General features: G+C 52.1%; 2 protein-coding genes and 2 pseudogenes across 2 annotated transcripts; 3 read left to right on the plus strand and 1 right to left on the minus strand.

The window, feature by feature from the left end:
• Positions 1 to 19437: 19437 nt before the first annotated feature.
• Positions 19438 to 143844, minus strand: LOC128945562 (mitogen-activated protein kinase kinase kinase kinase 1-like). Its single transcript, XM_054289304.1, is given in 17 exon segments — positions 19438 to 19490; positions 19493 to 19534; positions 19537 to 19730; positions 19880 to 20040; positions 57750 to 57887; positions 58797 to 58993; positions 59412 to 59511; positions 137230 to 137347; positions 138102 to 138211; positions 139231 to 139279; positions 140110 to 140173; positions 140365 to 141007; positions 141409 to 141446; positions 141909 to 142022; positions 143343 to 143424; positions 143768 to 143793; positions 143796 to 143844. Coding segments are annotated over 17 exon segments (2178 nt in total).
• On the plus strand, positions 111268 to 112947 carry LOC128945541 (zinc finger protein 239-like; annotated as a pseudogene).
• Positions 143845 to 144495: 651 nt separating the features above from the next.
• On the plus strand, positions 144496 to 147156 carry LOC128945563 (DLA class II histocompatibility antigen, DR-1 beta chain-like). Its single transcript, XM_054289305.1, has 3 exons — positions 144496 to 144621; positions 145075 to 145521; positions 147140 to 147156. Exons 1-3 carry the CDS (start codon positions 144537 to 144539, stop codon positions 147154 to 147156), a joined length of 549 nt encoding a protein of 182 aa, XP_054145280.1. The 5' UTR covers positions 144496 to 144536.
• A 23031-nt stretch (positions 147157 to 170187) lies between these two features.
• Positions 170188 to 193100, plus strand: LOC128945564 (zinc finger protein 239-like; annotated as a pseudogene).
• Positions 193101 to 215534: the final 22434 nt, after the last annotated feature.

Below are 215534 nucleotides of genomic sequence, written 5' to 3' on the forward strand. Positions count from 1 at the left end.
GTTGTCTCAAATTGTTTGAAATTTTTTGATGACTGTCAATGGCTTTTGATAACTATTGATGGACTTTTCTGCAGCAAGCCTGTTTCAGGACCAACAGGGACTTTCACAGATGGCAAAGAGGAACATCTTCAGTCCATGGACTTTTTCCTGAAACTCAGCTGTTTGGGCTTGAACTTTCTTTGCATTGTTTTTGCATTTTCTTATATTGCAAAATCGTTTTGGTCATTTGATAGAATTGTATGTTCTACAGGTGAAGAAATTCCCTGTTCATTCCACACCAGCACTTGAGTGAAGTTTTGATTGGCAACAGATAACCACAATAATTTTCTCTGCACAGCAGAGAAAATTACAAACACTTTTTCTTTTTAATAAACTAAATTAAAAAGCTGACATGTCACAGACATCTTTTCATTAAAATCCTTTCGTTACGATTTTTCCTGCTGAAGCTGAGAAGTTTCAGCAACAAATGTAAACAATGGTTATCTGCTGCTGTGGAATGCAACAGGTGGATCCGTGATTGGTCTCTGGTGGATGTTTGGATTTACTGACCATTCCCAGGAGAGCTGTTCTTGCTTTCTGCCGGGACACAGCTCCTTTGTTATTCATTCCTTTTGTATTCTTAGCTTAGCTAGCCTTCTGAGAACTCTCTTTCTATTCTTTTTAGTATAGTCATAATGTAATATATATCATAAAATAATAAATCAAGCCTTCTGAACATGAGGTCAACATTCTCGCCTCTCTCTTCATCCTGCAACCCTTGTGACCACTGTCACACAATATTTCTCCCATACAAGCACTGAGCAAAGAAGCTGGGTTCCCAATGTTAGTTACTGCAATTTCTACGTCATCCTGTTCCCCCATTATGGATTGGTATTTCAGGAATCTCTGTGGGGAGAGCCAATGTCCCTCCTTTACTTCCAGCACTGCAGACACTGTGTGGGACACCAGCACAGTCATCTTCTGGCCCAGGGTGAACTTGTGTGCTTCCTGGATGTTCACTGCCACTGCCACAACAGCTCTGGGGCATCCTGGCCACCCCTTAGCTGCTGCATCCAGCTGCTTAGAGAGGTAGGGTGTTGCAATATGACACAAAATGAACGACACTCACACCCTGAGATGTCCAAGGCAAAAAAGGCACATTTTTTTCTGGACTTCGATATTTAAAAAATTCCAAAAGCATCCATGGATTGGAGGATGAAATTGCCCCCTCTCCAAACACACTGGTCAAACCAACAGTCCATCAATTTTCTCCTCCTCCAGAAAGGACTGCAAAACAATCATTATTTACATGGAAAGTGTGTAAAAAACTCCATTACAAAAATGTAAACATCAGAAGGCTTAGAAGAACCTTCAAAGAACAGGGCGACATCTCACCCTTTTTCCATTAAAAAAAAAAAAAAAGAAAGAAATATGAACAATGTTAAAAGGAAAAATGAACAATGTTCAGTGTCCACTCATGGAGGAATCATCGGAGTGATCACTCACACCATCTGCATCTGAGTCATCACTCAACGATTCATCCACTTGATGACTTTCAGTTTGGTCACGGTTTCCATTTTGCCCGTGTGCTGGATTCTGTCTCTGCAGTCGCAGGTCAGGACGAACACACTTCAAAGGTACCCAGGGTACCCCAGTATCTGTGGATACACAAGCATACCCACGCCCCGAAGTGATAAGGTCATAGAGACCTTCGAAGTGATAAGGTCATAGAGACCTTCCCACTGTTTGGTGACTAAATTCCACATCTGAACCTTTGCTTGAGGCTGACGTGTCTCGTCCAGAGCCTGCAACGAAAGGTGATGATTCAAAATGACAGGATTTTTTGAGTTCTGTGGCACAGTAAGATGATTGATGGTGTACAAAGCTTTTGCCAACTGACTGTGTGGGGCTTTACCCTACATTCCCCGTTTTTGTTTCTGAAGAACCCGCTTCAGAGTACCACAAGCATCTTCTACAATAGCCTGACCAGTCGGAGCATGAGGGATACCAAACCTGTGTGACACACCCCACAACTGCAGGAACTGCCACATCTTCTGTGATGCATAAGCAGGACCATTGTCTCCTTTCCACAGATCATACAGAGGAGACAGTTGTGTGTTGGTCAGTCCCAAGTACGGACGTAACCAAGTGATGACACCTACCAATTTCTGGGCATCATTCAGTGTCTTCACCAAACGTACAAATTGCACCTCCTGGTGTTGGATTGTCTATTCCAGAATTTTGACCCCCAAATACTTCCAAGGAGGTTGTTGTTGAACCTTTTCTGGAGCCACCTGCAGCCCATGAGAATACAAAGCATTGAGCAACTGAGGCTTAATCCTCAGCAGCTCGTCCTGGATGCAGACACTAAAATGTCGTCCATATAATGATACAGACGTGCATCAGAAAACTCCTTGTGAACTCCAGACAAGACACAGGCCACATACCATTGGCATATGGCCGGAGAATTTCGCATTCCTTGGCGCAAAACTTTCCACTGATATCACTGTGTGGGCTCAGCATTGTTAATTGCTGGCACCAAGAAGGCAAATTTTGGTCTGTCATCAGGATGAAAAAAAATTGCAAAAAACAATCCTTCAGATCCACGATGAGGACTGGCCAGTTTGCGGGAAGCATGGTAGGCGACGGCATGCCCACCTGCAATGTTCCCATGCTTTCCATCATGGCATTGCCCTTTCGGAGGCCTTGTAACATCTTCCATTTCCTGTATTTTATCTTGATGCAGAAGACAGGAGTGTTCCAGGGACTGGTAGAAGTCTCCAGATGACCCTGGTCCAACTGCTCCTGGACCAGATTTTGAAGGTGTCCTAGGGTGACGTTATGATGCTTGTGTCGCCATTCATGTGTTCTCTTAATGCTGGATATCATGTTCTGTGCCTTTAAGATTGGCTCTGAAGAGTGAAAGTTTTGTTTGTGTATTCTTATCAGCCTGGCGGGACACAGAGAGACTGCGGGTCTTGATTTTGCTGCTTTTGCTTTTTGCTTTGCTCTCTCTCTCTCTGCTCTCGCTTCTGCTTGCTTTTGCTCCTGCTCATTAACTAGTTTAGCTAAACAGTCCAAATTCCTTCCTGGACTGTTTGTCCTCTCCTCTTTTTCGACCATCTCGAACCTGCTCTGGACTGGGACCTGGGAACACCGAGAGTTTGCACCTTGTGGCTGCAGCAGCTGCCCCAGTGCCGGAGGGACTGAGAACAGAGCAACCACCCCCGAGAGAGACTTTCTGAATTTGTCACCTTTTTCAGAGCGGTGTCATCTGGTATTGTTCATTCTGTGTGCTGGGGGTGCTGTGCCTGTTAAATAAACAGGTTCTTTCCACTTCTCTCTGAGGAATCCTTCCCAAACCAGTTGGGGGGAGGGGCTGTGTGGGTTTGCTTTCTGGAGGGGCCCCCTTTGGAGATTCTCTACCAAATTTACCCTAAACCAGGACAAAATTTGGCACCCAACACGTGGGGCTCGAGAGAGAGTGGAAAAACCCTGTTTTGAGTGCATTTTGGTTGCCATTACTCTGTGTTTGTATAAAGCAGTTAATAGCCATGCTTTTTGAATGCATAATGTCTGTTGGGGTGAAGGCTTGCATGCATTTCTGGTCCCTAGGGTTTTTTGAGATTTTAATACCTCTGTGGTCCCTATGTTTATTTTCTTACCCAGAAATAGCTCTAGTATTGTCCCTAATATGTAGTTTTTAAATCAGAGGGGCAGCGACCAGAGTAGCTATCCTGCTGGGCTTGGTGGTAATGATGTGTGAAAAGTTTATAAACATGCTGGGGTCTGCTCCAGGTATGAATTGTTCGTGGCTATGGTTATGCATCCAGTTTGTTAGAGGAGGAGCAGCAGGGGATCAGGCTTTTCAGCCTTTGCTTTCCTTCTTCTCCTATGAATCTGTTGCATCACTATTGAAGGATGTTCAGTTTCCCCTCAATGTTAAAGAAACCATCTTTCTGGTATTGAGTCTGGTAACCTTCATCTATACAGCCTGCTGCTTCTCTAGGATGAGGGCTGAGATTTCTAGACGGGCTGATGAGACCCCTGACTCAGGAGTTGACCCAGGTGTGGAAAATCCTAAGTGGTGTGGGAAATGGGAGGATATGGGCCAAATCCTGAAGGAATTCTCTGACCCTATAGTCTGGGATTTTCCCCACGAACAAATTCAGAACCCAGCTGAGGTGGGGAAATATCTGAAAGAGAAGTACCAGGATGAGCCTAAGGAGAGGAAGGTCATTGCAGTGAGCTGGGCCCTGGCTTGTGCTTATTGCTCACTGCTAGATCCTGTCGGGCAGCAGACAGAGGCAGGGGGGCAGGGAGATAAATCAGCAGCTGTCCCGGTGACTCAGGCTGCAGCCAACACTCTAGGCTCGAAGCCAGCAGCCAAACCAGATAGTGAGCCTAAGCCAGCAGCTAAACCAGAAAATAAGCCTCAAGCAATGGCTGTTGCTGCCAGCACTAGAAGTGGGAAATGCACGGACAAGACCAATCGACCAGTGGATGATGAGGATGATGATGATGAAGAAGAAGGAACCTCAATGCCTCCTGACATAAAATCAGGAGTCAAAGCAGCAGGTGCAAGATCAGATGCAAATATTGAGTCCTTTACCCTGAAGGACCTTTGTGGCTTATGGAAGGATTACATGTGGGGACAGGGTCTGTTTCTATTGCTGGTGTGACAGGGGCATCACAGGATTTTACTTTGGTGGAAGCTGAGGTGAGCCTAACGGGAAATGAGTGGAAGAAACACCCTATTGTGACTGGCCCAGAAGCCCCATGCATTTTAGGTATAGACTTCCTCCGAAGTGGGTATTTCAAAGACCCAAAGGGACTCAGATGGGCATTTGGAATAGCTGCTGTAGAGACAGAGGGTGTCAAGCAGTTGAACAGCTTGGCTGGACTGTCAGAAAGCCCATCTGCAGTAGGACTTCCGAAGGGAGAAGAGCAACAGGTGCCAATTGCCACTTCCATAGTGCATCGACGACAGTATAGAACCACTCGAGATGCTGTGATCCCCATCCAAAAGATGATCCAAGAGCTGGAGAGCCAAGGGGTGGTCAGCAAGACCCACTCACCCTTCAACAGCCCCATTTGGCCTGTGCGAAAATCTGAAGGAGAATGGAGACTGACTGTGGACTACCGTGCATTGAATGAAGTGACTCCACCACCGAGCGCTGCCGTGCCAGACATATTAGAGCTCCAGTTCGAGCTGGAGTCCAAGGCAGCAAAGTGCTTTGCCACTATAGACATTGCCAATGCATTTTTCTCCATTCCTCTGGCAGCAGAATGCAGGCCTCAGTTTGCTTTCACATGGAGGGGAGTGCAGTACACCTGGAACCGACTGCCCCAGGGGTGGAAGCACAGCCCCACCATCTGCCATGGACTGATCCAGGCCGCACTGGAAAGGGGAGAGGCTCCAGAACATCTGCAGTATATTGATGACATCATTGTGTGGGGGGAACACAGCTGCGGAAGTGTTTGAGAAAGGGAAGAAAATCATCCAAGTCCTCCTGGGAGCTGGTTTTGCCATTAAAAAGTCAAGGTAAAGGGACCAGCTCGTGAGATTCAGTTCCTGGGAGGGAAGTGGCAAGATAGACTGTAGTAAACCCCATACATTTAGCAAAAGCACCATGGAGAATCTAACAAAAGGAATGCTGACACAGCAGCAAGGAAGCTTCCTGACTCATGGACATCTGCCCTATAACCTATCTCTATAACCATGTAAGGCACTGCCATGGTAGCCTTTACCTATCGGTCATTTTATGGTCCCCCTAATCCCTTGCCATTGGTCAAGTTTGGATACTTGCCAAGCCTATAAAAGTAGCATGCTGTACCCTACTAGCTCAGAAGAAGAAGAGCTGAGACCCCTTGCGGACCCCCAGATAAAGCCTTCTCTGTGGAACAGCTTCTGCCTTCTCCTTCTCCTCTCTCCGTCTGCTGCTGCCTCAAGCCCGGGGCTCCACTACCCAGCGAGCAAAGAGCTGAGGTCCTAAGAGCTGCTAATCACTATAGAGCTGAATATCACCAGGCTTGCTAGAAAGGCAGCCCCGCGGCATTGGCCTGAGCTGGCTTCGGGACCCGGTCCCTCCTCAGGGGCTGAGATCCTGAGCACCAAGGCTCTGCTTCATGATAAGGCTGATCGGAGGCCTTATTAATGGACAGCATCAGATTCCTAAAGACGTAATCAACAAGATCACAGCGATGTCTCCACCCACCAATAAGAAAGAAACACAAGCTTTCCTAGGTGCCATAGGCTTTTGGAGGATGCACATTCCTGAGTACAGTCAGATCGTGAGCCCTCTTTACCTGGTCACCTGCAAGAAGAACGAGTTCCACTAGGGCCCTGAGCAGCAACAAGCCTTTGCACAGATCAAGCAGGAGATTGCTCATGCAGTTGCCCTTGGCCAGTCAGGACAGGACCAGAGGTGAAGAATGTGCTCTACTCTGCAGCTGGGAACCATGGCTTGTCCTGGAGCCTTTGGCAGAAGGTGCCTGGGGAGACTCGAGGCCGACCACTGGGATTTTGGAGTCGAAGCTACAGAGGGTGAGAAGCCAACTACACTCCCACAGAGAAGGAAATCTTGGCTGCCTATGAAGGAGTCCAAGCTGCCTCAGAGGTGATTGGCACGGAAGCACAACTCCTCCTGGCACCCCGACTACCAGTGCTGGGGCGGATGTTCAAAGGAAAGGTTCCCACCCCCCACCACACCACTGACCCTACATGGAGTAAACGGATTGCTCTTATCCCACAGTGCGCCCGTATTGGAAACCTGAATCGCCCTGGGATTTTGGAGATAATTACAAACTGGCCAGAAGGTGAGAACTTTGGTCTTACTGATGAAGAGCAACAAGAACCAGTGACACGGGCTGAAGAGGCTCCTCCCTATAACCAACTGCCCCCAGAGGAAACGCGCTACGCTCTTTTCACTGACGGTTCCTGTCACATCGCAGGGATGGACCAGAAGTGGAAAGCAGCCGTATGGAGCCCCACATGACAGGTTGCAGAGGCCGCTGAAGGAGAAGGTGGATCAAGTCAACTTACAGAACTCAAAGCCGTTCAGCTGGGCCTGGACAATGCTAAGGGAGAGAAATGGCCAAACCTCTACCTCTACACTGATTCATGGATGGTAGCCAATGCTCTGTGGGGATGGCTGGAGAGGTGGAAAAAGGCCAACTGGCAGCGTAGGTGTCAAGGTTTGATGCTGGCACAATGCCAGTGTCCCCATGAAAATATATGCTCCCTGGTGTCTGCTGTGAGATGTGACCAGGAATAAGCAAAGCAGGCCCCCACTTAGAAATAAATAAATGAAACCTTTATTAACTAAACTACAATTTTAAGTAACAAGAAACACACAGGGAAAATGAAAACTTTCCAAAAACATTTCCTCCCCCTCCCACCAGATTTCCAATACATCTATTCCCCAAATCACCAAATCTCGGTCCATCACCACCCTTTAGGTAATCAATTCTCAGTTCATCAAGGGGAGAGGAATCCTTCTTGTGCCACAGGCTTCCCCAGGAAACACCGCTGAAACCTCGTGTGTTTCCACGTCACTCGTGGCACCGCCCGGAGAACATTGTGACATCTTCCTTCCATGTCCAGTGCTCTCACCACTGCACATGGACCAGAGCTGCTTCTAGGGTTGTCCTTTTAAGGATGCTTTGTCCCGTTCCAAAAAGGGCACAGTCTCACCTTTGGGACACCTGTGCCCCCCAAATTTCACCCCCTGGGGCCCAGGGGTACCAACACTGAACCCTCTTGGCTCTGAGCCATTGCCTCCCCCTGGATGCAGTCTCTGTGTCACAGGAAACATGGTTCTGTCCATGGCTACACAAGAAAAGTCCAGCTAAGGCCACTTCATCATCTCTTCCCACCTAAGATTCTTCTCTACTCTCCCGACATCTTTCACTTGCCCAGACCTTCACACTTGCACATTTCCTTCCTCCATTTCATCTCTTATCTCTCTTCTAGGAAAGGTTAATGTTCTGCAAAGTTTTCCTTGTCTGAAAAAGGGTTAAAAGCTCGGGCTCTGCCCACCCAAAGCTCCCACAGCTGCCGGACCCCTTCTCGCTGCATTCCCGCCCCCCCCCCCCCCGCCCTTCTCCGCCAGCCGGGCTGTGCTGCCAGCACAGGATATCAAATTTCACGGTGGCACAGGCGCTCTCTGTCTCTCTCTCTCCTGGGGGGGAGGTGTGGCTGCCCGATGCCTCTCGGGGCTCTTCCACCCTTCCATCCTCGGGCCAGGCCTACCTCACCCAGCCCCAAACCAGCCAGGAGCTGGGCAAGGGAGGTCCGACCTGCTTCCCTCGCTGGAACCCAAGAGAGCTTCCCCCAGGAGTGCTCTGCTTTTTAACCCCTGTGTTCTCAGAGGCGTATCCAATGTCCCCAGTGGCCAAACCAGCTGCCAGTATTCAAATGTGAGCACCTATTGGCCTGACCACCTCATATCCCAGAAAACTAACTTCCTCTCAAACCACGACATCTATATAATCTCATTCCAGTTTATCCCAGTCTGTAGGAACCCAGTCCATTTGATCCCAATCCATATTTGATCCCTGTCCATAGCTTATCCTAGTCCATATTTGATCCCTGTCCATAAAATCTGTCATATTTGATCCAGGCCATATTTGATCCCAGTCCAAAGTTGATCCCAGTCCAAAGTTGATCGCAGTCCTGATTTGATCCCAGTCCAGTTTATCCCAGTCCATAGTTGATTTTAGTCCATATTTGATACCAGTTCATTTTTTATCCCAATTCATACTTGATCCTATCCCATATTTGATCTCAGTCTATATAAGCTCAGTCCAGTTTATCTGACACTGTAGGATTCCAATCAATAGTTGATCCCAGTCCCTATTTGAACCTAGTCCATATTTGATTCAAGTCCATATTTGATCCCAGTCCCTATTTGATCTCAGTCCCTGTTTGATCCCAGTCCCTATTTGATCCCAGTCCCTATTTGATCCCAACCCCTATCTGATCCTAGTCCATGTTTGATCCCAGTCCGTTTTGCCCTGCACACATTCCAAAAGTCTGCAATTCCAGCTCCCAGCCAGGAAAAGATGTTCCTGCCCTTGAAGGGAAATGGAGCAAAATCCTACAGAGACATTTCCCTGCCAGCCTTCAGGACTTCAGCTCCTGGGACTGGGAATTAAAATAACAGTTGGGAAATAAAATAATAAACAATCAGGAATAAAATAATAAATAATCAGGGAAGGGTCTGTGGGGACATCTAAACCAGGGCAGGGGTCAATTAAATCAGGGAAAGGTCAGTTAAATCAGGGGAGGGTCTTTGGTGGGCACTGGGGCAATTAAATATAGGGAGGGTCTCTGGTGGTGCCTGGGTCAATTAAATCAGGGGAGGGTCTCTGGTGGTCCATGGGTCCAGGGAGACACTGAGAGAGAAACAGAGCAGGCAAAGAGAGGCAGGAGAGAAAAGGGGACACAAAGACAATGAGCTGAGAAGGCGGCACTCTGCAAACAGAGCTGCAACAGACTGAACATGAACAGGAGAGAAATCAGTAAATCTCAGAGTTTTATTTGCTGTCAAATACATCCCACACACCCAGCCCCACACAATCTCCATCCCACGACTCTAAATCATTTCCCAACTTCATCTCAGCCTGATGGCTGCGGAATCGAGTGAGTTTGGCATGGGATTGAGTTTTTTGAGGTGGGTTTGAGCTCTTTTTGGGGTAAGATTGAGCTGTTTTCACTGGGATTTGAGTGGTTTGGAGGTGACAGATCTATTCCTCTTGGCTTTTGCAGTGCAAAGAGATGGAGAATAGAAAAAAATTAAGGTGAAATTAAAAGGTGAAGCAGCCAGGTGTGTTCTCAACATGGATCACAGGGAATGTGGCTCACCTGGGCTGTGCCCAAAGTGCCTCCTCCAGTGGGGGATGGAGCTGGAGCAGCGCACGAAGCTCTGCCCGCACTCGGGGCACTCGCAGGGCTTCCCTTAGTGGTGCCTCCGTTGGTGTTGGGTCAAGTTAGAGCTCTGTAAGAAGCTCTTCCCACACTGGGGACACTCGTAGGGCCTCTCCCCAGTGTGGATGCGCCGGTGGTTGATGAGGTGGGAGTTGTGCTTGAATCCATTCCCGCAGTCGGGACAGCAGAAGGGCCTCTCCTCTCTGTGAATTCGATAGTGCTGGAGGAGATTGGAGCTGGTCGGAAACCTCTTCCTGCATTTATCACACTCGTAGGGCCTCTCCCCAGTGTGGATGAGCCGGTGCTTGACAAGGGTGTAGTTGCGCTTGAATCCCTTCCCGCAGTCGGGGCATTGGAAGGGCCTCTCCTCTCTGTGAATCCGATAGTGCCGGAGGAGATTGGAGCTGTTCTGAAACCTGTTCCCACACTTGGAACACTCGTAGGGCCTCTCCCCAGTGTGGATCCTCTGGTGCCTGATCAGGTTGGAGCTCTGGCTGAAGCTCTTCCCACACTCCCCACACTCGTAGGGCTTCTCCCCAGTGTGGGTCCTCTGGTGCACAATCAGGCTGGAGCTCTGCCTGAAGCTCTTCCCACACTCCCCACACTCATAGGACCGTTCCCCAGTGTGGATCCTCTGGTGCACAATCAGGTGGCAGTTCCGCCTGAAGCTCTTCCCACACTCCACGCATGTGTGGGGCTTCTCCCCATCATGGAGCTGCTCATGGAGCACCAGCTCCGAGCTCTGGCTCCACCTTCGGCCGCCTTCCCGGCCCAGGCTGGCTCTTTCCCCCTCAGATCCCCTCCAGCTGCGTTTGCAGCCCCTCCTCGTGCGGCATCTCCGGGGCTTTTCCTCCCCGTTGGCTTCCTGCGCCATGGAGCCGCTCAAAACGGCCTCTTCCACCAGGTTCTGCCGCGGGCATTTGTCCTCCCTGCTCTCCATGCTCAGCTCCTGCTCTGGGGGAGGAAGGACAAGGACAGGATGGGATTTGCCTCCGTGCCACAGGCAAGGGCAAGGAGATCCCCCCAGGGCTGAGCTGCAGCCGGGGCCGTGCTGGGCTGGGAGATGGAGCAGCACAGAGGGGAAAGGGGCACTCATCGCCAGCTCGGGGCTGTGCACAAATCTCAAACAGGACTGGACTGCTGGGAATGCGTCCTGAGCTGTGCTATTTTCCAACATCTGTCTCATTACTTGGTTATGACAATGGGAAGATGTCAGCAGCTCACATCACAGGTAGCAGAAAAAGAATGTCACGTTAAAACTTACTTTAAAAGGTTTTTGACCAATCACACAAAGCAAAAGCATATTGACAGTAGTTCTATCCAAGCACTATAAGCACATTGACGGTTAAAACAATGCTTGCCTATTTCAAATACAGTACCTGCTTGTAAGCCTTAAAAAACAATGCACAGAGCTCCAGTATTAAGCTTGGAACTTTCCAATATCTTGCTAGATACACTTTCCCACAGGTTAGGGAGTTAGTTATTCTAGATAAGTCTTAATGCACACAGACCATTGTTCTATTTCTCCTTAATTTCTACTTCTTATATAATTATTCTGCTGACCAATCTTATGGCTGCTACAAAGCTCCAATCAGTTCTAATGTCTCTGAGGCTTGTCTTTTGCAGCTTTCCCAAAAGCCTCTGATTTTAAGAATCCAGAGACACTGATTTCCTCCTCACCTGCCTCATTGTCCTGGGGCATCTTCCTCTTCCTCGCAGCCTCCCAGAAGTTGGCAAAGGGAAATCCTGGTTTGGAGAAAAAAAGGGATGAGAATGTTGAGTTTGAAGTTCCCTCTGCCCGAGTCCATCTCTACAAGTCACTGGCCATCTGGGCTCCAGGAAAACCTCCCAAACACCCAGATTCAACCCTGAAAAAGCCTCCCAGGAGTTCCCTGTCCCTGGTCCCTCCCCTCTGGTGTTCGGAGGTTCCCCCCTGTCCCAGCTGCAGGGGTCACGCTTGGATTGGGGGTCCCCCTTCTCCTCGGTGCCCGCCCTGCCCAGGCTGCTGGTAGTCCCAGCAATCCCAAAAGATCCCCCCGCTTCGCTATCCCCATTTCAGGATGCCGGGGCTGTTTGGGCTCCCGGGCTCCCTTCTCCCCTCATTCTCTGCTCTGGGCTGCAGCGGCTCCAAGGAGTCCCCCCTGCCCCTCTCCAGGCTCTTGAGGCTCCCGCCAATGGCGGCGCTCCCCCCTCTCTGGGCTCCCCACTTTGGGCTCCTGGGGGACACAGGGCTCTGCTCCTCCAGGCTGCCTCTGCCAGCAGCCGCCACCGGCACCCCCCAATGTCCCCCCAAGGGACCTTTCCTGCTCAGCCTTGGACTCCTTCATTCTCCAAACATCCCCCCAAAAACCCAACCCAGGGACCCCCCGGGATATCCGGGCCGAACTCCCCCTCCCCGCTCGCCGGCGCAATGAGGGGGGCGATGATCCCACAGGTGGGGGCCGCGAATTCAGGCAGGGATCGACAGCGTGGTTCCCTCAGCTCAGCCTCGATCTGCCTTTGTCCCTCCTCTTCCTCCCACTCCTCCCCTTCCCTTCCCCCTCCTCCTCCTCCCCCTCTTATTCCCACCTCCTTCTCCTCTTCCATTGCTGCTCTCTCTCTGCCTTCATCCCTTCTCTTCCATCCCTCCCCCCCTGCTCTTCCCCTCTAACCCCACCTTCTCCTCCCCCTTCATACCAGCCCTTCCCTGCCTCCTCCTCCTCCCCCAGCAGCAGCCACACCCTCGGTACCCCGTTCCTGCAGCCCTGGAAGCCCGCACGGCAGGAGCGGGGATGGAGCCGGGACAGATCGGGATGGGCAGCGCGGGGCTCTTGGCTGCTCCAGCCGCTGCGGGCGGGGGGAACCCAGCCCGGGCCAAAGGAGAGGCAAACTGGGCAAACTGGGGGCACATCACAAAGCGAAGGATGCAGCAGAAAGACTTAAGATAATATTAACTTAAACGAGGAAAATCTGGAAATTCCAAAGTTTAGGGAATCCGAGAAAAAAGATTAAAACACCACAGAAAGTGAACAAGATAAATCAGGGAAATGGAAACTTTTTGATGGAAGACAATTATTTAATAAAATGTGCTTCTAAGAAAATATTAGAAGACATGCATCAGAAAACCCACTGGGGTACTCAAGCTTTGTGTGACCATTTTTTAAGGAACTATAGGTGCACGGGGATTCTTGGAGTAGCAAATCAAATAACTGAAGATGCTTAATTTGCCAAAGGATAAATAAAAAGGTGATGAGAAAAACAACATTAGGAGGTCGTGAGTTAGCTCGTTAACCATTTCAAGTATCCAAGCAGAAGTTTAGACTTGTTAGGCTCTGGATTTATTTGTAAAAAAACCGCATTTAATCTAGAAGAAAGGGAATATGCCATATGTTCCACAGGAGATTTCAAGAGAATAAAAATCTTTGAAGTATCAGAAACACCCAAGACAAAACAAGAAAAGACAAAGGGAAATGAAAGGGAAGGGAACAAGAGGAAAAATCAGAGAGTGGGATCCTCTGCAGGTCTTGCCCCCTCTGTTCGCGGCCAAGGCGCCTATCCCGGGTCCCGGCTCGCTGCCCGCCTCAGCTCCTCCTGTCCCGGTTTCCATCCCAGGTGCGGCCTCACTGCCCAGGGCAGCTCCACCTGCCCCGGCGCTGTCGCTCAATTTGTGTGCCCTGCTCCCACTGCCTGGCCCGCGGCCGCTCTGCCGCCCATGCTGGGGAAGATGGGGGTTGCTCTGTCCTGCCGCCTGCTCCGAGGTCACCGCGCCCACCACACCCAGGGGGGGTCCCAGCCATCCCATCCCCGGCTGCCCTGCCCGTGCCACCTGCGCTGGGCACTGCCGCTGCTGCCAGGCTCTCCCACCTGCCTTTGCTCTGCCGGGAGCTGCTGGATCAGCCGCCATCAGCCATGTGGGGGCTACCCACGCTCCGCCTCGGGCTCCACGGGAAGATCCCCCTCTGCCGATTCCGGCTGCAGACCCTGCCCACACTCCCACCGAGCCTGGCTGGGATATCCTCCCCTGATCCCGTCCTGCTCTGAGTTACATCCCCTTGGTAACCACAGCTCCGGCTGTTCAGCGAAACTCTCTCTCTCTACAGGCAGCACCTTCCTGAAACACTAAGAGCTCATTTAAAAGGCAGCCCTCTACAAATTCTTTCCCAAAACAGGGGAGAAAGGCTATAGAAGGTAAAAAAGTGAAAGAGTTAGATGAAGGGATTGCTCTATTTCCGTTCACAGAGGTTCCCATGGGAGGGATGCGCTGCCCAGCCCCGCGGGAGCCACCAGCGCCCCTGCCGGCCGTGCCTGGAACTGCACCCAAGGGGAAAGCGCCGCAGCCCAAACGCCGGGACTGGGTCTGGACTCTGTTTGCTGTCAGTGCCGCAGCTGTTGGTGTTTGTTTGCTTTATTATACACACTAGTAAAGAACTGGCATTCCTATTCTCATATCTTTGCCTCAGAGCCCCTTGATTTCACAAGTCTAAAAATTAAGAGGGAGGGGGTTTGCATTCTCCATTCCAAGAGAGGCTTCTTCTGCCTTCCCGAGCAGACACCTCTCTTGTAAAGCAAGACAAGCACCCACAGGCACTGAAGGGGGCTGCAGGAGGGGCACAAGAAGGCCCTGCAGCACTTGGACACAAAGGCACAGCAGGTGAATGCAAGAAGGGAGCAGCAAAAGGCCAAGCTGAAGGCAAAGGCCAGGGCACAGTTCCTACAGTCCATGAGGGATCAACCCCAGGGCCCAAGGGGGCCCCAGCACCCAGGGCACGGCTCGGCCACAAGCACCTGGCAGAGGCATTGCCCTCCTCGGCAGGGGAGAGCCCACCTAAACAGCCCCTGGCAAGGAATCAGGGCTCCAGCTGCAGGGCACAAGGACACTGCAAGCACAGACAGCAGCACCCTCAGGACCAGCAAGTCCACCCCTTGATGGACACGGACTGGCAGGGCTGTCACAGCTCCCATCACACCAGGGACCCTCCACACCGGAGCCCTTGAGAACATTCAGGGTGGGACTGCATTGAGAGGAGGCATTTCCTGATGGACACAGGGGCCTCTCAATCCACTCTGAATCTTAGACCTAAGGGGGAAAAGAGTAAAGGAATGTTTTAATTTTTAAGGGAATGAGTGAGAAAGATGAGCAGGTATGACTTGTTCAACTATTATTAGAAGCTGTGGGGGATAGGTTTGAATAAAATGAATTTCTCTTTCTTCCTCCTGTGATGGTAATTACCTAGGAAGGAATTTGAGAGCTGGATTTTAATACTGTAAAAGGGGATACAGAGGCTAGTTCTGTTCTACCTTTGTGTGGAAAGATTGAAAAGGCCCATGCTGAAGTGAACACAGAAGTGCGGGTAGACACAGGGAAAGAGGGAAAATTAGAAATGGAGCCGCTACAAATTACTTTAAAGCAACCAGGACAAGCAATACCTTGTTCCAAAAGAGGGAAGGAAGGGCTCACAGCCTGGTATTGAGTCCCTGTTAAAGGCAGGGCTTTTGGAGCCAGGGATGTTTCCCTACAACACTCCTATCCAGCCAGTCAACAAACTGGATGGATGGAATGCAGGAGGAAACACAGAATTTTCACGTGTTAAAATGAAGATTAACTGAGGCAGCTGGCCTGGGCCTTTCAAACAGGGAAAAAGAATTTGAATTATAGGTGGATTTTAAACAGGGTCTAGTTAAAGGAATTTTTGTGCTAAAATGTTTAACCCAGTGGCCAGAGAGTGGCCTCGCCTGAAAAGTTATGACAACAGGAGGATCTCCTATAGTTCAAGTCTGGCATCAAGGTAAAGCTTTGACAACCTAAACAGCCTCTAAATGGATGAGCAGGGTTAGGTTATTACAGTATGAAACTTGTTCGATGGCACAGGAGGATTTAGAACTGAGGACAGGGCAAGGGTTTAACCCAGCCTCCTGTTTGAACAGCCTGGAGAGGGGCTGGCAAGGAACCCAGGACTGCACTCAAGGAACAGAGCTCCAGACCCAGGCTGGGAGAGATTGATGATGGGACATTCCCTGGCCTGAGGGACAAAATGTGTTTGTGGATGGCTCTGCAAGGGCAGCAGAAGGGAAAAGAGCTACAAGACAGGCTGTTATTAAGGAAGGGGAATCAGACACAGCGCAGGTCACCGCCCCATGCTCAGCTCAACCGGCGGAGCTGTGGGTGCTTGTGAGAGCCTGGCACTGAAATGCCCTGAGCAGGAAGGCTTCAATATCTTCTGACGACACCTTGGCACCTAACAGGGGGGCAAAAGCAATTCTCACTGCTTCAGCAACCACTGGAGCAGATATCAAGGCACATTCTCCCACAGGAAGCTGGGCTGGCACACAGCCTGCCCTGGCACTTTGCTGCTGCCAACACCCAGCCAGGACATCGGCTCCTGCCTAAGGAGTGCAAAGCAGCACCACTGGTGGCCAAGGGGCCCATGCCAAGTGTCCCTGAGGCCAGAAACAGCCGCCAGCACAGCTCAACACGGGGGGACCCCTCAGCCTGGCCTCAAGGGCTCTGAAGCCCCGCAGATTTGCACTTCCCGCCTGCAGCAGGAGGATGGGAGGCCGCCCCTGAGCCTGCCCTGAAGGCAACGCAGCAGCAGCCAGGGCTCCACAGCGGGCCAAGCCCCTGCGCCTGCCCACAGATCCTCGCCTGGAATCCTCTGCAATCCTGGCCACCCTCCTCTGCCATCTCCAGCCACTGGGGCCAAGCCTTGCTGCCACTGCTGCAGCTTCAGCGCTGGCTGGGCCTGCACTGCCACAGCTGCTGGGGAACACCACGGCACAATTCCACTCTGGGGCTCACTGACACCCACACACTGGGCTGCCTACCATTGCACTGCTGTAAATGTACCGTGTTTGGTTCTTTTAAACCTTATTTCTCTACTCAGGCTTGGTTTTCTTTGCCTTGGGGGAATGAATTTTAAAGGGTTTTTTTAAGGGGTGTTACACCGCTCAATGAAGATGAGTTTAGCACCTGAACAGACTGGGAACAGAACAAAAGACACCCACAGAGATAACGACCAGCAACAAAACATCAACATTGCCCAGCAGCAGGAAGAGAAGCTTCATTCCAAGCAGCCTCCAGAGGAGCTTTAGAAATGCAAATGAACACTGCTGGGCAAAGTTTGGACAATGCACCTGGGTCTCTTGCCAGGGGCAGGAATTGAGCTGATTCCCTCTGTCCCTCACCCCAAGCTCTGCCTGCTTGAACTTTTGGAATTTGCACAGCTCAAGGCAGAGCCCAGGGGGAGGATATCTGACCCTGCAACAGAAACGGGTGAAGCTGCAAAGGGAAACAGCACATTGACAACGTTGGGAAAACTTCACTATAAAAAATGGGAGGGGAATCATCCCGCTGCCCACTCCAACATGTGCTGTCACTGTCTGTGTTATGTAGGTTATATTAAAGCACTGGGGGTTTTTTGCTACCAAAAATTCAGGGAAATAAGCTGGGAATCCAAGGATTTGATGATTTAATTAGAGAAAAGCAGTCAATTGATGCAGCCCTGGCTGGAGAGAGCGCCCAAAAACAGGGAAAAGATGAACGGCCACCAGAACAAATCCTACAACACCATGGACCAGCCCCTGGGAACCCGAACCAATTCATATCAGGAGCCACAGAACCCATTTCTCATTTCATTGGCATCGTTAGATTACGAGCTCTGCTCAGAATTATAACCAACCAGACAGCTCCAGCTCCTGACCTTCCTGCTGACCAATCCACTGAAATGAGGAACACAAGACTTAACCATGGGATGGGATCAGAGCATCTGTTAGCAGAAAAAGGAGGAGTTTGTGGAAAATTAATTGACACAAACTGCTGTTGGCAAAAAGATGAAAAAGGAAAAGTGGTGAAACAGATACAAAGGGAATGAAGAAAGTAGCTCATGTACGGATTCAAACGCGAAAAGGATGGGAATGGGACACGGTTTTGTGGCTCCCTGGCAGACCATGGGTTAAACGAATGCTGTTTCTCCTCTGATGTGCTGCAGCAACTCTCATCTTTTTACCATGCTCCACACCTTGAGAGTGCAGCTCATTCAGCAGCTGAGCGAGGGGCCAAGAACTTGCAGATAAGGAAGCAACGGGCGAAACCACCAGCTTCAATAAATGTTACTAATTAACATGGATTGCTGCTCACAGAAAGTCCCGCTAAATTCCTGAACTTCCAGAAGAACAAGGATTTAACAGAGCCGTGAATATCGGCAGTTATACAAAAGTGGGGATGCACATCAACGAGGACATCCAGTTGGCGGATCGGCAGGTCTGAACCTTCCAAGCACTTCAGCCAGTGCACAAAGGGAGAGGGAGATGAGGCCGGGAAAATGAGGATAAAAAGGAGGCTGCGAACTACAACAATGGCAGAGAGCGCACGGCAAATGCCCCACGGCCTCTCCCTCTGCTCAGCAATAAAGTCACTTTTACAGGACTCCTCTGTCTCCTCTGCGCACACAAACCTCCGGCCACGGCAATTTCCCCGCACAGCCCCGGGCACGGGGCAGCCCCCTCTGTCCCAGCCACAGCAACCGGGCCGAGCCAGCGCTGCTCCGGCAGCGGCTCCTGCCGAGGCAGCGGCCGCAAGGAGACCGCGGGCAGCCGCTCCCGCAGCGCCCTCACGCCAGCGGCAACACGGGCCCCACACGGCACAACGAACCCGCCTGAGCCCCCTGCCGCCCCCGAGGCCCGCAGCCAGCCCCGAGCCCCCGCACAACCCAGCGCGGCTCCCACCTGCGCTGCGGCCGCCTCCGAGCTCCGCCGCCGCCTCACCGCGCTCCGGCCGCTGCCGCCGCTCGCGGGCCCGCACACACGCTCCGACAATGGCACCGCTGCCCAGCCACGGCCGCCCTCAGCTCGCCACCGAGACCTTGCTCCGCCCCGCTCCCACCAATCAGCGCGCCACAACCACGACTGACGGCACCATCGCCCAATCCCAGCCAGGGGCGGGCTCTGCACACGGCACAGCCCCGCCCCACGCTCTCAGGGCCCCCCGGGCTGCGTGAGGGCAGAGCCGGAGCTGAGCAACCGCCCTGGAACTGGCCCGGGCCCGAGGGGATTGAGCTGAAAACACAAACAAACTTCTCCGCACCTCCCGCCACGGCTTTCCCGGCACTGTGGCTCCGGTGGCTCCGGCTCAGCGGGAAGCCCTGGAGCCTCACTTCTCCTACCCCTAATTAGGAGCATCAGTGCATCGCTTTGATTTCCCTCAAAAAGAGAAAACCGCCCCAAAACCCTGTGGATGAGTGGGGGAGGGGAGAGATTTCTGACAGAAAACTCCTAAAACTCAGAGCAGGATAATGGGAAGTAAGTGAAGAGCCTTAAATGCAGCTTTCCCCCACGCCTCCCTCCTTCCAGCTGCGCCTCCTGCCCCGGCAGTGCCGCAGACAGGGAATGGGGCCGGGCTCAGTTCATGCCCCGGGGCTTCTCCCTCTGCTCAGGGACAGGAGTCGTTCCCCTGCTGCACCCTGGGCTCTCTCCCACCGGAGACTTCTCCAGGAACTTCTCCGAGCTGAGTCCATCCCACGGGGCACAGCCCCCACCAAGTGCTGCAGCGTGGGTCACTGTGCCCCGGGGTCAGTCCTGCCAGGACAGGCTGCTCCAGCGGGGCCCTCTGGCCACGGGGTCGCAGCCTCCTCTCAGGCATCGCCGTGCTCAGCGTGGCTGCTCCGGGGGCTGCAGGGGGATCTCTGCATCCAAATGGATCTGCAGGGGGATCTCTGCATCCCCATGGATCCGCTGGGAGATCTTTGCATCCCCGTGGATCTCCAGGGGGATCTCTGCATCCCCGTGGATCTGCAGGGGGATCTCCGCAGCCCCATGGATCTGCAGGGGGATCTCTGCATCCCCATGGATCTCCAGGGGGATCTCTGCATCCCCGTGGATCTGATGGGTGATCTCTGTGTCCCCATGGATCTCTGCATCTGGCACCGCCGTTTTTGGAGGCACCAGGAATAGGCTGAGCTCTGCCTGAAGCTCTTCTCACATTCCCCAAACCCTTCCCAGCACAGGGAGGGTTTTGCCTCCTCACAGCTCCCCAGGCTGCGTTTGCAGCCCCTCCTCGTGAGGGATTTCTGGGGCTTTTCCTCCCCATTGGATTCCTCCCCATTGGAAGGTCACTCCACAGCCGTGGAGCCGTTCCAAATGGCCTCTTCCACGAGGTTCTGTGGCAGGGATTTGTTCTCCCTGGTCTCTGTCCGCAACTTAGGACCTGGGGGAGGAAGGACAAGGAGAGGAAGAGACAGGGAGAAAGGAAAAGGAAAAGGCAGGAGGAGAGGAAGGAACAAGAAGGAGCAAGGGAGGAAGGAGATGGGAAAGGAACATGGATGGATGAAGGACAGAATGAGGAGAAGAAGGAGGGTGGTCAAGGAGAAGATGGGATTTGCCTCCATGCCAGAGGGAAGGGGAAGGAGATCCCCCCAGTCCATCCCTGGCAGGATGGCGTTGGCAGTGAGGCTGTCCTGCAGCGATGCTGGGCTGGGAGATGGAGCAGCAGAGAGGGGAAAGGGGCAGTGATTCCTCCTGCCCTGCCTGGCTGTCCCAGCCTGGAGCGTCCTGGCGCTGCCGAGGCCCTTGGAGCGTCCGGCACTCCGGAGCCCGAAGCTCACGGCTGCTTTATAAAGCTGACAAAGTCGGCAGGATGGGTCTGGGTATGATCTGCAGCAAACTGGGTTTATTGGTACAGGAACAGGGGACAGAGCTGAGCAGGGCCCAGGGACAAAGACAGGGTGCAAGCTGAGGGCACAGGGGGTTTTTATATGGGGTAGTGAGGGTGGAGCTGAGGGTCAGGGTCCGATGGATATGGGGGAAAATGGGGCAAAGGAGGGGTTAAGGGTCGGGTCAGCTAATAGGGAAACAGGGGCAGAGGAATGCAGTAAATTAGGGCCAATGGAGGGACAGAGAGGGAGAACATTCTAGGGACTAACCAAAGATGGGTAATAGGGGGTGAACTGGGGTAATTAGGCCAACGGGCCAATGGGGCAACATAACTTTCCATAAATCAGCATGTGCCTGCAGAGATCAATGGGAGAAGCAAGCTTCTTACCATAACCTTGAAATCTATTCTTCTTATTGGAGACCAGTCCCCCACGGGTGGGAGGCTGAGACTCCCATGGGCCTCCACACCAGTGCATCTTCCTTTTCCTTGCAGCCTCCTTCTCCTCTGTCCAGACAAAGTTTAGGATTGACAAATCCTGGCTTTGGGGGAAGATCAAGGGGTGAGCACCTTGGGTTTTTGAGAAAGGAGCCTCACTCTTTAGAATTTTTGAAAGTTTAATAAGGAATAATAAGGGACAAATCAGTAACAGCGCTGGGTGTTTGGCGATGGCCAGAGGCACACCGGTTAACCACAGAAACTCTTCTTGTCTAGTTTTTCCATTGTATTGTTCAAATACATATTCATAATGATTATACATATTCAAACATTTCTTTGAACTCGTTTACATATTCCAGGAGTTCTTCAGGTTGGTTTGACCCCCAACTCGCCGTTTTAGAGCACGTGCAGGAATCGTGGATTGCTGTTTTGAGGGTTGTGTGTCACTCCCTCACAAGTGGCCCTGTTCTGTGGTTTCAGCAGGTGACAGTTATTGACAGTGGAAGGGTCAGTGCCAGGGGTCCTCATCACATCCCTTCCTTAAATGTTATGTGACCATGCAGACAGTTTTAGCTATTTCCACACGTATTTAAATGAATATTGGCTATTTCACAATTATCTCTGAAATGTTATTGTCAGTTATTTACAAAAATAAAAGCATTAGTTCTTATTTCACAACTACAGCTACTTCTGCAAAAAGTTAACATTATAATGCACAACACATGGCATCCACTTTACTATTTTGCAAAAGCCAAAACTATAATATATGTTTTTCATGCTGTCCACAAACTAAAATATCATCCATAAATGATGTTCTGAGGATACGAGATACACAGGGGTCAGGGTATTGGCCACAAAATGCTGACAAATTATACTACAGCAAAAGCAGTTAAAAGTGATTACAAACTGTACTCTGTCAAAATTGTTGTGAATAAGAATATTTTGCAGAAGTCAATACATAATAGCAAAAGCCAACACTACCTAGTTATTTATAACAAACCCAGAGCAGGTTTTTCCCTTGCATGGAGCACTTGGGCCTTCCCCGGGCCCCTTCTGCCCTCATGCAGAGCTGGTGGCATTTTCCAGCACACCCAGTTTGTAACCAAGAGCCGGGTGCAGCCGAGAAGGCTCCAAGCGCCTCCTTCCAGGCTGACTCTGCAGGTGCTGAGGCTGCTCTGGGCTCTGCCAGGGCTCTGCTGGGGCTCAGCTCTGGGCCAGGCTGGGCCCGCTCTCCCCTCACATTGCTCCGGGCAGCTGAGGCACAGCGGGAGAAGGAAGGGACACGGCAAGGCAGTTGAGGGTTAAGAGAGTTTTTATTCAAACAACTGCCATAACAAACAGGCTGTTCTAACTCCCATAACTAACTACCAGTGCTAACTTTCATAACTAACTACCAGTGCTAACTACCATAACTAACTAGTTGCCCTGACTACTGTAACTGAAAGCTGTCCTCAAGTGCTTCATCACCTCCACTGCTCCCTCAGTTGCTTCACTGCAGTGATCAGAGGGGTCAGGCTGGAGAGAGGCTTGGCTGATGATAAAAATGGGTGCTGCCCAAAGGATACAAAGGAAAGAAATGAACTGTTACTTTCCAGAGTAGAGTTCCTCACAGGCTCTCTTGCAACAGGACAAAGGGAAATGGTTTGAAACTCAGGAGAGGGAAGCAGGCTCAGATTAGATCTAAGGAAGAATTTTTTAACCAGCAGAGTGGGGAAACACTGACAGAAGGTGCCCAGAGATGTGGGAGGTGCCTCCTCCCTGGAACCATCCAACCTCAGGTCAGGCAGGGCTCTGGGCCCCCTGAGCTGCTTGAAGATGTCCCTGCTCGCTGTGGGGCACCAGGCCCAGATGAGCTCCAAAGGAGCTGCCAAGCCACAGCAGGCGAGGGTTCTGCTTGCTCTGCGTGTGGAACGCAGCCAGACTGGAGACTGTCGGAGGGGGCCCCACAAGAAAACCCCTCCCTGGCGCTGCTGCTTCCCCTGCAGCCCCTGGCCCTCAGCTGCAGCAGCTCCTGGGCAGCCCAGCGCCGCTCCTCGTCCGGCTCCAGGCTGCACTCGAGGCAGTCCCGCAGCAGAGCCGACAGGCGCCGGGGCTCCTGCAGCTGCGGGGTCCCGTTCTGCCGGATCAGAGCGCGAGCCTGCAGGGAAAGCAAACTCAGCGCTCTGCCAGCTCCCTTCACACCCACACGGGCTCACATCCAGCCCGGGGCCTCAGCCCCAGCTCCAGGGGCACTTTCCTCCCTGCCACAGATGCTGCTCAGAGCTCATTTTGCTATGCCAACCAAAAAACCCAAACCCTGGGGCTGCCACAGCCACTGCAACATCCAAATGATCTCGCCTTGAGAGCCAGTTTCATTGGCTGACTCTGTCAGTAGGAACCTCCATCAGAAATAGCACATTTTGCTTCTCCAAATGTGGACACCAGCTTTACAGGCCATTTTCCAGCATCAGTGTGGTCTGCCTGTGTTATTTCAGAGGATTCTTACATCAAGTGCTCTCTGCAGTGCCACTGACACTCAAGTAATTGCATTCCTGATGCCCCATCCCAGAAACTGCCAGGCAAGAAACAGGAGGTTTGTGATGCTGAAAGCTTAGGCTTGGTGACACAGAGAAAGTAGCTTGGACTAGGAGAGAAATACGTTAGACTATGAGTGTAGTAAACCCCTCAAGTTTAGCCAGGGCCCCTTGGAAAATAGAATGCTGACACAGCAGCAAAGAAGTTTCCTGTCTCCATGGACCACCGCCCTATAACCTATCCCTATAGCCATGTAAGGCAATATTGTGTTAACCCTACTGTTGGTCACTTATGGTCACTCTAACCTCTGGCCATTGGTCAGGATTGGATCTGGGCCAAGGGTATAAAAGTAGCATACTGTACCCCTACTAACTCGGAAGAAGAAGAGCTGAGACCCTTCACGGAACCCCTGCAATAAAGCCATACATGTGGAACAGCCAGCGTCTTCTGCTTCTCCTCTCTCTACCGTCTGCTGGAGCCTTAGGCCAAGGGAAAAAGCTGCCTAGCAAGCAAAGAGCTTGAAATCATAAGAGCTGCCTAATCACTAAAAGCTGAATATTCCCTGCTTGCTAGGGGCTGACCCGCGGCCTTGGTCTGAGAGCGAGCTGGCCTCTGGCACTCAGTCCCCCTGGGAGCTGAGCTCTGGAGCTGTAATAGCTTGCATTAGATAAGACCAAGAAAGGCTCATTTAAGTGGCCGCCCAACGTGTTGTCGGACCCTGGCCCCCAGGAGCGAAGCGTCACCGGAGCATCAGAGCCTTTCAGGGCCTCCTGTTATTGCCTGTTCGGGAAGCCTCTCCTTCTGCGAAAGGACTTTTCATTTTAGAAAATCCTCTCTGCGGAAGGCTCAATTCGACCCTCAACAACACATCTGGACGAGATAAAATCCGAGGAGAATTGAGAAGCAGACACCCTTCCACAGACCCCTGACCCCAAAGGACGTAAGTATTGCTTAAGATTGCGCACATACCTTTGGGTGCTCTAAAAAACCTTTTTCGTTTTTTTTCTTTTTTTTTCGTTTTTTCTGTGGAAAGGGCTTGAAAATCATCGGTACTTGTTTAAGCACCCTAAGACTAACCTCACTTGAGAGAGAGTTATATTTAACCATTGTAGAAACCTTATCTGTTAACAATTTCACTTTTTCTAAAGGTAGTCTGTCAAAAAAGACTCTTAAAAAAATTGTATCTTGGATTGCACTGCATTTTCCTGAAACAGATAAGACCACAATTACTGAAAATTCTTTCTGGGATATGTTATGAACAAAAATTCTGTTAATTTTTTTTGTGAGAAAAAGTTACAAAAAGGCAGCCAGATCACTGTTGCTGCCAAAGTTCTGCGTGTTTTGTTATTGTAATCACGGGTCGTTGTGGCTAATCGCTCCTTTTGTATTAGCAGAGCCTTGCCCGAGGCTAAGGTGTACTTTTTCCCAGAATAGTGAAGAGACCTGAGAGGGTGGGGGGGGCTATGCAAAGTGACTCCAAGGACCAGCATGCTGTGGGACCCCTACTCCAAACGTGCAGGAACCCCAAAAACAACGAGCCACCTAAGAGTTGAGAGACTGGAGTGATATCTGGACGTGAGGAGCCGAGTGCTGAGCCTGCAAAGATGCGGAACACCTTCGGAGTCCCTCTTGCCCTGACCTTGGGAGTCGTCCCCGGCGGTGAGACCAAGTCGACTGGGCCAAGAGGGGTAACATGTGACGGGAACACCACGCTGTAAAAGCCTCCATGAGGACGTGATTCCCCAGCTCTGCTCCTAGTGGACAGAGCTGTGCTTATTCTCCTGCTCTGAGTCACCCTGGGAGAAACGACGGGAGACTGCAGCCCTGCTGAGCTGCTCAACCCTGAGCTGATCACTTTTAATAAAGGCATTAAAAAGGAGAAGTCTCCTGGCTCTGTTTATTTCAGGATACAGTTGGAAACACCATTTATATGTTTCAAACAAAACAGGACTTTTCTGTTACTAACTTCTTACCTTTATTTCATATAATAACAAAAACGATTGAAAAATCGAACTCTCAAAAAAGTTCCAAACTAACAGATCTTTCCTCTTCATATGCCAATTGCGCTGATAAGATAACAGAGGAATGTGCCTTGCAGGCCAGAGAGCCGCTGGGCTCTGCAGTGCTTCCTGCAGAAACCACCTCGGAGGCAGACCCAAGCACCCCCCCCACATTCCCCCCCTCGCTGGACCCGCGCTGCCCAACTCCCCGTTTTCTGCAGCCCCCCACCCCCCCGGCCCCGCTTCCTTCCCGCCTCCGGCCTCGGGGGCCCCATTCCCTGTCCCTGCCACCGTACCCTCCGCTGCGGCAACCCCTTCCCCTGCGCCGCTCTGCCCCCTCCTCCCTCCCCCCGTGCCTGTGCTGCTGTTGCCCCCTCCCGTCCCCGCGATCCCGGTCCCCCCTACCCCCGCGCCGCCGTTCCCCGCCCCCGCTTGCTCTGTCGCGGTTTCCCCTGCTCCCGCTGTTGTCCCCGCCCTGCCCCCCACTCCCCCGCCGCGCCTGCCGCATTCCCCGGTCCCGTTATCGCCGCTGCCGCCCCCAATCCCGCGCTGCTCCCCCCCGCCCCGCGACCGCCCTCCCCGCCGTCACCGCCCCCGCTCCCGCCCCTCCCAAGACCGCCCCGACCCTCCCGGTGCCTCCCGCCACTTTCCCGAGCCATGGCCACACCCTGTCCCCCTGCGCCGAGCCGCACACATGCGCAGTAACACCAGCTCACTCTATACCTGTAGTATCCCAAACCAGCGGCACTGTTTGCGCACCCCCAAACCCCCCAGGTGTGCATCCCCAGCCCGCCCACCCCCCCTGCCCCCACGCATCCCTCCAAGCCCTGACCCAACCCTCCTGCCACCCGAACGGATCAGAGACCACCTGTGGTGTCACCCCCTCAACCCAATCCGGTCCCTGCTGTGCTGCAACCCCTCAGCCAATAGTGCCAACTTCTGGTTGATGCCGAATTTTGCCCCAAAGGGCGAGAATAACTGCCTAAGAGACTCAATTTAAGTCAGCATAGACAGGAGGTATTTTATTACGACGCGTCAGAGAAATCACAAAAGGGATTTCTAAGCATCTTGTAACAAAAGCAAGCCTTTTATACAGTTTTGAATATAAAGTTACATCATATCACATGCATAATCATGTTTTTGCATGCATATTCATAAGAGGCGTGGTGTAGGCAGAGCGTGGGCGGAGACATCTCTTTGAGGATCATTTTGGTGGTCGTTCTGGTTGCCTTCATCATGGGCAGGGGTTACCTGATGAGTCTTCCTCCTTAAACTTTTGAACTCCTATCCTAATATGGCCAATTCCCGGTGTACTTGGCTTGGTCCCATGGCTTGGCAAGGCTCTTAGGGTCAGTTTGACATTGTTGGCTCTGAACATGCTTAGCCCATCAATTCCCCTATCCCTATCTCTTTTTCCTGTCATTGTGTTCCATGCCTTAGCCGATTTATTGCTCTATATGTTTCCTAAGTGCTATGCTTTCTTCGAATGTTTCACATTCCATGTTTTAACTCATTATTTCTTGAAGGCTATCCGTTTTGGGGCTTCATTTCCCCCCTTTTCTTATAACTTACGAATTCTTTCGTCAAGTCCTGATCCTATAGGGCGCTGATACGCTCGTACCATAGCCCAAATCATTTGGGTCCTTTTCATAATAATTCTTAGTCTCCACCACATACAAATATTTGTGAGAGTTAGTAGTAACAGAGCTACAATTACTATTAGCATTGGGTGCACCAGGTAGTTGAAGACCTGTGTAGCTGTTGGGGAGTATCCTGTAAAGATATCCCACCAATGATGCTGGCCTACGTGTTCTACTTTGGTCAGGACATCTTTTATTTTCTCTGAATCATGTTCTACCTGCCATACCATTCGTTTAGTCGTTTGATTCACCTTTTGCACCAATTCCTTAACTTTAGGATGTGCGAGCATTGTTTTAAGAATTTTAACGTCCATCCCTATTTGTAATTTGGGAATCTCTTGATATAGGTTAAAATCTGCGTTAATTAGCTGTTGAGTAGTTATTGGGACAGTATAATGAAAATCACAACCTACTATTTTGGTAAAGTTGCATACACAAAAGTTAATATTGTTAGTCTCTTCCCGGCAACTACCTATAGTGATGTTGTCACAAGCTGTCCTCATGCAAGCACACCCATTCCCTATATAGTAAACTTGTGATTGTGTTCTATTATGTGGAAGCATTTCAAAGGTACATAGACTATTCTCGGCATCTAAGCATAAATCTTCTGCTTCTACCACAGCGTTTTCGCAAACATAGCCTAATTGTCCTCTAGGTATGCATGCTTCTGTGCTAATCGATTGCCACTTCTTTTTGGTATAGTCATAACTGGCCCAGACATTATGGTCTATTGGCCTGACAATGACATCCTGATGTATTGTCCCTAGAGTGAGGATAGGAAAGATAGCTCTTTCCTCTGCCGCACTAATGGTGAGGACATAGGCTTCAATGTGTTCTTGTTGGGGCTCATAAGTGAAATTTACTAATTGCCACCAGGCTTGGTTATCCTTCTCAAATTGTGTAGTATGATCGTCCTTTAATATTGTTTCCCTCATTTCTTGAGGTAATATACCTGACGTTCCTTCTCTCATTATTCCTGCCGCTACGGATTGTACCCATTGTTGCGTCTGAGAGCATTGAATAGCGAGTGCAATGTCTTTGCTGAGTTCCCCTGTATAATCAGCGAGCTTCACAAAATCCTCTGCAGTATGGTTTGCTACCATGGTTAGCAGTTTTACTACTAGCGATTGTGTTTCTGCTAATGTAAGCGTGGATGAACTGAGGGGCATCTTAAGCTTTCCCAGGTTCGTCGTGACGGTACTTAATTTGTTCACTAATACCTCCTGATCTATCGTGTTTAATATACCAAATCCGGTGCCAACCCACCCACTCAGATCTCTTTGTGCCCTTCTGTGATAAGACCTTGTCGCTAGCCATGCATTCCATCCCTTGAGGCTTTGCTGTACAAATGGTCGACAATCCTTCTGCAAATGCGTAACATCAGCATGAATGTTCATCCGCACCTTTTTCAGAGAATAAGTGGGGTCTAACAATAATTTTAGTTCATTAGATTTTCTTATCACCTGAGGCCCTATAAAGGTCAGGTTATGCACTATTTTACATTCCACCGGTGGAGTGGTTTCTTGGGGTAAGTCTAGATCTGGATACAATGGGATCATGTCTCCCGATAATGCCACCTCATATTGGACAGCACGCCTAGGGAAGCCAAAACCCCGCTCCAGCGTTTTCAACTCCCTTTCGCATGTGAACGTCACTGACTGGTCTAATCTAAATGTCATCTCACACTGTGCTCTCCCTTCCTCAGGACCACTAGATACTACGATCTTTCCCGCAGGAGAGAGAAGAGGGTGGGGGTCAAAGGTTATGTTTCGAGGATGTGGTTCCCCAAGCGAATCTTCTGTATAGATTACCGAGTTTTGGGGTTGTGATCCGGGTGGATCTTCCCGGAAGTCACTCCACTGGCATGAGATTGGGCTCTTTTGCTGGGTCCAGACAGTGGGCTGGCCCATCTTCACTGGACTAAAAGTAATTAGGTTATGTTCAGAGGCTGGCATCAAGGGTTTAATTGTTAATACTAGCCGCCTTGTTTTTCCTTCTACCGGGTCAAGCTCTCGACACCCAATTTGGATTTGGTCTCCCTTGTATGCTACCATGGAGGACTGATCCCATACTTTACTCGGGTATGGCTGATTGTTACGCAGAGCATAAACTTCGAAATAGGGTCCCCTCATTCCCAACTCCGGGTGGATACACTGGTGTGCATAAGACCATGGGTCTATTGGGGCAGAGTCTTGGGGAAAGGCTATACTTATCAAGAGTCCAATGATCAGAGTTGTAAAGGTTTGAGGTGGAGTCAGGATCATGATGTCTACTCCTCTTGTTTGTTCTCCGGAGCTCTCTTGACCCGTGAGTAATGGATCCACGTAGGTCGCTCCTTGATCCGAACCGCGGTGAAGGTAGTCAGCAGCACTTGGAAAGGTCCCTCCCACTTCTCTTGTAGGGGTTTTCCTAAAAGATTCTTAACATACACCCAATCACCGGGATTAAACGGATGCAATTTGCAATCAGGTTGTTTAGGTTGGTGCTCCATCATTACAGTAGCATTTTTATCAAACTGTTTCCCCACCGTAATTACATAATCGTAAATGTACTGATTACCAATTTGGTCTATGGCGTCCCCATTTACAACTTGCATAGCATAAGGTCTACCATACAAGATTTCAAATGGGCTTAACCTTTCTTTTGATCTTGGTTTGACTCTCAGCCTCAGCAGAGCAATAGGCAAAGCTTGATACCACTGCAAATTAGTCTCCTGGCATATTTTGGCAATTTGCTGCTTGATAAGATGATTCATCTTTTCCACTTGCCCACTGGCCTGTGGACGGTAAGGCGTGTGTAATTGCCATTTAATCTGTAATGCTTTGCTTATCGCTCTCACTACTTTTGCACAGAAATGTGTACCCCTATCTGAGGAAATGCTCCTCGGTACTCCAAACCGTGGAATAATTTCATTCAACAATACTTTAGTCACTTCTCTTTCCTTATTTGTCCTGCAAGGGAATGCTTCAGGCCACCCAGAAAATGTATCAGTTAGTACCAACAAGTACCGAAACCCCCCTTTTCTTGGGAGTTCAGAAAAATCAATTTGCCATACTTCACCTGGAAATTTACCTCGATTTATTGCTCCCTGGTGTATCTTAGTCCCTGTATTCAGGTTGTTCTTCAAGCATCGCTCACACTGGGATGTGACATGTTTTATGGTGGTAAATAATTTCGGTCCTGCTATCCTAGCTTGCAGGTACTGATAAAGCGGATCCAAGCCCCAGTGGGCTTTCTCATGTTCTGCTTTTATAAACTGCCACATCACGTTTCCTGGTATTACTAACTGTCCTGTTTCCAGTTGACCCCAACCATTCTCTAATATTTTGCCCTTATTTCTTTGAATCCATTTATGATCTGATTCCTGGTAATTTGGCTGGATGTCGGTATCCAGCTCCCCTGGTATTAGGGCCGTTACTTTCACTTCCCTAGCCCTTGAGGCAGCCAATTTAGCTTCTGTATCTGCCTTCCTGTTCCCTATTTCTGGAATAGTATTACCTTTCAGGTGTCCCTTACAATGTATTATGGCCACTTGTGCTGGGAGTTGGACCGCCTTTAGCAATCGCAGAACTTCCTCTGCATGCTTGATTGTTTTCCCTTGTGTAGTCAACAGTCCTCTTTCTTTCCAGATGGCTCCATGAGCATGTACAACGGAAAAGGCATATTTAGAGTCTGTCCATATATTAATTTGCATGTTCTCTGCCAATTCCAGGGCTCGAGTCAGAGCTATCAGTTCTGCCTTTTGGGCTGAAGTCCCTGCAGGCAAAGGGTTAGACTCAATTACTCTTTTTGTGGTAGTGACTGCATAGCCAGCCATTCTTACTCCCTGCTTCACGAAGCTGCTGCCATCTGAAAACCAGTTGTCCGCATCTTCGAACGGCTCCTCCTTGAGGTCCGGGCGACTGGAGTAGACAGCTTCAATTGTTTCCAGGCAGTCGTGTTCGATGGGTTCTGCTGGGGCTCTCCCTTCTAGAAATGAAGCTGGGTTCACAATGTTAGCTATCTGAATAGTTACGTCATCTGATTCAGCCAGGATGGCCTGGTATTTTAGGAATCTGGAGGGCGACAACCAATGATTGCCCTTCTGTTCCAGCACAGCCGACACAGCGTGAGATACTAGCACAGTCATTTTCTGACCCAACGTGAGCTTCCTGGCCTCTTCTATGTTAATTATCACTGCGGCTACTGCCCTCAGACAGCCTGGCCATCCTTTACTTACTTCATCTAGTTGCTTGGAGAAGTAGGCCACGGCTCTCTTATGTGGTCCCAACTGCTGTGCTAGGACTCCTAGGGCCATCCCTTGTCGCTTATGGGAGAACAGCCAGAATGGTTTTGATACATGTGGGAGACCTAAGGCTGGTGCTCTCATTAGCTCCAGCTTTAACTTTTTGAAGGCCCCTTCTGCTTCGGGAGTCCAAACTAGGACATTCTCGGTTTCCTTCAACAAATCATACAGTGGCTTAGCGAGTATCCCGTACTGGTAGATCCATAGCCGACACCAACCTGTCATTCCCAGAAAGGCGCGTAGATCTCTCACCGTCTCTGGTTTAGGCATCTGGCAGATGGCTTCTTTCCTAGCTGCTCCCAGGGATCGCTGTCCTCTGGAGACTTCGTATCCCAGGTACACCACTTCCTTTTGCACCAGCTGTGCCTTCTGTTGAGAGACTCAATATCCACTTAAACCCAGGAAATTTAGCAAGGAAAATGTCCATTCAATGCATTCTTCCTCTGTCCCTGTTGCTATTAGGAGGTCGTCTACGTACTGCAGAAGGGTGCCATCTCCCAGCGGCCTTTCCCACTGTTCTAATTCTTTGGCTAACTGGTTTCCAAAAATCGTGGGGGAATTGCTCCATCCCTGGGGCAATACCGTCCAGGTAAGTTGAGTCTTTCTTCCTTTATCTACAGATTCCCACTCAAAAGCAAAAATCTTCTGACTCTCGGGGGCTAGGGGAAGGCAGAAGAATGCATCTTTCAAATCTAATACGGTGAACCAGGCCAAATTTTCCTTTAGTCTGGTTAGAAGCGTGTATGGGTTAGCAACTACCGGATGTAATGTCTTGGTTATTTCGTTTACTGCTCTCAGATCCTGAACTAGCCTATAAGCCCCATTAGGTTTCTTTACTGGCAAGATCGGCGTATTAAAATCCGATTCGCATTCTACCAATAACCCTAGTTCTAAAAACCTTTTGATTATGGGCTCAATCCCTTTCCTGTCTTCTATCCTCAGAGGGTATTGTTTTCTTTTCACCGGTTTTGCCCCAACTTTAAGTTCGACAACAATCAGTGCTGCTTGCTTTGATCTTCCCGGTATATCAGTAGCCCAGACTAATGGGTATGTCTCGCTCAGAATTCGCTCGGAATTGTGATTCTCAGGTTTGGGTTCCACACAACTGATTGTTAGGCTTAAAGCTGTAATCAGTTGTTCCTCATTTACTTGAAATTCCAATTTGTCTTTGTTGAACTTTATTATGGCTCCCAAGTTCTCCAACAGGTCTCTCCCCAATAAGGGCTTTGGCGAATTTGGTAAATACAGGAACTGGTGAATTCCCATTTGTTTCCCGATTTTGTATTTAATAGGTTTCAAAAAGTAAGCCTTTTCTGGTTGGCCTGTTGCTCCCACAACTTGTACAAATTCATCACTTTTAGGTACCAATTCTTGATTTAAAACCGAAAAGGTTGCTCCAGTATCAATCAAAAAGTTCAATTCCTTTTTACCTTCCCCTAGCTCCATTTTAACCAGTGGGTCTGCTAGGGTACGGCCCACCAGTCCCCCTCATTCGCTATCCTGATGTGTGGTAGTAGTGGTGGCCATCAGCCTTTCCCTTAGTCGGGGGCATTCTTGCTTACAGTGTCCCATCTCTAGGCAGTAAGCACACTGATTTGGCCCTACTCTAGTCGGGTGGGGTTGGAGCCTCCCCCTCCCTCCTACTGGGTTGCCTCTACCTCTTCCCCTAGTTCCAGGTTCTGAGTAACCTGTCCTCTGAGCTGCCACTGCCACAGCCACTACTCGAGCTATCCTCCTGTCCTCCTTTTTCTTCTCCTCAACTTCTCTATTATTGTATACCTTCCATGCCTCATTCAGCAGTGTCTCCAGGTTCTTATTTGCTGGATGCTCAAGCTTTTGTAATTTCTTCCTGATGTCTGGGTTACTCTGTCCCATCATCAACCCTAACAAGTGCTGTTTCCCTTCTTCTGTTGCCGGGTCCAGGGGTGTGTATTGTCTCATCGCTGCCCTAAGCCTATCCAGGAACTCTGATGGGGTCTCATCTTTTCCCTGTCTGATGTCATATAGCATTGACCAATTGATAGCCTTAGGAATCGCATTACGCAAGCCCATCGCTATCAGTTTTCTATACTGCACTAATCGCTGATAGTGCTCTGCATTGCCCGGGTCCCACTCTGGTTTACTACTGGGAAAATTATCTTCTAGTCTCCCTGATAGTACTTGAGCATGTCGCCTTCCTGTTTCCAATATGAGTTCCCTTTCTGTATCCGTCAACTCCGACAGCATCACCTCGATATCTTCCCAATCAATATCTAAATTCTTTGCCATCAACTCAAATCTCTTCACTACCCCCTCTGGATTCCTCCTGAAATTCTTTGCCTCATCCCTCCAATTGTTCAGATCACTTGTTGAGAACGGCACCTTTACTCTAGTCCTCTCCCCCACCATTGGCATAAGCTGTCGGAGAGGAGCTATCGTATGGTTCCCTTTCTCTCTTTGCTTTGCTTCTCCCCGTGCCACAGATCTGGTATAATACGAGTGGCTGATCCCGTCCCCGGGATCTTCTTCCTGCGCCTGGGTATCTCCCCTATTCTTTCTCTTCTCTTCCCTCTTTCCCCCTTCCTGTTCCTCATCTTCACCTCCTATCTCTATTACACAATCCATTCGATTCTCGTCTTGCATCTGTCGCCCTTTCTGTATCTGCCTGCTCCTATCGTGTCTCGGGCTGCTGTCTCTCTCGTCCTCTGCTCTTTTCTCATCCCTCTTATCTTCTATCTGAATTATTATATTCAGTTTCTGTGAGTTGCTCTCCACCTCCTTTTCGCCTGTTTCATCACTATTCTTCTCACTGTATCTCAATTCAGAGACGTCGCCTCTCAATTTAGAGAGGCCACTTCTCAGTGAGTTATTTTTGTCCCCAGTCCTTGGTGTGCTGGTCTCCATTCTACAGATGCCTCCACTCCTGGGTGTGTCGTTATCCCCATATGGACTGAGTTCAGGCAGGCTACGTGTTTCCCTTCGGCTTTCTGCTCCTGATGGACTGCCTTCCCCCCCTTCGATTTCCAGTCTGGGTGGGCTGTCAGCATCCATGTAACTCCCCGACCCCTGTGGACTTTCTAGTCCCTGAGGGCTGTTTTTCTTTTCATCGTTCCCTGATTTTACGGGGGTACCCTCCTCCCAACCGTTATCTAGTCTCTGGGGGCTGTGCCCAAACCTAGATTTCCACCATCGGTCCAGTTCCTTTAATGGGCTAGGATCCCCTTGTTCTTCTTTTGGCCTGGGAAGAGGCCCTTCCTGCCCTGGAGCGAAGGGATGGTATTCCCACAGGCTTATTTCGCTCTCCTTTCCACTGTCTCTTCTTGTTAACTTAAGACATTGTTGCCCAATGCTACATGCATCGCAACAACGTTCTTTAGGCTTTAAACCTTTCTTATCTTTTTCCAGGGCCAACACTAGAGGATCCTGAGGTGCTACGTTTATCCCGCACTCTTTTTGCCATTCTGGTTTATTTCTTAGGGTAAAGAACATGTCAGCATACATCACCTCGTCCCATTTATTAAGCCAGCGGAGGAAAAGCATCAGTTGTAAAATAGTATTATAATTAGTTGTTCCCTCTGGGGGCCATTTTTCATTGTCATCTAACTTATATAATGGCCACCACTGTGTGCAATATTTAAGGAGCGTCTTCTTACTTATGTTTCCCCCCGGAATTCCTCCCAAGTCCTTCCAGTGCTTTAGAATACATCCTAAGGGGGTTTTCATATTTATGTCCTTGCTCTGTTGACCTCCCATGGCTGTTCTTTGTGTCTGTTTTCGGTTTAGTCTCTTTCCCGCAAACACTGTATGTCAATTTATCTTAACACTTCATACAAACAATTTCTAATCGCTCATTCGCTCTCATTCATACCCACACTTTCCAATCCGAACTGTCCTACCTTTTCTGGTGGTACCGACACTGGTCGACTTCGGGCTGTCACACCCGTAAAAACAGCTGTAAACCAAGGTACAGTTTGCAGATAATATCACAATAAATTCTTATATACACAAAAATTACAGTTAACACAAAATACCGAGTCCTTGTCCCGCAATCCGAACTCGTATCTTAGCAAATTACAAAATACTTGCAGACAACATAATATTAGACAAAAACATGACACGAATATCTCCTCAAAACCTTATCAGGGACAGGGAAAAATTGGACAGGGTCCTGGGCTTGGCTGGATACGTTCCCAGGCGTAGTTCAAAGATCCAAACAGAACAACGACATTTAAAGATTCAAACAAAGCTACAACATTTAAGATGAAAAAAAAACACGCTCTCTTTTAACAAATTCTCCGATTCCAAACGGGGACTCTAACCCCAAGTTCCAAACTCCAAATGGGGACTCTAACCCCGATTCCAAATTCCAAATGGGGACTCTAACCCCAAATTCCAAATGGGGACTCTAACCCCGATTCCAAATTCCAAATGGGGACTCTAACCCCAAATTCCAAATGGGATTTTGCCAAGGCGTCCCCTGGCTTTCCCGTCGAGCGACCACGTCTGGTCCTCGTTTCCCAATTAAAGCGCTTTATTCCAAAATCAATAAGCAATAAACAATTGAAATACCACTTAATTGGAGCAGGAGATGCAGGAAACCCTTCGTCCACCAAAGAGCGCTGGTCCAGGGGGGGAGTCTCCTCTGACAAAAGTCTGTCAGGGGCGCCCGGAGGGTCCCGGCCCCAGACTCGGCTCCGGAGGACCCCTTAAGGTCCCGATCTCCCGTCTGGTTGTCCCATCTGGGGTGCCAGATAATGATGCCGAATTATGCCCCAAAAGGCGAGAATAACTGCCTAAGAGACTCAATTCAAGTCAGCATAGACAGGAGGTATTTTATTACGACGCGTCGGAGAAATCACAAAAGGGATTTCTGAGTATCTAGTGACAGAAGCAAGCTTTTTATACAGTTTTGAATATAAAGTTACATCATATCACATGCATAATCATGTTTTTGCATGCATATTCATAAGAGGAGTGGTGTGGGCGGAGCGTGGGCGGAGACATCTCTTTTGAGGATCATTTTGGTGGTCGTTCCGGTTGCCTTCATCATGGGCAGGGGTTACCTGATGAGTCTTCCTCTTTAAACTTTTGAACTCCTATCCTAATATGGCCAATTCCCGGTGTACTTGGCTTAGTTCCTATGGCTTGGCAAGGTTCTTAGGGTCAGTTTGACATCGTTGGCTCTGAACATGCTTAGCCCATCAATTCCCCTATCCCTATCTCTCTTTCCTGTCATTGTGTTCCATGCCTTAGCCGATTTATTGCTCTATATGTTTCCTAAGTGCTATGCTTTCTTCGAATGTTTCACATTCCATGTTTTAACTCATTATTTCTTGAAGGCTACCCGTTTAGGGGCTTCATTATGGTTCCATCTGCTCTCTTTCACCCTCATTTTCCTTCTAGTCACTCCCAGTATATCCCAGCATACCCCAGTTCCCTCCACCATCTTTCCAGTTCCTTCCAGTATGATCCCATTTGCTCCCAAGCACTCCCAGTCAGCCTCAGTGTAGTGGCACTCACTGCCAGTATGATCCTAGCCATCCTCACACCATCCCAGTTCATCCCAGTATGTCCCATTTACCCCTAACATGGTCTCAGTTGCTCCCCCCCCAGGCTCCTACTCACTCCCAGTGTGATCTCAGCATGATCCCAGTATGATCGCAGTATGAAGTCAGTACAAACTCAGTACAATCCCAGTATGATGCCAATAGGATGTCAATAGAAAGCCAGTAAAGTCCCAGTCACTCCCAGTATGATCCCAGAATGATCCCAGTGTCCATCAGTGCGATCACAGTCTGCGCTGGCATGGCAATATGATGCCAGAATAATGTCAGTACAAACCCAGTACAGTCCCATCATGGTCCCAGTACAATCCCAGTATGATGTCAGTATCAACCCAGTACAATCCCAGTATGATATCAGTACAATCCCAGTACAGTCCCAGTACAATCCCAGTATGATATCTGTACAAGCCCAGTACAGCCCCAGTCACTCCCAGTATGATCCCAGTATGATGTCAGTACAAACCCAGAACAGTCCCAGTCACTCCCAGTACAATCCCAGTATGATGTCAGTACAAACCCAGTACAGTCCCAGTCACTCCCAGTATGATCCCTGTCCAGCCCAGTCCCTGGCAGTGCTGCCACTGCTGGGATCCCCCAGCCCTGTGTGCGTTCCCCCCTGGCGGATGTGCCGAGAGGAGCCCCAGGGGCTGGCAGTGGCCAGGAAGGGTCCCCAGCAAGGCCCAGTTTGGATGTGCAGCCCCCAGTTTGCCCAGTTTGCCTCTCCTCTGGCCCGGGCCAGGTTCCCCCCATCCGCAGCGGCTGGGAGCAGCCGAGAGCCCCGTGCTGCCCATCCCGACCTGTCCCGGCTCCATCCCCGCTCCTGCCGTGGCTGCGAGGGCTGCGGGAATGGGAACGGGGCAGCGAGGGTGTGGCTGCTGCTGGGGGAGGAGGAGGAGGCAGGGAAGGGCAGGGATGAAGGGGGAAGAAGAGGTGGGGTTATGGGGAGGAGCAGGGGGAGGGGTGGAAGAGGAGGGATGGAAGAGGAGAAGGATGTGGCAATAAGACAGAGGAGGAGGATGAGGGGGGGTGGAAGGGGAGGAGCGGGAGGAAGAGGAAGAGGAGGGGCAAAGGCAGATCGAGGCTGAGCTGAGGGAACCACGCTGTCGATCCCTGCCTGAATTTGCAGCCCCCACCTGTGGGATCATCGCCCCCCTCATCGCGCCGGTGAGCAGAGAGGGGGAGCTCAGCCGGATATCCCGGGGGATCCCTGAGTTGGGTTTTTGGGGGGATGTTTGGAGAATGAAGAAGTCCAAGGCTGAGCAGAAAAGGCCCCTTGGGGGGACATCGGGGGGTGGCGGTGGCAGCTGCTGGCAGAGGCAGCCTGGAGGAGCAGAGCCCTGTGTCCCCCAGGAGCCCAAATGGGGAGCCCAGAGAGGGGGGAGCGCCGCCATTGGCGGGAGCCTCAAGAGCCTGGAGAGGGGTAGGGGGGACTCCTTGGAGCCACTGCAGCCCAGAGTAGAGAATGAGGGGAGAAGGGAGCCCGGGAGCCCAAAAAGCCCCGGCATCCCGAAATGGGGAGAGAGAAGTGGGGGGAGCTTTTGGCATTGCTGAGACTGCCAGCAGCCTGGGCAGGGTGGGCACCGGGCATAAGGGTAACCCCCAATCCAAGCGTAACCCCAGCAGCTGGGACATGGGGAACCTCCTGAAAAGCAGAGGGGAGGTACCAGGGATGGGGAACTCCTGGGAGGCTTTTTCAGGGCTGAATCTGGGTGTTTGGGAGGTTTTTGTGGAGCCCAGGTGGCCAGTGATTGTAGAGATGGACTTGGGCAGAGGGACCTTCAAACTCAGTGTGTGTTGGGGAAGATGAAACAGGAAAAACTTATAAATATGATTGTCTGACAGAAGATTTTGAGGATATAGAAAATATAAGGAAGATTGAAATGAAAGCAAGCTCTGAAATACCTTAGTTAGTGAACAACTGGAAAACAATGGTGTGGCCTGACTCAAGGTAATCCCCTTTTGATGAAACAATTCTCTCTGCTCGCAGACAGATCCAAGGGTCACAGCAGACCCTACAGCTTGGCAGAGGGAGTCCAAAGAGGAGTTTAGGGTTTAAAATGTAACACATTATGATAATTTAATGACTTTTACAGGCTGTATGTAAATGCTATAGGATTTGTATCTTGTACTAGATTCGTTAGTGAGAAATAGAATATTCAACACAGAAGAAGATTGATTGTATTGTAACAGGAGCATTACTCTCATACGCTCTTCTCCTCTTACTCTCTTACCCTCTCACCTTCTCTACCCCTCTCTTCTCTCGGGCCTGCTCCAAGCTGTGCCTGGCAGCTCCCAGCAGGGCCCTGCACCCAGGCCCTTTGCAATAAACCGCAAGTTCCACGTCCTGGCTGCAGAGATCTCTCGTCTCTGTCTGTCCTGACCATCCTATCCCCTGACTCTCCTACAAAGGCGCTCATCCCTTGTTTTCCCCAAACCAGGATTTCCCTTTGCAACCCCATGGAGGCTGCAAGGAAGAGGAAGATGCCCCAGGACACTGAGGCAGGTGAGGAGGAAGGCAGTGCCCCTTTCCCCTCTGTGCTGCTCCATCTCCCAGCCCAGCACGGCCCCGGCTGCAGCTCAGCCCTGGGGGGATCTCCTTGCCCTTGCCTGTGGCACGGAGGCAAATCCCATCCTGTCCTTGTCCTTCCTCCCCCAGAGCAGGAGCTGAGCATGGAGAGCAGGGAGGACAAATGCCCACGGCAGAACCTGGTGGCAGAGGCCGTTTTGAGCGGCTCCACGGCGCAGGAAGCCAACGGGGAGGAAAAGCCCCGGAGATGCCACACGAGGAGGGGCTGCAAACGCAGCTGGAGGGTATCTGAGGGGAAAAGAGCCAGTCTGGGCCGGGAAGGCGGCCGGAGATGGAGCCAGAGCTCGGAGCTGGTGCTCCATGAGCAGCTCCGTGATGGGGAGAAGCCCCACACGTGCGTGGAGTGTGGGAAGAGCTTCAGGTGGAACTGCGTCCTGGTTGTGCACCAGAGGATCCACACTGGGGAACGGCCCTACGACTGTGGGGAGTGTGGGAAGAGCTTCAGCCGGAGCTCCCACTTGATTGGCCACCAGAGGACCCACACCGGAGAGAAGCCCTACGAGTGTGGGGAGTGTGGGAAGAGCTTCAGCCAGAGCTCCAACCTGATCAGGCACCAGAGGACCCACACTGGGGAGAGGCCCTATGAGTGTTCCAAGTGTGGGAAGAGGTTTACAAGTAGCTCCGATCTCCTCCAGCACTATCAGACTCACAGAGAGGAGAGGCCCTTTCAATGCCCCAACTGTGGGAAGAGATTCAAGTACAACTCCACCCTCGTCACGCACCGGCGCATCCACATGGGAGAGGGGCTCTACGAGTGTGATAAATGCAGGAAGGGGTTTCAGACCAGCTCCATTCTCCTCCAGCACTATCGAATTCACAGAGAGGAGAGGCCTTTCCGCTGTCCCGACTGCGGGAAGGGATTCAAGCGCAACTCCACCCTCATCAACCACCGGCGCATCCACACTGGGGAGAGGCCCAACGAGTGTCCCCAGTGTGGGAAGAGCTTCTCACAGAGCTCTGACTTGACCAAACACCAACGGAGGCACTGGTAAGGGAAGCCCTGTGGGTGCCCCGAGTGTGGGCAGAGCTTCGTGCGCTGCTCCAGCTCCATCCCCCACTGGAGGAGGCACTTTGGGCACAGCCCTGGTCACTCACATTCCCTGTGATCCATGTTGGGAACACACCTGGCTGCTTCGCCTTTTGGTTTGGCCTTAATTTTCCTCTGCTTCACCTTCATCCTTTAAAAACACCCAAAACTAGGTTAAATGAAGGAAATTGATTGAATATATCTGAAGTTCCATAATTTCTCAGTTGTTTTAGAGGAAATTTAGGATTTGGGTATGTTTTCTGTGTGGAGTGCTGCTGTTGCTAAGAGGAAGGAATTTGATCTCACCCTTCTTGTGTTGCTCAGAACTCCTCCCCTGACCCCAACTCCAATTCCACCCTTGGGATACCCTGTAAATATTCCACGGCCCTGCCTTTCACCTGCCTTTTGGGGTTAAGAAATGGATTCCCAAAGGATCAGCCCTATTCCCTCTGTATTCCAAGAGGATGAACCTGTTTCACTGGATTCCCAGAGGATACTGACTCTATCACTCTTTTTTTTTTGGTTTGTACTACTGCATTTGTATTTTTAATTCTTCCTAATAAAGAACTGTTATTTCTACTCTCATATCTTTGCCTGAGAGCTCCTTAATTTCAAAAGTATTTAATATTTTTATACCATAATAATTATAATAATAATAATAATAATAATAATAATAGTAATAATAGTAATCAAAGGGAGGGGGTTTACATTTTCTGTTTCAGTGGAGACTCCTGAAATAGGGAGACACCCCCAAGGTTGGGCCATGTAAAATAGTTCCTGAAAGATGTAAATTAGTTTATGGATATGCATGAGGGTCTATGAATATGCAACAGGCTGATGTAATTAAAACCAGATCAATTAAGAGGTGTCCCCGAAAATAACTTGGGGGGTCTTGGTGGCCATAACAACCTTTGCTCGAAGGTCCTTGTCTCCCATTACATCAGTCTGTTGCATATTCATGGCCTTGTTGTATATCCATAAACTACTTTACATATTCTGGCATCAAAAGTGGATTCATCCTGGTTGGGGGTCCAGCCCCTTCCCAGCTCAATTTGGGGGGTCCCATCCTCCTCCCAGCTCAGTTTTTGGATCCCATACCCATCCCAGCTTAATTTGGGGGTCCCATTCCCCTTCCACCTCAATTTGGGGGTCCCATCTGTCTCCCACCTCAACTTTGGGATCCCACACCCCTCTTTTTCCCACTCTCCCTCCCCTTTTCAATCATTCCCCCAATCCCCTCACCCGTGTTTATTTTTAGGGGCTTCAGGGTCCTCCTGGGGGCTCCAGGCCCGTCCTGCTCTGTTTTGGGGTCCCGACCCTGTTTTGGATTAATTTGGGTTCTCCAATCCATCCCCAGGGTCACCTTCCCCCCCCCCCACCCCCAAATTCCGCTCCTGGCAACTGATGAGTCATCAGCGAGACACGCTCTGATTGGCTAGAAATTACCCCGCGTGATCTCTGAGTATTTACCGCAGTGAGAGGCCTTGGTCTGTGGCTGGCAAGTGCGCTGATTGGCTGAAAATCGCTGGGCGGGGCCAGTGTGTACTAGATAGGGTCAGGCGCTCGGAAAATCTCGCGATGTCACGGAAAGCAGCAGGGTTCCTCTCCCCCTAACGCCTAGTGATAAGGGATCACCCAAGAATGTAGTCCCCCCTAACACTAATAACTTTCGACTCCTTACTAACCAATTACAGTAAGGCAAGACCCCCCTGATGTAGAGAAAAAACTTACCCAGTATAAAACCCGACGAGATGGGACAATAAAGGTCTTGAACTGTCCACCATACTGGTGTCTGCGTGTGTTCTTGGCCCGAGTGACCCTGGAGAGTTTGGGTCGCCGTGCCGTTTCCTCAGAACCAGGTCGCCTTGCCTTGCATCAGAAGGCAACAAGTGGTGCCGCAACCCGGGAAGCGGATTAGCGCTCGGGGAACGGGAATCGCCTGGACAGAGGACGGCGGCTGTAGCGGCGGGTCCGACTACAGCGGAGGGGACGCCCTCAAATCATGGAAGCTATAGTAAAGGTCGTAAGTGAGGCTCATGAGCAATGGGGAATTAAAGGTGAGCTCAGGAATTCTAATCTTGGTATTTCAAGGCTCCTAGAGCTCGGGACGATCGGACGTCCTGTAAATATATTATATTGGGAAGCGCGGGAGAAGTTCACTGCCGCCTCAGCAGAGGACTCTAAGTCCGCAGGCAGTGGTAAAAACCTCAGAGCGTGGGGGAAAGTAGAAGAGGCCCTACGCAAGACGCTAGAAGAACAGGAGATGCGGAAAGCCGCGTGTACACGTTTATTAGCTACACCAAAGCTGGGGGTGGGGGCTGCGACACACACTGCCTCTGAGAGCGATCGGATTGAAGGCGGGAACATGTAGGGGCCGGGCGTGTTCCACCTCTTCCCGAGCCCAAGCCTAGACCCCCCGGAGCCCCCAGGGGACCCCCTGGAGCCCCCAGGGGACCCCCCCGGAACACCCAGGGGGCCCCCCGACCCTCCCACGGAGCCCGCCAGGTCCCAGCCCCCCCGCGAAACCATCCGAAAAAAACGTGGTTTCTCTATCCGTCCCTTCCCCGCCAGTCGCCGATCCGGCGCAAGAGGCCAAGCAGCGCCCGCGATACTTCTGGCAGGGACTGGCGGAGAAGGCACGGAACGCGACCGGATTGTCAGACCCCGCCGGGATCGGTAAAAACTCGCCCCTGCCATGTGCGTTTAATGGCACCGAACCACATAGTGAGGGCGGAAGAGAAGAGAGAGAAAAGGGCAGAAATGCAGTCAGCCTGCTTAACATCACATGCACGGGCGAGCCGGGAGGAGGGGCGGTCCCCGCGGTAGAGTGCAAAACCAACCAGAGCGCTCTATTCAAATTAGGTCCTTATAGGGCAAGGACGTCCCCCGGCAGGAGGCGGGGGGACCTCAGGGGGAGGGAGCGGCACCACCCCCACAGAGAGGAGTGAGGTCGAAGCCGCACAAAACGGCACGGAGCGCCGGAAGTGTACCAGCAGTCAGCTTCCGGCTCAGAGTCAAGTAACAGCTGCTCAGACAGCTCGGAAGAGCCGACCAAGTCCGGCTGGGACTCGGAAACCGAGAGAGCAGAATTAATGCGGTTTCAAGCGAAACCGAATAAAGCTTTAAACAATATCGAGAAACAACTGCAACACAAACTCACCAATTGGGGAAAAATAAAAGCAGCTTGTAGGGACCGGGCACCGGCAGTCTCCATGCATGCTTTCCCGGTGGGGGTTGCCAGAGCGTGGGAGAACCAACAAAGGGCATATACCCCAGTTAACCCAAAAGAAGCCAAAGCGATTTCAGAAAAAAGGTTCAACTCAGCTGTAGTACCCACTCTTGTAGACAACCTTTCTAGCAATAACGATCTGCTCACGTTTGATATTACGCAAATAAGCCACATGCTTTTTCATGGGGCGGGGTGGATTGTATTTAAGCAGGAGTAGCAAGACGACCGCGTTAGCCCAAGCTTCTGGGGAAGGGCAGCAACTCAGCGAGCTGTCCCCAGCCAGCACAGCTTTCCCTGGCAGTACCTGCACTCCAAGCACGCCTGAGAGGGATCTGTAGGAGCTGTGGGAAGACACCTCGCTAGGGGCTGTAGATCCCGGCCCCGGGGAAACGGGAGAGGGAGGGGGCGCGCGGGCCAGTCTCAGCCTCCTCCCGCTGCAAATGCGAGACGGCCCATCTATGCCAACCCCCAGTGGGGCAGGGGACCCTCATACCCCATGCCCCCACAGGGAGCAGTCAATTTCGCATCCCCGCCAGCAGTGCAATGGCAGAGTTATGCAGCACTCTCGGTACCCTCGCAGCCCCCACCGCCACAAGCCGCACCGGTGTCACAGGGCCAGCAGGAGGCGCCCCAGAGTGGGACCCCTGGGTGGCCCCGGCCATGAGAATAGGGAAGGAACCCCTGATGGTGTGGGGAACATGCCGCCTTTACGGCAGTCAGGATCCCCACGTCGTAGGGCTCCAGTTTTGGGCGGACACGGGATCAGACTGCACGATTTTTCTCCAAGCACATTGGCCCGGGCGTTGGCAATTCAAAGAAGTCCCTCCAGTGAACGGAGGGCAGTCCTGGGCGTCGAAAAGCACCCAGCTGGTGGCTTTAACACTTCACACAAAAAAGGGACCAGGAGTGTCAACATCTGCAGCAGCCCTTATGCTGGAAGAAGCACTTTCCTCGTGACAGGGCACTGTGTCAGTCATTCACATCAACAGCCACGACCCAGTCAAAGGCTACTTCCAGATCGGCAACGACAAAGCGGACGCCACAGCGAAAGGCATCTGGACGTTGCAGGAAGCCCGGAAAAAGGCCCAGATCGAGGAGCAGAGAAAGGCAGAGCTGGAGGACGAGAGGGACCATGGGAGAGACGTGGATGAGGAGCTGCAGCAGGGGAAGCAGAAGCTGCCGCAGCGAGCGACAAGGATGAAGCTGGAGGAGGAGGAAGATGTGCGGGAACTGAACGCGTTGTTCCTCAGTGCCAAGTGCAACATGATCTGGGACAATACGAGGCAGCCGGCCGAGGTATCAGAAATGGAGCAGCGAAGATCCCATGGCGGTCAGTGGCAAGTCCTGGAGAAGCAGATGATCCTCGAGGAACTGGCAGAGGAAGAGAAGCGCTTGGACAAGATGATGGAAATGGAACGGGAGAAGGGCATGAAGGTCCAGGAGGAGCTGGAGCGCCAGAGGAAGCAGGAGCTGATGAGAGCCCGGCAGGGCATTGTGAAACAGATGGAGCAGAATGCAGAGGAGTGGGCATTGAGGGCTGAGGAGCTGTATCAGGAGGGCCAGAGGCAGCTGGAGCGACTGGAGCAGATGAAAAAAGAGGATCAGAAGGCCCGGGAGCAGAAACAGGAACAGGGGGCCACAGGTGGTAATTAGAAACGAGCTAGGCGAATGGGAACGGGGCTGGAGGTTGATGCTCACGGGGCGAGGGTACGCACCTGTCAAAAAGGACGGCAAAATTAGGTGGTGTCCACTTAAGTCAATTAAGCCGGACCTCCATAGCGAGCAGAATGAGACTGATGAGAGTTCTGAGTTTCTGTTTACAAGACATGCTTGTGGGGCATCCTCGTGATGCGTACATCCCCATTCCAGAGGTAAGCGAGAGACCACCAAGCCGCCAGGCAGTGCCCGAGAGACCCGCACGGGTGGAACCCAAGCATCAACGGTGTTTCTGTGTGATTTTGCTGTTGAGGCTTGTCACCAGAGGGCAAGCCAGCCCAGATCACTACCCCCATCGGCCATTCAGGTAGGTCATGCAACACCTTAGTAGTGACAAAGTGCTCAAAGAAATCACCACACCGAACGCCCCATCCTTCGTGCTCCGCATCACCGACCTGTTTCCAGGACAACCAAAGCTAGACCCCCATTCCCCACACTCCACGCACATGTACCTATCCTACTGGTGCCCAGCTTCAAACCCTGAGAAAAGCTACTGCAATCACCCAGGGTGGAGACATTGTGGGCACTGGGGCTGTGAAACCATTGTCACAGATGCCAGACCGTCAGAGCCTGGGTGGGATCCACAAGAGCCCAACAAATTCTTACAGTTCACCTGGGCACCCACCGGTTGCAAAACACCCCTCTTCCTCCACGGTAACTTTTATCGAAACCACCATAAAATCCCCAAATTTTGAAAATGTACAGGCTACAACATAACAGTCTTGCAGCCACATCACCCTAGCTGGGCAACAGGCAGAACGTAGACAGTAGTCCTTCAAAAGTCAAAAGAGAGAGTGAATGTGTGAATTATCAGGCTCCAACCGTCGGCACCCCGAGTGGTCAGACCCAACAAAGTGATTAAAAGCGCGCCGAAAGGGAAAAACGCGACCCACCCCAAAGCCTTGCCCACAAGAGTCGCTGATATCCCGACCGGCCATGTAGAAGCCTTTCGGGTAGACCGTTTAGCCAAGTCAGATTTAGATCCAATCCTTCGTATATTAGAAGCTACCTTCCTATCCCCAAATGAAACTAACCCTAACCTAACCGAATCCTGTTAGCTTTGTTACAATGTCGAACCTCCCTTTTACGAAAGAGTCTCTTTAAACACTCCCTTCGGTTACTCCACAGCAGATGCACCCAACCAATGTAGATGAGACACCCCCCGCAAAAGAATCACCCTGAGTCAAGTCACAGGCCAGGGCAGATGCTTTGGCAATGCAACCCTAGCTAAGTAGAAAGGCAATGTCTGCACCGAAGTTGTCAAACCCAACGGGAAAATCAATAAGTAAGTAGTCCCATCCGCGTCTGAGATGTGAGTTTGCCAGCGATCTAGAGTGAGTCCCTGTGTGTTCCTTGCCAAATTCGATGACTCTAACAACGTTTGTGTCCAAGTTCTGATTGTTCCTAGGGTCCTGTACCACTCAGATGAAGAAGTGTACAACCTTTTTGAGGAACCCAGCCGGCTCCACAAAAGAGAAATAGTAACAGGTATAACTATCGCAGTGCTGCTGGGCCTAAGAACAGCCAGAACAGCCACAGGAGTCTCAGCCTTAGCGACCCAGCACCAAAGACTGTCACAACTGCAGGCAACAATTGACGAAGACCTGCAGAAGATCGAGAAATCCATCTCCTTTCTAGAGAAGTCAGTCTCCTCACTCTCAGAAGTGGTCTTGCAGAACAGGAGAAGTCTAGACCTCCTGTTCATGCAGCAAGAGAGTCTATGTGTCGCCTTGAAGGAGGAGTGCTGCTTCTATGCAGACCACATGAGAGTCGTGAGAGACTCCAGGGCAGAACTCCGAAACAGACTAGCTCAGAGACAGAAAGACAGAGAAGCCAAACAGAGTTGGTTTGAGTCCTAGTTCAATCAATCACCATGGCTAACCACCCTAATCTCACCCTAACAGGTCCATTGGCAATGCTACTTTTAGCTGTCACCTTCAGACCATGCCTGCTGAACAAGCTAGTCTCATTCATTCAGACCCGCCTAGAACGGGCCAGCATCCTATTCATAGGCCGGCAGCAACTGCTGTGAGTTCGACCAGGGAACACTGCCAGTCACAAGATTTTCTACCCAAGTTTACCAAACCCCTTTCTCTGTCAACAACCCCATGCCTCATCTCAGTACCTATGTATATGACTACTTCGTTCATTTGTAAAAAAGGGGGGGGGAGATGTAGTAGATAGGGTTAGGCACTCGGAAAGTCTCGCAATGTCACGGAAAGCAGCAGGATTCCTCTCCCCCTAACGCCTAGTGATAAGGGATCACCCAAGAATGTAGTCCCCCCTAACATTAGTAACTTTCGACTCCTTACTAACCAATTACAGTAAGGTAAGACCCCCTGACGTAGAGAAAAAACTTTCCCAGTATAAAACCCTACGAGACGGGACAATAAAGGTCTTGAACTGTCCACCTTACTGGTGTCTGTGTGTGTTCTTGGCCCGAGTGACCCTGGAGAGTTTGGGTCGCCGTGCCGTTTCCTCAGAACCAGGTCGCCTTGCCTTGCATCAGAAGGCAACAGCAACCAAACTCTGGGATAGGGGTGACATCAATTTGCAAATGGAGTTAGGAGTTAAACCTCAGGGCTCAGTGCCTTCTGCTAAAGGAGCAGGATCAACCTCATGACAGGAGGGACAAGACAACAGGATATCATGGGCTTGTGAGGAAGTTATTTGAAATTGCTTGTGAAGAGAATAAGCATTCTGGTGTAAAAAAGTTGTGACATAGCTTGGCCTGTGCAAAAGTATTTTGTAGGAATGTTCCCCCTATTGAAAGAGTGACCAAATTATCCTTTATCTCCTTAAAAAGGAAAAAACCCAGAAGTTTCTCTCCTCAATTTGGTAAAAAGACACCTCACAGAACCTTTGGGACTTCATCTCAAACTTAAGACTACCCAATTGGATAGAAGCCAAAAAGTCCCACCTAAGTAATTCACTAGAAAAAGAAGAGAACAAAAGAAATCATTGTTTTTGTGGGGTGTTTTTAGCAGGAGCAAGAACCTCTTGCTCCTGGCTCAGGTTTTCTCTGCCAAGAGCTTTGTTATTTGCCTTTTATTAAATCTTTCCTGTTTCCAACACTACCTCAGAAGTCATCCTGCTAATTTTATGCCATTTGAAGTAGCTGAGCTATCTTGGGTGTGATAAGTCCTCTAAGAGCTCATGAGACCTGGCTCGAGGAGAAAACTTATCAGTATTTGGTACCACACCTGTCATGACAATGACATCTGCATAGTTATTACCTTCTGCAATAGGGCCAGGTGAACCTGTGTGGGAGCGAACATGCAACACATAAAAATCATGCAGCTGGCTGTTAATTAAAGTCCACAATGTTCTTAACTCTGTAAACAAAAGATAGTTATTAACATGCTTTAAATAGGAAAATTGTCAATGGAATACAACATTGGCAGCATATGAGGAATCAGTTACGGTGTTAAGTGGTTCCTGTGAAAATCACTGAAGGGCATAGCGGATAGCAGCCAATTCTAAAATGTGCACCGAGGCATCCTTTAACATTAACACCCTTTTATGCCACTGGAAAGAGTCACCTTCATGCCAAATCCCTGCACCTTTGTTGGTTTTGCTGGATGAATCTGTAAAAACACCTGGTCTGTTGACAGGGGTCATGCTGCAGTGATGCTTTGAGTGCAGGGGGAGGTTACCCATCTCTGTCCATAAACGATGTGAGGGATAATGGATAGATAATTGTCCAGAAAAACCTGCAAGCACAATTTGGAAGTTAGTTGCTGTCAGAGTCTTCTTTACTTGCAAGTACGTTGATGGCATGATGATCCTGGCCATTGAGAGTTTGCAATCTGTTTCTACCTTTCTTAACTAAATAAGAGAACATATCATTAACAGTCCACACAGGTTTTGTTGCTATGTGAGGTAAGAATAACCATTCTAACACAGGCAAACGGTCTGTATCATTAGTAAACAATCAAAACAGAACAGCAAAATGTTGAAATTTTTTAGCAATTATGGCAAGGTACACAGATTTATCAGGATCCCCTCTCCAATTCTGTTGGTTTTCTATTACTTGAGCACAGTGTGCAAGGGCACTTCTAGCTTCTGGGATAAGCTGTCAAAGCGAATGCAGGTGGGGGTTTCCTCTGAGTAAGCCAAACAAAGGATGTGAAAGTTCTGTGGATGTACCCAAAACAGGATGCAGCCAATTCAAAGAACCCAGCAGTTTCTGTAATTCATTTAAAGTGAGGGTGACTTTAACACAAAGCCTCAAAGGCTGAGGTTCTGCATGATTGGAGGTAGACACAGAAAAGGCAAACAGAGGTGCATCATCAGGGTGTAAAGGTATGGTGAAATAACAATCTTTAGGTCTAACTTTACTAAGGGCCAATTGAATGGCATCATTATAGCTGATGGAAGAGCACCCATAGCTTCAATAACTGCATTTACTGCCCATTAATAGCTCACCACTTGCCATTTCGCTTAGGTATACAGAATATTGGTGTTCCGGGGGCTAGAAGATCGACAGATATGGCCTAAGGGCAATTGCTGTTCCACAAGCTGTTTTAAATTTAGTAGACGTTCTTTTCATAAGGGCCATTGGTCGACCCATGCAGGGTCTTCAGTCCACCTTGGGAGTTGACATATGTCCAGTATTTGGTTTTGGAACAGCTGATCAACGGCCCCTATGAAAAAGGTTTTTTGGTGAGGTCAAGTCTATGGTGACAGAGGGACAGAACCAGCAGCGCTGGGCTGGAACTGGTGGCAATGCTGTGTCCCTGGTGCCACCTGCCCAGTGTCCCCATGTCCCCACAGTGTTGCTGGACTCAGCCAGCACCACCCTGGCCGTGTTCGACCCCTGGAGTGTCCCTGGAGTGTCCCCAGTGTGTCCCCAGCGGCCATGGACCCCTGCAAGGTGTGACAATCCCGGCAAGGAGGTGGCAGAGTGGACACAGAGGGTGGGGGGAGGGGGCAGGGGGGACAGAGGGTCACAAAGGGCAGAGGAGCGTGTGGCAGGATGGGGGCAGGTGACAGGGGAGTGGAGGGGACCAAGGGTGGCGGGAAGATGGCAGAGAGGATGAGTGGCCTGTCAGGGGGGTTGGCAGAGGGGACAAGGAGGTGACAAAGGGATAGAAGGGACAGTAGAGCCCTCCAAGGAGGGGACAAAGGGGACCCTGGGAGGGCACAGGGGCCCACCACAGGTGGCCACAAGCGCCACGGGGTCCCTGACACCTCCTCTTTCCTCTCCCCAGCTGTTAGAGCCACTGGTGGCTGTGGTGGCTACCCTGGGCAAGGTGGTGGCCACCCTGGGCAAGGTGGTGGCCACACTGACCAGGCCATACAAGTGCGTGTGGCGGCGTGTGTACCCGAAGTCCCTGCACGCAGCCCTGAGGAACTTCTCCTGGCACCTCTGTTAGACCCTGGACCGTGGCGATGTCAATTCCCTGGGCAGATTCAATGTCCTCACTCTGGCCTGGTCCCTGAGAGTCCTCAAGTTCTCCAACATCAACCCACAGATCTTCTGAGCCAGTGTCTGGCGGGACTTGGTGGCATGCTCATGGACAGCTGGGTCCAGCTGGCCAGGGAGGCCGCTGATCTCTGTGACACCTGCAGGGACATGGATACTGCTGAGGCCGGTGCTGCAGCCACCACCACTGCCCAGGCTGGGGACCTGTGGGACAAGGCCACCCGCCCGGGGATGTCAATGCACACTCTGATGGCCATGGCCCAGCGGCCTCCAGTGTTTCTGGCCATGAAGGACTTGGCCTTGGCAGTGGCTGCACACAAGGCCCATGTGGCAGTGGCCACCATGAGGTGGTGGCAGCCCCCAAGGCCATGAGAGAGGCCATATTGGCTGCCAGCCAGGCAAGGGCAGCCACCAGGAGGGGACAGTGGGTGGGTGTGGCCCTGGGTCCGCTGGAATGCTTGGTGACCGCGTATGACAAAGCCACAGGGTACCCCTGGAAAATGTGGCACCTGCTCGGGGACATTGACGCTGCCCTGGAGGGGACAAAGGAGGCGTCCCACAATGTCTCCAAGGCCTTGGAGGCCCCCATGGCTGAGGCTGAGCAGCTGTGGGAGGCCAGCACTCGCCTGTTCATGCATCACCTGCTGGGGACACTTGGGAACATCCACGACCTCCTCTTCAGTCCCTGTGGTGGCCCCAGCAGCAGCACGGTGGCTGAGTGTTGGTTTTTCGGCTGTTTTATGGCCTGGAAAGGCTCGGGGATGGCCTTGGGCAGCCTGCGCTTCAAAGGACGAGAAGAGGCTTCAGGTTTTTCTCGGTCTTCAGTATTTATTAGTTGTTTATCTAAAAGATTTTCTCTCGGCCCGACAGAGGTCTGCACAGCAAGTCAGCCATGAGCACACTGAGCGCCCCCGGGGCGGTCACTTATCTTTATACTCAAAACTACGTATACAATATTTATCTATTTCCCCCAATACCTCTTACCCTTATTGACCAGTGCACTTTTAGTAATAACCAATCCCAAAGTGCCAACATCACCACAACAGATGGAGGCCAAGAAGAAGAAGAAGAAGGACAGGACACGCCCCAATTCCTCCATCTTACTTCTTTAGAACCCCCTGAACAGAAATCCTAAACCCTGTGTTTCACACTCTAATTAACTTATCCCTTCACCATTTACCCCAGTGAAATCCTCCCATCCTCATACAGGTGTCGTCTCCCGTGTAGGATCGAAGTCCAGCCACCAGACACTTCTGGCAACATTCCAGGACCTCCGAGCCCCCCAAGGGTGGTCTCGGTCACTCTGGACATCAGTCCTGAGGTGCTGAGATCCCACAGCTGAGCCATGCCAAAAAGCCATGGAGGACATCCCAAATCTGCTGCAGGGACAGGGATGTCCCCGCTGTGATGTCACTGGGGGTGGTGACATCAGCGCTTATGTCATCTGTGCCCTCCCTCCTCTCCACACAGGATTTGGGACAAAAGTGGGGAATTTTCTGCAGATTTTCATTGATATTCTTGGTGGGAATTCCTGGGGTGATGTCACTGGGGACACTCTGGGGACACTCTGGAGGCACTCAGGGACACGCAGGGACATAGTGGCAGGTCAGGGGGTGAATGAACCCCCTCAGTGCCTTGCAGCAGAGGCAGCTTTCCACTGTGGCTGCAGCAGAACTGTCTTATAAATGGCAAAATAATAATTGGCTTTTGCATTTCTGTACTGGCTTTTGCACATTGTAATTGATCACAATTATTTTGCTATGGTGCTTGATATTGATATACATTATTGATAATTCCTTCTATCTACTTGTTAGTACAATATAATCTATCTAGGTTTTTTGTCCACTGCAGAGCCTTTTTAATGGTAACATAATGGTCCCTTGGGGCTCAGTCCTGTCGCCCCCGCCCTGTTATCACTGGGACCCCCCATTGTGATGGTGTTCGCAGGGGTCTTCAGATGAGGCAAGAGCAGAGGATGCTGACTCCATGTTTCAGAAGGCTGATTTATTATTTTATGCTATATATATTATATTAAAACCATACTAAAAGAATAGAAGGAAGGATTTCATCAGAAGGCCAGCTAAGAATACAAAAAGAATGAATAACAAACGCTTGTGACTGACCAAGACAGTCCGGACAGCTGGGCTGTGATTGGCCATTAATTAGAAACAACCACATGACACCAATCACAGATGCGCCTGCTGCATTCCACAGCAGCAGATAACCATTGTTTACATTTTGTTTCTGAGGCCTCTCAGCTTCTCAGGAGAAAAAATCCTAAGGAAAGGGTTTTTCAGAAAATATCATGGCTGCGCCCCATTATCACCAAGGACACCCCTGAATTTACCAGGGCCTTCCCTGTGGTGAGACGCACAGCTTTAGCCAGGGCCCCGTGGAGAATCTGAATAATAGAAATGCTGACACAGCAGCAAAGAAACTTCCTGACTCCAGGGACATCCGCCCTATAACCTATCCCTAAACCCATGTAAGGCAATATCTTGTTAACCCTACTATTGGTCACTTATGGTCCCTCTAACCTTTGCCATTGGTCAAGATTGGAACTGGGCCAAGGCTATAAAAGTAGCATACTGTACCCCTACTAACTTAGAAGAAGAAGTGCTGAGACCCTTCACGGACCCCTCCAATAAAGCCATACTTGTGGAACAGCCGGCATCTTCTCCTTCTCCTCTCTCTACCGTCTGCTGGAGCTTTAAGCCAAGGGCAAGCTACCTAGCAAGCAAAGTTGAAATCATAAGAGCTGGCTAATCACTATAAGAGCTGAATATTCCCTGCTTGCTAGGGGCTGACCCGCGGCCTTGGTCTGAGCGAGCTGGCCTCTGGCACTCAGTCCCCTTGGGGGCTGAGCTCTGGAGCTGTAATAACTTGCCCTAGGAAAAGACCAATTAAGGCTCATTACTCCCCCATGCACTGGGACCCCTCCTTCACTGCCCCCCCATTCACTGTCCCCCCAAAGTGCTGGGACCACCCTGATCCATGAGCCCCACCCAGAGTGTCAGGACACCTCTTGGCCTCCCCCGAATCCCCAGCTTGCACTGGGCCCTGCCAGGGCCAGGCTGGCTCCAAAACCCTGCGTGGAGCCATTCAATAAATGCCAATTGGTCTTGTAGTCATGCCCACAGAGGGGGAGGACTGCTCGGGGCGGCCAGTGGGGAGCGACGGAGCAGGGAGGGGGCAGGGATTGAAAAGAGTTAGAAATGGGACTGTGGGAAATGGGGCGGAGCCCAGTGAGTGATGGCCGATGGGGAGATGAGAGGCCTGGGGGGCTGGAATAGGAGCGTGGGAAGGGGCAGGCAATGAATGGGGTGTGGAAAAGGGGCGGTGCCTGGACAGAAACAAAAGTGGGCGGTGCACAGCAGGTGTGGAATGGGGATCATTCTGGATGATTTTCTCTCCTTTCTCGAACACTTTTGCTGCCATCTTCCCCCACACAATGATGTCATCAATGTACTGCAGCTGTTCTGGAGCCTCACCCTTTTCCAGTGCAGTCTGGATCAGTCCATGGCAGATGGTAGGACTGTGCTTCCACCCCTGGGGCAGTCGGTTCCAGGTGTACTGCACACCCCACCAGGTGAAAGCAAACTGAGGCCTGCATTCTGCTGCCAGAGAAATGGAAAAAAATGTATTAGCAATGCCAATGGTGGCAAACCACTTTGCTGCAGATGGGGCTGTTGAAGGGTGAGTGGGTTTGGCTGACCACCCCTTGACACTCCAGCTCATGGATCATTTTGTGGATGGGGATCACGGCATCCCAATTCATCCAATACTGCCGGCGGTGCACTGTCAAGGTGGCAATTGGTATTTGTTGCTGTTCTCCCCCCACGAGTCCTACTGCAGATGGGTTTTCTGATAGTCCAGCCAAGGTGTTCAACTGCTTTATGATCTCTGAATCTACAGCAGCTATTCCAAAAGCCCACCTGAGTCCCTTTGGGTCTTTGTAAAGCCATTTCAGAGGACGTCTATGCCCAGAATACATGGGCCAGTCACAACAGGATGTTTCTGGGAAGGATCCACTCCTTCCCAGTCAGGCTCACCTCAGCTCCCAACAGGGTCAATTGCTGAGATCCCCCCGTCAATGGAAACAGGTTCTGCCCCCACATGCCCTGATGGTATCAGGGTACACTGCGCACCAGTATCAACTAAGACATTGTATTTTTGTGGTTCTGATGTGCCAGGCCATCGGATCCACACCGTCCAAAAGATCTGGTTTTCCGTGCCTCTCCCTGGCTACAGGCAGGGCCCCCCTTTCCTGGGCATACATGCTAGAGGTACCTTCACTTTAGTGGAACTCCCTTGGTTAGTGTTTCCCTCCTTGAGTTGATGCACCCGTGCTGCCAGGACAGAAGTGGGTTTCCCATTCAACCTTCCCATGTGTCATGGTTTGACCCTGGCACAATGCCAGTGCCCCCATGAGAATACCCTCTCCCTGGTGTCTGCTGTGAGATGTCACCAGGAATAAGCAAAGCAGGCTCCTGCTTAGAAATAAAGAAAACTTTATTAAGTAAGCTACAAGAAAAGAAAAAAAAAAAACACAAGGAAAACGAAAACTTTACAAAAGCATTTTCCTCCTCCCACCCAGCAAACTTCCCAATGCAATACATTCCCCCCAAATCACCAACTCTCAGTCCGGCACCACCCTTTAGAATACTCAATCTTCAATTCATCAAGAGGAGAGGAGTCCTTCTTGCACCATAGGCTTCCCCTGGAAACACGCTGAAACCTCGTGTGCTTCCATGTCACTCAGCACCGCCCGGAAAATCCTTTGCCATCGTGACACCTTCCTTCCATGCCCCGTGCTCTCACCACTGTGCATGGACCAGAGCTGCTTCTAGGGTTGTCTTTCAAGGATGCCTTGTCTCACTCCAAAAAGGCAGAGTCTCTCCTTGGGGACATCTGTCCCCCCCAAATTTTTTGCATCCCTGGGGCTGAGGGGTACCCACACTGAACCCTCCTGGTTCTGAGGCACTCCCTCCCCCTAAATGCAGTCTCTGTGTCACAGGAAAAAAATGGTTCCATCTATGGCCACACAAGAAAAGTCCAGCCAAAAGGCCACTCCGTCATCTCTCCCCCGCACTCAAGAGTCTTCTGCACTTCCCTTGTGGCCCATCCCCTCTTATCTCATCTCTTATCTCTCTTCTCATTAAGCTCCAGGAGGACCAGCATTTGCAAGGTTTCTATCATGCAAGAAAAGGGTTAAAAATTTCAGTCTCATGCCTGTCTGGAGCTCCAGAACTCCCACGCTGCCCTGCCGGGCACCTTCTCGCCGCACCCCCCCCTTCTCCTCCTGGGCTGGCACCGCTATCAAATTCAGATGCCGGCTCTCTCGCTCTCTCTCTGCCCTGCAGGGGGGGGGTGGGGGGTGGCTGCCTGATGTCTCTTGGTGCTCCTTCACCATTCCATCCTCCAGGGCCTCCTCACCTCCCATCTCTGTCCAGGCCCAGGCCTACCACATGGCTGCCCCTCCCCCGCCCAGCAGCAGCAGCTGGACGGGGGAGGGAGATTCGACCACTTTCCCTCAAAGTCCCAAGAGAGCTTCCCAGAGGAGCAGCTCTGGTTTTTAACCCCTGTGTGTTCTCAGAGGTGTCTCCGAACCTCAGTGGCTACATCAGGTGCCAATGTCAAAACCTGAGCATATATTGGTAACCACAGCATATCCCAAAAAAAAACCCCTACTTCCTGTCAGTGAAACCACGACAAAATTGTACTCTATCAAAATCAGTGTGATTAAGAAAAATTTGCAGAAGTCAATACATAATAGCAAAAGCCAACACTACCCAGTTATTTATAACAGACCCAGGGGAGGTTTTTCCCTTGCATGAAGCGCTTGGGCCTTCCCCGGGCCCCTTCTGCCCTTGTGCAGAGCCGGTGGCATTTTCCAGCACACCCAGTTTGTAACCAAGAGCCGGGTGCAGCCGAGAAGGCTCCAAGCGCCTCCTTCCAGGCTGACTCTGCAGGTGCCGAGGCTGCTCTGGGCTCTGCCAGGGCTCTGCTGGGGCTCAGCTCTGGGCCAGGCTGGGCCCGCTCTCCCCTCACATTGCTCCGGGCAGCTGAGGCACAGCGGGAGAAGGAAGGGACACGGCAAGGCAGTTGAGGGTTAAGAGAGTTTTTATTCAAAAAACTGCCATAACAAACAGGCTGTCATAAGAACCATAACTAACTACCAGTGCCAACTACCATAAACTACCTACTAGTGCTAACTACCATAACTAACTAGTTGACCTAACTACTGTAACTGAAAGCTGTCCTCAAGGGCTTCATCTCCTCCGCTGCTCCCTCAGTTGCTTCACTGCAGTGATCAGAGGGGTCAGGCTGGAGAGAGGCTTGGCTGATGATAAAAATGGGTGCTGCCCAAAGGATACAAAGGAAAGAAATGAACTGTTACTTTCCAGAGTCAAGTTCCTCACAGGCTCTGTTGCAACAGGACAAAGGGAAATGGTTTGAAATTCAGGAGGGGGAAGCAGGCTCATATTAGATCTAAGGAAGAATTTTTTAACCAGCAGAGTGGGGAAACACTGACAGAAGGTGCCCAGAGATGTGGGAGGTGCCTCCTCCCTGGAACCATCCAACCTCAGGTCAGGCAGGGCTCTGGGCCCCCTGAGTTGCTTGAAGATGTCCCTGCTCGCTGTGGGGCACCAGGCCCAGATGAGCTCCAAAGGAGCTGCCAAGCCACGGCAGGTGAGGATTCTGCTTGCTCTGCGTGTGGAACGCAGCCAGACTGGAGACATTCGGAGGGGGCCCCACAAGAAAACCCCTCCCTGGCGCTGCTGCTTCCCCTGCAGCCCTTGGCCCTCACCTGCAGCAGCTCCTGGGCAGCCCAGCGCCGCTCCTCGTCCGTCTCCAGGCTGCACTCGAGGCAGTCCCGCAGCAGAGCCGACAGGCGCCGGGGCTCCTGCAGCTGCGGGGTCCCGTTCTGCCGGATCAGAGCGCGAGCCTGCAGGGAAAGCAAACTCAGCGCTCTGCCAGCTCCCTTCACACCCACACGGGCTCACATCCACCCCGGGGCCTCAGCCCCAGCTCCAGGGGCACTTTCCTCCCTGCCACAGATGCTGCTCAGAGCTCATTTTGCTATGCCAACCAAAAAACCCAAACCCTGGGGCTGCCACAGCCACTGCAACATCCAAATGATCTCACCTTGAGAACCAGTTTCATTGGCTGACTCTGTCAGTAGGAACCTCCATCAGAAATAGCACATTTTGCTTCTCCAAACATGGACACCAGCTTTACAGGCCATTTTCCAGAGTCAGTGTGGTCTGCCTGTGTTATTTCAGAGGATTCTTACATCAAGTGCTCTCTGCAGTGCCACTGACACTCAAGTAAATGCATTCCTGATGCCCCATCCCAGAAACTGCCAGGCAAGAAACAGGAGGTTTGTGATGCTGAAAGCTCAGGCTTGGTGACACAGAGAAAGTAGCTTGGACTAGGAAAGAAATATGTCAGACTATGGGGATGTTAAACAATCATCTTCATGTTCTCAACAAGTTTCCCTGTGAGAAGAATCAGGGGGGAGATCATCTTGCAAAATGTTTTTTAGAAGCTCCTGCAGAAACCTTGTTGTGTTTGGGGCTGGGATTTGGGGGTGGTTTGGGGTTTTCTTGCAAGGTAACATTAGACCTGATGCACTTGCTTCACATTTCCAGGTCATCCTCACAGCCAGATGAGCTGCAAAAACATAAATCCCAAAGCAAATTGTTGCTGGAGACTGAAGAATATTCATCTGTGCTGAGGCTGGAGTCCTCTGGGAATTCCCTTCTCATGTGCAGAAACCTCCAGCTGCTGCTCCCAGTGCAGGGTCCCCCTGTGCTCACAGGCCTCTGCAGCCACTGCAGAATTTGCCTCTTACCATGGCCGCTGTTTCCCTGAAGTAAGGAGGTTCTCCTTCCACCATCTCGATGGTCACAGTGCCAAAGGCCCAGATGTCCACCTTGGGGCCATAAGGAGATCTGGTCACAACTTCTGGGGCCATCCAGTGAGCAGTGCCCACCATGGAGCTGCGCTGGTCCTGCTCAGGGCTGAGCTGAGCGCAGAGGCCAAAATCAGCTGAGGACAGAAACAAACCCTGTCAAAGGCAGCTGGAATGAGGAAACCAAGCACCAAGATTCCCCAGTCTCAGTCTGAGAGTGCAGTAGTGAAGTCAGCTGGAAAAGCCCTCAGGGCTGTAGCCAAGGAAAGATGGAACTGGACCCTTCAAGAAACCCTCAGCTTTCATGCAGTGGCTTTTACTGATTCCCTTGGAGCTTTAGATTCCCACTGCTGCCCCTCTGGCAGGGCCATAGGCAGAGCAAAGGCACTGCTGGCACCCTGCTCCTCTGCTGAGCTCTCTGCAGGGGCAGCCGCTCTCAGCTAGCAGCAGGGGCCGGGCAGTGCCCCCAGCAGCCCTTGTGGGGCTCTGGCCCTCCCTGGGAAGCAGCCCCACACCCGCAGCCCGGGAGCGCCGTGCCTGGCCAGGAACACCCACCCAGCCTGACAGAGCCGTCCGTGCCCAGGAGGATGTTGGAGCTCTTCAGATCCCTGTGGATCACCCGCTTGGAATGGAGGAAATCCAGGTCCTGCACACACTGAGAGAGAACAATGTGGTAAATAGGTATGATTCGTGCTGATAAAATTGAAACAGTCATCAATATTGATACAGTAATTAATATTTGGAAATAATAAAACAGTTAAAAGTTGTAATGCCAAAGAAGAAAGGGAGAGGGGGAGCTCTACTCCCCTCTCCTGGCAGATGTTCAAGGATAGGAGGAAAAAGCAAGAGATAACAGTTACTAAAAATTAACTGAGAGAAGTGAACATCTTGTTGGGTCCCAGGAAAATGCCCGCTATAAGAGATTTATTGCTTTGATGCTAAAATGTAGTAATATCTTAGTTTTGGCTTACATTATACTGGCTTGGTGCGCATGTGTAACCCAAAGGTGAATTAAAGGACAATGAAGAAGACTATATGGCCTTCATCAGAGACGACCTCCAAAGACTTGTGCGACCACCAAACCGAGTGGTGGCACATGCGTGGTAAAGGTGGTGAGGAGGGCGGAGACAGAAAAGTGACGAACCAAAAATAGGAGGAGATGGCATTGACACATGGCATATAAGGGGCGACTTTCACTTGGCAAACTTGTACGTGAAGTGGCAAGGGTCATTGAACCCTGCCCTCCGTACCCCGCGGTTGTTTTTGCTTATGCGCTATTATTTGAACCATATTATCCCTTATTTATATATTTGCTAAACTATTTAATTAAAATTGCTGCTACCTTAAATATTATTTGGGGTTTTTTTATGATGGGATTATTGGGCAAACATAACACCTGCAAGCACAGAAGGACACCGGTCAGGGCTGGGCTGGCTGCTGAGAATGCCTCGGGCAGGAGGATCCTCCGGCAACGAGCCCAGAGCCACTCTGGGCACTGAGGCCTCCGTGTCCCACAGCAACGGGAACACCACGGGGACGTGGCGCTGTTCCTGTGACATCCCAGCAGCAGCTCACACAGAAACCGCCTGGAAGGTTCTCCTGTGTCACAAAGGAGCACAAAGAACCCTCCCAGGACACAGCCCATGGCCCAAAGGGTGCAAGAGGAACTCGGAAAATGCAGCAAACAAGGACACCCCACAGCCCAGCCTGAACACTGAGGAGGAACAAGGACGCACCAAACCAAAGGCAACGTGACCTTTAGTCACTGATACTTCTGACTAAAAGCAGCAAGCCTTGTTCCGTCTGGGATCTTTGTTCTAGTTCTAAAAACGAGCAAGGTTCCCCACTCTAAATACACAGAAGGCAGGAACTGGGGAGGAGGTGGGGTTAGGAAGGAGGAGGAGGAGGGACAGAGAGAGGAAAAGGAGGAGCGGGAAGAGGAGGAGCAGGAGCAGGAACACGAGGAACAGGAGGTTCCAGTGCCCCCTGTGGCCGCAGCCGCGGGACCATCGCCCCCAGCTCGCCCTGCTGGTGAGCGGGGAGGGGGAGCTCATCCCAAATTCATCGGGGGGGTCCCTGAGAGGGTTTTTTATTGGGGTGTGTTTGGAGCTTGCAGGTTGTGGAATTGACCCCAAATATCATCTGGTGTCTCTGGGAGGTTTTTTTCTCTGTGTGTGTATGTTTGGATCTTGCAGGAGCCCAAAGCTGAGCCCCTTGGGGGATCTTTGGGGGCCCACAAGGCCATTGCCCAGTATGGGCAGGGGAGGATATTGGTCCTGGGGACCCCCGGGAGAGCAGAGGAGGGGAACCCCTGGGACCCCCAGAGTGGGGAGAGCAGAGAGGGGCAATCCCAGAGCAGGGGGACCCCGGCAGACTGGAAAGAGGGGGAGCCTGGAGAGGAGGGACCCCTGGGATCTCAAAGTAGAACATCAGGGTAGAAGGGACCTCATGGACCCCCAAAAGCCCCTGGATCATCCCTAAGCAGGACGCCGGAGAATGAAGAACCCCTGGAACCATTGGACCCCTGTGATCCCAAGGAAAGGAAACCTCTGGAACCCCAAAAGTGGAGAGATCAGCAATAGGGAGCTCCTGGGAGAGTTTTTTCAGGCTAAATATTGATGTGTGGAGATTTTCATGGACACAAGACTCCTGCTGAGTTCCAGAGATGGACCTGGCCAGGAGGGGCCTCTACTCCAAGGTGCTCCCACCTTGGTTTCCCCCAAACCAGGGTTTGTAATTCCCAAGCTATGGCCAGATGGAGGAGGAGGAAAAGCCCCAGAGATCCCTCACGTGGAGGGGCTGCAAACCCAGCCCAGGGAGCTGTGGGGAGGAAAGAGCCCCTCTAAGGCAGGAAGGTGGCCGGAGATGCAGCCAGAGCTCAGAGCTGGTGGAGAAGCCTCATGGCAGGGAGAAGTCCCACAAGTGCTTGGAATGTGGGAAGGGTTTCAGCTCCAGCTCCACCCTGATGGAACACCTGAACATCCACACTGGGGAGAGGCTCTGTGAGTGTGAGGAATGTGGGAAGAGCTTCAGTGGGACCTCTGACCTCAGCAAGCACCACAAGATCCACAGTGGGGAATGGCCCTAGGAGTGTTCGGAATGTCAGAAGAGCTTCAGGTGGGATTCAGAGATCGTCACTCACCAGCACTTCCACACCAGGGAGAGGCCCTGCGAGTGTCCCGAGTGTGGGAAGAGCTTCGTGCGCTGCTCCAGCTCCATCCCCCATGGGAGGATCCGCGCTGGATGATCCACAGTGAGCCCCGTTGGGCAGAGCCCTGGTGACCCCTGTTCTGGCTGATCAGTGTTGGGCAGGGGGAAGGTGTTGGAGAGATTTCTTTCCCTTCTCCTTGTGCTGCTATGATTTGGTTGGCGATAAATTCCCTCTGTGTGTCCAGGCCGGATCTGTTGTGCCCGTGCGGGATTTGCTGAGGGATCTCTCCCGGTCCTTGTCCCCACGCAGAAACCCTCGGTTCCATTTTCTGTCCCTGTGTGGCTGCGGGGGGCAGGGACAGAGCTGCTCTGGGGGTGCCTGGCATCGGGCCAGCGTCACCGCTCGCCACGGGCAGCCCTGAGATGCCGCGCACCTGGGCCGGCATTGCTGGGCTCACCTGAGCTCCCACCTGCCCAGCGCCCCAAGGTTCCCCCTGCCCAAAAAACCCCCAGCCCGGGGCTGCCGCGTCCCGGAAAGGCCTCAGCCAATGGCAGCGCAGGCAGGAGGAGGCTTAGCCAATGAGCGGTCGGTGCGTTGGATTGCCTCATCGGTTGCCGGGCAGAGCCCGTGGCCGATCGCTGCCCCCAAGCGGCGGCAGCCAATGAGAGCGCGCGGCGCTGCCGAGCCCGCCCTGCTCCGGACGGGCGCTCCCAGCGCAGCGCGGCTGCTTTGGGGCTGCTGCTCCCTGCCCGGCCTCGGCCATGGGGCGAGGGGCGGCAGCTGGGGCCCTGCTGGTGGCACTGGTGGTGCTGGGAGCCCCCCCGGCTGCGGGCGCGGAGCTCTCGGGTGAGCGGGGGGGCGGGAGGCGCTGGGACGGGGGGGAGAAGGGGGAAAAGGGGGCGAAGGGGGGAGCCCGGAATGGAGGGGGAGGAGGAAGGGACCCCCCCAAAGGGAGAGCGGGAGGGGAGGGGTGGGAGAGGGTGGGGAAGCGGGCAAAAGCGGAGGGGGGAGCCTCAAAACTGATCGCAATGGGGCCTGGGGTTTGGGGAATTTCTGGGAAAATGCAGAAATGGCACCCCAAAGTGATTTGGGGAGCGGCCGGGGGTGGGAGGGGAGAGGATGTGGAAGGGGAAATGGGGGAAGGGCGGCAAAGAGGAAGCGGCAGCGCGGGCAGGAGGGTCCCATGGCGGCCGAGGGCCACAGGGGGTGCGGAATGGGGATCCGGGGTGGGCCCGGAGCTCTGGGGGTTCTGGGGGAGGGTGTTGGAGAGGCACCCCCCGATCTATGTTCTGCACACACAGGGGTGTTCCAAAGGATGACCAAGTCCGAGTGTTACTTCATTAACGGCACGGAGAAGGTGAGGTACGTCCAGAGATCCATCTACAACCGGGATCAGTTCATAATGTTCGACAGCGACGTGGGGCACTTTGTGGGGTTCACCCCCTATGGGGAGAAGTTGGCCAAGCGCTGGAACAGCAACGCGGTATTCATGGAGGACAGACGGACTGCGGTGGACTGGTTCTGCCCGTGCTGGTACAAGAATTTTACCCCGTTCCTCACGGAGCGCCGAGGTGAGCGCGAGGCAGAGCGCGTCCCCTCGGGGCCTGCCCTGCCAGTGACCCTGGAGCCCCTCAAAATCTCCATGGGCATCGGCCCAGAGACCTCAGCCCTCCTTGTGCCGACCCCCGGGGTCTCCAGATCCTCCCAGTCCCGCCCAGTGCCCCCCCGCGCGTCCATTTCAGCGACCCGTAAAGTTGACGCTTGGCAACCAATGAGATCGCATCCAGTTCATGACTCATCTGTTGCCAGGCAGACCCGCAGCGCCGAGTGCCTCGCGCCGGACTCGACCTCCCAGTGCCGCGCACTTCATACCCAGTTCCTCCCAGTTCATCCAAGATCCCTCCCAGTGCCATTCCAGTCCCTCCAAGACCATGCCCAGTTCCTCCCCAGTCTCTCCCAGTCCATTCCCAGTCTCTTCCCAGTTCATTCACAGTTCACTCTTAGACCTCCACCCTCTCTCCCAGTTCCCTCATTCCTTCCCATCTCTCTGTGTCACCTAACTCCCTCCCAGTCTCTCCCACTCCCTCCCAGCACATTCCCAATTCATCCGAGCCCATTCCCAGTCCCTCCCACCACATTCCCCAATCCATTCCCTGTCACTCCGAGTCCATTTCAGTCCGTTCCCAGTCCCTCTCCAGCCCAGCCCAGCCCTCCCCTCTCTCTCCCAGCGCCCCGCAGCTGATCCCAGTGTGTCCCCGCTCTCTCTCTCCCAGTGCCCCTCAGCGTGTCCATCTCGCTGGTGCCCCCCTCGAGCTCCCAGCCCGGCCCCGGCCGCCTGCTCTGCTCCGTGATGGATTTCTACCCTGCTGCCATCCAGGTGAGGTGGTTCCAGGGCCAGCAGGAGCTCTCGGAGCACGTGGTGGCCACCGACGTGCTCCCCAACGGGGACTGGACCTACCAGCTGCTGGTGCTGCTGGAAAAGCCGCCCCGGCGCGGGCTCAGCTACAGCTGCCAGGTGGAGCACGTCAGCCTGGAGCAGCCCCTGAGGCGGCACTGGGGTACGGGGGAGCCCATGGGGGCGCTGGCAGAGCCACTGGGCTGTGCTGGGAGCCACTGGGAGGGAGCTGGAGAGAGCCGGGCTGGGACTGGGAGAGGGGCTGGGGGCTGGGCAAGGGCTGGGAAGGGGTTTGGGGGATGCTGCGGAGGGTGGGATGGGCTTGGGGGGGTCCTGGTGGGCACTGGGAGGGAGTTTGGGGGCGCTGGGTGTGACTGGGAGGGAGTTTGGGGGTGCTGGGTGTGACTGGGAGGGATCGCAGTGAGCCCCGAGGGGCTGGAAGGAGATCGGCGATGGCAAAGCGGGGCTCGCCATGAGCTCGGTTGTGCTGGGCACAGCCTGGGAGGGCTCTGGCTGAGTCCTGCTGGGGCTGCCAAGGGACTGCGAGAGGCTTTGGGGCTCCTGGGGCACTGGGGGCACCTGGGAGGGGGCTGTGGGATGCTGAGAGGGACGGGAGGGGCTTTGGTGGCTCCTGGCCAGGCCAAAGAGGGATCGGGGGGAGGTTTCAGGGGATCCTGGCTGGGCTGGGGGCCACAGGGAGGGCCCTGGAAGAGGCTCGGGGTGTCGGTGAGAGGTTTTCGGGGTGCTGAGCCCTGCGGACCCCCCAGAGATGCCGCCGGACGCCGCCCGCAGCAAGATGCTGACGGGAATCGGGGCCTTCGTCTTGGGCTTGGTCTTCCTGGCGCTGGGGCTCGGCTTCTCCCTGCGCAAGAAGGTCAGGGCGGGTGCCGGGGGTGGCGTCCCCCCCGTGGCGGAGCGTGTGCGCTCCCGCCGGGGCCCCCAGCCCGGTGTCACCCCCTTTTCTCTGCCCACAGAGCTCCTGAGCCGGCGGCGGCCGCAGCCCCTCCCCGTGGGCTCGGGCCCGGCCGGGACCCCCCTGCTCCGTCCCCGCTCCGCTGATTTTGGGGGGGTCCCGTGTCCCCCCCAGCCCCGCTGGCGCTCTGCCCCCGCCCAGTGCCTGCTCCCAGTGCTCCCAGTAAAGCTTCCCAGTTGGGCCCGGGGCCGTTTATTGGGGGGCGGTGGGGAGGGGTGTGGAAAGACGGAGGGGGACAAAGGGTGGGGGCTGGGCCGGGGGGGGCGGGAAGAGGATGTGGAGGAGGAGGAGGAGGAAGAGGAAGAGGAAGGATCAGGAGAAAGGCCGGAGAGAGCAGGAGAAGGAGGCAGGATAAGAAATGAGGAGGAGGTGAGGGAAGGAGGAACTGGAAAGAAGAAGAAGAGGAAGAAGAGCAGCAGCACCAGAACCTCGCCGTTTTTCCACACCCCCAGAGCTGCAGCCCCCCCGGCCCCGTCAGCATTGCCCCCTCCCTACATCCTGCACTGAGCAGGGAGGGAGAGCTCAACCCTTGTTAAGAATAGCTAATTAATTTAAAATAATAGTTTTTAATTTTAATAAAATGTTATTTTATTTTATGAAAACACCATACAACTTAAATTTATATAATTTAAAAAATAATTTTATATTGGTGTAAGAGTGGGTTCCGAATTTTCCCTCGTCTGCCTCAGGATCGTCATTTGGGGGCCACTAAGAAAAGACCACCCCTGTCTTAAATCTCTGGCTCCAAAGGAGAAAGTCACATGCCAACAACGCCCTAGATCTGAGAGCATTGCTAAGCCATTGTTCTCACAGGTGTTGTTTGCTGTATGCTACACTGAGCCCAAGGACAAGAAGGGAGCACCGTGCCCTTTTCGCAACAACAGCCTTGGGAGCTGTCCCACCTCTCGGCCTGGCTGGACTTCTCCTGAGTTTCAGGTGGTCCCCCCACAGAAGACCCTCACCTGTTTTACAACCACCGTGACAGACAGACTGAGATGGAAGGAGCCTCTCCATCAAGGACTGAGACATGGAACCCCCATGTGAAAAGGCCCCTCTGCTCCTTCCAAGGACTGGCACTGAAACCCCCAGCCCGGGGCAGGTGTGTGGGGGAGGCAAGCTGGCCAAAGCGAGATGTTTGCCTGCAGGTTGTGACCGCTGGACCAAGAAGACAATTGCTCTCGTTTACTGCTGAGAGCATGGACTACCAGTTACATCTGTTCCTTATTGTATCTGTATCCCCCCTCTCGTAATTTCCAATAGAGTTATCATAATAAAAACCTCTGAGTTAGCGAGAGACTTCGAGATCTCCCCGACGCAACAGGCGGATCCTTGACTGGACTGGACCAAAGGACTTTGTCTCTACATTTGGCAGCCCTATTCCCTCTCTCTTCCCCCATCTTTTTCTCTCCCTTAATCCCTCTATCGCATTTTGCTGTGCTCCTTCAATAAAGGTGCATTTGTTTGGATTATCATTGCAAACCCCCTTGTCCTGTGTCGGTTCTTTTTGCACCCTGAGATCAAATCCATGAACCATCACGAAACCCGTCCATGAGGACGGATTGTGACACCCCCCGAGGACCCCTCCCCAAATTCCCCCCCAGCACCCCCAGACCCTGCTAAAACCCCCTGAAGTTCCCCCCAGACCCTCCCCAAATCCCCCCCCAAACATCCTCAAGACCCCTCCCCAAATTCCCCTCACGACCCCTCCAGGACCCCTCACCTGTCCCTGCGCCTCCTCAGCAGCTCCCAGAGCCCCCCGTCCTCTCCCAGCGCCTCCCCCGCTCTCTCCAGCGCCTCCCGCAGGACCCGCCCGAGCCCGGGGCGGCTCCCGGGGGTCCCTGAGGGGGTCTCGGGGGAGCGGGGGGAGGGGGCGCCCGCTCCATGCCCGGCCCGTGGTCAGGGGGCGCTGCTTTGGGCTCGGCTCCGATTGGTTGAGGAGGGGCGGGGAGGGCGGGAGTTGCTGAGGGGAGACGCCCGGTGAGTGGTTGGTTTGATAGAGGGCGCGGTGATTGACAGGAGAGGGGCGAGGGAGGCGGGCTTTGCCGAGGGGAGGCGCGCGGTGATTTGTTGGTTCAGCTCGAGAGAGGCGGGAGTAGCTGAGGGAGACCTGCGGTGATTGGTTGATTCGGCGCGCGAGAGGCGGGCGGTGGGGAGGCATGCGGTGATTGGTTGGATCCGCGCACGGTAAGACCGGTGTTCCTGAGGGAATACCCGCGGTGATTGGTTGGTTTGGGGTGGGGTGCGCCACGATTCGTTGGTTTGGGAGATGAAGAGGGGTGATTGGATGGTTTGGGGTGGGGCGCGCTGCTATTGGCTGGGAAAAGTCTGGGATTTTTTAAAGGACTTTCCCGGTTTTTTGGGGACAAACTCTCAGATTTTTCATGAAAAATTCCCGTTTTTTTACAGGAGAAACATTCCCGGGTTTTTTGACCCCACATGACCCCAAATAACCTAAATAACCCCAAAACACTCGAAATAAACCCCAAAGAACACCCAAAAAAACCCAAATACCTGAAAATGCCCCAAATAACCCCCAAAAAAATCCAAATAACCCCCAAAAAAACAAACAAAAACAACCAAATTAAACTCAAAGACCCCCAAATGATTTCCAGTACACCTAAAAAAACCCCATGTTATCCAACATAACTCCCAAGAACCCCAAATAATTCCAAAGATGCCCAAATAAACCCAAACAAACCAAAATACTTCCAAATAACACCAAATAAAAAGAAATAAATCAAGTAAAACCAAAGAGAAACCCCAATTAGTCCATAAATAGCCCCAAATAAACCCCAAACAAACCCTAAATTAACCCAAAGAAACCCCAAGAAACCCCAGTTCCTCCGGTCCCCACCCATAAACAGATCCCGACCAATCAGAACGCGCGGCACTGATGACGATCCACTTGCTGGGGAGAAACTCGGAGCACTGGCCCCCCTCAGCGATTTTCAGCCAATCAGCGCCCGACCCGACTCTGACTCATCACTTGCCCGGTAAACACTAAGGCCTTTCACTGCGGTAAATACTCAGAGATCGCGGGGGAAGTGGAATTTCCAGCCAATCAGAGCGTGTCTCGCTGATGACTCATCAGTTGCCAGGAGCGGAATTTGGTGGGTGGGGGAATGGGATCCTGGGGATGGGCTGGGGACCCCAAAAATATCCAAAATGGGGTCGGGACCCTAAAACGGAGCAGGAAGGGCCTGGAGCCCCCAAAACCAAACACGGGGGAGGGGATTGGGGGAACGATCGGAAAGGGGAGGGAGAGCGGGGAAAAGAGGGGGGTGGGACCCCAAAATTGAGCTGGGAGGGGGATGGGACCCCCAAACAGGATGAAGCCAATTTTGTTCCTGGAATATGTAAAGTAGTTTATGGATACGCGAAAAGCCTATTAATATGCAACAGGCTGATGTAATGGGAGAAAAGGACCGTAAAGCAAAGGTTGTTATGGCCACCAAGACCCCCCAGTTATTTTCAGAGACACCCCTTAATTAATCTGGTTTAACTACATCAGCCTGTTGCATATTCATAGACCCTCATGCATATCCATAAACTAATCTACATATTTCAGGAACTATTTTACATGGCCCAGCCTTGGGGGTGTCTCCCTATTTCAGGAGTCTCCACTGAAATAGAAAATGTAAATCCCCTCCCTTTGATGATGATGATGATGATGACGACATTAATTAATTTTGAAATTAAGGGTTTCTCAGGCAAAGATACGGGAGTAGAAATAACAGTTCTTTATTAGGAAATATTAAAAATACAAATGCAGTAGTAAAAACAAAAAAAAACAGTGACACAGTCAGAATCCTCTGGGAGTCCAGTGAAAAAGGCTGATCCTGTGGGAATCCAGTGGGCAAATATTTATCCTCAGGGAATCCAGTGGGAAAAGCTGAAATTTTTGGAATCTGGTCAGAAAAAGGCTAATCCTCTAAGAATCCAGCGGGGAAAGGGCTGATCCCTGGGAATCCACTGGGAAAAGCTTTGTCCTCTAGGAATCCAGTGGAGAATGAGGCTAATCCTTTGGAATCCAGTAGGAATAGGGCTGATCCTTTGGGAATCCATTTCTTAACCCCCAAAGACAGGGCACAGGAAGGGCCATGGAGTTTTAATAGGGTATGCCAACGGGTGGAGTTGGGGTTGGGGTCAGGGGAGGAGTTCTTAGCAACACAAGAAGGGTGAGATCAAATTCCTGCCTCTTAGCAACAGCAGCACTCCACACAGAACCTGTCCCCAAATCCTAAACTCCCCCTAAAACAACTGAGAAATTATGCAAGGTATGATATATTCGATGAATTTCCTTCATTTAACCCAGTTTTGGGTGTTCTTAAAGACTGAAGGTGAAGCAGAGGCCAAACCAAAAGGTGAAGCAGCCAGGTGTGTTCCCAACATGGATCACAGGGAATGTGAGTGACCAGAGCTGTGCCCAAAGTGCCTCCTCCAGTGGGGGATGGAGCTGGAGCAGCGCACGAAGCTCTGCCCGCACTCGGGGCACTCGCAGGGCTTCCCTTACCGGTGCCTCCGTTGGTGTTGGGTCAAGTGAGAGCTCTGTGAGAAGCTCTTCCCACACTGGGGACACTCGCAGGGCCTCTCCCCAGTGTGGATGCGCCGGTGCTTGACAAGGGTGGAGTTCCGCTTGAATCCCTTCCCACAGTCGGGGCAGCGGAAGGGCCTCTCCTCTGTGTGACTCTGATAGTGCAGGAGGAGATGGGAGCTGGTCTTAAACCTCTTCCTGCATTTATCACACTCGTAGGGCCTCTCCCCAGTGTGGATGCGCCGGTGTCTGATGAGGTGGCAGTTGTGCTTGAATCCCTTCCCGCAGTCGGGGCATTGGAAAGGCCTCTCCTCTCTGTGACTCCGATAGTGCTGGAGGAGATGGAAGCTGGTCTTAAACCTCTTCCCACACTTGGAACACTCGTAGGGCCTCTCCTCAGTGTGGGTCCTCTGGTGCTGGATCAGGCCGGAGCTCTGGCTGAAGCACATCCCACACTCAGAACACTTGTACGGCCTTTCTCCAGTGTGGGTCCTCTGGTGCCTGATAAGGTGGGAGCTCAGGTTGAAGCTCTTCCCACACTGGGGACACTCGTAGGGCTTCTCCCCAGTGTGGATCCCACGGTGCCTGATCAGGTGGGAGCTCTGCCTGAAGCTCTTCCCACACTCCACGCACGTGTGGGGCTTCTCCTCATCATGGAGCTGCTCCTGGAGCACCAGCTCCGAGCTCTGGCTCCGTCTCCGGCCGCCTTCCCGGCCCAGGCTGGCTCTTTCCCCCTCAGATCCCCGCCGGCTGCGTTTGCAGCCCCTCCTCGTGCAGCATCTCCGGGGCTTTTCCTCCCCGTTGGCTTCCTGCGCCGTGGAGCCGCTCAAAACGGCCTCTGCCACCAGGTTCTGCCGCGGGCATTTGTCCTCCCTGCTCTCCATGCTCAGCTCCTGCTCTGGGGGAGGAAGGACAAGGACAGGATGGGATTTGCCTCCGTGCCACAGGCAAGGGCAAGGAGATCCCCCCAGGGCTGAGCTGCAGCCAGGGGCCGTGCTGGGCTGGGAGATGGAGCAGCACAGAGGGGAAAGGGGCACTCATCGCCAGCTCGGGGCTGTGCGCAAATCACAAACAGGACTGGACTGCTGGGAATGCGTCCTGAGCTGTGTGATTTTCCAACCATCTGTCTCATTACTTGCTTATGACAATGGGAAGATGGCAGTAGCTCACTTTACAGGCAGCAGACAAAGGACTTCATGTTAAAACTTACTTTAAAAGGTTTTTGGCCAATCACACAAAGCAAAAGCATATTGACAGTAGTTCCATCCAAGCACTATAAGCACATTGACGGTTAAAACAACGCTTGCTTATTTCAAATACAATACCTGCTTGTAAGCCTTAAAAAACAATACACAGAGCTCCATTATTAAGCTTGAAACTTCCTAGTATCTTGCTAGATACACTTTTCCGCAGGTTAGGGAGTTATTCTAGATAAGTGTTAATGCACAGACCATTGTTCTATTTCTTCTTACTTTCTACTTCTTATACAATTTTTCTGCTGATCAATCTATTGGCTGCTGCAAAGCTCAAATCAGTTCTAATGTCCCTGAGGCTTGTCTTTCGCAGCTTTCCCAAAACCCTCTGATTTTAAGCATTCCAGAGACATTGACTTCCTCCTCACCTACCTCATTGTCCTGGGGCATCTTCCTCTTCCTCGCAGCCTCCCAGGAGCTGGCAATGGGAAATCCTGGTTTGGGGAAAACAAGGGATGAGCACAGTGAGTTTGAAAGTGCCTCTGCCCAAGTCCATCTCTACAAGTCACCGGCACTCTGGGCTCCAGAAAAACCTCCCAAACACCCAGATTCAGCCCGGAAAAAGCCTCCCAGGGGTTCCCCATCCCTGGTCCCTCCCCTTAGTGTTCGGGGGTTCCCCCTGTCCCAGCTGCTGGGGATCACGCTTGGATTGGGGGCCCCCCCTTCTCCTCGGTGCCCGCCCGGCCCAGGCTGCTGGCAGACCCAGCAATCACAAAAGCTCCCCCCGCTTCGCTCTCCCCATTTCGGGATCCAGGGCTGTTTGGGCTCCCGGGCTCCCTTCTCCCCTCATTCTCTGCTCTGGGCTCCAGCGGCTCCAAGGAGTCCCCCCTGCCCCTCTCCAGGCTCTTGAGGCTCCCGCCAATGGCGGCGCTCCCCCCTCTCTGGGCTCCCCACTTTGGGCTCCTGGGGGACACAGGGCTCTGCTCCTCCAGGCTGGCTCTGCCGGCAGCCGCCACCGCCACCCCCCGATGTCCCCCCAAGGGGCCTTTTCCGCTCAGTCTTGGACTTCTTCATTCTCCAAACATCCCCCCAAAAACCTCAACCAAGGGACCCCCCAGGATATCCGGGCCGAGCTCCCCCTCCCCGCTCACCGACGCGATGGGGGGGCAATGATCCCACAGCTGGGGGCTGCGAATTCAGGCAGGGATCAACTGCATGGTTCCCTACCTCGGCTCAGCCTCGATCTGCCTTTGTCCCTCCTCTTCCTCTTCCTCTCACTCCTCCCCTTCCATCCCCTGCAATCCTCCTCCCCCTGTGTCTTATTCCCACCTCCAGCCACACCCTCGCTGCCCCGTTCCCGCAGCCCTCGCAGCCCGCAGCAGGAGCGGGGATGGAGCCGGGACAGGTCGGGATGGGCAGCGCGGGGCTCTCGGCTGCTCCCAGCCGCTGCGGGCGGGGGGAACGCGGCCCGGGCCAAAGGAGAGGCAAACTGGGCAAACTGGGGGCTGCACATCCAAACTGGGCCTTGCTGGGGACCCTGCCTGGCCACTGCCAGCCCTTGGGGCTCCTCTCGGCACATCCGCCAGGGGGGAACGCACACAGGGCTGGGGGATCCCAGCAGTGGCAGCACTGCCAGGGACTGGGCTGGACTGGGATCGTACTGGGAGTGACTGGGACTGTACTGGGCTTGTACAGATATCATACTGGGATTGTACTGGGTTTGTACTGACATCATACTGGGATCGTACTGGGATCATGATGGGACTGTACTAGGTTTGTATTGACATTATGCTGGGATCATATTGCCATGCCAGGGCAGACTGTGATCGCGCTGATGGACACTGGGATCATTCTGGGATCATACTGGGAGTGACTGGGACTTTACTGGCTTTCTATTGACATCCTATTGGCATCATACTGGGAATGTACTGAGTTTGTACTGACTCCATGCTGCCATCATACTGGGATCATGCTGAGATGAAACTGGGAGTGAGTAGGAGCCTGGAGGGGGCAATTGAGACCATGTTAGGGGTAAATGGGATATACTGGGATGAACTGGGATGGTGCTGAGGATGGCTAGGATCATACTGGCAGTGAGTGCCACTACACTGAGGCTGACTGGGAGTGCTTGGGAGCAAATGGGATCATACTGGAAGGAACTGGAAAGATGGTGGAGGGAACTGGGCTACCCTGGGAGATACTGGGAGTGACAAGAAGGAAAATGAGGGTGAAAGAGAGCAACTGGAACCATGTAGAGCAAAACTGGTACATTCTGGCAGAGACTGGGAGCACACTGGGGCCAAATTTGGATCATACTGGGACTGACTGGACTAATACTGGAAGGAACTGAGTGTCACAGTGAGCACACCTTGCACATCATCCCCCATACTGGGCCTGACTGGGAGCAACTGGGAGCAAATGGCATCATACTGGGACTCACTGAGTTGATTGAGGAAGCAACTGGAACCATGCTGGAGACAGCTGGGACCAAACTGGGAGAGACTGGAAATAAGTGGGAATATACTTTTGAAAAGTGCATATTTTGTGATTTGGTTTTCACAATTATTAACATGAATATTATATATCTTGTGTTAGAAAGTAACGCTGTATTAATTCTCTTAAGTAGTGGGTTTAATTTAGTTTTAGGTTATTAAAAAAATGTTAAAATAGAAACTATGCTTGGTATGAGACTTTTTTAAAGAAAGGACTTGCAGCGAGATAGCAGCCACAGGACACCTAAATCTTTCAAGGAAAAAGAATTTATTGGTCTCTTGTCAGAAGAAATGAACTTCTTCCTGCCTCGAAGGCGCTGTTAGGTTTCAGAGGAAGAAGTTGACAATGACCAGGCAGAATCCTGTGTTTGAATGGAATTTATACATCATGCATAAAGTGTATGAATATGCAACAGGCTATTGTTTTTAATGGTTAATCCTGTGTTAACGGGTGTCCTTTTTCAGGCTTGTGCTGCCCAGAAAAAGGTACCCAGACGTCCGTAACTTTGTATTTATTGTCTCATATTGTCCTAATTCGATTTCTCCAAATTGTTATTACTCTAATATTATTACTATTTTTTATAACCATTTTATTACCATTAAACTTTTAAAATTTTAAAAGCAAGTGATTGGCGTTTTTCACAATTTTGGTAGCAGAGGATGGTTACTAACACCTCGCTGCCGGTGCTTTAGGAGAGTCAGAGTGGGGAAGGCGCGCCCTGCCCCGTTGGCAGCCTCGCTCTGTCTCCGCGGGGGTGGCCGACAGACGCAGGTTATGGTGGACAAAAGGAGACAATAAAACAAAGAGAAGGGAAAAGGCTCCCTACAACCGCGGTAATTGGCCCCCTAAGAGTAGTAATGGGCATGAAGAACCCGGGAAGGAAGAGGGATTGGTAAGTATTTCTCAGGAGGGCAGGTACAGGGGGATGAATGTGTGTGAATGAGACGAGGGCTGGTTGTCCCAGACCTGCCAAGTGAGTGCTGGAGTCTCCCACGCTGCGTTTCCGACTTTCCGCTGTAAGTGGCCAGGAGAGAGACAAAGTGAATGTTAACAGGAGTGAGAGAATCCCCCGGGGTAACTGGGACTGGGTCTCAGAGAGGGGCTGGACCCCTCGGAGGAAGGGAGCAGAGGAGTTTCCGAGCCCAATCCACTAGGAAATGGGACAAACGAGGACCCTAAAAACCTGCTGGATTGAGGGATAAGAGTGCCCAAGAGCATCCAGAATTAAAACCTGCTGGGCTGAGGGACTAACATTCCAAGACCATTCAGGGTTGAGCAAAATTCTGCCAGAGTGAAGATATCCTCAAGAGCATCTGGGATTGGAGCACACAGCTGGGCTGAGGGATAAAAAAATGCCAAAGTGTTGGGGAAGATGAGACAGGAAAGCCTTATAAATATGATTGTCTGGCAAAAGATTTTGACAATATAGAAACTATAAGCGAGATTGAAATGAAAGCAAGCTTTGAGATATCTTAGTTTCTGAACAACTGGAAAACAATGGTATGGCTTGCTGAAGGTAATCCCCTTTTGATGAAATAATTCCCTCTGCTTACAGACAGGTCCAAGGGTCAGAGCAGAGCCTACTAGCTCAGCAGAAGGGGTCCAAAAAGGAGTTTTAAGGGTTTAAAATGTAACACAGTATGGTAATGTAATGATTCTTATAGGCTGTATGTAAACGCTCTAGGATTTCTATCTTGTACTAGATTGGTTAGTGAGTAATAGAATATTCAACACAGAAAATTTATTGTATTGTAACGGGAACCTCGCTCTCTTACGCTTTTACTCTCTCACTCTCTCACCCTCTCTACCCCTCTCTTCTCTCGGGCCTGCTCCAGCTGTGCCTGGCAGCTCCAAGCAGGGCCCTGCACCCAGGCCCTTTGCAATAAACCGCAAGTTCCACGACCTGGCTGCAGAGATCTCTCGTCTCCGTCCGTCCCGACCGTCCTACCCCCCGACACTCCAACACCCAAGAGCATCTGGGGTTGCACAACACAGCTGGGTTGAGGGATATCCAAGAGCACCAGGACTGGCCAGAAACACCTAAAGTTTTAATAGCTGATGTGAAAGTAAAAGGTACCTTATTGTTGTGTTGTTGTGTGTGAGAGTGAGTCACACACAAAATCTGCCTCAGCTTCCCGGGCGAGTGGGAAGGGGGGGCTGTGGAAAGAGGAGTGTGTGACCCACAAATAAGCCATTGTTCTCCTGGGTGTGGGGGCTGTGGCATAAGGTACAGGTGACCTGCAAACGGGCCATTGTCCCAAGGGTGTGGGAGGGGGCCGTGGCTAAAGAGTGTGAGTGACACACAAATCAGCCTCACAGGTGAACGGCACCCGAGGCAGCAGAGTCAGGGCCCTCCCAGGAGCCCCGGAGATACTGAGACCCAGAGGCCAACCCAAGGTGAGGGGGGGCCACAGGGACCCGCGATTCTCTGTCAACAGGGATCCACTCTGTGTCCTGAGGGTGGGAAAGAATGTGTGGAAGTGAGTGAGAAATAAAAGTGAGTGAATGTAGATGAATGAAAGTATAGGTAATGTGGATTGTGTGTTTTAAGCTTCAATATATTTCCTTGGAGGGAGGTGTATTCTACTGAAAGTACTGTGAGGAAAAAGATTTTTTATTTTCATGAGTGTATTTGAAAGAAAAGTGGTATTTAGCTTGTTAGTGAATGTGAAAAACAGAGGAAGACGATGAATAGATAAGATCTTGAAAAATGAGATCAAAAACCAGTAAGTTGGGCACAGGGGAAAAAAAAATGAAAAAAAAATTCCTTTGGGAGTTATGTTAGCTAACAGAGATACAACTCCTTGCAAAAGGAGAAAATATAGGGTATGTAGTAGTTGATGGGAAAAACATGCAAACTATGGAAAAAGGGAAATTACTGTTAAACTAGTAAGCTCTAACTTGTGAATTAAATAATTTTAAAAGAGCACTAGAATATTTAACACAAAATAAAGGAACTATACATACTGATCCAGGGTAGGCCTTTAGAGTAGTACATACCTGTAAAAAATTTGGAAAGGAAGAAGATTACTTAATTCAAGAAGAAAAGGACTAGTACATGAGGAACTTATTTTAGAGGCATTACAATCACCTAAAAGTGATAGCTATAGTACATATTAGGGAACTCCAAAAGGGAAAGACCCCAGAAATAAGAGGAAATAATTTGGCAGATCACAAAGCTAAGGATGCAGCAGAAAATGGAGCTGAAATAGTTATGTTAATATTAACCCCAAAAGAGGAAAAACTGGAAATTCCAAAGTTTAGGAAAGTCAAGAAAAAAGAATCAAACAACACAGGAAGTGAACAAGATAAATCAGGGAAATGGAAACTTCTTGATGGAAGACAATTACTTAATAAATTGCTTTACTTCTAGGAAAATATTAGAAGACATGCATCAGAAAACGCACTGGGGTACTCAAGCTTTGTGTGATCATTTTTTAAGGAACTATACGTGCACTGGGATTTTTGGATTTAGGATGAATCCTTAATTTCCAAAAGGATAAATAAAAAGCTGAAGAGAAAAACAACATTAGGAGGTCCTGAGTCAGCTCGTTGGCCATTTCAAAGTATCCAAGCAGAAGTTTAGATTTGTTAGGTTGTGGGTTTATTTGTAAAAAAACCACATTTAATATAGAAGAAAGAGAATATGCCATATGTTAGACAGGAGATTTTAGGAGAATAAAAATCGTTGAAGTATCAGAATGCCCCGAGAAAAAACAAGAAAAGAAAAAGGGAAATGAAAGGGAAGGGAACAGGAGGAAAAATCAGAAAGAGAGTGGGATCCTCTGCAGGTCTTGCCCCCTCCGTTCACGAGGCGCCTGTCCCGGGTCCCGGCTCGCTGCCCGCCTCAGCTCCGCCTGCCCCGGTTTCCATCCCAGGTGCGGCCTCACTGCCCAGGGCAGCTCCACCTGCCCCGGCGCTGTCGCTCAATTTGTGTGCCCTGCTCCCACTGCCTGGCCCGCGGCCGCTCTGCCGCCCATGCTGGGGAAGATGGGGGTTGCTCTGTCCTGCCGCCTACTCCGAGGTCACAGCGCCCACTGCACCCAGGGGGGGTCCCAGCCATCCCATCCCCGGCTGCCCTGCCCGTGCCACCTGCGCCGGGCACCGCCACTGCTGCCGGGCTCTCCCACCTGCCTTTGCTCTGCCGGGAGCTGCCGGATCAGCCGCCATCAGCCATGTGGGGGCTGCCCACGCTCCGCCTCGGGCTCCACGGGAAGATCTCCCTCTGCCGATTCCGGCAGCAGACCCTGCCCACACTCCCACCGAGCCTCGGCGGGATATCCTCCCCTGACCTCGTCCTGCTCTGAGTTACATCCCTTTGGTAACCACAGCTCCGGATGTTCAGGGAAACTCTCTCTCTCCACAGGAAGCACCTTATCGAAACACTAGGAGCTCAGTTAAAAGGCAGCCCCCTCCAAATTCTTTCCCAAAACACGGGAGAAAGGCTAGAGAAGGTAAAAAAGGGAAAGAGTGAGATGAAGGGATTGCTCTATTTCCCTTCAGAGAGGTTCCCATGGGAGGGATGCGCTGCCCCGCCCCGCGGGAGCCGCCAGCGCCCCTGCCGGCCGTGCCCGGAACTGCACCCAAGGGGCAAAGCGCTGCAGCCCAAAGGCCGGGACTGGGTCCGGGCTCTGTTTGCTGTCAGTGCCGCAGCTGTTGGTGTTTGTTTGCTTTATTACACACACTCGTAAAGAACTGGTATTCCTATTCCCATATCTTTGCCTCAGAGCCCCTTGATTTCACTAGTCTAAAAATTAAGAGGGAGGCGGTTTGCATTCTCCATACCAAGAGAGGCTTTTTCTGCCTTCCCGAGCAGACACCTTTCTTGTAAAGCAAGACAAGCACCCACAGGCACTGAGGGGGGCTGCAGGAGGGGCACAAGGAGGCCCTGCAGCACTTGGGCGCAAAGGCACAGCAGGTGAATGCAAGAAGGGAGCAGCAAAAGGCCAAGCTGAAGGCAAAGGCCAGGGCACAGTTCCTACAGCCCCTGAGGGATCAACCCCAGGGCCCAAGGGGGCCCCAGCACCCAGGGCATGGGATCAGCCACAAGCACCTGGCAGAGGCATTGCCCTCCTCAGCAGGGGAGAGCCCACCCAAACAGCCCCTGGCAAGGAGCCAGGGCTCCAGCTGCAGGGCACAAGGACACTGCAAGCACAGACAGCAGCACCCTCAGGACCAACAAGTCCACCCCTTGATGGACATGGATTGGCAGGGCTGTCACAGCTCCCATCACACCAGGGACCCTCCACACTGGAGCCCTTGAGAACATTCAGGGTGGGTCTGCATTGAGAGGAGGCATGTCCTGTTGGACACAGGGGCCTCTCAATCCACTCTGAATCTTAGACCTAATGGGGGGGAAATGCCAAAAATGTCTCTGATTATTCAGGGGATAAGTGAGAAGGATGTGTGGTTTTATTCAACCACTGTTAGCAGAAGTGGGAGATGGGTCTGAAATGCATGAAGTTGTATTTGCTCCTAATTGTTATCATGATTTACTGGGAAGGCATTTGATTGCTAAACTCGTAATGCAAATTAATATTATAAAAAGTGATACAGAGGCCATTTCTGTTGTACCTCTGTGCCAAATGTCATGCAAGGCCTATGCTGAAGTGAACCCAGAAGTGTGGGCAGCCCCAGGGAAAGAGGGAAAATTAGATATGGAGCCTCTACAAATTACTTTAAAGCAACCAGGACAAGCAATACCCTGTTCCAAGAGAGGGAAGGAAGGGCTCACAGCCTGGGATTGAGTCCCTGTTAAAGGCAGGGCTTTTGGATCCAAGGATGCCTCCCTACAACGCTCCTATCCTGCCAGCCAACAAACTGGATGGATGGACACAAGGAGGAGGAAACACAGAATTTGCAAGTGTTAAAATGAAGATTAACTGAGGCGGCTGGCCTGGGCCTTCCAGACAGGGAAAAAGAATTTGAATTAGAGGTAGATATTAAAGAGGGTCTTGCCTAAAGAATTCTTGAGCTAAAATATTTAACTCTACATAGGATCTCCTACAGTTCAAGTCTGGCATCAAGTTAAAGCTTTGACAACCAAAACCGCCTCTAAATGGATGAGAAGGGCTTGGTTATTACAGTATGAAACTTGTTCAGTGGCACAGGAGGATTTAGAACTGAGGACAGGGCAAGGGTTTAACCCAGCCTCCTGTTTGAACAGCCTGGAGAGGGGCTGGCAAGGAACCCAGGACTGCACTCAAGGAACAGAGCTCCAGACCCAGGCTGGGACAGATTGATGGGACATTCCCTGGCCTGAGGGAGAAAATGTGTTTGTGGATGGCTCTGCAAGGGCAGCAGAAGGGAAAAGAGCTACAAGACAGGCTGTTATTAAGGAAGGGGAATCAGACACAGCACAGGTCACCGCGCCATGCTCAGCTCAACCCGCCCAGCTGTGGGTGCCTGTGAGAGCCTGGCACTGAAATGCCCTGAGCAGGAAGGCTTCAATATCTTCTCCTGACACCATGGCACCTAACAGGGGGGCAAAAGCAATTCTCACTGCTTCAGCAACCACTGGAGCAGATATCAAGGGATATTCTCCCACAGGAAGCTGGGCTGGCACAGAGCCTGCCCTGGCACTTTGCTGCTGCCAACACCCAGCCAGGACATCGGCTCCTGCCTAAGGAGTGCAAAGCAGCACCACTGGTGGCCAAGGGGCCCATGCCAAGTGTCCCTGAGGCCACAAACTGCCCCCAGCACAGCTCAACACGGGGGGACCCCTCAGCCTGGCCTCAAGGGCTCTGAAGCCCCGCAGATTTGCACTTCCCGCCCGCAGCAGGAGGATGGGAGGCCGCCCCTGAGCCTGCCCTGAAGGCAACGCAGCAGCAGCCAGGGCTCCACAGCGGGCCAAGCCCCTGCGCCTGCCCACAGATCCTCACCTGGAATCCTCTGCAATCCTGGCCACCCTCCTCTGCCATCTCCAGCCACTGGGGCCAAGCCTTGCTGCCACTGCTGCAGCTTCAGCGCTGGCTGGGCCTGCACTGCCACAGCTGCTGGGGAACACCACGGCACAATTCCACTCTGGGGCTCACTGACACCCACACTCTGGGCTGCCTGCCACTGCACTGCTGCAAAATGTACCGATTTTGGTTCTTTTAAATCTTATTTCTCTGCTCAGGCTTGGTTTGTCTTTGCCTTGGGGAAAGGAATTTTAAAGGTTTTTTTTAAGGGGAAGTTACACCCCTCAAAGGAGATGAGTTTAACACCTGAACAGACTGAGAATAGCCCAAAAGATACCCACAGAGATAACGACCAGCAACAAAACATCAACATTGCCCAGCAGCAGGAAGAGAAGCTTCATTCTAGGCAGCCTGCAGAGGAGCTTTAGAAATGCAAATGAACACTGCTGGGCAAAGCCTGGACAATGCACCTGGGTCTCTTGCCTGGGGCAGGAATTGGGCTGATTCCCTCTGCCCCTCACCCCAAGCTCTGCCTGCTGGCACTGATGGAATTTGCACAGCTCAAGGCAGAGCCCAGGGGGAGGATATCTGACCCTGCAACACAAACGAGTGAAGCTGCAAAGGGAAACAGCAAATGGAGAATGTTGGGAAAACTTCACTATAAAAAATTGGGGGCAATCATCCCTCTGCCCACTCCAATTTAGAGCACTGGGGGTTTTTTGCTACCAAAAATTCAGGGAAATCAGTTGGGAATCCAAGGATTTGATGACTTAGTTAGAGAAAAGCAGTCAATTGCTGCAGCCCTGGCTGGAAAGAGCGCCCAAAATTGGGGAAAAGATGAACGGCCAGCAGAACAAATCCTACAACACCATGGACCAGCCCCTGGGAACCCGAACCAATTCATATCAGGAGCCACAGAACCCATTTCTCATTTCAATGGCATCATTAGATTACAAGCTCTGCTCGGAATAATAACCAACCAGACAGCTCCAGCTCCTGACCTTCCTGGCGACCAATCCACTGAAATGAGGAACACAACACTTCACCATGGGACGGGATCATATTACCTTTTAGCAGAAAAAAAGGGGAGTTTGTGGAAAATTAAATGACTCAAACTGCTGTTGGCAAAGAGATGACAAAGGAAAAGTGGTGAAACAGATAACGAAGGAAGTAAGAAAGCACCTCATGTTCCAGCTCAAACAGAATGGGAATGGGACACGGTTTTGTGGCTCCCTGGCAGACCATGGGTTAAACGAATGCTGTTTCTCCTCGGATGTGCTACAGCAACTCTTATCTTTTTGCCATGCTCCACACCTTGAGAGTGCAGCTCATTCGACATCTGAGGGAGGGGATGCAGGTGGCAGCCAGGCCTCCTGATCCAGAAACGGCAACAGAAGGACAGGGAATGAGGGCACTAAGAATAATCCCAAATCCAAAGAGGACGAAGGAAGAAAAAACAGAGTCAATGAGTGAGTCTGCCTGGAGATAGGGCCAGGGACTTGCAGATAAGGAAGTAATGGGAGAAAACACCAGTTTTAGAAAATGTTAGAAACTGACACAGAAAGCTCCTCAAAGTCCCGCTAAATTCCGGAACTTCCAGAAGAACAAAGCCTTTACAGAGCCGTGAATATCGGCTGTTATACAAAAGTGGGGGTGCACATTAACACGGACATGCAGTTACCGGACCGGGAGCTCTGAACCTTTCAAGCACGTCAGCCAGTGGGCAAAGGGAGAGGGAAATTAAGCCGGGAAAATGAGGATAAAAAGGAGGCTGCGAACTACAACAATGGCAGAGAGCGCACGGCAAATGCCCCACGGCCTCTCCCTCTGCTCAGCAATAAAGTCACTTTTACAGGACTCCTCTGTCTCCTCTGCGCACAGAAACCTCCGGCCACGGCAATTTCCCCGCACAGCCCCGGGCACGGGGCAGCCCCCTCTGTCCCAGCCACAGCAACCGGGCCGAGCCAGCGCGGCTCCGGCAGCGGCTCCTGCCGAGGCAGCGGCCGCAAGGAGACCGCGGGCAGCCGCTCCCGCAGCGCCCTCACGCCAGCGCCAACACGGGCCGGACGCGGCACAACGAACCCGCCCGAGCCCCCTGCCGCCCCCGAGGCCCGCAGCCAGCCCCGAGACCCCGCACAACCCAGCGCGGCTCCCACCCGCGCTGCGGCCGCCTCCGAGCTCCGCCGCCGCCTCACCGCGCTCCGGCCGCTGCCGCCCCTCACGGGACCGCACACACGCTCCGACAATGGCGCCGCTGCCCAGCCACGGCCGCCCTCAGCCCGCCACCGGGGCCCTGCTCCGCCCCGCTCCCACCAATCAGCGCGCCACAACCACGACTGACGGCACCATCGCCCAATCCCAGCCAGGGGCTCAGAGCATGATAATGAGAAGTGTGCTAAATAGGTATGATTCATACTGACAAAATTGAAACAGCAATCAATATTTATACAGTAATTAATATTTGGCAATAATAAAACAGTTAAAAGGTGTAATGCCAAGAAAGAAAGGGGAGGAGGGGTTGCATTCCCCCCCACTTTCCTGCAGATGTTCAAGGTAGAAAAAAGCAAGTGATAACTGTTACTAAAAATTAACAGAAAGAAAGGAAAATCTGGTTGTGTCCCAGGAAAATGCTAGTTAGAAGAGATTTATTGCTTTGATGCTTAAATATAATATTATGTTCGTTTTGGATTACATTTTACTGGCTTAGTGTGCATGTGTAACCCAAGGGTGAATGAAAGGACATCAAGGAAGAGGAGAGGTCTTCATCAGTGATGACCCCCAAAGACGGGTATGACCACCAAACCGAGTGGTGGAGCATGCGCGGTAAAGGTGGTGATGAGGGCGGAGGTAGAAGTGCGATGAATCTAAAATGGGAGGAGATGGCATTGACACATGGCACAAAAGGGGGAATTTTCCCTTGGCAAGCTCCTACGTGAGGTAGCAGGGGTCCAAGGGCCCTGCACTCTGTACCCCTCGCTGTTTGGTTTTTTTTGCTAATGCGCTATTATTGGAACCAAATTATCCCTTATTTTAACCAAATTACATTGTCAATATTTCAAGTCTATCCGATTTTATATATTCTAAGCTATTCAATGAAAATTGCTGCTACCTTTTATAGTGTTTGGTTTTTTTGATGATGGGATAATTGGGCAAATATAACACCACTCTTCTCCCTCTCTCAGGCCTGCTCCAGCTGTGCCTGGCAGCTCCAAGCAGGGCCCTGCACCCAGGCCCTTTGCAATAAACCCCAAGTTCCATGACCTGGCTTCAGAGATCTCTTGTCTCTCTCCATCCCGACCATCCTTCCCCTGTTGTCCTACAAAAATACCCCAAAAAAACCCAAAATTGCAGCCAGAGATCACAAAATTACCCCAAAATACCCAAAAAAATCCCCAAACTCTGGTCAGGGACCATGAAATTACCCCAAAATGGCCAAAATCTGGTGAGGGACCGCAAAATCCAGTCAGGTATCCCAAAATATCCCAAAATCTGGGCAGGGACCCCAAAATCCGATCAGAAGGCCAAACTTACCCCAAAAACACCTGAAAACACCCCAAAATCCCATCAGAGACTCCTAAATTACACCAACTTTTCCCAGAATCCATTTAGGGACCCCAAAATTATCTGAAAATACCCCAAAATCCAGCCAGGGATCACAAAATTCCCTAAATGCCACAAAATCCAGTCAGGTTCCCCAAAATAACCCCAAACCAACCCAAATCCAGTCAGGGACCCATAAAGTCTACTCGGGGATCTCCAAAATTCCCTCAGGATGCCCCAAATCTAGTCGGAAACTCCCCAAATCCTCCCAAACCCACTCAGAAGGCCCCCAAATGCCCTCACAATCCTCCTAACTACTCTCAGTACACCCAGGTCTCCAGCGCGGCCCCCCAGTCCTCCTCAGGACCCTTAAAAAGCTCCTCAGAATCCCCCCAGATTTCCTCATGATGTCCCCATATCCCCTCAAGACCCCCCCAGATCTCCTTAGAGCCCCAAAAACCCCCTCAGGATACCTAATTCTCCCCCAGGACCCTCCACATCCCCTCACCACGTCCCAAACCCCCTCACAACCCCTCCAATCCCCTCAGAAGCCCCCAAATCTCCTCACGACCCCCAGTTCTCCCTCTGGATCTCCCCAAACGCCCTCAGAACACCCCACATCCCCTCAGGACCCCCAGTTCTCGCTCAGTCCCTCCCAATCCTTTCATAACCCCTCCAAACCCCCCCTCATTGCCCCTCCCCGTCTCCCCGCTCCCGGTGCTGACCGCGGTCGCTGTCGCCCATCCCGCGCTGCCGGGGGGCGGTCCCGGGGCTCCCTCGGCGCCCGCAAATTCCCGCCCCGCCCCCTCCCCCGGCCACGGCCTCAGCCCCGCTCCTCCGCCGCTGGGCCTCACCGGGACCACAATGCCCACAATGCACCGCGGATTCGCCGGAAACAGCTGCCGACGCCGAAGCAATAGGAACTTCTGCCAGTACTTCTGTTGGAAAAGAAATGAAATTTAGCAAAATGTGTAATTATAGTTTAGTTATGAGTTGTGTGTGAATTGGTTTGTTAAAAGCAGTTTTGCAGTTTTGTAGCCGTTGATAGTGTGTGTGTTGGGTTTGTGTGTAACCTAGCAGGTAGTCTTAGGAATTTAGTAAATAATTAAACTAGTGCAGGAGAGTAAGAATGCTAACCTGTCTGAAGGCAGCATACAATGCTCTTAGAATAAGATAAGCAGAAGATTTATGATCTTGCCTGTGAACTAAGGAATGTATCACAAGGGAACTGTTTCTTGGAGACTTTGTTGTGAATCACATGTATAAGAGGGAAGCACCCATATGTGAAATCGGGGGCTTGGGTTTTTGGGACGTGAGTCCCCCAGTTCCCCCGGGCCCGTAATAAAGCACCCACAAAACTTATCTGAGTTTTGTGTCATTTATCAATCGGGCAACAGTTTTTCTGGCGACCGCGGCAGGACTCCAAAGGCAGCTGGGGCGGTTCCGCGTCCCGATCCACTCCAAGCCGGCACCGAGCACTTCTCAGGGAGACATCGGTCGTGCCCGACCCTGCGCCTGTTGGACAACTGCCAAGGTAAGCCCGAAGGTGCTTTATATTGGAAAAAGGTGATAATTGGATTTGGATTTGGTGGTTGGTAAAAAGCCTAGGCTCCGGCCATAAGACGTCTAAGGACGCAGGACCGGAACTCGCCTCCTGTTTTTTTTCTGGGAAGGACGGCGAGAAGGTATATTGGTTTAAGGTGTACTGGTTTACTGGGAATAAAGGTGGAATTAAAGGCTGTAATATGATGCCTTTTAAAACTTTTAAAACCTTAGTGCAAGCCAATGGTAAAATACCTGGAAATACGCCATTAGGTTGTATATTGAAACGGTGGAAAAGTGAGGGGTATTATCAAGAATTGGATAAAAGCAAAATGATAGATTATTGTAATCATTGGTGGCCTGAATATGAAATTGGGCAAGCAGGATGGCCGGTCAATGGTACACTGGAATTGGGGATAATGGAATCTTTGATGCAATTTTTAAGGAGAAATGAGAAATGGGATGAAATACCATATTTAGATTTGTTCTTTGTTTTACACCGGAAAGATGAATGGCAAAAGGAGTGCGGTATTTTGGTTTTAGAAGTGAATGATGAGAGGGAGTGTGTGGGATGTAAAGAAAGAAAGGAGTGTAATTTGTATCCTTCAGTTGAGGAAGATTTGTCTTACTGTATAGCACTTCCGAGGGCTCCGGTTGCTCCTAATGTGCCCTCTGCTTCCCCTGCGGATATAGCTATAAAAACAGGATCTAGTGAGAGTGATAGTGATGGTGGTGATGGTGAAAAGAATGAGAGTGTTAAAAGAACTCCGTTAGCAGGGCAGACTCGCAAGGGGAGGAAGGGGCAGAAGGGGCCACAGTTAATTGCGCCGTTAAGGGAAGCTGTGGGACCACAGGGAGAAAGGATACTTATAAAGGTGCCTTTCTCCCCAGGGGATTTGGTAATATGGAAGCAATCAGCGGGGAGTTATCGGGAGGATCCTGAAAGGGTGGCAAGGGTGGTTAAAATGGTAATAAAGACTCAGAATCCGGACTGGAATGATTTACAGGTATTATTAGATACTATAATGGATTCCACGGAAAAGGAAATGGTTATTAAAGCCACTAGAGAAAAGGCTCGTGAGGAAATTCGGTTGAGACAACTAAATGAAACAGTTGATGAATTGGTACCTAGTGAGGAACCAAGGTGGGACCCAAACTCTACGGGAGGAATAAGGGCTGTAAAACGATATCAGGAATTGTTGGTGGAAGGAATTAGGACAGGAATACCTAAGACTATGAACTGGTCTAAGCTGTATTCGGTCAAGCAGGACAAGAATGAGTCTCCGTCTGCCATTTTAGAACGATTAAAAGACATGGCTCGGAAGTTTACTAATTTAGATGTAGAGGATCAATCAGGAAAACTTCAGTTGGCATTGTTGTTTATGGGGCAATCACAAGAGGATATTAGGAAAAAGTTAAGAAAGCTGGAAGGAGAGGACACCCGGAGTTTGTTGGAGGTAGCGTGGAAGGTATACAACAACAGGGAAAAAGAAACTGCAAAAAGACAACAAGCTAGTATTCTGGCTGTAATGCAACAGACAGGGCAGGAGGAAGACTCATTAGGGGTCGAGGTCGGGGAGGAGCTAATCGCGGACAGAGGGGGCTGGCAAGAGGTCGGGGAGGATTTGGGTTTGCACCTAACATGGGGAGGTTGGATCCAAACCAGTGTGCGTTTTGCCGACAATTGGGACACTGGAAAAATGAATGCCCGGTTAGAGCAGGTATGGGCATGGGAAACATAGGATTAAGGACAGGTCCAATGGGGAATGCTCCTGTGGGAGGATTCATGGGAGGACCAGCAGAAGTCGCTCAAGCACTAGTTTTGGGAAACTATCAGAATCAAAGCTGACTAGAAAAGGATCTTAGGGTAGTTTTGGAGATAGATGGAAAGGATCAAGAATTTATGGTAGACACTGGAGCAACCTATTCTTTACTTAATAGACGATTGGGACCTTTGAGTGACACAACAGTACAGGTGGTGGGGGCAACAGGGAAGCTAGAGGAACAATCATTTTTACAACCTTTAAATCTTAGGTTTGGGGGGAAGGAATTAGATCACCAATTCTTGTATATCCCAAATTGCCCCACACCCCTTCTTGGCAGAGACGTGTTGTCTTGACTTAATGTGAGAATAATATTTGAGGGGGGAAGGGTGAAATTGGAAATACCTGAGGAACGAATAGCAGGCATTTTTGTGATCAAGGAAGTGGATGCCTCTCCTATTCCAGAAGAAATTGAGCAGGCTGTAGTACCCTGGGTATGGGAGTCAGGGGTCCCCGGAAAATCTAAAGCTGCACAGCCAGTAAAGGTGGAACTAAAGGAAGGGGCCCAACCAGTGAGGGTAAAGCAATACCCCTTGAAGCTTGAAGCAAGGAGGGGAGTAGCCCAGTTAATTAAACAATTTTTGGCTGAAGGAATATTACAGGAATGTGAATCGGAGTATAATACTCCAATTTTTCCAGTAAAGAAACCTAATGGTAAGTACCGTTTGGTACAGGACTTAAGGGCTATTAATGAAATAGTGAAAGACATACATCCAGTTGTTGCTAATCCTTATACCTTGTTAACATCTGTATCGGAGGAGTTTAAATGGTTCTCAGTGATTGACCTTAAAGATGCCTTCTTCTGCATCCCATTGGCAGTAGAGAGTAGGAAATATTTTGCCTTCGAGTGGGACAGTCCTGATTTTGGGAGAAAGAAGCAGCTTACGTGGATGAGACTCCCACAAGGATTTAAATGCTCCCCTACTATTTTTGGAAATCAACTGGCCAAGGAGCTGGAGGAATGGAAGATGACCCAGGTAACAATATCCCCATCCTTGTATGTAGTCCTGCAGTACGTGGACGACATTTTTCTGGCTACTAAGGAAAGGGAAATGTGTGTGGAATTAACAATTAAATTACTCAACATGCTGGGCCAAGCAGGGTATCGGGTTTCTAAGGAAAAAGCTCAATTGGTCAAAAATAGCGTTATTTATCTCGGTTGTGAGATCACACAAGGGCAGAGACGTTTGGGAGTAAACCGAATAGAGGCAATATGTGCTATTCCTTTGCCTCGTAACCATCAGGAATTGAGATCTTTTCTAGGAATGGTGGGATGGTGTTGACTGTGGATCATGAATTTTGGTCTCCTAGCCAAGCCACTGTATGAGGCCTTGAAGCAGCATCGGCTGGAGTGGACAACACAGCAAAAGAAGGCCTTCCAGGAATTGAAGCAGGCACTAAAGGAGGCCCCAGCCCTAGGACTCCCTGACCTGACCAAGGAATTCCAGTTGTACGTGAATGAGAGGCAAAAACTGGCATTGGGGGTCCTCACCCAGAAGGTGGGATCCTGGAAGAGGCCAGTGGGATACTTCTCTAAACAACTGGATTCAGTAAGTTCCGGGTGGCCCTCATGTTTACGAGCCGTGGCGGCAACAATAATTCTTATTCAAGAGGCCCGGAAATTGACTTTGGGGGCAAAAATGAAAGTGTTTGTTCCCCATATGGTCATGGCCGTTTTGGAGCAAAAGGGGGGTCACTGGCTATCATCCAGTCGAATGTTGCAATACAAGGCTATCCTGAGAGAACAGGATGATATTGAAATAAGGACTACTAATCATGTTAATCCAGCAGAGTTTTTACGCAGTGACCAGGAGGCTGGGGGACTGGTGCACGATTGCATAGAGGTAATTGATCAAATATATGCCAGCAGACCCGACCTAAAGGATGAACCATTGGAAGACCCTGAATGGGAACTATACACTGATGGATCCAGTTTTGTCGAGAATGGGACTCGTTATGCCGGGTATGCAGTGGTAACATTGGATCAGGTAATAGAGGCAAAGGCTTTGTTACCTGGAACTTCGGCCCAGAAGGCAGAGGTGATTGGACTCACCAGAGCCCTGTATTTGAGCAAGGACAAAAGGGTTAATATCTGGACGGATTCTAAATATGCCTTTGGTGTGGTTCATGTACATGGGGCGTTATGGAAGGAAAGGGGGCTATTGCATTCACAGGGAACCAACATCAAGCACCGGGAAGAAGTGCTACAGCTCCTGGATGCGGTACATAGTCCCAAAGCAGTTGCAGTTATGCATGTTAGAGGACATCAGACTGCGGAAGGAGATGTTTACAGAGGAAACCGATTTGCTGATGCTACAGCACGGCAAGTGGCACGGGAAATATGGACTCAAATGGCATTGGTACCGGTAAGAACGAATCCGGCTACCCCATACCTGAATCAGGAGCCCAAATATTCAATAGAAGATGGAAAACTAATAAACTTGCTAGGGGCACAGAGGAATCAACTTGGGTGGTATGTTACACCAATGGGACAAATAGTGGTACCCACTCGCATAATGAAATTTATTTTGGAATCAGAACATAACAAATGTCATTGGGGGGCAGAAGTATTGGTAAAATTTTTGAAGAATGAGATAATCTCTAATCAGATGTTAACAATGGCAAAAAGAGTTAATGCAATGTGCCCGGTATGTTTGAAAAATAATCCAGTAGTTAGGAGACAAATACAAATGGGAAAGCTGCAAGTTGGGCCACAACCGGGAGATTACTGGCAGGTTGATTTTTCCGAATTGCCTAGGGCACAGGGATACAGATACTTGTTAGTGTACGTATGTACGTTCTCAGGGTGGCCGGAAGCTTTTCCATGTAGAACTAATCAGGCTAAGGAGGTGGTAAAAACCTTGTTAAAAGAAATAATACCAAGATTTGGAGTACCTTTAGGATTGTCATCAGATAGGGGTCCGCATTTTATAGCCGGGGTAGTGCAGGAATTAGCACGACTGTTAGATATAACCTGGAATTTGCATACCCCCTGGAGACCTCAGTCTAGTGGGCAGGTGGAAAGGATGAATCAAACCCTGAAAGGACAAATCAAAAAGATTTGCCAGGAAGCTAAACTGCACTGGCCTCAAGCTTTACCTTTGGCCCTACTCAGGATTCGAATTAAACCAAGGGAAAAGGTAGGCGTAAGTCCATATGAGATACTATATGGCAAACCATATCATGCAACTGTATTAAAAGGGGAGGTACATGTGAGTGGGGACCAGGCGATTGCAGAGTATGTTATGTCACTTAATAAGATCTTGAATTCTTTAAGAAATACCTTACAGTGGAATAGACCGCTCACGCTGGAGAATTCGGTCCACGACATTCAGCCTGGGGACCAGGTGTACGTCAAGAAGTGGATCACGGATCCGCTACGGGAATCATGGAGCGGACCCCACCAGGTGATGATGACGACCTACACGGCGGTGAAGGTCCAGGGGATGGACGCTTGGATCCATTACACCAGGGTAAAGAAGGCACCGTTCCAATGGGAAACCCAGATAGTGTCTCCAACCCGGATGATCTTCCGCCCAAAGCCGCCTTCTTAATTATATTACTGCTAGTGATCATGAGACTATTACCCATTCAAGGGTCTACTCTAGTACAGGTTGAAGAAACAAAGGTTACAGTCATGGAAGGGATGGATGTTCAATTAACTTGTGTTATATTTGACAGCCAGAAAGTTGAGGCCGGTGAAGTTATTGCAATATGGCAACGGGGGGCTGAAAGAAGCCGAGGCAAGATCGGAGTCGGTTGGGATCAGGATAAACAACAAGGAAACACGGTACTGAATCTTGCTAAGGTAACCACAAACGATACGGGAGAATATACATGTTTGGTCAAGATACGGGATAGTGTTGATTACAAAAGAGTGAGTATGAGGGTTTTGCCAGGGACAGGGGATCGTGCTGAAAACATAAAGGTTGATCCAGTATCAATGACAGCGGACATGTGGGATGGGTCACCCCTTAGAATAAATTGTTCCTTCCTAGTAAGATCAAGATATCAAAGGAACCTACGGGTCAAATGGTGGAAGCAAAATAGGGAACTGACCTGGGACAGAATAGAGGATGGGACCAGTTGGTGGGAGAAGGAAGGCAAAAGTTGTGGGTGATTGAATGTCACTAATCCTAGAATAGGAAATGCATGGTGGAGGCATGACAGAATGATGTTATCCTTACAGAGACACGGTAGAAGGAGTAGACGGGAGGCTAATGATACAATAGAACGGAATACTGAGCAGGAAAACTTAGTGGTAGGATTAATTAGAGATTTTGGGATCATGCAGAACGTGACTAAAATAACAGCTTGCCTACCATTACCACAGGCTGCAGGTGAACCAATTCCCTGGGGAATAATACCGGTAACCAAAATGCCTGAAACATTTAAGAATGTTTCATGGTCCTGCCAGTCAGTTCCCAAACCAGTGGATGTATGGAGGGATTTGTGTATGACCATTCGGGCTATGACTAGAGAGGAATGTGAAAAGAAACCCAACCATTATGGTTGGATTCAAAATACCAGGAGGTGTTTAATTGCAACCCCAATAGATGAGCCATGCAATACAGTACGAATAAGAACGAAATCCCACCGAAATGAGATGAGTTGTCAGAATGTCACACAGAATTTTGACACCTGGAATAGTTGGAAGACATTATGGGGACCTAGTGTTTTAGAACACTATAATTATCTTGGAGAAGTACAGTGGTGCATCCAATGGTCAGGAGTAAAGAATCAGTCACATTATAGGGCCCTCATCACGTCTACATCTTCCCGAGAGTTCAGACCGCAGAAAGAGGATTGGAATTGTACTGAGGTTTTTACATGTGATACACCGGAAGACCGAATTGGATTGGTACCGGTGAAAATGGCATTAAAGTGGGGATGCGAGTGTAGGGGGTATGATCATACAGTTAGCAGAGAGTCCATGGAGGGACCTATAGATTGCAGATATGCTACTGTGCACAGTCCTGGAAATCTAGTCTGGGTGTTGGGACATGGACAGTGGACCACACCTTTACCTCTAGATGGATCAGTAACACAAATCACCCTAGGGGTTGCCACATTGTGTCCATACTGGAAACAGAATAGATTGATCCAAAGGAAAGGACTCAGAAAGAGGGAAGAATCCCTAGAGGAGCAGTGGCATGAACCTGGCTCAGGAGTACACTTTGGATGGATATTAGAATCATTATTCCCTCCGGTAGCGACATATCGAAATAGGGAAATGCTCAACAACTTGTTAGGACAGACAGAAAGGTTGGCAGCAGCTACTAAGAAGGGATTTAAAGATCTAAATTTGCAATTGCAAGCTACATCAAGAATGACCCTACAAAACAGAATGGCATTGGATTTGCTACTGTTAAGAGAACATGGAGTTTGTGGTTACCTGAGTAGGAGAATAGATCATTGCTGTGTACACATTCCAAATGTTACACTTGAAGTTGAGAAAGATATTTCTCAACTGGCAGAAGTGGAAACAAAAACCAAGGAAATTGAAAAGGAAGCACAGCATAACTGAATAGGAGCAGTATTTGATTCTTTGGGGCTTCACCTGTCTGGCTGGATTACGTCTGCTATACAGTATGCACTAATGTTTTTAGTATTTTTAGTGACTGTTTGGATTGTATGTAGATGCCTCTTAGGTGTGATCGAAAAGGAAAAGAAGCGATCTCTCCGATTGCTGAAGGCGATTACCCACGGGCGGCAGAATGAAGAACACTCCCCACCTCGTTATGAAGATGTTACTGTCAATACTGTTGATTGAGCATCCTTGCAGCAGGACTGAAGGATGCTCAAAAGGGGGGAAATGTTGGAAAAGAAATGAAATTTAGCAAAATGTGTAATTATAGTTTAGTTATGAGTTGTGTGTGAATTGGTTTGTTAAAAGCAGTTTTGCAGTTTTGTAGCCGTTGATAGTGTGTGTGTTGGGTTTGTGTGTAACCCAGCAGGTAGTCTTAGGAATTTAGTAAATAATTAAACTAGTGCAGGAGAGTAAGAATGCTAACCTGTCTGGAGGCAGCATACAATGCTCTTAGAATAAGATAAGCAGAAGATTTATGATCTTGCCTGTGAACTAAGGAATGTATCACAAGGGAACTGTTTCTTGGAGACTTTGTTGTGAATCGCATGTACAAGAGGGAAGCACCCATGTGTGAAATCGGGGGTTTGGGTTTTTGGGACGTGAGTCCCCCAGTTCCCCCGGGCCCGTAATAAAGCACCCACAAAACTTATCCGAGTTTTGTGTCATTTATCAATCGGGCAACACTTCTGGCCGGCGCGGCTTCTGATTGGTCCGAGCCGCCTCTGGGGCTTCTCGGCAGAGGTCTCGCGAGAGAAGCAGCACGGCCCTGTTTGTTGAGGGCAACTCTGCGGGCTCCTCAGAGCGCTCCGCGTTCCCTCGTAAATCCAGCCGAGAACGGCGGAATTAATCCGCCTAGAGATGGTGGGATGGAGCCTAAATCCCCTTCAACTGAGTCTAAATCCCCTGGGATTCAACCACAACGGCCAAATCCAGGCGCTTTCCATGGATAGGGGCGGTACTGGAAAGGGCGGGCGGTGACGTCACCTCGCCCAACCCCTTCTCCGGCCCCTCCTGAGGGGGCTCCGCCTTTTCCCGGCGCCGACCCCGGGGCCTGTTCTGGGCCGGGACCGGAGCTGGTGCCGGGGCTCCTTCGGCAGCGGAGCGTCCCCAAGGTATTCCCAGTGAGCATGGAGCCCCAAGAGGTGCTATGGTGGGGGAGGGGGCAGTGGGGAATGGGGAGCACACGCGAGCGACAGTGCGGGGTAGCAGAGGGGTCGGGGGGTTGACAGAGGGACAGAGGGGACAGCAGAGCCCTCCAGGAAGGGGACAAAGGGGAGCCTGGGAGGGCACAGGGGTCATCGCAGGAGGCCGTAAGTGCCACTAGGTCCCTGACACCTCCCCTGTCCCCTCCACAGCTGTCCCCGGCCCTGCTGCAGCCACAGGTCACCGTGGTGGCCATCCTGGGCGAGTTGCTGGCCACCCTGCCCAGCCTGGACAAGATGACTCTGCTCGTGTCCCCATTGCACCTGTACTGGGACCTGATGGACTTCACCAATGAGCTCCGCGACAGCCTGTGCACTGATGAGACCTGGAGGCACCGCAATGTCACCTACGATGACGATGACCCTTTCACCTCTGATGATGATGACCCTCTCGCCTCCCTGAGCCAGGCCCTGGCCGCCTACAAGAGCACCCCATGGACCAGCAGGTTCGATGTGCAAATGGTGGCCTGGGTGTGGCAGCGGTCAGTGGCTGCACTCAAGGACAGCTGGGCCCAGCTGGCCAGGACGGCCACCAAGCTCCCCAATGCCTGCAGGGATTTGGCCACCAAGGCGGCCGACATGGTGGCCACCGCCACTGCCCGAGCCAGGGAGCTGCAGGCCAAGACTGCCCATTATTGGACAGCTCAGGAAAACATGGTGGAGCTGGGTTAGCCCCTGGGTGGGGAGGAGAGGGCCAATGGTGGCCAGGCGTGAATCCTGGGTGAGGAGAGATGCCAGGGCTGCTGCCAGCGAGGCAGCAAGGGCCACCATGGTGAGACAGCGGCTGGAGGTGGCCCTGGGGCTGCTGGAGCGCTTGGTGGCTGTGTGTGACGAAGCCACCGCGTTCCCCAGGAGCTGCAGCACCTGCTCAGGGACATCGATGCCACCCTGAAGGGGACAAATGAGGTGTCCCCTGATGTCCCTGAGGACTTGGTGGCCAAGGTGGCTGTGGCCGAGCAGCTGTGGGAGACCAAGACGCACCTGGTCAAGGATCACCTGCTGGGGGCAGTTGATGACATCATCAAGGTCTATTTCACTAGTGGTCCTGCCTGCCCCAGTCCCTGTGGGGTGGCCGAGCGGTGCCAAAGAGCCATCGAGGACATCCCAAGGCTCCTTCGACCCCCAGAGTGTCCCCAGAGCATCCCCAGTGTGTCCCCAGTGAGTGTGGAGCCCCAAGTGGTGCAGTGGGGTGGGGGGAGAGGGGGACAGAGGGGACACTAGGGGGGAGGGGCAGTGGAGGATGGGGGGAGATGGGGAATGTGGTGGGAGGGGACAGGGGGTGGCAAAGGGGACAGAAGGCAGTGGCAGGAAGGGGAGAGGGGAAATGATGTGGGGGCAGGGGGGGATGGGGGTGACACAGGGGGATGGGGACATGAAGGCTGGCAGAAGGGACAGCAGAGGGTGGCAGAGGCTACGAGTGTGGTGGCAGGGCCTGGCAGCAGGGACAGCAGGGAGGGTGGCAGGGGGTGGCTGAGGTGATGAGGGGGTGACAAAGGGACAGAGGGGACAGCAGAGCCCTCCAGGGAAGGGACAAATGGGATCCCAGGAGGGCACAGGGGCCACACAAGAGGCCACATGTGCCACCAGGTCCCTGACACTTCCCCTGTCCCCTCCCAAGCTGCTGGAGGCTCTGGTGTCCGTGGTGGCCACTCTGGGTGATGTGACAGCCACCGTGACCGGGCCACACCGGGGCGTGCGGCGCTGTGCGCCCCCAAAGTTGCTGCACGCGGCCCTGAGGATCTTCACCTGGAGCCTCCGTAAGGGCCTGGAACACCCCGGTGTCCCCTCTCTGGGCCAGGCCCTGGCCACCCTCGGAGCCACCCCTGGGGCCACCTGGGCCGATGTGAGAGCCGCGGGCAGCGCCTGGCGGGAGTTGGTGTCTGCGTGTGAGGAGAGATGGAAACAGCTGGTCGAGGAGGTCACCAAGCTCCGTGATGCCTGCGAGGACGTGACCCTCGCCCGGGCCAGGGACCAGCAGGACAAGGCCACCCGCAGGGGGACAGCTGGGGACAACCTGGCAGCCACAGCCCAGCAGCTTATGGTGGCTCTGGACAGGGATGAGGAGGCCTCAGTGGGGGCCACACGTGATGCCCAGGTGGCAATGGCCACCAACGAGGCCATGGGAGAGGCTGTGGTGGCCACCAGGTGGGCGAGGGCGGCCATCAGGAGGAGACATTGGGCAGAGGTGGCCCTGGAGCCGCTGCAGCGCTTGGTGGGTGCATGTGACAGAGCCACTCTGTTTATCAGTTACATGGAGTGCCAGCTCAGGGACCTTGAGGCTGCCCTGGAGGGGACAAAGGAGGCATCCCCCAATGTCCCTGAGGACTTGGTGGCCAAAGTGGCCAAGTTTGAGCAGCTGTGGGAGGCCAGCGCCCGCCTGTTCAAGCATCACCTGCTGGGGACACTTGGGGACATCCACGACCTCCTCTTGAGTCCCTGTAGTGCCCATGGTGGCCCCAGTGGCCCCGGCAGCCGTGCAGTGGCTGAGCAGTGCCAAAAAGCCATCGAGGACATCCCAAGGCTGCTGCGGGGACAGTGATGTCACCACTGTGATGTCATTGGTGCAGTGATGTCACTGGAGAGACTTGTGGACAGTCGAGTGCCACCAGCTCCTTGAGTGCCACAGCGCTGTGTGTCACCAAGAGCCCCTCGAGTGCCACCAGTTCCTCAAGTGCCACCAGCTTCTCGTGTCACCAAGAGCACCTCAAGTGCCACCAGCTCCTTATGTCACCATGAGCCTCCGGAGTGCCACCGGTTCCTCAAGTGCCACCAAGAGCCCCCCGAGTGTCACGAGGACTGGCCTAGTCGCTGTGTGGGGGTCCCTGGTGTCACTGGGATCTCTCTCTGTGTCACACGCCGTCCTTGAGCACCCACTGGGACCCCCCTGAGCACCGGGACCCCCGAATTTCACCGTCCTCATGCACCGGGACGCCCCCCTCAGGACCTCCCCTCAGGCATCAGGACCCTCGAGTTTCCCTCCCTCTCCTCATGCACCGGCACCACCGGACCCCCCCCAAGGAAACGGGACCCTCCCCTGGTGCACCAGGACCACCGGAGACCCCCCCATCAATCAGTGCTGTCATCGTTCATTGGGACCCCCCTCAGGCACTGGGAGCACCAGAAATCCCCCCAAATCACCGAGCACCGAGACCCCCCCTCGTGCACTGGGGCCACTGGAGACTCCCCCGAATCACTGAGCACCCCCTGTGCACCAGCACCGGGACTGGACCCTCCTCGTGCCCTGATCCCCCCTCACCGAGCACCGGGACAGGGACCGGACCCCCCCTCGTGTACCGACCCCCACAAGCACCGGGCCGGGACCCCCCTTTGTCCCCCCCCCCTCCATCACGGGGGTTCTGCCCCCTCCCCTTTGAGCCCCCAGAGCCGCGGGACCCCCGGGAGCAGCACCGGGACTGGGGGGAGCCGGGACTGGGACCAGGGGCTCCAAGTGCTGGGGGGGCACAGGGGGGTCCCCAGCACTGGGGGGGTCTCTTGGGGCTCAGTCCTGTCCCCTCCTCCCCCATTATCAGCCGGGACCCCCTGTGAGAAACACGGGTCAGAACTGAAATATTTATAAAAGTTCGTTAAAGGTTAAAATTCTGGTGCTAATGGCAAAACCTCACCATTAATTAAGCCATGTTCTTTATGTCCTGTTACACCAAAGAGGTTTTCATGCATATTCATTAGGGTTTATGCATAATCATAATATAATGTTAATCAAAATATCTATTAGTATTATATATAGAGAGTAATACAATAGCAAGATTATATATTTGATAAAAATATTTTATATTAATGTATTTTATACTAACAATTTATATTACACTTATGTATTATCAATATATTAACTAAAAATTTGCTCCTTTTTATATAAAATTATGCATATATTTTTCTATATTCTATATAAATTATTTTCAAACATTCTTGTGAGTTCAGATGTTGTTTCGTTTGGTTTTAACCCTTGACTTGCCTCCATGCTATCTTGTGCATTAAACCAATTTATTTTATTTCTCCTAGCAGTTAAATCGTGTCGTGTTTTCACTCTCTGGTGACGAGAGAAGAATTCATAAATTCTTCTTTTTTGCTGTTTTGCTACCGGGGTGGAACTGGGGACACTGGGACAGAAATGGGAGCACTGGGACAGGGACGCTGGGACAGGATGGGGACACTGGGATGGTGACATTGGTATGGGGACAATGGGGCGGTGGCACTGGGCTGGCACTGGGAGCACTGGGCTGGTGGCACTGGGGCAGGACTGGGGACACTGGGCTGGCACTGGGTTGCTGATGCCAGCATTAATTAATTAATTAACCCCCCAAGCCCCGATTGTTTGCGAAGGCAAAGCTCGTTTTGCATCCATCGCTCAGGGGAACCCTTCCCATCGTTCCTTTGATCTCTCGGTGCCGGTTCGATCTCCCCGCAGAGCCAGAGCCGATGTCCAAGGAATGGCGCCCGCCGGAAAGGGGCGGGGTGAGGTGATGTCACAGCACCAGGCCCCGCCCCCCGCATGGCCACGGCCCGCTGGCGGCCCCGCTGGTGGCCGGGTGACACCGCGATGTCCCCTCACTCGCTGGGCCACCTGGCAGGACACGGCCACCGCGGGCAGGGCCAGCAGCAGGTGACCGTCCTCAGCCACCCCAGGGACACTGTGGGGACACGGGGACACCGCACAGGTGGCACCAGGGACACAGCAGTGCCACCCATCCAGTGCCACCTGTTCAATCCCAGTGGCACCAGTTCAATCCCAGTGTCCCTGTGCCACTGCCACCAGCCCTGTCCCCATGTCCCCAGTTCCATCCCAGTGCCACCGGTTTCATCCCAGTGCCACCAGTTCCATCCCAGTGCCACCAGTTCCATCCCAGTGCCACCAGCCCAGTGTCCCCAGTTTTCCATCCCACCCAGGGTTTTCAAGGGGAAATATCTTAGTGACAGCACCTTGAAGCAGCTCCCTGGCTGTGCTCCCCTCAAGGAATGTTGGGATGGATTTATTGACCACTCGTCCCTCAGTAGGGTCAGTGATGTGTCTGACACAGAGTTCAGATCAGCCCAGGCTGATTTATATAGAGGATATTATTAATTATTTAGTTAATTAATTAATTTAGAGGCTGTACGGTGCACACATGAACTGACAGATTATATTGCAACAACCAGCAGCTACAAGGAATCACCGATAATCAATATCAGTATCAAATACCATATCAAATTGTTGGTGATCAATAACAATGCGCAAAAGGCAATACAAAAACGCAAAAGGCAATTATTAAATTGTCATTTATGACCCAGCTGGGCTGCAGGCACGACGCAAAGCTGGAAGTTCTTGAGGGGACTCATTCACCCCTGTCCCCGTGTGTCCCCAGAGTGTCCCTCTCTGCCCTTGAGTGTCCCCAGTGACATCACCCCAGGAATTCCCATCAGGATTTGGGACAACTTCGATGAAAATTCCCAGAAAATTCCCCAAATTTGTCTCCAATCCCAAGCAGGGAGGGCACAGGTGACAGCAGCCATGTCCCTGATGATGTCACTGCCCCGATGACATCACAGCTGTGACATCACTGTCCCTGCAGCAGCCTCGGGATGTCCTCAATGGCTCTTGGCACTGCTTGGCCACCGTGCAGCTGCCGGGGCCACTGGGATCACCTCGGTCACCATAGGGACTCAAGAAGAGATTGTGGATGTCCCCCAGTGTCCCCAGCAGGTGACACATGAACAGGTGCGTGCTGGCCCTCCACAGCTGCTCAAACTTGGCCAATTTGGCTGCCAAGGCCTTGGGGATATAGGGGTACACCTCCTCTGTCCCCTCCAGGGTGGCCTCGATGGCCCCGAGCCGGTGCTCAGCTCCGAGAGGAACAACCTGGCTCTGTCACATGTGGCCACCAAGTGCTGCAGCAGCCCCAGGGCCACCTCTGGCCAATGTCCCCTCCTGGTGGCCACCCTCGCCTGGCTGGTGGCCACCACAGTCTCTCCCATGCCCTCACTGGTGGCCACAGCCTCCTGGTCCTCTTGCGCAGCCCCCACCAAGGCCACCTCCTGCCTGTCCACGGCCACCATCTGCTGCTGGGCCATGGCCACCAGGTTGTCCCCAGCTGTCCCCCTGCGGGTGGCCTCATCCCACGGGTCCCCAGCCCAGGTGGTGGCCTCAATGGTGGGCTCGGCATTGGCCGTGTCCTCGCAGGCGTCACGGAGCTCAGCAGCCTCCCTGCTCAGCTGTTCCCAGCTCTCTGTTTGTGCGGCCACCGACTCCCACCAGGCACTGCCTGTGGCTCTCACGTGGGCCCCGGTGGCCTCTGGGCTGGCCCCAAGGGCGGCCAGGGCCTGGCCCAGGGAGGGGACACCGCCGTGGCCCAGGGTCCTATGGAGGTGCCAGCTGAATCTCCTCAGGACGGCGTTCAGGGACTCTGGGGACACGCGCTGCCGCACGTCCCTGTGTGACCCGGTCACAGCAGCCGCCACCTCGGCCAGGGTAGCCACCATGACCACCAGCGCCTCCAGCAGCTGGGGAGGGGACAGGGGAGGTGTCAGGGACCTGGTGGCACTTGTGGGCTCCTGCGGTGGCCCCTGTGCCCTCCCGGGGTCCCCTTTGTCCCCTCCCTGGAGGGCTCTGCTGTCCCCTTTGTTCCCTTTGTCCTCCCCTCGTCCCCTCTGCCACCCCCTGCCACGCCCCGTTTTCCCCCCTCCCCCAGCCACCCTCGGTCCCCTCCACCCCTCTGTCACCCCCGTCCCGTCCCCCCTTGTTGCGGTGTGTTGTAATGTCCTGTTTTAGACTTCCCAGTCCCTTCCCCAAGTGTGCCAATACCTCTCTCCCTTCCCCCGTGCCCCCTTACTGAGTGAGTCCTGTCAATCAGGCTTAACATTCCAGGAAGGTCATCGTGTGGTTGGTCAGGTTCAAAAGATGCCCCTATGCCCAGAGGTCATTGGCCTGTCTAGGTGTCATCCTCCCCTGAGACCCTGCCCCTCCCACCTGGTTGGTGGCTCACCTGTCCCTTCCCTCCCCCTCCCCCGGGAGTTTAAAGAGGTAATCAGACCATGCGGTCGGGATTCTGTTGGAGCTGTTGCCCACGTTCAGACCTCTGTAACCATGGAATAAACCTCTGGATATAAACCCTCCAGCAGAATCCATCTCCTTTTCCTCCTCACCATTCGCCTGAAGCCTTCCTCCTGAGGTAAACAGAGTCCCTAACAAGCCTGGACTTGTTCACCTGCCCAGCTGCAATCTCCAGCAAGCCAAAGGTATCTCTGGGGTGATACACCACAGTTGCTCCCTTTGGCCCAGCAGCAAGGGTCAGACAGGCCCAGGCACAATATACCTGGTAATATTGGGATTCTTATTCCAATACCCCCTCACCTGATGCCGAATTTTGCCCCAAAAGGCGGTAATAAGCTGCCCAGAGACTGGATTTAAGGCCTATAGGCAGGAGGTATTTATTGGCAACGCGTTGGAGAAATCACTAAATGGGTTTCTGAATTATGTACAGCAAGAGCAGGTTTTTATACAATTTTGAACAAGGATTACATCATTTATTACATGCATATTCATAGGCAGGCAGGAGTATAGGCGGAGTCTTCCGGGAACTCTTGGTCTTCCGTAGTTAAATTTTAAGCTTCTCCTAATTTGGGCATTTTCCTGTTGTCCTTGGCATGTTTTTCCATGGCTTGGCAGAAGTCACTGTTGCACTTGGCTTGATTCTGACGGCTTGGCAGGTCACCTTAACTTATTGGCTTCTACTTCTGCTTCTTCAAATATTTTAATTCCAAAGTTTCTTCTCTGAGTGTATTTTAGATTATTTATTAACTTATCTAGATATCTAATCAAAGTTCTCCCTAAGAGTGTATTTTTAGGTTATTTATTAACTTCTGCGATTCCCTTGATAAAGTGCCTTTTAATTCTTTTATTTCTCAGAAACTATTGTTCATTGTAATGAATGGCTTCACACCCCTCGCCGGGACTGTCGCACCTCTTGGGACTCCATGGCCGCTGGGGACACTGCGGGGACACTGCGGGGACACTGCGGGACACTCCGAGGAGCGAACACGCCCGGGGGACAGTTGGGGACACACGGGAACGCGGCGCGGCCAGAGAGGAAAAGCAGGAAGTGGTGACGTCACCGCCCCTCTCGCCCGCCCGCGGTGCCAGGGCGGAGTCCCCAATGTCCCGCTGGTGGCGAGGTGACGCCAGGATGTTCCCAAATCCCGCCAGGCCACCTCGCAGGACACGGCCACTGCAGGCAGGGCCAGCAGCAGGTGACCGTCCTCAGCCACACCAGGGACACTGCGGGGACACGGGGACACCACACAGGTGGCAGGTGGCACTGGGGACGCCACAGTGCCACCCATCCAGTGCCACCAGTTCAATGCCAGTGTCCCTGTGCCACTGCCACCAATCCTGTCCCAGTGTCGCCAGTTCCCAGTGCCACCAGTCCAGTGTCCCCAGGGCTGCCCCACTGTCACCACCCCAGTGTCCCCAGTTCAATTCCAGTGCCGCCAGTTCTGTCCCACTGTCACCACTCAAGTGCCAACAGCCCAATGCCACCAACCCAGTTCCAGCCCAGTGTCCCCAGTCCTGTCCCAGTGCCACCACCCCATTGTCCCCGTACCAATGTCACCAGCCTAGTACCACCAGTTTCAGCCCAGTGTCTCCAGTCTCATTCAAGTGCCCCCCATCCTATACCAGTGTCCCTGTCCTGGTGTCACCAGTTCCATCCCAGTGCCACCAGCCCAGTGTCACCAGTCCCTTCCTAATGTCCCCACCTCAGTGTTCCCTCCCAGTGTCCCCAGTCCTGTCCCAGTATCCCTGTCCCTGTGCCACCAGTTCCCTCCCACTGTCCCCAGTTCCAGCCCAGAGTTCGTGTCCCAGTGCCATCAGCCCAGTGCCACCAGGGATGCCCCAGCGTCACCAGCCCAGTGCCACCAATTCCACCCCAGTGCCACCAGTTCTATCCCACTGTCACTACCCCAGTATCCTCAGGGCTGGTGTCATCATTCCAGTGCCACCAACCCGGTGTCCCCAGTTCCAGTCCAGTGTCACCAACCCAGTGCCATCAGTTCTGTCCCACTGTCACCAGTGTTTTGGGGGTTTTGGGTGATCCCAGGTGGAGTTTGGGAGCTCCTGGGGGGTTTTGGAGGCAGCTGGAAGGGTTTTGGGGGGTCCCAGGTTAGGTTTGGAGGTTCCAGGGGAGCTTTTGGGGGTCCCAGGGAAGGTTTCCAGGGATTTGGGGCTTCCCAGTTGAGAATTCCCAAAGATTTGGGGTTCCCAGGTGAGAACACGAGCCAGGGGCTCAGAAGGGCTGAGGGGGGAGGGCCTGGGGCCATTTTGGGGGGCTCCAATCAATGGGGGGGCGGGGAGTGCCATGGGGAGGGTCTGCTGAGTGTGAGGGGCTCTCATGGATTTGATGCCTCAGGGTTTGGCTTTTCTGTTTTTCAGATTCTGTGCTGCTTTACTCTGTGGGTCTGGGCTTCATATTAAGGGATGCTGAGCTCTGTTCATAGATCAGGGAGACAAAACAATTCCTCCTCTAGCTGGGAGCCCAAGGACAAATAATCCAAACCTCAGGCCCAAGAGCATAAACAACGGGCACTGAAGAGAAAAACAAGAAGGATGGGAGTTCATCATCTAAAGACATAATTGGACAATTAACTCCAATATGCAAATGGAGCAGAACTTATAAAAGTGACAGACCTCGTGACCGGCCGTCCATTTTGTGGCCATTTTGGTTCATCTTGGGCGTAGCCCTGGCTGGGCTCTTGTTCTGCCCAAGGTGTATCCATGGAGGCCTTTTAACAAATGCCTGCTTTATTGTGTAACCGTGTCTGGCCTCTGTTCTAGGTCAGCCTTGTGAAGGCCTCAGTTTGTGGCGAGCACGAAGGGAGCCGAGGCACCTGGGCAGGGCTGGAGCAGAGGCAGAGGAAGGTGCAGCTGCTGCCCCCAGCCCGCGGCACTGGCGGGGCCCAGGTGCGGGGCAGAGGGTGCGGGAGGCCGAGAAACTCGGGAGGAGCGAGAGAGGCGTGAGCGGCTGCAGGGGCGCTGTGTTTATCGGGTGAGCGCGGTGGGAAGGGGCGTTTTGTGCTCGGGAGCGCAGCGGGTGCGGGGCTCGTTGTGCCCCGGGCCGGGGAGGGCGGGCGCTGTGAGCAGCGGGGTTGGATTGCGGGGCTGGGCTTGGCCTGGGGCCGGCAGTGCGCTGGCGCAGGGATCGTTCCCGCACCGCCGCTCCGGAGCGCCGCGATCGGAATCTCGCTCTTTCTCTCTCTCGCTGGTTCTTTTAATTTCTGCTCAGAACTGTTAAAATTCCGTGTGTATATTCTGCTGCGAGTGCTGTAGTGGTAATATCCCGAGAGACAGTCCCCTGAGATTAGCACTGAGAAAGTAGGGCACAGTGACCCACGCTGCAGCACTTGGTGGGGGCTGTGCCGCATGGGATGGACTCAGCTTGGAGAAGTTCCTGGAGAAGTCTCCGGTGGGAGAGAGCCCAGGGTGCAGCAGGGGAACGACTCCTGTCCCTGAGCAGAGGGAGAAGCCCCGGGGCATGAACTGAGCCCAGCCCCATTCCCTGTCTGCGGCACTGCTGGGGTAGGAGGTGCATCTGGAAGGAGGGAGGCGAGCGGGAAAGCTGGATTTAAGGGTCTTCACTTACTTCTCATTATCCTGCTCTGAGTTTTTGGAGTTTTCTGTCAGAAATCTCTCCCCTCCCCCACTCATCCACAGGGCTTTAGGGCGGTTTTCGCGATGCCCTGATGCTCCTAACTAGTATAGGAGAAGTGAGGCTCCAGGGCTTCCGGCTGAGCCGGAGCCACCGGAGCTGCAGTGCCGGGAAAGCCGTGGCGGGAGGTGCGGAGAAGTTTGTTTGTGTTTTCAGCTCAATCCCCCTCGGGCCCGGGTCCGTTCCAGGGCTGTTCCTCAGCTCCGGCTCTGCCCTCACGCAGCCCGGGGGGCCCGGAGAGCGCGGGGCGGGGCTGTGCCTTGTGCAGAGCCCGCCCCTGGCTGGGATTGGGCGATGGTGCCGTCAGTCGTGGTTGTGGCGCGCTGATTGGTGGGAGCGGGGCGGAGCAGGGCCCCGGTGGCGGGCTGAGGGCGGCCGTGGCTGGGCAGCGGCGCCATTGTCGGAGCGTGTGTGCGGTCCCGTGAGGGGCGGCAGCGGCCGGAGCGCGGTGAGGCGGCGGCGGAGCTCGGAGGCGGCCGCAGCGCGGGTGGGAGCCGTGCTGGGTTGTGCGGGGTCTCGGGGCTGGCTGCAGGCCTCGGGGGCGGCAGGGGGCTCGGGCGGGTTCGTTGTGCCGTGTCCGGCCCGTGTTGCCGCTGGCGTGAGGGCGCTGCGGGAGCGGCTGCCCGCGGTCTCCTTGCGGCCGCTGCCTCGGCAGGAGCCGCTGCCGGAGCAGCGCTGGCTCGGCCCGGTTGCTGTGGCTGGGACAGAGGGGGCTGCCCCGTGCCCGGGGCTGTGCGGGGAAATTCCCGTGGCCGGAGGTTTCTGTGCGCAGAGGAGACAGAGGAGTCCTGTAAAAGTGACTTTATTGCTGAGCAGAGGGAGAGGCCGTGGGGCATTTGCCGTGCGCTCTCTGCCATTGTTGTAGTTCGCAGCCTCCTTTTTATCCTCATTTTCCCGACTTCGTCTCCCTCTCCCTTTGCCCACTGGCTGAGGTACTTGGAAGGTTCAGACCTCCCGATCCGGCAACTGCATGTCCTCGTTAACGAGCACCTCCACTTTTGTATAACAGCCGATATTCACGGCTCTGTTAAGTCTTTGTTCTTCTGGAAGTTCAGGAATTCAGCGGGACTTTCTGTGAGCAGCAATCCATGTTAATTAGTAACATTTATTGAAGCTGGTGGTTTCGCCCGTTGCTTCCTTATCTACAAGTCCCTGGCCCCTCGCTCAGCTGCTGAATGAGCTGCACTCTCAAGGTGTGGAGCATGGTAAAAAGATGAGAGTTGCTGTAGCACATCAGAGGAGAAACAGCATTCGTTTAACCCATGGTCTGCCAGGGAGCCACAAAACCGTGTCCCATTCCCATCCTTTCCGCGTTTGAATCCGTAAATGCGCTGCTTTCTTATTTCCTTTGTTATCTGTTTCACCACTTTTCCTTTTTCATCTTATTGCCAACAGCAGTTTGTGTCATTTAATTTTCCACAAACTCCTCCTTTTTTTGCTAACAGATGATCTGATGCCATCTCATGGTGAAATGTTGTGTTCCTCATTTCAGTGGATTGGTCAGCAGGAAGGTCAGGAGCTGGAGCTGTCTGGTTGGTTATAATTCTGAGCAGAGCTTGTAATCTAATGATGCCATTGAAATGAGAAATGGGTTCTGTGGCTCCTGATATGAATTGGTTCGGGTTCCCAGGGTGTTGTAGGATTTGTTCTGGTGGCCTTTTATGTTTTCCCCATTTTTGGCCGCTCTCCAGCCAGGGCTGCATCAATTAGCTGCTTCTCTCTATTTAAATCATCAACTAATTGTATTCCCAACTGATTTCCCTGAATTTTTGGTAGCAAAAAATCCCCAGTGCTCTCCTATGCCATATATAACGCAGACAGTGACAGCACATGTTGGAGCGGGCAGAGGGATGATTCCTCCCCCCATTTATTTTAGTGAAGTTTTCCCAACATTGTCCATGTGCTGTTTCCCTTTGCAGCTTCACCCGTTTCTGTTGCAGGGTCAGATATCCTCCCCCTGGGCTCTGCCTTGAGCTGTGCAATTTCCATCAGTGCAAGCAGGCAGAGCTTGGGGTGAGGGGCAGAGGGAATCAGCCCAATTCCTGCCCCAGGCAAGAGACCCAGATGCATTGTCCACACTTTGCCCAGCAGTGTTCATTTGCATTTCTAAAGCTCCTCTGCAGGCTGACTAGAACCAAAGCTTCTCTTCCAGGGCAGTAATCTGGTGACTCCCCCGTTCCTTTCCCACCCCCCTTCCCTTGCTTTTTTTTGATGCCTATTTTTTTTTCCTTTTTTAAGCAGTATTCTGTTAACTGTTGATGAGTTACAGCGTCACATTTAAATCTTTTCTAGTTTTTCAAAATGCATCCTAAGTGTGAACATCGAGAAACCCGACCAAAATTGTGCCATTGTTATGAACAAAATTCGGGTAATATTTTTTTTGTGAGAAAAAGTTACAAAAAGGCAGCCAGACCATGGTAGCTGCTGAAGTTCTTCGTGTTTTGTTATTGTAATCACGAGTCGTTGTGGCTAATCGCTCCTTTTGTATCAGCAGAGCCTCGCCCGAGGCTAAGTTGTACCTTTCCCAGAAGGGTGGGAACCTTCCCGAACAGTAGAAGAGACCTGAGAAGGTGAGGGGGGCTATGCAAAGTGACTCCAAGACCACAATGCAGCATGGGTCCCCCGCTGTACGGAGAAAACCCCAAAACCACGAGCCACCTAAGATTTGAGAGACTGGAGTGATGTCTGGACGTGAGGAGCCGAATGCTGAACCTGCAGAGACGCGGAACACCTTCGGACCCTCTCGCCCTGACCATGAGAGACGACCCCGGCGGTGAGACCAGGCCGACTGAGCCGGCAAAAGTACCATCTGACGGGGAATCGCCCTAAAGGCTCCCACGAGGACTGGATTCCCCCAGCTCTGCCCCTTGTGGACAGAGCTGCGCATTTCCTCCTCCTCTGAGTTGCCTTGGGAGACGACGGGACCTGCAGACCCGCCGAGCCACCCAATCCTGAGCTGATCACTTTCAATAAAGGCATTAAAAAGGAGAAGAAGTCTCCTGGCCCTGTTTATTTCACCATCACTAAGAGAAAAACACACACATACCCAAAAAGCCTCTACTTCTCCTAAGAAGAAAAATTTGTTCTGACATCCCTGACCCAAACCTTACGGACTAAAAGAAGGATTATTAAGAAAAAAACATTATAATGTTGTAATCTTGTCACCAAAACGGTGGGAAGAGCCAAAATTCTGCAACATTTTCAGTGTTAGAGAGTCAAGGCATTACTTGATTCTGCCCAGGATGTGCAACAGAAATAATTTCTTTCACAAATAGCCCAGCTGTGCAGAGAAAATTGTGCAATGATACGTGAGTTTTACTAGATTTTTCCTACACTTCATACCATCCAAAACCCATAGAAATCCACTGCTTTAATGTTCATTGCTTCTAAGTTGTGTAAGTTTTTAGTATTTGGTTTCCTGTTGGACCGGGATTTCTTCCCCTCTGATGTGTGAATTCTGTCTCCACACTCCTGGATTTCCTTCTCAGCCTTTTCCAGCCCAGGTGTCTCCAGCTCTGCCGGGGGCAGTGTCTGGGGTAGCTGTTGGTTGCTGTTTGCTGCTGGGCAATGTTGATGTTTTGTTGCTGGTCGTTATCTCTGTGGGTGTCTTTTGGGCTATTCCCAGTCTGTTCAGATGTTAAACTCATCTCCATTGAGCAGTATAACACCCCTTAAATAAAACCTTTAAAATTCCTTTCCCCAAGGCAAAGACAAACCAAGCCTGAGCAGAGAAATAAGGTTTAAAAGAACCGAAATCGGTACATTTTGCAGCAGTGCAGTGGCAGGCAGCCCAGAGTGTGGGTGTCAGTGAGCCCCAGAGTGGAATTGTGCCGTGGTGTTCCCCAGCAGCTGTGGCAGTGCAGGCCCAGCCAGCGCTGAAGCTGCAGCAGTGGCAGCAAGGCTTGGCCCCAGTGGCTGGAGATGGCAGAGGAGAGTGGCCAGGATTGCAGAGGATTCCAGGCGAGGATCTGTGGGCAGGCGCAGGGGCTTGGCCCGCTGTGGAGCCCTGGCTGCTGCTGCGTTGCCTTCAGGGCAGGCTCAGGGGCGGCCTCCCATCCTCCTGCTGCAGGTGGGAAGTGCAAATCTGCGGGGCTTCAGAGCCCTTGAGGCCAGGCTGAGGGGTCCCCCCGTGTTGAGCTGTGCTGGCGGCTGTTTGTGGCCTCAGGGACACTTGGCATGGGCCCCTTGGCCACCAGTGGTGCTGCTTGGCACTCCTTAGGCAGGAGCCGATGTCCTGGCTGGGTGTTGGCAGCAGCAAAGCGCCAGGGCAGGCTCTGTGCCAGCCCAGCTTGCTGTGGGAGAACATGCCTTGATATCTGCTCCAGTGGTTGCTGAAGCAGTGAGAATTTCTTTTGCCCCCCTGTTAGGTGCCATGGTGTCAGCAGAAGATATTGGAGCCTTCCTGCTCAGGGCATTTCAGTGCCAGGCCCTGACAAGCACCCACAGCTGGGCGGGTTGAGCTGAGCATGGGGCGGTGACCTGCGCTGTGTCTGATTCCCCTTCCTTCCCTGCCCTGGAACAGGGTGTTGCTTTTAGACACCACTTGTCCTGGTTGCTTCAGAGAGCTTTGGAGAGGCTCCAGATCTAATTTTCCCTTTTTCCCTGGGGCTGCCAGAACTTCATGGTTCACGTCAGCATAGTCCTGGCCAGACATTTGACACAGAGGCACAACAGAACTGGCCTCTGTATCCCTTTTTATAATATTAATTTGCGTTCCCCGTTTAACGATCAAATCCCTTCCCAGTAAATCATGATAACAATTAGGAGCAAATAAAAATTCATGCATTTCAAACCCATTTCGTAGATCTACTAATAGTGGTTAAATAAAACCATACATGTTTCCCACTTATCTCCTCAGTAATCAGACATATTTTTATCATTTTCCCCCTTGGGTCTAAGATTCAGAGTGGATTGAGAGGCCCCTGTGTCCATCAGGAAATGCCTCCTCTCAATGCAGACCCACCCTGAATGTTCTCAAGGGCTCCAGTGTGGAGGGTCCCTGGTGTGATGGGAGCTGTGACAGCCCTGCCAATCCATGTCCATCAAGGGGTGGACTTGCTGGTCCTGAGGGTGCTGCTGTCTGTGCTTGCAGTGTCCTTGTGCCCTGCAGCTGGAGCCCTGGTTCCTTGCCAGGGGCTGTTTGGGTGGGCTCTCCCCTGGTGAGGAGGGCAATGCCTCTGCCAGGTGCTTGTGGCCGAGCCATGCCCTGGGTGCTGGGGCCCCCTTGGGCCCTGGGGTTGATCCCTCAGGGGCTGTAGGAACTGTGCCCTGGCCTTTGCCTTCAGCTTGGCCTTTTGCTGCTCCCTTCTTGCATTCACCTGCTGTGCCTTTGTGCCCAAGTGCTGCAGGGCCTTCTTGTGCCCCTCCTGCAGCCCCCTCAGTGCCTGTGGGTGCTCATCCTCTGACAGCTGCTGAGCTTTCTGCAAAATCATTTGTATCTCCAGTAACCCTAATAAAATCCTTAAAAGATAATCTCCATGCTAAAATGTACATTCCACATTTCCCAGGTGTTCCTTGCTCCTCCTCCCTGTGCTCAGGGTGCCCTCCCCAGCCCGTATCCCAGAGCCGCTCCCTGTCCTGCCGCAGTGTCCAAAGGCGCCCCCGGCGGGCAGGGCCGGCAGCTCCGCGGGGCCGGGCAGCGGCCGGGGCGTCCCGCAGCCTCCTGGGGGCCGGGGGCCGCTGCCGGCCCTGCCCGGGGCTGGTGGGGTCAGGCAGCGCCCGGCGCTGAGCCCCGGCTGCACCACAGCCCTGGCCCGGGCCCGCAGCTCCCCACAGGCCCCCAGCCCGTGCTCCCGATGCCGCAGCTCTGCGCCCGGTGCTGCCGCTGCCCCCCACAGAGAAACCCCCTGAAACCCTGACCTCCTTGTTTTCCTGTCCTGGACACCGGGGGTACAAATTATCTGACTCAGCTGACAAGTTTTGAGGCTAAGGCCCTGCTGATAAACATCCCAATCCTCAGTATTTTTCTCTTCCTCCTCTTTTCCATCATCCTTTTCCTTCCCACATTGATTCCTCCTGCAGCTTCTTGCCTTAACCATATTGCTGCACACTCCCCTTCACGCAATCCCTTTGCAGCACACCAACACCATCCATGCCCTGTTGTCCAAATGCGAGGGGAATTTGGGGAGGTGGGAGTGGGGCAGCGCCAAGGCCGGGCCCCCCCGCGCTGTCCTGGCGGGAGCGGCTGCAGTGGGGACCGAGTGCGGGCGGGAGCGGCCGAGAGCCCAGCGCTGCCCCAGCCCGACCTGCCCCAGCTCCATCCCTGCCCCTGCCGTGGGATGCTGTGGGTTTGGGGGGAAGAGGGAGCCGGCAGTGGGTGCTGGGCCTGGGGCAGGAGGAGAAGGGAAGGAGAAGCAGAATTGAGGAACAAAAGGGTCAAACGATGCACATGGGAGGAGAAGGTGGGATTGTGCAGAAGGAGGAAGAGGAGTGGGAGAAAGAGCAAGGACACTGGATGTGGAGGAGGAGCAGAAACAGGAGGCACCACAAGGTTCCACTTCTCCCTGTATCTGCAGCTTCCCTGCCAGCCCCAGTAGCATTCCCCCCTACCATGCAGCAGGTGACCAGGGATTGGGATCCACGATTTTCCCGAGGGTGAATCTTGGTGTTTCTGAGCTTTATTGGGCTAATTGTTGGCGCTTTGTTTTTTTGTGGGGGCTGAATCTTTATATTTGGAAGGTGCTTTTGTTGAATTTTAATGTTTGGGAAGTTTTTGATCTGTGTGTTGATGTTTGGAGGACTTTTGTGCTGAATCTTGGTGTTTTGGAGGTTCTTAGACATACAAGATGCCCAATGACTTAATGAGATGAACTTGGGAAAGGAGGAGCTCCCAGTCCAAGACACTCTCATTTTGTTCTTTTCCCCAAACCAGGATTTTTCATTCCTAGGGCGTGTGTGAATGGAGCAGGAGGAAAAGCCCTGGAGATTCCGCACGAGGAGGGGCAGCAAACCCAGCCCAGGGAGCTGTGGGGAGGAAAGAGCACCCCTGAGCCAGGAAGGCAGCCGGAGATCCAGCCAGAGCTCCGAGCTGGTGGAGAAGCCCCATGGCAGAGAGAAGCCCCACAAGTGCTTGGAATGTGGGAAGGGTTTTAGTCGGAGCTTAGACCTGATCCAGCACCAGGTGATCCACACTGGGGAGAGGCCCTACGAGTGTGAGGAATGTGGGAAGAGCTTCAGCTGGAGCTCCAGCCTGAGGCAGCACCAGGTGATTCACTCTGGGGAGAGGCGCTTTGAGTGTGAGGAGTGTGGGAGGAGCTTCAGCCACAACTCGGTCCTGATCCAACACCAGAGGATCCACACTGGGGAAAAGCCCTTTGAGTGCGGGGAATGTGGGAAGAGCTTCAGGCAGAGGGGGAGCCTGATGCAACACCACAGGATCCACACAGGAGGGAAGCCCTATGAGTGTGTGGAATGTGGGAAGAGCTTCAGCCAGAGCTCTGGCCTGAGGAGACATGAGAGGATCCACACTGGGGAAAAGCCCTATGAGTGTAGGGAGTGTGGGAAGAGCTTCAGCATGAAGTGCAAGCTGACAGAACACCAGAAGATCCACTCTGGGGAAAAGCCCTACAAGTGTGGGGAATGTGGGAGGAGCTTCAGAGAAAGCTGGGCCCTGATTCAGCACCAGGTGATCCACACGGGGGAACGGCCCTACACCTGCTTGGAATGTGGGAAGAGCTATGGGTGGCACACTGACCTGAGAAAACACCAGCGCATCCACAGTGGGGAGAAGCCCTACAAGTGTCCCCAGTGTGGGAAGAGTTTTCACAGGAGCTCCGATCTCCTCAAACATGAGCGGAGTCACAGGGAGGAGAGGCCCTTCCGCTGCCCCGACTGTGGGAAGGGATTCAAGCTAAACTCCGCCCTCACCCTGCACTGGCACATCCACACGGGGGAGAGGCCCTACGAGTGTGGGGAGTGTGGGATGAGCTTCTCATCGAGCTCAATCTTGACCAAATATCAACGGAGGCGCCACTAAGGGTAGCCCTGTGAGTGCCCCGAATGTGGGAAGAGCTTTGTGTGCTGCTCCAGCTCCATCCCCCATGAGAGGATCCGTGTTGGATGATCCCCAGTGACCCCTGTTGGGCAGAGCCCTGGTGATCTGTGGTCCTGGTGATCCAAGTTGGAAGGCATCTGGGTTGGGGGCTCCACATCTTCCTGGTTCCCTGAGGGTACCTAGATAAACCCAGCGGCGGGAGCATCCATCGGGACGCAGACCTATAACGGGAATTCCATGGGGAGAGCAGATTTGTCGACTTTCAACCCCATAAAATCTTTTGCATTCAATTCTATCTTCCTGTGACATCTAGGAGTATTGAATGGTCTTGGAGGTATATTCTGGGTTGACTATTTGGTGCTTGTATCCCCAGTCTGTTCTGTTTGTGCTGAATAGTAAGTTTTGCACCTTCAAGACTTGTCCTGAGAGTGAAGGGGGAGAGAAGAAGCACAGAGTTTGTTTTCAGAAACCGCACTCACTCCTCCACATTCGTGCTCCTGCACTGTGTTGTCTGTGGATGGACAGACAGTGGGACAGAGCTCTCCTTTGCTTTTAGTTAGTTTTAGCTAGCTGAACCAAACAAGTTCTTTGGACTGTGGAGTTTTTCCCCTTTCTTTGGACCTGTTTAAACCTGCTCTGGCCTGAACACCAGAAGAGCATGGGCAGCTCATGCCTGTGGCCCACCGGGCTGGGCCTGGCCTGTGACATTTCCAGCATCGGAGAGATTGATAAGAGACTGAGTGAGCTGAGCCTACAGACCATGGAGGGAATTTGTGAGTTTGTCTCTCTTTTAGAGTGGCAAGAGGTTTTATTGTTTCATATTATTTAGGTTTTATTGTTTAATAAACAGTTTTTTCCACTTTTCTCCAAGGAGGTATTTTATTTTTCCTGAACCAGCTGGGGGAAGGGCCAATTGAATCTGCTGTGTTAAAGGAACCCCTTTAGGGGTTCTCTCCCAAATTTGCCCTGAACCAGGACAAGGTCTTTTCCAACTTCAGGGATTCCACAGTTTTGATTTCTTATTGCCCAAGCGTGTCTTCTGTTGGCAAATGGTGAAAAACTGGGGAAAAGACCAAGATTTTGGAGACAGTGGGATAGAAACTCCACCAGAAAAGGTTCTTCCCTTCTACCCAAGCACATGGATCCTCAGCTGGTATGGACAAGGAAATCCTTTTCTTTTGGCCATGATTTTGTTTTAATTTCTCTTTATCCCCTTAAAATATCCCATATTGAGGTAAAAATAGACATTGAACTAAGACATGGGTGTGGTCATGGAAGGACACATGGACACCTGGAGAGTGACTTGGGGACACATGGATATTAACAGGGATGGGGCCATTTGTGGGGACATGGGGGGACACAGGCATGGATGGAGATGTGGGGGACAATGACAGGGATGGAAACATGGTGGGGAGACAGCCATGGGTGAGGACATGGTGGGACATGGGCAGTGACATGTGGGGACATGGCCATGGCCGGTGCCATGGGGGGAACTTGCAGGGGATGTGGGGGATGCTGGGTTTGAGGGGGTTGAGGGTTCCTGGGAGGGACTTGGGTCTTGCTGAGGCCTTTGGGGACCCCAGGCTGAGCAGCTCCAGCTGTGCTGGGAGACCCTGGGGGAGGTTCTGGGGCAGCTGCTCAAGGACCCCCTGACCTGGAGCCCCAGCCAGGCATTGGGCTCCTGGAAGGGGATGAACGTCCTTGTCCCCAGGAGGGAAATCCCAGCACCCCCAGGGTGTCAGGGGCAGCTGAGGGGCCACAACAGGGAGGGGAAAGCCAGAGAGAGCTGTCACACTTCTAAGCTAAACCCCAAAAGTACCAAAACGGAGGGATTCCTCCCAGGAAAAAGCAGCCAGGAGCTGCCAGAATTGAGGGAAAGTAGAGATGTGACCTTCCAGACTGAGCAGGAGGGGCCTGCATCCCCCAAAACCAAACACAGGGGTGAGGGCTGGGGCTGGAGGCACAATGGAGAAGGGGTGGAAGAGCAGGGGAAAAGAGGATTCAGAGTGCGAGAGGATGGCACCCCCAAACTGAGTTGGGAGGGGTCTTTGGGTTGGAGGAATAATGAGTGAGGGAAGGGAACGGTGGGGATGGAACAGAAAAAGAGCGGTTCCATGGGGATCCCTTTGTGTCCCCATCATTCGATTCCTGGAGTGATTCCCTGGGGCTCGGGGGGGGAATGGATCCGCACTGGGTGGGTCCCCAAGCCCCCTGCCCATCCCTGGGGGGCTCATGGGGGGTCCCTCCACCCAAATGCTGGTGATGCTGCAGCCATGGGGGAGAGATGGGATCTGGAATGAGCAGGGAAGGAAGAGCAATAGGAAGAGGAAGGAGAGGAGGAGGAGGAGGAGGATGGAGAAAAGGAGGCGCAGGAACAGGAGGAGGAAGAGGAGTCGTCACAGCAGAACCACGCTTTTCCCACCTGCCCGCTGAGTCTGCAGCTCCCCTGGCCCTGACAGCATCGATCCCCCAGATCCCACAGGTGAGTAGGGAGGGGGAACTTGCCCCAAGTCCACTGGGGGGGCCTCTGGGAGGATTTGTTTGCAGGGTAGGGGATGTTTGGATCTTGCAGGGCTCCAAGAGTGAGATGCAGATGCCCTTTTGGAGACATGTGGAGGGTTCCGGTGGCAAACTGTCTGTACTGGCTGGGGAGGTGGTACCAGTTGTGGGGGGACATTGGCATCAGAGTGGGGAGAGCAGCAAAGGCCAATCCCAGAGCTGAGGGATCCCAGCAGCCTGGAGGGGTGGGAGAAGCTGGAGATGAGCAGGGTCTGGGCCCATCCGACTGTGAACAGGGCAGTTACTTCTGGAGCTGTACTTGGGCAGCAGGACCAAGGGCTCACCCACTGTTTTTCCCCCAAGCCAGGATTTGTCAATCCCAAACTTTGTCTGGATGAAGCTGGAGGAGGCTGCAAGGAAAAGGAAAATGGCCTGGGACACAGAGGCAGGCGAGGAGGAAGTCACTGCCCCTTTGCCCCTCTCCTCTGCTCCATGTCTCAGCCCAGCATTGCCCCTGGCTGCAGGACAATCCCACTGCTGATGTTATAAACAAAAATCCGCCTTTTTTTTTGGTGAGAAAAAGGTTACAAAAACTAGTCAGATCACTGTTGCTGCTGAAGAGCTACCTGTTTGTTATGATAATTACAAGTTGTTGTCGTTAATGGTTCTTTTTTGTATCAGTAAAGGCCCTGGCCAAGACTAAGTTAATGACTCTTCTCCTGAGACAGTGAAGGGCAGGGACCTCCCCAGACAGTGAGGAGAAAGGACTAAACGTGGGAGAGGGGACATGCTAAATAACTTCAGGACCAGCATGCCATGAGAAGCTACCACTCCAAACTTACTGAAAAGACCCCCAAAACAACGAGCCAATATAGAGTTGAGAAATTGGAGTGATGCCTGAACGTGAGGAGCCGAGTGCTGGACCTGCGGGGACGCTGGGGGCCTTTGTTGCCCCTCACCCTGGGTGTGGGGATCTTCTCGGACCGGGTCCTGAAGGGAGCGAAGCTGGGAAAGTCAACATCTGGGTCACGCCCAAAAAAAGCTCCAACGAGGACCAGACCCCCAGCTCTGTCCCTAGTGGACAAAGCTGCAAATATCCTCCTGCGAGTCACCTTTGGAGAGACAACGGAGACTGCAGACCCGTCGAGCTTCCCAATCCCGAGCTAATCACTTTTAATGCAGGCATTAAAAGGAGAAAAAGTCTCCTGCCCTGTTTATGTTAGCTGACACTGTCCTGCCAGGGATGAATTGGTGGGATCCCTTCCCGTTCCCTCTAGCACAGAGGCAAATCCCATCCTCTCCTTGTCCACAGCTCCTTCCTCTTCTCTTTCTGTCCTTCCTTCCTCATTCCTTCCTCTCCTTTTCTTTCCTTACCCCAGTGTCCTGGTTTAGGCCTGGCAAAGCCAGAGCCCCCATAAATATAGTTATGCAGTTCCAGCACGGGCTGCATTCTCTCCGTCTCCAAAAAAGGGGGGGGGGGGTGGATAAACAGTCGCTCGATGCTCCCTCCACCCTTCCACCAAATCCGGGCCTACCGTAGATGGGCCACATGGCTTTCCCCTCCCCTAGCCCAGCCAGCAACTGGGCCGGGGGAGGGAGGCCCAGCTCCTTCACGCCGGAAATCCCAAGAGACCTCTGAAGGGCAAGAGCTGTGCTTTTAACCCCTTGGGTTCGTAGTCTCAAGAGGCGGATCCAAACGCCTCAGTGGTCAAACCAGGTGCTCATCTTAAAATCTGACCATCCATTGGTAACCACAGCAAAACAACATATCCCAGATGTCCCATTTCCGGTCAAACCACGACATTCCACCCTTCGCCTCTTGAGACTACAAACACTAAAATTATTAAATAAATTACAAAACATTTCTACACAATAAACCAACTTAATACATGCTTTGTTCTTATTCCTCTTTGGTCCCATCTCACAGCTTCATCCCATCACTCTCTCAAAATTCGATTCCCAGTCAGGGGAAACCAAATAAATGTCCTGGTTTAGGCCTGGCAAAGCCAGAGCCCCCATAAATATACCTTTTACCTGATATCTGCTGTGAGATGTGGCCAGGAAAATAAGCAAAGCAGGCTCCAACTTAAACATAAAGAGAAGTTTATTAACTAAACTACATACACAATTACTAAACTACACACACAATGGAAAAAAAAACACACAAGGAGAATGAAAACTACACAGAAACACTTCCTTATCCTCCTCCCACCAAATTCCCAAGCACATTTACATTTCTAAAAGTTATCCAGACTCGGTCTGGCACCACCCTTTAGAAAAATCAAATCTTCAGCTCATAAGGGATAGACGGAGTCCTTCCTTGTGCCACGGACTTCTTGTCACAATCAGCAATCCGCCCGGAATCTTGCTATCTCGTGACATCTCCTTTCCATGCCAAGGTGCTCTCACCACCAGGCATGGGATGGGGCAGGGGCCTGCCTTCAGGGCCTTTTAAGAATGCCTCGTCTCGTTCCAAGCAGAGCACAGTCTCATCCCTGGGACCATTGTCCCCCCCATCTCTTCTATACCCCCTGGGGCCGAGGGGTCTCAAAACCAAACTCTCTTGACTCTGAGCCTCCGCTTCCCCCTGCAATACAGCCTCTGCATCACCAGGAAAGAGTCCATGGATATACAACAAAAAAGAGTCCAGCAAAAACTGCCACTCCATCTTCCTCCATTCCTTCAACATCTCTCTTCTCTCTTTGCCAGACCCCCATTACTGGCCTGGTTTCTTCCTTCATCTTCCACTCCTATCCCTTTACCGGGAAAGGCAATGTTCCGTGTAAGTTCTCACTATCCACAAGAGTTAAAAGCTCATCCAGACGGCAGGGCTACTAGCTGTCCCCCCCCCCCACTTCTCCTCCCAGCCGTGCTGCCAGCACATGATATCAAGGTTCAAGGTAACAGTTCCAGTTCCAGCACGGCTGCATTCTCTCCGTCTCCAGAAAAGGGGGGGGGGGGGGATAAACAGGTCGCTCGATGCTCCCTCCACCCTTCCACCAAATCCGGGCCTACCGTAGATGGGCCACATGGCTTTCCCCTCCCCCAGCCCAGCCAGCAACTGGGCCGGGGGAGGGAGGCCCAGCTCCTTCACGCCGGAAATCCCAAGAGACCTCTGAAGGGCAAGAGCCGTGCTTTTAACCCCTTGGGTTCGTAGTCTCAAGAGGCGGATCCAAACGCCTCAGTGGTCAAACCAGGTGCTCATCTTAAAATCTGACCATCCATTGGTAACCACAGCAAAACAACATATCCCAGATGTCCCATTTCCGGTCAAACCACGACACCCAGGCACTGAGCTGCAGATGGAGACCAGGGAGGACAAATCCCTGTGGTATGCACATTTCTTTGAATAGAGACATAATTCTCTCTCACAGGATTTTTCCTGGGAAGCTGTGGAAAGGCTGAGAAAGCTCAGAAAGGAAGAAAACAATTCTTATCTCGCTGCACCTGTTGTTTGGCACATGTGGAATATGTTATTGAGATTGTTTACTGAGAGTGATTTGTTAATTGGACTGTGGTGATGGTTGTTAGGACTGATTGACCAATTAGGTCAAAGCTGGGTCGTGACTGTCTGGAAAGGGTCAGAGGTTTTTCTTTAGTATGTAATTTTGTATAGATTTAGGATAGCAATAGTGTAATGTAGTATAATATAGTATAGAATAAAGCATCTGTTCAGCCTTTAAAATCATGGAGTCAGAGCACATATTTCCTTGGATGGGTGAGACAAAGTAGAAATTTAACAGGATAGAAATGCATTTTTGGATTTAGGTGAAAAGTGCTGTTCTGAGCCTGTAACTTGTTTATCTGTGCTTAAGACTCCCTGTTCTCACAAGAGAGGAAAAAAATCAAAGAAAAAATCTTGTGCTCGCAGAATGGCCTTGACCAAGAGAAGGAATGCAAACTCCCAAGATAAGCGGAGGCCCCTTTGTCAGGGCCAAAAGCTGAGCCTGACCAGAGAGCTCTCTGTGCAAAAGGCAAGGACTGATAAAAACTAATTGCAGCTTGTAATGTGAAATCTGTAAAATGAATATGAATGAGACAATATGCATATGTATAAGCAAGGGGGAATTCTCAGGGGTGCGCGTCTCCTTTAGGGGGAACAACGATTCCCACATGCGTCCAGTGCTAAACATACCGGCTTTACAACTTTTTACAAAGTTGTGGAGTTTCTCTTTTTTTTCCACTAATCATTTTGGCGAGCCAGCCAAGCGATTGTCTGTTCTCACAGGGGCAGAAGGGAGGACGGACTCCTGGACGCTCCCTGGGATTTTCCTGGAGGAGCTCTGCTCCATCTTGGCTTGCCTCCTGCAGATACAGACAATGACCTGCTGATGTGCAGATACACGGTATGTCTGTCAAGGGGCCTGGGGGAGATAGGGCTGTTGATAAGTCACTCAGAGACATCTGAGTGCACAGCCTCGGCCCTGTGCTTGCAGGCAGCCATCGACCAAGAGCACGGTCAGCGGCAGAGGTTCCCAGTTGATAGCGCAACTGGGAACGGGTTCATTGTTCAATAGAGCGGCCGCTAGCGACTCTGGGGTGAGCCGAGTGAACCCGAACTTTGTGTGCTTGTGGTGTCCAGACATTGTATGGCTAATGCATTGTGTGTTTAATGTTAGCGTGTTTATAATCGTGTGAGTGCGTGGTGTATAAAACAGACCGAGCGAGTGAGTGAGTGTACCCACGGCGTGCGGGGGCAGTTCTACCCATGTCTGAAGCAGCCAGGTTAGGCCCAGAGCACCGGCTGGGGCAGGCTGTGAGGGCAGGGAACACCCCGTGGAGTAGTGGAACAAGTGGAGAAACGTGGGTGAGGACATTTATTAATTTATTGTGTTTAAAGGTGGTGATGTGTGATTTGTGTAGATTGTGCACATTTTAACCGTGGCTAGATGAACTCAGGGGATTCTTCTGCCCCCGCAGTTTGGACTTGGTCCCTGGAATTTTACTGTGTGCTGTTATTTTGATTGTGTCCAGTGTATGAGGACCAGAAGAGGCTGATAAGCTGATGTAGGTAGATGAAGTGTTGTATGTTGGGTTGTGTCAAGGAAAGTGGGCACTCTTAAGAGATACCCCTTTCCCAAGTGAGTTTGTGTGGTTCCTCCCCCACATTGTGGTAATTTGATTCTCGGTATTGTAGGCTTGTGTTTGTGGAGATTTTAGGATTTTGTTTGCAACAAGTGTAGCATTTTACATGGAAAAACTGCAGTATGGTGATTTATGTTTAACTGTGATAAAACAAATTAAAGGAATTCCAGGAATTCCCTTCCAACAGCAACCTAAGCCCTGACTCTCGTGAATTTGAGATGCAGGGTGTGTGTGTGTCTGTGTCTGTGTTTGTGGGCATATCAGAGTTTTAGCTGTAACAGGCACAGCTTTTTGCAAGGCAGCAAAGTGAGTGTCAATAGAAACAATGCTTGAATTAGATTGTGCGGGAAGAGAACTGGGAAAGAATGAGATTTTGTAAAGCAGAGTTTAGGTGGAAGAGACCAAGACAGGCACTTTATAATTTATGTTATTCTAAGGAAACCAAGGCTACTCAGAGAGCTCTAAGGAATTTAGTAGCAACTGGTCACGAGAAGCAAAGAAGAACAAGGATGTTTGAATTATTAGAAAAGAGAATTTCATGTAATTTAAGAAACCCAGCAGAAATAATTAAAGCTGAGCGAGTTCAGCTTATTTTATACCCCAAGACTTTGAATTAAGGCAAAAGGCTGGGATGGGGTAGAAAGATGGGAGCTAAGAAAATGGAATTTTTAGTAGACACAGGGGCAGCAAACTCAGTGTTAAATAAAGCCTCAATGCCTGTAACAGATGTTATGGTAAGGGGGCAACTGGCCAATCTGAAAAATCATATTTTGCAAACCATCAAAATACTCATAGGTTTTTGTATATGCCCAACTCTCCAAAGGCCCTGTTGAGTAGGGACTTGTTGGAGGAGCTGGAAGCAAAGATCACATTTAAAGACGGGGATATATTTTAGAGGTAAAGGATCAAGAATATGGAGATATATTGAGCTTAATTTTAACAATTAGCGAAACTGAAATTGAAAATAAGGATGAAATTAACAAGAAAATAATGGATCCAGTGTGTGGTAGATAGGGACAGGCGATCGGAAGATCACGTGATATGACGGAAAGCGGCAGGACTCCTTTTCCCCTAATCCCTTAAGATAAGAGATCAGTTTAGGAATGTGACTAGGAATGTAGCCCCCCTAACGATAGTAATGCTAGTAACTGTCCACTCCTGGTAACATTCCACTCCTTACTAACCATAGATGGTAATGCAGACCCCCTCTGACGTAGAGAGACCCCTTAGACTATAAAACCCCACGAGATGAGATAATAAAGGCCTTTGACCATCCACCACATTGGTGTCTGCGTGCTTCTCTGGCCCGAGCGACCCCAGAGAGTTTGGGTTGCCGTGCTGTTCCTCGAAACCAGGTCGCCTTGCCTTATATCAGAAGGCAACAACTGGTGCCGACACCCAGGAAGTAGCTCGGGGAACGGGATTCGCCTGGACAGAGGACGGCGGCTGTAGCGGCGGGACTGTCTGCAGTGGGGAGGACGCTTCCGGACCAGCGTGGACCATGGAGGCCATAGCGAAGGTCGTAAGTCAGATGCATGCGCAATGGGGTATTGAGTGTAAGCTTAAAGATTTAAGTCTTGCATTGCTGAGACTCATTAAGCTTTGGGCTATAGAAAGCCCAGTGGACATCCTCCATTCCGGGGTTTGGGATAATTGTACAACAGCTTTGGCCGAGCACACTATGTCCTCAGGCTCAGGGAAAGCCCTAAAATCGTGGGGCAGAGTTATCCAGGCTCTGCAGAAAGCTCGACAAGAGCAAGAAACCTGGAAAGCTGTGTGAACTTGTTTATTAGCCACGCCGCAGTTGGGGGTGGGTGCGGTGACACAAACCGTGGAGGATTTTGACCTGGGTGAGCGTGCGGAGGCGCGAACGCCGGAACCCCCTCAGCGAGCGCACTTACCATCGGTGGGGGGGAACATGTGCGGGCGTTTTGGCAGGGACTCGCAGAGGAGGCGCAGAACGCGGCCGGATTGTCGGACCCCATAGGGATCGATAAAAACGCCCCTCGACCCTATGCGTTTCAAAATGGCACCGAGCCGTGTGTTCAAGGCGGAAAGGAGGAGGTGGGGGGCGGAAATGCAGTCAGCCTGCTTCACAACACATGCGCGGGCGAGCAGGGAGAAGGGGCGGCCCCCGCGGAGGAGCGTAAGACCAATCAGAGCACTCTATTCAAATTAGGTCCTTATAGGGCAAGGACCTCCCCCAGCAGGAGGCGGGGGGACCCCAGGGGGAGGGAATGGCTCGACCCCCGCAGGAAGGGGCGGGGTCGGAGCCCGAGAAAAAGGCAGAGCAGCCCGGAAACGTCCGTCCAGTCGACTTCCGGCTCGGACTCTGATTCGAGCTCTGAGCTCGAGAGGGAATCGGAGGATTCTGATTGGGATTCTAGTTTTATCAGAGAGAGAGCAGCGGCATGTAAGGTCACTAGTCACAGCGCTCCCGGGTGGGTGAAGGGGTTATCAGAGAAAGATCGAACCCCGCTTACAGACTGGCTGAAAATAAAAATAGCCTGTGCGGAGTGGGCCCCATCTGCGACACTGGTGTTCCCGGTCCATGTGGGGGGAGCAGGCGGAAATCAAAGAACCTATTCCCCAGTAAATCCGAAAGATGTGCAGGCAATTATTAAAGCAATTTCAGACAAGGGAATTAATTCTGCCATGGTTTCCACACTCCTTGACAGCGTTTTTGGAGAGGACGACATGCTTCCCTTTGATATCAAGCAGACGTGCAGGATGATTTTCGATGGGGCAGGGATGATTGTTTTTAAACAAGAGTGGGAGGACAGCTGCATAAAGCAGCTAGCTTTGGTAACGGGAGCTGACCATCCACTGCACGGCTCCAGCATACAGAGGTTAATGGGAACAGACCCCACTATGATCAACCCCCAGGCGCAGACAGAGAGGGGTGCATCGCTAACCTCATCATGAAAGGCAGGAAACTCGCCTTGAAACACCTAGGAACAGAGCCAACAAGCATCCACCTTCCTTTCCGCAAGCAACCGACCACGGAGTCAGTCACAATATCGGAGCACCTAGCCCTTGCTCTCACCGGCTTCGGAGGAGAAATCTCCTACTCCTCCAGACCACCCTGGACTCAGCTGCTGACCATTGTCGACATGGACATGCCGCCAAAGGTCAAGGACCGACCACAGCCAGGACTAACGGTCTTCAGAGACGCTTCCTCCACGACTTCAACCGCAACGGCAGTGTGGCAGGCAGGAGAACAATGGCATTGCGTCAAAGCATGTGACCCCACACTGTCAGTGCAACAACTGGAGGCAGCAGCAGTGGTCTTGGCGTGCAGACTCTTCCAAGATGAACACCTCAACATAGTAACGGACTCTATATTCGTGGCAAGGCTCTGCCTAGCCATGGCAGGACCAGGTGTGTCAACATCTGCAGCAGCCTTAATGCTGGAAGAAGCACTCTCCTCGCAACAGGGCGCCGTGTCAGTCATTCACATCAACAGCCACAACCCAGCCAAAGGTTACTTCCAGATCGGCAACGACAAAGCGGACGCCGCAGCAAAAGGCGTATGGACGTTGCAGGAAGCTCGTCAACTGCACGAGTCGCTCCACATAGGAGCCAAAGCACTGGCGAAGAGATGCGAAATCTCGACAGCGGACACGAAATATATGATAGCCACCTGCCCTCATTGCCAGAAGTCACCCCTTTGGACCTGTGGGGTCAACCCGAGAGGTCTCAAGCCTTAAGAGATCTGGCAGTCGGACTTCACGTTGTGTCAACTGCTGAAGCCCCGAGCATGGCTTGCAGTGACAGTAGACACTTATAGCGGAACGATCGTAGCCACACAGCACCACAAAACAAACTCCAAGGCCACAATTCAGCACTGGCTGACAAACATGGCTTGGCTTGGTATCCCCAAGCAGACCAAAACTGACAACGGTTCCAAATTCACCTCCAAACCAGTGCAAGAATTCACCTCAAAATGGGGCATCACATTAGTGCAAGGTATCCCGTATAACAGTACCGGGCAGGCCATAGTCGAGAGAGCAAATCAGACCCTGAAAACCAAGATAGAAGTGTTGGCGAAAGCAGAGGGCTTTGCCAATTCCATTCCCCCAGGAGATCAGTTGCGTATACTGGCAACCGCCTTGCTGGCACTGAATCAATTCCCTAGGGGAGATGAAACAAACAGTCCCGTCCAAAAACACTGGGTCACCCGAGTGCTAGAGGAGGGCCCACAGGTTGTAATTAGAAACGAGCTAGGCGAGTGGGAACGGGGCTGGAGGCTGATACTCACAGGGAGGGGGTACGCAGCAGCCAAAAAGGACAGCAAAATCAGGTGGTGTCCACTTAAGTCAATCAAGCCCGACCTTCAAAATGAGCAGAATGAGACTGATGAGAGTTGTGAGTTTCTGTTTACAGGACATGCTCGTGGGACGTCCTCGTGACATGTACATTCCCATTCCAGAGGAAAGTGACAGACCACCAAGCCGCCAGGCAGCGCCCGAGAGACCCACACGGGTGAGACCCAAGCATCAACGGTGTTTCTGTGTGATTTTGCTGTTGGGGCTTGTTGCCAGAGGCCAAGTCAGCCCAGACCACTACCCCCATCGGCCATTCAGGTGGGTCATGCGACACCTTAGTAGCGACAAGGTGCTCAAAGAAATCACCACACCGAACACCCCATCCTTCGAGCTCCGCATTACCGACCTGTTTCCAGGACTACCAAAGGTAGACCCCTATTCCCCACACGCCACACACATGTACCTATCCTATTGGTGCCCAGCTTCAAACCCAGGAAAAAGCTACTGCAATCACCCAGGGTGGGGATATTGTAGGCACTGGGGCTGCGAAACCATAGTTACAGATGCCAGACCGTCGGGGCCTGGGTGGGATCCACAAGAGCTCGACAAATTCTTACAGTTCACCTGGGCACCCACTGGCTGCAAAACACCCATCTTCCTCCAGGGAAGTTTCCATCGAAACCACCATAAAATCCCTAAAATTCAGAAATGCACTGGCTACAACATGACAGTTTTGCAGCCAGATAACCCTAGTTGGGCCATAGGCAGAACGTGGACAGTAGTCCTTCAAGGGTCGAAAGAGAGGGTGAATGTGCGAATTATCAGGCTCCAGCCGTCGGCATCCCGAGCAGTCGGACCCAACAAAGTGATTAAAAGTGCGCAGAAAGGGAGAAACGCGGCCTACCCCAAAGCCTTGCCCACAAAGGTCACCAATATCCCGACTGGCCATGCGGAAGCCTTTCAGATAGGCTGTTCAGCCGGGTCGGACTCAGACCCAATCCTTCGTATGTTAGAAGCTACCTTCCTATCCCTGAACGAATCCAACCCTAACCTAACCGAATCCTGCTGGCTTTGTTATGATGTTAAACCCCCCTTTTATGAAGGAGTCGCTTTAAACACTCCCTTCAGTTACTCCACAGCCGATGCCCCTCACCAGTACAGATGGGATACCCCCCGCAAAGGAATCACCCTGAGTCAAGCCACAGGCCAGGGCAGATGCTTTGGCAATGCAACCCTAGCTAGGTGGAAAGGCAATGTCTGCACCAAAGTTGTTAAGCCCGACAGGAAAAACAATAAGTGGGTAGTCCCATCCACATCTGGGATGTGGGTCTGCCAGCGATCTGGAGTGAGTCCCTGTGTGTTCCTCGCCAAATTCAATGACTCTAACGACTTGTGTGTCCAAGTTCTGATTGTTCCTAGGGTCTTGTACCATTCAGATGAAGAAGAGTACCACCTTTTCGAGGAACCCAGCCGGCTCCACAAAAGAGAAGTAATAACAGGTATAACTATCGCAATGCTGCTCGGCCTAGGAGCAGCAGGAACGGCAACGGGTGTCTCAGCCCTAGCGACCCAACACCAAGGACTGTCCCAGCTGCAAATGACCATCGATGAGGACCTGCAAAGGATCGAGAAATCCATTTCCTTTCTAGAGAAGTCAGTCTCCTCACTCTCAGAAGTAGTCTTGCAGAACAGGCGAGGACTGGACCTCCTGTTCATGCAGCAAGAAGGCCTGTGTGCTGCCTTGAAAGAGGAGTGATGCTTCTACGCGGACCACACGGGAGTCGTTAGAGACTCCATGGCGGAACTCCGAAACAGACTAGCTCAGAGACAGAAAGACAGGGAAGCCCAACAGGGTTGGTTCGAGTCCTGGTTCAATCAATCACCATGGCTAACCACCCTAATTTCTACCCTAATAGGTCCATTGGCAATGCTGCTTCTAGCAGTTACCTTCGGACCATGCCTGCTGAATAAGCTGGTCTCATTCGTTCAGACCCGCCTAGAACGGGCCAACATCCTGTTCATAGGCCGGCAACAAATGCTGTGAACTCAACCAGGGAACACTGCCAGTCACAAGATTTTCTTAACTTGCCTGGCAAAAACTTACTCAGGTTTACCAAACCCCTTTCCTTGTCGAACTACAACCTTATACCTCATTTCAGTGCCTATGTATATGACTACCTCATTCATTTGTAAAAAAGGTGGGGGGAGATGTGGTAGATAGGGACAGGCGATCGGAAGATCACGCGATGTGACGGAAAGCGGCAGGACTCCTTTTTCCCCTAATCCCTTAAGATAAGAGATCAGTCTAGGAATGTGACTAGGAATGTAGCCCCCCTAACGATAGTAATGCTAGTAACTGTCCACTCCTGGTAACTTTCCACTCCTCACTAACCATAGATGGTAATGCAGACCCCCTCTGACGTAGAGAAACCCCTTAGACTATAAAACCCCACAAGACGAGATAATAAAGGGCTTTGACTGTCCACCACATTGGTGTCTGCGTGCTTCTCTGGCCCGAGCGACCCTGGAGAGTGTGGGTCGCCGTGCTGTTCCTCGAAACCAGGTCGCCTTGCCTTATATCAGAAGGCAACACCAGTGTTTCCTGGGGTATGGGCCTCTAACATAGTAGGGAGGGCAGAGAATGCACATTCTGTGCAAGTTAGGGAAAACAACAAGCTAGGGTCAGGCAGTACACCTTGTGGCAAACCCATACACCCTACTAACACGTTTGGCACCTGAGCTACCCTAGTTTACTGCTTTAGATCTGAAAGAGGCCTTCTTTTGCCTCCCTATCCATGAAGCCAACCAGAAAATTTTTGCATTCAAATGAGAAAATCCTAAAAGCAGGCACAAAACCCAGCTCACATAGATTGTGTTGCCTCAAGGCCTTCAAGGCTTCAAAATTCCCCTACTCTGTTTGGAGAACTGTTGCAGTGTGTTGCAATTTCCTGTTTTAAACTTCCCAGTCCCTTCCCCAGGTGTGGCAATACCTCTCTTCCCCTTCCCCCCTCGCCCCCTGCTGGGCTGTCAATCAGGCTTAACATTCCAGCAAGGCCATCGTGTGGTTGGTCAAGTTCAAAGGATGCAATCCAGGCCTGGGGTCATTGGCCTGTCTAGGTGTCCCTCGTCCCTTGAGACCCTCCTCTTCCTACTAGGTTGGTGCCTCACCTGTCCCTTCCCCTCCCCCTGTCCCTGGGCTTAAATTGACCAAGGACCATGTGCTCGTGATTCTGTTGGAGCTGTTACCTGAGATTCAGACCTCTGTGACCATGGAATAAACTCTGGATATTAACCCTCCAACAGAATCCGTCTCCTTTCTCTTCACCATCGCCTGAAGCCTTCCCACCTGAGGTAAACTGAGTTTCTACAGGCCTGGACTTGTTTCAGCTCCCAGCTGCAACCTCTAGCCAGCCAAAGGTGTCTCTGAGGTGAAATACCACAGTTGCTGCCTTTGGCCTAGCAGCAAGGGTCAGACAAGCCCAGGCACAATCTACCTGGTAATACTGGGATTCATTTTCCAATATTTTGGCACCCATGGTGGGGCAAAGCGACTCTGCAGCCCCAAGAAGGAATCTCAGTACCTTGGAAAGACTTCGGCAGCCGTGCACCCAGCTGCAGAGCCTTGGTTGCAACGCTCTCAGCAGAGACTTTGGGATTAATCCCAGAAAAAGTTTTGTGGACGGCTCAGTGCCTCTGGAAAGTGAGCTCCTTTCTGGTGAGCGGATTTGCCAGAGGAAGAACAGGGTAGCCTCTCCTGCCTATAGAGGGGTCCTGTTCCAATGAAGAACACCCTGCCTGACCTGGCCAGCAACAGCTTCCATTTCATTAAGTATTCTCTGCTCCTTGGTGGAGCATAAGCTCAAAAACAGACTCTGCCGTGAGTTCTGTTCCTTTTTTGCCTTTGCTTTCAGGCTGCGCAGCCCCATAGACGTGATACCATTGCGTTTTAGGCTTTAGCTTTTGCGGCGTGTTTCGCTGTCTTTTGGAATTCGCGCCGGCAGAGGAGCGGGGGGGCACTCTCCCTGCCCTTCCCCTCGGCTCAGTAGCGCAGTGTGCTCAGCTCTCTCTGCGGGGGGGAGCTCTCTCGGTGCGGGGGACTCTGACATCTCTCTGTGCAGGGGAGGGGGGCTCTTTACACGTGGCCGGGGGGTCTCTCTCGGCGTGAGGCGGGGGGTGCTCTGTACATGCAGTGCGGGCCGGCCCTGGTTTCGGCTTGCCACGTGGTGTGGGCAGAGGCTGCTCTCTCAGCTCCGCGGGGGGGGGCTGCATTCTCGGGCGGGAGAGGCTTTGTCTCCTCCTCGGCTCGGCAGGGCGTGTCCTGCTGCTGCTGCCCGGGAATTTTAAAAGAAGTAAATACAGCTGCATTTGAAAGCTTTTGTCTGGTCTGCTCGTTAACGCTTTCCTATCTGTGTGTTTTTTTTTTTTTTTTAATTATAAATCAGTAGCTGATTTTGGCTTAGTCTTTTGTCAGGCGGGATTTTGCACTTTGCCTTTTACACCTAACATGGGCTCGAATCTCAGCACAGTACAAAAAGGAGTGTATTATCATATTGTTAGTATTTTAGTCAGTGGTAATGTGAAGTCCTCTCTCTAAAGGTAAATTGAAACAGTTTATAAGATGGCTTTTTCTACACTTCCCACAAGTCTCCCCTAAAGAAATCCACAATATTCAATTTTGGGATAAAGTAGGAAATGAATTGATAACCTTAGGACAGTCTGGGAACACATCCTCAGCTAAATTTGTGTTCTGGAGTTTACAAATTCGAACAGCCTTGCTCAAACAAAAGGAATTGGAGAAAAAGCCAAATGTAAAGCCATCTACCTCTGCTCTCCCTGTCTCTCTCTCTCCTAGCTCTAAAACTCCTAAACCTTTTACCCCAAAACTTGGTATTTTAAAGAGAGCACTCTCATTGGGAAGTTGACTCCCTGAGTTTGTTAAAATGCCTGAGAAGCCCTGTCCACAAGGCCCTGGCCAGGCTGCATGGAACCTTTCCCAATCCCGTGCCCCCTCCTCTGAAACCCACAGCACGTGTCAGCTTTCCAGAGAGCAGTGATGCCCAAAATGGCCCCCAGTCCCTAGGGGGTCCACAAGATGGAGGATGCCACATCATCCCAAACTTGGTCTTCTTCTTCCCAAGATCCTCTTAAGCATGCTAAAATTCCATCCCCATCCCCCTCGCCTCCTGTTCCTCATGATACCTTCCCCCCTCCCCCTCCCTTTCCTGCAGTACCCTCAGCTCCGCCCCTCTACTCCTCCCAGGGGGCGTTTGCTGACGTGATGTCGCAAGGTGTCCCCGCCCCCTGCCTGTCCCCTGACCCCGCCCCCTGTCCCCACAGTGTCCCCGTCCCTTGCCAGCCCCCTGTCTCCACCCCCTGTGCCCATTGCATCCCTGCCCCCTCCCCGGGTTCCCACGGTGGGGACACACCCACTGCCTGTCCCCAAACCTGTATCTGTGATCCCAATGCTTCCAATTCAAAGGATACAGAGCAGGGAACTTCCGACCCAACACAGGGTCCCACCTTGTCATTGGCTCCTGTTACGTTTCAGCCTGCAGCACAAGGGGGGGCAGCCCCAACTGCTAATTGGAACTCTTTTGGACAACAATTGATTAAAGAGATCTGTAAATCTCATAAAGAATATGGTCCACACAGTCCATATTTCCGTGGCCTTTTAAATTCTGAATTGAGTAGGACTGTAGTAGTCCCACATGATTTAAAACAGCTTTTTTCGTGTCTCATGACCTCCACGGAATTCAAATTATGAGAATTAGCATGGAAACAACTGCTAAAAGACACTCTTCCAGGCTTGCATGCTGATCCAAACACAATGAAGGACAATAATGGTGTGCCTATTACAACGGACCACCTCTCTGGCGAGGGCCAATGGTCTTTACCCTCAATCCAAGCTATGGCAATTCCTGTAGAAACACTCAAGAAAGTAAAAGAAGCAGCTGAAAAAGCATTCTTTTCCCTCCAACCTGAGGGGCCTTTTGAGCCCTATAGCAAAATTAAACAGCTACCATCAGAGCCCTTTTTGAAATTTGTAGAAAGGTTTACTAGAGCTATTGAAATACAAGTTAAAAAAGAGAATGCTAGGGAAGAGGTTTTAGAGGAAATGGCATTTACGAATGCAAATGAACAGTGTTGAGCAGCAATCCTGAGCCTTCCTATAGAACCCCCCCTACACTAAAAGATATGCTTCTCTTCCTGTAACAGGAAAGTGCCTCTGATGAGTGTAGCTGAAGACACCAGATCAAGACTGCTGCCAAGACTACTTCAGCGTGTTGCCATTGCCAGCCCTGTGGCCATTCCCTCAGCACAGCAGTACCCTGGGCAGCAGCAGAGACCAGCAATGGTTGAGCCCACAAAGCCATGCCTGCTTTGCAATAACCTTGGGCACTGGAGTAACCAGTGCCCCCTGAAAAGGCAATTCGATGAATTCAGACATGGCAGGGGAGAAGAACTACAAGCACTCCCTGAGGGTGAACAACAACAAAAAAACTGAAGAGGGAGCGCCGGCCTGCCAGGCATGCAGACACAAAAAGAGCAGGCCAAGGGAATAAGGGTCGCAAAACAAATCAAGCGCGCGGTAATATTTCTGTAAGTGAAGCAGGTGCTTGAAAGACTACGTCTGCTGGTCCACTGTTAAAAGTAAAACAAAATAACCTTTGTTATGATTTGGGTGATCCTATGTTAATCACGTCTTCTGTCAATGAGCCTTACAGGTTGCAGCTGACAGAATCACTCCACCTGAAAGACACTGACTGGCATTTTGTCTCTGTCAGTCCAGAACAGAAGGGTACTTGGAATTTGTTGAAGAATTCGTTGTAAGTACATCGTCATTGGGGACACCAAACACACACCACAAGAGATCGAAATTGCTCCAGGAATGACAACATCAGATCCTGAGCAATTCGTTCTCGGGCTGCACTGTTTCCACCCACCCCTGTTTCTTCCCAAGGGACAAATTGTTGCACAAGCCATCCCTGTGCTGTCTTTACCTGAAAGTACTGAAAAACAAGGGCCCACAGTCGCCCGGGTCCAAGTTATTGGGAAAGACAAACCCAAATTATGGTGTAATGTCAGTGGGGGTGGGGAGTCAAAATGCATTGAGATGCTTGTAGACACTGGTGCAGACTGCACAGTGATTCCAGTACAAGACTGGCCAGCACACTGACCTTTGCAAAATGATGCCGGTCACATTCAAGGTGTAGGAGGCCTGCAATTGGCAAGACAATCCAAAAGCATCATTCAAATTGAGGGACCAAACGGACAATTGGCAAATATTCATCCATTTGTGTCCATTCGTCCATTAGATTATTCAGAACCTTTGTTAGGGAGAGATATAATGGCCCAGTGGGGTGTCACAATTGATATTCCAGACTCTCCACAGCATTTTTGTACAGCAGTCATTGAACAACAGTGCCCCACCCAAAAACTGAAGTGGAAAACAGACAAACCAGTTCAGGTGAAACAGTGGCCGCTCAGTAAACAAAAAATAAAGGCGCTTGAGGAACTAGTGGAAGAGCAACTAAAAAAGGGTCACATTGTGGAGGCCATGTCCCCATGGAACTCCCCAGTGTTTGTCATCCAAAAAGCTGACAAAAAGAGATGGTGGCTCCTCCATGACCTTTGACAAATTAATAATGTAATTGAAGATATGAGTTCTCCCCAACCTGGTATGCCATCTCCAACAATGCTTCCCCAAGATTGGAAATCAGCTGTTATTGATATTAAAGATTGTTTTTTCCAAATCCCCTTGCACCCTGACAATGCACTGCGTTTTGCATTCTCGGTCCCTTCCATCAACATGGAAGCCCCTATGTAAAGGTACCGTTGGACAGTTCTTCCTCAGGACTTGAAGGTCTCACCAGCTATCTGCCAGTGGTATGTCTCTTCCCTGCTGTCCCCAGTGCGTGCAGCCACAGAGAAGGCCATCATCTATCATTATATGGATGATATCCTCGTGTGTGCCCCCAATGATGATTTACTCACACATGCGCTTGACCTAACGATCGATGCATTGATTGTTGCAGGGTTTGAGCTCCAAGAAAAGAAAATTCAAAAGATGCCACCTTGGAAGTATTTGGGCTTAGAAATTGGAAATAGGACCATTGTTCCTCAAAAACTAGAAATCAATCCAAGGATCAAGACCCTTGCGGATGTCCACAAGTTGTGTGGGTCTTTGAATTGGGTAAGGCCATGGCTCAGTCTGACTAACGAAGACCTTGCCCCTCTTCTTGATTTTTTGAAAGGGGGAGAGGACCCAGGTGCTCCTAGGTCTATTACCCCAGAGGCACGGAAAGGGGGTGCTCTAGAAAAGGTTCAGATTGCAATGTCCACAAGACAGGCAAACCGATGTCGGCCTGACCTGCCATTCAAATTTATCATCCTAGGTACGTTGCCACACCTCGATGGAATTATTTTCCAGTGGGAGGAAAAACAAACACCTAAGGCAAAGGAAACACCTAAAAAGGGCCAGGACCAGAGGGACCCTCTCTTGATCATAGAATGGGTTTTCCTCAGTCACAAATGATCTAAGAGACTGACAAAGCCTCAGGAGCTGGTAGCAGAACTGATCCAGAAAGCAAGGACCCAGATCAGGGAGTTAGCAGGATGTGATTTTAAGTGCACTCACATTCCAGTTGAGTTAAAATCGGGTCAAAATACTATGAAAATACTGGAACAATTGTTTCAAGAAAATGTAGTGTTGCAGTTTGCTCTAGATTCCTACTCAGGACAAATTTCTGTAGCGTGGCCCACTCACAAATTGTTTGAACAAGATGTTCAATTCACTGTGAAATTGAGAAGTGCTCTAAGTAGAAGACCTTTAAAAAAGGCTCTGACTGTCTTTACAGATGCGTCCAGGAGGTCCCACAAGTCCGTTATGACTTGGAAGGATCCTCAAACCCAGCAGTGGGAGACGGACATTGCTGAGGTGGAAGGTTCACCTCAGGTTGCTGAATTGGCTGCGATTCTTAGGGTTTTTGAAAGGTTCTCAGAACCATTCAATCTGATTACAGATTCTGCATATGTGGCAGGAGTAGTATCCAGGGCAGATCAAGCAATACTGCAAGAGGTGTCTAACATCACACTTTTCGAATTGCTCTCAAAACTGGTAAAGTTAGTCACTCACCGAGAGCAACCATTTTATGTGATGCATGTCAGGTCACACACTGACTTGCCAGGGTTTATCGCTGAAGGCAACAGAAGGGCAGATGCTCTTGCTGCACCTGCAATGATGGCCACTCTCCCAAATGTTTTTGAACAGGCAAAAATCAGCCACCAGCTTTTCCACCAAAATGCACCTGGCCTGGTTTGTCAGTTTAACATCACTCGAGAACAGGCCAAAGCAATTGTGGCCACATGCCCAAATTGCCAACAACATGCAGTCCCTACAGTGAGTACGAGAGCAAACCCAAGGGGACTGAACAGTTGTGAACTGTGGCAAACAGATGTTACACACATACAGTCTTTTGGATGGCAGAAATATGTTCACATTAGTGTAGATACCTTTTCTGGAGCAGTCTATGCTTCTGCCCACACAGGAGAATCATTTATCAATGCCATTAAGCACCTCTTACAGGCTTTTTCTGTCATGGGCATCCCCAAGGAGTTGAAAACTGATAATGGGCCTGTTTATAAATCCAAGGAATTGGGGAGCTTCCTGCAGCAATGGGGAGTAGAGCACAAAACTGGCATCCCCTACTCCCCTACAGGTCAAGCCATTGTAGAAAGAACTCACTGTGATACTAAAAGAGTCCTGGACCAGCAACAACAGTTTCTGAAGGTAGAACCTCCCCACATCCAGTTATCCAGGGCACTGTTCACAATCAATTTTCTGAATTGTTCCTTTGACAGCCTGAACCCGCCCATCCTACACCACTTTGGGGGGAGCAGTCATAGGTTGATGAAAGAAAAACCTCCGGTTTTAGTAAAAGACCCCGAGACTTGGAAAATGGTGGGACCTTACAAATTGGTTACTTGGGGACGTGGATACGCTTGTGTGTCCACCCCCTCTGGTTTAAGGTGGGTTCCTTCCAAATGGGTAAAGCCTTATGTTCCCAAGGTCTCAGAGAAATCTACGGAAGTACCCCAGGTTGCTCATGCTGCCTGGAGAAGGAAACGCCGCACGCGTTCTCTGGATGAAATTCCATTTAAGCCTCCTATCTGGAATAGTTTGTAATATATGTTTCTCTCAAGTTCCTTGTACCAGTTTAGATCCCACTGTTCGTGTGTATTCAGTCTCAAGACACCATAGTAAAGCCGCAAAACGGATAGCCTTCAAGAAATAATGAGTTAAAACATGGAATGTGAAACATTGGAAGAAAGCATAGCACTTAGGAAACATATAGAGCAATAAATCGGCTAAGGCATGGGACACAATGACAGGAAAGAGAGATAGGGATAGGGGAATTGATGGGCTAAGCATGTTCTGAGCCAACGATGTCAAACTGACCCTAAGAGCCTTGCCAAGCCATGGGACCAAGCCAAGTACACCGGAATTGGCCATATTAGGATAGGAGTTCAAAAGTTTAAGGAGGAAGACTCATCAGGTGACCCCTGCCCACGATGAAGGCAACCGGAACGACCACCAAAATGATCCTCAAAAGAGATGCCTCCGCCCACGCTCCGCCTACACCACGCCTCTTATGAATATGCATGCAAAAACATGATTATGCATGTGATATGATGTAACTTTATATTCAAAACTGTATAAAAGGCTTACTTTTGTTACAAGATAGGGAGAAATCCCTTTTGTGATTTCTCCGACGCGTCGTAATAAAATACCTCCTGTCTATGCTGACTTAAATTGAGTCTCTTAGGCAGTTATTCTCGCCCTTTGGGGCAAAATTCGGCATCAATAGACCGAGCCTGCTTCTCGTCCTACTCGTGATCATCCCACCTGCGATCTCCTGCATAGTCCCTCAGCCCAAAGCACGTATGGACTACCTTGGCAAAAGCTCTCGGACATCAACAGAGAAACTGACAATGGGCTGAATGGACTGTTCAAAGGCTGGGGACTCTTGGGCTGGTTGGGATCTATGCTGAAAACTGTGTTTTAGTGCTGTTTATTTTAGTTATTGTTATTGTAGTTGTTAGCATTGTTTTTGGACTAATCAAACGCATGGTTTTCAAGTTAGTTTCAAGCCCATCTCCCCCTCCTGTAGAGGAGGAACCAATTTCATCACAAACCCAGTCCCTTTCTTTTTAAACAACACTAGGGGGAGATGTGGCACTGTGTTACAATTTCCTGTTTTACCTATCCTAGTCCTTCAGGTGTGCCATCTTCCCCCGCCCCCCTTTTCCCCTGCTGGGCTGTCAGTCAGTCTTGGCATTCCAGCAGAGCCATCGTGTGGTTGGTCAGCTTCAAAAGATGCCCCTATGCGCACAGGTCATTGGCCTGTCTGGGTGTCATCCTCCCCCGAGACCCTGCCCCTCCCACCTGGTTGGTGTTCCTCTATCCCTTCCCTCCCCCTCCCCCTGGAGCCTAAAAGGTCAATCAGGCCATGCGGTCGGGATTCTGTTGGAGCTGTTACCTGTGATTCAGACCTCTGTGACCATGGAATAAAACTCTGGATATTAACCCTCCGGCAGAATCCATCTCCTTTCCTCCTCACCATCGCCTGAAGCCTTCCCACGTGAGATAAAGTGGGTTTCTACAAGTCTGGACTTGTTCACTGCCCGCTGCAGCATCCAGCCAGCTAAAGATGTCTCTGGGGTGAAACACCACAGTTGCCGCCTTTGGCTTGTCAGCAGGGGTCAGACGGGCCCAGGCACAATCTACCTGGTGATATTGGGATTCATATTCCAATAGAGGGCAGAGGTAAAAATGTGATGAATCGAAAATGGGAGGAGATGGCATTGACACATGACATATAAGGGGGGAATCTTCACTTAGCAAGCTTGTACGTGAGGTGGCAAGGGTCCAAGAGCCCTGCACTCTATACCCCGTGGTTATCTTTTGCTTTTGCACTATTATTTGAAATGAATTATCCGTTATTTTTAATCAAATTATATTGTCAATATATATTTTCTAAACTATTCAATTAAAATTGCTGCTATCTCAAATATTGTTTGGGTTTTTTTATGATGGGATAATTGGGCAAACATAACAACAAGAAACACAAGGGCAAAACCAATGGCCGGAATATATCAGACAAGAAAGGACAGTTTAGAATTTTGCCAACAGCAGCTTTGCTGTGACAGGCCAGGAGTGCAGTGCACACAAGCTCCAGGCAAACAGTTCAAGGCAAAGCTGAGAACAGCAAATCAAATCCAAACCAGTCAGAGAGTACCACAACAGCAGGAGAGAGAACAAGAACAGAGTAGAAGTGCAGTGATGCTGGCAGGCCGTTCACTGCAGAGGCTCTTTCTTCTCCAGCTCACAAAAACAACACACAAACAAAGCCCTGAGCATGGAGCCACTCCTGTTCTCACGCCCTGTTTGGAAGGACCATCGTGCCCCAGCCATGGAGTGACAAGCGGGACCCCTCACCTCCCGACTGACAGCTGCCATCTCTCCTTCAGCCATGCGTGTCTGTCTGACAACGTCCTGCAAAGTTCCTGCATCCATGTATTCCATCACCAGCCAGAGATCTCCATCAACAAGGAAGCTGGAAGAGGAAAGCAATGGCATGGAGATGAAAGTGCAGAGCTCAATTCCCCCATGGAAAAACCTGGAGTGGAGCTTTGTTTCCAGGTCATTTGTCAATGAGGACAGAATCAGATGGAGAGATATTCCTGCCAGGCTGCACAGCCCTTGGAATCTGCACAGTCTAAAGGAGAAGGTGACACCTGTGAGAAAGGAGAGGCCTGAGATGGCAAGCAGGTGAAAAATGCAGTTTAGCAACAGCCCAGATCAATGTGGAACCACAACCCTTGGCCCCAGCTGGTTCAGCTTCTGAACTCATCAGTTCCACCATTCCCTGCAGAACAAGGCAACACAACTGCCAGGGTTATCCAGGGGAGGAGGCTGTGCAGCACTTGGGACAAAAGCAGTCAGAAAACCTTTCAGAAAGTCCCTTCAGAAACAGGCAAGGCCAGTGAAAAATGGGCAAATGAGGCATTTCTGGAAACAATAACCTGATCTTCCTGGCATTTGTAGCAATGGAAAAGGGCTGGGAAGAAGAAGCCAAGGGAAATAATTTCTGCTGTGGTTTATCAGCACTTGTTGGGAGACACAGCAAACGGGGAGGAACTTGAAGGAAAAACCAAAGCAAAGCAACGAAAGCACATGGAGAGAGTGAACTGCCAGGCTGTTTGGGAAGATGTGGCTGGGTCAGGCATTTTCCAAACAGGCTACAGACTCCGGATGCCAGGAAAGGTTAACGCAGGGCCCGGGCACGGGATAAGAGCTGAAGCACTCACCTGTCCAAAGAGTTGACAATGTTGGGGTTCTTCTTGTCCTTCAGGAGCAGGATCTCATTCACAGCTTGTTCCCTGTTCTGCCCTCTGAGACTCATTTTCTTGATGGCCACCTGAAGGGACATTGCAGCCTTTAACTGCAGGAGTCTGTGGCAGGAGGCCACAGCAAACACGGAGCGAGTCTTTTTGGAGCGACGGAGCCGGGCTGGGCCCAACTGCCTTGGGATGGGACACCAGAGCTCAGCAAGGGCCATTCCCACAGCCCATTGCTCTGCCAGCTGGGGGCTGCTTACAGGACACATGGCCAGAGACATTTGGCCTTGCAAGCTCTGCAGAAATGGTCCCTCAGCTGTCAGCCTCAAAGCTCTAACTACATTCTCTGCACCTACAGTCTTCTCTAATGGCCTCAACACTCTCATTATTATTATTATTCAAACACATTTTGCAAGCAGGAGGTAATTCTGGTTCTGTGAAAAAAGAGCAAAACAGCCAGGAACTCTTTAGCAATTCTATGGGATTTGGTCATGATTTCAGATCCAACTGCTCTGTTTGGGATTGCACAACAAAGCAAACACACACACCCATTGCTCAGGTGATCCCTGTCACAGGCTGTCACTGACACCAGACCCAAACACAACTGCAGGGTTTAGGAGAGAGCTTTGCTCTGGACACCCATCTTCTCATTTCTCTCCCTCTCCCTCTGTGAACAGCTGAAGTTGGACTAATACCCCAAACTGAGTCCAAGCAGGATCTCTCCCTAATTAGGGCTTGAGGTTCCCTTTGAAGATGAAAGGCAGGATGGAAAAACAGCTAAATAATGTTCCTGTCTGAGGCTGGGATGAAGATTAATGGGGCCTCAGTCTCCAGCAGCTGATGCATTCACACTTTTAGATATGAAGACCAACCCAGGGTGTCCTGCTCTGACAGACACCGCTGCCCTCCTTGCATTCCTTGGGCACTTGAGAAGGACCAAGTCTGTCCCAGCTGTGCTCTGCAGGCTGACACTGCTCTGCCTTCAGAGGAGCAGCCTGGGCAGGAAAGCTCTGCTGGCCCCCAGAGCTGCAGCCACAGCTCCCAGCAGAGGGGAAAGCCCTGCAGAGCTGCCGGCCGTGCTGGGCGTGTTGGCACTGACCTCTCCTCCAGTGGCCCTGTCGAGTCCTTTAGAAACAGCTCCGAAAGCCCTGGAGACAAAAGAGCAGAGAAGAAAGAAGCAGCGCTTTAGGCCCTGGCAGTGAAAGCCAGCCCAGACAGGAGATCTCTGCTGCCTGCAGCGTTCACAAACACCTGGGTGCATCCACCCTTCCATCACCAGCACAGAAGCCACCAGCCCTCTGCCATGCAAGGTGTGCAAGAGGAAACTGAGACACAACACGAAGGAACTGGGCTGGAGCAAATCCCAAATGTCCACGCTGAATTGCTTTAGTTCCAAAGCTAGGAGGAGAAATGGGTGTCTAAAGAACTGGAAAAGAATGCATTTCATCCTTTTCCATTTCCAGGCTAAGTCCTGCCTGTTCTACAAGGGCCCTGCCATCAGACAGGTGATGCATTTCCCCCCAGAGTGCATCAGCTCTGTGTCTGTTACTGAATGTATGGGGTCTGCTACCTGTGCTAGAGTACAGCACTTATTGGTTCATCTCTGGTTTCTGTTTCTAAACCATTAGGTTGATAATCCTGACTGGTGGATATTATTTGAAGGAAAATATTTGAAAGAAATCTTCTTGAGAACTGTTTTCTGACAGTCACCAGATGGTGAGTTGCTCTTTTAGGCAATCAAGTTCCAGGGACAGAAGATCTTCCAGGTCCTGCTCCTTGCTGCAGGCAGGACACTGCCAGCCTCAGGGGCCTTTGACGGCACCTTCTGACCACAGTTATCAATTCTGATCAGGACTGAGAGACAGCAGGATGGTAGCCCAGTGCCTGAAGGTGCTTTGGGCTCTCCTGACACTCACTTGATCCTGCACCAGCGCAACACCCAGCCCTGCTTGTGCAGAAGCAGCTGCCCTGCACTTACCCTTGGCCAATCTGCTCCACTTCCAGGTATTTCTGGGCAGACTCCGCCTCGCTCATGGTGTTCCCTGAAAGAAAAAACGTGGAAGATGCTCCCTCCCAGAGTGAGAGCCCACCTTGCAGCAGAGCAAGAACCAGCCCCGCTCCCTGGGGCCGTGAGCCCCTTGGTGTCAGCTGGGGAAGGACAATAAATGGCTCTGTGACATTCAGCTGCAGAGCAACCATGGGTGCAGCTGATGCCCAGACACACACACAGCACCTGCTCGGGCACCCAGGAACAGAGCAGACGTACTCAGCTGCATCAGGCACCACTCCCCTCTCCCCTCTGGCTGCAGGGCTCTGCTGTCAGAATGTTCAGCCCAGGATCCCACAGCGGAGGGAGCTTCATTGTCCTCTTCCCAAGCAGAGGGAGGTTCTCCATCCTCTTCCCAAAATGCTGCAGCTTCTCCATCCTCCTCCCAAAATGCTGCAGGTTTGCGATCATCTTTCCAAGCCAGGGGATGTTCACTGACCACTTCCCATGCTGGGAGATGTTCACTCTCCTCTTCCCAAGACACAGGATGTCCTCCATCCTCACCCCACTCCAGGAGATGTCCTCCATCCTCATCCCACTCCATGGGAGCTTGGCCATTCTGGTCCCACACCAGGGCACATCCACCACCCTCGTCCCACGCCGGGAGATGTCCCCTGTCCTTGTCCCACCCCGCGGGAGCCTCGCCGTTGCATTCCCACACCACAGGATGTTCGCCCTCGTCTCCCAGAGCAGCGGGAAGTTCACTGTCATCTCCCGGCACTGAGGGAAGTTCACCATCGTCCCCCAGAGCAGCGGGAAGCTCACTGCTGTCTTCCTCCTCTTTGGAAGCAGAAGGAGCCCCAGGAGGTGCTGGTGCTGCTTTTGTGCCCTGAGGACAGACGGCAGCGTGAGGGACGGGAAGTTCTATCTCAGTTATCACCTTATTTATCCTCAGCTGCACATCCAGCTGCACTAAGCAGAAATTGGGTTCAGAGCTGTTCCAACTAAAAATGGGCTAAAGTCGACATTGCCACTTATTGTTGGGAATTCGATATTCCACCATGGCTAAAGCCAGCAAGCAATCCTCTGCCTCCAAAGCCAGACCTGCAGCTCTTCTAAAGCTCTTCAGCAGAAAAGGAGAAAACTGCCGGGGATCCCTTTGCTGCTGCTGCTGCTGCAGGCACTGACAGGAACTTTCCTTCAGCTTCCCAGGCTGGCACTCAGCTGCCACATGCCGAGCTCACAACTTGCTGCACAATTCCAAACACCAAAGGTTCCTTTCCCACTCACCGAAGGAGGAGCTGCTTGGAATCCAGACATGAGGTGCCCTGCAATGGGAGAGGGAACATGAACCAGATGCTGTTAGGAGAAAAACTGCCTGTGGTGGGAAATGCCACAGAGCAAGGCAACCCTGAGAGAGCATTTTGCTTTCACAGCATCCCTCCAGGAGCCACAGTCCCTTCCCACAGCAAGCAAGAGAACAGCACAAAATACTGGGCTGGGTCAGTTCTTGGCTGGAGCAGCAAAGGGAGGGAGTTCCAGGCTCTGCTGGCACAGACTCCCTGCTTGAGGGAACAGAACCCCCCAGGGCCCATTGCAGATGCTGTGCACGCCCCACTGGCTGCAGACACCCCCTTTTTCAGCTGCAGCTGCTAGCAGGAGCTCTCCCAAAGCAATGGTGTCTTCATGGCAATTTGGTTCCAAAGTCAGCTCAGCTCCAGAGGAAGAACAGAAAGCACACAGCAAGCCCAAAGCCACAGATGCTGCAGTGAGGGAAAACCTCGACTTACGTGCCAAGTGGGTTAAAAAATACCCCGAATAAGCCACAGAGTACAGAGTGCAAACTGCAGCAGCCACGTGCTGGAGCATTTTGGCTGCGCTGCACACCTCTGCAGCCTGTAGCCCTGCAAGCACAGAAGGACACCCGTCAGGGCTGGGCTGGCTGCTGAGAATGCTTCAGGCAGGAGGATCCTCTGGCAACGAGCCCAGAGCCACTCTGGGCACTGAGGCCTCTGTGTCCCACAGCAACGGGAACACCACAGGGACGTGGCGCTGTTCCTGTGACATCCCAGCAGCAGCTCACGCAGAAACCGCCTGGAAGGTTCTCCTGTGTCATAAAGGAGCACAAAGAACCCTCCCAGGGCACAGCCCATGGCCCAAAGGGTGCAAGAGGAACTCGGAAAATGCAGCAAACAAGGACACCCCATAGCCCAGTCTGAACACTGAGAAGGAACAAGGACGGCACCGAACCAAAGGAAACGTGACCTTTAGTCACTGATGCTTCTGACTAAAAGCAGCAAGCCTTGTTCCATCTGGGATCTTTGTTCTAGTTCTAAAAACAAGCAAGGTTCTCCACTCTAAATATACAGAAGGCAGGAACTGGGGAGGAGGTGGGATTAGGAAGGAGGAGGAGGAGGAGGAGGGAGAAAGGAAAAGGACGAGCAGGAAGAGGAGGAGCAGGAGCAGGAGCAGGAGCAGGAGGAACAGGAGGTTCCAGTGCCCCCTGTGGCCGCAGTCGCGGGACCATAGCCCCCAGCTCGTCCTGCAGGTGAGCGGGGAGGGGGAGCTCGTCCCAAATCCATCCGGGGGTCCCTGAGAGGGTTTTTTATTGGGGTGTGTTTGGAGCTCACAGATTGTGAAATTGACCCCAGATATCATCTGGTGTCCCTGGGAGGTTTTTTTCTCTGTGTGTGTAGGTTTGGATCTTGCAGGACCCCAAAGCTGAGCCTCTTGGGGGATCTTTGGGGGCCCACAAGGCCATTGCCCCGTATGGGCGGGGGAGGACATTGGTCCTGGGGACCCCCGGGAGAGCAGAGGAGGGGAACCCCTGGAACCCCCAGAGTGGGGAGAGCAGAGAGGGGCAATCCCAGAGCAGGGGGACCCCGGCAGACTGGAAAGGGGGGGAGCCTGGAGAGGAGGGATCCCTGGGATCCCTGGGATCTCAAAGAAGAACATCAGGGTAGAAGGGACCCCATGGACCCCGAAAAGCCCCTGGATCATCCCTAAGCAGGACACCAGAGAATGGAGAACCCCTGGAACCATTGGACCCCTGTGATCCTGAACCCCAAAAGTGGAGAGATCAGCAATAGGGAGCTCCTGGGAGAGTTTTTTCGGGCTAAATATTGATGTGTGGAGATTTTCATGGACACAAGACTCCTGCTGAGGTCCAGAGATGGACCTGGCCAGGAGGAGCCTCTACTCCAAGGCACTCCAACCTTGGTTACCCCCAAACCCGGGTTTGTCATTCCCAAGCTGTGGCCAGATGGAGGAGGAGGAAAAGCCCCAGAGATCCCTCACAAGGAGGGGCTGCAAACCCAGCCCAGGGAGGTGTGAGGAGTAAAGAGCTGCCCTGAGCCAGGAAGGCGGCTGGAGATGCAGCCAGAGCTCAGAGCTGGTGGAGAAGCTTCATGGCAGGGAGAAGGCCCACAAGTGCTTGGAATGCGGGAAGGGTTTCAGCTCCAGCTCCACCCTGATGGAACACCTGAACACCCACACTGGGGAGAGGCCCTGGGAGTGTGGGGAATGTGGGAAGAGCTTCAGTGGGACCTCCGACCTCAGCAAGCATCACAAGATCCACACTGGGGAATGGCCCTAGGAGTGCTTGGGATGTCAGAAGAGCTTCAGGTGGGATTCAGAGATCGTCACTCACCAGCACTTCCACACCAGGGAGAGGCCCTGCGAGTGTCCCGAGTGTGGGAAGAGCTTTGTGCGCTGCTCCAGCTCCATCCCCCATAGGAGGATCCGCGCTGGATGATCCCCAGTGACCCCCGTTGGGCAGAGCCCTGGTGACCCCTGTTCTGAGTGATCTGTGCTGGGCAGGGGGAAGGTGTTGGAGAGATTTCTTTCCCTTCTCCTTGTGCTGCTATGATTTGGTTGGTAATAAATTCCCTCCATGTTCCCAGGCCGGATCTGCTGTGCCCGTGCGGGATTTGCTTCGGAATCTCTCCCGGTCCTTGTCCCCACGCAGGAACCCTCGGTTCCATTTTCTGTCCCTGTGCGGCTGCGGGGGCAGGGACAGAGCGGCTCTGGGGGTGCCTGGCATCGGGCCAGCGTCACCGCTCGCCACGGGCAGCCCTGAGATGCCGCGCACCTGGGCACGCATTGCTGGGCTCACCTGAGCTCCCACCTGTCCAGCGCCCCAAGGTTCCCCCTGCCCAAAAAACCCCCAGCCCGGGGCTGCAGCGTCCCGGAAAGGCCTCAGCCAATGGCAGCGCAGGAAGGAGGAGGCTTAGCCAATGAGAGGTCGGGGCGTTGGATTGCCTCATCGGTTGCCGGGCAGAGCCCGTGGCCGATCGCTGCCCAGAAGCGGCGGCAGCCAATGAGAGCGCGCGGCGCTGCCGAGCCCGCCCTGCTCCGGACTGGCGCTCCCAGCGCAGCGCGGCTGCTTTGGGGCTGCTGCTCCCTGCCCGGCCCCGGCCATGGGGCGAGGGGCGGCAGCTGGGGCCCTGCTGGCGGCACTGGTGGTGCTGGGAGCCCCCCCGGCTGCGGGCGCGGAGCTCTCGGGTGAGCGGGGGGCGGGAGGCGCTGGGACAGTGGGGGAGAAGGGGGAAAAGGGGGCGAAGGGGGGAGCCCAGAATGGAGGGGGAGGAGGAGGGGACCCCCCAAAGGGAGAGCGGGAGGGGAGGGGTGGGAGAGGGTGGGGAAGCGGGCAAAAGCGGAGGGGGGGACCTCAAAACTGATCGCAATGGGGCCTGGGGATTGGGGAATTTGTGGGAAAATGGGGAAATGGCACCCCAAAGTGATTTGGGGAGCGGCCGGAGGTGGGAGGGGAGAGGATGTGGAAGGGGAAATGGGGGAAGGGCGGCAAAGAGGAAGGGGCAGCGCGGGCAGGAGGGTCCCATGGCGGCCGAGGGCACTGGGGGTGCGGAGTGGGGATCCGGAGTGGGCCCGGAGCTCTGGGGGTGCTGGGGGAGGGTGTTGGAGAGGCACTCCCCGATCTATGTTCTGCACACACAGGGGTGTTCCAAAGGATGACAAAGTCCGAGTGTTACTTCATTAACGGCACGGAGAATGTGAGGTACGTCCAGAGATCCATCTACAACCGGGATCAGTTCATAATGTTCGACAGAGACGTGGGGCACTTTGTGGTGTTCACCCGCTATGGGGAGAAGTTGGCCAAGCGCTGGAACAGCAACGCGGTATTCATGGAGGACAGACGGACTGCGGTGGACTGGTTCTGCCGGTGCTGGTACAAGAATTTTACCCCGTTCATCACGGAGCGCCGAGGTGAGCACGAGGGAGAGCATGTCCCCTCGGGGCCTGCCCTGCCAGTGACCCTGGAGCCCCTCAAAATCTCCATGGGCATCGGCCCAGAGCCCTCAGCCCTCCTTGTGGCGATCCCCGGGGTCTCCAGATCCTCCCAGTCCCTCCCAGTGCCCCCTCGCGCGTCCATTTCAGCGACCCGTAAAGTTGACGCTCCCCAACCCATGAGATCGCATCCTGTTCATGACTCATCTGTTGCCAGGCAGACCCGCAGCGCCTCGCGCCTCGCGCCGGACTCGGCCTCCCAGTGCCGCGCACTTCATTCCCAGTTCCTCCCAGTGCCACCAAGATCCCTCCCAGTGCCATTCCAGTCCCTCCAAGACCATGCCAAGTTCCTCCCCAGTCTCTCCCAGTCCATTCCCAGTTCATTCACAGTTCACTCATAGACCTCCACCCTCTCTCCCAGTTCCCCTGCGGACCCCCCAGAGATGCCGCCGGACGCCGCCCGCAGCAAGACATTGATGGGGACTGGGGGCTTCGTGTTGGGCTTCGTCTTCCTGGCGCTGGGGCTCGGCTTCTCCCTGCGCAAGAAGGTCAGGGCGGCTGCCGGGGGTGGCATCCCCGCCGTGGCGGAGCGTGTGCACTCCCGCCGGGGGCCCCCAGCCCGGTGTCACCCCCTTTTCTGTGCCCACAGAGCTCCTGAGCCGGCGGCGGCCGCAGCCCCTCCCCGTGGGCTCGGGCCCGGCCGGGACCCCCCGCTCCGTCCCCGCTCCGCTGATTCTGGGGGGTCCCGTGTCCCCCCCAGCCCCGCTGGCGCTCTGCCCCCGCCCAGTGCCTGCTCCCAGTGCTCCCAATCAAGCTTCCCAGTTGGCCCCGGGCCCGTTTATTGGGGGGCGATGGGGAGTGGTTTGGGGGGGGCGATGGGACAGATTTGGGCAAAGGGAGGGGGACAAAGGGTGGGGGCTGGGCCCGGGAGGAGGGGTTGCTGCCCGCGGATTCCCCAGTGCCCGGTGCGGGACGAGCTCCGTGCGCCGCTCCATCTCCATCCCCCGTGGGAGGATCCGCGCTGGATAATCCCGGGTGACCCCCAGGGTCAGAGCCCCCCGTGTTGGGAACACTCCTGGCTGGGGGTTCCACATCTTCCTGGCCCCTCGTGGACACCTCGATGAAGGCCGGGGTGTCCCCGCTACTTTTCCTGTTTCTGCTCCTCTCCTCATCTCCCCCTTCTCTTGCCACGGTTCAATCGCTCCCCCCGCCCTGCTCCTCCTCCTGCCTCCTTCCCCTCTTCTCTCTCACATCCCCCACCCCTTCCTCAATGGTTTCTTGAAGGGTCCAGTTCCATCTTTCCTTGGCTACAGCCCTGAGGGCTTTTCCAGCTGACTTCACTACTGCACTCTCAGACTGAGAGTGGGGAATCTTGGTGCTTGGTTTCCTCATTGCAGCTGCCTTTGACAGGGTTTGTTTCTGTCCTCAGCTGATTTTGGCCTCTGCGCTCAGCTCAGCCCTGAGCAGGACCAGCGCAGCTCCATGGTTGGCACTGCTCACTGGATGGCCCCAGAAGTTGTGACCAGATCTCCTTATGGCCCCAAGGTGGACATCTGGGCCTTTGGCATTGTGACCATCGAGATGGTGGAAGGAAAACCTCCTTACTTCAGGGAAACGGCGGCCATGGTAAGAGGCAAATTCTCCTGTGGCTGCAGAGGCCTGTGAGCACAGGGGGACTGTGGTAGAAAGGGACAGGCGCTGCGGAAGATCTCGCGATGTAACGGAAAGGCAGGACCCTCAGTTCCCCTTAGATAAGACCATCTGCTTCCCGTAGATAAGAAACTAACATAGGAAAGTAGCCCCCCTAACCGAATTCCAGTAACTTTCCATCCCCTACCCAGTAACTGTCCACCCCTTACTAACCATAGAAGGTAAAGACAGACCCATGCTGACGTAGAGACCCCTTAGACTATAAAAACCCAAGAGATGAGATAATAAACGCCTTTTGACCGTCCATCACATTGATGTCTGCGTGTGTCATTGGCCCGAGTGGCCCTAGTGAGAGGGCTGCTGTGCTGTTCGTCTGAACCAGGTCGCCTGCCTTGCTTCAGAAGGCAACAAACTGGTGCCGAACCCGGGACTGCTGCAGCCCCCGGGGTTCGGGGATTCTCCTGGACAGAGGGCAGCGGCTGTAGCGGCGGGTCGGACTACAGCGGGAGGGACGCCTCCGGACCAGCGTGGACCATGGAATCCACAGCGAAGGTCGTAAGTCAGGCTCATGAGCAATGGGGAATTAAAGGTGAGCTCAGGAACTCTAATCTTGCTATTGCAAGGCTCCTAGAGCTGGGGACGATCGGACGTCCGGTCAATATATTATATTCGGAAGCGCGGGAGAAGTGCACTGCCGCCTCAACAGAGGACTCTAAGTCCGCAGGCAGAGGTAAAAACCTCAGAGCGTGGGGGAAAGTAGAAGAGACCCTACGCGAGACGTTAGAAGAACAGGAGACGCGGAAAGCCGCGTGTACAGGTTTATTAGCTACACCAAAGCTGGGGGTGGGGGCCGCCACACAAACTGCCTCAGAGAGCGGTCAGATTGAAGGCGGGAACATGCAGGGGCCGGGCACGTTCCACCCCTTCCCGAGCCCGAGCCCAGACCCCCCGGAGCCCCCAGGAGACCCCCCGGAACCCCCAGGGGACCCCCGACCTTCCCACGGAGCCCGCCGGGTCCTAGCCCCCCCGCGGAGCCATCCGAGAAAACCGCGGTTTCTCTATCCGTCCCTTCCCCGCCAGTCGCCGATCCAGCACAAGAGGCAGAGCAGTGCGCGCGATGCTTCAGGCAGGGACCCGCGGAGAAGGCGCGGAACGCGGCCGGATGGTCGGACCCCTTAGGGATCGGTAAAAACTCGCCCCCGCCATGCGCATTTAAAAATGGCGCCGAACCACATGTCGAGGGCGGAAGGGAGGAGGAGAAGGGCGGAAATGCCGTCAGCCTGCTTAACAACGCATGCGCGGGCGAGCGGGAAGGGGGGACAGTCCCTGCGGTAGAGTGCAAAACCAACAGAGCGCTCTATTCAAATTAGGTCCTTATAGGGCAAGGACCTCCCTCGTCAGGAGGCGGGGAGACCCCAGGGGGAGGGAACGGCACCACCCCCACAGAGAGGAGTGAGGTCGAAGCCGCACAAAACGGCACGGAGCGCCGGAAGTGTACCGGCATTCAGCTTCCAGCTCAGAGTCAAGTAACAGCTGCTCAGACAGCTCGGAAGAGCTGACCAAGTCCGGCTGGGACTCGCAAACCGAGAGAGCAGAATTAATGCAGTTTCAAGCGAAACCGAATAAAGCTTTAAACAATATCGAGAAACAACTGCAACACAAACTCACCAATTGGGGAAAAATAAAAGCAGCTTGTAGGGACCGGGCACCGGCAGCCTCCATGCACGCTTTCCCGGTGGGGGTTGCCGGAGCGTGGGAGAACCAACAAAGGGCATATACCCCAGTTAACCCAAAAGAAGCCAAAGCGATTTCAGAAAAAAGGGTCAACTCAGCTGTAGTACCCACTCTTGAGGACGACCTTTCTAGCAATAACGATCTGCTCACGTTTGATATTACGCAAATAAGCCACATGCTTTTTCATGGGGCGGGGCGGATTGTATTTAAGCAGGAGTAGCAAGACGACCGCGTTAGCCCAAGCTTCTGGGGAAGGGCAGCAACTCAGCGAGCTGTCCCCAGCCAGCACAGCTTTTCCTGGCAGTACCTGCACTCCAAGCACGCCTGAGAGGGATCTGTAGGAGCTGTGGGAAGACGCCTCGCTAGGGACTGTCGATCCCGGCCCCGGGGAAACGGGAGAGGGAGGGGGTGCGCGGGCCACACTCAGCCTCCTCCCGCTGCAAATGCGAGACGGCCCATCTATGCCAACCCCCAGTGGGGCAGGGGACCCTCATACCCCATGCCCCCACAGGGAGCAGTCAATTTCGCATCCCCGCCAGCAGGGCAATGGCAGAGCTATGCAGCACCCTCGGTACCCTCGCAGCCCCCACCGCCACAAGTCGCACCGGTGTCACAGGGCCAGCAGGAGGCGCCCCAGAGTGGGACCCCTGGGTGGCCCCGGCCATGAGAATAGGGAAGGAACCCCTAATGGTGTGGGGAACATGCCGCCTTTACGGCAGTCAGGATCCCCACATCGTAGGGCTCCAGTTTTGGGCGGACACGGGATCAGACTGCACGATTATTCCCCAAGCACATTGGCCCGGGCGTTGGCAATTCAAAGAAGTCCCTCCAGTGAACGGAGGGCAGTCCTGGGTGTCGAAAAGCACCCAGCTGGTGGCTTTAACACTTCACACAAAAAAGGGACCAGGAGTGTCAACATCTGCAGCAGCCCTTATGCTGCAAGAAGCACTTTCCTCATGACAGGGCACTGTGTCAGTCATTCACATCAACAGTCACGACCCAGTCAAAGGCTACTTCCAGATCGGCAACAACAAAGCGGACGCCGCAGCGAAAGGCATCTGGACGTTGCAGGAAGCCCGGAAAAAGGCTCAGATCGAGGAGCAGAGAAAGGCAGAGCTGGAGGACGAGAGGGACCGCGGGAGAGACAAGGATGAGGAGCTGCAGCAGGGGAAGCAGAAGCTACTGCAGCGAGCGACAAGGATGAAGCTGGAGGAGGAGGAAGATGTGCGGGAACTGAACGCGTTGTTCCTCAGTGCCAAGTGCAACATGATCTGGGACAATACGAGGCAGCCGGCCGAGGTGTCAGAAATGGAGCAGCGAAGCTCCCGTGACGGTCAGTGGCAAGTCCTGGAGAAGCAGATGATCCTCGAGGAACTGGCGGAGGAAGAGAAGCGCTTGGACAAGATGATGGAAATGGAGCGGGAGAAGGGCATGGAGGTCCAGGAGGAGCTGGAGCGCCAGAGGAAGCAGGAGCTGATGAGAGCCCGGCAGGGCATTGTGAAACAGGTGGAGCAGAATGCAGAGGAGTGGGCATTGAGGGCTGAGGAGCTGTATCAGGAGGGCCAGAGGCAGCTGGAGTGACTGGAGCAGATGAAAAGGGAGGATCAGAAGGCCCGGGAGCAGAAACAGGAGCAGGGGGCCCACAGGTGGTAATTAGAAACGAGCTAGGTGAATGGGAACGGGGCTTGAGGTTGATGCTCACGGGGGCGAGGGTACGCAGCTGTCAAAAAGGACGGCAAAATCAGGTGGTGTCCACTTAAGTCGATTAAACCGGACCTCCATAGCGAGCAGAATGAGACTGATGAGAGTTGTGAGTTTCTGTTTACAAGACATGCTTGTGGGGCATCCTCGTGATGCGTACATCCCCATTCCAGAGGTAAGCGACAGACCACCAAGCCGCCAGGCAGCGCCCGAGAGACCCGCACGGGTGGAACCCAAGCATCAACGGTGTTTCTGTGTGATTTTGCTGTTGAGGCTTGTCGCCAGAGGGCAAGCCAGCCCAGATCACTACCCCCATCGGCCATTCAGGTAGGTCATGCAACACCTTAATAGTGACAAAGTGCTCAAAGAAATCACCACACCGAACACCCCATCCTTCGTGCTCCGCATCACCGACCTGTTTCCAGGACTACCAAAGGTAGACCCCCATTCCCCACACTCCACGCACATGTACCTATCCTACTGGTGCCCAGCTTCAAACCCTGAGAAAAGCTACTGCAATCACCCAGGGTGGAGACATTGTGGGCACTGGGGCTGCGAAACCATTGTCACAGATGCCAGACCGTCAGAGCCTGGGTGGGATCCACAAGAGCCCGACAAATTCTTACAGTTCACCTGGGCACCCACCGGTTGCAAAACACCCCTCTTCCTCTACGGTAACTTTTATTGAAACCACCATAAAATCCCCAAATTTCGAAAATGTACAGGCTACAACATGACAGTCTTGCAGCCACATCACCCTAGCTGGGCAACAGGCAGAACGTAGACAGTAGTCCTTCAAAAGTCAAAAGAGAGAGTGAATGTGTGAATTATCAGTCTCCAACCGTCGGCACCCCGAGCGGTCAGACCCAACAAAGTGATTAAAAGCGCGCCGAAAGGGAGAAACGCGACCCACCCCAAAGCCTTGCCCACAAGAGTCGCTGATATCCCGACCGGCCATGTAGAAGCCTTTCGGGTAGACCGTTTAGCCGAGTCAGATTTAGATCCAATCCTTCGTATATTAGAAGCTACCTTCCTATCCCCAAATGAAACTAACCCTAACCTAACCGAATCCTGTTAGCTTTGTTACAATGTCGAACCTCCCTTTTACGAAAGAGTCGCTTTAAACACTCCCTTCGGTTACTCCACAGCAGATGCACCCAACCAATGTAGATGAGACACCCCCCGCAAAAGAATCACCCTGAGTCAAGTCACAGGCCAGGGCAGATGCTTTGGCAATGCAACCCTAGCTAAGCAGAAAGGCAACGTCTGCACCGAAGTTGTCAAACCCAACGGGAAAATCAATAAGTAAGTAGTCCCATCCGCGTCTGAGATGTGAGTTTGCCAGCGATCTAGAGTGAGTCCCTGTGTGTTCCTTGCCAAATTCGATGACTCTAACGACTTTTGTGTCCAAGTTCTGATTGTTCCTAGGGTCCTGTACCACTCAGATGAAGAAGTGTACAACCTTTTTGAGGAACCCAGCCGGCTCCACAAAAGAGAAATAGTAACAGGTATAACTATCGCAATGCTGCTGGGCCTAAGAGCAGCCAGAACAGCCACAGGAGTCTCAGCCTTAGCGACCCAGCACCAAAGACTGTCACAACTGCAGGCAACAATTGACGAAGACCTGCAGAAGATCGAGAAATCCATCTCCTTTCTAGAGAAGTCAGTCTCCTCACTCTCAGAAGTGGTCTTGCAGAACAGGAGAAGTCTAGACCTCCTGTTCATGCAGCAAGGGAGTCTATGTGCCGCCTTGAAGGAAGAGTGCTGCTTCTATGCAGACCACATGAGAGTCGTGAGAGACTCCAGGGCAGAACTCCGAAAAAGACTGGCTCAGAGACAGAAAGACAGAGAAGCCAAACAGAGTTGGTTTGAGTCCTAGTTCAATCAATCACCATGGCTAACCACCCTAATCTCACCCTAACAGGTCCATTGGCAATGCTACTTTTAGCTGTCACCTTCAGACCATGCCTGCTGAACAAACTAGTCTCATTCATTCAGACCCGCCTAGAACGGGCCAACATCCTGTTCATAGGCCAGCAGCAACTGCTGTGAGTTCGACCAAGGAACACTGCCAGTCACAAGATTTTCTACCCAAGTTTACCAAACCCCTTTCTCTGTCAACAACCCCATGCCTCATCTCAGTACCTATGTATATGACTACTTCGTTCATTTGTAAAAAAGGCGGGGGGAGATGTAGTAGATAGGGTTAGGCGCTCGGAAAATCTCGCAATGTCACGGAAAGCAGCAGGATTCCTCTCCCCCTAACGCCTAGTGATAAGGGATCACCCAAGAATGTAGTCCCCCCTAACATTAGTAACTTTCGACTCCTTACTAACCAATTACAGTAAGGTAAGACCCCCTGAGGTAGAGAAAAAACTTACCCAGTATAAAACCCTACGAGACGGGACAATAAAGGTCTTGAACCGTCCACCATACTGGTGTCTGTGTGTGTTCTTGGCCCGAGTGACCCTGGAGAGTTTGGGTCGCCGTGCCGTTTCCTCAGAACCAGGTCGCCTTGCCTTGCATCAGAAGGCAACAGCAACCAAACTCTGGGATAGGGGTGACATCAATTTGCAAATGGAGTTAGGAGTTAAACCTCAGGGCTTAGTGCCTTCTGCTAAAGGAGCAGGATCAACCTCATGACAGGAGGGACAAGACAACAGGATATCATGGGCTTGTGAGGAAGTTATTTGAAATTGCTTGTGAAGAGAATAAGCATTCTGGTGTAAAAAAGTTGTGACATAGCTTGGCCTGTGCAAAAGTATTTTGTAGGAATGTTCCCCCTATTGAAAGAGTGACCAAATTATCCTTTATCTCCTTAAAAAGGAAAAAACCCAGAAGTTTCTCTCCTCAATTTCGTAAAAAGACACTTCACAGGACCTTTGGGACTTCATCTCAAACTTAAGACTACCCAATTGGATAGAAGCCAAAAAGTCCCACCTAAGTAATTCACTAGAAAAAGAAGAGAACAAAAGAAATCATTGTTTTTGTGGGGTGTTTTTAGCAGGAGCAAGAACCTCTTGCTCCTGGCTCAGGTTTTCTCTGCCAAGAGCTTTGTTATTTGCCTTTTATTAAATCTTTCCTGTTTCCAACACTACCTCAGAAGTCATCCTGCTAATTTTATGCCATTTGAAGTAGCTGAGCTATCTTGGGTGTGATAAGTCCTCTAAGAGCTCATGAGACCTGGCTCGAGGAGAAAACTTATCAGTATTTGGTACCACACCTGTCATGACAATGACATCTGCATAGTTATTACCTTCTGCAATAGGGCCAGGTGAACCTGTGTGGGAGCGAACATGCAACACATAAAAATCATGCAGCTGGCTGTTAATTAAAGTCCACAATGTTCTTAACTCTGTAAACAAAAGATAGTTATTAACATGCTTTAAATAGGAAAATTGTCAATGGAATACAACATTGGCAGCATATGAGGAATCAGTTACGGTGTTAAGTGGTTCCTGTGAAAATCACTGAAGGGCATAGCGGATAGCAGCCAATTCTAAAATGTGCACCGAGGCATCCTTTAACATTAACACCCTTTTATGCCACTGGAAAGAGTCACCTTCATGCCAAATCCCTGCACCTTTGTTGGTTTTGCTGGATGAATCTGTAAAAACAGTTGGTCTGTTGACAGGGGTCATGCTGCAGTGATGCTTTGAGTGCAGGGGGAGGTTACCCATCTCTGTCCATAAACGATGTGAGGGATAATGGATAGATAATTGTCCAGAAAAACCTGCAAGCACAATTTGGAAGTTAGTTGCTGTCAGAGTCTTCTTTACTTGCAAGTACGTTGATGGCATGATGATCCTGGCCATTGAGAGTTTGCAATCTGTTTCTACTTTTCTTAACTAAATAAGAGAACATATCATTAACAGTCCACACAGGTTTTGTTGCTATGTGAGGTAAGAATAACCATTCTAACACAGGCAAACGGTCTGTATCATTAGCAAACAATCAAAACAGAACAGCAAAATGTTGAAATTTTTTAGCAATTATGGCAAGGTACACAGATTTATCAGGATCCCCTCTCCAATTCTGTTGGTTTTCTATTGCTTGAGCACAGTGTGCAAGGGCACTTCTAGCTTCTGGGTAAGCTGTCAAAGCGAATGCAGGTGGGGGTTTCCTCTGAGTAAGCCAAAAAAAGGATGTGAAAGTTCTGTGGATGTACCCAAAACAGGATGCAGCCAATTCAAAGAACCCAGCAGTTTCTGTAATTCATTTAAAGTGAGGGTGACTTTAACACAAAGCCTCAAAGGCTGAGGTTCTGCATGATTGGAGGTAGGCACAGAAAAGGCAAACAGAGGTACATCATCAGGGTGTAAAGGTATGGTGAAATAACAATCTTTAGGTCTAACATTACTAAGAGCCAATTGAATGGCATCATTATAGCTGATGGAAGAGCACCCATAGCTTCAATAACTGCATTTACTGCCCATTAATAGCTCACCACTTGCCATTTTGCTTAGGTATACAGAATATTGGTGTTCCGGGGGCTAGAAGATTGACAGATATTGCCTAAGGGCAATTGCTGTTCCACAAGCTGTTTTAAATTTAGTAGATGTTCTTTTCATAAGGGCCATTGGTCGACCCATGCAGGGTCTTCAGTCCACCTTGGGAGTTGACATATGTCCAGTATTTGGTTTTGGAACGGCTGATCAATGGCCCATATGAAAAAGGTTTTCTGGTGAGGTCAAGTCTATGGTGACAGAGAGACAGAACCAGCAGCGCTGGGCTGGAACTGGTGGCAATGCTGTGTCCCTGGTGCCACCTGCTCAGTGTCCCCATGTCCCCGCAGTGTTGCTGGATTCAGCCAGCACCACCCTGGCCATGTTCGACCCCTGGAGTGTCCCCAAAGTGTCCCCAGTGTGTCCCCAGCGGCCATGGACCCCTGCAAGGTGCGACAATCCCGGCAAGGAGGTGGCAGAGTGGACACGGGGGGTGGAGGGAGGGGGCAGGGGGGACAGAGGGTCACAAAGGGGACAGGAGCGTGTGGCAGGATGGGGGCAGGTGACAGAGGAGTGGAGGGGACCAAGGGTGGCAGGGAGGTGGCAGAAGGGACCAAGGGTGGCAGGGAGGTGGCAGAGAGGATGAGTGGCCTGTCAGGCGGGTTGGCAGAGGGGACGAGGAGGTGACAAAGGGATAGAAGGGACAGTAGAGCCCTCCAAGGAGGGGACAAAGGGGACCCTGGGAGGGCACAGGTGCCCACCACAGGTGGCCACAAGTGCCACGGGGTCCCTGACACCTCCTCTTTCCTCTCCCCAGCTGCTAGAGCCACTGGTGGCTGTGGTGACTACCCTGGGCAAGGTGGTGGCCACACTGACCAGGCCATACAAGTGTGTGCGGCGGCGTGTGTACCCAAAGTCCCTGCACGCAGCCCTGAGGAACTTCACCTGGCACCTCTGTTAGACCCTGGACCATGGTGATGTCAACTCCCCGGGCAGATTCAATATCCTCACTCTGGCCTGGTCCCTGAGAGTCCTCAAGTTCTCCAACATCAACCCACAGATCTTCTGGGCCGGTGTCTGGAGGGACTTGGTGGCCATGCTCATGGACAGCTGGGTCCAGCTGGCCAGGGAGGCCGCTGATCTCTGTGACACCTGCAGGGACATGGATACTGCTGAGGCCGGTGCTGCAGCCACCACCACTGCCCAGGCTGGGGACCTGTGGGACAAGGCCACCCGCCCGGGGATGTCAATGCACACTCTGATGGCCATGGCCCAGCGGCCTCCAGTGTTTCTGGCCATGAAGGACTTGGCCTTGGCAGTGGCTGCACACAAGGCCCATGTGGCAGTGGCCACCATTGAGGTGGTGGCAGCCCCCAAGGCCATGAGAGAGGCCATATTGGCCGCCAGCCAGGCAAGGGCAGCCACCAGGAGGGGACAGTGGGCAGGTGTGGCCGTGGGTCCACTGGAGCGCTTGGTGACCGCATATGACAAAGCCACAGGGTACCCCTGGAAAATGTGGCACCTGCTCGGGGACATTGACGCTGCCCTGGAGGGGACAAAGGAGGCGTCCCACAATGTCTCCAAGGCCTTGGAGGCCCCTGTGGCTGAGGCTGAGCAGCTGTGGGAGGCCAGCACTCGCCTGTTCATGCATCACCTGCTGGGGACACTTGGGAACATCCACGACCTCCTCTTCAATCCCTGTGGTGGCCCCGGCAGCAGCACGGTGGCCGAGCAATGTCAAAAAGCCATGGAGGACATCCCAAAACTGCTGCAGGGACAGTGATGTCACCGCTGTGATGTCATTGGGGGTGGTGACATCACTGGGGACATCGCTTATGTCATCTGTGCCCTCCCTCCTCTCTGCACAGGATTTGGGACAAAAGTGGGGAATTTTCTGCGAATTTTCATTGATATTCTTGGTGGGAATTCCTGGGGTGATGTCACTGGGGACACTCTGGGGACACTCTGGCGGCACTCAGGGACACGCAGGGACATGGTGGCAAGTCAGGGGGTGAATGAACCCCCGCAGTGCCTTGCAGCAGAGGCAACTTTCCGCTGTGGCTGCAGCAGAACTGTGTTATAAATGGCAATATAATAATTGGCTTTTGCATTTCTGTATTGGCTTTTGCACATTGTAATTGATCATAATTATTTTGCTATGGTGCTTGATATTGATATCAATTATTGATAATTCCTTGTATCTACTTGTTAGTACAATATAATCTATCTAGGTTTTTTGTCCACTGTAGAGCCTTTTTAATGGTAGCATAATGGTCCCTTGGGGCTCGGTCCTGTGGCCCCCACCCTGTTATCACCGGGACCCCCCATTGTGATGGTGTTCGCAGGGGTCTTCAGATGTGACAAGAGCAGAGGATGCTGACTCCGTGTTTCAGAAGGCTTGACTTATTATTTTATGCTATATATATTATATTAAAACTATACTAAAAGAATAGAAGGAAGGATTTCATCAGAAGGCCAGCTAAGAATACAAAAAGAAAGAATAACAAAGGCTTGTGACTGACCAAGAACCAAGACAGTCCGGACAGCTGGGCTGTGATTGGCCATTAATTAGAAACAACCACATGACATCAATCACAGATGCACCTGTTGCATTCCACAGCAGCAGGTAACCATTGTTTACATTTTGTTTCTGAGGCCTCTCAGCTTCTCAGGAGAAAAAATCCTAAGGAAAGGGTTTTTCAGAAAATATCATGGCTACACCCCATTATCACCAGGGACACCCCTGAATTTACCAGGGCCTCCCCTGTGGTGAAACGCACAGCTTTAGCCAGGGCCCCGTGGAGAATCTGAATAATAGAAATGCTGACACAGCAGCAAAGAAGCTTCCTGACTCCAGGGACATCCGCCCTATAACTTATCCCTAAAACCACGTAAGGCAATATCTTGTTAACCCTACTATTGGTCACTTATGGTCCCTCTAACCTTTGCCATTGGTCAAGATTGGAACTGGGCCAAGGCTATAAAAGTAGCATACTGTACCCCTACTAACTTAGAAGAAGTGCTGAGACCCTTCATGGACCCCTTCAATAAAGCCATACTCGAGGAACAGCTGGCGTCTTCTCCTTCTCCTCTCTCTACCGTCTGCTGGAGCCTCAAGCCAAGGGCAAGCTACCTAGCAAGCAAAGCTGAAATCATAAGAGCTGGCTAATCTCTATAAGAGCTGAATATTCCCTGCTTGCTAGGGGCTGACCCGCGGCCTTGCTCTGACTGAGCTGGCCTCTGGCACTCAGTCCCCTTGGGGGCTGAGCTCTGGAGCTGTCATAGCTTGCCTAGCATAAGACCAATTAAGGCTTATTACTCCCCCATGCACTGGGACCCCTCCTTCACTGCCCCCCCATTCACTGTCCCCCCAAAGTGCTGGGACCACCCTGATCCATGAGCCCCACCCAGAGTGTCAGGACACCCCTTGGCCTCCCCCGAATTCCCAGCCTGCACTGGGCCCTGCCAGGGCCAGGCTGGCTCCAAAACCCTGCGTGGAGCCATTCAATAAATGCCAATCGGTCTTGTAGTCATGCCCACAGAGGGGGAGGACTGCTCGGGGCGGCCAGTGGGGAGCGACGGAGCAGGGAGGGGGCAGGGACTGAAAAGAGTTAGAAATGGGACTGTGGGAAATGGGGCGGGGCCCAGTGAGTGATGGCCGATGGGGAGATGAGAGGCCTGGGGGGCTGGAATAGGAGCGTGGGAAGGGGCAGGCAATGAATGGGGTGTGGAAAAGGGGCGATGCCTGGACAGAAACAAAATTGGGCGGTGCACAGCAGGTGTGGAATGGGGATGATTCTGGATGATTTTCTCTCCTTTCTCAAATACGTCCATCACCGTGTTCCCCCACACAATGATGTCATCAATGTACTGCAGCTGTTCTGGAGCTTCACCCTTTTCCAGTGCAGCCTGGATCAGTCCATGGCAGATGGTAGGACAGTGCTTCCACCCCTGGGGCAGTTGGTCCCAGGTGTACTGCACACCCCTCCAGGTGAAAGCAAACTGAGGCCTGCATTCTGCTGCCAGAGAAATGGAAAAAAATGCATTAGCAATGCCAATGGTGGCAAACCACTTTGCTGCAGATGGGGCTGTTGAAGGGTGAGTGGGTTTGGCTGACCACCCCTTGGCACTCCAGCTCATGGATCATTTTGTGGATGGGGATCACGGCATCCCAATTCATCCAATACTGCCGGCGGTGCACTGTCAGGGTGACAATTGGTATCTGTTGCTGTTCTACCCTCAGGAGTCCTACTGCAGATGGGTTTTCTGATAGTCCAGGCAAGGTGTTCAACTGCTTCATGTTCTCTGCCTCTACAGCGGGTATGCCAAAAGCCCACCTGAGTCCCTTTGGGTCTTTGTAAAGCCATTCCGGAGGAAGTTGATGCCCAGAATACACGGGGCCTCTGGGCCAGTCACAACAGGATGTTTCTGGGAAGGATCCACTCCTTCCCAGTCAGGCTCACCTCAGCTCCCAACAGGGTCAATTGCTGGGATCCCTCCGTCAATGGAAACAGGTTCTGCCCCCACATGCCCTGATGGTATCAGAGTACACTGCGCACCAGTATCAACTAAGATATTGTATTTTTGTGGTTCTGATGTGCCAGGCCATCGGATCCACACCGTCCAAAAGATCTGGTTTTCCCGTGCCTCTCCCTGGCTACAGGCAGGGCCCCCCTTTCCTGGGCATACATGCTAGAGGTACCTTCACTTTAGTGGAACTCCCTTGGTTAGTGTTTCCCTCCTTGAGTTGATGCACCCGTGCTGCCAGGACAGAAGTGGGTTTCCCATTCAACCTTCCCATGTGTCATGGTTTGACCCTGGCACAATGCCAGTGCCCCCATGAGAATACCCTCTCCCTGGTGTCTGCTGTGAGATGTCACCAGGAATAAGCAAAGCAGGCTCCTGCTTAGAAATAAAGAAAACTTTATTAACTAAACTACAGGAAAAGAAAAAAAAAAACACAAGGAAAATGAAAACTTTACAAAAGCATTTTCCTCCTCCCACCCACCAAATTTCCCAATGCAATACATTCCCCCCAAATCACCAACTCTCAGTCTGGCACCACCCTTTAGAATATACTCAATCTTCAGTTCATCAAGAGGAAAGGAGTCCTTCTTGCACCATAGGCTTCCCCTGGAAAGACGCTGAAACCTCGTGTGTTTCCATGTCACTCAGCACCGCCCGGAAAATCCTTTGCCATCGTGACACCTTCCTTCCATGCCCCGTGCTCTCACCACTGTGCATGGACCAGAGCTGCTTCTAGGGTTGTCTTTGAAGGATGCCATGTCTCACTCCAAAAAGGCAGAGTCTCTCCTTGGGGACATCTGTCACCCCCAATTTTTCACCCCCTGGGGCCGAGGGGTACCCACACTGAACCCTCCTGGTTCTGAGGCACTGCCTCCCCCTAAATGCAGTCTCTGTGTCACAGGAAAAAAATGGTTCAGTCTATGGCCACACAAGAAAAGTCCAGCCAAAAGGCCACTCCGTCATCTCTCCCCCCACTCAAGAGTCTTCTGTACTTCCCTCGTGGCCCATCCCCTCTTATCTCATCTCTTATCTCTCTTCTCATTAAGCTCCAGGAGGACCAGCATTTGCAAGGTTTCTATCATGCAAGAAAAGGGTTAAAAATTTCAGTCTCATGCCTGTCTGGAGCTCCAGAACTCCCACGCTGCCCTGCCGGGCACCTTCTCGCTGCACCCCCCCCTTCTCCTCCTGGGCTGGCACCGCTATCAAATTCAGATGCTGGCTCTCCTTCTCTCTCCCCTGGGGGGGGGTGGGGGGTGGCTGCCCGATGTCTCTTGGCGCTCTTCCACCTTTCCATCCTCCAGGGCCTCCTCACCTCCCATCTCTGTCCAGGCCCAGGCCTACCACATGGCTGCCCCTCCCCCGCCCAGCAGCAGCAGCTGGATGGGGGAGGGAGATTCGACCACTTTCCCTCAAAGTCCCAAGAGAGCTTCCCAGAGGAGCAGCTCTGGTTTTTAACCCCTGTGTGTTCTCAGAGGTGTCTCCAAACCCCAGTGGCTACATCAGGTGCCAATGTCAAAACCTGAGAATCTATTGGTAACCACAGCATATCCCAAAAAAAACCCCCTACTTCCTGTCAGTGAAACCACGACAAAATTGTACTCTATCAAAATCAGTGTGATTAAGAAAAATTTGCAGAAGTCAATACATAATAGCAAAAGCCAACACTACCCAGTTATTTATAACAAACCCAGGGCAGGTTTTTCCCTTGCATGGAGCACTTGGGCCTTCCCCGGGCCCCTTCTGCCCTCGTGCAGAGCCGGTGGCATTTTCCAGCACACGCAGTTTGTAACCAAGAGCCGGGTGCAGCCGAGAAGGCTCCAAGCGCCTCCTTCCAGGCTGACTCTGCAGGTGCCGAGGCTGCTCTGGGCTCTGCCAGGGCTCTGCTGGGGCTCAGCTCTGGGCCAGGCTGGGCCCGCTCTCCCCTCACATTGCTCCGGGCAGCTGAGGCACAGTGGGAGAAGGAAGGGACACGGCAAGGCAGTTGAGGGTTAAGAGAGTTTTTTATTCAAACAACTGCCATAACAAACAGGCTGTCATAAGAACCATAACAAACAGGCAATCCTAACTACCCTAACCAACTAGTAGTGCTAACTACCATAACTAACTAGTTGTCCTGACTACTGTAACTGAAAGCTGTCCTCAAGGGCTTCATCTCCTCCGCTGCTCCCTCAGTTGCTTCGCTGCAGTGATCAGAGGGGTCAGGCTGGAGAGAGGCTTGGCTGATGATAAAAATGGGTGCTGTCCAAAGGATACAAAGGAAAGAAATGAACTGTTACTTTCCAGAGTCAAGTTCCTCACAGGCTCTGTTGCAACAGGACAAAGGGAAATGGTTTGAAACTCAGGAGAGGGAAGCAGGTTCAGATTAGATCTAAGGAGAATTTTTTAACCAGCAGAGTGGGGAAACACTGACAGAAGGTGCCCAGAGATGTGGGAGGTGCCTCCTCCCTGGAAACATCCAAGCTCAGGTCAGGCAGGGCTCTGGGCCCCCTGAGCTGCTTGAAGATGTCCCTGCTCGCTGTGGGGCACCAGGCCCAGATGAGCTCCAAAGGAGCTGCCAAGCCACAGCAGGCGAGGATTCTGCTTGCTCTGCGTGTGGAACGCAGCCAGACTGGAGACTGTCGGAGGGGGCCCCACAAGAAAACCCCTCCCTGGCGCTGCTGCTTCCCCTGCAGCCCCTGGCCCTCAGCTGCAGCAGCTCCTGGGCAGCCCAGCGCCGCTCCTCGTCCGTCTCCAGGCTGCACTCGAGGCAGTCCCGCAGCAGAGCCGACAGGCGCCGGGGCTCCTGCAGCTGCGGGGTCCCGTTCTGCCGGATCAGAGCGCGAGCCTGCAGGGAAAGCAAACTCAGCGCTCTGCCAGCTCCCTTCACACCCACACGGGCTCACATCCACCCCGGGGCCTCAGCCCCAGCTCCAGGGGCACTTTCCTCCCTGCCACAGATGCTGCTCCGAGCTCATTTTGCTATGCCAGCCAAAAAACCCAAACCCTGGGGCTGCCACAGCCACTGCAACATCCAAATGATCTCACCTTGAGAGCCAGTTTCATTGGCTGACTCTGTTAGTAGGAACCTTCATCAGAAATAGCACATTTTGTTTCTCCAAATGTGGACACCAGCTTTACAGGCCATTTTCCAGAGTCAGTGTGGTCTGCCTGTGTTATTTCAGAGGATTCTAACATCAAGTGCATCTCTGCAGTGCCACTGACACTCAAGTAAATGCATTCCTGATGCCCCATCCCAGAAACTGCCAGGCAAGAAACAGGAGGTTTGTGATGCTGAAAGCTCAGGCTTGGTGACACGGAGAAAGCAGCTTGGACTAGGAAAGAAATATGTTAGACTATGGGGATGTTAAACAATCATCTTCATGTTCTCAACAAATTTCCCTGTGAGAAGAATCAGGGTGGAGATCAACTTGCAAAATATCTTTTAGAAACTCCTACAGAAAGCTTGTTTTTGGGACTGGGATTTGGGGGTGGTTTGGGGTTTTCTTGCAAGATAACATTAGAGCTGATGCACTTGCTTCACATTTTCAGGTCATCCTCACAGCCAGATGAGCTGCAAAAACATAAATCCCAAAGCAAATTGTTGCTGGAGACTGAGGAATGTTCTCCTGTGTGGAGGCTGGAGTGCTCTGGGAATTCCCTTCCCATGTGCAGAAACCTCCAGCTGCTGCTCCCAGTGCAGGGTCCCCCTGTGCTCACAGGCCTCTGCAGCCACTGGAGAATTTGCCTCTTACCATGGCCGCCGTTTCCCTGAAGTAAGGAGGTTCTCCTTCCACCATCTCGATGGTCACAGTGCCAAAGGCCCAGATGTCCACCTTGGGGCCATAAGGAGATCTGGTCACAGCTTCTGGGGCCATCCAGTGAGCAGTGCCCACCATGGAGCTGCGCTGGTCCTGCTCAGGGCTGAGCTGAGCGCAGAGGCCAAAATCAGCTGAGGACAGAAACAAACCCCGTCAAAGGCAGCTGGAATGAGGAAACCAAGCACCAAGATTCCCCACTCTCAGTCTGAGAGTGCAGTAGTGAAGTCAGCTGGAAAAGCCCTCAGGGCTGTAGCCAAGCAAAGATGGAACTGGACCCTTCAAGAAACCCTCAGCTTTCATGCAGTGGCTTTTACTGATTCCCTTGGAGCTTTAGATTCCCACTGCTGCCCCTCTGGCAGGGCCATAGGCAGAGCAAAGGCACTGCTGGCACCCTGCTCCTCTGCTGAGCTCTCTGCAGGGGCAGCCGCTCTCAGCTAGCAGCAGGGGCCGGGCAGTGCCCCCAGCAGCCCTTGTGGGGCTCTGGCCCTCCCTGGGAAGCAGCCCCACACCCGCAGCCCGGGAGCGCCGTGCCTGGCCAGGAACACCCACCCAGCCTGACAGAGCCGTCCGTGCCCAGGAGGATGTTGGAGCTCTTCAGATCCCTGTGGATCACCCGCTTGGAATGGAGGAAATCTAGGCCCTGCACACACTGAGAGAGAACAATGTGGTAAATAGGTGTGATTCATGCTGATAAAATTGAAACAGTCATCAATATTGATACAGTAATTAATATTTGGAAATAATAAAACAGTTAAAAGTTGTAATGCTAAGGAAGAAAGGGAGAGGAGGGGTTCCATCCCCCCTCCTGGCAGATGTTCAAGGATAGGAGGAAAAAGCAAGAGATAACAGTTACTAAAAATTAACTGAGAGAAGTGAAAATCTGGTTGGGTCCCAGGAAAATGCCCGCTATAAGAGATTTATTGCTTTGATGCTAAAATGTAGTAATATCTTAGTTTTGGCTTACATTATCCTGGCTTGGTGTGCATGTGTAACCCAAAGGTGAATTAAAGGACAATGAAGAAGACTATACGGCCTTCATCAGTGACTACCCCCAAAGACCTGTGCGACCACCAAACCGAGTGGTGGCGCATGCGTGGTAAAGGTGGTGAGGAGGGCGGAGACAGAAAAGTGACGAACCAAAAATAGGAGGAGATGGCATTGACACATGGCATATAAGGGGCGACTTTCACTTGGCAAACTTGTACGTGAAGTGGCAAGGGTCATTGAACCCTGCCCTCCGTACCCCGCGGTTGTTTTATCTTATGCGCTATTATTTGAACCATATTATCCCTAATTTATATATTTGCTAAACTATTTAATTAAAAATGCTGCTACCTTAAATATTGTTTGGGTTTTTTTTATGATGGGATAATTGGGCAAGCATAACACCTGCAAGCACAGAAGGACACCCGTCAGGGCTGGGCTGGCTGCTGAGAATGCCTCGGGCAGGAGGATCCTCCAGCAACGAGCCCAGAGCCACTCTGGGCACTGAGGCCTCTGTGTCCCACAGCAACGGGAACACCACAGGGACGTGGCGCTGCTCCTGTGACATCCCAGCAGCAGCTCACGCAGAAACCACCTGGAAGGTTCTCCTGTGTCACAAAGGAGCACAAAGAATCCTCCCAGGGCACAGCCCATGGCCCAAAGGGTGCAAGAGGAACTCGGAAAATGCAGCAAACAAGGACACCCCATAGCCCAGCCTGAACACTGAGAAGGAACAAGGACGGCACCGAACCAAAGGAAACGTGACCTTTAGTCACTGATAGTTCTGACTAAAAGCAGCAAGCCTTGTTCCATCTGGGATCTTTGTTCTAGTTCTAAAAACAAGCAAGGTTCCCCACTCTAAATACACAGAAAGCAGAACTGGGGAGGAGGTGAGATTAGGAAGGAGGAGGAGGAGGGAGAGAGGGAAAGGAGGAGCGGGAAGAGGAGGAGCAGGAGCAGGAACAGGAGGAACAGGAGGTTCCAGTGCCCCCTGTGGCCGCAGTCGCGGGACCATCGCCCCCAGCTCGTCCTGCAGGTGAGCGGGGAGGGGGAGCTCGTCCCAAATCCATCAGGGGGGTCCCTGAGAGGGTTTTTTATTGGGGTGTGTTTGGAGCTCGCAGATTGTGGAATTGACCCCAGATATCATCTGGTGTCTCTGGGAGGTTTTTTTCTCTGTGTGTGTAGGTTTGGATCTTGCAGGACCCCAAAGCTGAGCCTCTTGGGGGATCTTTGGGGGCCCACAAGGCCATTGCCCCGTATGGGCAGGGGAGGACATTGGCCCTGGGGACCCCCGGGAGAGCAGAGGAGGGGAACCCCTGGGACCCCCAGAGTGGGGAGAGCAGAGAGGGGCGATCCCAGAGCTGGGGGACCCCGGCAGACTGGAAAGAGGGGGAGCCTGGAGAGGAGGGACCCCTGGGATCTCAAAGTAGAACATCAGGGTAGAAGGGACCCCATGGACCCCCAAAAGCCCCTGGATCATCCCTAAGCAGGACGCCGGAGAATGAAGAACCCCTGGAACCATTGGACCCCTGTGATCCCAAGGAAAGGAAACCTGTGGAACCCCAAAAGTGGAGAGATCAGCATTAGGGAGCTCCTGGGAGAGTTTTTTTGGGCTAAATCTTGATGTGTGGAGATTTTCATGGACACAAGACTCCTGCTGAGTTCCAGAGATGGACCTGGCCAGGAGGAGCCTCTACTCCAAGGCGCTCCCACCTTGGTTTCCCCCAAACCAGGGTTTCTCATTCCCAAGCTGTGGCTAAATGGAAGAGGTGGAAAAGTCCCAGAGATCCCTCACGTGGAGGGGCTGCAAACCCAGCCCAGGGAGGTGTGGGGAGGAAAGAGCCCCTCTGAGCCAGGAAGGCAGCCGGAGATGCAGCCAGAGCTCAGAGCTGGTGGAGAAGCCTCATGGCAGGGAGAAGGCCCACAAGTGCTTGGAATGCGGGAAGGGTTTCAGCTCCAGCTCCACCCTGATGGAACACCTGAACATCCACACTGGGGAGAGGCCCTGGGAGTGTGGGGAATGTGGGAAGAGCTTCAGTGGGACCTCCGACCTCAGCAAGCACCACAAGATCCACACTGGGGAATGGCCCTAGGAATGTTCAGAATGTCAGAAGAGCTTCAGGTGGGATTCAGAGATCGTCACTCACCAGCACTTGCACACCAGGGAGAGGCCCTGCAAGTGTCCCGAGTGTGGGAAGAGCTTTGTGCGCTGCTCCAGCTCCATCCCCCATGGGAGGATCCGCGCTGGATGATCCCCAGTGACCCCCGTTGGGCAGAGCCCTGGTGACCCCTGTTCTGGCTGATCCGTGTTGGGATGGGGGAAGGTCCTGGACAGATTTCTTTCCCTTCTCCTTGTGCTGCTGTGATTTGGTTGGTAATGAATTCCCTCCGTGTTCCCAGGCCGGGTCTGTTGTGCCCGTGCAGGATTTGCTGAGGGATCTCTCCCGGTCCTTGTCCCCACGCAGGAACCCTCGGTTCCATTTTCTGTCCCTGTGCGGCTGCGCAGGGCAGGGACAGAGCGGCTCTGGGGGTGCCTGGCATCGGGCCAGCGTCACCGCTCGCCACGGGCAGCCCTGAGATGCCGCGCACCTGGGCACGCATTGCTGGGCTCACCTGAGCTCCCACCTGCCCAGCGCCCCAAGGTTCCCCCTGCCCAAAAAACCCCCAGCCCGGGACTGCAGCGTCCCGGAAAGGCCTCAGCCAATGGCAGCGCAGGTAGGAGGCAGCTTAGCCAATGAGAGGTCGGGGCGTTGGATTGCCTCATCGGTTGCCGGGCAGAGCCCGTGGCCGATCGCTGCCCAGAAGCGGCGGCAGCCAATGAGAGCGCGCGGCGCTGCCGAGCCCGCCCTGCTCCGGACTGGCGCTCCCAGCGCAGCGCGGCTGCTTTGGGGCTGCTGCTCCCTGCCCGGCCCCGGCCATGGGGCGAGGGGCGGCAGCTGGGGCCCTGCTGGTAGCACTGGTGGTGCTGGGAGCCCCCCCGGCTGCGGGCGCGGAGCTCTCGGGTGAGCGGGGGGCGGGAGGCGCTGGGACAGTGGGGGAGAAGGGGGAAAAGGGGGCGAAGGGGGGAGCCCGAAATGGAGGGGGAGGAGGAGGGGACCTCCCATAGGGAGAGTGGGAGTGGCTGAGGGGTGAGGGAAGGAGAGGGAGGGGTGGGAGAGGGTGGGGAAGGGGGGAAATGGGGAGGGAGCACCTCAAATCGTTGTGAGAGGGGGCTGGGAATGGAGCCTTTGTAGTAGAATGCGGAAATGGGACCCCAAAATTGATTTGGGAGAGGCTGGATGTGTGAGGGGAGAGGATGTGGAAGGGGAAATGGGGCAAGGGCGGCAAAGAGGAAGCGGCAGCGCGGGCAGGAGGGTTCCACGGAAGCCGTGGGGCACAAGAGGTGCGGAGCGGGGATCCGGGGTGGCCCCTGGAGCTCTGGGGGTGCTGGGAGAGGGTGGTGAGTTGGCACTCCCTGACCTGTGTCCTGCACACTCAGGGGTGTTCCAGAGGATGACAAAGTCCGACTGTTACTTCACTAACGGCACGGAGAAGGTGAAGTACGTCCAGAGATCCATCTACAACCGGGATCAGTTCATAATGTTCGACAGCGACGTCGGGCACTTTGTGGGGTTCACCCGCTATGTGGAGAGCTTGGCCAAGCGCTGGAACAGCAACGCAGTATTGATGGAGGACAGACGGACTGCGGTGGACTGGTTCTGCCGGTGCTGGTACAAGAATTTTACCCCGTTCATCACGGAGCGCCGAGGTGAGCGCGAGGGAGAGCATGTCCCCTCGGGGCCTGCACTGCCAGTGACCCTGGAGCCCCTCAAAATCTCCCTGGGCATCGGCCCAGATCCCTCAGCCCTCCTTGTGCCGACCCCCGGGGTCTCCAGATCCTCCCAGTCCCTCCCAGTGGCCCCCCGCGCGTCCGTTTCAGCGACCCGTAAAGTTGACGCTTGGCAACCAATGAGATCGCAAGATCGCATCCTCTTTATGACTCATCTGTTGCCAGGCAGACTCGCAGCACGGAGTGCCTCGCGCCGGACTCGGCCTCCCAGTGGCGCGCACTTCATTCCCAGTTCCTCCCAGTGCCACCAAGATCCCTCCCAGTGCCATTCCAGTCCCTCCAAGACCATGCCCAGTTCTTCCCCAGTCTCTCCCAGTCCATTCCCAGTCTCTTCCCAGTTCATTCACAGTTCACTCTTAGACCTCCACCCTCTCTCCCAGTTCCCCCATTCCTTCCCATCTCTCTGTGTCACCCAACTCCCTACTAGTCTCTCCCGCTCCCTCCCATCACATTCCCCAATCCATTCCCTATCACTCCGAGTCCATTTCAGTCCGTTCCCAGTCCCTCTCCAGCCCAGCCCAGCCCTCCCCTCTCTGTCCCAGTGCCCCGCGGCTGATCCCAGTGTGTTCGCGCTCTCTCTGTCTCTCCCGGTGTCCCCCAGCGTGTCCATCTCGCTGATGCCCCCCTCGAGCTCCCAGCCCGGCCCCGGCCGCCTGCTCTGCTCCGTGATGAATTTCTACCCTGCTGCCATCCAGGTGAGGTGGTTCCAGGGCCAGCAGCTCTCGGAGCACGTGGTGGCCACCGACGTGGTCCCCAACGGGGACTGGACCTACCAGCGGCTGGTGCTGCTGGAAACGCCACCCCGGCGTGGGCTCAGCTACAGCTGCCAGGTGGAGCACGTCAGCCTGGAGCAGCCCCTGAGGCGGCACTGGGGTACGGGGGAGCCCCTGGGGGCGCTGGCAGAGCCGCTGGGCTGTGCTGGGAGCCACTGGGAGGGAGCTGGAGAGAGCCGGGCGGGAACTGGGAGAGGGGCTGGGGGCTGGGCAAGGGCTGGGAAGGGGTCTGGGGGATGCTGGGGAGGGTGGGATGGGCTTGGGGGGGTCCTGGTGGGCACCGGGAGGGAGTTTGGGGGCGCTTTGTGTGACTGGGAGGGATCGCAGTGAGCCCCGAGGGGCTGGAAGGAGATTGGCGATGGCAAAGCGGGCCTCGCCATGAGCTCGGTTGTGCTGGGCACAGCCTGGGAGGGCTCTGGCTGAGTCCTGCTGGGGCTGCCAAGGGACTGCGAGAGGCTTTGGGGGTCCTGGGGCGCTGGGGGGCAACTGGGAGGGGGCTGTGGGATGCTGAGAGGGACGAGAGGGGCTTTGGTGGCTCCTGGCCAGGACAAAAAGGGATCGGAGGGAGCTTTCAGTGGTTCCTGGCTGGGCTGGGGGCCACAGGGAGTGCGCTGGGAGGAGCTCGGAGTGTCGGTGAGAGGTTTTGGGGGTGCTGAGCCCTGCGGACCCCCCAGAGATGCCGCCGGACGCCGCCCGCAGCAAGATGCTGACGGGCATCGGGGGCTTCGTCTTGGGCTTGGTCTTCCTGGCGCTGGGGCTCGGCTTCTCCCTGCGCAAGAAGGTCAGGGCGGGTGCCGGGGGTGGCGTCCCCGCCGTGGCGGAGCGTGTGCACTCCCGCCGGGGCCCCCAGCCCGGTGTCACCCCCTTTTCTGTGCCCACAGAGCTCCTGAGCCGGCGGCGGCCGCAGCCCCTCCCCGTGGGCTCGGGCCCGGCCGGGACCCCCCTGCTCCGTCCCCGCTCCGCTGATTCTGGGGGCGTCCCGTGTCCCGCCCAGCCCCGCTGGCGCTCTGCCCCCGCCCAGTGCCTGCTCCCAGTGCTCCCAAAAAAGCTTCCCAGTTGGGCCCGGGCCGTTTATTGGGGGGCGATGGGACGGATTTGGGGAAAGGGACGGGGACAAAGGGTGGGGGCTGGGCCCGGGAGGAGCGGGACGAGGAGGAGGAGGAAGGAGAAGAGGGAAGAGGGAAGAAGGAGGAAGGAGGAAGGAGGGGGGGACGTCAGAGAGAGATGAGGGGAAGGAGGCGGGAGGAGGAGAGGGAGGAGCGATTGAACTGGGAGAGGAGAGGCGGGAGGAAGAGGAGGGGGAGATGAGGAGAGGAGCAGAAACAGGAAAAGTAGCGGGGATCCCCCGGCCTTCATCGAGGTGTCCACGGGGGGCCAGGAAGATGTGGAACCCGCAGCCAGGAGTGTTCCCAACACGGGGGGCTCTGACCCTGGGGGTCACCCGGGATTATCCAGCGCGGATCTTCCAACGGGAGGTGGAGCTGGAGCGAGGCACGGAGCTCGTCCCGCACCGGGCACTGTGGGATCCGCGGGCAGGAACACATGCTCCTCCTGCTCCATCCCCCCTCCTGCTATCCGGCTCTGCCCTCACGCAGCCCGGGGGTCGCGGGGCGGGGCTGTGCCGTGTGCAGAGCCCGCCCCTGGCTGGGATTGGGCGATGGTGCCGTCAGTCGTGGATGTGGCGCGCTGATTAGTGGGAGCGGGGTGGAGCAGGGCCCCGGTGGCGGGCTGAGGGCGGCCGTGGCTGGGCAGCGGCGCCATTGTCGGTGTGTGTGTGCGGACCCGCGAGCGGCGGCAGCGGCCGGAGCGCGGTGAGGCGGCGGCGGAGCTCGGAGGCGGCCGCAGCGCAGGTGGGAGCCGCGCTGGGTTGTGCGGGGGCTCGGGGCTGGCTGCGGGCCTCGGGGGCGGCAGGGGGCTCGGGCGGGTTCGTTGTGCCGTGTCCGGCCCGTGTTGTCGCTGGCGTGAGGGCGCTGCGGGAGCGGCTGCCCGCGGTCTCCCTTGCGGCCGCTGCCTCGGCAGGAGCCGCTGGCGGAGCAGCGCTGGCTCGGCCCGGTTGCTGTGGCTGGGACAGAGGGGGCTGCCCCGTGCCCGGGGCTGTGCGGGGAAATTCCCGTGGCCGGAGGTTTCTGTGCGCAGAGGAGACAGAGGAGTCCTGTAAAAGTGACTTTATTGCTGAGCAGAGGGAGAGGCCGTTGGGCATTTGCCGTGCGCTCTCTGCCATTGTTGTAGTTCGCAGCCTTCTTTTTATCCTCATTTTCACGGCCTCATCTCCCTCTCCTTTTGCCCCCTGGCTGAGGTACTTGGAAGGTTCAGACCTCCCGATCCGGCAACTGCATGTCCGTGTTAATGTGCACCCCCACTTTTGTATAACAGCCGATATTCACGGCTCTGTTAAGGGTTTGTTCTTCTGGAAGTTCAGGAATTTAGCGGGACTTTCTGTGAGCAGCAGTCCATGTTAATTAGTAACATTTATTGAAGCTGGTGGTTTCGCCCGTTGCTTCCTTATCTACAAATCCCTGACCCCTCATTCAGCTGCTGAATGAGCTGCACTCTCAAGGTGTGGAGCATGGTAAAAAGATGAAAGTTGCTATAGCACATCAGAGGAGAAACAGCATTCGTTTAACCCATGGTCTGCCAGGGAGCCACAAAACCGTGTCCCATTCCCATCTTTCCACGTTTGGGCTGGAACATGAGGTGCTTTCGTACTTCCTTTGTTATCTGTTTCACCACTTTTCCTTTGTCATCTCTTTGCCAACAGCAGTTTGAGTAATTTAATTTTCCACAAACTCCCCTTTTTTCTGCTAAAAGGCAATATGATCCCATCCCATGGTGAAATGTTGTGTTCCTCATTTCAGTGGATTGGTCAGCAGGAAGGTCAGGAGCTGGAGCTGTCTGGTTGGTTATTGTTGCGAGGACAGCTTGTAATCTAATGATGCCATTGAAATGAGAAATGGGTTCTGTGGCTCCTGATATGAATTGGTTCGGGTTCCCAGAGGCTGGTCCCTGGTGTTGTAGAATTTGTTCTGCTGGCCGTTCATCTTTTCCCCATTTTTGGCTGCTCTCTCCAGCCAGGGCTGCATCAATTGACTGCTTTTCTCTAATTAAATAATCAAATACTTGGATACCCAACTGATTTCCCTGAATTTTTGGTAGCAAAAAATCCCCAGTGCTCTAATATACCCTATATAACACAGACAGTGACAGCACATGTTGGAGTGGGCAGAGGGATGATTCCCTTCCCATTTTTTTATAGTGAAGTTTTCCCAACATTCTCCATTTGCTGTTTCCCTTTGCAGCTTCACTCGTTTGTGTTGCAGGGTCAGATATCCTCCCCCTGGGCTCTGCCTTGAGCTGTGCAAATTCCATCAGTGCCAGCAGGCAGAGCTTGGGGTGAGGGGCAGAGGGAATCAGCCCAATTCCTGCCCCAGGCAAGAGACCCAGGTGCATTGTGCACACTTTGCCCAGCAGTGTTCATTTGCATTTCTAAAACTCCTCTGCAGGCTGCCTGGAATGAAGCTTCTCTTCCAGGGCAGCCATCTGGTGAGTCACATGTGGCCCCCCCGATATCTGCTTTTTTTTTAAAAAGTATTAACTCTTTATGAGTTCAAAGTATTATGGTTAAAGCTGTTCAGTTTTGCAAAATGCAACATAAAAGCAAACATGGAAAAATGCAGAACAAAACTTGATTTTCACACTTCTGTCCCTAACCCACCTGACCATATAAAGTGGGAATATTATGAAAATTTTTTCTCATATTGTAATTTTGTCACTGAAACTGCAGGGAAAAGAAAAACTCTGCAAGAATCTCTTTAGTTTTAGAGAGTCAAGGCATTCCTTTGTTCCTGCCAGGGTGTGCAAAAGAAATAATTTTTTTCCCAAATAGCCCAGCTGTGCAGAGAAAATCATTCCATGCCATATGAGTTTTACTGGATTTTTCCTAAACTTTATGTCGTCAGAACTAATCTAAATCCACTGGTTTAATGTTCATTGCTTCCAAGTTGTGTAAGTTTTTAGTATTTGGCTTCCTGTTGAACCCGGATTTCTTTGACTCTGATGTGAATTCGGTCTCCACACTCCTGGATTTCCTTCTCAGCCTTTTCCAGCCCAGGTGTCTCCAGCTCTGCCGGGGGCAGTGTCTGGGGTAGCTGTTGGTTGTGTTTGCTGCTGGGCAATGTTGATGTTTTGTTGCTGGTCGTTATCTCTGTGGGTGTCTTTTGGGCTGTTCCCAGTCTGTTGGGATGTTAAACTCATCTCCATTGAGTGATGTAACACCCCTTATATAAAACCTTTAAAATTCCTTTCCCAAAGGCAAACCTTTGTTTAGAGAAACCTTTCTGAGCAGAGAAATAAGATTTAAAAGAACCAAAATCGGTACATTTTGCAGCAGTGCAATGGCAGGCAGCCCAGAGTGTAGGTGTCAGTGAGCCCCAGAGTGGAATTGTGCCCTGGTGTTCCCCAGCAGCTGTGGCAGTGCAGGCCCAGCCAGCGCTGAAGCTGCAGCAGTGGCAGCAAGGCTTGGCCCCAGTGGCTGGAGATGGCAGAGGAGGGTGGCCGGGATTGCAGAGGATTCCAGGCGAGGATCTGTGGGCAGGCGCAGGGGCTTGGCCCGCTGTGGAGCCCTGGCTGCCTGAGCCTGCCCTGCGTTGCCTTCAGGGCAGGCTCAGGGGCGGTCTCCCATCGTCCTGCTGTGGGCGGGAAGTGCAAATCTGCGGGGCTTCAGAGCGCTTGAGGCCAGGCTGAGGGGTCCCCCCGTGTTGAGCTGTGCTGGCGGCTGTTTGTGGCCTCAGGGACACTTGGCATGGGCCCCTTGGCCACCAGTGGTGCTGCTTGGCACTCCTTAGGCAGGAGCCGATGTCCTGGCTGGGTGTTGGCAGCAGCAAAGTGCCAGAGCAGGCTGTGTGCCAGCCCAGCTTGCTGTGGGAGAATATGCCTTGATATCTGCTCCAGTGGTTGCTGAAGCAGTGAGAATTGCTTTTGCCCCCCTGTTAGGTGCCATGGTGTCAGCAGAAGATGTTGAAGCCTTCCTGCTCAGGGCATTTCAGTGCCAGGCTCTCACAAGCACCCACAGCTGGGCGGGTTGAGCTGAGCATGGGGGGGTGACCTGCGCTGTGTCTGATTCCCCTTCCTTAATAACAGCCTGTCTTGTAGCTCTTTTCCCTTCTGCTGCCCTTGCAGAGCCATCCACAAACACATTTTCTGCCTCAGGCCAGGGAATGTCCCATCAATCTGTCCCAGCCTGGGTCTGGAGCTCTGTCCCTTGAGTGCAGTCCTGGGTTCCTTGCCAGCCCCTCTCCAGGCTGTTCAAACAGGAGGCTGGGTTAAACCCTTGCCCTGTCCTCAGTTCTAAATCCTCCTGTGCCATTGAACAAGTTTCATACTGTAATAATCGAGCCCTGCTCATCCATTTAGAGGCTCTTCTGGTTGTCAGAGCTTTAACTTGATGCCAGACTTGAACTATAGGAGATCCTGTATAGGGTTAAATATTTTAGCACAAGGATTCCTTTGGCAAGACCCTGTTTATTATCCACCTAAAATTCACATTCTTTTTCCCTGTCTGGAAGGCCCAGTCCAGCTGCCTTAGTTAATCTTCATTTTAACACTTGAAAATTCTGTGTTTCCTCCTGCTGTCCATCCATCCAGTTTGTTGACTGGCAGGATAGGAGTGTTGTAGGGAAACATCCCTGGCTCCAAAAGCCCTGCCTTTAACCAGGACTCAATCCCAGGCTGTGAGCCCTTCCTTCCCTCTCTTGGAACAGGGTATTGCTTGTCCTGGTTGCTTTAAAGTAAATTGTAGAGGCTCCATATCTAATTTTCCCTCTTTCCCTGGGGCTGCCCACACTTTGGGGTTCACTTCAGCATAGGCCTTGTCAATCTTTTCACACAAAGGTAGAACAGAACCTGCCTCTGTTTCCCCTTTTACAGTATTAAAATCCAGCTCACAAATTCCTTCCCAGTTAATTACAATCACAGGAGGAAGAAAAAGAAATTAATTTTATTCAAAGCTATGCCCCACAACTTCTAATAGTGGTTGAACAAATCATACCTGGTCATCTTTCCCACTCATTCCCTTAAAAATTAAAGTATTCCTTTACTATTATCCCCTTTAGGTCTAAGATTCAGAGTGGATTGAGAGGCCCCTGTGTCCATCAGGAAATGCCTGCTCTCAATGCAGACCCACCCTGAATGTTCTCAAGGGCTGCAGTGTGGAGGGTCCCTGGTGTGATAGGAGCTGTGACAGCCCTGCCAATCCATGTCCATCAAGGGGTGGACTTGCTGGTCCTGAGGGTGCTGCTGTCTGTGCTTGCAGTGTCCTTGTGCCCTGCAGCTGGAGCCCTGGTTCCTTGCCAGGGGCTGTTTGGGTGGGCTCTCCCCTGGTGAGGAGGGCAATGCCTCTGCCAGGTGCTTGTGGCCGAGCCGTGCCCTGGGTGCTGGGGCCCCCTTGGGCCCTGGGGTTGATCCCTCAGGGGCTGTAGGAACTGTGCCGTGGCCTTTGCCTTCAGCTTGGCCTTTTGCTGCTCCCTTCTTGCACTCACCTGCTGTGCCTTTGTGCCCAAGTGCTGCAGGGCCTTCTTGTGCCCCTCCTGCAGCCCCCTCAGTGCCTGTGGGTGCTTGTCTTGCTTTACAAGAGAGGTGTCTGCTCAGGAAGGTAGAAAAAGCCTCTCTTGGAATGGAGAATGCAAACCCCATCCCTCTTAATTTTTAGACTAGTGAAATCAAGGGGCTCTCAGGCAAAGATATGGGAGTAGGAATACCAGTTCTTTACTAGTGTGTATAATAAAGCAAACAAACACCAACAGCTGCGGCACTGACAGCAAACAGAGCCCGGACCCAGTCCCGGCCTTTGGGCTGCGGCGCTTTGCCCTTGGGTGCAGTTCCGGGAACAGCCGGCAGGGGCGCTGGTGGCTCCCGCGGGGCGGGGCAGCGCATCCCTCCCATGGGAACCTCTCTGAACGGAAATAGAGCAATCCCTTCATCTAACTCTTTCACTTTTTTACCTTCTACAACCTTCCTTTCATGTTTTGGGAAAGAATTTGGAGAGGGCTGCCTTTTAACTGAGCTCCTCGTGTTTCGATAAAGTGCTTCCTGTAGAGAGAGAGGGTTTCCCTGAACAGCCGGAGCTGTGGTTACCAAGGGGCCGTACCTCAGAGCAGGACGGGGTCAGGGGAGGATATCCCGCCGAGGCTCGGTGGGAGTGTGGGCAGGGTCTGCTGCCGGAATTGGCAGAGGGGGATCTTCCCGTGGAGCCCGAGGCGGAGCGTGGGTAGCCCCCACATGGCTGATGGCGGCTGATCCGGCAGCTGCCGGCAGAGCAAAGGCAGGTGGGAGAGCCCGGCAGCAGCGGCGGTGCCCAGCGCAGGTGGCACGGGCAGGGCAGCCAGGGATGGGATGGCTGGGACCCCCCCTGGGTGTGGTGGGCGCGGTGACCTCGGAGCAGGCGGCAGGACAGAGCAACCCCCATCTTGCCCAGCATGGCCGTCAGAGCGGCCGCGGGCCAGGCAGTGGGAGCAGGGCACACAAATTGAGCGACAGCGCCGGGGCAGGTGGAGCTGCCCTGGGCAGTGAGGCCGCACCTGGGATGGAAACCCGGGCAGGCGGAGCTGAGGCGGGCAGCGAGCCGGGACCCGGGACAGGCGCCTGGGCCGCGAACGGAGGGGGCAAGACCTGCAGAGGATCCCACTCTCTTTCTGATTTTTCCTCCTGCTCCCCTCCCTTTCATTTCCCCTTTTTCTTTTCTTGTTTTTTTCTCGGGGCTTTCTGATACTTTAAAGATTTTTATTCTCCTAAAATCTCCTGTCTTACATATGACATATTCTCTTTCTTGTAGATTAAATGGGTTTTTTTTACAAATAAACCCAGAACCTAACAAATCCAGAGTTCTGCTTGGATACTTTGAAATGGTGGACGAGCTAACTCAGGACCTCCTAATGTTGTTTTTCTCATCACCTTTTTATTTATCCTTTGGCAAATTAAGCATCTTTCAGTTACTTGCTTGGCTACTCCGAGAATCCCAGTGCACGTATAGTTCCTTAAAAAATGATCACACAAAGCTTAGGTACCCCAGCGGATTTTCTGATGCAAGTCTTCTAATATTTTCTTAGAAGCACATTTTATTTAGAAATTGTCTTCTATCAAGAAATTTCCATTTCCCTGATTTCTCTTATTCACTTCCTGTCTTGTTTAATTCTTTTTTCTCAGCTTCCCTAAACTTTGGAATTTCCAGTTTTTCCTCGTTTGGAGTTAATATTAACATAACTCTTTCAGCTCCATTTTCTGCTGCATCCTTAGCTTTGTGATCTGCCAAATTATTTCCTCCTCTTTCTGGGGTCTTTCCCTTTTGGAGTTCCATAATATGTACTATAGCTATCTCTTTTAGGTAATTGGAATGCCTCTAAAACATCTAAAATAAGATCCTCATGTATTAATCCTTTTCTTGTTGAATTAAGTAATCTTTTTCCTTTCCAAATATTTTTCAGGTATGTACTACTCTAAAGGCATACCTTGAATCAGTATATATAGTTCCTTTATTTGTGTTAAATATTCTAGTGCTCTTTTTAAAGTATATAATTCACAAGTTTGAGCTTACTAGTTTGAGGTAATGTCCCTTTTTCCATAGTTTGCATGTTTTTCCAATCGACTACTGCATACCCTGTATTTTCTCCTTTTGCAAGGAGTTGTATCTCTGTTAGCAAACATAACTCCCAAATGACTATTTCTTTTTTTTTTTTTTTCCCTGTATCCACCTTACTGGTTTTCTGTCTTATTTTCAAGATCTTATCTATTAATCTTCTTCCTCTGTTTTTCACATTCACTAACAACCTAAATACCACTTTTCTTTCAACTACACCCACAAAAATAAAAAACTTTTTTCTTACACTACTTTCAGTACAATACACCTCCCTCCAAGGAGATATAGTAAAGCTTAAAATACAGAATCTACATTACCTATACTTTTATTCATCTACATTCACTCACTTTTATTTCTCACTCACTTCCACACATTCTTTCCCACCCTCAGGACACAGAGTGGATCCCTGTTGACAGAGAATCGCGGGTCCCTGTGGCCCCCCCTCACCTTGGGGTTGCCTCTGGGTCTCAGTATCTCCGGGCCTCCTGGGAGGGCCCTGACTCTGCTGCCTCGGGTGCCGTTCACCTGTGAGGCTGATTTGTGTGTCACTCACACTCTTTAGCCAGGGCCCCCTCACACGCGCTGGGGACAATGGCCCGTTTGCAGGTCACCTGTACCTTATGCCACAGCCCCCACACGCCCAGGAGAACAATGGCTTATTGTGGGTCACACACTCCTCTTTCCACAGCCCCCCTTCCCACCCGCCCGGGAAGCTGAGGCTGATTTTGTGTGTGACTCACTCTCACACACAACAAGACAACAATAAGGTACCTTTTGTTATAAATGATCAAATCGAGAGCCAAACTTATAGGAAAATTTAGCAAAGATTTATTAATTTTCCTGCAAGACAGAAGTTCGGTCATCTACACTACCACAGCCAAGGGTCAGTGTCGAGCCCGGGTTCGGTGCTGGGTGAACACGGATCTGAGCTCCGAATGTCAGAGTCTCCCCCTGTTCACAAATGCTGCCTGACGCAGCGAGTTCTTTTACAGTTTATTCTGCTCGAGGCAGAGATGACCGAATGTTCTTTGTGTCTCTTCCCATGCATAACCGTGTCTTTACCTGTGCAGAGGTGGACAAAGACTCAGTCCCGGTGTCTGATGTTGTCAGTAGACTCTGGGGAAGTCAGCATTCACATGCATCAGGGTGGGGCTGTGGATCATCTTGGTAGCTGTAATCGATGAGGCATTAATCACTCTTGGGTGGACCTGGTGACCTGGGGAAGCCAGCGATTATCGCCCTGGAAGCTTCTATTCTTTCATTAAAAACCCCGATGTTTATCTCAACCAAGTCCAGGAACTAGATGTATATGAATAAGACACTGCTCCCTGCCAGGATGGTCAAGAGACTTAGTGTGGAGTTTACAATATTTTATACATTAATTGCTTTAATTATCTCTACCATACACTTTCACATCACCTATTACAAGTTTAGGTGTTTCTTGGCAGTCCCCGTGCTCTTGGATATCACTCAGCCCAGCTGTGCTGTCCAACCCCAGATGCTCTTGAGCATATCCTCTATCCGGCAGAATTTTGCAGAACCCTGAATGCTCTTGGAATGTTAATTCCTCAACCCAGCAGGTTTTAATTCTGGATGCTCTTGGGCACTCTTATCCCTCAAACCAACAGAATTTTTAGAGTTCCCTTTTGTCCCGTTTCCTAGTGGATTGGGCTCGGAAACTCCTCTGCTCCCTCCCTCCGAGGGGTCCAGCCCCTCTCTGAGACCCAGTCCCAGTTACCCCGGGGGATTCTCTCACTCCTGTTAACATTCACTTCGTCTCTCTCCTGGCCGCTTACCGCGGAAAGTCGGAAACGCAGCGTGGGAGACTCCAGCACTCACTTGGCAGGTCTGGGACAACCAGCCCTCGTCTCATTCACACACATTGATCCCCCTGTACCTGCCCCCCTGAGAAATACTTACCAATCCCTTTTCCTTCCCGGATTCTTAATGCACATTACTACTCTTAGGGGGCCAATTACCGCGGTTGTAGGGAGCCTTTTCCCTTCTCTTTGTTTTATTGTCTCCTTTTGTCCACCATAACCTGCGTCTGTCGGTCACCCCAGGGGAGACAGAGCGAGGCTGCCAACAGGGCAGGGCGCGCCTTCCCCACTCTGACTCTCCTAAAGCACCGGCAGCGAGGTGTTAGTAACCATCCTCTGCTACCAAAATTGTGAAAAACGCCAATCACTTGCTTTTAAAATTTTAAAACCATAATAGTAATAAAATGGGTATGAAAAATAGTAATACAATTAGAGTAATCACAGTTTGGAGAAATCGAATTAGGACAATATGAGACAATAAATACCAAGAGTTACGGATGTCCGGGTACCTTTTTCTGGGCAGCACAAGCCTGAAAAAGGACACCTGTTAACACAGGATTAACCATTAAAAACAATAGCCTGTTGCATATTCATACACTTCATACATGATGCATAAATTCCATTCAAACACAGGATTCTGTCTGGTCAGTGCCAGCTTCTGCCTCTGAATCCTAACAGCGACTTCGAGGTGGGAAGAAGTTCATTTTTTCTGATAAGAGGGCAATAAATTCTTTTTCTCTGAAAGATTTAGGTATCCTGTGGCTGCTATCTCGCTGCAAGTCCTTTCTTTAAAAAAAGCCTCTTACCAAGCATAGTTTCTATTTTAACATTTTTTAATAACCTAAAACCATATTCAACTCACTAATTAAGAGAATTAATACAGCAGTACTTTCTAACACAAGACGTATCATATTCATTTTAATATTTGGGATAACCCAATCACAAAATATGCATTTTTTACAAGTATAATCCAACTTCCAGTCTCTCCCAGTTTGGTCCCAGCTGCCGTCAGCATGGTTCCAGTTGCTTCCTCAATCAACTCAGTGAGTCCCAGTATGATGCCATTTGCTCCCAGTTGCTCCCAGTCAGGCCCAGTATGGGGGATGATGTGCAGGGAGTGCTCACTGTGACACTCAGTTCCTCCCAGTATTAGTCCAGTCCCTCCCAGTATGATCCAAATATGAGCCCAGTGTGCTCCCAGTCTCTGCCAGAATAAACCAGTTTTGCTCTGCATGGTTCCAGTTCCTCTCTTTCACCCTCACTTTCCTTCCAGTCACTCCCAGTATCTCCCAGGGTAGCCCAGTTCCCTCCACCATCATTCCAGTTCCTTCCAGTATGATCCCATTTGCTCCCAAGCACTCCCAGTCAGCCTCAGAGTTGTGGCACTCACTGCCAGTATGATCCCAGTCACCACCAGTATGATCGCAGTTCATCCCAGTACAAGCCCAGCAGTTTCCAGTCACCGCCAGCATGCACCCAGTCACTCCCTGTTCTTCCCAGTTGCTCCCACCATGATCCCAGTTACTCACAGCTGCTCCCAGTCATCCTCAGCATATTCCCAGTCACTCCCACTATATCCCATTTGCCCCTAACATGGTCTCGGTTGCCTCCTGCAGGCTCCTGCTCACTCCCAGTATGATCCCAGTGTCCATCAGTGCGATCACAGTCTGCACTGGCATGGCAATATGATCCCAGAATAATGTCAATACAAACCCAGTACAGTCCCATCACGATCCCAGTATGGTGTCAGTACAAAGCCAGTACAGTCCCAGTATGATCCCAGTATGATATCTGTACAAGCCCTGTACAGTCCCAGTCACTCCCAGTATGATCCCTGTATGATATCTGTACAAGCCCTGTACAGTCCCAGTCACTCCCAGTATGATCCCAGTATGATGTCAGTACAAGCCCAGTGCACTCCCAGTCACTCCCAGTACGATCCCAGTCCAGCCCAGTCCCTGGCAGTGCTGCCACTGCGGGAGTCTCCGCTCCGCCAACTGCCGCCTGCTTCTGGTATTTCGTGGGGTTTATATACAGTCCTGCTTCCGGGTTGGCGTGTCTGTCAGGGTAGCACTCTGTGCATTCTCCTCCTGTTGCTAGGCAGTCGTATTCTGCCTCCCGGTGGTCCGAGGATGAAGGCCGGTAGTCTTCTTCTTCTTGCCCCACGATCAACCTTTCCTTAGCTGGAATGGTTGGTCTGGTTCCTGGAACTTTAAGCTTACTAAGCAGATAAGCAAATATTGTGCTATCAATCATAGCAGGCCCGCTACCCGTGTCAACGGCCTCACCCCTTACTCCTTGGCTAACAATAGGCACATAGCTACGTATAGTTACACATTGCTTATTTAGCCTTTCAACATATTAGCTTCTAACATTTTGCAGTTTAAGCCTTATGACATTTATTTTGCAGTATATTAGCCCGTTATATTCATCTTGCAACATACTAGCTTGTTACATCTTTCATTGCGGTTTTTCTATTATTGGCTTTTCCCCTTTTCATAGTCTTTAGCAATTTGCTGAACAAACTAAGACATTAACTCATTACAAAGGGGGAGGAGGAGGTGGGGTTAGGGAGGAGGAGCAGGGGGAGGGATGGAAGAGGAGGGATGAAGGCAGAGAGCAGGGATGGAAGGAGGAGAAGGAGGTGGGGTTAGGGAGGAGGAGGAGATGGGATGGAAGGGGAGGGATGGAAGAGGAAAAGGAGGTGGGGATAAGACAGAGGGGGAGGAGGATGGGGGATGGAAGGGGAGGAGTGGGAGGAAGAGGAGGGACAAAGGCAGATCAAGGCTGAGCTGAGGGAACCATGCTGTCGATCCCTGCCTGAATTCCCAGCCCCCACCTGTGGGATCATCGCCCCCCAATCGCGCCGGTGAGCGGGGAGGGGGAGCTGGGTCCGGATATCCCAGGGGGTCCCTGGGTTGGGGTTTTGGGGGGATGTTTGGAGAATGAAGCAGTCCAAGGCTGAGCGGAAAAGGCCCCTTGGGGGGACATCGGGGGGTGGCGGTGGCGGCTGCCGGCAGAGGCAGCCTGGAGGCACAGAGCCCTGTGTCCCCCAGGAGCCCAAAGTGGGGAGCCCAGAGAGGGGGGAGCGCCGCCATTGGCGGGAGCCTCAAGAGCCTGGAGAGGGGCAGGGGGGACTCCTTGGAGCCGCTGCAGCCCAGAGCAGAGAATGAGGGGAGAAGGGAGCCCGGGAGCCCAAAGAGCCCCGGCATCCCGAAATGGGGAGAGTGAAGCGGGGGGAGCTTTTGGCATTGCTGGGACTGCCAGCAGCCTGGGCAGGGCGGGCAACGAGGAGAAGGGGGACCCCCAATCCAAACGTGACCCCAGCAGGTGGGACAGGGGGGAAGCCCTGAACTCCAGAGGGGAGGGAACAGGGATGGGGAACTCCTGGGAGGCTTTTTCAGGGCTGAATCTGGGTGTTTGGGAGATTTTCCTGGAGATGAGGTGGCTGGTGACTTGTAGAGATGGACTTGGGCAAAAGGGACCTTCAAACTCAATGTGTGTTGAGGAAGGTGAAACAGGAAAGCCTTATAAATATGATTTTCTTGCAAAAGATTTTGAGAATATAGAAAGTGTAAGGAAGACTGAAATGAAAGCAAGATCTGAGATACCTCAGTTAGTGAACAACTGGAAAACAATGGTGTGGCCCAACTGAAGGTAATCCCCTTTTGATGAAACAATTGCCTCTGCTTGCAGAGAGATCCAAGGTTCAGAGCAGACCCTACTAGCTCAGCAGAAGGGGTCCAATGAAGAGTTTTTAGGGTGTAAAATGTAACACAGTATGGTGATGTGATGATTCTTACAGGCTGTATGTAAATTCGGTAGGATTTTTATCTTGTACTTGATTGGTTGGTGAGAAATAGAATATTCAAAAGAGAAGAAAATTTATTGTGTTGTAATGGGAACGTTACTGTGTTATGCTCTTGCCTGTCTTACTCTCTTACCCTCTCACCCTCTCTACCCCTCTCTTCTCTCGGGCCTGCTCCGAGCTGTGCCTGGCAGCTCCAAGCAGGGCCCTGCACCCAGGCCCTTTGCAATAAACTGCAAGTTCCACGACCTGGCTGCAGAGCTCTCTCGTCTCCGTCTGTCCCGACTGTCCTACCCCCCGATGCTCCTACAAACACGCTCGTCCCTTGTTTTCCCCAAACCAGGATTTCCCATTGCCAACCCCAGGGAGGCTGCGAAGAAGAGGAAGATGCCCCGGGACACTGAGGCAGGTGAGGAGGAAGTCAGTGCCCCTTTCCCCTCTGTGCTGCTCCATCTCCCAGCCCAGCACGGCCCCGGCTGCAGCTCAGCCCTGGGGGGATCTCCTTGCCCTTGCCTGTGGCACGGAGGCAAATCCCATCCTGTCCTTGTCCTTCCTCCCCCAGAGCAGGAGCTGAGCATGGAGAGCAGGGAGGACAAATGCCCGTGGCAGAACCGGGTGGCAGAGGCCGTTTTGAGTGGCTCCACGGCGCAGGAAGCCAACGGGGAGGAAAAGCCCCGGAGATGCCGCACGAGGAGGGGCTGCAAACGCAGCCGGCAGGGATCTGAGGGGGAAAGAGCCAGCCTGGGCCGGGAAGGCGGCCGGAGACGGAGCCAGAGCTCGAAGCTGGTGCTCCATGAGCAGCTCCATGATGGGGAGAAGCCGCACACGTGCGTGGAGTGTAGGAAGAGCTTCAGGCGGAACTGCAACCTGATCAGGCACCAGAGGATCCACACTGGGGAACGGCCCTACGAGTGTGGGGAGTGTGGGAAGAGCTTCAGGCGGAACTCCGATCTGATCAGGCACCAGAGGATCCACACTGGGGAGAAGCCCTATGAGTGTGGGGAGTGTGGGAAGAGCTTCAGCCGGAGCTCCAGCCTGATCAGGCACCAGAGGATCCACACTGGAGAAAGGCCGTACAAGTGTTCCCAGTGTGAGATGTGCTTCAGCCAGAGATCCAGCCTGGTCACGCACCAGAGGACCCACACTGGGGAGAGGCCCTATGAGTGTTCCAAGTGTGGGAAGCGGTTTCTGACCAGCTCTGATCTCCTCCAGCACTATTGGATTCACACAGAGGAGAGGCCCTTCCAATGCCCCGACTGCGGGAAGGGATTCAAGCGCAACTGCAACCTCATCACCCACCGGCGCATCCACACTGGAGAGAGGCCCTACGAGTGTCCCCAGTGTGGGAAGAGCTTCTCACAGAGCTCTCACTTGACCCGACACCAACGGAGGCACCGGTAAGGGAAGCCCTGTGAGTGCCCCAAGTGCGGGCAGAGCCTCGTGCGCTGCTCCAGCTCCATCCCCCACTGGAGGAGGCACTTTGGGCACTGCCCTGGTCACTCCCATTCCCTGTGATCCATGTTAAGAACACACCTGGCTGCTTCTACTTTTAATTTCACCTTAATTTTTTTCTATTCTCCATCTCTTTGCACTGCAAAAGCCAAGAGGAATGGATCTGTCACCTGAAAACCACTGAAATCCCAGTGAAAACAGCTCAATCTTACCCCAAAAAGAGCTCAAACCCACCTCAAAAATCTCAATTCCCATGCCAAACTCACTCGATTCCGCAGCCATCAGGCTGAGATGAGGTTGGGAGGTGATTTAGAGTCGTGGGGTCTCAGGTAGAGTGGTGGGATGGAGATTGTGTGGGGCTGGGTGTGTGGGATGTATTTGACAGCAAATAAAACTCTGAGACTTACTGATTTCTCTCCCATTCATGTTCAATCTGTTGCAGTTCTGTTTGCAGAGTGCCACCTTCTCAGCTCATTGTCTTAGTGTCCCCTTTTCTCTCCTGCCTCTCCTTGCCTGCTCTGTTTCTCTCTCAGTGTCTCCCTGGACCCACGGACCACCAGAGACCCTGCCCTGATTTAATTGACCCAGGCACCACCAGAGACCCTCCCTATATTTAATTGCCTCACGGACCACCCAATACCCTCCCCTGATTTATTGCCCCAGTGACCACCAAAGACCCTCCCCTGATTAAATTGACCCCTCCCCTGATTTAATTGACCCCTGCCACCAAAGACCCTCCCCTGATTTAGTTGACCATTCCCTGATTAAATTAACCCCTCCCCTGAATTGACCCCTCCCCTGATTTAATTTACCCTTTCCCTGTTTTAATTCCCCTTCCCCCGATTTAATTGACCCCTGCCCTGATTTAGCTGTCCCATTCCCTGATTTAATTGACCCCTGCCCTGATTTAATTGACCCCTGCCCTGATTTAGATGACCCCTCTGTCCCCACAGACCCTCCCCTGATTATTTATTGTTTTATTTCCCAATTACTATTTCAATTCCCAGTCCCAGGAGCTGAAGTCCTGAAGGCTGGCAGGGAAATGTCTCTGTAGGATTTTGCTCCATTTCCCTTCAAGGGCGGGAACATCTTTTCCTGGCTGGGAGCTGGAATTGCAGACTTTTGGAATGTGTGCCGGGCAACACGGACTGGGATCAAATATGGACTAGGATCAGATAGGGGTTGGGATCAAATATGGACTAGGATCAAACAGGGACTGGGATGAAATATGGACTGGGGTCAAATATGGACTGGGATCAATTATTGATTGGAATCCTACAGTGTGAGATAAACTGGACTGAGGTTATATAGACTGGGATCAAATATGGGCTGGGATCAAATATGAATTGGGATAAAAAATGGACTGGGATCAAATATAGACTAAAATCAACTATGGACTGGGATAAACTGGACTGGGATCAAATCAGGACAGGGATCAACTTTGGACTGGGATCAAATATGGCGTGGATCAAATATGACAGATTTTATGGACTGGGATCAAATATGCACTAGGATAAGCTATGGACAGGGATTAAATATGGACTGGGATCAAATATGGATTGGGATCAAATGGACTGGGTTCCTACAGACTGGGATAAACTGGACTGAGATTATATAGATGTCGCGGCTTGAGAGGAAGTTAGTTTTCTGCGATACGGTCAGGCCAGTAGGTGCTCACATTTGAATACTGGCACCTGGTTTGGCCACTGGGGACATTGGATACGCCTCTGAGAACTCAGGGGTTAAAAAGCAGGGCACTCCCGGGGGAAGCTCTCTTGGGTTCCAGCGAGGGAAGCAGGTCGGGCCTCCCCTGCCCAGCTCCTGGCTGGTTTGGGGCTGGGTGAGGTAGGCCTGGCCCGAGGATGGAAGGGTGGAAGAGCCCCGAGAGGCATCGGGCAGCCACACCTCCCCCCCAGGAGACAGAGAGAGACAGAGCGCCTGTGCCACCGTGAAATTTGATATCCTGTGCTGGCAGCACAGCCCGGCTGCCCCTGTGGGAGCTTTGGGTGGGCAGAGCCCGAGCTTTTAACCCTTTTTTGGACAAGGAAAACTTTGCAGAACATTAACCTTTCCTAGAAGAGAGATAAGAGATGAAATGGAGGAAGGAAATGTGCAAGTGTGAAGGTCTGGGCAAGTGAAAGATGTCGGGAGAGTAGAGAAGAATCTTAGGTGGGAAGAGATGATGGAGTGGCCTTAGCTGGACTTTTCTTGTGTAGCCATGGACAGAACCATGTTTCCTGTGACACAGAGACTGCATCCAGGGGGAGGCAATGGCTCAGAGCCAAGAGGGTTCAGTGTTGGTACCCCTCAGCCCCAGGGGGTGAAATTTGGGAGGCACAGGTGTCCCAAAGGTGAGACTGTGCCCTTTTTGGAACAGGACAAAGCATCCTTAAAAGGACAACCCTAGAAGCAGCTCTGGTCCATGTGCAGTGGTGAGAGCAGTCGACATGGAAGGAAGAGGACACATTTGCAGATGTTCTCCAGGCGGTGCCACAAGTGACATGGAAACACACGAGGTTTCAGCGGTGTTTCCTGGGGAAGCCTATGGCACAAGAAGGATTTCTCTCACCTTGATGAACTGAGAATTCATTACCTAAGGGGTGGTGATGGACCGAGAGTTGGTGATTTGGGGGATAGATGTATTGGAAATTTGGTGGGAGGGGGAGGAAATGTTTTTGGAAAGTTTTCATTTTCCCTGTGTGTTTCTTGTTACTTAGAGTTGTAGTTTAGTTAATAAAGGTTTCTTTTCTGTATTTCTAAGTGGGGGCCTGCTTTGCTTATTCCTGGTCACATCTCACAGCAGACACCAGGGAGATATATTTTCATGGGGACACTGGCATTGTGCCAGCATGAATCCGTGACACATACGCTGCCAGTTGGCCTTTTTCCACCGCTCCAGCCATCCCCACATAGCATTGGCTACTATCCATGAATCAGTGTAGAGGTAGAGCTTTGGCCATTTCTCTCCCTTAGCAATGTCCAGGGCCAGCTGAACGGCTTTGAGTTCTGTAAGTTGACTTGATCCACCTTCTCCTTCAGCAGCCTCTGCCACCTGTCGTGTGGGGCTCCATACGGCTGCTTTCCACTTCTGGTCCATCCCTACAATGCGACAGGAACCGTCAGTGAAAAGAGCATAGCGCGTTTCCTCTGGGGGCAGTTCGTTATAGGGAGGAGCCTCTCCAGCCCGTGTCACTGGTTATTTTTGCTCTTCATCAGTAAGACCGAAGTTCTCACCTTCTGGCCAGTTTGTAATTATCTCCAAAATCCCAGGGCAATTCAGGTTTCCAATACGGGCGCACTGTGGGATAAGAGCAATCCGTTTACTCCATGTAGCGTCAGTGGTGTGGTGGGGGGTGGGAACCTTTCCTTTGAACATCCACCCCAGCACCGGTAGTCGGGGTGCCAGGAGGAGTTGTGCTTCCGTGCCAATCACCTCTGAGGCAGCCTGGACTCCTTCATAGGCAGCCAAGGTTTCCTTCTCTGTGGGAGTGTAGTTGGCTTCTCACCCTCTGTAGCTTCGACTCCAAAATCCCAGTGGTCGGCCTCGAGTCTCCCCAGGCACCTTCTGCCAAAGGCTCCAGGACAAGCCATGGTTCCCGGCTGCAGAGCAGAGCACGTTCTTCACCTCTGCTCCTGTCCTGACTGGGCCAAGGGCAACTGCATGAGCAATCTCCTGCTTGATCTGGGCAAAGGCTTGTTGCTGCTCAGGGCCCCAGTGGAACTCGTTCTTCTTGCAGGTGACCAGGTAAAGAGGGCTCACCATCTGACTGTACTCAGGAATGTGCATCCTCCAAAAGCCTATGGCCCCTAGGAAAGCTTGTATTTCTTTCTTATTGGTGGGTGGAGACATTGCTGTGATCTTGTTGATTACGTCTGTAGGAATCTGATGCCGTCCATTAATAAGGCCTCCGATCAGCCTTATCATGAAGCAGAGCCTTGGTGCTCAGGATCTCAGTCCCTGAGGAGGGACCGCGTGCCCGAAGCCAGCTCAGGCCAATGCCGCGGGGCTACCTTTCTAGCAAGCCTGGTGATATTCAGCTCTATAGTGATTAGCAGCTCTTAGGACCTCAGCTCTTTGCTTGCTGGGTAGTGGAGCTCCGGGCAGCAGCAGACGGAGAGAGGAGAAGGAGAAGGCAGAAGCTGTTCCACAGAGAAGGCTTTATTTGGGGGTCCGCGAAGAGTCTCGGCTCTTCTTCTTCTGAGCTAGTAGGGTACAGCATGCTACTTTTATAGGCTTGGCAAATACCCAAACTTGACCAATGGCAAGGGATTAGGGGGACCATAAAATGACCGATAGGTAAAGGCTACCATGGCATTTTCTCACATGGTTATAGAGACAGTTTATAGGGCAGATGTCCATGGAGTCAGGAAGCTTCCTTGCTGCTGTGCCAGCATTCCTTTTGTTCGATTCTCCATGGTGCTTTTGCTAAATGAATGGGGTTTACTACAGTCCATCTTGCCACTTCACTGCCAGGAACTGAATCTCACGAGCTGGTCTCTTTACCTTGACTTTTTAATGGCAAAACCAGCTCCCAGGAGGACTTGGATGATTTCCTTCCCTTTCTCAAACACTTCCGCAGCTGTGTTTCCCCACACAATGATGTCATCAATAAATTGCAGATATTCGGGAGCCTCACCCCTTTCTAGTGCAGCCTGGATCAGTCCATGGCAGATGGTGGGACTGTGCTTCCACCCCTGGGGCAGTCGGTTCCAGGTGTACTGCACTCCCCTCCCTGTGAAAGCAAACTGAGGCCTGCATTCTGCTGCCAGAGGAATGGAGAAAAATGCATTGGCAATGTCTATAGTGGCAAAGCACTTTGCTGCCTTGGACTCCAGCTCGAACTGGAGCTCTAATATGTCTGGCACGGCAGCGCTCAGTGGTGGAGTCACTTCATTCAATGCACGGTAGTCCACAGTCAATCTCCATTCTCCTTCAGATTTTCGCTCAGGCCAGATGGGGCTGTTGAAGGGTGAGTGGGTCTTGCTGACCACCCCTTGGCTCTCCAGCTCTCGGATCATCTTATCGATGGGGATCACAGCATCTCGAGTGGTTCTATACTGCTGTCGATGCACTATGGAAGTGGCAATTGGCACTCGTTGCTCTTCTTTCGTCAGGCATCCTACTGCAGATGGATTCTCAGACAACCCAGGCAAGGTGTTCAATTGCTGGATGCCCTCTGTCTCTACAGCAGCTATTCCAAATGCCCATCTGAGTCCTTTTGAGTCTTTGAAGTACCCACTTCGAAGGTAGTCTATGCCCAAAATACATGGGGCCTCTGGGCCAGTCACAATAGGATGCTTCTTCCACTCATTTCCCATTAGGCTCACATCAGCTTCCACCAAAGTGAAATCCTGGGATCCCCCTGTCACACCAGCAATAGAAACAGACTCTGTCCCCACATGTCTTGATGGGATTAATGTGCATTGCGCACCAGTATCGACCAAAGCTTTGTACTCTTGTGGTTCTGATGTGCCAGGCCAACAAATCCACACAGACCAAAAAACACAATTTTCCCTGGCCTCTACCTGGCTAAAGGCAGGGCCCCTCTAAGCCTGGTTATCCTTCTTTCCCTGGGCGTATGTTTTGGATGTTCCTTCTTGGCGATCAGACATATCATCATCATACCTGGCCGTTCGGCTACGGGCAACTGGAGCTGCTTTCCTCCTGGTGGCTTCCTTCAGTTCACGCACCCGTCGTGCCAGAACAGCAGTAGGTTTCCTATCCCACCTTCTCATGTTTTCCCCACAATCACGCAGGTAGAACCAAAGCTCAGCTCATGGGGTGTATCTTCTCTCACCATCTTGGAAACGTCTGCCTTGGAGACCAGAACCTCGGATCTGTACTGCTGAAATTTGGAGAAGGTCTTCTTTAATCTCCTCTCTAAGCTTCTTATGATTCTCCTCTATCTTATCCTCTAAGTTCTGCAGAAGTGTTTCTACCGCTGCGATTCTGGCATGTGTCGGGCCATGTACAGCATCTGCATATGCTCAGAGCTTCCTTGCCATGTCAAGCACAGTCTCATCCCTCTCATTCCTCTTCATGATGGCTAAGGCAGAAGTATATTCGTGTGGCCCAAGTCGTACGAGTTTTCGCCACAGCACAGACGTGCATGGTACTAAGTCTGGGTTCCTAGTTGTTACATCATCTGAGAGGATAATCTCTGCCACTGCCATTTCTCTCAGGCGTTGGATCCCTTGCTCTATTGTCTTCCACTGAGTTTGCTGCATATAGAGATCGTCTTCGCACAGGTATCTTTCTGCTACGCTTCTTAGGACTCGTTCCCAGAGGCTGTGATGGTTAACCCACCTCATCATTCCTTGGTCTATGACAGGATCCTGTGACAGGGATTATTGAAGTGAAGGGGAGAAGCGACCATCCTGGTGATGCATCGAACTCCAATTTATTGATCAATCAGTCACTTTATATAACAGTGTTAATTAACTTCATGCATATTGCAAAATCCAAGCTCACGATAGGCTAACAGAGAAAACTCTAACCACTCCTTTTGTTTTACAATAACTACAATTGTTTATTAAAAACAGAACCAACATTCCCACTGTGATATGAGAGTTTCCCAAAACTTCCATATCTGTTCCCAGGGAGCCAGCTTTTCCCAGACAGAGTGCTTTGCTTGTTATGGGAAGACTGTCTGAGAACCTTATTATTTATAAAATCAAGCCTGGGAACTGCTTTAGGAACTGCTTTACTTCTACCTTTTACTTTTCTCTCAATTGTATGTCTTCTTGGTCTTTTTCTTTAAGCCATGCTTGAACTAAACTCTCCAACATTTCCCCAGTCTTTTTCTTTTTGAGAAAGGAGGTTAGTTTGCCAGGTTTTCTCTATCATCCTACCGACCGTATTTTGGATACGACTACAAAAACAAGGTAAAATAAGCAAAAGCATTTAAAAGCACACCCAGTATCTCTATAAGATTCCCCAGCCATGGTCCGAGCAATGGCTTTTACGCCAAAGGGTTAAAACCACCCTCAGCTGAGCCATGATGTCCGGCCTTATCAGGCGTTGCACGGCAGGTGGTAATTGGACTAAGAAAAGAAGGCTGTTAACTGTTTTCATTCATGCGAACCCGGAGAGGAGGCGAACAGCTAGGGCTAATAATGCTGGAATGGACCCCAGTGTCCAACAAGCCTGAAAACGATCCTTTCTGTCCTTGAAATTCCACTCCCACCCTTTTCTTGGGTTTCTCAGAAATGTTCAAAGTCAGTAAGGTAAGTCCTCCGGTGGATTCAAAACCATTTCCCCCCTCTCTTGTCCTTTTACAGTCTGTAATCCCTTAGTCATTTGGTTCACGTGACACCGGCTGAGCGATTCGCAGTCCTTTGTTAATTTGGAGTGGTGAAAAAGTAGTATGCATTTAAAGCACTTAAAATATTTAAACTTAGCAGACTTATTTGCAAAACATGTAAAATCACTTAAATCTAATAAAACTTTAACAAAATCAACTGACTTTAAATTCTACACAACTTAAACCCAATATAATTCAAACTTAACAGAATCTAACTTAACTTAAACTTAATAACACTTAAACTTAACAGAAATTAATTTTAACAGAACTTAACTGGCTTCAAATCCTACATAACTTAAACCTAAATATAATTTAAACGTAACAGACCTCGAACTTAACCGAAAATAAACTTAACAAACTTAACCTTAATAGTATTTAACATTTAACGGCACTTAATAGAAAATTTAACTTAAACTACTTAATAACAGATAGAACTTACTAAAGAAATATATATAGCATTTACTATAACTTACTTACAGGCCTGATTCTAAAATATTAAGCTAAAATAACTTTCTTCACGTGTTTGCTGTAGCATTTATACCAAAAAGCACATTCATACAATTCTCACTCATACAATCAATCCAACACATCTTAACATTTTTAAACTTTTCAAAACACAATTTTTAGAGTCTGATGTTCCACCGACTGAGCCATCCGGGCTTCTGATGTTAAAGTCTATGTTAATGCAGGTGATTCTGACAGCATAACTAATGCCGAGCCAAATCGACCGAAATTTGATTCCCGCATTCGTTCACGCTGATTTCTGTTTCACAGTCTGTGCTAGGAAAAACAAAAGGTCTTTCTAACTTAGGTGAGAAACATCCTGACAGCAATAGTCCTTGGTGTCGCCTGTTTATTTTTACTGGTTTCTCAATTTCAGCAGGGATCCCCTCCCTTGTTGACAAAAAGTCACATCCATTAAGCTGTTAGGTCCAAAACCGAGGCTCTTTGCCAGCTGCGGGGCGGAGAGACAAGTTCTGGCGCTGGAAAAGCACTCCGGTCCCCCGCCGTTTGTGCCGGAGTGGGCGGGCCCCCCCCTGCTCTGCGCTGCGGGTCACTCCCTCCACGGCGGTCCCGCTCCCCCCGCGGCGGCTCCCTGTGGTGTCGGGTTGGACACAGGAGAGGGTGCCGATGCTGCAGCGATGACTTCTGTTGGTGCCTGGTCGTCCGAGCGGCATTTTTGGCCCCAATCAGCCGTCGGAGGCAGTGCTGCCAATGTTTGAAGAGGTGCAAGAGCGGCTAATACCTGACTTTGAGAGAATTTTGCCTGTTCTTGTAGGTCTAGCCCTACTTGTTTGATTGCATCTACTACAAAGGCTTCTGCTCCTGTTGGCACCAAAGCCATCTTTTCTAATGCCTCCTCTATAGTCCAATTGGCACCCAGAGTATTAAGTACTCTCCTAGTAATAGAATTACAATTTTGGAGAGCACACTCCTTGAGTAATGCCCCCCTAAGCTATTCTGGCACCCCAGCTCTTTCAGTTGCTGCAGCAGCCTTATCAATAAATGAGCCAAACAATTCTTCTGCCCCTTGCTTAATTCCCATATACCTGGGTATCACTCCTGGTTCTTTCACCCTTTCTATAGCGAGTCTAACCAACCTCATAGCCTCCCGGCACTTCTCCTGGCCTATTAAGGCTTGTGCCTCAGTACGAAGGAAAGGTCCCAGACCCATAAGCTCATTAACAGTGACGCCATGGAGGGGGTCACCCGGTTGCCTCTGAACTGCCACACACTCGTTAACAAGCGCTTGCCAATGAGCATTAAACAGCAATTGTTGATGTTGGGTAAAAATTAATTTGGCTAAGCCACGACAATCATTAACGAGAAGGATGCTAGTGTCAAAAATATAGTCGAGCATTTGTTTGGCTGGTTCGCTTTTAACTCCAAACTGACTAACAGTAGCTCGCAATTGAGATAACATTTTCCAGTCAAGAGCAGTGATTGTCGCTTGTATGCCCCACCCCGTGGTGAGGAGTGAAGATAACCGGACAAGCCAGCTCACTAGCCGTACTTATCAGCTCTTGATCTCCCTTTTCTATTGCATCTTTGGCCAAGGCAGCCCATGCGTCTCATCTATCCCTCGCAATCCTCGCCGCTAGGTCGTTTTCCGCCCCAGGGATCGACTGATTGCTTTTCGGGAACAGAGTATGCGTTTTTGGCCCCGGCTGCTGCGATACAGCAGATACGGGAGACTCAGAAGTGCTCCGTGTAGCCTGCGGCAAAGCGGACAATAAGGCACCCTGCGGAGCTTGGCTCGTTAGGGGGGGGCTGGCTCGTTAAGGGAGGCGGCGAAGTGGGTAATAAAGCGCTCTGTGGAGCCTGGCTTGTAGCCTGGCTCGCAGCCTGGCTCACAGCCTGGCTTGTAGCCTGACTCGCACTCTGGCTCGCAGCCTGGCTTGTAGCCAGGCTCGCAGCCTGGCTCGCAGCCTGGCTTGTAGCCTGGCTCATAGCCTGGCTCGTAGCCTGGCTCGCAGCCTGGCTTGTTGAGGGAGGTGGTGAGGTAGGTAATAAAACCGTCCTCATTGCGGGGCCGAGAGGAGTTCCCGACTCCTTATCAAACTCCCTATCTTGATCGCATTCTTTGTTACGATCATGAGTGGCAGTAGCCTGGTGAGCAGCCCTTTTTTCAGCCTGAAACTGCAACAGTTCGGTATTAATGACCCTCCATAATTTACCCCACTTCTTAGCAGTTTTATCATCGTCTAATGTAGCCTGCCACAATATATCACCAAATTTACGCCACTCCGACAGCTCGTGAACCGTGTGGGGATTTACAAAAATACCCCTTTCCAAACCATAAGCCAAAAGTCACGGTAATTCTTTCTGTAAATCTATCCCCTTAATCTGCCTTTTTTGCAAGAAAGTAATAAAAAGTTCATATGCGGCTTGCCTTTCCATACCTATAAATCGTAAGCGTGCTTTGCAGCTCCTCAAGGTCGCGGCCGCACGTTTCGGCCAGGCCCGTCTTTACGGTCGCCCAGGGCACGGCGCGTCTCAGTGGGTTTTCCTCCGCTATTTTTTCTCCGCGCTTCTTTGCCGTTCCGGCTGCTTTTTCGATCTTCGGAACCCGACCCGTTCTTCACTTCCCATGGTGTTTGCTATCACGTTCGGGTGTCACCATATATTGAAGTGAAGGGGAGAAGCGACCATCCTGGTGATGCATCGAACTCCAATTTATTGATCAATCAGTCACTTTATATAACAGTGTTAATTAACTTCATGCATATTGCAAAATCCAAGCTCACGATAGGCTAACAGAGAAAACTCTAACCACTCCTTTTGTTTTACAATAACTACAATTGTTTATTAAAAACAGAACCAACATTCCCACTGTGATATGAGAGTTTCCCAAAACTTCCATATCTGTTCCCAGGGAGCCAGCTTTTCCCAGACAGAGTGCTTTGCTTGTTATGGGAAGACTGTCTGAGAACCTTATTATTTATAAAATCAAGCCTGGGAACTGCTTTAGGAACTGCTTTACTTCTACCTTTTACTTTTCTCTCAATTGTATGTCTTCTTGGCCTTTTTCTTTAAGCCATGCTTGAACTAAACTCTCCAACAAGGGATCTCAAATGCCTGGCTTCAGTGCCATCCAGAATTGTAGCCTCGCATGCAGCATCCCAGAGATGGACAAGCCAACTAATTATGGATTCATCAGACCTTTGAGTGTAGTCCTTCCGTAGGCCACGAAGGTCCTTCAGGGAAAAGGACTCAATATTTGCATCTGCTCTTGCACCTGCTGCTTTGACTCCTGATTTAATGTCAGGCACTGAGGTTCCTTCTCCTTCATCATCATCATCATCATCATCATCATCATTCCCTGGTCGATTGGTCTTGTCCGTGCATTTCCCACTTCTAGTACTGGTAGCAACAGCCATGGCTTTAGATGCTGGCTTTGAGCCTGGAGTGTTAGCTGCAGCCTGAGTCACTGGGATAGTTGCTGATTTATCTCCCTGCCCCCCTGCCTCTGTCTGCTGCCCAACAGGATCTAGCAGTGAGCAATAAGCACAAGCCAGGGCCCAGCTCACTGCAATGACCTTCCTCTCCTTAGGCTCATCCTGGTACTTCTCTTTCAGATATTTCCCCACCTCATCTGGGTTCTTAATTTGTTCATGGGGAAAATCCCAGACTATAGGGTCAGAGAATTCCTTCAGGATTTGGCCCATATCCTCCCATTTCCCACACCACTTAGGATTTTCCACACCTGGGTCAACTCCTGAGTCAGGGGTCTCATCAGCCCGTCTAGAAATCTCAGCCCTCATCCTAGAGAAGCAGCAGGCTGTATAGAGGAAGGTTACCAGATTGAATACCAGGAAGATGGTTTCTTTAATATTGAGGGGAAACTGACATCCTTCACTAGTGATGCAACTGATTCATGGGATCAGGAGGAAAGCAGAGGCTGAAAAACCTCATTCCCTCCTGCTACAAACTGGATGCATAACCATAGCCATGAACCATTCATACCTGGAGCAGACCCTAGCATGTTTATAAACTTCTTGCACATTATTGCCACCAAGCCCAGCATGATAGCTACTCTGGTCACTGCCCCTCTGATGTAAAAACTACGTATTAGGGGCAATACTAAAGCTATTTCTGGATATGAAAATAAACCTAGGGACCAGAGAGGTATTAATATCTCAAAAAACCCTAGGGACCAGAAATGCATGCAAACCTTCACCCCAATAGACATTATGAATTCAAAAAGCATGGCTATTAGCTGATTTAAATGAACACAGAGTAATAGCAACCAAAATGCAGTCAAAACAGGGTTTTTCCACTCTCTCTTGAGCCCCACGTTGGGCGCCAAGATTTTGTCCTGGTTTAGGGCAAATTTGTTAAAGAATCTGCAAAGGAGGGCCCCTCCAGAAAGCAAAACCCACACGGCCCCTCCCCCAACTGGTTCGGGAAAAAATTCCTTGGAGAGAGGTGGAAAGAACCTGTTTATTTCAGGCACAGCACCCCCCAGCACACAAAATGAACAATACCCAATGACACTGCTCTGAGAAAGATGACAAAATCAGAAAGTCTCTTTCGGGGGTGGTTGCTCTGTTCTCAGTCCCTCTGGCGCTGGGCCAGCTGCTGCAGCCAAACGGTGTGAATCCTCGGTGTTCCCAGTCCCAGTCCGGAGCAGGTTCAGATGGTCACAGAAACAGGAGAGGAGAAACAGTCCAGGAAGGAATTTGGACTGTTTAGCTAGAACTAGCTAATAAGCAGAAGCAAAAGCAAGAGCAGAAGCAAGAGCAGAAAAGCAAGCAAGCAAAGCAGCAAGCTGAAAGAAAGAAGTGAAAAACAGGCCTATGTACTGCCTGTCTCTGTGTCCCTGATAAGAGAAACCCAAACAAAACTTCCACTCTTCAGAGTCGGTCTTAAAGGCGCAGAACAGATGAATGGGGATACAAGCATCATAACTATTGGAATATAAATCCCAAAATTACCAGTTAGATGGTGCCTGGGCCAGTCTGACCCTCGCTGCTGGGCCAAAGGCAGCAACTGTGGTGTAAATCACCCCAGAGATACCTTGGCTGCTGGTGGTTGCAGCTGGGCACTGAACAAGTCCAGGCTTGCCAGGAACTCGGTTTACCTCAGGAGGAAGAGCTTCTGGCGATGGTGAAGAGAAAAAGGAGAGGATTCTGCCGGAGGGTTTAATCCAGTGGTTTATTCCATGGTTACAGAGGTCTGGACATGAGCAGCTGCTCCAACAGAATCAAGCTGCATGGTCAGATTACCTTTTTAAGCTCCCGGGGCAGGGGGAGGGGAGGTACAGGTGAGCCACCAACCAGGTGAAAGGGGCGGGGTCTCAAGGGACGAGGGACACCTAGACAGGCCAACAACCCCTGGGCATAGGGGCATCTTTTGAACTTGACCAACCACACGACGCCTTGCTGGAATGTTAAGCCTGATTGACAGGACTGACTCAGCAAGGGGCGAGGGGGAAGGGAGAGGGGGATGTTGCAACACCTGGGGAAGGGACCCGGAAGCTTAAGACACACTGCAACAATAACGTCACCCCAGGACACCCAGGGAGGAGAAAAAGCATACATATAAGGGAAAAAGGGGAGGAGGAATTATATAACCTAGAAGATTGACAATATAACTGGCAGGACTGTGGCGGGAAAACTAAGGAGGGCAGAACCATTTTACACAAAATGGGGGGGAGCAGATACATAAAATGGGGGAGGAATTAAATGAACTTAATGAACACACTACAACATTACTGATGAAGAGCAACAAAAACAGTGACACGGGCTGAAGAGGCTCCTCCCTATAAACAACTGCCCCCAGAGGAAACACGCTACGCTCTTTTCACTGACGGTTCCTGTCACATCACAGGGATGGACCAGAAGTGGAAAGCAGCCGTATGGAGCCCCACATGACAGGTGGCTGAGGCCACTGAAGGAGAAGGTGGATCAAGTCAACTTGCTGAACTCAAAGCTGTTCAGCTGGCCCTGGACATTGCTAAGGGAGAGAAATGGCCAAAGCACTACGTCTACACTGATTCATGGATAGTAGCCAATGCTCTGTGGGGATGGCTGGAGAAGTGGAAAAAAGCCAACTGGCAGCGTAGGTGTCATGGTTTGATGCTGGCACAATGCCAGTGTCCCCATGAAAATATATGCTCCCTGGTGTCTGCTGTGAGATGTGACCAGGAATAAGCATAGCAGGCCCCCACTTAGAAATACAGAAAAGAAACCTTTATTAACTAAACTACAACTCTAAGTAACAAGAAACACACAGGGAAAATGAAAACTTTCCAAAAACATTTCCTCCCCCTCCCACCAAATTTCCAGTACATCTATCCCCCAAATCACCAACTCTCGGTCCATCACCACCCCTTAGGTGTCGGATTTTGGTGCTGTTTAGATGGTCTGGGAAAAGCCCAAAGATGGCCTTGGGCCCCCGGGTTCGAAAGGACGAGAGGAAGCTTCAGATTTGTTCTCGGTCTCGGTGTTTATTAATCGCTTATCTAAAAGATTTTCTCTTGGCCTGACAGAGTTCTGCTCAGCAGTCAGCCATGGGCACACACTGAGAGCCCCTGGGGCGGTCGTCTATCTTTATACCCGGAGTTACGTATACAATATTTATCATTTTTCTCCAATACCCTCTACCCTTATTAACCAGTGTTCCCCTAGTAAGGTCCAATCCTGGAGTGCCAACATCACCACAGAAGATGGAGGCTTAGAGGAAGAAGAAGAAGGAGAAGGGCACGCCCCAATTCCTCCATCTTACCTCTCTAGACCCCCCTGTACAGGGATCTTAAACCCTGTATCTCACACTCCAATTAACTTGTCCCTTCACCATTCACCCCAGTGAAATCCTCCTGTCCTCATACTGATGTCATCTCCCATGTGGGATCAAAGTCCAGCCACCAGACATTTCTGGCAACATTCCAGGACTCCCGAGCCCCCCAGTTCTGAGAGACTGAGATCCCACATCTCCCCCTTCTGTTTGCACCAAAAGACCTTTTTTGCTTTTATGTGAAAACCCCCCAAAGTCCTTAGTTTCTTTTCATTTCTCTTCTGGGTCGTTTTTCGCAGCCCGAGTCTCGACTTCTGTCTGAGTACTCGTCTCTTTGTTTCTCGGATCAGCATTCTCGTGTTCTCGCGTTTGGAATGGCTTCACGTGCCGTGCCGACACCCACTTCAAACCTCGATCTGTGGAGATACAAGCGAAACCCTTTCCCCAAGTGATTAGTTTGAAAGGACCCTCTATTTGTCCGGTCTCTGGGTTCCTGATCAAAACTAAAGGATTTTCCCTTAGCTTTGCCTGTGTGTTGTTTAGAAAATGTCTCACGATCGGTGGATCACGTTCCGAGGATGAGCTATTTAGGAAATTCAGCACATACAGTGCCTTATTTAATTTCATGTGAGGTGTTGCCTCTGGCTCACCCCTTCTCTGTCTGTCCAGAAGGGATTTTAGGGTGTGATGTGTTCTCTCAATGATTGCCTGACCTGTGGGTGAATGCGGAATACCAAACGTGTGTCTGACACCCCATCTTTTCAGGAATCTGTCAAGCACCCTGCCTGTGTATGTTGGACCATTATCTGTTTTTATCTCCTGAGGCACACCTAATGCTGCAAATGCCTGCAGAAAGTGTCGGCAAGCATGGTCTGCTGTTTCCCCAGCATGTGCTGAAGCAAAGACTGCACCTGAGAATGTATCTACAGAAACATGAACATTTTTGAGCCTCCCAAAAGATGGGTATTTTGTGACATCAGCTTGCCACAACTGAAGACTTTGCAGCCCCCGCGGATTGATGGCCCCGGTGGAAGAAGGTGGCTGCACAAGCTGACAGTCTGGACAAGCACTAATGATCTCCCTCGCCTGACTCTTTGTGAGACGAAAGGACTCCATTAATGCTTGCGCATTCTGATGAAAGAACGCATGACTTAACCTTGCCTGCTCAAAAATGTCCGGCAGTGTTTGCAAAATGGGCATTGTCAACCTGTCCGCCCGAGCATTCCCTTCCGCCAAAAACCCCGGAAGTGTTGTGTGCGCTCTAATGTGTGTGATAAAATACTCTCTTTCCCTGCTCTCTAGCAGTGTTTTCAAGCTTGTCAGGTATGAGTATAAAACCTCATTACTGACTTCTTTCAAGAGCGAACCCTCCAATCTCTTGACCACACCCGCAACATATGCAGAATCTGTCACCAGATTGAGAGGCTGTTTGAACAACTGAAATGCTCGGACAACGGCTGCCAACTCCACAATTTGTGGAGAGCCCTGAACCATCCTCACGTCTGATTCCCAATCCCCTGTCGTTGAGTCTCTCCACGTGATCACTGACTTGTGTGTCTTCCCCGAGCCATCCGTGAACACGGTGATCCCGTCCAAAGGTTCTTCACTTATCTGTGGTTTTGCTCTATAGCATATTTGCGATTGCAGTATTCTGTGTTGGGGAAAGTGGATTGTGCAAGTTCCTGGGAACGCTAACAATGCGATTAACAGGTCTTTCGATTGTTGCATTGCCCAATCGAAGTAGTCTCGTTTCAGAGGTAACCTGATGACTGAGAATTCTCTTCCTGCCATTGTCAGCAGCCTTGTTCTCGCCTTTATGATGATTTGTGCTGCCATCTCCAGATCTGTGAGAATCGTTTTCGCGGGCCTGTGCGGTAGGAAAATCCACTCTATGATTATCAAAGAGTCCTTTTGTGATTCATCCCATTGGAAGATCAAACCATGGAACTGCGTTTTCTTCCCCAGCACTGCCAACTGAAAAGGCAACGATGGAACAAATCGATGTGCCTGCCTTTTCTGTATCGCGTCCGAGATTTTCTCCAACTCTTTTCTTGCTTCTGGTGTGAGTGTCCTGGGAGAACGAATGTCTGTGTCTCCTCTCAAGAGATCAAGCAGTGCTGGAATGTCCCTATTTGTGATTCCCAAAACTGGTCTCATCCAGTTGATTTCTCCCAAAAGCTGTTGCAAATCATGCAAATTGTTGACCTTTGTGCTGATCTCCACCTTTTGAGGCTTTATTGTTTTCTCTGAGATTTTCCACCCTAGATATTTCCAAGGTGCAACCTCTTGAATCTTTGAAATGCTGATTTCCAGACCTGCCTTTTGCACCTCTGCGATCACACAGTCACGAGCTTCTTGCAGCTCCTGTCGTGTTGATGCTGCAATGAGCAAATCATCCATGTAATGAATGATCTTTGCCTTCGGAAATTTCTTCCGTGCTGGTGCCAAAGCTCGCGCCACGTACCATTGACAGATCGTCGGAGAATTTTTCAGGCCTTGTGGAAGGCAGACCCAATGGTACTGCTGCAGAGGCGTTTCCCTGTTGATACTCGGGACTGAAAAGGCAAATCTCGGAGCATCATCTGGATGGAGTGGGATACTGAAAAAGCAATCCTTGAGGTCAATGACCACAAGCTGCCAATCTCTGGGAATCATCGAGACAGATGGAAGTCCCAATTGAAGTGGCCCCATGTCTTCTATGACTTTGTTGATCTTCCTGAGGTCGTGTAACAACCTCCACTTGCCCGACAGCTTTTTCTTGATGACAAACACCGGAGAATTCCAAGGGCTGTCTGTTGGCTTGATGTGTCCCTTCTGCAATTGTTCTTGGACCAGGTCTTTCAAAGCACTCAATTTTTTCCGCTCAAGGGGCCACTGATCCACCCAAACTGGATCATCTGTTTTCCATGTCAGCTTCAGTGTGGCGAGTGCTGCAGTGACCCCTATTAAAAATCCATTTCGATCTTCGCGCCCCATTGTGCCAAAAGGTCCCGACCCCAGACTGTGATCGGCTTTTGAACGACAAAAGGACGAATGATCGCCGTCTTATCTCCTGGTCCCGTGACAACGACGGAATTCTCACTTTGCAGACACAGAGATACTCCCCCGATGCCTGAGAGAGAGCCCAATGTCGCGACCAAGCTCCAATTGCGTGGCCAAAAGATGTACGATATTACCGTTACATCCGCCCCTGTGTCGAGCATACCTCTGATCGATATTGTCCTGTCCCCACATGTCAATTGGCACGTGAGCGTGGGTCGGTCTCGACCTATGTGCTTCACCCATGTTGTATGTACTTCAACATGCTCTTTCATAGGGAGACCTTCTTCGTCGAAGATTGACATGACCTCTCCAACTGCATGTGGTGGCAATGCAAAGGCTCTCGCAACCACAGTATTTTCTGGCACAGTCAATGGTGGACGAAGCGCTCTTGCCAAAACTGTTAACTCTGTATTTTTATCTGCTGAGACAACTGTTGGATAGACAATGAGCCCAAGAATACTGCACTTATCTTGTCCAATTATCAAGAAATCTTGTTTCTTGTATGAGTCCCCGCGGATACCTGTTGGTATCTCCGCATGACTTTCATCTAGAAAGCACACTAGTTTTGAAGCTGCCAATGCACACTGTGCCCCTGGTGGGAGGAGGTCTGGGTCACTGTGGAATCGACTGAGGGTTTTGCTGAGGGTATCTGCTTGTCGCTCACTGATGACTGCCCTGTCTGTTCTTGTGACACCGCCAGTACTTGTGTCGGAGCGCGCTGGGGATTTCTCGTGCTCAATTTCCCGTTTCCCGGATGCGGCAACGGATTTCCTTCCACATCTGTCCGGGAATAACATTCTTTCACAGAGTGTCTTCCTCTTCCGCACCGTGCGCAAATTGGTCTTTCCGCTCTCTGGGCTGGCGTTGGTATATGTGTCCGTGGGCAATTCCTTTTCATGTGCCCAGACTCCCCACATCCGTAGCACTGTCCTCCTTGGGGTCTGTTCTTTTTCTGCATTGCCGCAAGAACTTTGTTGATATTTTCGTCCTGTTGATGGAGTAATTTCTCGAACATCTTCTCCAATGTCTTGTCCTCTGATTGCCCTTCTGAGCGTCCCTTTAGCTGTTTCTCCCATTCCTCTTTTAATTCATCCTTTACAATCGCTGCGACGTGCTGAGGCGTCCCCACCTTGCTGCATGCCTCCACCATCTCTGCCAAGGATGGCCGTCCTGGCATGGTGCTAATCACCCGTTGACAATCCGGGTTGGCATTGCCGAAAGCTAAATTTTCCAAGAGAGGCCTCTTCACTTCTTCTGTTGTCACCTGTCGATCCACGGCTTGCGTGAGTCGGTCGATGAATGACATGAATGGCTCTGTGGGACCTTGCCTGATGCAAGAGAACGGGACATCCGGAGCTCCTGTCGGCGTAATTTGCATGATTGCCAATCGCGCTGCTTCTTTGATGTCACTTAACACTCTCCGTGGAAGCCGCGCTGCTTGTTCCCCTGGATTGTCATCTGGAGGATCCCCTGCTAATTGCCCTTCTGTGAGGTTCGCATTCGGCCCACCTTGGTATCTGTTCCGCAACTCAGCAAGATATTTTCTCCACCTTTTTTCCCAGATAAGACTCTGTGTGTCAGTGAGGATCATTGCCACAATACTTCGAATGTCATATGGTGTGAGATCATACATAGAGAATGTCCCTCTTAATAGCTGTTTGAAGTATTGTGAGTTCAGCCCAAAAGTCTGAGCTGCCTTCCCTAAGTCTTTGAGTGTCTCATGACCCATCCTTTCCCACCTTGGATTCTGTCCCTGGGCATCATATGTCACTGGCATTGTCAAATCCCCTGATCCCGGGAATAAATGCTTTTCCTTTTCCAATGCCTTTCTGATTTGCCTCCAATCCATTGTCTTCACCGGCTCTTGAAACCCCTCTTCATCAGACTCCATTGGGATTTGCATGAATAATGGTGTTGTAGATGTCATCGGTGATTCATGGTGTCTCATTTTTCGCCTTGAGGTTTTTGGCCTTGCTCCTAAATCCGAAAAGGAAACTCGAGGATCCTGTTGATATTTCTTCTTTACTGTATCGAATGAATGCAAGAAGCTTTTTGCTGCTTCTGCTGCTGATAGCATCCATGTTGGGACACCTTCCGATGCTGTGATCCTTATGACATCTTCCCCTTGTAGCTGTTCTTCATCTGAGCTTTCATCATCTTCATGAAATCCCGAAGTGGATGGATAATCCCTTTGTCGTGTTAACATTGTCTTCTTCGAGGTGCTTTTCTTTTTATATATTGTTGGAAAAAATTGCTGCATTGTTGCAGTCTCGCCACGAGATGGCGCTGTGGCTCCGCCGAGCCGACTCGGCATGTCGTGCACTTCTGCCCTCCTGCCACTAGGTGGCGCTGTCACCGGCCTCCCTGGCTCGGATGACGGAGCAATCTCGACTGCCCCACTTCCTCTTCCTGCTCGGCGTCTCCCATGAAGGGAAGAGACTGGGACTCCGAGGGTCTGAACCAAAGGCGCCAGATCTGGAGACGGTGTGGAGCCCCGGGACGTAGAATCCCTAACACGGCCCCTCCTCACCCGCGACGTCACAGGGGACCGGGCTCGGGTCCGCGCGCGTCCTACTCTCTGCGCATGCGTACTCTCCGAGCTACTTCCTGTGTCCCCCAAGCTGACGTCATCGTCTCCCCCCTGTTTCACCTCCGAGGTCCCCGCCCCTCGGTCTGTCCCAGAGTCCGACCCCTCCCCCTCTGTCGTTGTGTTCGCCTCTCCCGCCGGCACTCCCGCTCTCCCCGCGATTCGAGCTAACCGTCGCACCGGATCTGACGTCACAACCGCGCGCCTCCTGCGTTCCGCCGCGGCGGCTCTCTGAGCCTGCACATTTTCCCTCAGCCCGCCTTCCGCGCTCGCCGCCCCCGCGCCCGTGTGTGAGTCTACACCCCGGTTTTTGCGAGTTTCGCCCTCCGCGCGCGTCTCCTCATCTTCACCCGCGCTGCTCGCGTTTGCCGCCGCCGCGTCGCCACTTTCGCCGCGAGCAGGCCCCCCCCCCGATCCCTTATCTTCCTTCTCCCCCCCTTCCGCTCCTGACTCCTCCACACTCTCTGGAGTTTCAGGACGCCCTTGGGGTTTGTTGCATTTTTTGATCGGGGGTTTTAATATTTTTTCCTGCTCTCTTTTTTCGAGAGCCCTTTCCCCCTGGCTTTTCAAAGCCAGAGCAATTTTTTTCCCGGAGCTTTGCCGCTCCGCCCCCTTCTCTGAGGGTACCGCAGCTTCTCGCTGCATTTCCAGTCTTTTAGACTGCACTGAAATACCTTGTAACATGATTCTTGCCGGCGAGAGTAGCTTTAACGCTGTCTCATCTTTTTTTGTTGCTAAAATATATAAATGCCTATTAATTTCTTGCCAAAACCCCACTTCGAACAGCAAACATGTCTCCGCAAGTGGATAATTAAGCCTTGCCCATAGTAACAGCTGTTTTAATTCTTTCTTTGGGATCCCTTCTGTATATAATTCTGCTACACTTTGTAAGGTGGATAAGATTTCCCGTTGTTCTTGGGAGAGTGAGGCCCCCATAATTTTATTTTGGCCTTCTTACCGAATCTGTCGTCAGAGTGGTCTGGAGGCTCTTGTTCTCCGTCCAGCAGATTACAAAAGATGGATCCAGAGGCGCCTTTCTGGTCCCAGTCCAGGCCGCTCTGCTACGAACTGTCTTCAGCAGAAGCTGAGAGATGGAGTTTCTCAGTGACTGCTGATTTTTGCAGCTTCTCCCGGCCGGTTTTTTCTTTTTCTTCTTTCTTTCTTCAGGCTTCTCTCCTCTGGAGTTATCAGTGCTGTTGTCTTGGCTCTTCAGCTCTTCAGGGCTTTTCCCCCCCCCGAAAGGTTTGGTGGGAGATAGCCCGCACAGCGGACGCCAGTTGTCGGATTTTGGTGCTGTTTAGATGGTCTGAGAAAAGCCCAAAGATGGCCTTGGGCCCCCGGGTTCGAAAGGACGAGAGGAAGCTTCAGATTTGTTCTCGGTCTCGGTGTTTATTAATTGCTTATCTAAAAGATTTTCTCTTGGCCTGACAGAGTTCTGCTCAGCAGTCAGCCATGGGCACACACCGAAAGCCCCTGGGGCGGTCGTCTATCTTTATACCCGGAGTTACGTATACAATATTTATCATTTTTCTCCAATACCCTCTACCCTTATTAACCAGTGTTCCTCTAGTAAGGTCCAATCCTGGAGTGCCAACATCACCACAGAAGATGGAGGCTTAGAGGAAGAAGAAGAAGGAGAAGGGCACGCCCCAATTCCTCCATCTTACCTCTCTAGACCCCCCTGTACAGGGATCTTAAACCCTGTATCTCACACTCCAATTAACTTGTCCCTTCACCATTCACCCCAGTGAAATCCTCCTGTCCTCATACTGATGTCATCTCCCATGTGGGATCAAAGTCCAGCCACCAGACATTTCTGGCAACATTCCAGGACTCCCGAGCCCCCCAGTTCTGAGAGACTGGGATCCCACACTTAGGTAATGAATTCTCAGTTCATCAAGGGGAGAGGAGTCCTTCACGTGACATAGGCTTCCCCAGGAATGTTGGAGAATTTTGCTCAGACATAGCTTGAAGGAAAAAAAAAGGCCATGAAAATATACAGCTCATGGAAAAGTAAAAGGCAGCTGTAAGCAGCAAATTCTCAAGCCTGATCCTGTAAACAACAAAATTCTCAGGCACGTTTCTGTAAACAGCAAGAGTTCTCAGGCTTGTCTTCAATAACAAGTAAATATCTTGTCCTTGGATGGTTATGGGAAAGCAGAGTGACAAACATGGAGGCCTTGAGAACCGTTCATAACAGAATGAGAAAAACAAGTCTTGGTCTCAATAAAAAACCACAGGTATTGAAAACAAAAGGAGGGGTTGGTGCGTAATCTGTAACCAATGATGAGCTCGGGTTTTGCAATATGTATGAACTTAATTAACACGGTTATAAAATGTGCATGTTGGATCAATAAATCGGAGTTCAATGCTGATCAAACGATGGGTCGTCTCCCTTCGCTTTCTACACAGGAAACACCGCTGAAACCTCGTGTGTTTCCATGTCACTCGTGGCACCGCCTGGAGAACATCTGCCATTGTGACCTCTTCCTTCCATGTCCAGTGCTCTCACCACTGCACATGGACCAGAGCTGCTTCTAGGGTTGTCCTTTTAAGGATGCTTTGTCCCGTTCCAAAAAGGGCACAGTCTCACCTTTGGGACACCTGTGCCCCCCAAATTTCACCCCCTGGGGCCGAGGGGTACCAACACTGAACCCTCTTGGCTCTGAGCCATTGCCTCCCCCTGGATGCAGTCTCTGTGTCACAGGAAACATGGTTCTGTCCATGGCTACACAAGAAAAGTCCAGCTAAGGCCACTCCATCATCTCTTCCCACCTAAGATTATTCTCTACTCTCCTGACATCTTTCACTTGCCCAGACCTTCACACTTGCACATTTCCTTCCTCCATTTCATCTCTTATCTCTCTTCTAGGAAAGGTTAATGTTCTGCAAAGTTTTCCTTGTCCGAAAAAGGGTTAAAAGCTCGGGCTCTGCCCATCCAAAGCTCCCACAGCTGCCGGACCCCTTCTTGCTGCATCCCCCCCGCCTTTCTCCGCCAGCCGGGCTGTGCTGCCAGCACAGGATATCAAATTTCACGGTGGCACAGGCGCTCTGTCTCTCTCTGTCTCCTGGGGGGGAGGTGTGGCTGCCCGATGCCTCTCGAGGCTCTTCCACCCTTCCATCCTCGGGCCAGGCCTACCTCACCCAGCCCCAAACCAGCCAGGAGCTGGGCAGGGGAGGCCCGACCTGCTTCCCTCGCTGGAACCCAAGAGAGCTTCCCCCGGGAGTGCTCTGCTTTTTAACCCCTGAGTTCTCAGAGGCGTATCCAATGTCCCCAGTGGCCAAACCAGGTGCCAATACTCAAATTTGAACACCTATTGGCCTGACCACTTCATATCCCAGAAAACTAACTTCCTCTCAAACCACGACATCTATATAATCTCAGTCCAGTTTATCCCAGTCTGTAGGAACCCAGTCCATTTGATCTCAATCCATATTTGATCCCAGTCCATATTTAATCCCTGTCCATAGCTTATCCTAGTCCATATTTGATCCCAGTCCATAAAATCTGTCATATTTAATCCAGGCCATATTTGATCCCAGTCCAAAGTTGATCCCAGTCCTGATTTGATCCCAGTCCAGTTTATCCCAGTCCATAGTTGATTTTAGTCCATATTTGACCCCAGTCCATTTTTTGTCACAATTAATATTTGATCCCAGCCCGTATTTGATCTCGGTCTATACAAGCTCAGTCCAGTTTATCCTACACTGTAGGATTCATATCAATAATTGATCCCACTCCATATTTGACCCCAGTCCCTGTTTGATCCTAGTCCATATTTGATCCCAACCCCTATCTGATCCTAGTCCATATTTGATCCCAGTCCGTATTGCCCTGCACACATTCCAAAAGTCTGCAATTCCAGCTCCCAGCCAGGAAAAGATGTTCCTGTCCTTGAAGGGAAATGGAGCAAAATCCTACAGAGACATTTCCCCACCAGCCTTCAGGACTTCAGCTCCTGGGACTGGGAATTAAAATAATCATTGGGAAATAAAATAATAAATAATCAGGGGAGGGTCTGTGAGGACAGAGGGGTCATCTAAATCAGGGCAGGTGTCAATTAAATCAGGGGAACAGGAATTAAAACAGGGAAAGGGTAAATTAAATCAGGGGAGGGGTCACTTCAGGGGAGGGGTCAATTAAAAAAGGGAACGGTCAACTAAATCAGGGGAGGGTCTTTGGTGGTCACTGGGGCAATAAATCAGGGGAGGGTATTGAGAGGTCCCAGAGGCAATTAAATATAGGGAGGGTCTCTGGTGGTGCCTGGGTCCAGGGAGACACTGAGAGAGAAACAGAGACAGCAAAGAGAGGCAGGAGAGAAAAGGGGACACCAAGACAATGAGCTGAGAAGGTGGCACTCTGCAAACAGAACTGCAACAGACTGAACATGAACAGGAGAGAAATCAGTAAGTCTCAGTTTTATTTGCTGTCAAATACATCCCACACACCCAGCCCCACACAATCTCCATCCCACCACTCTAATTGAGATCCCACAACTCTAAATCACCTCCCAGCCTCATGTCAGCCTGATGGCTGCGGAATCGAGTGAGGTTGGCACAGGATTCAGTTTTCTGAGGTGGGTTTGAGCTCTTTTTGGGGTAAGATTGAGCTGTTTTCACTGGGATTTGAGTGGTTTGGAGGTGACAGATCCATCCCTCTTGGCTATTGCAATGGAAAGAGATGGAGAATAGAAAAAAATTAACATGAAATTAGAAGTAGAAGCAGCCAGGTGTGTTCTCAACATGGATCACAGGGAATGTGGCTCACCAGGGCTGTGCCCAAAGTGCCTCCTCAAGTGGGGATGAAGCTGGAGCAGCGCACGAAGCTCTGCCCGCACTCGGGGCACTCGCAGGGCTTCCCTTAGTGGTGCCTCCGTTGGTGTCGGGTCAAGTGAGAGCTGTGTGAGAAGCTCTTCCCACACTGGGGACACTCGTAGGGCCTCTCCCCTGTGTGGATGCGCCGGTGGGTGATGAGGTTGCAGTTGTGCTTGAATCCCTTCCCGCAGTCGGGGCATTGGAAGGGCCTCTCCTCTCTGTGAATCCGATAGTGCCGGAGGAGATGGGAGCTGGTCTTAAACCCCGTCCTGCATTTATCACACTCGTAGGGCCGGTCCCCTGTGTGGATGCGCTGGTGGGTGATGAGGTGGGAGTTGCGGGTGAATCCCTTCCCGCAGTCGGGGCATTGGAAGGGCCTCTCCTCTCTGTGAATCCGACAGTGCTGGAGCAGATGGGTGCTGGTCTTAAACCTCTTCCCACACTTGGAACACTCATGGGGCCTCTCTCCAGTGTGGGTCCTCTGGTGCTGGATCAGTCTGGACCTCTGGCTGAAGCACATCCCACACTCGGAGCACTTGTACGGCCGCTCCCCAGTGTGGATCGTTTGGTGCACAATCAGGCTGGAGCTCCAGCTGAAACTCTTCCCACACTCCCCACACTCGTAGGGCTGTTCCCCAGTGTGGATCCTCTGGTGCCTGATCAGGTGGGAGCTCTCTCTGAAGCTCTTCCCACACTTCTCACACTCGTAGGGCCATTCCCCAGTGTGGATCCTCTGGTGCACAATCAGGTCGCAGTTCCACCTGAAGCTCTTCCCACACTCCACACACATGTGGGGCTTCTCCCCATCATGGAGCTGCTCATGGAGCACCAGCTCCGAGCTCTGGCTCCATCTCCAGCTGCCTTCCCGGCCCAGGCTGGCTCTTTCCCCCTCAGATCCCCGCCGGCTGCGTTTGCAGCCCTTCCTCGTGCGGCATCTGCGGGGCTTTTCCGCCCCGTTGGCTTCCTGCGCCGTGGAGCCGCTCAAAACGGCCTCTTCCACCAGGTTCTGCCATGGGCATTTGTCCTCCCTGCCCTCCATGCTCAGCTCCTGCTCTGGGGGAGGAAGGACAAGGACAGGATGGGATTTGCCTCCGTGCCACAGGCAAGGGCAAGGAGATCCCCCCCAGGGCTGAGCTGCAGCCGGGGCCGTGCTGGGCTGGGAGATGGAGCAGCACAGAGGGGAAAGGGGCACTGACTTCCTCCTCACCTGTCTCAGTGTCCCGGGGCATCTTCCTCTTCCTTGCAGCATCCCTGGGGTTGGCAATGGGAAATCCTGGTTTGGAGAAAAAAAGGGATGAGCGCGTTTGTAGGAGGGTCGGGGGGCAGGACGGTCGGGACGGACGGAGACGAGAGAGCTCTGCAGCCAGGTCGTGGAACTTGCACTTTATTGCAAAGGGCCTGGGTGCAGGGCCCTGCTTGGAGCTGCCAGGCACAGCTCGGAGCAGGCCCGAGAGAAGAGAGGGGTAGAGAGGGTGAGAGGGTAAGAGAGTAAGAGAGCAAAAGCAAAGTGAGAGTAAGGTTCCCATTACAATACCATAAATCTTCTTCCATGTTGAATATTCTATTTCTCATTAACCAATCTAGTACAAGATACAAATCCTATAGCATTTACATACAGCCTGAAAAAATCATTAGATCACCATACTGTGTTACATTTTAAACCCTAAAATCTCGTCTTTGGACCCCTTCTGCTGAGCTAGTGGGGTCTGCTCTGAACCTTGGATCTCTCTGCAAGCAGAGGCAATTTTTTCATCAAAAGGGGATTACCTTCAGTCGGGCCACACCATTGTTTTCCAGTTATTCACTAACTGAGGTATCTCAAAGCTTGCTTTCATTTCAATCTTCCTTATACTTTCTATGTTCTCAAAGTCTTTTGCCAGACAATCACATTTATAAGGCTTTCCTGTTTCATCTCCCCCAACACACACTGAGTTTGAAGGTGCCTCTGCCCAAGTCCATCTCTGGAATCACTGGCCACCTGGGCTCCAGAAAAACCTCCCAAACACCCAGATTCAGCCCTGAAAAAGCCTCCCAGGGGTTCCTCGTCCCTGGTTCCTCCCCTCTGCTGTTCAGGGAGTTCCCCCCGTCCCAGCTGCTGGGGGTCACGCTTGGATTGGGGGTCCCCCTTGTGCCCAGTGCCCGCCCTGCCCAGGCTGCTGGCAGTCCCAGCAATCCCAAAAGCTCCCCCTGCTTCGCTCTCCCCATTTCGGGATGGCGGGGCTGTTGGGACTCCCGGGCTCCCTTCTCCCCTCATTCTCTGCTCTGGGCTGCAGCGGCTCCAAGGAGTCCCCCCTGCCCCTCTCCAGGCTCTTGAGGCTCCCGCCAATGGCGGCGCTCCCCCCTCTCTGGGCTCCCCACTTTGGGCTCCTGGGGGACACAGGGCTCTGCTCCTCCAGGCTGCCTCTGCCGGCAGCCGCCACCGCCACCCCCCGATGTCCCCCCAAGGGGCCTTTTCCGCTCAGCCTTGGACTGCTTCATTCTCCAAACATCCCCCAAAAGACCCAACCCAGACACACCCCGGGATATCCGGGGCGAGCTCCCCCTCCCCGCTCACCGGCGCGATTGGGGAGGAGATGATCACACAGGTCGGGGCTGCAAATTCAGGCAGGGATCGATGGTGTGGTTCCCTCAGCTCAGCCTTGATCCGCCTTTGTCCCTCCTCTTCCTCCCACTCCTCCCCTTCCACCCCCCCTCATCCTCCTCCTCTGTCTTATCTCCACTTCCTCCTTCCCTTTATCATTGCCCTTCCCGGCCTCCTCCTCCTCCCCCAGCAGCAGCCACACCCTCGGTGCCCCGTTCCCGCAGCCCTCGCAGCCGCGGCAGGAGTGGGGATGGAGCCGGGACAGGTCGGGATGGGCAGCGCGGGGCTCTCGGCTGCTCCCAGCCGCTGCGGGCGGGGAGAACCCGGCCCGGGCTAAAGGAGAGGCAAACTGGGCAAACTGGGGGCACATCACAAAGCTAAGGATGCAGTAGAAGATGGAGATAAAAGAGTTATGTTAATATTAACTCCAAAGGAGGAAAAGCTGGAAATTCCAAAGTTTAGGGAAGCCTAGAGAAAAGAATTAAACAAGATAGGAAGTGAAAAAGATAAATCAGGGAAATGGAAACTTCTTGAAGGAAGACAATTTCACAATAAAATGTGCTTACTAGGAAAATATTAGAAGACAGGCATGAGAAAACACACTGGGGTACTCAAGCTTTGGGTGATCATTTTTTAAGGAACTACGGCTGCACTGGGATTTTTGGAGTAGCAAAGCCAGTAACTGAAAGATATTTAATTTACCAAAGGAGAAATAAAAACGTGAAGACAAAAACATTTGGAGGTCATGAGTTAGCTGGTTGACCATTTCATAGTATCTATGCAGATGTTTAGATCCATTAGCCTCTGGATTTATTTGTAAAAAAAATCCCATTTAACGTAGAAGAAAGAGAATATGCCACATGTCAGACAGGAGATTTTAGAAGAATAAAAATCTTTAAAGTATCAGAAACACCAGAGGGACCAAAAAAAAAAAAAAGGGGGAAATGAAAGGGAGGGGAAGAAGAGGAAAAATCAGAAAGAGAATGGGATCCTCTGCAGGTCTTGCCCCCTCCGTTCGCGGCCCAGGCGCCTGTCCCGGGTCCCGGCGCGCTGCCCGCCTCAGCTCCGCCTGCCCCGGTTTCCATCCCAGGTGCGGCCTCACTGCCCAGGGCAGCTCCACCTGCCCCGGCGCTGTCGCTCAATTTGTGTGCCCTGCTCCCACTGCCTGGCCTGCGGCCGCTCTGCCGGCCATGCTGGGCAAGATGGGGCTTGCTCTGTCCCGCCGCCTGCTCCGAGGTCACCGCGCCCACCGCACCCAGGGGGGGTCCCAGCCATCCCATCCCCGGCTGCCCTGCCCGTGCCACCTGCGCTGGGCACCGCCGCTGCTGCCGGGCTCTCCCACCTGCCTTTGCTCTGCCGGCAGCTGCCAGATCAGCCGCCATCAGCCATGTGGGGGCTACCCACGCTCCGCCTCGGGCTCCACGGGAAGATCCCTCTCTGCCGATTCCGGCAGCAGACCCTGCCCACACTCCCACCGAGCCTCGGCGGGATATCCTCCCCTGACCCCGTCCTGCTCTGAGTTACCTCCCCTTGGTAACCACAGCTCCGGCTGTTCAGGGAAACTCTCTCTCTCTCTACAGGAAGCATCTTATCAAAACACTAGGAGCTCAGTTAAAAGGCAGCCCTCTCCAAATTCTTTCTCAAAACACGGGAGAAAGGCTAGAGAAGGTAAAAAAGTGAAAGAGTTAGATGAAGGGATTGCTCCATTTCCGTTCAGAGAGGTTCCCATGGGAGGGATGCGCTGCCCCGCCCCGCGGGAGCCACCAGCGCCCCTGCCGGCCGTGCCCGGAACTGCACCCAAGGGCAAAGCGCCGCAGCCCAAAGGCCGGGACTGGGTCCGGGCTCTGTTTGCTGTCAGTGCCGCAGCTGTTGGTGTTTGTTTGCTTTATTACACACACAAGTAAAGAACTGGTATTCCCATTCCCATATCTTTGCCTGAGAGCCCCTTGATTTCACTGGTCTAGAAATGAAGACGGAGGGGGTTTGCATTCTCCATTCCAAGAGAGGCTTTTTCTGCCTTCCCGAGCAGACACCTCTCTTGTAAAGCAAGACAAGCACCCACAGGCACTGAGGGGGGCTGCAGGAGGGGCACAAGAAGGCCCTGCAGCACTTGGGCACAAAGGCACAGCAGGTGAATGCAAGAAGGGAGCAGCAAAAGGCCAAGCTGAAGGCAAAGGCCAGGGCACAGTTCCTACAGCCCCTGAGGGATCAACCCCAGGGCCCAAGGGGGCCCCAGCACCCAGGGCACGGGCTCGGCCACAAGCACCTGGCAGAGGCATTGCCCTCCTCACCAGGGGAGAGCCCACCCAAACAGCCCCTGGCAAGGAAACAGGGCTCCAGCTGCAGGGCACAAGGCCACTGCAAGCACAGACAGCAGCACCCTCAGGACCAGCAAGTCCACCCCTTGATGGACATGGATTGGCAGGGCTGTCACAGCTCCCATCACATCAGGGACCCTCCACACTGGAGCCCTTGAGAACATTCAGGGTGGGTCTGCATCGAGAGGAGGCATTTCCTGATGGACACAGGGGCCTCTCAATCCACTCTGAATCTTCGACATATGGGGAAGGAAAATGCTAAAAATATGTTTGATTAGTGAGGAGGTAAGTGGGAAAGACGCGTGGTTTTGTTCAACCACTATTGCTACATCTGGGAGAGGGATTTGAAATGCATGAATTTTTACTTGGTCCTAATTGTTATCATGATTCACTGGGAAGGGATTTGATCACTAAACTTGGAATGCAAATTAATATTATAAAAGGTGATGCAGAGGCCGGTTCTATTGTACCTTTGTGTCAAATGTCTGGCAAGGCCTATGCTGAAGTGAACCCTGAAGTTCGGCAGTCCCAGGGAAAGAGGGAAAATTAGATTTGGAGCCTCTCCAAAGTACTCTGAACAAACCAGGACAAGTAGTGTCTAAGAGCAACACCCTGTTCCAGGGGAGGGAAGGAAGGGGAATCAGACACAGTGCAGGTCACCGCCCCATGCTCAGCTCAACCCGCACAGCTGTGGGTGCTTGTGAGAGCCTGGCACTGAAATGCCCTGAGCAGGAAGGCTTCAATATCTTCTCCTGACACCATGGCACCTAACAGGGGGGCAAAAGCAATTCTCACTGCTTCAGCAACCACTGGAGCAGATATCAAGGCATGTTCTCCCACAGCAAGCTGGGCTGGCACACAGCCTGCCCTGGCACTTTGCTGCTGCCAACACCCAGCCAGGACATCGGCTCCTGCCTAAGGAGTGCAAAGCAGCACCACTGGTGGCCAAGGGGCCCATGCCAAGTGTCCCTGAGGCCACAAACAGCCGCCAGCACAGCTCAACACGGGGGGACCCCTCAGCCTGGCCTCAAGGGCTCTGAAGCCCCGCAGATTTGCACTTCCCGCCTGCAGCAGGAGGATGGGAGGCCGCCCCTGAGCCTGCCCTGAAGGCAACGCAGCAGCAGCCAGGGCTCCACA

Source organism: Melozone crissalis, unplaced genomic scaffold (genome assembly GCF_028551555.1).
Source record: "Melozone crissalis strain CALT ecotype California unplaced genomic scaffold, PUWL_Pcris_2 ptg000066l_1, whole genome shotgun sequence".
Classification (NCBI taxonomy): domain Eukaryota; kingdom Metazoa; phylum Chordata; class Aves; order Passeriformes; family Passerellidae; genus Melozone; species Melozone crissalis.

What these genes read in the sequence shown, in the direction of transcription:
- LOC128945563 (XM_054289305.1), top strand. Translation starts at nt 144,537, where the DNA reads ATGGGGCGAGGGGCGGCAGCTGGGGCCCTGCTGGCGGCACTGGTGGTG. An exon ending in TGCGGGCGCGGAGCTCTCGG is followed by an intron (nt 144,622 to 145,074) that starts GTGAGCGGGGGG and finishes CTGCACACACAG; the next exon opens with GGGTGTTCCAAAGGATGACA.